This window comes from Myiozetetes cayanensis, unplaced genomic scaffold (assembly GCF_022539395.1).
Source record: "Myiozetetes cayanensis isolate MyiCay16 unplaced genomic scaffold, myiCay2020 scf1, whole genome shotgun sequence".
NCBI classification, from domain to species: domain Eukaryota; kingdom Metazoa; phylum Chordata; class Aves; order Passeriformes; family Tyrannidae; genus Myiozetetes; species Myiozetetes cayanensis.
In genome coordinates this window covers 130,127,696-130,416,053 of record NW_026086604.1, presented here as the reverse complement: position 1 = coordinate 130,416,053, position 288,358 = coordinate 130,127,696, and the positions used below count along the sequence as shown (strand labels likewise).

At 38.3% G+C, this 288,358-nt stretch overlaps 2 protein-coding genes across 3 annotated transcripts; both read left to right on the top strand.

The window, feature by feature from the left end:
• Positions 1–73,049: 73,049 nt before the first annotated feature.
• MINDY3 (MINDY lysine 48 deubiquitinase 3) lies at positions 73,050–127,778 on the top strand. Of its 2 annotated transcripts, none has more exons than XM_050313177.1 (15): positions 73,050–73,208; positions 81,169–81,248; positions 83,163–83,220; positions 83,650–83,823; positions 87,416–87,467; positions 89,369–89,483; positions 89,897–89,970; positions 90,421–90,500; positions 95,825–95,895; positions 98,212–98,292; positions 116,582–116,654; positions 117,463–117,535; positions 122,548–122,635; positions 125,776–125,847; positions 126,724–127,778. In XM_050313177.1, exons 1-15 carry the CDS (start codon positions 73,112–73,114, stop codon positions 126,871–126,873), a joined length of 1,338 nt encoding a protein of 445 aa, XP_050169134.1. In that variant the 5' UTR covers positions 73,050–73,111; the 3' UTR covers positions 126,874–127,778. The 2 variants fall into 2 exon arrangements, with proteins under 2 accessions (XP_050169134.1, XP_050169142.1); XM_050313185.1 differs by lacking the exon at positions 73,050–73,208 and adding an exon at positions 79,499–79,529.
• Positions 127,779–132,580: 4,802 nt separating this feature from the next.
• Positions 132,581–235,213, top strand: ITGA8 (integrin subunit alpha 8). Its single transcript, XM_050321176.1, has 30 exons — positions 132,581–132,772; positions 132,990–133,114; positions 144,226–144,326; positions 147,178–147,301; positions 149,540–149,601; positions 150,610–150,655; positions 151,610–151,735; positions 152,826–152,870; positions 154,796–154,839; positions 155,819–155,875; positions 156,062–156,114; positions 161,456–161,661; positions 163,794–163,985; positions 176,770–176,815; positions 178,479–178,586; positions 182,655–182,710; positions 183,246–183,400; positions 184,539–184,676; positions 185,129–185,196; positions 186,164–186,311; positions 191,061–191,153; positions 197,927–198,006; positions 201,038–201,118; positions 205,530–205,635; positions 207,441–207,599; positions 211,684–211,809; positions 215,064–215,177; positions 226,130–226,231; positions 232,746–232,868; positions 234,112–235,213. Exons 1-30 carry the CDS (start codon positions 132,588–132,590, stop codon positions 234,196–234,198), a joined length of 3,156 nt encoding a protein of 1,051 aa, XP_050177133.1. The 5' UTR covers positions 132,581–132,587; the 3' UTR covers positions 234,199–235,213.
• Positions 235,214–288,358: the final 53,145 nt, after the last annotated feature.

Genomic DNA, 288,358 nt, shown 5'->3' with positions numbered 1-288,358 from the left:
AAAAAAAGAGGTTGGAAGTGGATGATTCCACCCACAGACCTTTTCTGGTAACATCATGTCTCCTAGAGACCAGAGTACATAACAAAACCCAGGGCAGAGTTGTAAACTGGTTGCTTCTTTTCTCTTCATCAGCACTTGCCAGGTTCTTCAGTTCCATTTCCTCAGGTTCAAAAATAAAGTATTGTCTTCAAAGATAGAAATTTAATTTCACCTATGGACGAGAAGAATCCTTCGTCAGAGGTCACTGATGAAGCTGTCACTGATGTCTCTTGAACAGTAAGAAAATATATGCAAAACTTCAGGTCCTTGTCTTCAGTTTTGTTCTGCTGTCCACTTGCACATATGCTCTCTTGAAATCTGCTTTTCTCTTCCATATAGTGCATGCCCCTGCTATATCCTTGAACACTTTCTCCATTGGAATAAAATATCTGGGTTTTCATTCTGCTGCATTCATTATTTAGACATTGCAATTGTAGTATATTCATTAACAAAGCAAGAAATTCCTGGAACAATGTACTTAAACACAAATTAAAGCACTAAAACCATTTTTGGACATCTAAATGAGATACTTAATTTCCAGGAATTCAGAGGTAAAATGAAGTGGGTTTGAGTCTTCCTGGGTTTCAGGTCAATACTTTTATTTAGATATCTGAAAACTTTAAAAGGATCCTAACTTTGGATGAATCCAGTTGGTAGTGCTGTTCCCAAATCTTTCTCCTGAAGTTGGAGAGATGTGGAAGATGAAATGGGGATATTCAGAGGATGGGAGGGAGAAATGCAACATCTTTCTGGTAATGTTTCCATTGCCTTTCCCTACCCATTGATGTAATGACTATATCACAAATATACTTTGTTGTCTGTTCCCCAGGAAAAGAAACCCTAACATCAGCAGGGTGCCCTGGTGCCACGAGGCCCTGCTACTCAGCTGGCCTCTGGCCCATGTGGGAGGGGAACAAGAAGCCCAAGGAAAAATACAACCATTTTGCACAAGTCAGCAGATCAACAGTTGCAAACCTAAAGAGCACTTTGTTACCCTCCTAAACCAAAGAGTATTTAGAAATATTAAACCTGAACTTACTGATGCAAACAGTCATTTGGGAAAGGAAACAGATGATTGTGTGGTAAATGTCACAAAAATCCCAAAGCTGTTCTCTGATGAAGTTTAGTAATGTAAGCTTCCCCTACATGCAGACTGCTGTTTAACGGGGCCAGTGCTGAGCTCTTGCTGATCAGGATGAAACTATCACAGCATTCCAGTACCTGCAGCAGTGCCTGGCAGGAGACCAGGGGCCAACTGGACCGTTCCAGGGTGATGCAGCCCATGCTGGTACAAGGATGAAGGGACCACTGGGATGAAGCAGCCTTCAACAGATGTGGATCCATGACAGTGACACCTCTTTGGGACCCACTAACCCATCTGGGGCAGAGCCACATAGACACTTTGAACCTGATTCGAGTCTGCAATGGGAACTCTGCAAATATATTCCTCTGATTAGTACTGCTGGACCCATTCTGTGCCAGAGGTGAAAGGTGGAAAACCAGGTACTGGGGCTGAACGTGGTGACAGTGGGAGAGCAGCTGCAGACCCAAGGTGCCTGGTGCCCCAAGGGGCTTGGCAGGGGCTGCTACAGCCCTCCCAGACGTGCCCTGGCTTTTTGACGGGGCTTACAGGATTGGGAAGTGAAAATCTGAGGAGTGGTTGGAGGAAGAGAGGGGAGAAGTGAGAGGTGGAGAGAAAGCAATGATGTAAGGTGATGGGGAACATCAATGGGAGCAGAAATCAGAGCAAAGCCTGTGCAGAGGTGGAGTTGGAGGGGATGAAGCATTACAACTGGAGAGAGGGAGGAGAAAAGGAAAGGAGTGGTCTGAGTGCCTGCGTGTCTCTCGTGGTGAACAACAGTGAATCTTAACAAGGCATTTTAGTTATTACAGGAACATGAGTTTAAGGATCAAGAGTGAGAAACTGCTATTTTACACAGGTAATAAGTTAACCTGGGCAGCTGACACTTCTGTACAGTCTTCAGGGGTGGTGTGGTCAGGAAAATACCAGAGGTGTCAGTGCCAGAGGTCCTCAGGGAACGCTGGAACTACTCAGTTGTGCGTGCACTCTCAGCATCTTACTCACTTGGAAAGTGGTAATGAGAAGACATTTACTTAAAGGCTGATATTTAAAATAACAACCACCAGTTTTACAAGCACTGACTTGTACCAGTTAATAACTGTGCCAGAAAAATGGAAAGTATTTTTAACAGCCAGCTCCTCAATCTGAAAGCCCTGACATGTGAACAAGCTACTCCTAGAATAACAAGTTACCAGAAGGTGATGGCTAAATTCAAAATTGCTCCACTGTGGCTTTAGATCAGCTTAAAATAAATTTAATTAAATCAAATAAAATCTCTATTTCTTCCAGTTTATTCAAAGGTCCTATAGACTTAATCTGAACTGTTTTAAAACCATATGAACCTTCTTTAAATGCAGTCAAGAAATGCCTGTGGGTCAGCTGGGTCTTGTGTCTGCCAGTGGTAGAAGCACACAAATGAACCTATGAGGTGCTCAGGACCAGAGTTAAGCTGGGTAAAAGGGAATGTTTTTCCTTGTTAACTGAGGTGCCTGTCTGTGTGCTTACTTGGGCTGGGAAGATGGCCCTCAGGACCCTGAAGATGAGGTGGTATGGTAGTGGTGCAGAGATTTGCACATGTCTGATCCCTCTTTAAGTATACTGACAGCTTTTTAGTGGCAGCCATATTAAAAATAGAGAGATCTTTTACACTGTAAAAAGCAGTAACAGAGAGCTGGAGAAATTTTTTTTTTTCATTTTGTTGTCTTTTTCACACATAGCATTTTCTGTGACTGTTTAAGTCTGTCAGCAAAACCAAACTCTTCTTATTAAAAATATGTGTGTTTCTGAAGGGAAACACGTATCCAATATAACCTTCATTACGACGGTTCTAATTAACCAATCTGCTTCACAATAAAGTATCTAGCTGTCATCAAAATCAACACTTTTCAGTTATTAATAGATTAAAGAAAGAATGTTAATTCTTCTATCTCCATTTCATTTGGTCTCATTACTTCACAAGCCAGATGGTTTCAGGGCCAGACCTGTCAGCAGGCACCGGGAGGAAGAACACACTTGCCGAGTGGCAAGCTGCAACACACACAGCATCTGAAAACCTGCACTCTGGGGCAGCTGTTTATAGTTCCTGGGAATTATTCTGCAGAGAGAAAAAGAAGTCATGAATTGATGTAATTTGGTATTATTTTTCTCACCTTTCCCTCTACGGTACCGAACATCATCTCCAAAATAGCAGTGTAGTGAGTATCCAGCTGTGAAGGAGGTAGCTCTCTGTTCATTTTAGGTAGCCAACTAATTGCCTTTTTCCTTATGGTAATGGGCTTTTTGGTCTCTTCTGAATTGGCTAAGGTGATGCCAAGTTGGAAGAAATGTTACCATCTACATCCAATTTGCTTGAGTCTTTCTTCCTGCAGTATAACTCTCAGGACTAAGAGAAAAGCACTTTGTCTTGCTGATCAATCAAAATTTGTGGTGCATTCCCAGGCTCACATGGCAGTCAAACCCAGAAAGAGAAGTTCATCTCCATTTACAGCACAGGTAAAATGGCTTTCATGTTGAAATTTTAAGAGAGTTTTTTTTCTTCTCTTTTAAACAAATTAAAGAATTCAAGGTTTTGAAAGATAATCACCACTAAAACTTCAGGAAAATAAATCCCATCTGTGTTTTCATAAAATCTTCCCAAGATTCTTATTTTTAATCAGAAAAACAAGAAAAATTTCAATTTGACCTGAAACTAAAATTTGAAAAAGACTTTTTCAGGTTCCGTTTTATCTCCTTGAAACAATACAGGGAAGGTAGCTCAAGACAATACAAGGCTGGGTCAGATTATCTTCCCATAATGAGGCAGAACCAGACATACCAAGGCCGTTCTGGAAATAAGTTCTTGAAACATTCCAATGGGAATTCTGCCATTTCTCTGAGTAGCCTGTAACAGCACTTTTCTATTGTTAGAATTAACAAGGTTTTCCTAAAGTCAAACCTAAACCTTCTTTGCTGCAAATTAAGCCAAAGTCATTTTATCCTTCCCCATGCTGAATGATGGATTATTTACTCCTTTAGCATCCATTTTGTGTAAGACTGTTAATGTTTCCCTACCTTGAATGTAATTTTCTGTGTATTAAAAGGATGTTTTACTTACAACAAGTTCAAATTTTCTAAGTTTATTTCCATTCTTGGTCCTCTGTCTGTCCTCAATGATGTTTTCTGCTCTTCCCAGCTTACCAGTGTATCCATGACTGATTTTTTCATCTTGTTCCCAGCTGAAAAGCAAAACTAATTTAAAGTAAGCTGGAATGTTTGTCTTAAAAAAAAAAAAAAAAAAGGAAAATTATGAGCATTTTCCACAAAAAGTAATCTTCCACTTTTCAATAGAAAATAGCCTTAGATTAAAACATTTTACTACCCCAAAACCACTATCTCATGAACTCCCAAAGTGTAAATGCAGAAATCGTAATTTTTGTAAAACATTACAGTGAAAAGGCTCTGAATGGAAGCAGGGCACGGCATGGGGAGACCTGTTCTGGTCCACCTTTTGTTGCCTCTTGTTTTGCAGTGGGCAGGCCATTTTAGATGGGATGAGCAGGATGATGCAGAAAGGCTGCTCCCAGCCCCACCCCACCATAGCCCACAGCCCAGAGAGGGAGCAGCCACAGCAGCTGCTGCAAGTTGGTGAACTGATGATGGTAATGGTAAAACTAATGGCAGACAGATTAAAAATGAACTGCTGGCTCTAATTATGGAGTCAGATTATAGAGTTTAAATATAAAAGGCTTTTGCACAAACTCATGCTTTGATAGCCATATGTAATTAGACATTGTAGAAGACCTAGATTAATAGTAATGGAGACCATTTCAGAAAGGCCAGCTAAAACTAGCCAGAAAATTAATTGTGAGAGGAAGAATAGGGGCTTTGATGGGGAATTTATCAGAAAAAAATGTCTTGCCCTTCATCTGAATAATACTGAGGAAGGCGAAGCAAGTAGCAATATCAAAATGGTAATCTGGCAAGACAAAGATAATAAATCCCATAGTTTTTAGGAATCAAAATGATCTTCAACTGGTACCACAAAAAGAACTATTTTTGCCATTATGCACAAAAAGGCATTGCTTCTGCAACTTTGTTTTGGCCTTCACCAAACTGTTTTCTCATCAGAGCAGAAAATAAAAGCTTAAGAACTCAACTGTTACATTTGTTAAAGTTGAATTTATTTCACTCATATACTTTCTTGGTGAAGAGTCTGTATATAGAGAGAGGATAGATGAGCAAATGCAAGGACGGTCAGACATTCTCTAGACGTCCCAGTCTTTGTCACAGGGTCATAGGCCTGAAACGTTCTGTGGGGCTCTTTTAGTCTGCTCATCATCCTCAAGGCAAAATCAGTGATAGACAGGACTCTTCTGAGAAGAGCTATTTTAATCTGTTTAATCTGTTCTTAGAGAACTCGAATAATGGAGGTGTTGCAGATTTCCTTGCCAATCAATTCTTGTCCATTTTTTAGTACACACATATGGGATATAAATTTTAACATGTTATAAAACTTTCTTGCAGCAATCCAAGTCCATTATTTCTTTTTCTATTTACTCCTGCATAGATTCCTCCCATCCTCACAGCAGTTGTGCTGAGGATTGTTATCATTAATTCTCCCATTGTCTTGTTTAGACAGTTCTTGTTCATTTGTTCTTGCCTCATACATCACTTTTTCTAGAGGTTGATCATCCTTGACACTCAGCTTGTGATCCATGTCTCACATTAGGTTGAACTTGTTCTTCTCAGGGATGCATTTATCTGAAGTGCAAGGCATGGTGGTGAGGCTAGTTCATTCAGGGCTTTTGTCTCCAAAGGTCTGAGACACGTCTAACATCAGGATAAACCAAATTCCTCCCCTGAAGCAAGTTGCTTGTCCACTAAATGCCTCATTTCCTTAAAATTTCATAACGTTACTTGCCTTTGCTCCTACATGATAAGTTAAGAAGAAAACCATTAACAAATACAGAATATCTGTTGCTCTCCCACTTTGCTGCCTCTTGTGTGAGGGGGATGAGGAATTCACGGGTGGACAGAGACAGATGTGGGTTGGGGTGCTGAATTAGCTTACTTTTTCTCTCTTCCATGGAGTTTGTAGCCAATTAGTATTACCTTCCAAATGAATATCATTTAGTGGGACAACTCAAGTCCAGCACCCTAATTTAGAAGTAACAATAATGAAAAGGTCTGCATTTAAGATTCTCGGTTTTTAAAGGGATTATTTTAACTGAGGGAACTAGTTAAATACATCAGAATAACTGGAAGCATCAGAAGGGGCACGTAAGATGGGGTTCAGATTTCCCTGCATCTTAGAGGTAGAAATGTTCAAAACATGTATACTACTCTAGAGGTAAAAAGCTTGGAAAGAACAACTGCAGATCTGAAGGGAAATACTAGGGCTAAGAAATAAGACTGTAAACAAAGGAAGAAAGCAGTGATCAATACAGAAAACTAAGATGTTGGAAAGTATTGAAATAGAACAAAACTCTCCAAAAAATGAAGATGAGTTTTGCATTAAAGGTATAGAAATTCTGTAGAAAATAAATCACCCTGCATTGCAGATGGTCCTCAGGGATCAGAGGGGCTGGGTGTGATTGGGCCTAATTTCTGATTGTAGCTAATTAAGTACAGTAAGTCTGGTCAAGTTCAGTAAGATGAACTTTCATAAGCACAGATTCACAAATAATGCAATTTACCAATTCAGTGCTGTAGTTCAACCTTGTGTTCAACAAGGACTTGAACTATCTGGGTTCACAAATAATATAGTTTATTGAAGCAGCAGGAAAGAAGGTTCAGGAGTGCTGATAGTAAATGCAGTGGTTACAGAGTGTTAATATGTGTCATGACAGAAAGTATAGAGACAGACATCTATTAGTACTACAAGTGTATATATATAAAAAGCATATTCCCAGATCTGCTCCAAAAGAGTTAGAGGTGCAAAGCTCACATAAAGATGTCCTTTCAGCAGAGGAGGAGAGACACAGTCCACCAACTGATCCTGAGCAGCCAAAGGTGTTTTCCCCCTCTGATTCCTTCTGCCCTGAAGCTCCCCTTTTATACTATACATTTTTGTGCCTTTCCAGACAAAAGATCTTAATCAGAAATATTTACTATACAACAATATAAATGCTAAAACTACTAGAAATATAGTATAAGATAGGTTAGGATAGTGCACTATACTAAAGCAATTGTTGAACCAATTATATTGAAGCCAGCAAAAAGAAACAATTATTAAGTAGAGATATGATGCAACTCACCCATACCAACGCTCATGGGGAGATTTCTTTCTCTCAGCCTCAAGGAGTGTCCTTGGTGGGTATCACCAGCCAGGGGAGGAATCTCCACACAAACACCCCAAGGAAGGTTATGTTAGAAGAACCTGACTCTGTGAGAGGGGACTGGACTTTTATAGTGACTGCTACTCACAGATCTACAATCCAGCTGAGTAGCTTATCTGTCAAATCCTCTTTTAATAGCAGGATGTTTATTCAAAGTCTGGTGAACCAGGATGGTCTTAGCATAGTTTAACACCAAGACAGCACCCTGGCTCAGCAGCTGATAACTTGCATTCATTGGATTTTAGGTCTTATCAGGGGTAGGCTCTCCTGCTACAGTTAGATCTCCCAAAGAAAATGGGGGGGAAAAAAAAGTAAAGGATTCATATAATTAAAAATAAAAGGAGTTAGCTGCTATGCATTAAGAGTAGGATTGAGTGATTAAAGATAAACTGGATATGGTGTAAAGACTGATGAATATGAGTCCTTAATTTTCAATAATGATATACTAAAAGTCTTTCCAACATTAAAAAAAAATAATTGTAGAAAAAATATTTTTGAGACACTCATAAAAACAAGAATTATATCAGAGGACTGGAGACTAGCAAATATGGTAACTATTTTTAGGAAAAGGAGGACAGAAGAAATGTAATCCCAGCAACTACACTATAGTTCATGGTCATCCCAGAACACTGGGTGTCTGGAGGTTTTGAGAACCAAGTATGAGAATGCTGCTATGAAACACTCAGAGGTAAACAGATGAGGGCCAGGAGAGAGAAATTAAGGGGCTCTGTGTCCTCCATCCCAGTAGCACTGGTTGCTGTTACACAGGTGGTGCAGTCACTGGAAGGGTGGCAGGCAGTGGTGGACGAGCTCTCACGTGACTGTGCAAAGGCACCATTCAGAGCACTGCTGTTTCCAGTCCTGTAGGAAGAAGACAGGATAAAATTCAGGATAATATTCCCAAATTTTTTCCGATATCCTGAAGGTATCTACTGTCAGAGTAACCCATTATCTTCCCTTAACAACTTGTTTTTCTGTGGCAGGCGGCAGCGATTTCTGTGCAGGAGCAATGACCAAACAAACAGCAGATATAGAGAAAGGCTGCTGGGGTGACAGCTGGGGAGTAGAAACCTGAGACCTGAACCATTGGATTTGCAAAGTCTCTCAACATGCAGGCTGGCATGATCACTCTATGGATGCAACAAGGAAGGACAGAAGGAAGGATGGACAGAAAGAAGGAAAAGAGCTGTTCAAGTTAACAGACTTATATTAATCTATGGAGAATATTGAGCTGAGGACAGAATTGGGCTGGACACTAGTGGGGTCTCCTGCCATAAGGAAAATCATGTTCTTGAATTGCCTTCTTGAAGAAAAACAGGGAACAGAAAAATTACCTGAATTATTCTAAGATGAAACAAGATAATTTTATGAAAAGAATTACATGATATGACTGACTGAGACAGCAGCAAGGAAGACTTTATAATTAAGGAGGACACTTCCAACCCTTCTCTCCTGTTTCTATGTTGATCAACATTCACTTTGTGTATTAATCAAACATTTTAATTTCTAATAGCAAACAGGATGAGAACAATAAAATGTCTGAAATAATTCTGAGGGTTCTCATAAACAGCCCAAGGCTTTTCCACAGAAAACTGTGAAGAAAAATCAATCTGGTCACCCCCTTCCTTTAGGCTACTGGATAGTCATGGAATTTGCACCTTTGATACTTAATATACTTATTTCAAATGCAGCCCATATGTGACTTGCAAATTAGTAATTAACAGTAACAGCCTGACAACTCTAAAATGCAGTGCTAAGTCTCCACAGCTGTGCAAGTGTGCTCCAGCTTGTGGCCTGCAGATCCAACCCTCTGGAATTTAGAGTGGAGAGGCTTCTGGAGCCCAGTGTAATTCCCTCCTTTTCTGTTCATATGAGTTTCCTGTTAAGTGACTGCCTTGCTATGGTTAGAGGGGGCATGTGACTACAGAGGTTAGGGAGCACCTGTATGTCCCAGTTAAAATTTATATGATAATAGAAAGGCAGGATGATCCAGCAATAACCTGGCTCTGGAGGAATTTTATGGATCTCCTGCATTGCATACCTTCTCTTTGACCAAGTTTCCTGAGGTGACTCTGTAAAATGAGAGTGGAAATCATCATCCTAGCTTACAGGCTTGAGAAGGTGCAGACCTGTGATCATAGGAAGGGGACTTTTTAATTCAAGAGGGTAAATATGACATGTACTCGAGTTTCATGCACACAAGTGTCTCAGTAGTAAGCAGAAATGTTTGCTTTTTCAATAAATGCCCATTATTTAATTCTGTATTGAAATATAAGGAGAATAAAATGACATATAAAATGTTAGTTCCAGAAAAGGTAGCAGGAGATTGGATATTTACAGGAAAACATTAAATAATTAAAACCTAAATTTCTAAATTTCCCTTGAAGTGAACTTTTTACAAAACCCAGACTGTCATGCAGTCTAGATTACCTATGCAAGCTCACTAAAGTTTAAACTATGACTTTTCCCAGGGTGATTACAACTCTCTGTTGCCCTTCAGTTCTGCCAGGAGCATTTGACCAAAATGTTCTTAAAAAAGGGATCTCTCCAACTTTTCCAGGGGAAAATCAAAGCAGGATGGAAACCTTTAGAAATTCAGTGCTAAGTCCTTGGAAGTTACTTGTCCTTTCCTGTTGTTTTCACATGATTATGAGCAGCTGCTGCAGTCTGAGCCCTGGTGGACTGGGACCATTGGTAAGCTGCGGGGCATCTCTGAAAATAGGTTTAGGCAGCTCTGTAGACAACCCTGGAGCTGGAGAGTGAGGGCTGATTGCTTTACTCTGGCATAGCCTCCTTAAATAAACAGATCTTTTCTTTCCATCTCCTGGTCCTCAATTTGCTACCCGGGAGTCCCTCAGGATGCTCACTGGTGACAGACAAGCGCATCCACCCTGAAAGTGCTGCCCTCAGGGCACTGGCACTGACCAGAGTCCTTTGGCAAACTCAGCTCTGCTGTTCACAATTGTTTTACTTTCCTACAAAGGTTGACTGGTAATCTTAACTTTCCTGAGACAGAGGAAGATTCCCAGTCTTTCTTCCCCAAGTTAATGCCAGAGTGCATCATAATATGGGATAAACTCAACTGATCAGGTGTTTTTCCAAGCTAAAGCAAAACAAAAGATTTCAAAGACATTGCATGTAGGTTTATAGGAGAAAAATCCTTTCTGCATTTGCCTCTCAGCTTTTAAATCATCCATTCCCTAACCTATTTTCTTATTTTGTGATCTGAGAGAATCAAAAGGGACTAGAGCAGTTCTTTCCTTATATCTACCTCAGTTTCCTTTTCTTCTATCCACAGAAAACAACAAGAAGGATAGCACAAGAAGTCTTTCTCTTTCATTTTGTAAATTTGCTTCAAATAGGTGATGCACTTTGCTGACAGCACAGGACATTGTCTCTGACATGAGTGGGTTAAGATGAGGGCAAGAAAGAAATAAAATACTGTATTCAAATGAGGGAAAGACATAAAATGTAACTGAAAGGAATTAGCTGACAAGAGCATGTGACTCGGTAACTACCAAGTTTGGTAAAGATTTGTCTTTTTGGTAGTTGTAAAATTCAGGTTAAGTTCTGTGATCTCTAATCTGCCACAGCAACTCAGTCACCACCAGCTCCATACGATACTGCTGGGATCCTTATCAAACTATGCTAACTTATTCTGAGGTGTTAAGTTTTCTTGTGCTGTTTCAGCAGGCAGGTATTTCAGATGGGCCCACAGAGAAAAAAAGGCAGGAAAAATCAAAAATGTTCATTTTTAAAAGGTTGAAACAGCACTCTAGTAGTAGAGCACATTTTAAATAGTTTTAAGGATTGATCTAAAATGCTTGGGCGTGGGTTATTAGCAGGGCTAACTGGGTTGTGTTTCTACAAGAACTTCCTCACAGATCATTGCTTACTTAATGTTTTCATCCATGATTGCACACAAAAGCATTGCTAAAAACACTGGCATTGACACCAATGCCAGCAGAATGGTAAGGAGCAATGAGACAGAACAGACAGGTATTTTAATTAATGACAGAATACACAGAGCCCTGTGTGTGAAACAAAGCGAGATGATGAAGGAGAGATGGGAATGTAAGACTTCCTGATAAGGCTGTAACATTACATGGTGATCCAGGCTGTCTTGTCTAAGTGCTCTTCTGTAACTTCCAGTCTCTGGTTTTTGCAGTGTAGGGGCACAGCTTCAGAGGAACACCATTTCATATTAGACAAATTGGTCAGAAAAAAAAAAAATTGGATTTGAACCTACCACAATGGCTAGAGGTTAATCATTTGCTACCCATGAAAGTGTCTGAGCACCAGTCTGTTCTGGAAGAGACAGATACCTTCTCCAGATTTAACTTGTCAGCCTTTATTTTGGGTCCCGAGTCAGAAAGATGCTGAGTCAGAAAGGGCAAATATCTCCTCTTAAAGAGGTGACAGTTACTGAAAGGAGAGTGCTGATTTTGCTTTTGAGCCTAATATCAGTAAGGATAACCACTAAAGTCTGCATTTAGTTCTGATATCCACATACTTACAGGCTAGTTTGAAGAACACAGAGGAATGATACAGCAAATTGAAAGCAAGAGAAAACACACCCAGCTACCAGCCAGGAAGTTACACTGACTATAACGTGTATTTTTGCAAACAGAGGATGCCACGTATCAAAAGATTGCTTAAAACCTAGAAGCTCCTTTTATGCTCTGTCAGTTTAAAAAGTAAATGTAATGTTCTAAACTACAAGTCAATGTGATGTTCTAATGTAATTTTTTCAGGACACTAGCACTAGTATTGCTGCGAAATTTTCATCCCTGTTCTGGCTCTACAACCCTTTTCTAACCAATACTATTAATTTCTTGTTGGCCGTTTGGGTGGGTTTGAAGTTGGTAATTAAGTCTTTACATTCCTACATGTTTCAGGAAGGACTTTTACTCACTTGAAGTGGCTAATGGTGCCCCATAACTTACTTTCAAGGATATTTAATAGTAGTATGAGCTGATATATATATGTAATACTTTCAGAGGTTTCATTGTTATGTACTACAGAAACACAGACGACATTTTTATGGCAAAGTGTGGCCACTTTGCCTTAGACCAGCACCCTGCTAGCCCTAAATAACTGTCATGACTTTTATCTTTTCTTCTGACATCAGCATGCTCTTGTTTTTATCCACATTTTCTGCCAAAATGCTTTCAGGAAATATGAGTGTCTGTATCTTGTGACCCCCTCTAGTTTCACACAAACTGGATCATGCTGTACAGTTCAGCTGAGTAATAAAATATAATCTGATTGGCAGGAGGTATTAAAGCAGGCCACATCATTATAGGTCCTCTTTTAACCCAGTTTAACAAGTTGCTCCTGAGAAGTTATTTATTCTAGCTGTCAACATCTTGTTGTTGAGATGACAGCGATCAAATCTCTGTTAGATCCTAATCTTATTCTTCTTACTCCACCTTCAAGTATCTGAGAGCCTCATATAAGCAATATCACCTTTTGTCAGCAAAATGATTTGTTTGACACTGATAGTTTGCTGAAAGCTACAACAAAGTATTTTTTTAATATCTACAACAATTATTAGCGTGAGATAGGGATGGAATAAATAGCAGGCAATAGTGAATCATGGACCACTGAAAACCCGAATTGTTGCTATGCTGAGCACGCTGATCCATATACAAAACAAGAATGTATTTCACAATTATGGAAACTTACAATGCGTTCCCAGGTGCATAGATGTCACAGCAGCAAATTATTAGTCAGAGACTGATGTTCTTCTAGTGTCCTGGGGACATCTCACTAGCTAGCAGAGTGCCAGACCCATCTCTATTATGAAGTTATAAGAGTTCTTTTATTATGACTCTTGATGCTAGGAACTGTTGGGGAGGGGGGAACTGTATATTATTTGTCAGGCACACTCCAACTCAACTTGAACAGTCTTAGGAAACTCTAGTACCTAAATGATGTGTTCTATTCTGATTTTATATTCTCCAGTCCCCCAGTTCTACGAACTCCTGCAACTCTATCATGCCATGCATTGTACTGAACAGTGAAATTCCCTGGAAATTCCTTGAATATATTTGCAGACTATTTTACAAGAAGGTTTTAGAACATAATTAAAGCTTGAAAAATATCTGGAGTTTTCCTGAAAGTAAAATTTAGTATGTTGTTTGGAATTTGTGAATATTTTTTTAATTCTTGGAAGCTTAATATTTTAGGCTTAAAACACATTTGAAATAAAACATACCACCTACTGAGCTCAATAGTATTCATTTAATATGTTACCTGTCTCTTGGGCCATTTGTGAATGCTAGCAGAACTCATTCCTTCAAAGGAGTCTGAAAGCACATTCACTTTCAAATGTGGGTACTTCAAGGTAATAAGTCTCATCTGACTCATCTGAGATCACCAAGGCATGTTCTTCCAGTGAAAAAATTTTAAATTCAGTGCACAGTATATTTGTGTCAGAATGGACCCAACTGGTGTTTTTGAAGGTATCCACTAAAGTCTGAAAGTATTGCTCTAGATGGAAAGAGAGCCAACCTAATCATCCCCACATCTAATTGACTGGGCAGGAGGGTTGTTCTGCTGGAGGCTAGGAAAGCTGTGTAGAGGGATCTGGACAGGCTGGATCACTGGGCTGAGGCCAACAGTAATAAGGTGAAGTGCTGGGTCCTGCCCTCGTATCACAACAACCGCATTCAGCACTATGGGCTGGGGCAAGAGTGGCTGGAAAGCTTCCCAGTGGAAAAGAACCTCTGCATGCTGGTCAACAGCAGCTGAACGTGAGCCAGCAGTGTGCCCAGGTGGCCAAGAAGGCCAATGGCATCCTGACTTGTATCAGGAATAGTGTGGCCAGCAGGACCAGGGTAGTGATTGTCCCCTTGTACTCAGCACTGATGAGGCCACATCCTGAATCCTGTGTCCAGTTTTGGGCACCTGGCTATAAGAATGTGCTGAAACATGTCCAAAGTTGGTGAAGGGTGTGGAGCACAAGTCTGATGAAGAGCGGCTGAGGGACATGGGGATGTTTAGTTTGGGCAAAATGAGCGTCAGGGGGAGCTTGTTGCTCTCTATGCATACCTGAAGGAGGTTGTAGCGAGGTGGGGATCAGACCCTTCTCCCAGGTGACAGGACAAGAGGAAACAGCCTCAAGTTGCACCAGAGGAAGTTCCAATTGGATATGATGAAAAATGTTTTCACAGAAAAGGTTGTCAAGCATTGGAAGAGGCTGCCCAGGGAAACATTTGATTCACCATCTCTAGAGGCATTTAAAAGATGTGTGGATGGGGCACTGAGGGAATCATTTACTGGTGGACTTGCCAGTGCTGGGTTAACAAGTGGACTCAATGATCTTAAACGTCTTTTCCAACCTAAATGATTCTGTGATTCTATTTTTATTACGCTGAATCATTGTTTATATCTTGGAATCTTATATTTTGGAGACGAGCATTTTTGTGCATAAAAGGAAGATATGCTACTTTCTGACTCCCTTTGCATAGGTTGGCTGTCTGCAGTGATTTAATGAAGTATGTATTTCATACATATAAGAAAAAATTTGTATCACACCTCATCATCCCTCTTATCTCCTCCTCATTACAGTAGAGATTCTTATGTTTTTTACATTATTTTTCTCTCTCATCGATGAATCAATTTGGCTTCATATTTTGATATGGTTATTTATGAAAGTGAAAAGCCTTGAAATTCGTACTAAAACATTGATTTCTACATTTTTTGGCTGGCTTTCTTTGCAATTTCATTGCAGCTTTTACATAATTAAAAAAATAGTACTTCTACATTGGTTTGTACACAAAACAAGAAGAAAGCCTGCTTTTTTTCCCCACAGGAATATTTTTGAGAAATATATTGATTTCTCTCTTTGTTGGAACTACAGATGTAAGCTATGTGGAGCTTTTCATGGTGTGTATCTATTTCTGGTATTCCTGCAGAAATTTCTGCATTTCAGAGCAACACATTTTTTTTTCTGTCCAAATGGGTGAAGGAGACATTAAGATAGGAAGCTGCTTATGAAATGCTGTAGAATAAGAAAATTCTCTTAAAGCAAAATGACTAACAAAGGTTATTTCCCATGGCTTTTTCTTACATTTGAATTCTGTGGTGTCCAGTAATGCTCAAACCTAGATATACTACTTTGTAGAAGACTTACCTGAAAAGCTGTGAAGCAGGTACAATAGGAACTGCCCTGTTGCTGCTGCTGGAGTGAGCCACTGTGCTCCAGAAATGCCTGCCCCAGGCAGGAAACTGGAATGCCACACTCTTGGGAAAAGAAATTCTGGACCCATTCAGTGAGGGGTTTGACCCATCCGGTGAGGGCTGGTTTGAGCCAGTGGATGGGTTTGAAATAGGTGATCAATATCACTCCTTCACAGCAAAGTGTTTGACTGTGACAGGATGTGATTCTGTGACAGGAATTCTCCAGATGGGAATTTCTTGCAGTACTGGAGATTCTCCCCAGGCAACAACTCCTATACTCAAATGTGTTGATTAGTATCCTGACTGGAATGTCCTACAGATGCCCAGGCTGTTTCTGCTGTAGAACTGATACGTGTGCATAGATAAGACACTTGAAAATAGTAGAAATTGTTCCTGCAGTTACAGAAATGGTCAAATAACCCATTTTTTAATATGTAGTTAAGATATTTAAGAGTTGTTTTGTACGTAGTTAAGATAATTAGTGCTGGAGGTAGTCACATAGGACAATGAGCCAACCAGGCTAGAACTGAGCAAAGCAGCAGCTCTGGGAATGAGGAAGACTGAGCCACAGTCCTCCCGGTGACACTCAGTGACAGGACAAGGGGCAATAGGCACAAACAGAAATGTGAGAAATTATGCTTAAACATAAATAAAAATGGGTTTTTATTCTGCAGGTGGTCAAACACTGGCATAGGCTTCTCAGAGAGGTGTACCATCTTCATCCTTGGAGATATTAAAAATCTGACTGGACATGGCCCCGAGCAACCTGCTGTAATTAACCCTGCTCTGAGCAGGAGGTTGGACTACACTGTCTCCAGAAGTGCCTTCCCATAATTCTATGATTCTGTGGAAATTGTTCCAATTTATAGTATCTATGCTAAGTCTAGTAAATTTTTTTATATCTTATATTGTTTCCTTTTATAGTTTCTCCTTAATCATAAGGAATGTGCCATATCTGTAGTATAACATTTCAAGAAGTTTTTCTAATTTCAAAAATTTTATGATTATCTTAAACTGACCTTCCCATGAAAATTTTCATAAATAATGAACCTGAGAAAGTTGTCTAATATTTAAGAAATTGGCTTCATGTCACCAAAAAAAAAAAAAAAAAAAAAAAAAAAAAAAAAAAAAAAAAAAAAGTATGTAACAGGAGTTTGATCTTTTGTTTGAGAATCTGAATGTATCTAAACATGAGAGTCTCATATCTGAAATACTACACTATACAAGTTAATCTTATATAATCTTTGTACAGGGCTTTATCTTGAAACCCTTGCTCAGGTAATAGAAATTTTCTCTAACTAAAGATCAAGAGGAAAGTACTTTGAAGATATATTGCTACATTATGTAAATTTGAAAAATTTACTGTGCATTTGGAGCATGAATTTCATATCCTGACCTAATTCTTGCCTACAAGTACGCCATGAACATACTGAAAAAATGGAAAGTTTATCTTTTGATCTCCAACTCTGCCTAATTAGGACAAAAGACTTGTTTTCAGTAATAAAAACAAAATATTCCATGAGAGAAAATTGGGGTTTGTTTTATTTTCACGTGTGAAGTTAAACCTGTAGAATACCACTGCAAGAAGGTTAAAATCATAGAATCATGGTTTGGGTCAGGAGGGACCATCTATTTCCAAAATCTACTGCCATGGAGAAGGACATCTGTCACTAGACCACATTGCTTAAATCCCCATCCAACCTGCCCTGAAACACTTCCAAGGATGGGGAAGCCAAAAACTTCTCTGGACAACCTGTTCCAGTGTCTTGCTACCCTCATAGTAAAGAATTTCTTCCAACATTAAGCTAACCTTCTTGCACTTTAAAGCCATTCCTCTCTTGTCCTGTCACTACAAACCCTTGTAAATAGTCCCTCTCTAACTCTCTTGTAGACTCACTTCAGATACTGGGAGGTGCTCTAAGCTGTCCCTGGAGCCTTCTCTTCTCCATACTAAACAACCCAAACTATCTCACTAGGGCTCATGAATGCAAGGCTGCTCCAATCTGTTTATAGAGTGCCTTATCCACTGAGTCTTTCTGGTCAGGCATCCTCTGGCATGATCCAGATGAGGCCAACTTAGTGGTTGGAGTGGTAGGAATGCCTTTGTGATGCTTTTCAGGTGCTCTCCTGCTGATGTGTGATTGCTCTCCAGGCTCTGGGCATCACAGTGTAAGAATGGGATGGACTGAGGTTCCCCTCCCCTGGCAACTTTAGTTTAATGCCTTCCTCACCAGGCTATGACCAAAGATGCTCTTGCCCTTCTCTGACAGGTGGACCCCACCAGCCCCCAGGAGATGGCGTTTCTCAATGTGAGACCCATGGTCTGAAGTAGCTGAACCCCTGGGCTGGGCTGTGGCTGTTGATTTTTCACATTTAACTGGCCCTTTTAAACTCCTTCCCTTTGACCAGGAGGATTGATGAAAAAAGCTATCTGCACTTCAGAGTCCCTTACCACTCCTCCCACTGCTCTGTAATCCTTGATACTCCTTAGGCTACTCCTGGCTCTGTCACTGGTGCCCACATGAAACAACAGCAGCACATAACAGCCAGTGGACTGTAAAAGGCCTGGAAATCTCTTGGTGGCATCCCTGATAAAAACACCTGGTAAGCAGCACACCTCTCTAGAGTGTGCATCAGGTCGACAAATGGGTGTCTCCATACCTCTCGGAAGAGAGTTGCCTCCTATCATCACCCTTCACCTTTTCTTAGTTGCTCTGGTTGTTCTATGAGGAGCAGATTGGGCTGCCTTACTCAGCTCCATCATGTCTCCTGATGTGTGTTAAATTAAAATTATGGTTTTTTATGACAAAAGACTCTCAGATCTTTGTGATATTGTAATGAATGGAAGAAGAAAATGCAATATTCCTAATATTAGAAAAATAGGGCTTAGAGTTTCTGTCTTTGAACCACAGCAAAGTATTTGACTAAAATGCCAGTGGAGCAAATAATGCATCAATAATGTTTGCGTTGCTTCCTTAGGTTACTTACGCAAAACAAACAGAGGGTTTACTTAACGTTTGCTCAACTATTCCCCCTATTAGTTTTGATCAATTGCTTTGTGGTCATGTTCATTAGACAGCCTAATCTGAACTGCAATTAGATTTTATCCTTTTAAAAGACAAAGCAGAATCCCAAGTCATTAATTAAAGGGTCTGACTACAGTTGGTTACAAGATGGATGTTGCATACCCTTTAGTGATGACTCAACTCAGCAAAACAGAGCACTTTAGTTTTAAGTGGCAAATACTCTAGCACTAATTGAATGCAAACTTTTGCTCTAGTATAGCTGGAGAAAAGGCTGTGTAGATTCTTGAAGACGTGAAATGCTAATGAGAACTGTGTGAATAAACCAGATCTGCATAGGGCAAACTGCAAGTATGAGGAAAATGTTTGAAATAGAGGAGAGTGATTAATATACATTCCTGTACCATCTATCTGTTGTATTATTTCTCTCAGACACTGAAAAACATTAAATATTTAGTTTTCAAACCCTCTGCTTTTAATGCTGCAGTATCCCAATGGCAAAAAACCAATTTATGATACCTGAGAAATAATAAAGCTCATTACTTTCTTACTGATATTACTGCATGGGTGTTCCCCACTCCTTGCTTTGTAGTTAGGTTGCTCCCTCATGCTGTCTAAAGTGTAGGATATTCCCCTTTCAGATATGAATAAGTCCATATTCTTCATCCCTCTCCTAAACCCACAAAAAGTCGTTAAAGAGTTGCTGATTTTTAAGATCTGATGTCATCTGGCCAGACAGCGAGTTGCACTCAACCATGTTACTCCAAATGCTCCAGGTTTATGTTTCTGCTTCTCCAAAGATTTCTTGTACAACCATGGATAATATCAGAGGCATTTTAGCCAGTTTTGAAGACTGGTAAAACACGGTACCTTTAATGCATGAGACTCAGGTTTTGCGGATAAAATGGCAGTATTTCTCAAACTCCCAGGTGTCCTGCAAGGCTCTCAGCACCTGTGGTAACTGGGGAGAAGCACAAAATTTGAGGTTGAAGGGTAAAGGTGAAATTTGGCTTCAGTAACTAAAGTTTTAAAGGAATTTTTAAGGGATTTTTTTTTTAATTGAAAAGAAAAAATGTCAGAATTTTTTTAAATACAGGACTCAGTGAGGCTATCATCTGTTGTCTGTTTGGATGCCTTTCCCTTTCCATGAGTTTGGAATCACAAGATTTTTACCAAGAAGCTTTAAAAGGAGAAGGAAAAGCTCCTTGTTGCTCATGAGGGAAAAATATAATGCAGACCTTGGCAATAAGGGCCTGCAGCTCTACCAGTCATCTCAGCATGTAGCCAGAGTTGCTAACTCAGCTATAAGAGAGCCAAAGCACACAGAGAAGCTTTTTTTTTTTTTTAATTATCTTATTTTCCATTATTAATAGGAGACCCACAGAAAATAGAAATACAAATTGTAGATGAACACAAAAGCCTATTTTTAGTCTGTGAGATACACGAGAAGGTGTATTGCAGCCACAGGAGGTTATCTTCCATTTCTCTGAAGTTTTCATCATAAGTTTATCTACACAGCTGTCTGCTGCATATTAACTGCCAGGAATGCTCTCTGGCACTACTAAGTGCACTTGCACTGGGCTGAGGGGATGGCAAAGAAGAGCCTTGCAGATAGCTTGAGGAAGGGTGTAAAAGCTGGGTTCTCCCATGATAGCCAAACAGACAAAAAAAAAAATCATGAAAATATGGGACCACCATCAAGAAAAGCAACAGAACTAAATAAAAAAAAAAGAAAGATAATAGCAAGACCAGGCTTTACTTCAGAGCAGCAAGAAGAGGCTTTACTTCAGCATTACTAGCACAGGGAGTCAGAATTTAGTAAATAATATTTCTCTTCTGCTTGTAATAATTTTCATGTAGATATTCATAGGCCTTGGAAGAAACCCTAGATATCAAACCTCTGTTTCATCTCTTTCTGATAGTGACCAAAACACTGAGCTGAAAGCACTGAGGTAAATCATCATCTTTATCAGGTTGTTTTCAGCAGACAACTGGTAGCAAAAATCATGCCCAGATTTGTACGTGACACATCATTCAAGATTAGAGACACTTGAAGGAAATTCATTCATGAATAGGAGGAAAAAAGGGAAAATGTTCCTGGTTTTCCTGGTTGTGAGGAATCTGCAGAATTGTTAATTGAATAAGTAGGTAATTTATTGATAAAGAGTTTTCTTGTTGGCAATTATTTAAACGAAAATATGGGAAAAGGTCTATACTTAAAGTTAAAAGAAAAGAGTGTTTACATAAATAACACAAAACTTTCAATGTTACTATTTTAAGAAAAGAACATGCTGGATTTTCAGTTCAAAATTTCTTCTGTACTGACATTTAAGTTACTTAAAACATAGAAGTTGGAAGCAAAATGAAATATTTGAAGTCACAGAAATGACAATTTCATCCATGTTGTTGCTTCATGAAAATTCTCATTATTTTCATTTCTGATATTTGTATGGTTTAACTTTTCAACATTTATGAATCTTTTTATGACAAAAAAATTAGTTTCTCCTCTGTATTAATCAAGTCTTTTTGAATGGGATAATGAAGACATTTAAGGGGATGCTTTGATTGTGATTAAATATATTCCTTAGAGGAACTATATCCAACCTTAAAAGTAAGAAAATTAAGCATTTGATTGAATATTCATGGAATTAAATGAGCATTTCCTCATTGATTTCAGTGGACTACTTTTCTAGTACAACATGAAGGGCTTCACTTTCAGAAATGCAGATGTATTGTTACATGTTTAAACACTCATGGGCAAGTAATTACAAACTCTTCCACTGACCATGTGTAGAGATTGTCCTTCTAGTCTTGCAGACTTTTACATATATCGGAAGATGACATGCATATTTGTGTGCCTATCATGCATCTGTATGGAAAATAACATAAAATATTTATATATTTGGGCTTGCAGCTTCAGATTGAGTATACTTTTCTCTCCTAAAAGTAACACCGAAAACACCCCAGAGATTGGTAGAAGGCTAGATTTGTTTGGGGGTTTTTGATATATTGCTGCTTACTTGCTCATTAGACAACCTCCCTCTTGCTAATTTATCACTTTAAAATCAGATTCAGTACAAAGAACCAGACTGCAAAAGGTAAAAAAAAATATATATATATATATATATAAATTATACTGACCAGTTCACATTAGTGTGAGTGTTAGCAACACCAAGGTGTTTCTATTTATCACCATTTGCTGTGATGGGGCCCCATTCATTTCATTTATCATTTGATTCCTTTCAATTATTTCTTCTTGGGAAGAAGTAGAATCAGCATTATTTAGGTAGGATTGTGTTTGCCAGACAGGTTTTGTAAAGTTCACTACAAGAAAACAGTTGCTAGATAGTTGTACATTGAGTCTAGAGTTTTCCTCCGATATCTGCCTACTTGGTGATTTTAAAATCTATTTTTTTTTTTTTTTAGTATTACAGGAAGCCAACATAGATTTAGGCATTTAAGCTCAAAAGAGTGTAGCAAAATGATATGACTATTTTTTTTTTACAATTTCAGGGTAACACACTTCTGTAGGGAATAACAGCCAATTTGAAAATCTACCAAGGAATATTGCTGTGTACCTTATTGTTTGGGTTGGGGTTTTGGGGGGTTAGGGATTGTGTTGTCTGGGGTTTTTTTCCTCAATTTTGGAAGCATTGGCAATACTCAGTTGGATTGGATATGGAACACATGATTCTAAACATAAAATAAAAATGCCAAAATTAGCTCTAGTTTTGCACAGCCTGCTCTGGTGCACTAAACCATTACGAGTAATAAGTCTGCCACCTCTCACACCTCTCCTTCCCCTACCATCATCTTTCTCAAGCAAAGACTGAAATAGCTGCATATATCCAAGGGACAACTTAGTTGTGTGTACCCAAGTTCAAGGGGATTCCTGCACGTTAAATCCCAAAGCAGTTCTCTCAGCATTTCTGCATTACTCCCTACCAACCAGCTGGATATGCTGGGCATCATGAATTTAATCCTAGAGAGTTGGGTGCAGTGAATTTAATCTTAACCTCCAGTTTGCTCTGGGAATCGCATTTCTAGACCCTGATATCTTATGCAATAGCAACTGTCTCTTGTACAGGTGCCTGTCCCTCAGCCCCATTGTGAATTTGAGCCTTACTCTTTCAAGTATCAGAGGATGCAATACGGTGAATAAATACAAAAATGGTGCCCAGGAGGATGAGGTGACAGTCAAATGTCAGATGTAAATTTACAAGTGTGAGTTGATACATCACTAATGAGCTGCTTTTACTTTCAGTGACAAATTTCTCTCCTATTTCTGGCTTTTTATGTGACTCTGGGCTTCTCTTGCCCCACTCCTGGACACCTGGATGTTAAAGAACACTGAAAAGGAGGAGATCTTCCCCTGAGAGTTGGTGTTGACACAAGGAAACAGTATGTTTGAGGGTTCAAGACAAATTCCAGTAAAGCAAGAGGGACAGTACTCCTCTCTCAGTATTTGAATCATTACGCTTGGATGAAGAAGACTCTGACTTCTATGAAACATTAACCCTTCTTCTTTCAAATTTTTCATTTGTCCCACTTTTACAGGAGATGGCCAAGATCTTTCTGGGTGCCATTTTCAGACTGACAGTTAATCACTAGGCTGTCCCTGCAATTAAATACTTCTCTGTGCGTCACTTAGCCACAGCTGGAAATGAAGAGAAGAACACTGATGGGTTTAGCCTGGGGTTTTGAGAACTGTGGAAGAGGAGCACTGTATTTAACATTACCTTGTGAGACACATGCCACCCCTTGAGCTTCACAAACCTCTGTCTTTCTCTGAGTAGTAAAGAGATATAGGGGAAAAAAATTAATATTTAATTGTGGGAAATAAAAGCAATTTTCAATAGCTTTTTAAAGAAAAATTGCAAAAGATGTCCCCAAAGTAAGAAGTCCATAAATATTCCTGCACCACCACAACAGTAACACAGTGCCAACAATTTCTGTGCCAGAAAACCTCTTGAAGCTAAAGCTGGTCCTATTTGTCTCTGAGACTCCTGTCTGTGACAAAACACCAACCAAACTCATGGCAAATAGTATAACCAGCATCCTCTTAACCTCTCTTAATAGTAGGAAAGTGTTGTGATTAGAGGTCAGGAATATATCTGCCTATGTGTTCTGTTTGTCTGCAAAACAGGGACTCCTGGGGGCACAGCAGGGCAACTGGGCCTCCATCTGTTGTGCAGAGCTACATTTTTTTTCTGCAAGGTATACAGGAAATAACCAACACTTCATTAGGAAAGAATAATTTGACCTTCACTTCAAAATATGCCTTAGTTTGCCTAAGAAGCTATAGCTTGATGGTCCCAACCTCACCAACAAGTAGTACTGAGAAGACAAAATAGTTATGAAAAAAATAGTTTATGCACCATCACAAATATCTTGAAGGATCGTGTGGAAGCTACAGGCTCTGAGTTTTATTCCTATCTCTTACATGGTGCTTCCCGAAACTACAGGAATGACGTGAGAGCCAAGGCCACTGACATATTCTGTGCCTTGCAATGTGTGGAGAACAGGGATGTTTTATACAAAAAAAAAGGATACAGATACAAATTTCCCTTTGAATATTGGCTTGAAGGCTTGGAAAGGCAGATTCAAGTGCTTTAAGTGGTACATAGATGTTTGATGATTTTTACAAAATTCTCTTATTATTTCATTATCAAACTTAGGTGTCCCCACCTTGTATGCTGCCCAGTCCTTTACCTGCAAAATCCTATAAGGATTTGCAGATGTTTGGGATAAACAGCTTCCTTCCCAGGGAGATACCAGCTTTTCCCCAGTCCCACCTTTACACTACCCCAGGACAGCCTCCAGGACACCACTTGGCTCATCACCAGGTCCCCCTGTCAGCCTCAAACTTTTGATGTGGTGTTTCCAACACAAAACAATATTACCCAGTCAATACTCCTACACTCTTGGAAGTGGGGAAGGAAATTAAGGAAGGCAGGAAGAGGCAGATGGATATGGAGAACAGATATAGGGATTTTTGTTGATTATACCTGTTAGACTTTCTGAGGTGCCTGGCTAGAGTGGTTGTACAAGCCATTATTAAGTTAGACAAACAGAATCTATATGTTGAGGTTTGGGAAAGGGCACAATCTGCCAGACATTCCCCATCACTAGAAGTGAACATGCTTCTGACTAAAGTTTTCTTCGTAAATACTTTCCTTCTCCAAAGGGCAGCATCTGGACTTTAGAGTGCTATCATAAAGACTCTCTTTTGGGGTACAAGATGTACAGCTTAGGAATAGACAGTAAACCTGGAAGGCTATTAGACATCAGGAAAAATACCAAAGGAAAGAACAAGTGCAATTAATAAAACATAAAACATTTGCTCCATAAAAATCTATAATATCATCATTACTGCTTCAAATTAGTTGAAGAGTAATTATCCCCAAGATGTTCTGTTACCTTCTACATCTTGCTTGCAAAAGTTTGACAAAACAAGAAAGACCTGGTAAAGATAAGGATATAAAACTCTGTTGGATTAATAAGGGGGAAAGAATTAAAATAAATTAAGTGGGATGACAGTACAAACAAAATTGAACAGTACTAGTTATCTGTGCAGGGAATGTGCACATGCGAGTATCTGAACTGCAGTGAAGGTGACCTTGCAAAGTCTCCTCTGATAGAAAAGCAGATTAAAATTCCTATCTATCTCAACTATTGTCATTACCACTTTCAATAAACAATACAAACCTAGTGGACGAATCCAGCTGATTGTTTACGTGAGTAAGTGCTTGATTTGCTGAAATTTTGCTGCCTTTTGTGCTGAGGTGATTTAGACAAAGATTTTATTAACCACTTCTAGGGGTATAGGAATGCTCTGTGAACAGGGTGGAAAAGTCCTCCTTTACTTTAAAGAAGGTCTTCACATGAGATTTGTAACATGGGATTCAATATCATAAATATTTCCAGCAATTACTTGTGAGAAGGAAAAAAGAACACCTCTAAATCCCAGTGTTGTAAAGGCAGCAGAAAATTCAAGGTTAAGATTGTCTTTGAGGCCTATTCCTCCTCTGTCCTTTGAGGCATATCTCACCCTCCTTCCTAGACCAGGTGAGATTTACAGGAGACAGCAAGTGTGTGCTCCAGAAAGGGGCGAAGGTGGTGAACTCTACAACCCTTTGGTGCCCTGAGTGAGTGTCAGGTACAGCACAGGAACAGGCATCTCTTCCTTGTGCAAGAAAAAAAGGAGTGGGGGAGAAGGATGTGCTGAGAACGTACGGAGAAACTGAAAGGAAAGAAAGATGGGCTGCTGGATGCCCTTCCCTCCCACCAGCTCCTGAGAAGAACAATACTGTGCTCTATACTGTGCTAAAACATGACATTTAGACTTAAGCACTTTAAACAGTCCCCCGAGCTATGTTGAGGGTGCAGAACAGCTGTATGTATAATTAAGTAAAGCTAATTACAATAAATTAAGTTAACTAGAAAATCAGTCATAGCTTTTATTCCTAAAAGTTCTGTTGTTGTTGCCAGAGTTGAAACTGCTGCAGGGCAAGATGCTGGGCCACCGCAGATTGTCAGAGATCTAGTCACTTAGTTTCATTTTTAAAACAAAATTGGTAACTGGAAAATGTTGGAGTAATGGGAAGGTTGTTCTTGTGTTCCAAATTTAGCAGCTAGACAAGGCTGCTGATCTCTCTGGGAAAATTGTAGAGCTGAAGTACATGCCTTCTCTTTCTCTTGGCTACAGAAGACTTCTGAATGCTCAAGTTGGCACTGAAATATGCTGTGAATGTTTCCTTTGCCCATCAACCCAGTCATGCCTGCACAGCTCTACTCTAAAACTATAACAGGTGCAAACACTTTTGTTCTAGCTCGGCTTTTAAAAGTAACAGAGAATCCTGTAAAAACGTAGTCCAGCTCCACCGAAGTCAGGAAAGCTGTATAAATTTGCTGCTAGTGAGCCCTGTCAGAGAGCAGTGTTTGCCTACCCATTTATTGAGATTCCTGTTTCAAGTTGTGCCAGTGAAAAAGAGGCAATCTGCCAGGAGCAAGCTTTATTCTGTTGCAACTGGTGAAGGATGTAATGCAACCGGATGAACGGTAGATACTTTGGATATACGGTGGCACCACTGCCTTGAGGATCAACTTCAGGGAGAACAACAATTCAGTATCGGTTGCAAAAGTTTTCTGAAGAAAATGTTGAGCAGAATTTGGCTCTAGCTGAGGAAATGGGTGAAGCACAAACCCCTGGAATCCAGGCAAAGACACCAAGGAAGTGTCTTTGTTGCCTTTTTCTTGCTTTTCCCCAGAACATCTGCTGCTGTCCACTCTCAGAAACAGGATAGGGGGCTGGAAGAATCTTTGATCTCACCTTATATGAGTATGATGATTGCACAGTCTGCTTCTTCAGCTTCTGCTCCTTCAGTTAAAGGATGTATTCAGGAAGGAACAAACTGTGGTTCAGCTGGCACACAGCAAAGAGAAGCCAAAGGCTGTGAAAATTCCTCCTGTGCCTCAGAGCTGGATGCTGGATTTAAAGACCAGATTGTGAGAGGGAGAGCGATCTTTCTTTGCAGAGTAATGACTTTACTTTGTGCAAGGAGAAAGGAATTATATTGGCAGCAGCTTTGATTCTGCCTTCTCCCCAAAACAAGGCAGTTCCCTGTGCTAGCAAATATAGACTGCTCCATGTATCACTGCCTCAAAGTGCTTGCTTTTCTCCAAGCCTCTCCTGGAACAGTGCAAAAAATGCCCCTCCATTGCCCTAAACTGGAGTAAAATCAGGAGTCAGCCTTCTAGCAGCAAAAACACCATTGAAAATTACATTTAATTCATCTGCATTTACCTTATTGGATAAGAAGGGATGTCACCACAGTAAAGATTTTTAGAATAAAAATGAGTCAGTAACTATCTTTAAAGGACTCAGTTTAAGGGTAGGTGTAATGCAATCCACACAGACTGTGAAATTATTCTCATCAGGAGGCTTAGAGGTATGTTTCTGGGAACCAAGGTGAATTAAAGTTTGACCTTCTTTTTAATATTGCCTTTCTTGCCACTTTTCCTTAAATATATATGCACTTGTTCTCAGGTTTCAGGAATGAGCTTCATTGATCCTGGTTTTGGAGATCAGTCATAGTGGTAAACAGCAAGTCTCTGTGATTTATGACCAGGCTTTCTGATAGTACCTTAGAGATGCCTGAGCACCTGCAGCTGAAGATCCAGCTTTAGGAACCAGGTATTTAAGCCTTCCAGGTATAGCTTACCCAGCTGTGGTCATTTGTGAGATGAAAACAAATCAGATGAGACAGCAGTGATTATTGCCAGTGATACTGATCACTGTTCAGCAAATGAAAAAAAGCTTGTTCTGGTTTTATAATATTCTTCAACATCCCCTTCCCTCAAGCCATCTTTTATCAGCCCTTTAATAAAAGCTAAACATGCAAAATTTCTAATAACACCACTAATAATGAAGATAGAGTGTCAGTAACTATTAAGCATGTCATAAATTTGACAAGATTAGTGGAAAGTTTTTTTTGTTGGTAAAGTTTTCAGACCAGTCAAAAGTGTTTTTTGTTGTTGTATTGACTCACAATGTGATTTCACACCAGCTACTCTAAGAACAGAGCTACTGTGTGCAAGTCCTGGTTAGTCATCCTAAATGGCAGTAATACAAAATAAAACTGTATTTGTGAACACTAAGATTAATTAATGTGTTTGCTTGCCATTATACTTGGTGAAAACAGGAGCAGTACAGAACACACTCATGCCATAGCCATGCTCACACCATTATCTTTTCTTTCGGTCTGACAAGGATGGATATAAAGGCATCCTATATCACAGATAAACCTGTCAGTGGCAGGAAAGACTGAGCAGGGAAAGACCCTCCTTAAACTCCTAGCTTTAAATTCAGCAATTTTCACTGCAGACTAAGTGATACACGAATAAACTTGGCTCCACAGGGCTGGAGGTTGCCATGATATTGATAGAAAGGCTGTTGTCCGCTGCAGCTTCACTTCTGGTGCACAGCATGGAGCAGAGCACTTGAGGGGAAGTCTACCACCCTCTGAGCCACTGCTAAATCTACCCTTTGGTACTGATGGGGAAGTGTCAGAATGCCTGAGATCCACAAGCTGGTTTGCAACATTACATCCTTTGACACGAACACAGCAGCAGCAGCTAACAATCGTGGGGAAAACCCTGCAGGTAAATGGCACATCTGTATTGATCAAGAGCCACTTAGAAAGGCATTGAAAACATGCCACTCTTTATTAGCAGTGATTGAAGGCACAGAGTTTTAAGACTGGGAGGAATCATTATGATTTGATAGCCTGGTCTCCTGTACAACATGGGTCAGAGGAATCCTCTGGCCCCAGGCCAACTGCCATGTTTCCAGAGCATATTTTCTAGGAAATAAAGTGTAACCTTATTTTTTTAAAGAAGTCTTTGAAAGAAGAGCCATCTCAGTTCTTCATAATGTGTTCCAATTGCTAATTACAATGAGCAGTACTGTACTCTACTACTCTTTCTAATCTCTACTAATCCTTTTATAGATATTAAGAGTAAAACTTAACCATCTTTGGGCAACTTCAGTTGTGGTCTGCAACTGTGACAGTCATACTAGGTGCCTTTCACAGACCACAGAGCAAACAGAAAATTTAAGGGAGTGATTCATCTAACCTGTTTTAGACATCTACCTCAGACTGAGATGAATTGTGCTTTACAATCCACCGAGAGTATTGCTTAGATCTGTATTGACACAGAGAGCTTCTAGATGGACCAGCTCAAGTACAGACATCTATATTTAGCCAGATGTATCCTACCATCATGCATGACTTCTTTCTGCTGAAGAGTTTGGCCTTTCTCAGTTAGGTACTTTGAGATTATAAGAAAACTATCCCTTAGCCCTGCCCTTGTTAAGAGAAATACAACAAGGTCCCTTAGTATTTGACTTGTTTCCTAATACTGAAAAATATTCTTGCAGTCTTCAAATTTTCAGTTTCCTTCTTGGACTGTGAATATCAGAACTAGAGAACTGATCATATATCAGGACTGTAAATATATCAGTAGCAGGAACAACAACATATGACTAGCTGTACCAGCTTAGACCCAAGGTCCATTTAGATAAATGTCTTGTATCTGACAGAGATGTGTAGTGTATGATTCAGGAGAAGTTTAAAAAAGAAAAGAAATTAGTGATATTTTCTGGACTCCTTTACCAGCCTTGACTTTATGACAAATACAGACACCTCTGTGCTCAAGAGGCTCCACGGAAGAAATAATTTGTCTCATTAGCATAAGCTTTTGGTCTCCATAATTATAGAGTCATAAAAAAAGTTTGGGTTGGAAGGGACCTTAAAGATCATCTAGTTCCAATTCCCCTGCTGTAGGCAGGAACACCTTCCTCTAGACCAGGCTGCTCAAAGCCCCATCCAGCCTGGCCTTGAACACTTGTAGGGATAGGGCATCCAAAACTTCTCTGGGCAACCTTTTCCAGTGTCACACCACCCTCACAGTAAAGAATTTCTTCCTAATATCTCACACAAATCTACCCTCTTTCAGTTTAAAGTCATTACCCCTTGTCCTATCTCTACATGCCCTTGTAAAAAGTAATATTGTATGCCAATTAGTTTAGGAGTTTACTTTTGGAGCCTTTCTAAAAACAGGGTGGTTTTTTTGCTTTGAATCTGCCACTCCTTACTCAAGATCATCCTATTTATCTACATTAGCAGTTTCTTGCCACAACACTGAGCCGCAGATCATCTGCTCCAAGATATTTTCCAGAATTTCTCTTTCTAGAGGTGTATTCTTTAATGTAGCAGTCTTTGTCCCCGACATTTGGGCCCGTACTAAATTGTTTAGCATTATCCACCAAGCCTGCAGTCTCAAGATGAAGCACCAAGAGACAAGAGCTGTTCTCTTCACATTCCCCTTGGTGGAGGAGAGAAACTCCTGAGTGCTGTTTACAGTTTTGTAAACAGAAGTATAGTGAAGTGCTCTGTTGAAAATTGTTATGAATGAGTAAAAGCTTTCTAAGATATTCTTGCCCATTATATTCTGTCATATTCTTATTTCTCAAGTATGACCCTGGGAGCAGAGGAAGCAATTCAGAGGCTATAATTAGACTACAAATTAAGCACAGTCTGCAGTTTAGATCAGGCTCAAACAAATCTGTTCTTTACTGGTTTGTGTGCCTAGTTTTTCTATCAGGAACACAGTAGGTGTCATGGTACAAGCCCAGACATCAGTGCAGAATTTCTACCTAGCAGCCTAGACTTAACCGGCCAGAACACACAGGAGCAACTGGAGTCTGTGAGTGAGGAGCTTCCTTTGCAACCTGAGTTACCAGCCAGCAGATATTGCACTTACTTTAAAGAAAACCCAAACAAACAATGAAGTATCCAGAACTGAGAGTGTGTAAAGACAAGAACCATGAATACCCATGGCCGAAAATTCTTTGGCTGAGAAGAACTTGGGACCAGCAGTAGAGCCCGTCCACAACCCATCAGTGCCTTTTCAGAGACACACCAGGTTGCAGGAGACTGTATGTAATCAGATAGCTATCTTTCCCCAGCACATTTGTCCACAGAGCAGAACCAAAATATTTCTCTTTTAAGTCAGGTAAGAAGTGGCCCTGCCCCCCTGCTCAGAGCTCAGCTGTCACAGCTCAGTTTAACACAGTGCTGTGTTGGTGCAGGGGTGGTGTTCGTGCCGTGGGACACATCCAAGCTGCAGCACGATGTTACAGAAGCAGCAGCACACATGGCAGCCTTGCCACCATGACTGTGGAAGTCACTCTGCCCTTTCTGATTTCCCATTTTTCACTATATTTAAATCTCACTTGTGCTGCTGATCACCGGTCTGTGGCACTTGTACTTGTAGAAATATCTTCTGTGTTCTTTCCCTGACTTGCCTCAGTCAGATCACACAAAACAAATTTCTGAAGGAGAAAATAGGACTTTCAGCCGATGCAGCACAGCCAAATATAGTTAACTCTTAAATGTTATTTACAATTTTATCTTCTTCCTCCTGGAGGTAGAAATGCTCCTGGCATCCTCTGTAGGAAACATGCTTGCCAGAGGGTGGAATATATGAAAAAGGATAATTTCCTGAATCATCCTACGAAGGCGGCCACGCTATGGAGGAGGAAAGGAGCGACCTCTTTGCTTCTTCCCTGTTTTACTCCATCTGGATATGGATGTTGAACACAGGGAGTAGGAGGTAGAGGGGAGGCACATGGGGAGTTTTGTGCCTCCCACTCGTCACATTTGAAGCCACCATCCCACTCGCACAGGCTTGCCCTCTCTGCTTTAGGCTGTTCTTTCATATATTAAAGAGGACCAGGGAGCTATACCAAAGCAAACATTCTACATTCAAGTTAAAACAGTTATTTTATAGTTTGATATTTTCAAACACACTGTGGCTTGCTCTGCATGCAAAACTTAAGCACAAACCCTGGATCCTGCTCAAAGCCTCAGACGTGAGGGGTCAGTCTTTATACAGATCTGTCATAAAAGGCAATTTTTGTTGCCTGTGGAGATGAAAAGAAGGAAAGGTAAAGGTTTCAGAATATTTGAGGTAGAAAGGGACATATCTAGCTCTGTGGAAGCAGTACCTGTGAAAAAGACATATCAGTCTTGCTACAACTATTAAAAAAAAAAATTAATTGTCCTTTAAAAAATTCCATGCAAAAAGATATTTGACTCACCAATGCTCAGGTAGCAACTAATATCTCTTATGCTACCAGAAATATGAAGGGTTTATAGTGATGAAGATGTCAGTACACAGTCAAAGAACAGACTCTTCCACCACCTGGCTTTCATTTTTACACTATCAACAAAAGGATTTTCTTGGGGTAATCAGACAACCATAAATCCTTACTGTAATATGTGCTTTTGTCCACTAAAAGGTGGCATTAGTGTCCTCTGATTAGATAATATTTCAATTGACTGAAGAGTACCTGTGCTTGTATATATGTATAGGAATGAAAAGAAGGCAAAGATAGAACTAATAAAAAGGTTTATCATCAAAAAAAAGGTTTAGGTAGTCATCAGAACAGATAAATATAATTAAATATGAGCTATGTCATTTCAGGTTTAGTAAGGATTTTGCAATCTATCTGTCAGTGATCTAAAAGACCAGTTTCTACTGACACCACTGTCCCCTGAAGACTCTATGAGTGTGGCCCAGGGTGATATTTTCCCTGGCTCTATAGCTGCTCCCCAGCACAAATACAACTTAATCCACTGTATTTCAATTGCCACAGATATGTGGAACTGTGGGATCTGAAGGATCTATATTTTTCTCAAATTTAGTAGCTCTGTGTCTGAGGAAAATTTGGTATTGGAACTGCAGCATCAAAAACCAAGGAAAAAAGTCCCGTGAAGCTGTAGGTCCGTGGTGTAATCATGGACCCAAATTGGCCAGCTCCAGAGCAGTACAGAGTGAAATGCCTCGTGGCAAAGAGCACCTGAGCTGACCAGTAACTTAACATCCACTTTGCTCGATCTTTGTATCCCCGCCAAGAAAGGATAAAGCTTTGTGTCTGCCTGTGCAGGGTGAATATAAATTATCATCATATTTGCTATCAATACAGTAGCACAAACGTCAAGACAAAGCTGAGCAGATCTGCATCTCTATGGAATATGAGGTCATACAGATGACCGACACAACTGCTTCTGCAGGATTTGCAGCAGTATAAATATGAAAACTGACTCTGAATCAAAACGATCTTGTTAAATAAGCGTTCATGTCAATGGCATGGACAACACGTTTATTTTATCAGACATATCCACTCACTCCACTAGTTCAACAAAACATTGTGTATCGATTTGACAAAGATACTGTCAAATCATGTTGAGTGACTGCTGTTGGTACCAGTGAAAATCTTAATCTATATTCTGGAACTGTGCCCTCTCTGCCATCTTGGATCTTCTTATAAAATCTTATAAGATGCATGAAAAAAATCTATTCCACATTTTTCAGATTTATGACTCTCAAATGAAAGAAGGAACAGAAATAATCTTTCCATTTGTCAGCCTGTCACCTACATAGAACAGACACAGCTACTGCTGATGCAAGAAAATTCTATTACAGGTGCAAAATGGACATTTTCTTCACAATTTTTTTTATTAATTTAGCATAAAAATCTATGAAATCTTAGGGCAGGAGAACACTCATTTCATCTTCTGAACAAAAAGACAAATTCACTCTAGGTTTTGACTTTGTTATTTTGTGCAGCTGAAAAGGCAGCAAATTCTGTGTAGTGCTCAGACGTGCACACGTGCCTGGTTTTGAGAGAGGTAAAATGCAAAGCTGCTCTTTCACTTGTCTTCCACTAAGGAAACAATGATGGGAATCCCCAAAATCTCCATTGAAAGTATAAGGGAATGAAGGTCACTCACTCCAGGAACCTTGCTCGCTTGTCTCAGTCAGTTATGGCTGAGCACTGTCTCCAGACTAGGGATAACTAAGAATGAGTTAATTTTTTACAGAAGAACATGTTGCTTAGGAAATACATGCAGGTGTGACCTTTCATCAGTATGCATTACTTCGATGCTAACATGAAAATACATCTGAAATATGAAATAAGGAACAAAATTTAAATAAGAATAAAAATCAATACAAACTAAAAACCTTAGAAGAAAGAAGAGTAGAAGTCCTTACCTGACCCACCACAGTGGCATGTGATATCCCTGTGCTCTGTCCCAAACACTTTCGTAGGAGACAGGTAGGAATCTGGAGCGTGAAATTTGACTGGGAATGTGCAAGGTGCAAAGAGTTCTCTGCTATGTGCTTCCCTTTCAGACGTTCACTCCCTGGGAGGAAGCAGCCATCTCATCCTTACACAGTAGTTCATTCAGAACCTCATTTAAGAAAAGACTTGACCATTGCTTCCTGCCTTGACCTAGTCGTAGTCAGACCTTACCCTACTGTCTTCTGTTCTCCTGGGTCACTTAAAACTATTTATTTTCCTCAAATTTGCGTGGGTTCTTTTCTCCCCCTCCTTTTGCTCTTCCCCCTCATGTCCCACATCTAACCTGAAGACCCTTGAGACAAGGGGTTTGCTGGCACCTTGCAAAGGGATGCCTTGCTGTCCTCCACCTTTCTGCCTTCTCCCTTTCTTCTTCCTCTCCAAAGTGTAGAACTAGTCTCTCTGAATGGCAGTACAGAATTTAGCATGACACCACCCCAACAATATTTCTGTGTCATGTAAAAAAAAGTTCTGAGAGATGATCTCCAGAAAAATGAAGTTTCCCTTTTGCAGAATGTATTTCAAAAAGAGAGATCCTATAATGTAAATAGATTCCAGCATGGAAACTTGCTGGATTTTTTCCTTATTTTGAAAAGTTTTAGACTTCATACAATTATTTTCAATTAAGAGGTACTTAACACTGCTAGGATAATATAAAAATCTGCTGCATTCAGAATTTAGGCATGTTTTGCAGCTCCTGTATTTAATATATATTATAGACTGGAAGGAAATTTTTTTCATATTCTAATTCCTTACAAATAGAATATATCTAATACAAATAACAGAAAAAAGGAAAAAATAATTAGAACCCGCACTCTTTTTCTTTTGCCATGATGACATGAGTAAAGCTCTGATTTTCTGAGAAAAGTTATTTTAAAGTTTTGAGACCAGAGCACTAGATAACTCACCATTTTTATTCTGAGACTACTATGTTTATCCTTTGGCTTTAGTGGAGTTGGCATGCTCATAAATCCCACCTTCCTCTGGCTGTTATTTCTGTCTGGTAAATTATTTTTTTATTCACAAGGCAATAAAAGGTCACTGGAAAGAGGAATATAATATTCACTCTCATAAAATAAAGTTAAAGAGTATTTAGCATTTATATCTTTCCAGGGTGGTAAACAAAATATGGTTTATTTGACTCAATGAAGACCTATGATACTGAAAGAAATAAATCTAATGACTTGTTTTAACAGAATAAGATAAATCTTTCTAGACAAATCTTCAATAAGGCTGTGTTGTTCCTGTGGAAGTCCACTACACAATTATACATAGGTGCACACAGAAAGAGCAGCACTTTGGCTCTTACCTGCCAGAATTATTTATGAGATGCACAAGTAGATTTCTTAACCACTTCTGGAAGTACAACACACTTCCAAAGTGTTACTCTATTAAATTATAAAAGCAAAACATTTCTTAATAAAGTTTAGTACTAAATTTGATCATAAAATTACAGGACTAACAGAGACTTTCCATTTTTCATCAAGATCTGTTTTGACCAAGGGCTGGTTCATGGTATGTATTTTTGAGAAGCAAATTAATTCCTTTTGAAAGGAAAATTTAATTCTACTTAGTAGGAAAATTTAATTCTCTAGCTTGGTTTAAAAAAAGATACAGCAGTTAACCAGAGAATGTACCTAAGTGTATACCACAGACAGCATAAGCCAGAATGTTTTAGAACAAAATTGTATGCAAAAACACAGTGACAGAATGCATAATAAAAATATGCTTTGTATTTTTCCACACCAGTATTCACTTTAATTTTCTCTTTTTCTGTGATTTCTTCATATGAACATTTTTAAATACAGACTGGAAGAATGGGAGTTCTGACAGAGAATCGTTCTGGCCCCAAATAGTTCCTTCACAAGGAGGAGAATTTTATATTCTCAGCCCAGATTTTTCCTCGTTGAACACATCTATTAACTGTGTCTCTTATGTGGACATCTAACAGATTTAAAAAAAAAAATTATTCTGCCAATGGAGAGTTGAAACAAGTCTTCCCCCTAAATGTGGACTCTGTTTCAGAATTTAGAAAGGAAAGTCTAATAATACATCCTCATCTGCCCTATGGCTTCTGATCATTCTCAGCCTGTTCAGCTCTTTGCAAACCACCGCTCACTTCATTAATCTACATTTTGCACAAGTAACAGCAGTGGAAGCACTGGTTTCTCAAGAACTATTTATTCTTACACTTGCTGGCAAGCTGGTGCCCCACCATGGGAGGGGACTACTGTAGGGCAAGTTCTTCTAAGTGACAACAGCACCAGACAGTGCAAGGCCAGTCATCCAGCTGGGAGGAGGGAGGGTGGTGTGGGTGTGTTTGCCCAGCACACAGTTGTGCACCCACTCAGCATATTCCAGTAAGATGGAATTTTCATAGAAAGTGCTGTTGGAGGACTAAAAAAATTACCATGCAAAGATAATGTTTCTGTTCTCTGGGAACCCTAGACCAAAATAACTGGCCCATGTTGGCATATGGTAGACCTTTAGATTTCAAGTTTTTAATGAAGGATTACTGTAAAAAAGCCCCATAAACAGCTTCTTTAATTTTGGGCAACAATCTGAAGAAGGGGAGGGGAGGGGAGGGGAGGGGAGGGGAGGGGAGGGGAGGGGAGGGAGGAAGGGAAGGGAAGGGAAGGAAGGGAAGGGAAGGGAAGGGAAGGGAAGGGAAGGGAAGGGAAGGGAAGGAAGGGAAGGAAGGGAAGGGAAGGAAGGGAAGGGAAGGAAGGAAGGGAAGGGAAGGGAAGGAAGGGAAGGGAAGGGAAGGAAGGAAGGGAAGGGAAGGGAAGGGAAGGGAAGGGAAGGGAAGGGAAGGGAAGGGAAAAGGTGAGGGAAATTAGGGCATCTGCAATTTATGTCTGACAAAGATGAAGAACTGGAGTTTTGCAGAAATTGAAACCCTCAGTTGACACTGATGAGAAAGAACCTGAAGTAGAGGTAATATCAATAGCTTTGTATAAATGATTCATATTTTCAATCAAAAGCTCTTAAACTATTTCAGTTCTGGGAGGTGGGAAAATGAACAAGAAAAAAAAAAAATCTTGTTACCCAAAGCTAGGAATCTAAACAGAACTGATTGTGTTTTCCCTTATTGTTTATTTCCAGCATTCCCACAGGAGCTATGGAAAGTTTCAAGCACTTAGCATCTCCTACAACCCAACTTTTTTGTTTAGGTGACTAAATTTAAGCAGACTACGATGTTGTTTCTTTCTGGTAAATCAGCTTTAATCCTACATAGTTTTTCTCCCAATTACTGATACACCAGGCATGTCTGCCTTGAAAAAAGACTGATCTACTTGCTACTTCGTGGTAATGGTGTCATAAAGAAAGTGTCACAATGGTGTCATAAAGAAATAGTCACAAAAAACGGAACAGGAAATAAGAAAAGTGCTCACTTTTTTGCACAGTCATTTTGATAATCAAGTTACTTGCATTGACAACCATTTCCAAATTACTCCATTAATTAGATACTAAAACTATTTTCAAGAGGAATACAACCAAGGATTTGGCCAAATCTGAAATAGTCCTTTATCAATCACAGTTATCCACATTCAAAATCTAAAAACTAATTCTTCCCTTGTTCAACTGCCTAGCTGTGGGTTCAGAGAGCTCTCCTCCACTTCCATGATCTAAGCAGTCTAATCTTGTAGAAGAAAAAGCTGCCCCTAATTTGCCTGCTTGAAAATCGACATCTCCACTAAGGATTTGTTTTTCGGTTATTTTTTTTTTCTGTGAAGGACCCATCCTGATGGGGTGCTAGAAGCTTCCCTAATGCCATTGTATCTGGTAGAAAGATGTTTCCAGAACAGGATCTCAAAGAGTGATTGAGGCTTGATGGAACTTTTTCTTCCTTTCTATCTTAGTATTGAAAATCAAATATAATCACTATTTATCCTCCCACCTGAACAGCTCCCTGCCTTGGGCTTCTCAAGTGGCACCATGTAACTTCATAACTCCCATAAATCAGGTAATCCTGTGTATTCAGTCCTACAGGTGCCAGGAAGTCATTTTTTAACCCAACAAGATTTATCGGATGGTGATTTTTCATGCCTTCTGGCACCTCAAGACAGTGGATATTTATATTTTTCCTCCCAACTTATTCTCTAACATTTCAAAGCAATGACTGTATATCACAGTTTGTGTTCTAAAAGTATCACCTCATGACGAACTCCCTACGCATTGATACGCACAGGATCTAAGAGTTTTGCCATTTTTTCCCCATGGCTGACTGTGCTGCAGGTTTTTGTAACAAGAGAACGGATGTGTCTGGTACAGAGTGCTTTGCACTGCTGTTTTGAAAGACCTGGTGATGTACCAGCATAATGGATCTTCCCATTTTGGTGTTTGTAGAAACGGGCAAGCTACAGACGGTACATTATGCCCCGAATGACAATCTATTACCAAATCTTGTCAGCAATTTTTCAAGAGATTATTAAGAAGATAAATTACTTGTAAACAGGCTACTGCAGGAGGTTTCTGTCCTAATACTAAAGTGTCCTGATACCCCAATGACTGAAGATGGAATGATTGTCATCTTTGTCAGGAAAACTAAATCTATGGTAGGACTCGGTGATGCTGCAGTTTTACAGACATCATACTGTCCTATGAACTTTCCTATTCTCATACTGAAATAGTGAGAATTGAAGGTTCCTGAAAAGAAACAGTAGGAAAACTACATGTTTGAGTCAGGCTGAAACTGCTTACCCTGGATCAAAGCCTGTGCTGCAAAGCCTGGCAGGGAAATCAAATACATTGAAGCACTGAAGCACAAAATGGTCCGGTCCAAATTCTTCTGTATTACCATCAGTAATTGATTTTCTTTTATTAGCATATCTAACAAATGATTGCTTATTCTGGTTTCTGCTCTATCTGGTGTCCTGCTCTCTGTGCCTTTTTGGTTAGACCACTAAGGAGCCGGTGAGTGCAGAGCTGACTGGAGCCATGCCCATCCCACTGCAGTTGCATATCCATTAATTGTTTTCTTTCTAGGAGTTTCTAACTGTGAGGCATTTTGCAGTTCAAACATTCCATGATTACATTTATCTGTAATCCTACTGTTGTCTCTAGGAAAGCTGCTGCACTATTATACGTACCATCACCTGCCATCATCTGCGTATGCATTTTATAATGTGAAGCAATGAATAAAACACAGAAAAAAAACCCTGTATTTTAAACTCACTGTGAGTAAAGCATGACAGTTAGTGCCTGAGATTTTATTAAAGTTACAGAGACTGCTTTGATCTGCATTGGACTTTAATAGTAAAGGTGGAATTGCTACAATTAATCTTGGGATTGGGGGTGCAATTATAAAAGAAAGTACTCCTTCAAGACCCATAGAACCAAACAGTTTATATGGGAGGTGTCCCAGACTGTTTTTAAGTTCAGGGTTAGGACTGAGTTGAGGTCAGCATCACAGAAACATGCTAATTTATACAGCTTGATGTTCAAATCAATTGCAGTTTGGGAACAATTTCTGTTCCCATTAACTGTGTCTGGATAATGGTTAGCATTAGGAAGGGCTCTGATTAGATTTACAAAATGTAGATGATAAATTATTACTTTTGCTACATGATCTTAGAAGAACAAGGACACAGGAAAGGGACTTGGGCCAAAGCAAGGAGTACTTTTTTTATCCTTTGTTGCTAATAGCTCTAAAGGTGGAGTTTGATTAGTGCCATAGACACCAGGAACTGACTTTTTTCTTATTACTTTTGTATGAAACTTAACACCTGAAGAAACAGAATGGCAATGGATGCCAAACGGAAAACCAGTTATGCTTGATTTTGGCCAGGGGAGAGGTGTCTAAACTGCTGTTAAGGATTATTGTTAACATTAGGACACAGGCTGGCAAAAAGTATTAGAGAGAACAGTGCCTGAGGAGCTCAGTTTATTTCTCTACCTTGCCAAATCCACAGGTTAGCCAGTGAAGCTGTCCCAGTTTACATTTTTACAACAGTCATTTTCATAGTTGGAAAAGAGTGTTTATGACAGACTGTGAGGACCTCCAGCAACCGTGCAATAAAATCAACATGTGCTGGACCTCTGCCTGCCTGTGATCTAAATCTACTTGACCTCTGTTAGGTATCTCAGAATAGAGTGAAATAGAAGCCACCATTTTCTCATCAGTCCTCAACTAAATCAATCAATATCAATAACAAAATCAAGCCACTTATCTAACAGTTCACACAAAGTCCAATTCCTCTTTTTGTAGAGATAAAATCCACACCCTGCCTCAATCAGATTTGGCTTCATGTGGCCCAACATGGCCATGAGCCATCCACTGCCTTTACAGCATTGTGCCTAACTATAAACTTGAGAAGGGATTCATGCCTAAAGCTCCTCTGCAGATCTGCTGAAGGGCCCCTTCAAAGCCACTGGTGGCACATGGTTTCCAAGTTGGCCTGAAGTGCAACCTGCTGAACCTTGGTACAGAGTAAATGCATGACAAATTTTGAAAACATCTGCAAGAATGAGGATTTACATGGGCAGATAGAGATAGGGCAAAGGGGAACAGTCTTAAACTAGGTTTAGATTAATAATAGGACAAAATTCTTTCCTCAGAGTGTGGTGAGGTACTGAATAAATTGACTAGAGAAGCTGTGACATCCCATCCCTGGAAGTGTTCAAGGCCAGGTTGGTGGGAGCCCTGGGCAACAGTGAGTGCTATCCTGCCCATGGCAGGAGGTTAGAAATAGATAGTCTTTAAGGTCCCTTCCAACCATTCTGTGGTTCTATAACACTATGAGTCCCTGACTCGCATACTCCACATGCCCGAATTAACTAAGCTCCAACTACTTTCCATTACTAATCTACATCCAAACATATCTTTAACATTGCTACAAAAACCCACACTCAACAAGCACATCCAGTGTAGGACCCTGTGGGTCTCAGCACTCATTCCCACTGTAGGAGATAAGCAGAATTCAAACATGAAGCAGATCTAACAAATTTATAACACTATCCACAACCCTACAGATACTCCTATACCAGCAGCACTCACAAAGCTCCCAATCCAACAGAGAAGGTCTCAGAGGATTGAGGAGTAAAACAAACATCTCAAGCCTCAGTCCCAGCCTCTACCCTAATTCAAACTGTAACTTTGAGTTTAGTCCTTCTTGCCCCTTGCTCATTCCAATTTTGTCCTATAGAACAGTCTTGTATAACAGAAATTTGAACAGTAAGTCTATCACTTCAGGGTTTCCCATATACAAAAATAGATCAAGAAGAAATTATACAATAATCTTTTGTCATAAACCAATTTCAATTGTCACAGAAAGCCCCAATATCTGGCTTGGTTAAACTAATATCAATAAATCAATGTATTTCATATGCTGAATTTTGAAGACTAAAACTAAAAGCAAACTTTTATCCCCTGGGACTTTAATGAAGTGTAAACTAAGTCACTAACATACATAAAAATAATCTGTTTCAAAAGTTTAAGATATCCTACAAACAACATTTATTCTTCTGAATGCTCAGTTGTTTTGGAACTATCTGGAAGGAATTCTTTTGAGAAACACCAGATAAAAATACCTAGATAAAAAAGGCTACTATATTGGCTCTCAGAAACATGAACAGACTAAAGTTAGGACCCTGAAAGCAACAAAACTGAAGCATGCTGTAAACTGGAAAGATATTGGAGAGAAGATGTGGAACATTCAGCAGGATTGCCTGAATCAGAGGACTGCAGAGAGAATTTATGATTTAAAAATTTACAGTAGTTCTGTTCGGAAAATTTTAACCATTTAGAGTGCTCCTTCTTGAAGCCACAGCAACTGTCAACATCTCTCAAGAGAGGGACAGCACATTTTATGCCTATAAGTCCAAAATTTCCTTCCCAAAGTTTTTCAAGTATACATATATGAATTGTGAAGAAAGATTTTTGGGAAATATCTTAAAAAAAAAAAAATCACTTATGATTTCTGTGATGCATACTAATTTTATGTGTCCTATGGATGTATAATTTAATAGATGATACTGGAGAATTTAATATAGATTATGCTAATAGGTTATGGATTATGCTAACAGAGTGAGTGCTTGAGGACCCTATATAATAGGATAGAAAATTCCTTCTTTTTTAAAAACTTTTCTGTCTACAGCAAACACAGAAGTGTTTACTCAATTAGAGAATTAAAAATAATTTAAAAGATTTTGCCCTATGTTTTCCAGTATGAATAAAAATGACAAAACCTCAAAAGGTGACAAAGCACATTTAGGCTCAGCCCTGCCACCTGTCTGGATGAACTGTGTGATAGCACCTTATCACCCTCGACACCAAAGGAGCAGGTGACATGTCAGCAGCGGTGACACTCCGGCTCAGGAGGCAGCTCTTTGCAGGGCTCGGGGAAAGGACTCGATTTGCTCAGCCAGAGGTGCTGCAGCTGTAGCCCACTCTGCCAGCGGGGTTTCCAGGGTTACCACAGCCATCCCAACTGCGGAGATTCAAGACTGTAATGGAGAAGCTTTGCTTCACTAAACAAAAAAATAACAGAAGAGAGAGAGAAAATTAAATACTAGAGGATTGCTGCAGAAAAAAATAAAACTGAATAAAATCATTAACAACTACATACAGACAAAATGCCAGAGACAGCAAAATTATTGTTAAATCCTGAACTATATGTTGATTTTTAGAAGTATTTTATCAACCCAGGGGGAACTTTTTGCACAATTATGTTGACATTCCTGTCTCTGTTGTACCCTTTACCACTCTCACAGTATGCTCACATTTATCCCAGCTATATCATGGGGAGAGAGATGTGTCTTGTTCTTCGTGCAGGACAAGATGAAGCCTCAGCTTCAGCCACCTATGTTGGTTCAGCACAGCTCCTTTGGCATTTGGACATAAAAAGTCTCATCCAGGAATTTTTTACCTGAGCTACAGGTTAATTCAATGTTCAAGTATAAAACACTGTTTGAATCAGGACAGCTGCTGTGCATTGTCCCTTTTTGGCAGAGGAGATTTGTGTCTCAGGGTACCCAAAGCCAAACAGCAGACCACAGGCATGAATTCGTGCTGCTGAGTGTGCCAGGGGCACACCAGTAGCTCTGTATAATCACAGCAAGAGTGTGGCTAATTTTATTACAAAAACCCTAATTATTACAAAATTACTCAGCTTGTATCTGAGTACAGAATTAAGCTCCTGTTATAAACATATCTTTCAAATATCAGTTCAGAAACTACCATTAGATGTTGTGAACTGCACTAACACTTCAAAAGCCTCCTAAAATGTTGAGAAAATTCTATCAGTCAAAACTGCTTATGCTTTTCATAATTTTCTTTTGTGATTTTTTTTCCATATTTTTCTGCTTCTATTTTATAGTTTGTCATTGAAGAAATTGCCTTGCTCTTGCCTTATTTCATTTATTTCTTAAATGGAAGCACATACATTTTCATGATACCCATGCAAAATCTTACGTGATCAGTATAAAGTTAGGAAGACGTGACTTATGTAATAGAAGAGTTTGAGAGAAAACTTAAAAGACCATCGTCCTCTCACTTATATAATTATTTGCAATACAATATCACACTGAGAAATTACGTTGAACAACATTTACACTTTTTTCTTTTTTTTTTTTTTTGACGAATTGTATTTTATATCTGAAGTCCAAACATCTCAGGCCTAATAATTCCTTCAAAGTATTGTTCCTTACCAGAGGCTGTTTCTTTGGCTGTGAAACTTAGGTTGGACACTTATGCATTAGTATTGTAAAGCATTGCAGTTAGACAGGATATCTGTTTCTATTATAAACAATTTCTTTTTCAAGTTACTAGTTTTAAAGACAGTGTAAGTGCTGAACAGTGAATGGGTGTCTGGATGTATTTACTCTATAAGTACCTAGAAAAAAATAAAATTAAGAAGGCAAATATAAGAATGAAAAAGAATAATTAGCAAATTTAGAAGGGAAGTTTACCTAGTGAAAAATAATTTTCTGAGCTTAGCTATTTAAGTTTGCATCTTTATTTATCGTGCAGGTTGTCAAGCAGTACAATCTAACTAGACAACATTGATTCATTATCTTCAGGTTAAGCCCACATTGTGAAGAATTCCACAGGGAAGCAAGAATGTTTATTGTAACTATTTCTACTTTTACCTGTTTATATTGGTGAATCTCCAATGATATCAGGAGATGAGGGAAAGTGACACAGGCAAGAGGCCCAGGATACTTCTATCTGCAGGACTCAAATCAGTGCAAATGAATAATTTGTCTGTTATCCTTCATAGTGATTGGTTTGAACACAAGAATCCTTTCATCTGGAGTGATGAGTCTGTTTTCCCCTGGACATTTATAGAGAGTTTGGCCTTTAAGGTTATTTAGGCACCTAAGTATCCATTTCTGTATTTCTGAATGCTTGGCTTTCTCATAGGAGGAACCAGGAAAGTCTTGGGCTTCTGGACATTGTACTCCTATCAGCAAACCTTGTATTTCTCTCTCTCTCTTCCTCTGGACACGCTTTTCAAACCACTGTGTGCAATGGGGATTACAGGACCTGACTCCACTTTCATCCTATGGAATTTGTGATGCCTCCACGGCCTCTGCTTAGCACACTGCAAGAGTACCTTCTTCTGCTGCTCTTTTCAGGAGATTTTAAGCCTCTTTTCTTTATGCTCTTTCCATGTCGCCAACTGGAAGAGACTCAGACTGCAAGAGAATGTAGGCAAAATACTGCATATGCTTCATCAAAATCCCTTGGCAGTAGACTTTTTATGTCACAGACAGGTTTGGGATTTCATTGAGATATAAAACTGAAGAAAAAGATGACAAAGTTGAGAAAAAATCTCCCAGAAAATGGAGAAAATGTAGGAAAAAAAGAGAATGTAGCCAGATAAATTGTTGTTCATACAAATGGTGTGAAAATCTATCTTCAAAATATTCAACATATACGTGGCTTTATTCAGATTTTTTCTGTCTTTCTATCCATCACCAGATTTCTGCAACTTTGAATTGCTGGACCAGATAACTGAATTTTTAAAAATTATGCTTAAGTGTTTAGCAGTAAAAAATGGATATAATATAATTTCAGTAATACAATTATCACATGATTATGGGAGTTTCACAAAAAAATGGATATAATATAATTTCAGTAATACAATTATCACATGATTCTTGGGATTTCACAAAATTAAAGGGATTAAATGTCTCTCTAAAGGTTTATAGTTTGATGCGAATCTATAACTCAAAAAGCCTGCCTGCAATTCAGCCACCTCAGAAATATATATTTAAAATGCACACAGAGCTTTGGATCTAAATGAGAAACATGAAGAAAAAAGTTGTCATCTTAAAAATCTGAGGGTACATTGAGGTTGACTTTTTGGATTTTGTATTTTTAAGATAAGTTTAGAGGTAACTAAAAGTATTTTTCCACCTTATCTAAACTAAATGTGAGGACAAAGGGAGGACTGTCCAGAGTACAAACGATGACCTATGAGATTAAAAAGAAGTCTCTTTGTTGCAATTTTATCATCACTTGTAAGTGACAAAGTGCCAAAAGACAGGTTTCTGGCAGCAGCAATATATTTTCTTCGGGGCAGGAAAATCATCAACAAGGTGTCTGTATATGTGTAGCACTGCTTGAATATGAAAGCAATTTTCTGAAGCCCTGTGGCTTAATTCTATTGTTTTCATCAGGAACGAGTATTCTGGATCACAATCTTCAGCAACTGATAATAATGGACACACTGTGAAAAATGGATGAGCAAGTTCCTCAGATGACTGCTGGACAAGGCTCCAGTACCATAGACAGCAGTATTTGCATTTATCTAAAAAGAGATTAAATGCTAACAAGGTTTCAGTACATTTATCTGTCTGGCTTCTGTGTACGGTTTCCATTATATTAAAGGGGCAAAGAAAATATGTACAGGAATAAAATGTAGATTAAAAAAAAAAAGGCATGCTGCATGTAGAGCGTTACTGTAATCTTCCGTTTTCTAAAATACAAATATCAACTAGAGATGCAGAAATACAAGCAGAGATACAACTGCTCAATCAAAGTATAGGTAATGTGGGATAATAGAAATTTTTGCATGATCTACCTCTAATGTACTAATACACCTTCAAGAAAGCCTAATTATGCATCCAATATTCATACTTAATATCTTCTGAAAAATGCCTCAGACATATGAGAACCAGTTCTTTTGCAGCAGGACCATATCCTCCAGCATTTGATGGCAATATAATTTATAAGTTTCTTTAATTATTCATTCCCATCCAGCCTAGCCGGCACCTTCATTATCTGCCCATGCAGAGCATCCTCCAACTTGGAGCAAAGACTGTGTATGGAAGGGGGTTCTGCAGACAAGCTCAAGGGATTCTCTTTATATTGGAAAGTAGAGATAGTTGTTGCCTTCTCCATCCACTCAAAATTTTCCCGAAAAACACACTGGGTTTGTCCCAGTTATGGAGTTGAATTAATGTTTTTTGTAAAAAAAAAAAAAAAAAAGTTCTACGTTTTCATTTTTACATGGTCTTGAAAATTATTTTAAAATACATTTGTATTTAATTCTACTCCTTCTGTAAATAAAGGGAAAAAGCTTATCTTAGGTAGGAACAAGATGAGAGTCCAAAAGCATTTGACTTCATGTAAAAATTCTAGATTCTGATCCTGATCAGGCAAGAATATAATCTAGGTACAGGCTTTACTTTGTGCATGTAAGTAGCTTCATTTCAGACACGGCAAGATTAAAGCAGGTGGAGGTAAACATGGGCAAAATTGTCTGTTCAGTTATTTGCACATTTAAACTAAGGCATATATTCCCAAAATTTCAAAGTTGTTTGGATACCTTAACTACTCTGAGAAACTAAGCATTACTCAGGAACTTTTGAGCCATGTTTCTCCACTAAACAAAGCTGTAAGAAAATGCTATTTTAATGAATTTATGTGATTAATCTTTTTAGAAAAATATTATGATTCTGTATTCAAATGTTCTGAGTTTGATTTTGACTTTTTGTACCTTTTTCATTAAAAAAACTTTTATATGAATTTTAAACCAGGCTGTCTAGTTAGTGCAAAAAATAAGCCATTAAAATAACATGGGGAAAATAGGTTTTGGAAGTACTAATTATTTATTTACAAAAGAAGGTTTCCAACTCCAATCACACAGAAAGGTTCACTGGCTCTCCACTACAGGAGTAGCACAGTTCTGCTAAAGACACATGTTAATTATTTGTTATAAAGTTCATAAAGGTGCTTGTTACCTAAGGTCAAAGCACTGCCCATCCACAAAATTCAATGGAAGCTATCAGTGCTTAGTTAAGAACAGCCTTTGTCTATTGCTTTATCTATTTCTGCTTTTCTGGGGCAACAGAATTTTATAGCCACCACAGAAGATGATATCTAAAACGATAAGACATATGCTGTTACCTCTTCAGCTGACACAGAATTTCCCAGGCTGCAGCGAAGCAACAGGGGCTGTCTGGTTACAGGGCCCACAGTTTACAAGGTGATGACATCTCCCACAGTGGAACTCTGTGCTGGTTATGCTAAGAAATATTTTTGCCCAACCTCCAGGAAAAATGTAAAACTACAGCAATCTGTCTTTAACTCCCACTCTGATAAACTGTGAATAATAAATGGCTGAATACAACCATCACAAGTCAGGCTGCTATTTTGGATAAATATAATAGCAGGCACTGACTACGTGAAGGGCTGTAAGGACAAACGGGAACTATTGGTGTTGTTAAACACTGACTGCCTAACTAGTGAAAAGAATGTTCTTTATACCTCAGATGTAAAAAAAGGGAATTGTGGATACATTTCTATCTAATTCCTTTCAATGGCAGCAATTTTTGACACGTTTTGCTATAACAATGAATTTTACAACACATTTAATACACATTTTGCACATCTATTATTCCTGTACATATAAAACTGATATGAAACCAGTATTGTGAATGTCTGTGGTGTCTGCTATTGTCTATTTGAAGACTGAATTGAATTCACTATTGAATGAGTTTATCTCACAACTGTAAAGATAACTCTTGGTTTTTAAAGGAAAATCATAAAAGAATATACTAAAAGATAACTCTTATTTTTTAAAGGAAAATTGTAAAATTATATACTATTACAGTATAAGAAAATGTATAAAGTGTTTTGCAGTGAATTCAATCCAATATAACCAGCCTCAGATCCTGTGCTTTAATTTCTTAAATTCCTTCAAAACTGACTCTCTCCATGAAAAAAATAAAGCTAGTAAAAAGGCAAGCCCATTACTGAATTGTGGAGGCCAGTTCTATTAGTGTCTGGGACTCTGGGAGGGAGCTCCAGAAAGATCAGACTATCAGCAAGAAAAATAAGTCCATTATTTACCAAGGTATTGGCGTTCTGTCTCTTCATTCAACTACTTCTAACACTGCACATGAGAACTACAGTAGTGAAAATGTACTGTATCAGGAATGGCACACAAGATCTATGAACAATTTGTCCCTCCTGTCATTGCCAGCACAAGCCTCACCACAGATCAGAAATGAAGCAAAACAAAAGAATAACCTTAAAAAACTCCAGGTAGCAGGTACTCTATTCAAACAACCAACATATCAAGGGCTAAATTTTCAAAATTTGCAAACTTCAAATTGTGTGACATAATATTCATATGAAAATGCACAAAGCATACATACATCAGTAAGGCATTTCTGAGTGTACACATCCAATTTCTCAGTTAAGGTACAGGTATCTGTATTTTATCCTGTACTTGATACAGCTAGACCTCGAAATCACATAATTTGTTCAATGTAAACATCACAAAAAATTTCAAGAATGAAAATTATTTAACTCCTTACAGGTTAAAAGAACAACTAAGAAACTGTAACACTGGAATGGAATGCTTTTTGTGAACAATATTTCTACAGTATTTGGGATAGATGAAATAGATAGTCATGCAATGATCTCTGGACCATCAATCATTTCCTACATTCCTCAAGATCCACCTGAGAAACTAGGTGTCTTGTCTCCACAGCCAACTATGCTGGTTTTGGCTGGGTTGGAATTAATTTTCTTCACAGTGGCTAGTATGGGGTTATGTTTTGGATTTGTGCCTGAACACAGGGTTGATAATGTTTCTGTCATTGCTGAGCAGGGCTTACACACAGTCAAGGCCCTTTCTGTTTTTTGTGCTGCCATGCTGACAAGGGAATTGGGAGTGCATGGGAGATTGGGAGGAGACACAGCTGGGACAAGTGACCCAAAATGACCAAAGGGATATTCCATACCCTATGACATCATGCTCAGTGTACAATGTGGGGGGAAAGATGAAAAAGGGGGGACATTTGAAGTAGAAACATTTGTCTTCCCAAGTAACTGCGACGTGTGAAAGGGCCCTGTTCTCCCGGCGATGCCTGAACATCTGCCTGTCCATGGGAACCTGTGAATTAATTACTTGTTTTGTTTTGCTTGCATGCACGGCTTTCTGTTTCCCTACTAAAGCCTTTATCTCAACCCACAAGTTTTCTTGCTTTTACCCTTCCAATTCTTTCCCTGACCCTACTGGTGGGGGAGTGAGCGAGCGGCTGTGTGGGGCTTGGCTGCTGGCTGGGGTTAAACCACAACACATACACACAAGATTTTCACAAACTCTCTCTCTTAATGGTTGAAATATTTCTTTATATTTTAGCCTAAATTTATTTATTCATGTTTACTCATCTATAATCATTTGAGCCCACACTGCCCTTGAGTTTAAGCAATTCTCAATTCCTCGTGTCCGCTTTCTGATGTAATTAAAGCAACCACATCCTCTTCCAGCTTACTTTTTGCAAGACTAATAAAACCCAGTCGTGATCTCCAGCTCCTTGATTATCCAGGAAACCTTTCTTTGCAATTGTTTCAACTTGATCTCAGCTTTATTGCATATAAGTGAGCAGAATTGATCAGGACTCCAGATGAGATCTAATTTAAGGCCTTAGAAAATGCATTCACATTTCTTCTGTCTTGGAAACATTTCACCTGATATATCCTAAGACTCTTTACTTCTCACAGTCCTGCATCCAACCCGGTCACAGTGACATATGATGCCGAATCACTTGTGCCCACACTGCTTGCAGTCCTTTACTAGTGAGCACCAGCCATGTCTAAATTGCACAGCACTTGATCTGGATCCACTGTGGAAAATATTACAATCACCTCTTTGATTATTTTCTGTAGCCATTTCACCCTTAAAATCTCCACTGTTCCTCTACATTGAATATAAACCATCAACTGGTATTGATTCAATGATTGTTTATTGAAGAAATCAGTCTGATCCCTACAGACACATCATTAAACAAAATATCAGCAATGAAAGTCCTCCATCATGCAATTATTAGAAAAGTCTACGGTATAATTTTTTGCTGTGCCAACTAGCTGTCTCAGCTGACTCCGAAGCACAATTTACAAAAGCTGGCGAAGAGCTTTTGTAAGACTAAAAGTATTTAATAATATGGGCACGGGTTATGTCATTCTGTTGGATTCTTCATCAGAAAATAGCCCCAGGCCCTCTGAATTTTCTGGTGTAGATTTGGCTCACATGATTATTAGCCTTTCCTAGACATATTCATCTGGTATTATTGCAACCTCTTAAATACATTTAAATCGGAATTCATATGCATTTTTTCAATGTGTGCAATGGTTTGCCATTTTGTCAAATATTTAGGAGGAGAGATATTCAATTAGAGTCTTCCAACCTTGTTTGAATATACTGAAATCTAATTGTGAACATCCCACAGAGGCAGTGACTGCATTCAAACACCTCTAAACTTTGGGCTGTGATGAACAGAACCAGTCTCTGCATTTGAAAATGCCCCTAAACTTTGGGCATTTTGCCCAGTTTTGCTACTGACATGGAAAAACGGATATTTTAGTATTACAGGGCTTTTTACTATAACAGTAAACCCATCAAATTCCAAAAAGATATTTTTTGTGCATAGAAAAGTGAGACTATAAAAAGAATATAAACCTGCAAAGGTGGTCAGAGATTGTGATCATACAGAGCTCATGCAGATAATACAGAGTTTCAGAGGAAAAACCTTATCAATAAAGACACAGCAGCTCCAGCTATTATCCTGCAGTGACACACACATCTGTACTGCTCCCTTGCACACATCAGTGACTCCAGAAGAACTGCACGCACATGCAGAGCTCAGCAGGATCAGGGACTGCCTGTTTCAGACTCTTCCATGACCCTGACTGGCTCCTCTGGGTTTTCAGCAGTTAATAAGTGATTGCCATAACGCATTATGCATTCAAAAATCTTTTATTAAATGGATATTCCTTCATTCTCCCAATAACATATATGTTGAATTCTTACTAAATGCATTGCTCTAGGTGACTTTGTGCCTTTGCTTTCTCAGCTGCTCTCACCAACGCTCAGGAAATGCCCGGGTTGATTTTGTTAGCATTTTTATAGTACTGGGAGCAAAGAGGGAGGGGATAATGAAAAGGAAAAGGATCATTTATCAAGACAGAATTAAAAACAAGACTTTAACAAAAATATATTTGGGTTAAGATTTTAAATGGCATTCGCCTGAATTGTCTGGGAACCAATTTCCATCTGCTCTATCCTCCTGTGGCCAGAAGGCTTATACAATGCATTTTACACTGTGGTTTTCCCCATATTATGAGGGGGGAGTCATTTCAGATTCTACTGTGTTTCCAGAGTTTCAAAGCTGAGTCTTAACCTTTCAATCTGCTTATTAATACTCATGTCATGGCTCCTATTGAGAAAGAGGTTTAGTGTCACCGTCCTCAATCAGTGTCCTTTCACTCACTTTCATTAAAGAACCATGTTTTCCTGACAAAGGATAACAAATGGACCCTGTGGGTCCCTAATGTGCTTTTTGACTACAGAGCCTGTACCATTTCTCTGAAGCAATGGCAATTATTTGTCATTTTAATATGACTTGGCAAGGAGATCCAAAAACATATGACCATTATTCATCAATATGTATATCTTGTGCTTGCATTAATATTAGAATATCATTATTATTACTCTGACATTGTATGAGCTAGACAAAATTACTTCATGTAAAAAATGTATTAAACTATGTTCAGCTATATCCATGCAGCAAGGCAAAAGCAATTTAAAGACCTGTAGCAGCTCTGTGTTGAATGCAGCTATTCATTCTGATTAACAGTAAAGTCCTTTTACCTGTGTGTTAATGAAATATATTTCAGTATTGCTCCACTGTTAATTGAAAACAGCATAGTTCTGTGTTACTGTTGTTATCACACACACAAAATGATCACATCAATTTTCTTTGTTCCTAAAATCCCTTGATATTTAATACTCCTGTCATTCCTGGTAGATGGTAAAAAAAAAAAAAGTCAATTTCTATTAATTTTGGGGAACGGCATAGCCATGTTTTCCCCATTTCTTCTAGGTGTTTTTTGTTCAAGCTATTGCATATTTTAATAAACTGAGCTTGTATATGGTATTTGAGTCTAGTGTTACGTTCATTGCAGTTTTCTACAGAGGAAAACAAGAGTTGTGCTTATGTCAATGTCTGTTGTTTTTAGATCCAAAATCACTGGTTAAAACCAGAGAGATACTCCTACTGTTTCTTGGGTTTGTGGAACATGGACTTAAAAGCGGATGAAGAAAACATCCTAATAACATTTAACATTTTTCATCTCATTACACTCTACCTGATAAATAACACTGCTCTGTGAAAAAAAAAAAAAAAAAAAAAGAAAAAGTGAAGTAGAAAAGTCTCAAAAAAAAAGCTCAGCAATAAAATGCAAGAACTGTTCTATCCAATCAGGCTATTCTGGTTATTGCTCTCAAGATAATATGACTTGAGGGAGAAAAACCCCACTGTGAAATAATTCTTGAGTAGCTATGTTTTCCCAGGTGATATACTTATTTTTTGCGTGACACTAACAAAGCTTAAAAGGACACATTGCACTTAGCAATGCAACAAGTTCAGGTATTTAAGGACGCTTTCCTGGTGAATTGTTGGAAAATACAATTAATAATTAAACAGCAATGGCAAAAATTATGAGAGGTGATGGCAAAGACAAGTGGCTTCAAAATGCTCAGAATTTAAAAAAACTTAATTTGTGTTACAAAGCCAGGAACTAGCATGATGTAGCTCTTAGTTTAATAGCTGACAAATTTTATAAACTTGATTTTTCACCTATTCCCCTCTCTGTTGGAAAAAGTTACAATGAGCATGATAGTTTACTTAAAAACTTACATGTGTGAGACTTTTTCAGGTCACTTAACCCCAAGTGTCTTTGTCCTTTCATTCAGTAGGCCTGGACTAATATCTGCTAGGATCTCCAAAGGGCACGTGACTCTTCTCTTTGTTTTTTCTCCTTACCCTCCACTTAAAAATGAAAGTTACATTAATTTACATATTTTACATAGTTTTTCCATTATTTTCTATTTTCTCTGATCATAGCACTCAGTAGTAGTATCATAGCAGTATCAGACATTTCTGTTAAAATTAGGTTACTCTAAAATGTTTAAACACATCACACAAACCATGCACCTTACTGTGCACGATGTACTTAGATTAATACCCATTCTAGGAAGGGCTGCACTTCGGTCACTTGAGTACTTTCTAAGTAGGCAGAAAATGTGAGTCGTAAGATGCCATTGAACTCCTTCATAGAACAACATAATGAGAAGCAACAGTTACATCAACCTAGGAGCAAGCATGTATGACAGCCAAACAAAGGCACGTCAATTATGCAGCTGGAGGGATTTTTGCAAAATACCGTTTTGCACAATTCAAAGACATGAAGAAGAATCAATAAATCAACAATATGCACCAAACAGCACTGGGATTATAGCCCTAAAAAAAGCCCAGCAAGAGTTATGCTGAGTGATATCTGAAAGAGGCTTATAATTCCTGTCATTTTGAGCACTCTTTGCTACAAAAAAAGGATGATACCAAGACACCTGACTCCTTCAACAACTTCTCCTAGAAGAAATATCTCATTGACCAATTTCTCAAGCCAACAAAAAAGATATGGGAGTATTCTTTCCAGTACTGTCCATACGTCTTCTTCACTTAAGTGCCAAATAGGCAGTCTGGTCAGAGCAAAAGCAGGATGGGGAACAGAAGGAGGAGTGAAGATGTCAGCATCATAACAATCACACAGTGTAGTGAAGAACATGCAAAGAGACATCTGGACTGCTTTTAAATACGTATTTTTGTAAAGATTTTTTATGAAGGGATTCCATAAGCATGTGAAATTTGATGGTCATTTTCCATTCTTCATTAAGTATAGGAATGTTTTAGATATCTCAGGTTGGAAGTATATTTCTTCAGAAGTCAAATCCCCAAAGATACTCAGCTGCTCTAAAACTGCTAGGGATTTGCCAAATATTGAAAAAGAGTGGAAAAAGGAAAACGGTTGTGAGCTACCTTGTTTCCATCTCAGAACTCATTCCTGCTCTGTAAAACATGAGAATCAAGTGTAAAACATGAGAATCAAGTGTTTAATACCTTTGTCAGGGATATAGACAGTGAGATGAAGTTCACCCTCAGCAAATTTGCAGGTGACACCAAGCTTTGTGGTGCAGTTGACACACCTGAAGGACAGGATCCCATCCAAAGGGACCTGAATAAGCTCAGGACGTGGGTCTGTGTGAACCTCACTTTGTTCACCATGAAAAAGTACAAGGTCCTACACCTGGGCTGAGACAACCTCCAGTATCAATATAGGCTGGGAGATGAAGGCACCAAGAGTAGCCCAGTTGAGAAAGATTTTAGGGTATTGGTGGATGAGAGGCTAGGCATGAGCCGGCAGTGTGTGCTTGCAGCCTATCGTACCCCGGGCTGCATCACCAGAAGTGTGTTCAGCAGGTCGAGGGAGGTGATTCCGTCCCTCTGCTCTGACGAGACCCCACCTGGAGCGCTGCATCCAGCTCTGGGATCCTCAGCATAGGAAAGACATGGACCTATTGAAGTGGGTCCAGAGGAGGGGCCAGTAAGACAATCAAAAGGCTGGAGCAGCTCTGCTGCGAAGGTAGACTAAGGGAGTAGGGGTTGTTCAGCCTGGAGAAAAGAAGACTCTGGGGAGACCCTATAGCAGCCTTCCAGCACCTAAAGGGGGCCTATAAGAAAGATGAGGACAAGCTTTTTAAAAAGGCCTTTGCAATAGTACATGGGCTACTGGTTTTAAGCTAAAAGAGGGTCATGCAAACTAGACATAAGGAATAAACTTTGCACAATGAAAGTGGCGAAGCAGGACCAGAGCAGTAGTAGATGCCTCATCCCTGGAAACATTCAAGGTCAGGTTAGAGAGATCTCTGAGCAACATGATCTTGAAGATGTCCCTGCACATTGAAGGGGAGGTAGACTGGATACCTTTTAACCATCAATTCCTACCCAAACCATTCTATGATTTTATGTACAACAAAATAATGAAGTGGTTGGTGAGCATGATCAAAGAGGAAGGATCCAAAGCTTAGCTACACAGAGTGGCTCTGAGCAACAAGAAGATCTGGAGAGAGTGAGCAATGGTCAGGTATTTAATACTCATTTAATACTCATCACTAGGATGAGTCTTTTAATATCACTTTGGAACTGACTTTCCGTTTCCTAGCTTTTGATGCAAAATATGGGATGGCCAAAGTAGTTGCATCAATGTTCAGATTTTGCCTGGAGTACCCTCCAAACATGTTTTTTTGGATTTTCTCAAGTGCATAGGTTATGGTAAGAGCACCAATATTTCTTCAGTCTTCTCAAAGCAAAATAGAAAACACAGCACAGTTAAGATCATCATCCTTCAGTAAGAACAGCTACACTGCAAAACACAGAAGAAAAGCACACCGATTAAATATTTTTAATATGCATATGTATTTGGCACTTTAGTTGTGAATCTTTGAGATTTGGGCTGTTTATCTTTCCAGTTTTTAGGGAACAAAATACAGCTGGAATAAGCTGCAAAGAAATCACTTTGTGCAAAATGGTTTGTGGAAGATTAGAATAGTATCTGAAATAGCAAATCACCTGCTGGTGCTGTAGAGACAGATGATACTCTAAAAATAACCTAAAAAAAAATTCAAACTGCAGCCTTTATTAGTCTCCTGACCAGGCTTACCAGTGGGAACCCCACTACTGGGCCCACTGGCACAGCAGTGGGGGAGGCACACAACAGGCCAAATGGCTTGAAGTGAACAGTGGTGACAGAGAATCCAAGAGTGCTGCTGAAAAAAATGTACATTAAACATGGCACAGTAAAACAAATCTCGGGTAAGTTTTATGTCTTTTTAGGACTACACATTTGTGTAACTGCTTAGAACACAGCAACATTTTTTCCTCGTGTTTCACTGGGGAGGACCCCCAGGAATACACTGTACATGTGCTTGGTGGCCACTAGTAGTGGTATGAGAAATGAAACCTTGCATGAAGTTATGAAGAATGGCCACAGATATTTGAAGGTTTTAAAGAACAGTTTCCCCAGATAATCTAGAACAAAGATATTGGAAGTCTGGAAAAATATGGAACCAGTAGTAGAAATCTGTTAATTATCTTAGGGATTTGGAATAGACACAGGAAGGCAGTAATGGCTTTGATGTCATGGAGTTCCTTTACAATGAGACCAGAGCACTGGAGAATAACAATGAAACAAGACCCTTAATTTCTATGATTTGGGCATTCTCTTTCATCACTTGATCAATTTCTACATTGTCTATAGAAAAAACAGAGATATGAAAAGAAAAAATACAAAAGGCGCCACAGATTACACTAAAATACAGACAGAATTTAATAAATCTAAAAGACGTCTATCTTCCTGCAAAAAATTTCTCACTTTACTGTTTCTTGGATCTATCACATTTGCTGTCTTTTGATGCATTTCAAATGATGTAGCAATTTTCTAGCAAAGTCTCTGGGACAAGGCTTGTCTCCTATATTTATTAATACAGTGCACAGAATACTGAAACTTTTGTCCCTTTTTAGGTCCCCTTGCAGTGGCACTGAAACAAAAAGAGAAAAATTTTAAAAAGGGTATTATCTTGCACATTTTAAAGCTGCAGATGGTATGTATTATATTTTTGTTACAGCTCTTCCTGTGAAGGCAAATATTTATCTTGAAAGATCAATAATGCATAATGGCAGCAAGGTATCCCATACAGTACAGTGCTACACCAAGAACTTCTTCAAAATCCTCTCTTAAAGGTTATTTACTGTCCTTGACCTTGACTGTCCTTTGGGAAGGAGAGAAAAATTGGTCTTAGCTTTGCAAAGCAGTAGCAAAAGCTAATCAAACTCACTTTCACTTCCATTTCCAGCATGTGTGTTGCCTTCTGATGAAGAGTGCTGCACACTGAGAGCTTAACCCAAATCAAAGACATTTCCCACAGGACCTCTGGGTGTACTGACATAGTAAATAACTCCACGTCAACTTCAACAAGTTCTTAGCTAATCTGGAGTCCTCCAGAATTTACCTTCAGCATCCCAGTTATATTTCGAACTGGTTAGCCTGGCATTTTATGATAAACTTTTGACAGTAAAACCAATCAAATTCCTTTAGCCTAAGGGGAAATTTTCCAATAGAAAAGAGGGGTTTTATCCCATTTGAGCTTCTTCTTAAAGAGAAAAACCGTATATTGTGCTGCTTGTAGCTCCACAGTGACACACTTATGAAAAGTGTAATTTCCTCCTATTAGATATGATTTCCTCCTATTAGATATGATTTTTTAAAGTGAATCTCTTCTATAAAGGTAGAACAACAACAGCAACAACACAGGCTGAGCTCTATCATTGGCATGTGTGATATAAGAATAAGTGGGTTGAACTCATTTCAAATCTATAAGATCAAGTTATTTAATGTATAAAAATCAAGATAGTGCTCTTAAAAATGAAACATTACAATTGCATGATGTTTCCAAGAAAAAAGCTTGCAATAAAACATATTTACATCTAGCTGACCCATACCCAAAGGTATCCTCATAAACATTTCGCAGTCAAGCAAGCTACAGCTACTTTAAAAAGAAACTGTCAATAATTTCTAAAACAGAGCATAAAAATAGCTAAGGTGTCATTTTGATCCTTGTGAGTATACTTTATTTGTCCTTGAAAAAAATATATCCAATGTACCTTTCAAAATGATTTATTATGTGTTATTGTTACAGTGTTCAATATTGTTCAATACTGAACTACTGTACTGATTACCACTCTCCCAGTCTGCTTTAGTTCTATCATGTGCTTTTATTTACCACCTGAGGCAAAAACATTTTAATTGGTTTAGGGAAGCTTGAACTCTCTTTTATCAATGACACATTTCATCAAAATAGAACAAAGCCAGGAGCTGTACATACTCTCCCAGTGTTGCAAAAGAATGGGTTTGTTTGAGGGCTTAAGTTTGGAAATGGATCTCTGCAGTGTAAATTACTTAATCACTTGAATAGAAATAGCAGAACATCTTGATTTTGTTCTTCTTTTTTTTTTTAATAGTCAGAAAATTTATAAACAGATTGCACTAAATTTCCATATCTTAACTTTATTCTAGACAAATACATTCTGCAAATTGACACAAAATCTACCAAAGATCTGGAGTATAACATTACATGGTTTATAGTACTGCAAGTGAGTGACAGAGCTAAATTAGATGCTAATGCCTGATTTAAGAAGTTTCTGTTAAAATAATCTTTGAGCAAAACAGAGAACTGTAGTCATGTTTGAAGTAAGTTTCATTGTTTGCAGTGATTTGAAAAAAAAAAAAGATGTCATTTTTCCAGATCAAAAATGCACCTTTAAGAAAGTATATGAGTTTCTTAAGGAAGATATTATATGTCTTGTGAACAAGTAAAAGAAGCTGTCTTTCTGGGTTTTTTTAAAGTGCTTACTTTAAAGTGGTGGCCATGACCCCACTGGAAGCCTTATATTTTTAAAATTTATTGAAAACAAAAATACATGCATAACTGCAATATACTATTACAAATTAATTACAAAACAAAAAATAAATCTATTAGTCTGTTTCTATCAATATTTTCAACTAAGATAATAAACATTTTACCTTGAAATTTAATAAGAATTATACAACTTTTTTTTTTCATGAACCACAGAGTTAACCAGCCCTTTTCTCCTAACATGTTGCATACTACATCCCTCACAGAACTTGCTGCCACAGCTCCTGCTTTTGTCCCAGCAATCTATCTGGGCAAAAGGTGCAATTGCTGCCTGTTGTCATACACACAATGACTGACCAGCCAGTTTCTGTTTCAGCACGTTACCAGTTCCACGCGTACTTGTGCATATAAGTTTTTTTGTCTTTTCTTTAATGACATAGATATTAGCTATCCAAATACCAATTGTCACAAAACATCTCAAAATTCATTACCTTTAAGATCTGAGATCCACCCTGCCCATATTGTTTGAAATTAGTTTTAGGATTCAAAAGTTCTTAGGGATAGCTGGAAGGAAAGATGCACAGATGGGCCAAAAGAATAATTATATATGCTTTGTTTGCTTTGGAAATTAAAGCGAATTAAGACATACTGATGCTTATATTTACCTTTTCACTTGCACAGTAGTACTTTATTGCAAGTCAGAGACCCATCAGTGTCACTGCAAAGGACTTCTGCTTCCCCCAACATCTGTGGTGCTTGCTTTCTGCCTCTTTGCTGTAGAGGGAACAAAGGGAACAAGTCTGCAAACTTCAGGCACTGTGGAGGATGTGCTGGGCATCCAGGGCACTTGTTTAGATGTCCAATGGCCCTGCTTCACAGATTCTTTACAGGATGGGGTGAGGAATGCCTTTTTAACCCTAAATCACAATTAAGACTTGTTGAGAAAAAAAAAATGAAAAAGAACACACGACCTCCCGAACAAATAATACATTTAAAAACATTTACAGAATACATTGACCTAACTCTTTGTATTGGGTTTGTGTGACAAGGTTTTGGTAGTGGGGGGGCTACAGGAATGGCTTCTGTGAGAATCCACCAGAAGCTTTCCCCATGTCTGACAAATCCAATGACAGAAAGATGTCCAGGGCCGAGCCCATCAGTGCTGCTGGGATAACAGATTTAAGGAGGGAAAAAAAGTGCTGCAAAACAACAGTTGCCAGAAAAGATGAGGGAGAATATGTGAGAAAAACAACTCTGCAGACACCAAGGTCAGTGAGTGGCAGGAAGAGGTGCCCCAGGTGCTGGAGCAGAGATCCACCTGCAGCCTACCCCATGTCAGAGCAGGTGGATGACTGAAGGAGTTCGTGACCCCATGAGAAGAACACGCTGGAGCTGGCAGGACTTGCAGCCCAGTGCAGGCAGGAGCTCATGCTAGAGCAGGTTTGCTGGCAGGACCTCTGACCCCATGTGGGCCCCACACTAGTGCAGCCTGTTCCTGAAAGACTGCACCTCATGGAAGGGACCCAAGCTGGAGTTGTTCCCATGGGAAGAACTCACACTTTAATAAAGTTTTTTCCCTCTCACAGTTTCATAACAGTTCCTCGCACAGCTAGTAAGGAACTTCAAAGAATGAAGTGTTACGAGGATTGTATTTTTCAGTGGAGTCCTATATTCTTAGGAGCCCCTGGTGGTCTAGTGGTAAGGGCGCGGTGCCGTCACCGCCAAGGCCCGGGTTTGATTCCCGGTCAGGGACACTCCCGGGCAGGTGGGGCTCATTAACCCTGTAAAGGCAATCCATCTACGTCCTAAGGACCTCGCTGCCACCGTCCAAGCTCGCTTGGCCCTGGCAGATGAACCTTAGGATTAAAGGGTGGGCTCAGTTCCGCGCACACTGTGTCTCACCTAAAATATCCAATGCGCAGACTGGAAGGTGTAAATTCCTTCCCCGGATTACTTACTTACTTACTTACTATACTCTTAATCCATTTCTGCATTAGAAATATACATGAATCGATATCTAAGGAAGTTAGCTTATGAAGATACAAATATTTAAGAAAACTAGTACTTGTAGCTTATTGCTTTCTTCATCTTGAAACCTGATATTGGCAGGGTCTTGGGTGACCGATCTTCAAGTTTTTCCTTTTAGGCCTACCATAATAATATGGCTTAGAGAAGTTTTTAACTATTTATTCAGCTATAGTTGGAGCTGAATGGGGGGGATTATTTTGGTGAAGCTTTTCGGTTAGCTTTAGATGCAAAGTAAAACTGATCTCTCCCATTTTTTCAGCTGTTCATGATTCTGAAGAAGCATTTTTCTCCAAAACCTCCACAGATGAAGACAACATTCAATAATGGGAATCCACAGACACGGGGAACAGGATTTATATTTCAGAAGACCAAGCAGACTTTCTATTGCCTTCAGTGTTCCAGGTGAGCAGCTGGAAGACCATCTGGCAAAACTCTGCCAGACTCTTAAGCTGACACAAGGTCAAAGGTCTGGCACCAGCCTTTGTGCTAAGTTTCATGCTAACAGAAATTTGGACAGGTATTGAACATGACTTTTATGATGTACTTGGCATCCAACATCAAAATATCTCACACACCATCCTAAACAAGATTTTAATATAATTTATATATAAATTATAATATATAATATATAATATGTATTATAATTTATATATAATTTATATATATTATATTTATATAATTTATTCAGAAAAAGGAAAGAGAAAATCTTCTGTCTAGGGAACTAATACTGGTATTTGTGTGATTATTAAAAAAGGTGAACATATCATTTTAAATAACTTCCCCTGTGAAAGCTGTTTTGCTTTGGTTCTTGAATTATACTCTATAACACAGTTTTATTGACAAGTCATAGATAAGTACAGAAAAATAATAGCTCTTAAAAACCATTTGTTGAAAATCCATCCAAATTTGGGCCTTTTTGGCCTTAACATTCTGATCAAATAATTGACATAGATATATTTTTTTACAGTTATATATAAGAGGATAATATATTTTCATGATTATTAAAACCTTACTCGGCAAAAATGTTAGTAAGATGTTTATTGAAAATACTTGCAAAATGTATTTTCAATTTTACTTTAAAAATACTCCAAAACCATACTGCAGGAGACAATGCTTACAGACCTCACCTAATTTCCAACAAGTCAATACCAAATTTTTCCACTGAATCCTAATTCTGTTCAGTAATCTAAAATATTAATTTTGACATATCAAAACATAGAGTCAAGAAGGGTAATCAAATACTGCAGACCATGACTACTAAGAAGCTCAAGGACAACAAAAGACTCAGTTACAGTAGAATCTATATGCAAACAGCAAGGTTGCTATAACATTTGGTTACATGGGAAACATTTGACACATTATTATTTCGGTCTTTACTTACACAAACCCAGTTCAAAAGTGTGCACTGCAAAATTACGTTCTGTGGTTTCCTATAAGGCCTGGTTGATCTTACATAAAACAACAATATGTGGAAACTAAACTAGGTCTTATGATTTACAATATTCTTTCCATATTATTTATTACACTGAATTACTCTAGATATATACTGTATATATTTAATATTAATCTCTGGATTGTTTAGCACATTATTTCTTAAATCCTATTCCCATTCTTTTCTTTTGTTTATGGGATGCAATAAATTCTTATTGTTTCCCTTTCTTCATTTTACAAGGTAAAAACTGTTCTTAATGCCTCATCTTATGGATATAAAAATGGAAGTTGATGGAGTACACGGTTATAACTTCACCCAGAACTGTCTGTGCATTTAACCCCATAGTGAGACTATAATGTCTCTATAACTACCATTTACCATTTTTTTCTGAATAAAATTATTGGGTACTATAAACAAATACATAACTTTGGCAAGGGAGATACCATTACAAAAGAGAAAACAAGGGCCTTGGGTCCTTTCCTACAAAGCTGCTTCCTAGCCAGCCAGTGCTGCCCTGTCCTGTTGCATGGGTATATTCCATCCCAGATGTAGAACTTTGTATTTGCCTCTGGCGATTTTCCTGCGGTTCCTGACAGACCATTTCTGGAGCCTAAGTTCCTCAAACAGGAACCCTGCACTTCAGTGTACTGAATACCCTTCCCAATACATATATCTCCAAACTGGTAAGGGATGCACTTCATCCGGTCATCCAAGTTGTTACTGAGAACAAGCATGGTTGGCATAAATTTCTGTGTCAAGGCACTCATAACCAGCTTTGTACCAGTGATCACTACCCTTAGAGATCAATGGTTGAGATAATTTTCCACCCATCTTACTGTCTATTTATCCAGTCCATGGTTCACCAGTTTGGTTGTAAAACCACTGGGTACACTGCTAAAGGCCTTGCTAAATTCAAGGTGTTCAACATCCACTGCTCTACTCTTATGGGCTTAGCCAGTCATCTCATCCCAGAACAGAAGGCAGATGACTCTCCCAGAGCACATGGCATAGAGGATATGTAGGTGACCTAAAGAAAGTTATCGCAGATGAGAAGCAGCCAGAGTACACAGGAAGGAGTTGCTCAGCAACTGTTTCCAACTGGTGCAAATTAGAAAATAAAAATCCAGAAATCTGGGAAGCCATAACCGGTTCCTTGCTGGCCTTGCATTTTCTTCTGAAATTTTGTTGGGAAACTTCTCTGTTCCCAAGGGTTCTCCTCATTGCAAACATGATGCCTCCTGAAACTCAAAAAAAGGGGTTGGGATTTTAATTTGCTCTGACAGAGTGGCAACTTCTCATGCAAATGCAACAGCAATGGAAGCTCAGAAGTGCAAGATTCCTAGGGTATACATCCTCATCTCTTATTGCCTGAAATGAATGTATTTCTTCACTAAAATACACAAAGCTTGTTGAAAATTTTGCCATGCTAAGCCACACTTCTTTTCAATGTCATATGAAAAAAGTTCCAGAGTAAAAATGTTTCTCTGTTGTCACGCAATACATCGTAGCACTAACTTACATTCACATCTCCTGATGAGCTCCTGAGTTTTGTTTTCAGTTGCACTGGTCCAGAAAGAAGTTATCATAGAAAGAGGAGAGGAAAGCTGCACTAGACTTCTCTGTACATATGTGATATTCCTGAAAGTATATTCATGCTAACTGCTTATGAAGATTTTTAAAACAAAAAAATTAGTGAAGTATTAGGAGAGACAAATGGATTTTGAAACTTATCCATACACACTGCAAGCAATGCTAAGTTTCGTATAACACTGTGCAAGGATGTACCATATGTCAAATTGCAGAACAGGCTCTGACACTACCAGTTTCATACAATTTAATAACAAGCATTTAAACTTCAAACGTTTCTAGTGACTCAAGTAACAAGATGTTTGAATATCAGACTGCCTCCTCTGTTTTCTACAGCCAGCCATCTTAAGATGAAAATTGCCATAATACTTTAGATTTATCTGCTGATTATTTTTTGGACCAGCAGTGTTAGCAGCAGTCCCACTGTTGTGCTGAATGGGTTTTCTTTTTAGCCTTGATTCTCAGGAGTTCATATATTTTTTCTAAGCACATGTAACACCTGAAGTTACTTAGTAGATTTCAAAGAAGCAGGAGGGAAGCAAGAAGAGAAAAACCCCGACTCTTAAAAGGCTCAGGCTGTTCTGGAATGGAGAGTTTCACAAAACCCAAAGAAAACTGCATTTGTACAAAACAGGGAAACTTGTTTATTTCCATCTCATGGCAAAATTTTAGAAAAAAACCCTTTCTAATACTTGCAGTTATGGCCCATAAGGACCATAAATCATTCCAAGTATTTTATTTCAGGAAGAGATGGTTTTAACTAACAAAGAAATGTAGTGTTGATGAAATGCTGCTATTCCTCTACACAGTTTTTAACTGAGAGAGGAATGTGGTATTGAGGATATATTCCTAATTTATCTAAACAGTTCTACATCACAATTATCTCTTGAAGCTTTGATGTCTATCAGTTGCTACTTAGAATGACAGGAGAGAGGTCACTAGATTTTACTAGTCTTTATTCTTCTGTTTAAAAAAAAATAAGAGAATGGGAAGAAAACAAAAATATCAGCATAATTTTCTTGGGGGAGAAATTAAAAAGGAAAAAAAAATCTTAAACCAAACTCTGAAACAGTTTATATGTTCAAGAATAAAAGTTGTCAGAAAAAATGCCAACAGTTTGTAAAACACAGACAAGTCATGGTTGTTGTGGGAAACTGTAAATTTGAATCCTTTCATTTGTGTGTTCCAAAGCAGATGTTCAGCTGCTATAAATCACCAAAACTCCCTGACCCTTAATTTCTTAACCACAGGAATGTGCCAAGGATTTTTTTCCCCACTGAATTTAGTTAGACTAAGTAGCAGTATTGTAGCTATTCTAAGAACTACAGCGCCCTCTATTGGGCAGAGAATTTTCATTCAAATACGGTAAACCAGTTAATTTCATGATCCGAAGCAACCACTGGTTGCACTCTTCCAAAGGCTGAGCTTGAGTGCATGATGCACTCATTTACAGCCCATACAAATGAGCTATGTATAACTCCAGTGAAGTATAAAATCCTATTATTTATTTTGGTGTGATGATAACATTCTATAAAGAGGAAGCAGGAATTCAACTTCTGATGAAAGAAAAGACTCATCTCAACTTAATTCTGAGGTTACTCATGACGTCCTTTTCCTTGAGGTTTCTCATCTGATGGCTGCTTTCCTCAGTACTGCCCAGCATCTCCTCTGAACAAGTAATTGTTCCCAACATGATTTCTCCCTTTGAATTTGATCCTTGCATTCTTACTGACATATTGTTAAAATGTCACAAGCATGTGATACTTTTGCAGATTGCATTGCAGACACAAAAGTGTCACAGGCCCAAGGAACTCACAGGTTCTTGCAGAAAAGGTATCACTATGCAAGTAGATAGGATTTTCAGCTATGTCTGTGAAAAGAGATGAAATAATGAATTTTCATCACATATCTGAGGGATAAAATGTCATATGGGAAGAAATAGAGTGTTCCAAGAATAATAAAAAAAAAAGCAGTAACATTTAGATTAATGCTTAGGGGACAAAAAATTGGTTAAAGATGGAAAATTAAAAAAAGGCAAGTATCATTAAACATCAGTATTGTAGATGAAAAGGAGATGAGAACCAATGTGTCAGGCTTTTAGAAAAGAGGAGTTTGAAACAGAAAACCTGTAAGAGTAAGAAAAAGAATTTAGAGAGTAAGACACTTAAATGGTTTTGAATCTTCCTGCCCCTCTAGTACAGACCACTTTCTTTGTTTTCTCCTATCAGCAATCTGAGCCACCTCTTCATTCCAACACAACATTTTCCAACACATCACCTGCTTGGAAACAAAACTTCCCCAGTAAACCAACTTTTTTTCAATCACTCCAAGATAATAAGAAAAGCTAGTCTAAATGGCACTTTCTGCAGGAAACCAGTCCTTTTAGAAGACTGGAACTTTCCTGTTCAATTTTGACTAAATTATGCACATTTAATTCTTTTAACATTTCAATGCAATTAACATATTTCAATTCAGCTTTATTGAAATCAAGCAATTCAGTCTTTTGCATCAAATAACTTTTTAGTTTGAAATGTAGCTCATATAACTAAAATTGATGACTCTACATGCCTCTTATCTTTCCTTCTGTGCATTGTCGTTGGTAGGTAAACTCTGCAATTAACCAGACAGTATTGACTGCACAGTAAGTTATTAGCCCATTCTTGTTGTACTGAACTTGTCTGAAACACTTTTTACTAATAATGCCAGAGATATAGTATTAGCATCACTGTGCTAGAACTTGACAGTCTTAATTTAATTATACTCCTAATAGTCTTAATAATTACAGGCTTTTTCTTGCTAATTACAATGCCATTTTTTTTCAGTTTTCTTCAAAAAATTTGCAGTTCATAATCCAAAGATGTTTTCTGTGAGCCACACACTGACTGACCACATAAAAATAATAGATGTTTCAATTTACCTCTCACTGTAAGATAATTTTATTTGAAAATAATAGAAAACCTCAGTACACTTTGGAAGACAGAAGACAGCTCCTGTCATTAAACAATGTGAAAATGCCATGGTAACTTGCAAAAAGTGAATAAGTGACTGTTTCTAAAATAGACCATTTTCTGTCATACTTTTTTTACCACACATTTATGAATCTTAAATGAAATGCAACAGTGAGTAGAATTGTTATTTTCTGATGTATCTTATAATACGAATACAGGGGTATTTGCTCATTGGTGTTACTGCAAATGATGGAGTTTAAGCTCCAGCAGTTTTAAACAGCTTATCTGAAACAAATCTATTGTCTGTAGTATTAAGGCACTGTATATAAGTTATATACACAAGAAATAACTCCTTTTCACCTTGCTATATGGGCTATCACAGAAAGCTCTGATTCTCCAGAAATTTCTCCCCATTCCACACAGATGTCAATCTCAAACATCCACATACACAGGACAATCACTAGCTTGTTTAATCTCATCAACAGATTCTGAGGGCAAATATCTACCAAGAAATTTCCCATTTTCTCTTTTCTATAATTACTGTAGGAGTCAGTCACCTAAGAACTTTTTCAAATTCAGCACTAATTCATCATTTCAAAAGAGAAAATGAGACACATGAGAGCTTTCTGTTTCTTAGACTTGGACTCTAACTTCTCAGAGAATCTGGTGCTGATACACAGGTCAAAATATAATTTTCACCCTCTTCTTAAATAAGGAGGTCTAAGGAGAGACAAAAGGGACCATGCAAGTGTCAGGGCCATAGTATGTCCCTTGGCAGCAGAAGAATTTAATTTTTGTGCCCCAGTTTCCCTCCCCATCTTCCTGATGGCAGAAGGAAACTTACTCTGTCCATTCCTTGGATTGTAGAGTTTTTTCTTTTGCCAGACAAAAAACCCTGTGGAGCTATCCCAGTTGAGGATGGGGACACTGGGCAGATGAGCATGACACCATGTTCTTGTCTCTTCCATATATGTCCTCCAATCCAGGCAAAAACCAGGGATCAGCGACTCACTTTGCCATCACTGCTAGTACAATTATCTTTACCTCTTAACCAAGAACTAGTAGGAAGAATCAATGTCAGCCACAGCCCAGAAGTTACCTCTGCTGCAAGGGACGGAGTAATCAGCATTTTGTAAGCTGGTGACATTTTTTATTCTCCAGATACAATTGTGCACACAATAGAATTTTGAGTACGACTTTTAATATTAAAATTTCTTCTCAGAGATCATCCTGAGAGCAAATCGGATATAACACTTCATGTTGCACTATAAACAAAATCCAGATAAATTCACATCAGTAGGAAATAGACATCCAACAACAGGTAGACAACTAAACACTTTCATGATTTGGTTCAACAATCTTTTCTTGTCCACCACAACATTTCAGATTCTTAATAAAATTTTTTCTCTATAGACTTGATAGTTTGATTTTTGCTTTGTTGGGGTAAGGGGACAGAGGGAAAGTGTGATGTAATTAAAAGATGGGAGCAAACAGAAAAGGGAAACTGGAGAAAATTTTAAGAATCACTTCTACCTTCTCAGAACAATTTAGTAACACACCACCACTGCGATTCCCTTTGGAGCTGTAGGGACTAAGTAGCCTTGCATCTATTAATGTTTGTCCTACCACACAGGCCAGTATATTTAAAGACAAGTAAGGCAAACCTATTTCAGTGTAGATGAACTTTACTGGGATTTGTCTGGCAAACATGTACAACATCGGTAACTTGTACTGTTGTCTATCAACAGTCCATAGCAGAAAACCCATAACTCTCAATTAAGCCAAAAACTTTTCTCATGAAGAGACTTAACACTTAAAATACAAATTAAGTAAACCTAAAGGGATTGCACACATACAGAGTATATGCTTATGTTCTTTACCTTCTCCTTTTGTCTAGTGGAGAAGTGTTCTAAGATCTTACATACTGCAACCAACAGAATCAAGCCTGAGTGAGATTGAATTTGAGATTAGAAGGGAGACAACAGCAGCTTCTGTGTTTTCCTAAAAACCCAGAAACCCCAGCCCCACCACACCAGCCTGCAGAGGGAATGAACAGCATTTCACACACACAAAGCGAATAGTGCATAATGTTTAAAACAACAAACACCTTGCATGTATTTTTAAAAGTGCACGTTAAGTCACCGAACCAACCACATGATGGCAGTCCAACACTTAAAAAAAAAAAAAATGCATGTAATAGAAACAATTTGAACAAATAGTTACAAATCTATGCATACTACTCAGAATATAACCAAACAATGCTGTAGAGCAGTAATTTTGAATCTTTCTTGATTTGCCTACCTCTAAATATTTTAAGGAGTTAAAGACCCAATATGCAAAAAGTCTCCTGTTTACCTTCCATGAATGCCTGACTTTATAGTACAGTTTGTACATCCCAGAGTCCACAGACACAAGATTTAAAGACCAGATTTATCATCCTAGAAAATACTATTTTCATGTATTTGTATGCAGATTTGCACTCTCTTTGTTCAGAGTTCTGACTCCAATCCACTTACATTTATTTCTCAAATACAGCTTAGATGTCAACCTGGTATTAGACACAAGTGAAGTTGTAGTTTCTCCTAATCCTCCTTTTTAGTTTCCTCCTCACTAACTGCAACTCAACTGCCTACATAAATTCACACACAAATCTTCCTGTCCAAATCTGTGGTATGCATATGCAACGTATCAATAGCTGATGAATGCCCAACACTTAAAACATGGACAGTGAGAGATCAAAAAGCATAACTGATGTTATCCACAGCCTTATTTGCTCTGATTCTTGCTACAGCTGACTATACAGCTTGCCTTTTCCCATTTGTATTAGTGAGACTAATGATTCCAGTACTATTTTGTGGTATTTCCAAAATAATTCCTTATGCTTTTTCTAACCAGTACATGGCAGATTGTTCCAGTTGGCACACATCCCCAAAATTGCTCCCTTGTTCCTAGATTCATTAATTTTTATTTTTCTACATTGAACTCCATGTGCTGTATGCCAGCCAAATCAAGATGGGTCAAATCACTTTACATCTTATGTCTCTCATTACTGTCTTTGCTTCTGTCAGTATTGTGACTAAGTCTGAAAAGTGTTTTCTCATTTCAAGTTATATGGAGCAAATTAGCAAAATCAGAGTTATCCATCAGTTGCCTGTGAAAGCATTTTTACACAACACAAGGCAGTAGCTTCAAGCCTGCCACTGCTACACAAGAATACTGCTGCTGCACCAAAATGTGGCTCTTTGTCATTCTAATTCAGGTTAGAAATATAGATCTAATTTTATATTGTGACTTTACAGGAGTCATTAGCTGCTAGCTCACCTGCAGGTCTGTATTCACAGATCTGCAGCTGATAAGCATTCTTCCACTCTACGATGAGAAATTAAAACTGCTGCACTCTAATTTAGAGTGCATTAAACTGCAGGATCTCTTCTGGCTCACAGCTCTCCATGTTGTAACTGAGCTTTTACTTACATCTGTTTCACTGTGGATACCTGTTTGCACCCATGAAATCAAAGGCTACTCTCATTCTAATTAACTTGCTTTCCACAATAATCATAGAGTCACAGAATAATTTAGATTGGAAAAGATTTCCAAGACCATCAAGTCCAAACTTGGACTGATCATCACCTTGTCAACTAGACTGTAGCACTAAGTGCCACGTTCAGTCATTTCTTGAACATCTCAAGGGATGGTGACTTCACCACCTCCCTAGGCAGTCCATTCAAATGCTTGACAACCCTTTCTGTAAAGAAATTCTTCTTGATGTCCAACCTGAACCTCCCCTGGTGCAGCTTTAGAGTATGTCCTCTCCTTCTGTCACTAGTTGCCTGGGAGAAGAGGGCAATCCCCACCTGGTTATAACCTCCTTTCAGGTCATTGTAGAGAGTGATAAGATCCCCCCTCAGCCTCCTTTTCTCCAGGCTATACATCCCCAGCTCCCCTGGCTGCTCTTCACATGACTTATTCTCTAAACCCTTCACCAGCTTTGTTGCCATTCTCTGGAAACACACACAATGTTTTTCTGGAAGTGATGATTCAATGCATCAGAGATGGAAGTGGAGGACGAGCTTTTCCAGGCTTTGGTACCTCTGGGTGGTGCCACACAACTCCTCTGCCATACAGCAGTGGGTGTCACCCAATTGTACGTTCAGCATCCTTGTTTTACAGTACCTTCTCCTCTCCATTCTCCACTTGTTTACTGAATTGTTTTTCAGATTGCACCCTCAGTATACATGACAATGTAACTTTAATACCTTAGAACAAGCCCAGGAACTTGAAGATGGCCTAAAACTTGCACTTCTTTCCTCCACCTAATAAAGCCTTTCTGTCAATGGATAGTCTGAACTTTGTTGAGCTAGCTGACTAGACTTGCACCATCAAACCATTTTGATACGTTCTTCTCTGAAATATTTCAAATGTCTATACAACACCACACTTTAAAATAAATGTACTTTGTTGTTTTCCTCTTGCTCATGGGACGTTTACAATTTCAAGTCTGGTATACCCAGTATTAAACTCAAAGTACTATAAGAAATTTGCATTTTACTGCACTATCAAATTAAGAATGCACAAAAAACTAGCAACACAATGGCCTTTATTACAGTATGTAAAGAACATGATTTTGCTGTTATGATGCCTTTAATTCTAAATAAATTCCTTCCTGTTGTTTTGGAGTTCTTTCTTTATGCTAAAAATCAAAAAGTGACTTTATAATTGCATTAGTTATGCAAGTCCAGATTCATTCTGCTAATCGATACTGAAGGAAATTGATGACTTGTCGGTAATTATTGAATAAAATGCTTAATTGTACACATACGTGAAAACATTTAAAAATCAGAAGTACAACCACCCCACCTTCTGATGAATTTGTGGTATGACACGTCAGAAAGCTTATAAACACCCTTGATATTGGCTGTTCTCATACTTAATTCAGAATTATTGCCTCAATATGTGCTCAATCTCCATAAAAGCACTAATTGCTTGATGAAAGACAAGGAACTACTGGAGAGGGTCCAGAGGAGAGCCACAGAAATGATAAAGGGCTTGGAGCACCTCTTATGAGGCAAGACTAAGGCAGCTGGACCTGTTCAGTCTAGAGGAGAAAAAACTGAGAGGGGATCTCATTAACACATATAAATATCTCAAAAGCATGTGGGAAGAGGACGGTGACATACTGCTGGTGGTGTCCAGCAGTACGACGAGGAGCAGTGGCCATAAACTGAACCACAAGAGGTTCTACTTCAACACGAGGAACAACTTCTGTACTTTGAGGGTGGCAGAGCACTGGAACGGCTGCCCGGGGAGCTCGCGGAGCCTCCCCCTCTGGAGACACTCAAACCCCACCTGGACACGGTCCTGTCACCTGCACTGGAGCAGATGACATGAAGATCATCACAGGGCAGATTCAGATTAGGTATTAGAAAAAAAATTTCACTGTTAGGGTCGTCAGGCACTGGAATATGTTGCCCACGCAAATGTTGGAGTCACCATCCCTGGGAGCGTTTAAGAGGGGTCTGGATGTGGCGCTGAGTGATGTGGTTTAGTGGTTTAAGGGTTACAGTGGTAGCGCTGGGTTTATAGTTGGGCTTGATGATAATAAAGGTCTCTTCCAACACTGATGACTCCAGGATTCCACGTCCAGAAGTCCCTTCCAACCCTAACGATTCCGCGATTCTGTTAAGTGTGTGGGCACAACACCGCAGCTCGATCTCGGCTGCACGCCGCACGAAGAACTCCAAGTGCGGACACACAGTCGTTTCCCCCGGGACACCTTCCGCTCGAAAGGCTCTTTCCTAAGGGCAAACCTTCGCCCCGGTTCCGTCAGGGGCGACGATCGCTCCCAAACTCCCCGCGACGCCGCCGGGCCCGCGGAAGGGGCGGTGCCTGCTGGGGAAGCGGAAGGGCCGCCCCGCCCCTCGCTGCCCTGCGCAGGGGCCGCCGGAGCCGCCGCGCCCGCCCGGCCCCGCGGCCGCCGCCCCGCCATGTCCGAGCCGGGCCAGGAGCTCCTCCACCTCGTGTGGGGCAAGAAGGCCGGGCCCCGCGGGCTGGCCGACACCATCTTCTGCCGCTGGGCGCAAGGTACCTGCGAGCGCCGTGCCCCGCCCGGCCCTTCCCGCCGCCCCGGCCCGCCCGCCGGGACACACCGCGGCTCCCCCGCCCGCGGGTCCGTGTGCTGAGGGGCCCCGGGCACCGCTCCTGTCCCTGGGACACCGCGCCGTGTGGCCCGCGCCAAGAAGAAAAAAAAAAAAAAAATGCGGCGGCTCCACTTGCGAAATAATTATTTTTTTTCGGAGCTCGCTCGCTTTTAGCCACAGATCTCCAAGGGAACTTATAATTGAGTAAAAAAGGGAAATGCATTTCTTGAGTATTTCGTCTCGTGCCGTGATTTTACGTAGCTTGTGGAAACACGAGCATGAGTTCTGCTTTGGTTTTCGTTGGGTTTTGTTTGTTTGTTTTGCTGAGAATATGTGAGTCACAAATAGCAAAAGTGAGGTCAGGCTTGGGACAGAGACCCACAGATTTTTGTTTGTTTGTTTGTTTGCTGGTTCTTTGGCCAAGGAAGCAGGTGCATGCCTTCTTTAGGATGTGGCAGGCAATAAAGCAGCAATAACGATGGAACCTGGGGTATTTGTAAAGTGCTTTCTTCTATATTGAAATTATGCAACCTATGCATAGTTTCTTCTCAGTGGAGACTTACTGTTATTCTTCTAAAGCTACAATTGTAAGGTGTAATATGGGGACTTGCCTGTAAATGATATGCAAGAAATCAGTCTGTGAAACTGTCCTGGCTGAAGGAAGGGGAAAATCGCCTTCTTTATAACTGACTGTGGGCTTTGAAGAGTTCTAGTAATGGTTATGATGTTCATTAAAAATCATTAATTCCTGAAAAGATTCACAAGTGACAGTGCAATTTACAGATTTTAAAAAAATATTGCCTTCAGGTCTCAGGGTAAAGTTGGTTGAAACAGAAGTTTCTTAGTCTTTTCTGTTCCATGCTCTTTTTTTTTTGGTAACAAGAATGTTGTCATCTGCTTAGTTTCAGCTACTCCTCGTTATAGCACACAGTATATTACCAGACTCATATATCTTTTTCCCTGGGTTTATCTGTGTTCAGATAATTCAGTGATAATATCTGGGGGGAAAATGCCAAATTTCTTCTTAGATCTAGAATTTAAGCAGGCACAGTAAAACCATTACTTTTCCTGATGAAGTGATTATTGAAATATAATTACTTTCTGAAATCTCTCTTTTAAAGTTTTGGTAACATTGCTGTTTCGGTACAAGGTTTGTGCAAAGTCACTAAAGAAGAATTGGTATTAAAAAGCTTAATTATTTATTTAACTGGTAATGTTGGATTGCCACAATTGACACTTTGAGGATATTTTGTGTGAAAAGTTTTAGCAGTTTAAAAATCTATTGAAAGCTGTGTTATAATGCCCCGCACTTATGATCCAATGAAGAATTAATGGAAATGGCCTCTGGTGTTCTTCGTGGCTTCTGCAAAGGAGCCTTCTGTCTTCAGGGAAAGTCCTGTGACTAGACTGTGTAGTGTATCTGTTGCCTTCTCTATATCCTCCTTAGTATAATCAATTTTGTGTAGCAAAGCCTGATAAGTGAGTGTGCTGTTTGGAGGTCTTGTGCTGGGAATCAGTCTGTTTGAGTCAGTTGTGTAGCAGAATAATACTTTTACCCAACTTTCTGTTTCTGTGTGGTTGAAGAAGTTCTGCAGCATTTACTTACTGCAAAGCAGTTGTGTCAACACTGACTCATCAAGATTTAACAGAAGAAAACCACAAATAAAAATATCAAGCGGTATTATTTACCAAGACTTCAAAGTTTAGAAGGTAGACCCTCATTTCACATAATATGTGCAGAAAACATCAAACAACTAGTTTGGTGTTGGGGTTTTTTGTGTCTGTTTTTGTTGGGTTTTTTTTCAAGTGTAGTGCAAACACTGGCATTTATTTCAGATGTTTGGTAGATGTCGTCTTGTCCTTTCTCAAACCCTTTGGAAATTGGGAACTGTGATTTTCATTTACAAAGAAAAGCAGAGAGTAGGGAGGGTGTTGAGGATGTAAGACTCAAACCAGTCAGTTTCTCAGTGAAGACAGCAGTTTTCCAGAAATCCCCCTCATGCACCAAATTCCATGATCTCATTTGATCAGGACTGAAGATGGGCTGATCTTCAGGGAGTTAAACAGAACTAACCCAGCTCATATGGATGTGCTGTTGGAAGTGAGCAACAGTAATTCCCTCAGTTTGCTGCATTGGCAACTTTAAATATATTGTTTTTATTCCCGAGTTAACAAAGGCACCGCTGCAAATTTGCTGTTGCAGTTATTGTGAGGTTTTTAGTGTGGGATTTCTTTGTAGAATTTTTTTTCTTTATGATTGCAGCAGAATTTGCAGTTTGAACTTTGGAGAATCTGTTTACCCGAATCCTCAAAGCAGACACAGGAATGTAGTGCAAAGCTTCAGTCTGCGCTTGGGTGTTTCCTGGCATAGATACGATGACTTGGGAAGGAGTTAGTAGGAACACTGAACCCTAAAGACACATACCCATGTTAGGAGTAATTTTCTTCATTGATCCAAGAGACAAATTCCATTCATAAAGCTGCTCTTCAGATCAGCCCCAAGGCATAACGACTCTATAATGTGAATGTCTGGCGGGTTTGAGCACAGTATCCTTTCAGAATTGCGTAAGCTGTGTCTCACTGGTCTTTGGAAAGAAAAGTATGGGACTTTAAGAGTATGGGACTTTTAAAAGTCTTTTTAAAACAACCATTTAACTGCAAAAGCATAGTGTGAAGGTATTAATAGTAGTTTGTGTATATATGGGTAATATACAATGTAAAAATGTCCGTTTTGTCTGGATCCTCTTCCAGTTTCCAGGTTGAGAGCTGGGTGAGTGGGCTGAAACTTCCCTTTTCTTTCTCTGGTCTTCTTTCCAGGCTTCATTCTTTCTCTCCTATTCCTTCCAGATTTCCTTTTTTTACATACCTGGAATTCTTCTTTCTGACCAAATATCACCAGATGGGCTTGTAGTACATGGTTAGTTGAGAAGCTGCATCCTGTAATGTTTTTAAGTTATTTGACTTCTAGTATTGTTATTCTGTGATCACGGCAGTGCTGTTAGGAAATAATATTTTTACCAGACAAGCAGATGCGTTTTGAGAAAAAGCATATACTTGCTGTTCTTCAAAGTCTTAAGCAGAAGTAACAATTTGAAAGTGCTCCTCTGAGTTTAATTTAGTAATGTTTAATTCATTTGGTTGTTGGGAGAGAAATAGTCACTGATATCTATGTACTTAATGTTTTGATGACTGTCACTTGTAGTCTTTGTATTTGCGTGCTTTCCATCTCAAGTTCCATATTACTCAGTGTAATCAGTCAATCACAAAGAGAAGAAAAGTATTTTTCATTTATTCACAACTAGAGTATCGACAAGTGTGGATTGTGCAAACAGCTGGAGGAAGTGATTACACCTGTTGGCCCAGCTTTGCCTACTTGCTGCTGCTAGTTTGCCATAAGTATTTCCTCTTCAGATCTTTTGGTGGAACTGCTTTTGAAACCTGTGCTTTACTGATGCTGGTCACACTTAAAGATCACTCACAAAGGCTTTCTTTTCTAAGTCATGGTCTGTGAACAGTTTTTAAGGCATCTGTTGAAATTAGGTAAGAAGTTAGAAGCCAAACCTGCTTCCAGGAATTTGCACATCATGGGAAAAAAATACTGAGGTCTTCAAGCACAGAAGTACTGATGATTACTGACTCTGAGCTTTTCTTTAACTAGAAGTAGGCAGTACTTGACAGGAGGAGATGGACTGTCCTGCTAATACAAGCTGTACTGTTAGTAAATGTGAGACAATAGTAGTTTTTGGAAAAACAGCAGGGACAAGCTACCTAACAGCCTTCTCCAGGGAAGTTTTTGTTCTCAGTTTTATACTTGTAGGCTTTTTTCTTCTTTCCTCCCTTGGAATGAGGTATTGGTTTGGGGATAGTGATACTGTCTTTACAGAAAAAATAACCACATCTTGCTGGTTTAGACAGGTTGTCCAATCCCTTTCTGTTATATGTGACATTTAAATATTTATTTTATACTTCTGTAATGCAGAGTTGTCTTAATAAGCTTTTGCATTCTTCAGAATGAATTTGTGTGAAGCTTGCTGAACGAAAAACTAGGCTTTAGGGCAGAAATGTGGGTTTTTTTGGAGGGATTGTGTCCTGTGTAACAACCCTTTCAGCACTGTTAAACTGGAAAGAGAATAGGAGACAGCATTCACTGTGAAAAAATGAGGTGTGAACATGTACGTTAAGTTGCTAAGAAGGTTGTATTTTCTGGCTAGTGGGCATGGTGGCCAATGTAGTTGGAATATGCGTAGAGCAGTAAGAATTTGAAATGCCTTGTAACAGAATTATCTGAATAATTAGTGAACCTGAAACTCTTTTCTGCCCCCTGGGCCCACAAAGGAATAGCTGGAAGATACTCATCCTTACTTTAAGAAATGATATGGTGCTGGTGAGTCCGTTCCTTACTCTGGATAAGGCTGACAGGCTTAAAGAAAATGTAAGAGCTAGAGGAGTGCTCACATAGAAGGCTCTTACCAGTGTACAGATTCAGAAGTATCTGAATTCTGTATTATTAGTATTCTGTAGCTGTTTTGTTTTGTAGGTTTTTTTTTCAAAGGTGTTAAAAAAGGAAGACATATTGAAATCTTAGCTTGTTTTCTGGCACCTTGTTACCCAGTTTAGTAGTAGCCTACTAGGTAGTTTGGATACTTTCCTCAAACCCTTCCAGGACTTCCTGGCTCTTTATCCGTAACTAATTAAGTTAAGTTTTGTTGTAGTATTGCTCTAGTATAATGGGTTATTCTAGTGTTTCTGTTAGGCAGTTCTTGTATCCCAAAAGAGAGAAAAAATTAGAGTTCCACAGTGAGAGGCCAGGTCAGCAGAGAAAAGGACAAAAAATTAATAGCACAGCATCTTTCTAGCTAGAATGGATCAGAGAGAGAGCGAGGGTTTTTCTAATGTGGTTGGTGTTGCATGCTCTTTGCTATTCCCTTGTCTCTTTTATTCAGTTAGAGTGGTTCTTGCAGAGAGTGAAAATACTGAAAATACACAGCATCCTCTGTGAAATTACAGTGTTATTAATGTCTAAGGTGTCTTGGGCAGAAAAAAAAAATTTAGAAATTGGCTAAAAATAAAAAGATGCAGGAAAGTGGTGGAGTAGTCATAATAGAAGAATGAATGGGTTTTGTAGTGCTTTGGACCGTGATGTGGCATAGTAGATGAAGGACAAGAGTAAGTAATGCAGTCATAGGTTAATTTTGGCAAAATGTACGTAGGAGAGCTGAGAATTAGGTGTGAGAAAGAAACATGGGCCTTGGTAAATGCTGTATTTGGGGGAAATGAGAATAAATGTGTGATACAAAGATATAAAGACAGGTTTTGGAGTGTCATAGCTCAAAATATTGGGCAATACACTGATTACTAACTTGAATCTAGTTCTACTCCCTCCCCCTTCTGTCCCACATGCAGGAGAGCAGTAGTGATGTTGAAAAAATTTGGTCAGTGGAGTATTTAATAGTGTTATAAATGACACCGAAGATGAATGGTAATGGTACTGTTTTATGTTTCTTACAGATAAATGATGATAATTGCACTTATGGATAAAAGGCAGACAATTAAAGAATATTATTTTGCTGCATTATTACATCTCTTTTCTTCATGAAATTTTGAGTGAAAAGAGTTGTATGATAGATATGACTGGTTAAGAGTGAGAGTAAGTAGAAATTAGTCTGAATCAGAGATGTTCATCACAGTTGGTAGTTTAAAGAGTGGCTAGGCTATTCTTAAGAATCCTAAGGAAGAGCGTGGAGTTGATGAATATTTATAGAGATTGTCCAAGACCTGACTGTTGTGGAGGGTTAAAAAGGTAAGTAGGTGTGATTGCAGGCTGGAGTAGACCTGAATCCAGCTGGACCTCAGACTGCTGGTTTCTAAAATTTTATCTGAGCTGACTTCAGATTTTATAGAATTTTTAAAAAGAGAGCATAACCATACTGTCTGAAGCCTGTTTTTGCCCTTAGAGCATCTAGAACCTTTATGTTTATTAACCATTAAACAGCATTTAAGTAAATAGAAATAAAGTGTTTCTTCGAGTATTATTTTTTTCTGTGGTTGTATTCTGTCAAGTTCTGTGTAGCATGAACTTTGCCTTGTCTGTCTCAAATTTGTATTTGTTCTGGTGGATCACGCTCAATGTTCTTTATTTTTAGGAAGCAGTTTTGAGAAAGAGGGCAGGGTTAAACTGAGACAGTTCATGATTTGTAAAAGAAGCCTGAAGAATGTGAAGCAAATTCAAGATTTCTAAAGTGTGGTTTAATGGTACCACATCCAAGTATGTTATTTTTCTGCAGTGACCAAATCATTAAAAAAACTAAAAAAGTCTTATTGTTGCAGTGTGCTTAGATGGCATGCAGTAACGCTTCAAAGTAGAGGAGGACTTACCTTTTTGTATTCTAAGCCTGCACAAACTAATTCAGAAAGTTTAAAGAACTGGTGATATTTCTTATTAGGGCATGTTAACAGAGGAGTGAAATGACACTACTGCAAACCTTTCTTGAAGTAGGAATTAGTGAAGCTTTGTTGCTACATTAGGTGAAGCTGGATCTGTGTATGTAGGCTTGACATGCATCTGGGTTTTGGATATAAAATATATCTTTGTAATGCACATTTGCATATATGGTTAAAAATAGATCTGGAGCCTTTGGTCAGATACAGGGGAAACCCCATGGCTGCAGTGATCCTTTTTAGAATAAGAAAATTACCTTGTTTTGGAACAACTACCATTTCTGTGATGAAATGTGGCCTACAAAACGGGCAGTAGTTCTCCCTCTTGCCACGTTGGTGATGTAGCTGTCATGCTGTAGTGGGGGGGAAGATGCATTTCCCCAGCTCAAATTCATATCCAAGGATTAGAGATGCTTTTGATATGGCTGCATGTAATGATACAGAATTGAGAAAAGGAGAAACTGGGGGAAACAGGCATTGAATATTCTTTCTGCTGTGACTGACACTGTGAAAAGATGCATGTGTATCCCCTTTTTGCCTGCCCCCGCTTGCTCGTTGGTTGCTGACCACAGTTGCATGGTTTCTAGATTGCATTGAACTAGAGTCACTTTGGCACAATCTTATCAGCACTTACAAGAATAATGCAAAATATCATGCACTATAAGTTGCCACGTATCAGCTTCATCAAGTTAATTGTCCATGTATGTGCATTTATCCATGAGAAATGAAAGCTATGAATCACCATATCTTAAAGGCAGGTTTAAGGACGAGATGGTAACAGAACAATTTTGCTATAATTTCTGTGGCATGTGTTTTATTATTTGACTGTAAGATAATTCTGAAATACAAATACATTAAAGATGGAGAGGGAAAATAGGTGATGTTGCATCTCAATAAACCTAGTGTATCTTCTGTGAAAGAATACCATTAAGAGGCTTGATTCCATGGTTCCAAGAAAATGTATAAATTACTTAGCATATTTCAGTTTTAATAGGACACACTGATAGGCCAAAAATGAGATCAGTGGGAGGCATACTGTGCCCTTCATAGGGAAGAGAAATGTATTATGCATGTTCAGTAAAGGTTCAAAGATGTTTGATTTTTAACATATGTGAAACAAAATATTATCACAAACAGATTTTAATGTATCCATAAAAAATAAACTATCCAAAAATAAAATGGTTTAAACAGAAATTCTTTTGTTTAAAACCCCAGCTGTTGACACTTTGTGGTTATGATGTAATGGCTGAGATAAATAATTAATTTCTGTCCTTTTCACCTGACTCATGCACTTTTTTTTTACTTCAGATAGTTTAACCATATTTTGTTGCATTGTCAGGGAAACAAAAACTTACCTCATCTTTAAAGGTGAATAAATCAGGTGTCATTTCTGTTAGGGAAGGAATGTACATAAACATGTTCTTAATTACATGTTTCACTAAATATAATATTTTTTCATTTGGCAGGATTTGTCTTTAGTGACTCTGAATCAACTGCATTAGAACAATTTGAAGGTGGCCCTTGTGCAGTGATAGCACCTGTACAGGTAAGATACCTTTATTATAGGAACGGTTTAAAATTAGACCAAAATTTATTCTTTATATGTTTGACATTAAAATAAATATGAAAAAAGGAAGGTTAACTGTATTTTGATTTCATAACTGAAGTGTGGAGGAAACAAGTCTATAAAAAGGCAGAGATGACCATGGGCTGATTTTGAAGTATAATTTTGCAGAAAGACATTTATTTGAGGAAGTGCAGCAGGTTGATCCAAGCAAAAGTAACTTCAAAGTGGGAAATGCAGAATAAAGGGGAGAAGGAAAAGATCAGATATAAATGTAATTCTCATCCCTTCTCATCTCTTGAATTCCCTACCTTAAAGGGTAGTATCAGTGTCACAATGACTGCTTTAGCAAAGTGTATTAGAAATACTTGAAGTAGTTGATTTTCAAACCTAACGGGGTTTGCTGTGTAATAAAAGGGGAAATGTTATACTTTCAAAGCCCTAGCAGAATAAATGACCTGTGGAGCAGTTTGTCTAACGGTGACTGCTCTTCATTCTCTTAGGAGCACCCTGCAGAGACAGGCAGGTACTGAGTCATGGGCCAGATTACTTTCTCTGGTAACTTACTCTTGAATTCTCTTAAAGGCAATCCAAACTCTGCAGGTATGTCTCAGTCTGATGGGAGGCCTTGTCTGCTGATAGGGGCATGTTGAAGTCATGTAGCAGAGTGAATCTGACCATGCACTGGAAGTAGCTGGGTCAGACCACTGGTCCTGTGGACTTGTTTGCACCTCTGGTGTGTATAATGCAATTGTCATATAACCTCTTTTATGGCTACCTGAAGACACTCTAAACACTGGTCCCACCAAAAAACTTGTATTACAGGAGGGAGCACCACTTAAGTGGCAAACAATCAATTAAAAAAAAATTTTATGGATTACACTCCATAGTATGGTTCTGTCTAGTACTGTGGTCTTAAAACCAGATGCAGTGTCTGGTCTCTGATGTTAGACTTGAAAGTCTTTTATTTGGGGGGGATTGGAGAGAGTAAAGAATAGGACCAGTCAGCTCCTTGAAGGCAGTGCCAAGTCTTTACCATATCAAATGCTCTTATAGATAGACAGTGTTTTTTTCAGATTTATATATAGTTCAACTTCCTAGAAATCGAGTGATTAAAGCATGATTAAAAGTGAACTGAGTTCCAGCTAGGGAAGGAGGAAAGGATCAAACAAATCTTGCAGTGCCTGCTACTACTGTGAATTACTAAAAAGGTGTGCAAAAGATCAGTGATGGGAAAACAGGGTGAGTGTGTCAGGAAAGTGAGTGTTGAACCAGCTGTTTCTGAGGTACTGTTGAGACCTGAAATAGCATCTAATAGAGTAATTAGAAAGACCAAGACTCTGCTTTCCATAGTTCATTCGTTTATTATTCCTTCTCTGTAACTTAGAGCATGTATCTTTTTTTTTAACTGCAGCATTAGTGTTGATGGAAAAACAAACCAGGGATATGGAGATGCATAGGTTTTCTTTAACCTGATCAGCAAATTGTGACTTACAGTGGTTTAAAAGATGGTTTAAAATGGTTTAAAGCTTGTTAAGTACTAAAAGCTTTTGTCTGAGTGACTAGGGATGTCTTGTACTACTGGCCAGTTATACTGAAATATATTTGTGTCTCCATTACTGCAGTCCTGCGAGTGTGGAGATGTTTATGTCAGTATGCACTCTGTGCACTGGAGGTTCAAACTCAGTAGTGTTGAATGTTATGAGGCCACTTTTGTAACTGGTTTGATTGGGAAAAGTCAGTCAACAGTGCAGCCTCATGGTCTCTTACTGAATGGTGAGCAGCTTGAAACTCTTCTTATAACATGCAAAAATGCTTTTGTATAGAGTTTGTGACATAATGTAAAAGTTGGTGTTGGCTTGTATTTTAATATTATTTTATTTTTTGATAACAAAGGCATTCCTTTTGAAGAGGCTTTTTACCAGTGAAAAGTCTGCTTGGAGAAACTGTTCAGGTATTGAGACCTCTTCCCCCCCACCCTTTATTTTTCCATATTATTTATTTGTAAAGCATGTCTTAGTACAAAGAATTTAAAATATTCCACACTTTCTTTTTGTTTAAGTGTGCTCCCCTGTCATGTATAGTAAAAGCTTCTAAATTCCCATTTGTGAGGCCTGTGCTTGTTCATAATACTTCTGCATTATATAAATATTTAATTGAAATCTATTATTAAAAATGAGAATGGATTAGAAATCATATAAACCCATATTTTTCTAAAGACAACTTTAAAATTCTATGGTCAAGGAGCAGTTAACATTATTGCTTTTATCTCATTATTAAACTTCATTATTTAGGTGGCATTAATGTATAAAAAAGATACTAGCAGCTTATATACAACACTGGTTATCAGCAATTGAACTCAAGTAGATTTCTGATCTTTCAGAAGAGGAGCAGAAGAACCTTCTCTGTCATACATTATGTGATATTTTGGAGATGGCTTGCTCTGATAATTCTGAGTCATACTGTCTGGCAACATGGATAAGAGGAAAAACAACTGAAGAAACTGCTAGTATTTCTGAAAGTCCTGCAGAATCTAGTCGTCAAGAGGAACAACCTTGTAAGATGTATTTCTATACTCAATTACCCATCACTTAGTGAATTATTACATAGTTTTTGAGGGACCTCTGCTTTTTATTAATGCTCAGATGGGGTTTTTGCCATTGTAATTCCATTAGCAACAGATTTTTTTTCTCTTGTAATTGGAGACATTGATCCTTTTTTTATTGAGAGGATTGTGCTGTCTATCACTGGAGTTCTAACGTACATGTTTCTTTCTAATTTCATCAATTTCCATAACCTTTTCATTTTTATTTTGTAATTTATTGGGACCTGATGTATCTTTCATTTTGAAACATCTGCGTGCTTCCTAGCACAGCAATAGCACTTTAACTTGTCACTTGTTGCTTTATTTCAGAGGAGCTTTTGTAGGAAATCCTACAGTGCTTTGTCTGTTCTAAAATATTCTGGATCCCCTGTTATGCAGAAGTGACCTTTTTCCATTTGTTTGGTCCTGTGCAGTACCAAACAGCTTAAATCACCTTCTAGAAGATTATCAGAATTTTTCTGTAGGTTAGAATTTTTCAGTTGCCTGCTTTTTGCAAATGTCTTAATTCCTTCATTAGTTACTGGCATCAAGGATTCAGGGAACATCATCTGTTGCACTAAGATACAGCATCCAGTCATATCTAACTGCTGCAGAGCCAGTGACATGGAAAGTTTATCTGTGCACGTATGATCAGAGAGACCTGTATTTATTAATCTTTTAATGGGAGAGATCTAATGTTTTAAAAGATAAGCTGCTTTTTCTTTTAGTTTTTGTCCCCAATATGTCCCTTAAGAAGTATGAAAAACTCTTCACGTGAGAACGTGCCTGTAAAGGTGCCATCTTTTGATGGAAGGAATATGTTATTCAGCAGTTTGTGGCATAACTACAAAGTAAGAATTGTACAAACAGATTTATACGTGTGCAGCTAGCTATAGCAATTAGTAGTGCTGGAGCTCTTTATCTTACAAGTCATGTTCATCTGCTTCTAGCAAGTGCTCCGTGTGCTTTAGAAGGCTCAAACAATAAGAATAAAAATCTTAACCTAATTGAAAAAAACCCAGAAGATCAGCACTTAAGTGTTCCAAACTGAGCATTTTTTTTAAGTCATATAAAGTATTATACAAAAATTTGCATCTGCAACTTCTCTGTAAAAAAGAAGAATCTTCCTTATTAAGGCAGTTAATTGTAACTCTTAAATTCCTAATTTCTGTGGATTTTCCAATTGTCTCTGAAACTCTTGCTGATACTATGAAATTTCATTTGAAGAGAAAGTGAAGCAGAGCCTAGTTGTCTATAGGTTCTTACTGTCGTGCTTTTTGATACATTGCCTGATTCGTAAAGATGTTTAACTGTAGAAATGTTCAACAGGAAGTCTTTTTAAATACACACTCAGTTAGTTAGAACTCTCAACACTGATGTGAACTAATCCATTCTATTACATAACTGTTTTATTCATGCTTCTGTACAAGTCTTCAAGTTCTACCTGACTTGTCTTTAGTATCGTGGAATGTGCGTAGGAAGAGCAGGATGCATTTACCACTGACAGTGTGCTTGTGTCATGGACAACGTTAATCTCTTTCATTGTTCCTATTCTACATTCTCTGCTAGACACTGAATGTACCTCTTGTATGTACTCTACAGTTCAAACAGTATTTTGTCTATTACGTATAATGCAATTCACTTACAGATTTAAGATATATTTGTTAGGTTTGGGGTTTTTTTCCCTCTTCTGTCCTGCTATTTAAATGTAAACCAGCTTCTTAACCTGGTTAGGCGTGGGACGAAGATGTGGAGGAGTGTGCATTATTGTTACTAATGCAGAGTTGTGTAACTACTAGTGCAAAAGAATAAATTTATTTCTTACTTGGCCACTGTTCTCAATAAAAATAGAAACTGGTATTGTCATAGTTGGTAGGACTTAAGTGATGAGTTGAGAGGTAGGGAGTATTACAGATACAGTTCCATATGGCAGGCTACTGCTATTTGGGAATTAATTATGGGGATATATTTATAATAAACCCATGAAATATGGTTAGACACAGCATGATAGAGTATCATTTTAAAGAGTTTCTATACAAATGAATTTCTCATACATCTCATGTTCTCTTGCTGTTAGTTCTTTTTCTTTCTACTAAGTATTGTCTTTATTTAGCATTGTTTGGGTTATGTATAGCTACACTTCTCTTTAGAATTTCTACTTCTTTCCCTTTATTTCAAATAGTAATTCTCTTACCATTTCACTCTGTTCTTTAGTAACAGAATGAAACTGCCTGTCATCCTGCTGTGTGAACAAAAGGCGGATTCGAGCACACTTACTGAATGCAATAGCACTTTTCATCTGCTTTTGTGGTGTATAGCAGTGACTTGTTGGCCATGTGTTGGCTTTAGTAGTGCAAGTTCCCAGGTTCAAAATTGCTTTATATGATTTAGTCCCTCTAACTTTCTGCTTACAAAAACGTGGGTTCTTGAAGCAGGTTTAGTTTCTGCAGCATTTTCTGCAATTCAGATTCATTGTTTCATATTTTTAAAAAAATGTCTTAAAAATACGGTTTTTTAAGTTCAGTTTTGCTCTTGGTAACCAAATTTTGTCAATTTCTTCCAGTTTTACAACATATAAAAAATAACACTCTTAAGACTGCTGCTACCCTATTTCTGAAGTAGAAAATTAATGCATTCTGTTGCTGGAGAATCAGTTTTATTTGCACATAGGCAAATCAAGTACATCTTTCAAAATACAATTGGAATGGGCATAAAAAGCCCTTTCTGGAATCTTGTGGTAAGATTTGATCGGTAGTATTAGCCCTAATGGCTTCAGGTCTTAACTGTCTTAACTACAGTTAAATTCAGTAGCCAGATGATCAGACATTGTTTAAATATTCAGCATAAAGTGGCCTCCATCAGAAAGCAGATCTGTTTTGTGTATTATTCTACTAGCAGAAAGGTAAAGAAAAGGTAAAAGAAAGGTATAAAGCCTGTGTTGAACTTGGGAAGACACTAATGCTGTATTTTTTTGTTTCTTGGGCACAACACTTATTTGAAAGGCTGTTTATTATTAGAAGAAAACAGAATTTATTTTAAAACAAAATGTGTAACACTGTATAGAATAATTCTACTCATCTGTAATAATGAACACTAAAGGGAAAGGGGCAACTAAATTTTAGTAACAGAAATGTATATTTGAAGAAAAAATACAGCTTACCTACATCAATAAAATTATCCAAATAATTATGCTTGCTTTTTTAGGAAGAAATACTTCTTGTTGACCTGCAAAATTATATCTTAGTATGCATATGCTTGGTGACTTGGTAACAGCCACGTTTTGTACAAAATCAACAGCTTAATATTTGACAAGTATTTCCAAGGCTATTCACTCCAGTGGCTTTGTGCTTTTAATAAGTTGATTAGTCCAAATAGAAATGTTCTCACTAATTTGTATGCTGGAATCTTAATGTTGCAGTAAATTAGTTTATACTAATCAGTTAAATTTAAATGTCAAGGGAGGATTAAAAATATAATTAGAGCTTGAAAATATACTAGCTTGCTGTGTGTATCTTGTGTCATTTTTTTGCCATGTGTAGTGCTGAAAAGTGTCTCTTGTGTATAGCTGCCTTGGCTGTCGAAGAGCTTGGCTTTGAGCGGTTTCATGCATTAATTCAGTAAGTAATATGTTGGAACATTTAAAATACAATATTTTGAAGTTACACTTGATATTCACAGGCCTGAAAGGGGTATGTTGAGGAACTTTGTGTGTTAAACATCAGGTTAACTTGGATTTCAAGTTTTGATTTGGGGATTTTGGTGATTTTTCTTTGCATTTTGCCATTTGAAATGGAATGTTATTTTTAGTGTAAGTATTGGGCTTTAAAATAAAACTGGAGCAATATAATGTGCAATGTTGGCCAGATAGCTTGTGCATTTCAAGTATATGAACACAGCCAATCAAGATTCACATTTAAGTTAAAGATGTTAATCCTCTGTATTTATGCACCATGTTCTCAGGTGTTTCTGTCTCAAATATTTGTGATATGTGTACTAAAAAAAAGTCATCCTGTATTTTTCTTGCTTTGAGATACCATTAGAAACTTTAATAAAAATATTTCATATACAAGACTCATACTTTTGAAAACTAATTTCTTTTTGGGGTGTAAATAGAGAGCTTACAGTTCTAGTGAGTTTATCTTTAAAGATAACAGCCTTTTATTTTCACAGTGGACAACTAAATTCCCACAGAGGAAATAAAGAGCAATAGAATTCCAAAAAATACCTGAGATGGAAAATGTTGCTAACTAGAACTGAAATTACCATTGCTTATCATATCATTAGTAATTATAATTTATTTTTAAACCCATGGCCATATAAGGAAAGGAGAAAGAGGAGAATATAAAATTTTTGTAACCTTATCAAAACACTAATTTCCTGCCCTCCTTATCCCTCCTACTCACTCTCTCAATCTTTGGACTTGTGATACTCACTTCATTTTTCTCTATTTATGACTGGAAATGAATGCTCTGGCATTTGCTTTTAGAGCACCCTGAGCAATGGATTTCAGAACTGGCTTTGCCTTGTGTACCTTGTATGCCATGTATACTCCACTGATGCAGAAAGGTAGTTTAAAAATCTCAAGTATTAGCCAGAGTAAACCTGTCTGTGGATATATTTTTGCAGACGTTTGTTTCTTTTGTAAACAAAACTTACTAAAATTGTGCAAGAAATCAAAAAGAAAACAATATATCTAAGTTTCTGTAAGATAAGCAGAGAGTATGATCTAGTTCAAATCAATAAAAACTAATGTCTGTGTTCTGAAAAGCAGTATTTAGCTCTAAATATCCCAAGAAGTAGACAGTGTATTACTTCACTGGAATCTTGATGGATATATTTTTTTCCTCTTGTTTTTATTTTATTCTTTTCAGACATTTGATCACATGGTGTTACCTTGTCATCCAGGCAGCCACCATATTTTTCAACCAGATAGTGTCCCAAGTGTTCATGTACCACTTGTGGTTGAGAACATTTTGCTTTTTCCAAAGCTAGAGTCTAACAAAGTCAAATTCTGATGGGAAATGTAATAATTTCTTCAAAAGCCTGGAAGATAGTTTAACCTGGTTAAGTAGGAGAGGTTTTTCTCTCTACTGTTTATGGACTGAATGTCTTTCAGAACACTTAATGCAAATGTTATTTTGGTGACATACAGTCTATTTGCAATTTCAGTTACAGTGGGTTGTAGAATTACTGGTTCAAACCACTCAGCGCTTTCACAAGTGAATGTATCTTTATGGTTAGTGTTTGCATAAAAACCCACATTCATTTTTGCATATTGCTCCAGAATTATTTATCATCTTCTGATGGGTAAATACGAATGACTCTATGGCTGTTATAGTAACTTCAGAACAGCTGCTCTGTCATTCTGTATATAACAGCAGATCTACTCTGACTTGGATATGTTTGTGTTAGCCATTAGTAGTTCTTGTTTGTGCTTTGTGACACTGTTCTAATGCTTCATCTAAATACATTCTGCTTTTCTGCTCTTTGTTTGTTTGTTGGATTTTTTTGTCTTCAGCAAACGAGCATTCAAAAGTTTTCCTGAACTGAAGGATGCTGTTTGGGATCAATATTCAGCATGGACAAACAGATTTGGAGTATTGCTCTTTCTGTATTCTGTAATACTGACAAAGGTTTGTGGATTGTTTGGTATTTTTTGTGTGAGTTTTTTTATTTCTTTAAGAGGAAATTTGATTGTAACTTTTTCTGTAAAAGGTGAACAATACACTGATAAACTAAGTCAAATTTAGATAAATGTATGGAATGATATCTTCACCCATATTGCTGTACATTTCCAGCCTAAAAACTTGAAAAGCTCAGTCCTTTGCTTTTTGGGTTTTAGTTTGGTTTTTTCCTTTTCTGATCTGAGAGAATTACATGTTTTGGAAATCTCCTTCCTTATATATATCAAGAGAAAGCCGCCCATTTAGTTAGCAATTCATATAAGAACATCAGCCTCCTAATGTTTTACTGTTGAATTCTTTTGTTGTGTAAATATATTAATTTGTTTCTTCACATTGGAAAAATATTTGTAATTTTTCTGCAGGGTATTGAAAACATAAAAAATGAAATTGAAGATGCAACTGAGCCATTGATAGATCCTGTTTATGGTCATGGAAGGTAAGCTGCAAAATACGGTTGCTACCACTTAAAATAGCTTTGTGGGCTAATTTTTTATGTTTTTCTAACTGATCATTCTTTTAGAAAATCACTGACATGACACAGATTCAATTATAAGTAACTAAAACCCACACTGAAAATTTTGTGCCTTTTTCACTGCTGACTCCATTTAGTGCATCAGTTCTGAGGAAATGCTTCTGTTATTGCCGACTTCTCAGAGGAATAATTCTCAAATTCAGGGCCACATTTTTATATGAAGTTTTTACTTAAAAAATGGAGATGATAATTAGTGTTGCTGAATTACAAATACATGCTAAATAATGGAAAATAGTTCTAAAATGCTTAGCTGGGTAATGCAATAATTTTTTCATTTGTTAGACATAAACACATTTTCAGAAATAAATTATACATCTCTTCTAATTTGTTATATAATGTCCTTCTGTTACATAGCCAAAGTTTGATTAACCTGCTGTTGACGGGACACGCTGTTTCTAATGTGTGGGATGGAGACAGAGAATGTTCAGGAATGAGTAAGTTGATTCTAGTTTATGCTTGGTTGTAATTTATACATGCTACGAGATGCTGACCTACTATTTTGGAATATGCTCCGTTTCTGTTTTGATAGTCTCTTTGCTTACTGCCTTTGATTTAAGCAGACCTCAAATGGAAATAAAATATCCTTGCATGAAATTTCTCATGTTAGGATCAGGGAATACAGGATTGTCAGCTACAAGTTGAAATTATAAGGTGCCTGATGACCTGGATCATGGGAGTGCAGTCTCGGCAAGTTGGGAAGGTTGGCTGGAATACAGGGGACAGGGCTGCTATTCAGAGCAACCACATCAGGCTAGAGAAGTGGACTAATGGGAACATCATGAAATTCAGCCCAAGTCCTGTGTCTGGGATGGACTATGCCCATGTCACAGGACAGGGTGGCACTGGCTGGCTAGGAAGCAGCTTTGTGGGAAAGGACTCCAGGTCCTTTGTGGGCAGTGAGTTGCACAATCCCCAGTGTGCCCTTCTGGCAAAGAGGGCCGGCTGCATCATGGGCTGCACTGGGAAGAGGGTAGGCAGAAGGGAAGTGGTGGTTCTTTGGTACTTGTGGGACAACCTCTGGAGTGGTGGCCTCTCTGGGCTCTCCAGTACAGGAAGGACGTGGACATCAAGGAGTGAGTTCTTTGGGGGCTCACCAAGATGATTAGGGGGCTTTTGGTTTTTCACATTTCATCTTACAAAGAGGTCATTTGAAAGCAGTAACAGTTCAAATTGTGTAAGTGTTCATATCTTCTCTCCCACTGCTTTAAAGTGCACCTCAGCATGTTTTTACAGTGATTTTCCATCATCTGAGTCATCACTGAAAATACTGACTTGAACTGAGGTTCAAAACAAATCTTTGAAAGACTTGAAGTCAAAAGCTCTGGTTTGATAATGAATGAGTAGTATAATCTCCTTTGAGATGTTTTAGACTTGCACTTGATTATGATTCCCCACAGCCTGTATTTTCAGAGCTATAGAATGTCATTTGGATATTGTATCTAACATTTTTTCTATTTGGTGGATTTCTTACCAGGGCATTCAAAGTGGATTATTGCAGTGTATTACTGATGAGCCAATAGTGGCTGCTTTTTTTTGGTTGGTTGGTTTTGGTTTTTTGGGGCTTTTTCTTGTTCTTCCTACTAATGCAAATTGATTACTAGCCCTTTGGAGCTTAAAATTATCCTTTCTCGTGAGTTTTTGCTCTAGCTTTTTATGATGCTTTTGCTAGGGTAAGGACCCAATTTTCCATTTTCCAGTTTTCTCACAACTCCTATACCTTTAATATGTAAGGTAATCATTAGTGCTTCAGAGCACTAGCTACTTGAGTATTATATAATGAATTTCATTAAGATCTGCAAGCTTGAACAGGCCTGTCTTATTTGCAGTTTTTTAGCCAATTTTATTCCCTTTTTTTATGGCTGACAGCATTATCTCATCATTACTTGTATACTTTTTTGTTAATTAAAGCAGAGATTGCTTTCAGTACTTGTATTTTCTTTGTCTCATTTAATTTTGTATTTTGTCACTCAATTCCTACCTTGATTCCTGCTGCATATTTAAAATATTGTTGTCACTTTCCCCCCCTATTTCTAACTGAAATTTGTTGTCATTAGTCTTCTGGGGTTTATCTGTGTGTTCCTTTAAGTATTTTTAATTTCCCCTCTTTAATAGTTAGATTATTTTTTATCATTCTGAATTTTTAGATTATGATCAATAAATCGGAATTGTTCTTGCAGCTTTCCTTTGCATTGGGCTGATTTGCTCTTCTGCAGTTCAACAAATTGTTTATGAAATCTCTGAGTTCATTCCCTTGTTTGTCTTTCAGATTATCCTTCTGGTAGGCCTTATTCCTTAGTTCTCCAAGTTGGAATTTTTTCCTTTTCTGAGAATGCTGAACTCATTTTGGACACAGTCACATTCCACATTTAGGTTCTCAGTTAATTCTACCCTAAAAATCCAGAAGCAGAATTGCCATAGAAACATCTGTCTCTTTTGGGGGGGAGCAGAAAATGATCTTTAGTACTTCTTGAGGATCTGGTGTTATGTGTCCCATTAGTTTTTGACCAGTCAAGTAATTGGACTTTACTATTGGCAGCTCTCCATTTTCTTCAAGCCTTGGGATAATTATAATCAAAACCAACTGATTCACTGTCTTAAGTCTAATCATATCTGTTAACAAGTTTTCAAGAGATCTATCAAGTCTATCAAAAAGGAGGAACAGCCAGTACTGTTCACAACTTCTTAGGCAAGACTAAATTTTGGATGCATCTAACAGTCCTTTTTGTCATCTTTTTTTCTTCCATCCTTTCTTTTGTATTTTGTATCACTTTGTCTGTAGCCTTCAGCTTTTTTGAGCCAATGCTGTGAGTTCTCATCTGGAAGAGTTGCAGGTGTCAAAATAACAAGGACTGAATATGTTTGGTGACTGTTTTATTCACAAGTTGTTTATAGTCACTTGACCTCTTGTTCAGCTGTTTAGATAAGCAGTTTTTAATTAATAGTAAATCATTAAAATAGTTCATAAACCACTTTAAAGGTAATGCCAGTAATTTTAGCAGTAACAAAGAACATACTGAATTGCAGACTTGAGGAATTACCAGGTAGTTTGCAGATTGTCCTTAGGGCTCTGACTCTTACACTATTGCGTATTTTCCACATGCCATAGGAATTATTAGCTGGAATTGTTCTTGGCCACAAGTGGAAAAATTGCTCTTCTTTGACTATCTACATATACTCCTTTAAACCTTTCTTCTTATTCTAGTTGCTTCTCCTGCCACAATTACCCACAGTGGGAAGATGTGGGCAGATAGATTTTTTTTTTCTGCTTTTTTCAGGGCTGTCATTCTTATGTGCAGTGTATGAATTTCCTGTGAGTTCAGATGAGGCTGTAACTGCTTTTCCCGAGCAGTGCCGGGAATGTGTGGTGTTTGGTGTCGCCAGCTGGGTGGCGGTGTGCCGGTGCGGTTGGTACCAGGATCCTCACGGCCTTACTTTGGCTGATAAACCATCCTTAGTTTGGGCCTGACTCTTTTTTAAAGGCTCTGGTTTTCTATCTGTTTGAAAATTTGAGTGGTTTGTAAAATGCTTTTCCAAAAAAGAGAAACTGACTATGCAAGAGGCATACTTATTAATTTTCCGACATGATCTGTGGTGTTATCAGATCTCTTCCAGGGATCTTTTCTGTTTGTGGGGTGAGGCTGTTCACAAGATGAACTTTGATTTTGGGCAGCTGGTCTCCTTTTTTTTTTTGCTCATAAGTCATCCAGAAGTGATTTTTGCTTTTCTGTCTGTCTTCTCTGTGTACTAATTCTGAAGGAGGTATGAGTAGACACCAATGACTACAAGATGAAGTTAACCTAGTAGCTTCCAGACACACTGTCAACTGAACTACTAAATATTCAGGATATTCACACTCTGTGGCTACTGTTGTAGCCAAAATCCCAGCTCTTTCCTTATCAGTCAGAGTTCTCATGTAGTTATCTGTCGAGGAACAAAGTACTTGATAATAGAATCCTAGGATTTTTTTTAGTAATTTTCTGAATATTAAACACTATTTATATATGGCTTTGCTGTTCTGTTCCAAGTGTTGGTTCCTAAATCTGAAACCTTTGTTTAGCAGAGTGAACCTTACACTGATTTTTGTTTTAGAGAAATACATGTGATATTTTTAAGAAACATATGTGATGTGTAAAATTATTTCTTAAAAGTGCTATTGCTTACTTTTGCCACTTGTTTCTTGTCACTGCACGTATAAATGTACTATTTCTGTACGATAGCTGTTCCCTAGTTTGGAGGATCCTTCACTAGTTTTTTTCAGTTGGGCTATAGCTCTCTTGCCCTCTGCTCAAAGGAAGGTTTAATTTCCTCAGTGTATGACAATTTATAGCAACACACCTATAAGTCAGTGAGATAATGGTCAGTGTTCTGCAAAGTGTTTTTATGAACCCCTGAATGTTTTAATTCCAAGCAAATCTGAAGATAATCCATGAAAGCAGTTTCAGATCAAAGAATTCTGCACTGCAAGAGCATTTTAATATGTATAGCTGACACTCTAAGGAAGGAGTTGTACTTCCAGGCCACAAAGGTAGTGAACAAGACTGTGTTTGTAAGTTTTTTGGGTTTTGATTTTCAGAGTTGGATGAATTTTTTTTCACTTAACAGTAGCGGAAAAAGTTAAACCACTACTGTAATAACTGTTCTGCACTGTTGCAAAATTCAGTAGGCTTGGAGTTGGTGAAGGGAGCATGGTATACCGTGCCTAGTGCTGTGAGTTACAATGAAATGCAGAGTTGATTTCTTACAGTCCAGAATTTTTTTTGAATTTAGAATGGTTTCTTACCTTTGCTATTGTCCTGAGGCTTTAGCTCATGGATAAAGACTTCATAGTTTTATGCTGTTCTACATGAATGATCAGTGTTAAAAAATAAAGTTGCAACTTAGTGTTTTAGAGGGAAGTTTCAAATGCAAAAGTCAGTGTTCACTGGAAAAAAAGGAAATCCAGATCTTGTTAAATTGATGATGATATGTGTTTCCAGGTATGTGTTGCTCTTGTTTAGGCAATGTTTGGGGACGTAGCAAAGCTGTTCCAAGCAGACAGTACTTGGAACTGTTGAGATGATATATATGTAAGCCCAGAGCTTCTTCCAAATCCTTATAATTAGTTTCAAAGCTTGAATTTTTAAGTACTTTCTCCTTCTTTATTAGAGAGCCTCAAATAAGGCTCTGTAAGTGCTCTTTCAATCAGTAATACATAAATATTTGAGCTATTCCTGACAGCTGTGTGTGTGTTTGAGAGCTCTATGATACATTAAGTGGAAGTCAGTACAGAAAATCAAATTAGTTTTCCTACTAACAAAATTATTTTTTGCAAAATTATGTTTTATTACTCAGAATGTGAAATGTTTAGATAAATATGGCCAAGGAACTCTTAAGGAAAAAAAAAAGGAGGGAGGAAGAAAAATATATATGTGCATATATATGGGATTTTTTTTCCTCTTCAAGATAGCTGTTTTACTTAGGTTTTTCTGAGAATAATTGTGGTGTAACTTGAAAGTACTTCATTTCCTACTAATTCCAAAAATTTTGAAAAGTGGCTGTCAACAGTAAGCTTTTAAAACCATGAGTTTGGCTCATACTTTATAGAGAGGGAAATTAGTAAACCTTTATAATTTTGGTTATACCTTAATGATTTGCCATTGTTATTAAAACTGCATGCTTTAAAGTTATTACTTGACTAATTTTAAAAGTAAGAAAAAAATGGGTTAAAATAAGATTTGCAGATTTTTCTTGAATAAATATTGTGGTTTGTTTTGAACAGAACTTCTTGGCATACACAAACAGGCAACAGTAGGCTTTTTGACGTTGATGGAATCTCTGAGATATTGTAAGGTAAGCTGTTTCTACATAATTTGAAAATTTTCTTTCATTAAGGTGTTGTGGGCTTTTTTTTAACAGTATTACTGAAAGCTGTACAGTTTGAGATCTTTCAAATTATGTTCAAATTAAAACTGAGACTAATATATTAAAATAGTAGATATATAATAAAATTGTCAAATGCATCTTATTGAGTAAATGTGGTTTGATGCTACTTAAATTAGAACTTTATTGTAGCTAGTTAGAAGCTTATATTTTTAGTAAAATAACTCATAATGCATGTTATGTAGATGGTTATAAAACTGTGAGGTCCCAAAGTGGCTTGCTGTTGTAAATGTGTTTATCTCTGAACATCTGAAAGTAAGTGATATGGACACCGTAGTCCATATTGTTTCTTCCTGTTGTGACACAGAATCTCTTGATTCCAGGTTCTTATTTGAGAAATTTTGTGCCTTACTGTTGTGGTTTAACCCCAGCCAGTAGCCAAGCACCACTCACACACTCCCCCACCAGTGGGATTAGGGGCAGAATCAGAAGGGTAAAATGTAGAAAACTCAAGCGTTGAGAAAAAGACAGTTTAATAGGGAAAGCAAAGGCTGCACACAAGCAAAGCAAAACAAGGAATAAATTTACTGCTTCCCATGGGCAGGCAGCCATTCCCAGGAGAAGAGAGTTCTGTCTCACATAATGGTTTCTCAGGAAGACAAACAGCCTCATTCCAAACGTCCCCACTTCCTCCTCCTTCCCTCCCACTCTATATACTGAGCATGATGTCATATAGTGTGGAATATCCCTTTAGTTGGTTTGGGTCACCTGTCCCAGCTGGGTCTCCTCTCAGCTTCACGTGTAGCCCCAACTTCCTTGCCAGTGTGGCAGTACAGAGAGCAGAAAAGGCCTTGGCTCTGTGTAATCCCTGCTCAGCAATAACTAAACAACCCTGTGTTCAGCACAAATCCAAAACATAGCCCCATACTAACCACTGTGAAGAAAATTAACTCTATTCCGTTCCAAACCAGCACATTCCACCCCTTATTCCATACCATTTACATCATGGCCAGGTCCCACACTATTCAATACCACCTCATTAACCAGCATGCCCCTTCCCATCCTTTGATATAATTCACAGTTGTCATTCCCTTAGTCTGTGGATCACCCCTGCTAAATGTCCACAGAATGTCCTTTGAGTTCTTTTAGTCCATAACATTGGGTTCCATCTGTTGTGGTGTTCACACTGGACAGGAGAGGTGGTGTCCTGCATGGAATTGATGGGCACCAAAGCCAGCTCAGGTCAGGTCACTGCTGGACTCCAGCTGCTTCTTGTAAGGGTTCTCCTCCATTGGTTCAGGTGGTTCCTGTTATAGTAATCCCTGTAGCATACAACTCAAATAATGGCTTACAACAATTGAGAGGTTTGAATCTCCACCCCTGGTCCCTTGGGCCAGGTTATAGGGTTTGATACTGCAGTGAATTCTGCCCTTTGTTCCCAGAATGGCTGCAACAGGGGTCTCCTCCTGTAGTCCACCATTAGTAAAGCCCACACTGTAGTGCTCCATGGGCTGCAGGGGACAGCTGTTTCACCGTGATCTGCAGGGGAATCTCTGCTTCTCCTGCTCCAGCGTGGGGTCCCACCCATGGGAGACAGTTCTCCTTGAACTTCTACAATGTGCATCCTTCCCACTGGCTGCAGTTCTTCACAAACTGCTCCAACATGGGTCCCTTGTGCAGTCACAGGTCCTGGTTGTTTTACAGTAACTGCTTATGAAACAGTATGAGTACACTTTTTTTCAAAAGACTTTTTGGTTATTCTTTGCTTCCTTTCCAATCTCTATTGAATTCCTTTAGCTTAGCTCAGGGTTAAAGAGGTTAATGTAGTTGGCAGAATGTTGGTGTATTGACTGTAACTAGCTGTCCCTTCATTTATTAAGTAAATGTCAATTCAGAATTGACTCATCCAAAACCAGCTAATAAGTCAAGTGGATTTCTACCTCATTTAGCATCTGATTATAGTACTGCTAAGCACAGGAGTAGTGTGCAGTGTTTGGAGCATGTCTCCAAGGTAGAAGTAAAGGATATCATTATTGCCACAGTCTCGCTGATGTCTTATATATGTCACTGTTAATTATCCTAAGCTTGTTTTCCAAGTCAAACAGCAATCAGTGATCAACATTAGAACATAAATATTTTACACAGTTACGCCGTTTTATTGAACATATTATATTAGTTGCTAGAGCAGTTGTGATTCCACTAACTGAATTTTCATTAACTTGGTCACTAACATTGGTGACTTTTCTCGGTTTGCGTTGTGTTTCTGATTTTGTTGTACCTTTTTAGGTTGGCTCCTATTTGAAGTCTCCAAAATTTCCTATTTGGATACTTGGCAGTGAAACGCACCTCACAGTCTTCTTTGCCAAGGTATGTTAGATGTGGTTTTTGGTAACCTCAGGCAGATAAACACCACATAAATTCAAAGTACGGATCTTACTACCACGGGAGTTTCATGTGGCTTTAATGTAAAAATATAGTCACCAAACCTTTCAATTAAGCCTTCCCTTGAAGGTAAAGTTGTTCACATAATTTACCAATACCTCATAAATTTAAGTGAAGTCTTTTGGTTTTAGCTTAATTTATTGGGCTGGGGTGAGGGTATGCTTTAGAACACCATGCTTGGGATAAGTACTATCTTAAATTTCTACAGTGCAAGAGAGATATAAAAAGAAGGTAGATAGTGTAGGTGACTTCAGTAGTTTAATCTTCCTGACACAATTTGTAATCTATAATGGTAGTTGGTTGTACTAGATTAAAAATAGATATTAGGACTGTTATGATAATTACTTATATTTACTCTGTCAGGTATGTACTCTAATCTGTGAGACATCTTTTTGAGAGGACCTCTCAGTTTAAAATCTTAGAGCAGATTTTCTGAGGAGACAAATTCTGTTTCTTTATTGGACAACTGCAAGTTGTTTTCCCTACATTTTATTTTTATAGAACAGTTGTTTCTGATTAAATTTTATTGAAACTTCGAATGATACTTACTAGTGTATTTATTAGCACTTATTAGGAATTAACTTTCCTGTACTTAATATCTTAAAAATTAATTAATATTTTAGGTATAAATCTTAAAAATAGGTACTAGAACATATGTCAAAGATGAAGCTATAAATTCTTGAGCTGTTGAATTTCCTTAAGTAAAACATTTGCCCAATCTTTAAAAAGACAACAAAAATGCTAAGATTTTTCTTACTAAAAAACAAACCCTCACAATACATTGGAAGCTTCTGTGTAGTACTATTTATTTACCTTAAATTAAAACTTAAATTTAAACTTAAATTAAAAAAAAAATCCTTAAAATTAATTAGCCAGTGTTGCACACTGACTGTGTTTTGCAAATTCTGTGTCTGATAAATACTGTTTCCCACTCCACGGAAACAGAAAAATCATTATTTTGCTTTGAATGCCTGTTTTCTGCTTTGCTCTCTCCCCAAACAGTCTTTCCCAGGAAAGCTTTTTTATTTCAATTTTGAAATTTTATCCGTAGTTTTTCTGAATTACACCATCGAAGTCAGTACCCTGTCATATAGACAGCAGCCTGATGCAAATAGGTATAATTACTCTGTTATACCAGTCTAATGTACCTGTCACAAATGTTATTACACCTAATGTTTAGTGTATACAGCAGCCATTTCCAGGTAGAAATCCATTTCTAATGCTTCCTTTTAGGATGTTGAGAGCTGTTTGCTGGGCTTAAAGTAACTGGATATCAATATCTGGTGTCTCTAATTGGTTTTCCTTTGTTCACTGAACTCCACTTAGGCTGTGGAAAACTTCAGCCTGTGGTTAGTATCTTAGGAACTAAAAAGCAGAATAAGGAATTGACATGGTCTTGGCAAAGAATTCCCTAGGGTTTTTTTTTTTTGTTATTATTAAACAAAGCAGGAGCTGAAGATGTGTAAAAGCTCTTGAGTCCTTGAGTTTGTGTGTCTGACTCACCCTTTCTAAAGGAGTGGTTGTTGAGCATTTCAGGTGGAGCAGAAATGTTGGCTACAGTGGATATGTGAGTCACGTTGACAATCCATTATTGTATCAATTGAAACTATGTGCCAAAAATGACAGGAAGAAACTTGAATTCATTGCCAATGGCTAGTCAGCAAGTTATTAAAATAGCGTGTGTAGTTGTGTAGATGGTGTTTGATACTGAGGATGTAGATTCTAGTTTGATGGTGAGTTTGATTGCATGAGAAAGAAATTTTCAGAATGGAAAGAGAAAAATGAACTGTGGAGCCAAAACCAGTGCTGATTAAGCTTAAAAAAAAAAGCACATAAGCTTTAATTCTTTCAAACTGCATATGTTTTACAGGAGCCTAAACCTTTATGCTTAAGTAGAAGAATGTTAGGCAATTATTAAGCATAATAGTAGTTACTTTTGTCATTGGCTGAGTAATTGGGTCTAGAAATCTAGAAATAGCAATCTTCCTAGGCTGCTGTCACTATGGACAAGTAGCATGGGAAAAGTAGGGAACAGGACAATCTTCACTGCTATCCCAGGGACTTTTCATGAGCATGGAGGTTTAATAAGCAAAAGGTTTTTCTCAGATTCTGCATAGTACCCTACTTAAAAAAGCTGGCTGCTGTTCTTTAATACTCAGATGTTTCACTCAGATTTTTTACATTTGATGAATGATGAACATTGTTCTCCTACCAGTGGAATGAATGATAAACCACCTTTTCTATCTATTTTGATTTAAGTGCTGTAGACATCTATTGCTGACTGCCAGAATATATTTGTACTACTTCAGACATGGACCATTCCTCTGTAACTGACTGTGAGAAATGTTTTTCAGTCATACTTTCTAAAAAAATTAAATCTGTTCATAACTGTCATTCTAAAACTTTCTATATTTTCAATGGATTGTAATAAGTGAGCAAAATGAAGCACAGTATCTTTGGGCTGAAGGTCACACTTACAGCTTAAAGTGAAAAAAAATTAACTGAAGTATGTTATTTGGCTTAAGTTCTCTTGTAACTGCTGCTGCATGAAATAGCCTTAAATGGAGACAGTTGAGTCATGTCCTAGTTTTAACAGAAGTCTGCAGTGGGTCAGCAGTTTCTCCTGTTACTAAGAGAATAAATTTTATTCTATCTGCATGGTCTTCATCTCCATATCTTGATTGTTGTAGCATTTCTGTACATACCAGAGTTATGAACCTCATTTTACTGCAAAGAATTGGATGTAGAGAGAAATAACAAGAAATAATTTCTTCCTTAAAAGTGCAATTTTGATTGAAGCACATTTTATTGAAGAGAATATCAACAGTTTTGCTACCTGGCACTTAGTTGACCTGTCATCAGCCAAATGATTTTTTGTAGTTAGATCTTGTGGAAAGAAAATAGAATCTGGAAACGTTTCTAAGGCTGACTGTCTTGGGCAAAAGTACTACAGCTTGTTCTGTTGATGAGTATGTTATTAAGTCAGAAAGGCCATGTGAACATCTGTATTACCTAAGTAGTTCTTCAGAACTCTGGTACTTATATGTGTCATAATAGAGCAGGGAAAACTTATGTCAATAATTGGGAGGGCAGACAAATCCTAGCAATTAGTAATTAATTATTAAGTAACTAGTACAATCATATTTTCTTTCAATTACAACTGTGTGTATATAAGGTCAGAAAGTTGCTTAATGCTCAGCAGTCCAATTTAACATTTTCTGAAAAATTAAGCATGGCTATTAGTCTTAGTGGTCATGGACTCTGCGTTTTGCAACAAGGTAGAGTTTCCCTGTAAGGACGAGTATGCAGGTTCTTCATAGGCAACTAAATCAAAACAGCCATCACTTCTGTCTCTCTCGCCCTCCCTTCCTTTCAGAGAATAGGGAAGCTTTCAAATGGCCTCAGTGCAACAAAAGCAGACAAGGAACCTTTCAATCTGACATGCTGAGGCAGACGGTATGAAGGTAGATACATGGTATTGTAAATGTCCTCTAAAAATCAGCTTTAAGGTTACAGGTGTTTATTTTTTGTCTTTACTGTAGGGAAGAGGAGAGAGAAGTGCGGTAGCTCTACTTAGAGCTGTGATGTTCTGGATGAAATGCTGTATGGGCAGTTCTTAATTTTTATGATATTCATAACATAGGAAGTTATGACAAGCTGAGACTATTCAGAACTTTGAGGAGTGTCCAAGTGTGGTCAGACTCTGTATAAAAGAATACCAACAGGTTGAAATGTTACGCAGAGTATAATATGAAAATGTTCCAGTGCAAACAATAGGAAGAACAGCACCAAGGTAACAGCTGCTTTCTAAATGCTGTCTGCTGACATGCAAATCCACATGGTCTGGAAGTTTGAATTCAAACTCTTTGAAAGTGAAAAGAGAGCAATGGAATGAATGTCTGGTGATTGAAACTGTCTGTGGGGACATGTGAGCTGTGTAAGTTTTAAAAAAATTCCCTTAGCTCGTGTCTAGGTTTTGGAGCACACAGGCCACAACAGAACTGGCTATCCATTTTCAGTTATGGCACTGTTGCATTTCTAGACTTGAAAAATCAGATGTGAGGAAACTCCTGGCTGAGATATCTGAAAAGTTACAAATTACTACTTTAGAAGGAAAATGTCCCTGCTCTGGTCTATTGGAACTGTACTGGTTTCGGATTACATTTTTAAATTTTTCTAACTTTGATCACTGTTCTACATATTCTCAGGGCCTTTCTTCTGCATCCTTGATAGTATTGTCTCTCAGAAGAAAGAGCACTCACTTTTCCTCCTGAACACTTTTTTCAATCAGAGCTCAGCTGAGGAGCACCTCAGCAAATGCTGACACTGCTATAGGAGAGCCAAAATTTGGGTCAGCGGTGTTTACCAGAACTGGACTAAAGGGGAGTGTTATTTGGTACAACATTTAAGTCAGAACACCAACAGAGGTGATCAATGGCTGGGAAAGAAAACAAGGTGTATGTGTAAAAATTCAAGCATTACTAGTATGTGTTAACAACTCTGGTCTGTACAAAAGTAACTTACATGTACCCTTTAATTTAGGAACTCTTCTGCTTTGCAAGGTAGTGAAAAATACCTATGCATTTCCTATTGTTTTTTACTCCCATGACCAGTAAATGCAGGTAATCAAATTTTGAAAAGTATGTCTTCATCAGAGAAGAAATTAAAATCACAGCTTGAAGACCCCTCTTCAGGAAATAGTTAGAGAGCATGTTCATGCAGAGTCTTTAGTTTTGAGAAGTAAGAGGAATTGGTTCTGATTGGAACAGTCTGGACATTTAAGGGAAAGGATATAGATGAGGCAACTGCAGAAATAATTTCTAGGCTAAAGTAGTGGTTTATATTTTCTGTGTGCTGATTAAGAGCAGGGAGACAAATGCTGCTCTGTTCTTGACAATAGCTCTCACCTGACTAAATCAGCAGTGACTCTTCAAATATTTCTGTTGACTGTTAATTTAAAAGCTTTACTCAGGAAGAGACCCCTATTTAAAATGAGTGTTGAAGGAGGGTGGTTCCCATGAGAACTGTGGGCTCCCAAAGGGAACTGAAGTTACTCTACTGGTTGGTTTACGCTTCATAGTGTAAATGCTATTGCTAAATTAATTTAAGTTGTTCTGAATAACGCAGTCATTCATAAGGGTTTCTTTGTCCAAATGAGTTTCGTAGCAGAAAGGCCAACTCTGAGGTCTCACAGTTGGCAAGGGGCACCTCAAAATAAAATACTTCTGAAAGGTGTCTACCCTATTCTAGCTTTGTGAGATCACAGAGCTTAACTTTTTCTGCTCTTGTGAGTCTACTCCAGTTTTACTTGTGATGAATTTGTCCTGCTACAGACATGTGGTCCTTTTTATGAACATGCACTTCTGGACAGTTTATTAATTGATTAGGAGGTTTTCTGTGGGAGAATTTTTGCTTTTTTCATTCATGTCAGTGGTTTTCACACCAGCATTATCAAGCATTATTCTAGATGTTGTCTAGATTTTTCATTGTATTAAAAGAGACTACATATGATGCATCAGTGTGTGGTGGCATATTTGTTTCTAATGAAACCAGTTCATTATATCAATTTATCCAAAGTCATTGTGGTTTTATCTTCTCTGAAGGTAACAAATCTGGAGTATTGTAATTTCTTATGAAGTCTCTGTATATTTTTTTTTTTTGTTTAAATTTTTAATTAGAAATGTACTTTTGGTTCTAAGTGGAGGTGGCTTTCATGAGAAACTCTTGCCATCATATGATTTTTGGCTTTGCTCAGAAGAAATATTTGTTTCCTTTTATTTTCCCATTTGTCATGTTGTTTGAATGAGTAGCCAACTTTGATAGCTGCTTGGAAATGTCAAATCTCCGTGTATGCTCATAGTTTTTGATGGTCTGTACTTCAGCTTTACTAAAAGAATTTTTAAATAGTGGAGAAAGCAAAGCTCCTCTGAGCGGCTATACCAGCTTTGTACAGAACATAATCATTTTCACGTCTTGCACAAAGTTAGGGAAAGAGGAAAAAAGGTTGTGAAGACCCAGGTACGCCATCTCCAGTCCAAGAGATAAAGAACTAATTCTGGGTTTGCTGCCTCTCTGACATCCACTCAGACCTACAAAGTGTCTTTGAGAACTCTGGACTTCCAAGAAGAGCAGAGATAATCAGAGGATAACAGAAGGATGGAGTGGGAAGATTGAGGTGTATGCCCCTGGTAGGCAGGTGGGGCTGTTCTGCAGAGCTAAGGGTAGGGCTCACAGATCACTGTCCATAAGAAATTCTGTAATGCAGATTTACAGAGGCCAAGTAATGTTCTAATGCTATGATTACTACACTGTGATTATGACATACATTATTACATCTTAAATCAGAGAGTCACGAGACCATACTAAAGTTTCCAGCATTTATAGTGGACCTGACTTAGATTTTCATGGTTTTAGGGGTGATGATCACTCTTTCTTCCAGAGTCAAGCAGAACTCTAGTTGCTCAGGATTTTTGGATATTTCAGGTATTATTAGAAGGATGAGTGGGATATGAGTTCCTTTCGCATTGTTACAAAGAGACCTTGAACTGGAGATACAGATGTACAGATTTTATTTAAGTTTTAGCCTAGTATAATTGCTAAAAATATTGAGCTAGGAAGAGAAAGCCATAACCATGGAATCTAATATCACGTGACTGACTTTTATCAAGACACGAGTGCAATCGTATACCTGTAGATGTTGAGGAAGTTGCATGTGAAAAGTATTAAAGAGCACTTTGGTGGTCTTCCAATTCCTGAGGTTAGGTAAAGAACTTGATGTCTTTGAATACTAGAGAAATGAATCTTTGGGCACTGGTGGGTGTTTTGACAATTTGTGGCAAAACTCTGAAGCGAGAACATCTAGGAATTAGGCCCAGGTTGTATTGCTCTTGTCAGAAGTTCTGTGCATCCCATAATAATGAGTAACAATTATGAGAACTTGCTGTTCAGATCATAAAGAGGTAACTCAAACATGAGGTTTTGCATTGTTTGTTTTTAGACACAGAAATTTTAGTGTAGAGATCATTAAACTGAGAGACACAAGACTCTGCATGTTAATCTAACCAATTATTTGGGGTTCACCATCTTAAAAGAATTTTATTTGCTGTGTTTACCCCCATTGTCTGACTAATTTCAGCTATTTAGTCATATCTATATGTTCTCAACAGTTTTAGAAAATTTTTAACTTTCATCCCATTATATACGGGTTTCACAGTGATCATTTAAGGGCATTTTTCATGGTTGGGTGATACAGACCATGAAATGTAATTGTATGTGCCCCTAAGCAAATAAGCAGATTACTTCCTTTTGGGAAAAAACTTCTCATCCATCTGTTTTCTTTCAGAGATGGAGGTTCATTTTTTATATATGAAGTAGCGGAGAGTAGGTCTGTTTGGACACCACTTGTCATGTGTTTGTTTGAGTTGTTCCAATTTTTGTGTCACTGGAAAGAATTCACCCTGAAATGTTACACATTTTGATACTGTTCTGTGCCCAGGTAGATGAGAACATCTTTGTACTGATTCGGGATGTGCAGTTTCAAAGCCTGGATGAAAACTTGTAGAATGGGTTGTGGGGAATAGTTCTAGCAGTTCCAAACAATCCACTGTTTTTAGGTTATAAAAATTCAAAATAAAACACTACCACTTGTTGAATGAAATACCCTTTGAAATGAAGGAAGGAAGGAGGCCTGAAAGAAGGAAGGATAGAAAGCCAGGGTAATGCAAGAACCTTTTCTAGATCCACAAATGAAAAATTAAGGAATTATCCACAAATAAGCTAAGCTCTCAGTTTAGTATCTTGTAGGAGCACTTCTGAATTAGAAAACTTAGAAAGAAAATATGCCTAAGTAATGACCATGAATATCACATTAAACATTTTTAGGAGAATGTCTCCTTCATCATTTTAAGCCTGTTCTAAATACAGTTAGAATGAAAAGTCATTCTAGAGGTCATCTATCAATTCACATTTCCAACTTCCTAATTCCCTTCCAAGTGTGTGCTCTGTTGACCTTCCCTTTGCTGAATATGCAGTTCAGTTAGTTAAAAACCACATTTTTGTCTGATTTTTAAAGATTGTGTGTGAACATACTTGAGATTAATGTACAGTCATCTCCATGAGACAGTATTTAGACAATAAACAGCCCAAGTTGTGGAAAAGGCACCAGAGCCATATAGAAATGGTGGATCACTTACTCCCCGTTCATAGGCAGCACTGTCCTGAGGAATACTTTTTCTTTTTCCTCATATTAGAATGTATGATTTTCATATGTAAACTGAAATTGGGGATTGGAAGGTAACAGATTGGGTCCTACCCCATAGGAGTACTTATTAGCATCGAGAAGGAATTGCAGCCTCCTATTTCTGAAAGGATGAGGGTATGAACAATATGTTTGCATGTATGGTAGCCTATCAAGTGAAAGACTGATTTTTAAAGAAATACATTTTAGTTGTTTCATTCTTTTTCATAGAATATGCAGAGTGGCTTGCAAATAGTAAATATATCAAAGAAATTGCTAAATGCAATAATTTATAAGTCACTGTATCAAGTAAACTCTGAAAGTAAAAGTATTGCATAGAAACAAAGGCTGAGAACTTGTATCATTCTGTATCCCTTTTAGGTGTGAAACCAATGTTGGTTCCAGCTATATTTGATACAATAGCGAAGACATTGGGCCTGAGTCATCACATGACGGGTAGATATTCTGTTTTTGAAATTTGGAGGAAGGACGTACTGGCTCATTGTTAAAATACAATTAAAAATTGGTAGAGTTTTTAATAGTATTGTAGTATTTAAATATCAATCAAATTGATATTTAAAGAAATGTTGTATAAAAAAAGTATTTGTAATTCGAAATCAAGTGAAAAACAGAATACTTATGGCTTTTTCCTCCATCATTTCGTTCTTCCATTAGTCAGGTGCTCTGACCTTTCCAGGTGCAAGTCCCACTTAATTCTGACACAATTATTTTATTTTCAGCTACATAAAATAGCAAAGTATTGTTTATGGTGTTGCTGGGGTAGCAAGGCAGTAGGATACAGCCATCCACAGAGAACTCGCCTGAAGTTTCCTCAAAGCACCTTTTGTAATACGATGTCCTCTTGTATGTTGTGTTACTTTTTTTTCCTGCTGGGACACCAAGCATATCCACCTCACTTAATGCATTAACATCTACCACTCGATTCTGCATTTGGCACGTGTTATGTTTGCAGTCTGCTGGCAATGTTCTGAAATTAGGTATTGTTTATAGATGTGTCTTTGAATAATTGTTTTACAGTGACCTTCCTCTGGTGGGTCACTGTTACGGAATATTACATGGCACAACTTGGAATCCTTCCAGTGTCTGATAGTGAACGGGTTAGTGGTTAGTTCACAGTAGATCTTGTCCTGAAAAATAAAGCTCTTCTTCGTAAGCCCTTTTCTCATTTGGATGTTTATGTCTTGGCTTTTTAGTGTTCAGAATTATTTTACACTACGCTTTAGCTTTCTGCCTGTATTTGGATACATCTCAAATTTCCCCAAAATAATAATACTCTCCCTTTTTATTTGAGCCCTCTGGATAGTGGAGGAGGTATTATTACATCCTAACCAATTTGTAGTTTGTCCAGTATTCATGAGTAGGTGGAGGGGAGAGGCATGAACTTCTCGTTGATTCCCTCGAAGGCCTTCTAAAGTCTTAGACCAAAAGCTTTGACTTCGATAAATTTAATGCATTTTCATTTCCTGCTGGTTTACAAGTCATTGAATGGTACACAAACAGTTAGGAAGAGAAAGACATTAGCTTAATAGTTAATCTTGCAACAAGTGAAAAATGGAAAGAGGAGTGTTAGTTTTATGCCGTAGAACACTCCTTTCCAGAAATTCTGTAAATGCAATGGTATGCTCCAGTGTTCATATCAGGCTTTGGTGTGATGATGTATTTATGAAGGAGATAAGGCAGAGGTCAAAGATGCTGTTCTAGTCATAAGATGCAATCTCAGCAAATTGAGAGGGAAAAAAGCTGAGTTTTGTTTCTCTTTTTTTTTTTTTTGTCTCCCAACAAGTGTTTGTACGCATGGATGTCAGTCAAAGTTTCTAAACCAATCCAGGTCAGAATAAACCAATTTAGGACAGAAAATAGTGCATTTGTAGTCAGGATTATCTTCATGGAATCATTCCAGAAATGGAATTTTAAAAGAGAAATGTTATTGAGTCATTTCCACAAAAATTTTTTATAAGATCCCTAAAATCTAAACCAGTCTTCCAAATTACAGAATTTAGTATGCTTATATATAAGTATCACAATGAAGAGACTTTATAGGCAAGTAGAATGAATATTCCATGTATCTTAACTGAGATAGTACGTAGAAATCATAAACCTTGAGAGTGCCAGGCTCACACCAGTCATTCTTTGCTCTACAAGTCACCTTCCTTTTTATTTTATCTTACATTTTGATTGCAGCCTACTAACTGCAGATTATTATTACCAGATAATGATACTGGGAATACTATTTTTCCCATTTTTATTAAGACTTAGAACTGGGACTCTAGTATTCACTGTGTTACCAAACAGCAGTTCCAGTGTGTGAACTGATTACCTGCCTGTCATGTCTTCTGTTTGAAAAAATTAATCTCCGTGAGTGGCTGTGCACACATTATAAATACGTGTTCTAGATTGATTCCTCAGATTCTTTCTTCCCCTTACAGTTTTTCTTCTTGGAAAAAAAAGAAAAATTTTCTGAAGGCATTAATGTATTGCAGAACTTTGGAAATAGAGTTTTAAATATAGTTATTGAATGCCTATTAAAGATATTTTTAAGTGAAGTGTTCTTGGGATAAACAACAGGGAAATTATTTTGTGGCCATTTTCTGTCTCTCTGCATAGTTTCTATCCAAAATGTCTGAAGACCAGATGTTCTTTCTGAGCAGGGCACCATGTATCCTTGAAAGTGAAGGCTGACATTTTTTTATTCTCTGTTCAGCCTGCTTTATTCCCATGTTCCCAAACCCTACTGGGATAGATGCAGGGAACTAGAAACAGTAAATGAGACTGCCAACATAGCATGTGCTTCAATAATAAAAATATACTTTAAAATAGTAACTCTTGTGGTCCTGAAACCTTATGCCAAGTTCTGCTTTTTGCAAAACTCACAAACTGCCTGAGAAATGCGTGACATGACAGACTGAACTTGTATAGAGAATCAGTGTCAGGATACTTAAGATAATTTTATGAACAGCAGGAACCTAAATCAGTTTGGTTTGTAGCTGATGTTTGAACCACACAACCTTAATGCATATGAGAGCTGGTGAATCCCTGGGAACGTTAGGGTGAATCCATATACAACATCTGATTTAATCCTTTACAAGTACAAACACAAAGACTTTTAGTAATCAGTTTCTAACCACTTTTTAAGAAGTATTGAAAAATAAGTTTTTCATCCCTATATTGACTCTTTTCATACCAGTAGCAACATTTTTTGTGTACAGAATAACATCTTTTGACCTCTTTTGATAAGGCAGCTCTACTTTCAGGTTAGGATATGTGAATGAAGGAATTGAAAATCTAAACGTGGAATGAGGAAAAATATACAAAAAAAAAAAAAAGAGGGGTTACAAGGGTTGTCTATGGGGGTAGGAAGTTTTGAACTCTTCCTAGCAAAGGTGAAGCATATTTAGTGATATTTAAGACTTTGTCTTAATTTTCTATCTTTACTTCTCCTGTTACATACCATTAGAAGTCACATCTGAATAGTGTATTTGTTTGTGTCTAAAACTGTAGTAACCTCATTTCAATATTTAAGTGCATTTTTTTCCAGTATTGCTTTGTTTTATATAAGAGTATGAAATCTGTTTTCTCTTTGTAATCTGTGTTATGGGGAGTCCAATGCCATTTTCATTTACCAGTGGATTTCTTACACTATCCTTATATGCTTATACATTTATATGTGTACTTTAAAAATAACTGCTTCGTGTTACAGAGTGGTGCCAAAGTTTTCAGTCAAAGACATAGATAAGTTAAAAACACCTTAGTTATGGAAATACTGAAACAGTGCAGATGTACTTAGAAAAAAAGTTCAGTCACTGCCTATGTGTAGTTAAGAAAGCTCGTAATTGGTGTGAAGTGAGATGGGCTTTATTGTATAATACAGCTTTAATGAGAAAAATATCACCATTTTTATATTAATTGAAACAATGATACTGTTTTTCATAGAAGATAATTGCTCTATTCCGCTACTACTGGAATTAGCTACCTGAAATACCACAGTCAAATATGAAACTCAAAGGCAACACTGTTTTAATAATAATAAAAACTGTTTGTGAATGTTTAGTATTTTCTCCATACATGTATCAACACACGTACATATAAAAAATTCCTAAATCACTGCTTACCAGTACTAAATTACACTGGATTATGAATGTTTTGCTTCATAGAGCTCATACATTTCACATGTAAAGACATAAACTATTACTGTTAGAATAATTAACCAGACTAATAATTGTCCTTTAGAAACACTTTAGTTTTATTTAAGTTATAAAATAATCTGGTCTGTTTTCAAAAACATTTCATCATTCCTGGATTAAAGCAAACCAGAGGGTTTTTGTCATGCCAAGAGAGAATTATGTGGTTTAAGTGGGAAACTGAACACTGTAAGCTGGTTTCCAACATTAAATGCAGCTTTTAGTACTGTGAGAACTGTATTTTTGAATTTCTTCAGTATATCTTCACTGGCTTTAAACTTTGCTATCAAATGTTCCTGACATATTTGTTCATTTCCCACATCCTGATTTGAATTGCCAAATAGTATGTTAATACCACGGGTTGTATAGCAATCAGCTCGTGTCTATAGGCTGAAATGATATTAGATATGGAAATAGTATAAAATACAGATATTAACTTTTTTACATAGAAAAAAAGTAACATGATAATAGAGGCTAAAGTTAATCTTGAGTGAATAATATTGTGAAGGTTTTGGAAGTTGTAAAACATGGAATTTTCCCATTTCCAGCTTGATTCCTCTTAGGCAACAGATAATTTGAAAAGCTTCTTTCAGAATAATCTTGTGACTGGAGGGTAGTATGTAATTTAGTAATTAGATAAGAATTCCAGTAGACTTAAATTTGCTGACTCCTGGTCTGTAATTCCAGTAATGTATTTTTGCTTTCAAAACAAAGACCCTGTACTGTATTGCTGAGCAGAACAAGCTAGTAACTAAGAAAAAGGCTATATACCTAATCTTTATTGATTTACAATAATGTCTTATAATATGTCTGTCAAAGCAAGGAACATGTTGAAGAAGCTCTTATTTTTTTAATGGGTTGCCTCCTTGTAATGTTTTAAACTAAACCACCACCATCTGTGGCAATATAACTGTTAAACATGTATCACTGTACTTGGAGTTTCTCTTATTTTTTAAAAACTGCACTGCTGTGGCATTTTAAGTTGGCTGTCTCATTAAACCGTCCTCTCCCACAGGAATGGAGGATCTATTGTGGTTTCTATAACTTGAGTGTATGTTAAAAGCCCAGATTTCCAGATGGGTAGGCTGACAGGGTCTTCAGATTCCTGTTATTAATTCTTGCTCTTTGGCTTCTGTTTGCTTTTCCTCCTCAGCCTCACCTCACCTTTGGATCAAGTAGGCTCTCTTTTCTGTCAGGGTAGTATGGATGAAGGTGAAAAAGGATTTGAAAAAGTAGTCCACATGTAGCTTTTCATTCTTCCCTATTGAGAACTCTCTTCTGGTCTCAGCAAGGTACTGCAGGTCTTGTCGAGTAAATGCAGTCCTTTCGCTCTTACAAGACAGCGTGCAGCTGGTGCCAGTTTGCTTCCTTTTAACCACCTTGCTGCAAGAAACTGCTTACCATGAATGTTTCTCCTCCCACCACATCTATCCCTTGATGAACACTTGGAGATAAACTGTGTCATCTTTTCCTGGTCTGAATTACAAGGCCTGTATTTTATTTTCTGACCCCTGATAAAAACTCAGCTACTTTCGGGGTGGCATAATTCCTTTTGTGCCTCTTTCCTCTCATGTTCAAGGAAAGGATTTTCTTTGGGCATTTTCTGAATCCCAAATAGACTCATAGCCCTTCTTCAAGGCTGAGGAGGATACAGTATATGACATTTGACACGTGCCATTCTGAAGTGGCTGCAGAGTTCTTGTTCAGTGACAAATAAGTCAAGCACCTTTCCTTCAGTTCCTCTATATACAACTCTCAAAGGGGGAAAGATCTTATACTCCTTTAAGTAGTCTTTGGCTGTGTTCCAGTTGTTCAGCTTTTTTTTAATGCCTTCTCTCATAGAAGATAATATGCGGCAGAGTAATCTCATAGTCCACTGGCCAGCACAAGAAAATAATTGTTAGCAATCTATACAGGATACTCTCATCACTGCTACAACCACGGGCCAATGACTGTCCAAACTATTGGTGCAGATGATCTCCCTGAAAACAAATGGTAGTCTTGAACTAGTCTTCATTGGCAATCTGCCTGTTCAGAGCCAGACTTGTACTCCTTCAAACTGCCTTTATGTCAAATAACATGAAATGCCTTAGGACAGACTCTGCAGTTTAGGGCTCTAGGATTTGGCTTGCTTTGTTGCCATGACATAATTCTCCAACTCTGTCCCTTTGCGGACAGACCCTTTACAATAGTCTACCAAAATTGACAGTAGAATGTTGGTATTTTTAGAACAAGATACCTCAGCAATCTCAATACCTATTCAGTGGTGCCTTTCCATACCTGTTTGGTTATTTCTATGATGGTAATAATGGCCTCCCATTTCAGGTCTTAAAGACTCTCCTTTCCTTGATTTGGTAATTATCTCCTAGGAAGATCTACAATAAAGCTGTTATTTAATTTCAGGCAATGTCCAAGTTCTGTTTAAGCTTCTCCATCTTAATGAGAATCAACAACTAGATTTTATATCACTGCAAGACTTTGAACCTCTTTTTACTTCTGTAGTGATGATAGCTCTCCCACTTGTGAACTAATCCCAGCCTATGTTAAATTTTACTCTTTGGTTTACTTCTTAACCAGTCTCTACAAGTAAAACAGTATCTGACACCTTTAGGACACATAAACTCATTTGTATGTGTGGTGAGACGTATGACGCTTCTGCTCCCTGCCTCCATGTAAAGCTGCATTCAAGTCTATTCTTTCTCAGTTAAGTGGGTTATTCTATCTCAGCCTGTAAAGAGCATTTCCTGTCTTCTGGTTTGGGAGCAGGATTCCCTCACCTTTAAAAAGAAGAAACCTTGTCTGTGTCCTCTGGGATACTGGCACTGGATGTGGAGATTAATCATTGCATTTGCAATCACAGCCACAGGAGGAACTGAAACTTCACATTCTTATCTCAGAGCATTATCTAGTTTGAGATGCATTCTCATCATGTGTGAAAGACTGTGCGTCCAAAATATAATGATACAGTTACATGGTACATCTGTAGGATTGTGTTGTATCTTTTCTCTTTCGAAAGACAATCTCCAAAGGAATCTTACTGACATATAAAAATCAAATATCTTTTTGAACCAACTCCACAATGAGATGCCCTGCCTGGCATTCAGTTTCAACAGCCAGTTGTGAGACTCCATTTCCTCTGTAAAACTGAATTGGCAATGGATTCAAAAGTCAGCTGGAGAGATGGGAATCGGTTTCAGAGATTCCCATCAACCTTGTTTTCTTAGGAAACCATTTTGGAAAAGTTGATGCTTTGAAAGCCACTGATTATAGCATTGAAAAATACACACTTTTCTCTGTAATACAAGACTGGATTAAATAAACTTCAGTCCTCCAGATCTGATTAAATTGTAGCAAGTTAAAAAGTTGATAAATAATAATGTTTCTGTATTGTCTCTAGGCAAATTTTTGAGAAGAAAGTACTGCAATATGTAATTCTTCCATGTATCACTCAACAGTGGTAGTGTAGAATGTAAAGCACTGAGTATGAGTGTAGATTGCATTGTCCAGGGCTACAGGTCTTTTAGGGTACAATCTTTGTAAAAATTGCAGCCAGGATTTCCATGTGGCTTAGCCATTATGTTCTGCTTTTGATTTGTAGAATGAAAACTTCTGGTGTGTTTTCATTAAAACTTATGAAGAGTATTTTTTGCCTCTGAGGGTAAACATGGGATCTTAAAATAACTGGTACTACTGAGGAGAATAACTTTTCAAAGTAACATAAAATGACTTGTTTGTTTATCACAAAAGCCAGTGAGTGAAGCATGATTTTTGGGACATGTTGTACTTAGTATTGGAAATAATTATTGTAATTAACTGTTCATGGGATACCCTTATATGGAACTTTCAATGCATGGGTTACATCAAAATACAATTCGTAAGGCTGGGATGGGGAATACATTTTGGCACATATGGTGAAATATCAGCTTGGGCAGCTGAACTATGTTTTTGTTAGATGTTTGTCACGTTTTCAGCTTTACTACATGAAGGAGCTATGGTATTTTTTCCCCCTCGATACAAATATATGGACTAATTGAATTTTCAAAGGTTTCTGGATAATGGGAATGAATAATATACTAAGTTAGAGGTTGTATGGGATTTGTATATAAAAAATTGAAATCTTGGATTTTTAACTTTTTATAAGACTACAGTCTCAGTGAAAAGTCAGAATTATTTTGCAGATAGGAGGGGTGGGCTTTTTTGTCATCTCTCCCAAGCAAGTAACTTTTCCAAGTTTTCTTCTGAAACTACTTGCTTATAACGTCAGTAAATCACATTTAATAAACAAAAAGTGGTAATATGTAATAATTTGGATGCTTTACCATATTTAAAAATTCAATTGAAAGACAGATTTTTCAGTATTGAGAAATGCATTCAGTGACTTCATCTAGTAAGTTCTTCCTGTGTACACATATGTGAACTGAAATAACTAAGGACCTGGAGGACCTGGAAAATTAAAATGCCAATGGAAATATACACTATTTGCAATTGGACTATAAAAAAAAAATGTTGGTAGTTGCAGAAAACTTACTTTAAAAAATCCATTTTGCATTGCATGAAACTGTGGAAAGTACTACATTAACAAGATAATTTGCAGGGAGAGGAGACAACCCAAAGTCTTTATTCTTGTGTCACATTAAGATTGTATGGAAAGAACTGCATACTCGTAAAGCAAAATAGAAATATGTAGTTTACATTTCAAATTGTATGTGCAGTTGGAAGTTACTTTGGGCTGTATCCTTCCATGCTATTGGAAATTTTAAGAGTTCTCTCGTTACATTATCTCCCTGAGCTGCTAATTCATTAATAAGAACCTACCATTAAAATATCCCGTCTTTAGAGTTAAATCCTGAATATTAAAATCGCTGATCATTTTGCTGTTAATAAACTCTATATGCTATGGCATCGATTTTAAATTGAGAACTATTTGCATTACTTTACTTTAATACACTGTGATAGTGGAATCTACTCCTGCTTAGTGTGTTTTGTATTCCAAATTATTTACGAGTTGTTCATAGATTATGAAATTTTACAGTCTATGTGTGTAGCTTATATAATCACGTAAGTGTTACCCGTTATGACAGGGTGTGTGCTCAACAACTGCACAACTTCATGCATCATCTGGCATTATAAAACTAATTGAGTTGAGCTGTTATGATCTTTTTATCTGAAAGTACTTTAAAGAAGTTTAGAACATACATAAATCTGAAGATACACTGTATTGGATACAAGTATTGGTTTTCTGTAGATGTTCTAGTTATTAATTTGTAAAATCACTGGAAAACTTTTCATTAAATAGTGGCTTTGTTCCAAGTAACTAATATTTATTTAAATCTAAATTAATTTAAAATTTCATTATTATGATACTGAATTAATATAAAAATCTAGTGTTTCTATTTTCAGTATACAAAGCAAGGAGAGATTTGCAGGATGAAGGGACTCCTCCCAAATTAGTTTCTCTCATATGCTTTTTCACTTGGGGCTTTCGAATACTGGGTGATTGGAATTGTAGTTTCCAATTACCTTTTGTGCTACAACATCTGTATGAAAAGACTTGCATAAAATTTGTCTAGAAGTTTGTGGCATAATCTTTAGCATATTTCTTGATAATTTGATATCACTATCAGCAAAATTGCCAAATTACCTTAATTTTTTTTCCTGTTGTATTTAAATTTTCATTAATTTAGGTTCCAACCACATGTAGTATGGCTAAAAGTCTTTTTAGTAATCTGTGTCTGAAGTAAGAATATTCTGAAAGTTTTCTTTTTTTCCTCCTCTGTAGGATATGGCCCTTGTTGCTCCCGAAGCGCCTTCAGAACAAGCTAGAAGGGTTTTCCAGACGTATGACCCTGAGGGTAAGGGCTGTACTTCTTACTGAAATAAGATTTTTAGTAGAAATGTACTCATTAAGAGAGGAATTTAATGCCTAGTACTTTAGAAATGTCCAATACAGTAGTCAATCTATAAGTGACACTGAGCACCCTGTTCTAGTGGGAGGTGCCCTTGGAACTAAATGATCTTTAAGGTCCCTTCCAGCCCAAACCATTCCATGATACTATGAAGAAATTCTCTGAGACTTGTAAAGTAAGGGAAGTTGTGCAATAGGAATTAGAGTTCTTAAACATACATTTTTTAAGCTTGTAGTGCTTTTTGTAATTAGCATAAAGTTATATATAATTTGATTTCTCCTTTATTACACTTTCATAAAACAACTGATCTGATATGATTCATTTTTCATGAGATTTTGTTCTTGAATGAGTATGACATACACTGAGAATTTTCTTATGATTTGGAAAACAGAGGATATCTGACATTCAGGTACTATTTTACCTAATCAAAAGGGGAAAAAATGTTCAGTTATTTATCCCTAGGTACCTGGTGGAGGTGGAGATTACTATACAGAGGTTGAATTCTTAGCAGGTATTAAGCTTCTAATTGTATTAGTGATAAACTCAGTTTCTGTATTGCACTCTGTTGGGTCAAATAAGGTGGGAGAGAAGTGTTTAAAAACTGTGTTCCCTCTAGAACCCCACAATTTGCTTGCAAATTTTACAGGTGTAAATGTAAATATGTAATATGTAGTATTTTTATTTTTGAGTGAAATTTTTACTCCTGGAAAGCGTTTTGCTTCTTTCCTCACAAGAAGCTTTGCTGTTTCTTCAGATAATGGTTTTATACCAGACACTCTGCTAGAAGATGTAATGAAGGCTCTGGACCTTGTTTCAGATCCTGAATAGTAAGTATAATAAAATTTAAATATACAGAAGTATCAGTTAACCACATTAATTATAATTTAGGACTTTTTTTTCTGGATTCAGTTAACCATATTTTTATTATAATTTCAGGTTGGGGTTTTTTCCCTAACTTGCATTTTTTCTTCCTATCTTGCATTCTGAGCACAGAATGTTATTTTGAAGTGTCTAAGTCAGCTTTAAATTAAATGGGAGGAATGAAAATTAAGATCTCTCTAACTTTGTTAGTGTTAACTAGAAGCCAAAAAAAAAATCTCAGACCTATTGCATTACTATACATTTAGGAGATAGTCATGAATATATTTCTGTATGTTAATAGGATTGAAACAGAATGTAAGGAGAGCCAATCAAGGTATTCAGAGGCAGATTTGCATTAAATTACCACTGGATTTGTCTACAGAGTTTGTAACTGAAACTGCTTCAGTTACACTTCTGTTTCCACCAGCATTCAGGACCTTGTGGTGTTAATAGTTGTCATTTGTTTCCAGAAATGACACACTGATTCCTAGGATTAGAGTTAAAACTCTTAAATGAAAAAGGTAACTTATTTTGGATCTAATGTGGACAAACACGACTAATATTAAGAGACTACAGCTATCTTTCAGTATCAAAACTTAACATGTTTTGCCAAAAACTAAATGCTTAACCCAGAAAGATGAATTACGTACTTGAACTTTTTAACCGCTGCAAAAGATGCTTCTGCCCTTTTGGAAACAGGTGGTCTAGTTTAGTTGAGACTACACTGTTGATCTGCAGAATGGCTGTGGAGAGTGCAAGTTTACTTAAGATAGCCATCTGAAATGAGATTGATGCCATTTTCTCTCCTTTCAAATGTTAAAGTATAATAAAGTTTACTGAGCTGTTCTCTGGAGGATAGAAGTGAAAATTGAAATAAAGAGATACTATGAAACTAAACCAAAAGAAAGTACAAGACAAAAGGTTGGCATTCATATCATGACAATAAGTAGTGCAGTCTACAGATTTTTTTTTTTAAAGGAGAGAAGGAAAAAAACCATAATTTAATAGGTCTGAAGAGGTTTCCTTTGGCCTTTTTGTTCATCTGTCTCAAAAAAATGTCCTCATTTAGCATTGTTTCCATTTGGCTGTTTGGCTTTTAAGGCATTTGTGGCATAGAGCTGTCCTATTTTGTTGTTCATAGTACATCAAATATAAATTGACATAGGAAGACCCAGTCAGAATATTGATACTTGATATGAATATAGCTATATTGAAGAGCCATGATCAAACTATGAAATATGCAGCCTTGAATCATCTCCTCTCAAATAAGTACATTGCCTAATATTACTGTCTTGAGGACCTGCTCTGTTCTGGTCCTCGATGTCCTGTCTATTATATGTGGAACACAAGTGTAAATCACACATTTCAAATTTCATATAGGTTTTTCTGCTTGGTTTTGGGTGTTTTTTTCTTGTTTCAAAGGAAAACTAAAGGCCTTGCCTCTAAGTATCAGAAATTTACATTTTTGATAGTCTAATTCAAGGCATTAAGCTTCTCAGAATCTCAGGGTGTATATGGTCAGACCTGCTTAGAGTTACAGAACTATTGAGGGGAAAACTCTGTAGAGCAGATGTGAATTAGCAGGGTGGATTATTCAATACTGAATGCCATTGCATGGGATTTTAGTAAAAATTTCTAGTCTTTTAGTAGATAACCTGAGAATCCAGCTGTCTCATTTTGCCTTTTTGTTTCTAAAAATCATTTGATGCTCTTCAGGGCACTGATTTCAGTCCATCTGTCCATCTAGGTTTAGCTTGTTTAAAACATTTCACCCTACCTCTCTATTTGACAAGTAGTGGAGGCTTTTGTCCCCACACACTTCCCAGCCAGAAGAGTACAAAGACCATCAAGTATCATCACCCCAGCATTCGTAACCTCCTCAGTTCAGGTGCCAGGTTTTGAACTGAGGAGACTGAGGCACAAACACACGTGTTTGTAGCTCTGCTGTAATACCAGTGACACTGAAGAGCATCAGCGACTTGCTGAAAGAAAAAGCCTCAGCTGAAACATGTCACAATCAAAGTTTATTCAATCTTCCCTCCTGTCTAATTGATTGAATTTTTTCCGTTGACTACACTTAAAAACATAGAATGGCTCTGTATTTTTAAACAGTTCTTGTATTTCATCAGTGAGTATATAGCTTGCTTTAATTTTATTACATAATTTTAAGTGCATTTTCCAAATGATCTACCATGGTTCTGTTTACAAACACAGATGTTTTTACAACTGTTACAGCATTTCAAGAATTTGAGCAGGTTTCAGACAGCCACCGACACATCTAAAATTTTGTACTTTGAGAGCAGTGAGAATGAGGAATAGAAGGATTATAGTCCAGTATCTTGTAAATCCTCAGCTGCAATTTCACTTGAGTAGTGAATTTTTTTAAGATATTAAATGAATGGTTTCTAGGATATCACATTCAGTGTTATGGATTTTAAAATTCCTCTTCCAAGGACCTTAACAGAGCCACTCTCTTAAGATTTTCATAATGTGTTCTGTGTGTATTGAGGGAGAAACAAAAAGAAGCCAAATCATTTACTACTAGTGCTATGGTAGGACCAAGAAAATTAAGACACGTAAGTGGTAGTCTAAAGGATAAAATGCTTCCGCACAACAATCCAAAAGACTTCAGAAATTATACCTTCTGCATGCAGCTCCCAGCAAAAGACACCTTTGGGTGGTTAGAGACCTAGATGGTAAACGAGGGATCTATGATAAGCTAAGAGTGTGTCTTCTGAAAGGAAAATGCAGTGCCTATATGAAAAAAATAGGGAAGAATCTGCATTTATGAAATGTTAAATGTAAATGCAAAGTAATCAGAGTTTAAAATCTTCTGAAGAGTAATTTGCAAAGTTATAAAATAATAAAGTTATAAAAACTAAGAATATTCAAATGAGCCCATCAGAACCAGGAGACTTGCCAGAAGTCTGTAGTTCAGAGAGATGATCCCCAGTGTGTAAAAGTATTCAAAGTTAGTTAGGCAAGTGTAGTGAGTTCTTCATATTCACCAGGGAAGATGCTAGGGAACCGTTCTCATCCTCACTGGGGTAGAGAGGTTTCCACACTTCAGCCTTTTTATGGATAATCACAGTAATTAAGATTCTAAAGTGACAAGACACTAAAAAAACAAAATCCTGAAGAAACATTAGAATGAAATTGCTGAACTGTTTTAGGTTACATACCACTGTGAACTCTGCTGGTACCAAACAGTATCAGAATGAGAAGTGACAAATGGAGAATAGCACTTACAGAAAGATTAGAAGGCCAGTCTGGGGAAAATTCACATGTAAATATTTCAGTGTGTGAACACAGAATGGGAAGGAAGGTTTTTTTGTAGATAAAGAATTAATCAAAGAAAAAAAGTACCAATTTTTCATAGTGGAGGGAGATCATTAGAGGAATTTTACAGGAATTCGTGTTAGGTCTGTGAAGTTTATTATGGCACCAGTGAGGATATGACAGTAGGGATTTGTATGATAGTTTGCTGCTGATACAAAAGTGTTCAAGATGTTAAAAAAATTATGTGTGAGAGCAGTAGAAGTTACTAGAAGATACAGTAACAGAAAAGTCTCAGTGCAGTAAATGTAAATTGTTTTATCCCCTGAGCAACAATCTTGATTTTTGCATACACATTGTTGGTCTGTGAACTAGATATTACTGGTCAGGAAACAGATCTTAAACTGATAGTGATAGACAGACATATGGAGTGGGATTTCTAGGAATTATACCATTGTATAAATGCCTGATGTTTCATTCCATCTTAAAAAAAGAATATTGTAGATGAGTATCAGGAAGGCAGCAAGGCTAATTGAAGGTACAGAGTGCCATTAGTACAAGAAAAAACTAAGTTAGGACCGTTTGACCTGGAAAAGATAGACAACCATTGGCACAATAAATAGGGAACGATTGTTACTTGCTTCACACAGTGTGAAAATGAGATGTCAAACTGAATTATCAGGTGACAGGTTCAAAACAGAGAAGATACTTATTTCCCTAATCTACAACTCAATTTGAATTTTTTGAGTGGAGTTTAATAAGTACCAGGAGTATATATGGGTTCATAGCCAATTAGGCACGTGCATGGAAAGAAAAATATATATCTTTGTGTTTTAGATACTGCCTGTCACTGAAGATGTCTTTGAGCAGCAGACTGCTGGAAAAGGGGAGGGTAAACTAAGGATGTGTGTTTGCCCTGTTGTACTCTGTCGTAAGCACCCACTACTGACCAGTGTCAGGAGCAGGATACTGGGCAACGCGCTCTGTCGGTTTGACCCAGTGAGGACGTTCTTGTGTACGGTACAAACTGTAACTTAGGCAAAAGGCCAGGTAGATGCAAATAGATGTGATCTCATGCCTGTAGAAATATATTGCTTAAATAGAAATATAGAGTTATAATTGACATTCACTTGTAGGGACCTGGAATTGCGCCGCAGTTGTGCAGTAAGGCTTTCAGATTAATATTGTTAGTATCTGCATTGTTTGTTGGTTCTGGCTTCCTTGATATCAAGTAGGCGATGTAAATATGAAATGTATCTGTTAAATTTGAATTTATTTCAGTGTTCTTAGAAAATCCTGAAAGTTTTTCAAATCTCTGTTTAAAAACAGGTTGTTTGGCAGTTTCAGAGCTGTTTTTGAAAGACGTCTGCTTTTTGTATCTTTCAAGAATGCTTACAAGACAGCAAAATGCCTTTTGGGCTGTAAACCTGGTTTTAGATTATACGGGTTTCAAATTATTTTACCAAATATGGTGGTCCTTCAGAATTATCACTTATTTAATTTAAAATAACAGATTACTTTATTTAAAAATAACCATGTTTTGGCAACTTGCATGCCATTCTGGTGCAGTTGTCCCTTATGATTAAAAATAGAATATTATTGCTATACTTGGCAGTAAGTACTGTGGTAGCACAGCATAACTTAGTCATGCAAGAATAAAAGTGTCTTACTCATACTTTTATATTCAATGTTTTTGTCTTAGTGTAAACCTCATGAAGACCAAATTAGACCCAGAAGGACTGGGCATCATATTGCTGGGTCCCTTTCTGCAAGAATTTTTCCCTGAGCAGGTAATCAGTATAGTTTTATTGCTGAAGAGCATTGTCTATTCTGTTTGTCTTTGAGATTCATTAAACACTTTCATCAATATCACAAATGTTATTTTTAATAAGTATTCCATTCATTTAACACAGCTGACCAGCAAATAACTTCTGTATTACACAACAAATGGTAGACTTCTATTTTGCATAACATGGCCATGATTTTGTCAGCTTTATGCTGGAAGGAAACTCGGTTATAGTGACAAGTTCTAAATTTATCTTCAGGAAATACATAATCATTTTGCATATGGAATTGAACAGGTTTCCTACTCAGAAAGTTCATCTGAGTTTGTTTTTTCTGAGAATAAATTACCTCAATATTTGCAAAAATCAATATTACAAATGTTGCTGGCAAATGGAAAATGTTTACAAACATATTTATAACTATTTTTATGTATGTCTGTAATAATGTGAAGATGGTGACAGAATAACAAAAAGTAATTATAGACTCATGTTTAGCATATGTGGAAGTTAGTGTCTGCTACGGTAATCGAAAATTATTTTCAAACTGTCTGTTCCACGTATTCATTAAGACAGCACCACCACTGAGACACGTGTTAACCTAGCACTGCTGTCCCAGAGGGTGGATGAGCAGTGGAACAGGCCACTGGGGAAGTGGTTACAGCACCAAGCCTGGCAGTTCAAGAAGGACAATGTTCTCAGGCACATGATGTGATTCTTGGGGTGTCCTGCACAGTGCCAGGAGTTGGACTCGATGATCCCGATGAGCCACTTCCAACTCAGCATATTTTGTCATTCTGTTATTCCACTTCTCCCTTTGCCCTGGATCACATTTTCCTGCCCTTACACTGCCTCTGTCCTGCCACAAGGAGCCTCTTTGTACAGATATGTGGTAAACCAGAACAGGGAGCTGGCTGGGATAAGAGCTCTCTTTGAAGGTTCATGGAGGCTTATTCCGTGGCCATGCAAATGCTCCTGAGAGGAGTACTGCTTTGGAGGTTTTGTAGCCTAACATGTCATTGAAGCTATGTGACCTAATTCTTACAACCCAGGAAATGTGAAACTAATATTTTTTAAATTCCTGCAGCAAGACTCTTTTTGTTGAGGGTTGTACAGCGTTGTTTGGGTGTAGCATTCTGTATTATGAAACAGTCTGGTCATTTAGAAGACACTAGAACTGCACTGCCAAAGATGGTAGGGACTGAGTATATCATTAAGAGGTTATTCATCACCCAGAGGAAAGAGAAGGAGTTCATGTTCTCTGGACTTTTTACAATTATATCTGCATTGTATATTTGCCAGCTGTTTCTTGTTCCTTTCATTTGTTTATTCAGAAGTGGAAATATATGTACAATTAAATATGATTTAGTTCTAAAAATTATATTACACTTGCAAATCTGGAAGACTCCACAGTTTAATTTTAGGCCCCAGATGCTTAGAATGAAGTTCAGAAAGCCAAAGACTTTCTCTATAATTGTGCCTAAACTGTCCATTATCTAGAGAGTTGGTGGGTCACTGCTGTGTAGTTGGAGTCCCCAAGTCAATGGATGTCTGTCAAGTGCTAATTCCCTACTTTTTGTGATTTCCCACCAGTTTTGCCTGTGCTGTTAAACCTTTGCTGGTGCCAGCACAAAACATGGAAAGTGTTACTGCCTTAATGGTGCAGTTTGAACCATCAGTGTGTTCCCGACTGGAACCTGCCAGTTCCTGTTACCAAATCGTGAGGGCACAGAGACATTGTCCAGTCTGTCCGTGCTCTGTGGATCAGGTAGCAGTAGCCCTTACCCATATTGACACCTTATTCAGAATTCTTTCTGAAAGTGAATTCTGCAGAAATGAAGATTAATATCTTTCTTTGAGATGGTATGATTAAATAGCAGATACCAGTGATGATTGGATTTGTTATGTTTCCCTTTATACAATATCTGACCATGTAGCTAGTTCTTGGGAGATCCAGATTCAATTCCTTCTTTGAGAATATTCAAACCCTATTCTTACTCTCCTATAAAGTATTAAACTCCACCTCAAAAGCAGGAAGGTATCTTAGCTTTCCTTCTCAAAACTGCTGGCTTAGAAGAAATTTATTCAAAGCTCCTCAGCCTGAGAGAGCAAGCCTGACTCTTTACTGTTTGGGCAGTCACCTGGAAAGGGGGATTCCTGGATTCCCCAGTAGCCTTTTTTTTGGTGGAACAATAACTGCACAAAATTCTTAATATCCATGGGACAGGAACTGGAAAACAGTTCTTTTCCTTCAGGGTGAGCATAACTTCCTTGGGGAAAAGAAAAAGTATCCTCTTTCCCTCCCAGCAAAGCTTAATTTTACTTACCTCTGTGAAGCAGCTTCTGTAAGCAGAGTTACTGCTTAACCTTCCTTTTACCACCCTCCCACCATTGAATAACATGAGTTGCTTTGAGAGACCCATACACAGATACTTTGTGAATCATTCAAGAGCAGAAAAATGAACGAGGGCTTTTTGTAATCTGATGGATGTACTGTAACCTGAGCAGATTTATTCTCATTCCAGACTTTACCTCCATCTGCTTAAAAAAGGTATAAGCTTTTGTTTGGAACCTGGTCCAGTAGGCATAAAAGAGATGATACTACACCTGGGTTGTGTTTCCTGATTCATTAAGTCCAAAGCTTTTCAGTCCTTTAGGACTAAAGCATTTGGTCAACAATTGGCAGTACATTTGCTGTTAGACCTCAGCTGAATGAGTGTCTACAAAATTAGTTTACTTAAGCAGGCATGGGTCTAAATTACTTTTTAGCTCTCAAATGGAGGGCCAGAGATTGGATTTGGTCCTTAGTAAAAAACTTCATCGAAACAGTCATAAATACACATGAATGTGATTACTGCATGAGGTATCTGACGTCAAAAATCAGGACAGCTTCTACATGGTCAGTACTGAAGTTGTAGTTCAAAGTTGCTCTTGGGGACATTACCCTTTGGTTTACTGACATCTGTTTTTTTATTTCTGATGAGAAAGGTGAAATTAACAACATTTTCAACATTGTCACCTAAAAGAAACTGTACTGTTTTACAGTTTCCTTGAGTCTTCCTGCTTGAATGCATCTGTCTAGTTGTAAAGAGAGGAAACTCAAGGTACAGTGTATATGTACATGAAATTAACTGTTTTCTTTCTACTAGGACTCCAGGGTTTCAGAGTCATTCACTGTTTACCACTACAATGGACTGAAGCAATCTAACTACAACGAAAAGGTAAGATTTACAGTTAAACCCTAATAACAGTTGCTGTGCAAAACTAAATATAGTTACAGGCAAAATACTCTAACTTAAAACAGACTTTTTAGAGAGCTGTTGTTTTTCTACTTTTCTTCCAAAATGATGTATTTGGAATTGGGAACTGCTTTGTACCCTTGATGATGTTTGAGCTTGTATCCTTGAGCTAGTATATCACTTGGCCAGACCACATCTCTTAAGCTCTGTATTTTGAAAAGAGCACTTATCTTTCAGAAGGGGATCTGAACTGTAAAGGACAATGGAGATGTAATATACACAAAGTGCAACTTATAGAAGTAACCCTGTGTCTAAATTAAGATGTTTGGAATTTTTTGTAAAATATTTTAGTAGTTCAGACTTGCATCAAAAATAATATCTTTTGGAGCCACTTAGTGGAAGGACAAAAATTACCTATTTAATTTTCAGCTTTCTTGAAAGGAGGGGTATATGTGACACGCTAGGACTGCTTCTAAGTTGGTTCCTGAAGTAGAATTGAGGGTAAAAGATTGTGAGGCATTAGTAGACATAAGAAAAAAAATTACTTCAAGTAAAAAGAGTCTTTGGGAAAATGTATATACTCAGTCTTTGGAATAGCTTTAGTTAAGTCCTTCAAATTACCCCTGTGACTTCTCTAGCAGTTTCATACCCCAAAATGTTGGCAGAAGCATTCGAAGATTAGGGTTTTTCAATTTCAAACTTCCATTTCATTAAAAAAAGTATGTAAAACTTAAAAGATTTGATTTTTGTAGTAAGAAAAAATACGTATTGTAACAACTGTCCTTCTGACGTGGTGAAAAGAATCACCTTATCTTAGAGTTTTTAACCAGGCTGACATAACTGGGTTTATTTTGACAGGTCATGTATGTAGAAGGCACAGCAGTTGTTATGGGCTTTGAAGAACCAATGCTGCAGACCGACGACACTCCTGTGAAACGCTGCTTGCAAACCAAATGGCCATACATAGAACTGCTCTGGACCACAGATCGATCTCCTTCTCTAAACTGATGTGCTGCCCATAAAGAACACACTGCTATTGGATCCTCAAGGGGGGATGCAGGAGTTGGTATTTGCTTGGAAGTGGTATACTTTGACTGTGTGGAGTTATACACTGGTATCATTGATGAGTTGTAAATAATGATTACAAACACTTTTTCAGTGTTAATTGGAATATTTAATTTTTTAATCAGATTTATTTCTATTATAATAGTTTGTCTTTTTTGGCCACTGTAGTACTGTTAATGTGAGTTACCCTAAAAAATAAAAGCCTTCTTATAAAGTCTTACCATTTACCATCTCATGAAGATTTGAAAAATTCTGATATTGCAGAATCTGCATATTAGATGTCAGATCTTCGAAACATAAACATATTCAGCTTTCTCAGAATCATATAGGCATGTTTTATTATTTAATTTATATTAGCTTACATTACAGTACCATAATATGTGGACTAGACTGGCCTTTGCACTGGATATGTTTTAATGAGTTTAAAATTTCTGCAGTTTTTCCTAAAATCTAATTTTACCTAAAGAGCTTGCACAATGTGACATAAATATGATACATTTTTAGGAATAAGTATAATTCTAAATACTCTTTCTTGGCAGTTGTATATTACTGTGGCTTAGTTATTGGGCATGTTAAAAGTGAAGAGAAATTCTGAGAAAAAATAGATGTATTAATATTTATTTGAATTTGTATAAAAGAAATGTAAAAACAGCAGAAAGAATTTCTTGTTCTATAAACTATTCAAACTTATAATATTGCCAAATACCTCTTAATTTGTCCAGACAACAGTGTAAGCCAGCGTTACTGTATGTGTTAAGTGCATGAGAACATCTGGTATTACATTATTATATTCCTTTATTTATTATCAACTTCTTAGTCCTAAAATAAAATCTTTTCCTTGAATCATATATTATTTAAAGTTTGGTTTAATTGGACTTGTTTGCTGCATCTCTGAGATTATGAAAAGGGACCACAGGTTTAGAAATGTCAGCTTTCAAGGTGAACACATCGGGGGCGGTGGGGTGGGAGGAACCCATCCCAAAAGGTAATTTCCTAACTTCAGAAATTACCATGACCATTACTTATTGTAAACTGACAGCAGAGAATCTTACCTTTTTTTCAGATTTCTTTTTCTGAAAAAAATAATTCCTTTGCAGATAACAATAATTTGAAAAGATTCCTTAATTCATCTTAGGACCTACTTTGAACACAAGTTTCCTGTCTTGTGGCGTGGGCCTGACTTGTCCAACAGTGATAGTACTACTCAAAAGTATGGATAATAAATGAAGATAATCTGCTTGGCAGGTGTGAAACTTTGCTTTTCAAAAAATACTCAACTTGATAGGTATTTGCTTTAAGTGGTTTTGCACATTTAAGATAAATGTCTTTAGGCAGACTTCCACTAATGCCTTGGAAGGTGAAAATTCACTTTTCTTGCTCTTTTCCTGAATTTTGGTGTCTGTCTTAGCTTGTGCATGAGTATCTCACACTGGAGTTTGCACTTAATCATAGCTTGATTGTTAGAATAAACATCCTTTTTTCTAGTCCACTGTCAGATAAAATTTATGTTCTGTCTCACAGGAAAAAAAAAATTAGAAGCCCAGGTAATGTGAGATCTGTGTATAAGCATTACTCTGGATTAAAACTTCTGCTGTACTCCAGAGAAATTTAGCTGATGATGATGTGGTATAAGACCCCTTCTTCCTGTATCCCCTTTCCTTCATACTGCCTAGTTGTTAGAGGCCTGGCTTCTTATTTTTGGACTACAGTGGCTAACCAGCTGATCTGAGAGCCTCAGCCAAGTGAAGCTTTCTGTCATTTCTTCCCTGATAAGCAAGGTGGGAGAGCTTCTGCCTTTATGAAAATTCACCTTTTGGCCCCCAAGAGTGTGATTATTTAAATGGCAGACTTATATAATATGTGGGATAATAATTTCTGGTACTTTGGATTTGTTTTCATAGAAAAATGACCAGAAACCTATATAATTTTCAGAGGTTGATGTGGTCCAGGTGCTACATATGTGTATTTGTATATACTGCAGTTTGCGACTGAGGCCTAGTTGATAAATAAAACCAGAGCATTCTGTGGGATTAAATACATGCTTTGACTAACCAGAGCAAATTGATTGTGCTAAATGTAAGAAAGCACATGAACTAAATATGCAGTTAAATTACATTTTGATTAATACTCTAGGTGAATGATTTTTTTTCATATTGCACACTGATTCAATTTTAGAGGAAAGATCAGTATCTTCTGGGAGGCAACTGGTGTCCTAGCTGGCAACATGGTACAGTTAGAAGGATGTTGGACAGGTGGTCTGGAAAACTGGATTCTTCCTCCTGTGTCTCAAAGCCTTTAGGGACATAAAATTGTTCAGATAGATGTTGGTGGCTCTTCACTTAAAATTCACTTCCATAAAAAAAGATGAGGGGGGTAAAAAAGAGTCCTGGGGTCAACAGCTGGCTAAATGGTAAAAGAAATTATTCCCACTTCAATGTATACTGAGCTTCGCAGTCAAGATGCTCTAAATAAATTACCTAAATAAATAATGGAAAGATAACTTCCAGTGCCTCATATTAGCCCAAGTGAGTTATGTTTGAAGGCTGAAGGCTAAAAACTACATATTTGCTTTGTTAAAGTCTGAACTGTTCAAGGTAAGCAGCCAAATCCACATATCCTTGTTATAATCCACACAACCCTTTAAAGCAGTGAGTCACTTCAATACCATCATCCTGAATTCTGATCCCACAAACTCATTCTGTTTGTAGAGCATGGTCACATCCTTGTTTTATTTTCAGATTACTTTAAGACAGGATAATAAGTACCAAAAAAGTACAAAATACTGTCTTCTTATATGGAACCGACCTACAGAAATAAAACTAGGAAACAACTGAAAGAAAAAGTAAGTTTTTGTATGGAATTTGGACACTTCTGCTTCTCTATTGCCATGTTTTGAAAAGGTTTAACAAGAAAATCATCATTAATTGTGATAAGATATATCTTAAAAGCCCATATGATTCTTTGAATACTTGCTCTTCCTCTGCTAGCAGGTACATTCCTAAACAATGGCATAAAAAACATTAAAGCTCTGATAATAGAGTCTTCTAAGAAATATTAATGTTTCACTTTTGCTTGAGCAAAAATTTTCATAGAAGATTTGACTGATCTATTTTTAAGATTGGAAAGATCATAATGACATATTCACCAACTGCATATAATGTAAGCTGTAGAAATTCACACAATTAATCTCATATTTCTCTGCATAAATTATTTGGTCCCACATCTGACTTTCCAGTTATTCTGTAAGGTAGATAATGACTTCTGGACTCTTAGCTAAATGTTCATAAAAAAGCTTTTTGTCCTGGCTTCAGGTCTGGTTCTAGAGCCTATTAAGACTTTTTAGTTTGATATTCAAAGCAATTAATGTATCCATCAGGCCACAGGTATGCTGAAGTCCAAACTTCAGTCTACCAATAACTGGGGCCATTGCTTACCCCTTAAGCAGTGCAGATCAGTGTCCAGTCCAAACATTCTGAAGCCTGAGGAAAACCAAGTTGTGGAATAAGGTTCTAGTGATCAGAACTGGTCCAGGTTATTTAGGGAAGCGCTGCAAATCCTTAAAAAGCAAAAAATACTGTTCTTTTTATTTCTCTTCTTGATTTAGAATATCCTATACTCGTATGGCTCTTCTTTATATGAAGGAAGGGGAGGAGAGGTAAGGAGAGGGAGACTGCTGTGTTTTAACGCTTTGGAGGTAACAGGGTCTTGAAAGAGATTTTCTTCTTTTCATTCTGCCCTGCCCTCCACAGAGGTTTTAGTACTTTTTGACACTTGAAGCCTTTTTTTCCTCTTTTAAATTTAGCTCAAACCAACCAGGTTAGATGGCGTGTTTCCAACTATGCCCCTTTGGCTTTTCACCTGTGGGAATATTCACCTATTTCCAGTTGTGCTCATTACTGAATTTTAACTCTGTTTTGGATATATCTGTACAAGATGGCTACAGTACCAGAATGTGCTGCCTGCTTACTCCTGAGTGCCACAGGTCTGGTGTGCAATCTGAGCAGTGCTCCAAGCCCCAGAGACTTCCTTAGTGACACTCAGCCCTGTAACTGACTATCATTGTGCTGAAAAATAACAAGGCATTATTATTAGCATAAGGCAACACCACTTTTAAATTTCTTTAATTGCCTTAAAGTTGCATGATTTTTAAGAGTAGGTTTTAGTCCTACAAGTCATTAAGGTCCTTCTGAATTTGTTACTGGTGCTTAGATCTCCAAGAATTACTTGTTCAATGTAAAAGAGTGAAATAGTGTCAATGGTGATGTTTCACTCCAATGGAAAAAGTAAATTTGGTATAAATATAAGGCAAGTAGAATTAAGGAATATTACGAGCCTGTGGGGACAGCTAAGGGTCACACAGTTAATGCTGGAAATAAACACACAGTTCTATTTTTGTGAAAAGGAATGTTAGTCTTATCTGAACAATCTTGCCATAAAGCACTTAAAATAAAACAAACACAGAAGAAACCAGAACCTCACAACAAAACTACTCTCAGCTGCTTTCATAGGTATGCTCTACTGTAACATGTTTATAAATGGGTTCTCTGTCTTTCTGATCTTTCTCCGATAGTGTTTTGGACTCAGCTGTGTTTTAAATGCTGAAAAACAATTCCTTTTTCCTTGTAACAGTTGATTACATGGAAAATAAAATGTTTCTGCTTTTCTTCCTAGCTTTGAGTTGGCCAGAAAAAATACAAACGATGCTGTCCCCCCAAGATGTGGATGTGACACCCCGTTTAGCTTTGTAGGGGAAGGGAGCATTTCAGGCACTCAGCGGTTTTTTATGTATTCTTAACAAAACCAGTTAAAACTCTATTGTGGAGCTTGCAGGGGCAGAACAATTCAGGGCGGGAGTTATGCAGCCTCATCGGTTTTAACTAGTTTTGTGAAGAACTCACAAGAGGAGCTCTCTGAAGGTGCCATTATATGCCAGGTGCGGGGTAGGAGTGTTGATCATTTCTGTGGGAAGGCAGGCACGACACCTGCTCCTGCAGGGAGCTGCGCTCAGGGCTCGCAGCGCCGCAAGCCTTCCCTGCGCTGGGAGGTGCCCCCTTCAGCTTCTCAAAGCTCTGCGTAGCCGGGCGGGCACCCACGGAGAAACCTGAGGGGGAATGCGTTTTCTAATGCTTTCACAACTGTGTTACCGGGTTGACACCTTTCCTGTGGTTAGAAGGGTTTTTTTCGTTGCAGTGGTGGTTTGGTTTTTATTTCATAACAGCCATGCCGGGCATAACAATCTGGTGAAAGTCTACTGATTTTTATAACGCACTCCAGTTTCCCAAAGGGGATTTTCAAGTATCAGGCTCTGATACTTGTTTAAACTCAAGAGTTTAAGCTCTTGAAAACGCTGGAAGCCGAGAGAAACCAGCAGCCCTCGCTCCGGCGCCTGAGGGCGAAGCCGCTGCCCCGGGGCTGCCGGGCGGGCGCCTGGCGCGGGCCGCCAGGGGGCGCCTGAGGGCGCGTCCCCCGCGGAGGGTGAGCGGGGCCGAGCGGGGCCGAGCCTGCCGCGCCGCCCCCGCCCGCACACGGCGGCAGCCGGACCGCGCCGAGCCGCTCCGATCCGCTCCGCACCGCATTGCCCAGCTCCGCTCCGCATTGCCCGGCTCCGCTCCGCACCGCCCGGCTCCGCTCCGCTCTGCCAGCGGCAGCCGGCGGGGATGCTGCGCCTCAGCCGCGGGCGGCCCCGCCGCCGGCAGCGCCCGCTGCTCGTCCTGTCAGCGCTGCTGTGGGCGCCGGCGCTGGTGGCCTTCAACCTGGACGAGGAGAAGCGGACGGTGTACAGCGGACCGCCGGGCAGCTACTTCGGGTACTCGGTGGACTTCTACATCCCCGACCCCAGCACGTGAGTGCCGCCGCCGGGGGTGGCGGGGTCCGGGCCGCCCGCCCTGCCCGGCCGGGGCCGGGGGGCTCTCGGGCTCGGGGGGCGCTTTGGGAAGGAGCCTGTGGGAAGGAGCCTTTGGGAAGGCGGTGGGCGAACGGCCGCGTCCCGGCCACGGGGAGACAGCGCCCACCGCCCGCCGGTCCTCATCGCCCCGGTGACCTGCCGGTGTGCTTGGCAGGGTCAGTGTCCTGGTGGGAGCCCCCAAAGCCAACACCACGCAGCCCGACATCGTGGAAGGAGGAGCGGTGTACTACTGCGCCTGGCCCGCCGCCCGCTGCCGGCAGATCCCCTTCGACAACACCAGTAAGTGACCGGCTGGTCCCAGCGCAGCGCTCGCTGTGCCCGGGTCCCCCCTGGGCTCCGCCGCGATCCCTTCACTTGGGTCACTTTGATCCGAGGTTCTGCACTTGGCCGGAGAAATCGCGCTCCTGAAGGTCCGAATGCATGTGCGCTTGCAGGGAAGGGCTTAATGGTCCCCAGGGAAATAACAGGAGTATGACCTCCGGGATCGGCACATAGTTCATCTTAATAACTGCCCTTTCTTTTTCTTTTTTTCTTTTTCTTTAATGAAAGGTATTGGTGGCAGATTCCTCCTTTTAAAAATAGTTTTGAGTGTTCAGAAGGCAAAGCCCCAAAAGCCATGTCTCACACTTCTCTGAGTCTTGGAAATAACAGTATTTCTAGTCTTTGCTGTTATTTTCAGCAAGGGGCTTTCCAGCTCTTCAGATCAGATGAAGGACCTCATGTGGCATGCTTATTTAATTCTTTTCAGAAAGCAGGAATTTTATTTCAGAACATTGGAAGCTAGATGCAAACCGATTTAGGCACAATGTGGATAGATGATATCCACTTCCAAAATCCCAAGACAGATGTTTCTTATTTAATTGGAAGGAACACACGTTTTAAACAATTCAGGCTGTTTATGTTTTCTGTTGTCTCTTTATAGGTCTTGAAAATAATTTAAACCTAGTGTTTGCAGAGACTTTAAAACTGATTCCTTTATTTAGGCAGACTTTGACAGTTTGACCATTAAGCGAAAGTTAGTATTCTTTAGCCTATATTTAGTCGTAATATTTGTGGTTTATTGAAATAGAAACACAATACAATTCTGGTTTTTTTCTGAGAGCACAAGTTAAATAAGAAGAGCTTACTTAAATGTAGCACGTAAGCAGTGCAGTTCTTTACCCCTCCTAGCTCCAGCCACCCACATCCCATTACTATGTTAGTGTCTAGGAACTCTGATCAGGATGACTGTCCAATCACACTGGGAATTCTTCAAAACAGAGTAAGTGGTAGTTCCTGTATGTGTATATGGTTACTTGGGCACATGAAACTACATCCAGCTTATGGAAATGTGCACAGACAGCATGCATGCATTATTTTTATTGTAATATGCCCTGAGTGTACATATTTTAAATAAAACCAGGAAAAATATTCATATATTTCCATCTCTGATTAGATAGTTCATGTAACAAAAGTGGAATGTTTTATCTATAAAATGAATTTCAGGTTTGAATAGAAGACTCAAAGACCAAATGAAAACTATGTCACGTTTTCAAAGGGGTGTTTTGAAAAATGAATGAAAACCTAGTGATGAAACATACGAGGACATCAAATTTTCCTGTGGGAAACTCAGGACAGCTCTATACTCTTGACAGAGATGTCCTTCTGCAGATACTATGCTTTGAATGAAGGTACAAACAGACTGATGAGGAAGTACATAGTAAGGCTTTGGACTGTATCACACAACTATTCAGCTTGGAGTCTCCAAAGTGTGGTTCATTCAGTCTTCTGGAGATGGCTGTTTGTGTCCTTTAGATAGAATCCTGATTTGTAGGCAGCTGAAGTTAGGCCAGAAGGAGCCCACTGCACATTTAGAGGAGGGACAAGCAGTACAGGCAGGTTTGTCACTGGCGTACAGTGCCAATGCATAGCAGTGTTGTCATTGGCTGTCTAATTCCGGTTCTAAGGACAGTCCCACAATTCAGCAATGTCCAGCTGCCTTTATAGACAGGGACCCCAGGAAGGTTTGAATAGCTTGTACCAGCCCCTATTCTTCATTGCCAGCAACAGAAAGGCCATCTCCAGTTGGCCTTAGATGACTGGCTTTGCTGATGTATGGATGTGTTTTCACATCATTTTTTTTCTCTCCAAAATCCACTGTTTACAGGAACAAGTTTTCCTTCTTTCCCACTTTTCCCCCAAGCTGATATACAGTCCACATGAGCTCTATCCTAGATGAAACTGTCTCAGATAGTCTGTGACACACAGTTCTTTTTGAAGCCTTTAACCATTGCATGCCTAGTGGGACTTAGTCCTTAGTAAACGTGGGGAGTGTTTTCAGTTCACGGCTCTTTCTTGTACAGGCATCTTCTACTCACTACCCTTTTGCCTTTTCCCTACAACATCATTCATAAATGTTGCTATTCCCAGTTGATATTTATATTCCATTTTGATATTTATTCTAATAAACAGAAAAGAGTCAGTCTGGGTTGTCAAAGATCAAACAGGAAGTTGGTGATGATAACTGACTTGAGATTTTTTTCTTCTTCCTCCTGTTCCTGAACCACAAGATAATTCTTTCTTCCAAAACAGAAACACCCAGAAGTTGTTAAAAGCCTGGAAATTCAGCTGTAGCAGCTTTAATTTTAAAGATTAATGCTTCATGCCTCGTAGGAGATCTTTAAAAGTCTTGTAAAGCTTTGGAAATGTTTTCTGAAACAAAACAGAAAAACGACAGAGGCTGATTCAAGGCTGGAAGACTTCACTTTGATGCATTTTTATACAAAACTTCCATTTTTAAGTACTTTTTTCTTGACTCTAAATAATATCAGCTCTTTCAGTTAGATTCACTAAGCACAATACACGAAACAAAACTGCTGAATAATTGGAAGCATTCTAAATTAAGTTCAATCATAAAAACTGAGTGGAACCAGAAAGAAAGGGAGAGTATAATGTAACACTTAAAAGGCAGTGTGAACCAACACTGAGATAAAGAATTTAACTCAGTATTTTTCAGCCAAGAGTTCAATGGAGGAATTCTAAAGAATTTGTAAAAGTAAAGCAGATATATACCATATCCAATGTTAGAAGTGTGACATTACTTCAGGTCACAGGAACTGTGAAATTTCCACTATAAAATAAAAATTCAAGAGATTCAGTCCAAGAGATTGACAACCACTGGCTTAAATTACATATGAGCATGAGGGCTCATGACTTCCATTTCTGCAGACTGGATGCACAAATGAAGCTCAATATGTTACATTCAATGCAAGTTGTGTTCGTACTTTTACTGCCACAAATAAGTGTGCAAGCGGGCATCTAATTGGTATGACTCCTGTGTAGCTGTACAGATTATTTCACTATTTCCACAAGATCAGTAGACCTAATTTCAAGAAAGGTTCGTTTTTTGGCAAATGCTTTGATGTTATTCATATTAACACAGTATCTCTGTCCTACTAAATGAAAATAGTGAGGACACTGACTAGTAACATCTGATGGTTTATGTCAAGATTCTGGACATTTTCAAATATCATGGTGTTAGAGATGTTGAATTACTTTGTACTAATTTATAGTTATCCTGTATTTTACAAATATTGAGGTGTTTATATAATAAAAGGGTAGATGTGCCTTCTTATGGAGCTGTAAAGCATAACAAACTAAGAAGGAGCAAAATCTCTCTTCACCAACATTTAAGACTTGTTAAGAGGTAACAATGAACAAGAACAAACTCATGAGTGGGGAGGAGAAAGAAGAAAAAATAGTGTGTTGGGTTTCTAAAGTATATGTTGCCTTAGACAGAGGGGGCAATTTTTCAAGAAGTGATATCAGGGAACCAAGTAAGCAACAGACACCTTAGTGAAAAATTTATTTGTACTTAGGTTAATTTTATGATGTTAAGCACTAAGATAGGATGGTCTTTGGTCCTGTAAAGGCTGTTTTGTTGAAGAGTTTTATTTCTGTTGTTATTGTTGCTATTATTATTATTAAAATAACTGAAGTGTTAGTTTTAAGAATGTTATTCTATATCCTATATGCCATGGAGTCCTGAAGGGAGAACACGAGTGCTAAGCCTAACTGAACCTGAATCCTGACATTGATGTGAGACAAATGCCATGTCCCAGTGTCAATCAGGGATATGACACTGCAAGGGTTGCACCCAGAGTCATTGGCAAGGTACTGCTAACCTCCCTGTCACCACAAAGGCTGTGGCACTTAGTCCTAAACTTTTTTATTTTGGCTCATATAAGTTTTAAATTACAAAGGAAAATCCTTATGGTTTGTGAAGCCCTCTTGCTCTTTCTTTTCTCCTCAGAAACTAAGATCACCTGAGGAAGTAGACGTTGCATTAAATAACGTATACCCAGCAGGAGCACTCAGTGTTCACCCAATTCCCAATGAAAGATAAGAAAAAAACTTAAAAAAATTTGTCATTACTTCTGAGTGCAATGTTCTACCTGTCAAACATAGACTGGGCTTCTTAGTAATAGCAATGATATTCAAAACCAAGAGTACTCCTGAAATCATCTCTGTGGCCCTGTGGATATGTCAGGATGCCGTGATGAGTGCTGTGGGCAGCTGCACAACTTGTCTTCATATGGAAATCAGTGTGGGTCAAACTACTCTGCTGAGAAGATGGTTTAATTGATGTTAACAGAGGTGCAGGAGTATCTGCAGCCATTCCAAAAAATCATACCACCTAACTGAAATTGTTCTACAGGTAGTTGTCCCAGATTGTCACTAATTTCTCAGTGACAATGAACATATCTCTGTTCTTCATAGTAGCTAATCCAGAAATTTCCAAGGCAATGAGATAATTTAATTGCATAAATAATTAGTCCTATTGCTGAAGTATAGTTCCTGAAATGCAACAGAGGGGCAGAGGAGGGAAGGAGGATGAAATTTTGACATGCTGTAGGATTTGAGCCGACCCATCCACAAGCAAGTCATGTAACCAGACATTCCCATATGGGTTGGCCAGTGATATGGCCTCCAGCCAAGAAGGGGCTTTAGCAGGAACTCTGTGTTTCCTGCTGTTGATACAGCCCTAACTCTGCAGTCCCATGTTTGCAGTTCTTTAAAGCTCCTAAGTCTGTTCACCGGGGTCAAGACTCTGGGAAGAAGCTGCCCCTGAGAGCAAACGGGTGCTTTAACCTGCTCCATTGCAGCAGGGAGCTGAGGTAAAGTATAATGGAAGGGCTTTTAGTATCCACTTACTTCAGGAGATATGGATTGAAGGGCAGAGACTCTTCTCCCTTGTTTTCCTGTTTTGTAAAGCTGTCTGGTTGTATTGCAGTGTACAGCTGCGATACTCTTTGAAACTCAATGAGAGGACAGGGAAACAAGCATTGGCATCATATTAAAGACTTGTGGTCTGTCTTTTCTCTCTTACCTACACAAAGCTAACTTCTTTTCAGTTTCACCTGTGTGAAGTGAGGTTTACAATGACTTTTTCTGCTTTAGCATTGAGGTAGAATTACCAAGACACTGTTTGAGCTGTGTGCTCTTCCAGTCAGCCACCAGGAGAGGTAGCAGGAGAGCAATATGAAGGAAACTTTCTCCCCACTTGATTAACTGGGGAACTTCTAAGCCATTCAAAACGTCTTGCAGCCAGAAGCAAACTTAAATACCCCCCAAAATGCACTATTGCATTTGAAATCTGGTAAAAGGCTACTAGTTCAGATTTCAGAAACTCATTATAATGGTCACTTTTAGTTATAATATGTAACAGAGTGCATCAAGTTCTTATGTTTTAAACTAGCTCCTGAAGGCAGAATTTTAGATCCTACTTCCTCTGAGTTTCCAGAACTCACTGGGGTGTTATCTTTGCTAACTTTACCAGTTTTAGTAAAATAGGTTGTATTTTACTAAACTGACTGGAGAAAAATCTGAACAGCCTCTGAAGAGGAGCAGGGGAGGGGGATGTAAATCAGTTCTGCCCAAGGGTGCAGTTGATAAAAAACATGAGCTAATCTGGCCAGCAGTTGAGCTGATTGTAACAGAACCCAGGTACTGTATAAGGAAAAGATGTATTGTGGGACTCAAGAGGTTTAGTTACATGAAAAAATCATTAGCTGAGGAGATGGTAAGATTCTGGGGAAAACTTAGAATCCCGTTATAAAAAAAGAATTTGCATCTCAAGAGAAATTGCTGAGGGAGAACTTTGTTGTGCTTTTAAACGTTGACACTTCTCAGTCCACTATGCCAGTAAGACCTTATCTGTAGCCTCATGGTTCACTTGTAGCGTTCTGATTTATAATAGACTCTCATGAGTTTCTTTTTTAAGTCTCAGTCTTATCTAAAGAAGGGGGAAAAATACTCTTAGCTATGTTAGTTCAAGCCCTGAGGTCTTAATTTGGTTTTGATCAGATTTTACTTAGGGGAAAAAAAATCTTTTTGGGTTTGATGATTCTTTCTTTTATTCATGGAATGCAAGTCCAAATAAAGCTCTCTAGATATGATCTATCAAATTAAAATTGCTCATATGAATAGCAGCTAAGTCACAGTAAAAACCAGGCATTAAATAGATGTTTGTAGAACCAAATAAATCTAAAAATAGAAGCAACTCTTGTCATCATTCAAGCATTTTACATACCCTTACTGTCTCTAAACACTATGGAGTCCTTTTTTCCCCTCAGCTTTAATTAAAAACAATTGCTTGGCTTGGTTCCCTAGACCATACATAGTGTTGAGCTTTGCATTTGAATTCTGTCCCTCTGGTGAGGGTCTAATATCAATGCCCCTGCAAAAGTTACTGAGTTACCTTTGCTTTGTAATGGGTGGTGTCATTGGACTCTTTTATTGTAATTATATGAAAATGATATCAGTGGTGATAGGGTTGACATGATTCCCTCTTTTCCCTCACTTCTAGAAGATGGGAGCATGTATGCCAGATCAAACCCTTCCCTCTCCCTCTTCCTTTCTATAAACCAGAACCCTTATGATGCTGCAGGTCTGATTTTGAAGTTAAATGGGGTTATTCAGAGTCTTGTGTAGTCGACGTTTGAAACCACCCAAGGGTGGAGATGCCACAGCCTCCAAGCCAAGTCTTGTACTGGTGTCTCAAAACTGCACATAGCATTCCAGAAGTTGGCTCCATTTCAGAGGGATATTCCTTTTCCTTTACCTGTATAAATTTATATAAATATTTGTTGGGTTTATTTGTTTGTATTAACATTTTATATAAATTTGGATAGATTGAGGTGATTATTTACCTCTACTCTGTATATATATAATTATGTAGAAATATATGAAATATATATAATATATTTTAAGGTATCTATATTTTTATATGTATGAATGTGCATAGGTATGAATACATATATCATACATACATATATCAAAATAGGTATTTGGAACAGATTTGCCATCCTGGATGTAGGTACAGATTTGAGGGAAGAGTGTAACTGAACCTGCTTCAGCTGCCTGATTAATGACCATTTGTGTATGACCCAGTACACACAGGGAAATACACATAGAGCAAGTAAAGAAAATACTTTTCAAAGTTCCTGAATGGTGAGAACTTGAAAGAGTTGCAGGTTTATTGTATAGACAGATTTGTTGCTTTGATTAGAAACATTGTTTTCCTGTGTTAAGTTTGATTAAAATATTTTCACAGAATCATTTAGGTTGGAAAAGACCTCTGAAATCCTCAAGTTCAATCTTTGACCCATCACCATCTTGATTTGCTTTTGTTCATTTGAATATTTTCAAATTATAAAAGATTATGCATTTTTTACTTATTGTATTCAAGATCTGGATGAATCACAATAAGCTACTACCAGTGTTCGCAAATTCTTCTGTTTCTTATGCAGATCTTGATTAGTACAAAAAAGAAATACTTGTAAGAGTAATGTTTGATTCATGCTTATTAAACTGTTTATAATGTGCTGACTCAGTGACTGAGAGGAGACCAATCCCCAGAGAAAGCACCAAATTCAGTCTAATGTGTGCAAATGATGGATTTGCATTAACACTTGCTCCAGGTTCAGGATTTAATTCCTGCAAATGAATCTCTCTAGAAGTAAAAAGCAAACTCATGTTTGCTTTAGTAACAGTAAAGTCAAAATTTTCTACTTTTCCAGCTACTGCTTTGGCAATGTAAAGGGCCTCTTCTCCCTTTGGTAGCCTCTAGATACCTCAAGACTAAAAGACTGGGTGAAGGAACATTGGTTTTAAGAATCATGTTTCACTATCTCCAGAGATGCTTCTGAAGCTGGACTGTGGGGAAGTACCATGTACAGGAGTCATGGCTCCTGCAGTAGAAAATAAGGTCCTTTGGGTTGCTGAAATGCAGTTTTAGGATGTTCTTGCACCTAAATTTCTATTTATAAGTCTCTCTGCTCTTTGCGTACTCCTGCTTGTCTGGGCCTTAGTCTGCAATACAGTCTTAGGCAGTACAATTGTGAGTGACTCCAGAGCTGCCTTTCAAGCCAAATTTGCGAATCATCCAGACTGTTGACCATCTGGAACAGATCCTGGGCTGGCTCTGAAGCAGTCCAGCTGGTACTCAGGCACTGGACCGCTTTGTGGACAGGCTCAGGCGTTGTGTGCCCAGCCCAGCTGCTGCCTTGTATTCCAGCTATCCTTGCATTAGTGTCACGTATCATGATACAAGATAGCCTGGACTCCTTCCTAAATGGGGCCAGGCATTCTCTTCCAGAAGAGAAGACAACATTGGAACACAACCTGAATTCAAGCCAAGTTTTTGCTGTTCACAGAGTTATAGCTTAGCCTGTGGGTAAGGTGCAGTATAGACATAGCCTGTGGGCCTCAGATCCCCATAAATAGCACAAGGAGAGATATTTGTCTGTCACATAAAGGTGTTGTCAGGATACAGACATACTACTTTTTTAAATGCCTAGGTAACGCTGTTTTGAGGAATGTACCAAAGACAGATTTTTTTATTTTTGTAGTTGGAGTGGGATTTATATGAGTAAATGGATGGTTTTTATCTGAGTCTAGTCTAAGCTGGTCATCCACAATTATCTACAGCTGGTTTAAAAAAAAAATAGTTACTTTTAGGCCATGATTCTTCTGACCTTCTCAGGTATTTGCTTTAAGAGAAGAACTAACCTACATCATGTCCTGAGATGTAAGTGGATGGCTAGCTTTGAAGTGGATAATGATAGTATGACACAGTAATGACAGCCCATGTGTATTCAGACAAGTTAGTTGTGTATGTGGCTTCATCTTGACAAAATTATAGGGAAAGCAGTAAATGTTTTACAGAAACCTGAAATACGGACTGATTTTTACATACGAAAGACTGAATTGTATTTTAAAGCACAACCATAGAAACTGGGAATGTGAATCCATAGCTCCAGCAAGGATGCCGAACAAAGGTGATTGGAAAACTTCTATTAGAAGATATTATCTAGGGAAAAAAATATTTATTAATTTATTTGTCTATGATATTTTGCTAATAATTTTATAATGAAAATCCCATGCCACATGACAAAAAAATCCTACTATACCATATGTCACTAAAAGTGTGAGTGTATGTGTGTGTGTGCGTGTGTGTGTTTAGTTCTTGCAGATTTATTGGTAAATTCAGCTGTGGTTTTATAAGTCCTGCCAACGGTTGTCCTAGTTTTAAAATTTAACTCCTTTTCAAATGTTGGTATACTTTGCCAGTAGACAAGTATGTTGTTTTGATTAAAAATGTAAGATCCTTTTAAATTAAAGTACTGGTTATGAGTATCCTCAGAGCCAGGGGAGCATTGGCTGCCATAAGCTGGCCATGGCTGATTTTCAAGCTTCAAAACCTTTGTTTCTATCAAGACCTCATCTGTGGACATTGATCATGTTCAGATCTGCTGGAGCGTTAAAAAAAGAAAAGATAAAACCTTTTTTAATTTGAAAGGGTCTAACTTCACAGGAAAAAATAATCAAAAGAAGTATTGCCAACAACTAGGTAGAAGTTGGCAGCTTGTACAATGCAATGTGTCAGATACACTGTCTCTCCACACAAGTTTTAGGCCTAACCTAAATAAAATGTGTTTTTAAAATTAATATTTTTAGAGTAATTTTAAATTCTGCTTCCTGAATTTTTAAGATCTAAGTATTCCTGAAATTTATCTCTCTTTTCTCTCTAAGCTTGGACTTCCATGGTAGCTCCTGTAATTGGCACAGCACAGAAACAAATACTTGTATGAAGGAAGATGTTTCCTCAGAGACTTTCAAACTTTCAAAGATTCATTCTTGCTCAACTTTCCTTCATGTTTATTAGGAAAAAATACATAGATAGAGTATCCTTTTTCTCCAAATATGATGCATTTTTCTTCCTAATTCAATTTATTTACATTTATGAGGTTACCATGAACTGAAGTCACTGGAAATCTAACTTCCTAGAAAAGCATTCAGGTATATTCTGTATTCCTGTTGGGGAAATCCCAAGGAGTGTTGGCTTTTAAAAGTGTTGGCTACATTTTTTCTGTTATTTAAAATATGTGTAAATCCACAAAATATAATATGACGCTACTTTTTTTTTTTTTTTTAACATTCCAAGGTAGACAGTATATGGTTTTATTTTTACTTAGAGTGAATAAAAAGGATTGATTCTTCTGAAATCCCTCCTGATAAGAACCAGAAACAAACATAAGGGAATGCAGATACAAGGGGAAAGGAGTGATGCCCTGCTTATGTATAAAGTTCATTAGGAATGACTGGTAAGGGAAGAGCATAGCTCATGAACATATGGGAAATCAGTTTACTTCAGAGAACTGAGGGTGAAAGGAAGGGATGTCTGCTTTTTATTAAAACCTGAAATGCATTATAATTGTCCTGAATCTTTGCCCAGATGGCTTCTCTTATGCTGACATCTGCAAGAGTGTATATAAAGCAACATTAAGAAGCTGTCTCTTGTGACAGTGTGTACACATGTAATTCTGTTAAAAACTAAGTCCTTTGCTATCTATAGTGTTGGACTTTGAATAAGCATGCTGAGAAATGTAATTTGTTTGACAAAAAATAATTATGGAACATGATTTTTACATGGAAAGTTTCTACTACATCTGAGAAAACTTTTTAGGGCTTTTCACCTATTTTTGTAGATTCTTTTTCATTCTTCATCATAAATTCCAGGTAAAGTGGGGTGTTTTTGCTTTTTGGTTTGTTTTGGGTTTTTTTTATTTTTGTCGGGGAGAACACAGCGTTTCTTGTTGCAGTCCTGTGTATTTTTTTCTAAAATTTAATTGTAATTATTTTGAATGTTCACGTGTGAATTTAAGCTGTTTTCCACTGACCAGTGAAAAGCTTAAAGGATACTAGGATGCATTTCCTATTAAACAGGTTGGATGATGACAGTGGATGCAATGTAATATATCCATTAGTCCATTCACTTGTGCCTGTAACTCATAGGGTAATACTTTTTTAAAAATAAGCTGTGAACATACTGCTTCTTCCTTTGTCAGACAACAGGAAAATTAAAGTCAATGGCACCAGGGAACCTATAGAGTTTAAGACAAATCAGTGGTTTGGAGCAACAGTCAAAGCTCATAAAGAAAAAGTGGTGGTAAGTCTCATGCATTTGGTATTCATTTAGAGACAACATTTATTTTCCTCAAATGTTTATCTTTAATAGCTCTCTATGTGTATATTGTGGAAATAACTTTGATTATGCATGAATTATAAAACAGATTATGTATATAATCAGAAAATTAAAGCAACTTATAGAATCAGGTTGAACTGATCAAGTGAAGATTATTCTACTGCCATATGAAAATAGCAGAATGCCGTATTGTTATGGAAGTGAATGATGATATTTTTTAAATAGATAGTGGACATACTTTAGAGAAACAAAGTAGCTGATAACTCTATGCTATAAAATGTTTTGTATTACAAAGGTATATTTGGAATGTTAAGTACAGAATGTAATGAAATTATATGTATTGGAATGTAATGAAATGTAATGAAAGCCAAGTACCTCTGTTGAAGTTCAGTTAGTAAGAGAAAGCACTGACCTCTTTTGTCACATTTACATTGTTTTCAGCAGCTATGTCATAGTCATGGTAAAACAGCTGCAAAAAAAGTCATTATAAAAAAGCTCCAAATCAAGATGGCTGTCAAAATGTAATGTTTGTTTTCCAGTTTCACTGAACATTTTGCCTGTATTGACAGAGGCCTTTAGCAGTGAGCATTTTTATTGCTTAGCAAAGTGGTGGTGATGCTTCTTATACACAGAGATTTTATATTTCCAATTTATCCACTCACTGAAAATGGCAATGAAGTAATTGTGATAAGAATAGTTGGTTTGTTCATTAGGTTTTATTAGCTTTTACAATTACAAAATAACAATTTGGGTTTGGATTTCCTTAAAACTTCCAATTATTACTTAAAATAATAGTCATAAGGGAGGAAGTATCAATTGGAAATGCTTTGCCTTATATCATATGCCTTGTGGTTAACCTATGGAAGGATTTTGACATGAAACAGGTAATGAATAAAACATCACCCTATTCTTAGGATTACAGAGCTAAGTAAATATAAAAATTCTAAAAATATTCTGAAAATAGCTGAAGATATTTCAGTTTAGGTACCTTATTAAACAACAATTCATAAATCAAAATAAAGTACTTCTTTACCACCATTTGCTAAGTCTCAATCAAGTGAGCAGAAAACCTCATCACCACCTGCTGTTCTGTGCCTGTACTGACAAAACTTTGTTTCACTTCTGATACCTCTCGTCAGACTGAAAGGGAGATATAGTCAACACTTTTCAGGCAAAAATTTGGACAGCAAAACTGGAAAACTTTGTCTGTTAATCTTGTAGGCTGAAAGGAGAGAAAAACAAAATTACATCAAACTGTCAGGAACTTTTTTAGGCTACAAATATCAGAGTAAACTGCATTAGGTAAACATTTATGGTTATATTGAGGGGGCTTTTTCAATCCATTTTGCTTGGTATCAAATGTACCTAAAATTACCCACACTTACTCCTCTTTGCTGCACTCCAGTTTTGCTTTCTGTTTTAATATGCAAGGTTTTCTAGGCAGGGGCATGTTAAGAGTACCTGTTCCTTAAGTGATTGCTCCAGAAGCTCTGACTTTTATGGCAAGCTCTGAGTAGCACAGTGACTCATCCAGCTGGAACTGATTGCAGATCGAAGGCTTATACAGTAATGTGAATATTAGCAATACTTTGCCAGAGGCAGACAGGTTTCTCATTGGAAAAGTAGGACAAGGCAGGACATGAATGAAGAATTTATTTTTATCTTGCAGAGGCAAGGTTGTAGGGAGAGGTAGTGTTTTCACCCTCCCAGGAAGTGAAAAGTTTTAGGGCATGGGACCCCCTGAAGCATGACTTGCAGACTTGACAGTTTATTGTTTTCATTTTTCTAATTATCTGGATTACCTCCAAAAAAGATGCCTCTCTCTACACAACTTGTATATCATTTATCCTTACACTGTCATGTTTGTAACACCAGTACTGTAACACAGAAGATTAAATGCTAGTTCTCTAGCCAAAACTTACATTGCAAAAAACTGTTCACTCAGGCTTTTGGATGCATTATAGCTATATCGTATCTACAAAGATTTGAAGCAGGGATTTATAAGAAGGAAGACAATCTGATGATTGTGATAGATAATACAACACAACACCCCAACAAATTTCCTTCTGTTAAGTAGAGTGGAGTAATTCTGCTGCAGTAATTTCTATCTTAAGACATACCAGGACAGAACTGGGATTGCCTTAAGCCACATATATGTGATTTGCATCTTAAGCTACGGGATCAAGTCCTGTGCAATGAGCAGTAATAGAGGAAAGATATTACTTGTCAAGGAGCCCCTGGTGGTCTAGTGGTAAGGGCGCGGCGCTATCACCGCGAGACCCGGGTTCGATTCCCGGTCAGGGCCACTCCCGGGCAGGTGGGGCTCGTTAACCCTTAAAGGCAACCCATCTACGTCCTAAGGACCTCGCTGCCACCGTCCAAGCTCGCTTGGCCCCGGCAGATGAACCTTAGGATTAAAGGGTGGGCTCAGTTCCGCGCACACTGTGTCTCACCTAAAAAATCCAATGCGCAGGCTGGAAGGTGTAGAGACCTTCCCCGGATCTTCGCTCGCGAAGACTGGGCACTATATTACTTGTCAAGCAGGCTTAGAGGATATTTGTAACATGCACTTAAATGTGACTCGTAGTCCCTAACAGATTTTACCTGCCAAAGTCTATAAGTAAAAGATCAGTGTACTTTTCAGTTAATAATGAAATCATATGAAGCAGTGGTCCTGCATTTTCTTCTGTCAGTATCTTGCTGTATGAATGACTCAGTACCAGATAGAATCTTTGTACACAGTTTATTAAAAACTACATTTCCCAGATGCCTGTGTGTGTGAAAGGTATGTGTGACATCTTTTCTATTTTGATAGGCTTGTGCTCCTTTGTATCATTGGAGAACCCTTAAAGATAGCCCTGAGAAGGACCCTGTTGGCACCTGCTATGTAGCAATTCAGAACTTCAGTGCTTATGCAGAATATTCACCTTGTCGTAACAGTAAGTATTAATATGAACAATGCTTTGTTGAAGGAATTGATATTGCACTCAATGTGTTCATCCTTTCAGTCTTCACACAGTTTTAGTTGAATGAAGGTTGCTGTACGATGTTATTGCATTGAATGAGAGTGTAAATAAAAATCAACATTAAACTGTATTCCTGTAATTGAATGCTTTATTGTATAATTAATTGAAAGAGGAGATCTCAAGTAAATTGTGTGCAGTTATAGTGATGAGCTATAATTGGTTCAATTTGAATGGCTTTAAAATGTAGCTAGATAAGACAGATCTAGATAAGAACCAGACGGCATTTTAAACCAGTTATTTATACTTATACTGAGTATAAATCTCTCGTCACAAGATCATCATTTGAAGACCAGACCCTGCATAGAAACACACAAGCCTGTATCACCATTCATGCCAATACCATCCACATTACCTCATTTGTGAAGAACTTTCAGCATGGAAGAAAGACATGCACATTAGCACTACTGCTACACACTCTTCTCTGAGCTCTTCTGAGGTTGCAGTAGCCATCTCTGGGCCTTGCTTCCTGGGGAGTGGGGAAAAACTGCATGTATGTTTAGAACAACATTCAGTTACCTAGAAATCTGGAGAAAATACCACACATTAGATAGATCGTATCAGTCATTCATCTCATTCAGCATCCTATGTCTGAGTGTTTATGATGACTATTAATACCCTCATTACCTCAGTGCTCCATATTATTAAAAGCAATATGAAGGATCCAGTGACTTTGGATTGAGCTGAATCTATGACAATTTCTACAGTACAAATCAGAGAATTTTCTTTCAGTTACTTTTCTAAGGGTAGCGTGTGCAAGATACCAAACATGATGGGCTTACCTATCCCTTCAGAACAAAGCTATGGTGGTGTTCAGTCTCACTGATGAGTAGTTGCTTCAAGTTGAGTGCACCAGCTGATAACCAAGGAGTCTGAATATAGTTCCTTGTCATGATACCCCTTGTAAGAGACCCTGATATTGCAGATAACATTCTTGCTGTGTGCATATGGGCTAATTTCAGATCACACCTTTTAACTGTTCCTCTGCATCAAACTGTGCTCCTGCCTTAAACTTTCTCATGGATTATTTTGCCAAGAATGTAAAAGGCATTTTACAGAAAAAGTAGGCATCATTAAAAAGTCTCTTTCCTGTGGAGGTCTAAAGATAGCATCAGATCTTGTAACTGGATTTTGTGACATCTGACAGATGTGTGATCATGTGGCCCAATAATGCTTTCTGTGGTCTATCAGAAATCTGCACACCAATAGCAACATGAGATATCACGTTATTCTCTGGTTTTCCTCTTCCCACACTGAGGTATAGGACTAAACAGAGTTGTGCTATGTCTTCCTTTAAAGTCTAATCCTTGTCCCTGGGTGGACAGGTGGAGAAGAAAGCTGAATCTATAAGAAATAGTAATCATAAGATCTGCATCATATACTTCTAATGTCTCACTGGGGCTTTGATGAAGGCTTATGTCATTTGAAGACAGAGTTCAAGTGACCAATCCTGCTCTCAGCTTCCCAATCCTGCAGTCTTTCAGCACTCTGGTACAGACAGAATTACCCTAAAATGCTTACCATTGTACAATAACAGAAGGATTTGGAGACTAGAAATAAGAGTAGAAACAAATAGGAAGATTCACTTAGCCTGTAAAAATGTGCATCCAAAATTATATTATTTACAGTTAATTCCTCATTGAGGAAATGTGTATCAGTTAAAAGACTGACCCTGGCAAGGGACATGTGTCCCTTTCCCTTGCCATAGTACAGATAAGCTGGATGTTGTCTGTACATTGACCCATCCTGACCTGTCCACTATGTCAACATGTTCTGAGAATGCCTTAGTAAATACTTTTGTATTTATAGCAGATCAGACTGTGATGAACATTCTACAATTTCTTGGGTTTTTACTTTTTTTATCTCCAGCCAAATTCAAACTTATTCCCTGATAGTTGTTGCAAGGGTCCTTCCTTGGCAGTGAGAGGAGAAAGTCCCAAGTAGCAGGTCCTATTTTTCAAAATCTTCACAAGGGGCTGCATGTTCAGGGTACTGTAGAAGGTCTTGATTTGCTCTGCCTCTTCTCAAAAAGAATACATCTTTTCCCATACTTCGGCAGATTTGCATTTACAGCCTTATAGCTCCAGAGGTATGTATGCTATCTTCAACATGCACTGGGAAAAGAATAAAATGCTTCTACCTTCATAATTGCAGGCAATGCAGATCCTGAAGGACAAGGCTTTTGTCAAGCAGGTTTCAGCTTAGATTTTTACAAGGTGAGATTCTGCTTTTGAAGTATTTTGACCAAATGTAATTGTGATATATCCCCAGTGTTCAAGTGCTGTCTCAGTGATTGTGAGTTTATCCCTAAGCTGTTGCATATGGAAAGTTTCTTGAAGTTGTTGCAAGGTCTTTCCTCCTTTTCAAGCTCCAAACTTTCTGGTGTCATCAATAAAAGAAATACTCAATCAGCACCTGTTTATCTCTTTGCAGCAATCCAATCTAACTCTTCTCAGTCTATCTTAATAGATAATTAGGCAAACAATTGTATGTGCTTCCATCTCAGTCTGTCCCACTTACAATACTTTACAGGGACTTGACTTTCAAAAAGTAATGGGCAGGCACCAGTAGTTTTAAAAAGTTTAAATAGCTTGTATAATTATGCTTTTGGAGGCAGAGTAGTCATTGAGTAAGACCATTCATGTGTGGGCTGAAAATGTTTAAGGGAAAGAACTAGTTTTTCTTAATGATGAGAGGGTCCAGAAACAATATTGTGGGACAAAGGATAAACTTTGAAGCTGTGGTTATTATCTGTGCCATTTTTACAGCACCAGTGCCTCACATAACTTTGACCATTGCCATTATTTTCAGAGTTCTGCAGCTGCATTGTTATTTACATTATTAATAGCTATGGGGTTAAGACCTCCTTGTAGGATAGACAAAAGTATACTTCTCTATAAAACATTACTGTTACTTCATTGAATGTGAAGACCCTCTTTTATGATAACTTTGTTTTGTTATAAATAAGCAGCAATTTTTGGAATGCTATGTTAGCAGCAAAAAATTTACGACTTCCATTCAAGTGAACATGCACAGGGTGATCTTAACTTTTTTTAACTCTGTTATCCACGTGCATCCATGTACATCCTTTCCTTAAGCATGGCTATTCTCCTTTATAGTGATTCTGATATTATTTTGGTCATTTAAATAGTTTTTTTTCCATGCATGCCTACTTTTGTAATATTCTTTTGTTTTGTAATTTTATTCAATTCTGATTTTTGTAGAATGGAGACCTGATAGTAGGCGGGCCTGGTAGTTTTTATTGGCAAGGTATGTTCATCTGGCTGGGTAACTTGATCTAAGAAGTGAAGCAGAAAGTATTGTTGTTGTAGATTTCCATTGTTTTGTCAGTTTAAGATAAGTGGTCCCTAATCTTATTTCCAACAAATGTAAATCAGAAGAACTGCTTTACAAGCAACTGAGCATAAGTCAGGGAAAATTCAGGATGTGGGTTATATAGCAAGTGAAACAAATACAAATAACTATTTTTATGTTGACATTTAAGCATACTTGTCATTTAATTAATAAGTTGGATTTTTCCCTAGAAATACTGCAGATTTTAAAACAGCTAGTATTTATACAACAAATGTACTTTTTTTAAAGCTTTTGTTACTATTTGTTTCTAAGCACAACCCTTTATAGTTATCTGCATACATTTGAAGTTCACTTGTGGCATCACTGTAGTTTTCAAGATGTAGTTTCTCATGTAGATAAAACCTGAAGTTGTTTTGGTAAAGGGTTAAAAGGTTATTTTTGTTTTAACCTGTTTTGACATGTATGATATAGCTGATTCCCAGCCTCTACCTCCCAACTTGCCCATTTTCAGCCTCTTTGATGTGCATTTTTGCATTGTCTTTAAAGAAGGAAGACCTAGTTGATTGTTATGGTAGGGAATTCATAGCTCTGAATTCTCCATTGAGAAACTGCTTCCATTGGTCTACTATATTTGTAAGTGCAGTGACTTTAGTTTGAATCAGCACACTGAAATGGGTCTGGAGATGTTTTTGTGATGGTTCAATAGAAATTCAGTGCCTTGCTGTATGGATTTATGTGTACTCTTGAGACTTCCAGGATAGTAATGGAGAAAGATTGAGAGAAGGTATCTACTCTTTGCATCCATGTTTTATTATCCCTTCAACTCTGTTCTAATCTTCTGAAAGTGCTGTTTTGTAGCATTTGGCTCTCTTTTATGTTCCTTGTATTTATGAAGCTGTTTGAATCCAGGTCAGGTAATCACTGCGAGTATTGCAGACATCATTGCAAATTATTCCTTCAAGGATATTCTGAGGAAACTGGCACGAGAGAAACAAACAGGAGTGGCACCAGCCTCGTATGATGACAATTACATGGGTAAGCTAAGCTAAGATAGCAATATGTTCTAAAAGCATGAGTCATATAAATACGAAAACAAGCCCTAAATTACTACTGTCACAATTGTGAGAGGGTTTGAAAATGTTTTGCCTTAAGTGCAATAGCAAACCAGAAGTTTGCTGGTTACTTCAGGAAGATTATTAACATTCTTAAAATTATGCACAGCAACAGGGTTTGAGGGTTGAGATCTTAAATGACTCGTTAGGGTTCTTATATTTGATCTTAAATAATTAAACAAAAATACAAATTTTTTTCATTCCAAGATGGTGGATTGAACTTCAACTAATTAAAGACTATTTTAATTTTTAATAGATAAATGAAAATACAGTACTGCACAAATATCCAATTTATTCTTAGTGGTATTTAAAAGATACAATTCAAGTAAGCAATAATAAAAGTGAGTTTGAAGATACTATGTAATAAATAGGAAAAAGGCTCTTTATCTACCTTATATTAGTACTGATCTCTAAGAATTTTCGTGATATTCACATCTTTTCATGTAAGGCAGGTTTTTCTTCACATAGTTATAGACAAGGGTCAGTGGAATTGGAAGGCAAAGATACATCCTTTCTCCCCTGCCCATGGATTTGAAATTACACTCCCTGACACAGTCCAAAAGTCTTTACTCTGACAATAACAACTACCTCACAGATTTACTAAAGCTCCAAGAGATGCTTAACTGCATCTTTGGAAATCTGTCTTCCTTATAGAGCTCAATCAGGGCACTCACACATTATAGTAGAGTAATGAAGACCTACATTGTGTAAACAGGTGGTAAGATAAAACACCATAGTACCTGCTGGTTTTTTCAGATAAATTATTAATGATTTAGAAGCTCATTTTTGGAGAAGAGGGATCAATTTATTATACATTCAGACCTACCATTAATTTAGTCATAATTATGCAATAAAAAAGTTTCGTTTTTTCCACACAGTTTTAGTATACTAATGATAGAAAATTTGCATTCAGATGATCAGTTGAACATGCAAATCTGATTGGTCTTGCGCTTTTTTGAAAGAAATTGTATATCAAGTTTTTGTGGGGTTTTTTGTAATTTATCTTTAAACAGGATACTCAGTGGCTGCTGGGGAATTTACTGGTGATTCTGAACAAGGTAAGAAGCTATGTAGTTGAATGAAAACCATATGGCCATGGACCTGTTAAATTCCTGGGTTTGGGTCCCTGTGCAGGAACACACCTATTGTACATTTGAAATACTGGTGAGACTTATGCTATCTGTAAGGCAAATATTTCCTTAAACAGTATAGCAAAACAAAATAGAATGTAAGTAACACAAAAATCTGAATCTGTTTTTATAGTATCCTGCATAAGCAGGATACCATAAAAACAGAAGGTCTGAAGTTAGTGCTTTGACAACTTTGTAGAGGGAACCATTCAGTCTCACTTAATCTAGGCAGTTTGATGTGCTGAACTCATAGCATGAAGCGTTGTGGCAGGATAACTAAAACCAAGCTGAACATGGTCTAGTTTTTAGGTTGCAAAGTAAGTTTTGCTTGTGTTTTAGAAATTGAACAGTATTTTCCTGTGTCTCTGCAAGTTGGATCCAGTTTAGAAGAAAAGCTCCTGTCACAGCTGTCTGTTTAGTAAAGTGCGTTAAAAACAATCATCTCTAAATAGAAATTTGCTCATGATTTAGCTATTTTCAGATGTTCTGATATTGTAAAGGATTTAAGAACATGTAGTCAGCTGAAAATACCTGTGATCCCCGGTGTTTTGTACCTGAAGAGCTGTGTTTCTTGTGTAAGGCTTTCTTGAGCAGGTGAGCAGCTATGCGGTCCAGACTCACAAAGCCAATAGAGACATAGTACGTTTCCACAAAATGAACCCAGCTCTCCAGAACTGCTGCTTCTTAATCCCTCTGAAGTTAGAGTTGCATATCCTGCATTAAAAAGGGTTTAAAAAATAAGTAAAAAAACCCACAGTATTAAGCCAAACACTGTGATATCCGAAAAGATATATCATTGGTAATGGAAGGCTGCCTCTTTTTTTTCTTGTTTTTTAATGCATACTCAAAGTTTTATGATGGATGATTCTTGAATCAGTAAGTCATGTAAATGACTGGCACAAAAAATTGCATAGTTGGCTGTGAACAGGACACTGAGCCAGTGTCCTGTTCAGTCCTTCCTTATTACTTCCATTTCCCCTTGACCAAGCACATTAGTCACAGAGAAATACATAAACTCAGAGAGGAACAGAGGAGTGGTAGGTCAGTACAGGCAGATGGCTAAGGTGCTCTGATGTCTGAAGTTCCTGCAGCTGTCTTCTGACATGGATATGAAAGTTTAGACAATAAGACTGCAGATTGTGACTTCACTTTTTCCTTCTGTTTTTTTTTTACCCATTTTTTCTACTAGTTGTTTAAAATTTCACCATTGAGCAGACTTACTCCTAGAAGGCAGCTAAATACAGTGTTTCATGTTCTTGTTCAATGGATGTCTCCAATACTCCTCAAAAAACTTCCTCAGAATGCTTTTAGATAGCCTGTGCAGAACTTGTCAGACACTTCCGTGGAGTCAAGCAAAATAGTGGATGAGACAGATTGTTGTGTAGCCAAAAAGAAAAGAAGTATTTGTAAAGACAGCTGCATTTAGCTTCTGTACTCTAGTATGGGATGCTAGGACTAATTCTGGTTCCAGCAATGCACAGCTGTCAGGTAGCAAGCTGAATTGTACCAGAAGTTTTATTATGCTGTGCTATGCTAAATAATGCTAGGCAGACAGAGACCTATGGATGAGTGTGTTCAAAAGTCAAGATGAAACTGTTTATGCAAGTAGATGCACTGAATAAATGTTAAAGTCTTATGAATTAATGTCTTGAAGTGATTTACAGATCTGATACAGATCACAAATCAGAATCTTTAGGGGTTTTAGATAGATAGATAGATAGATAGATAGATAGATAGATAGATAGATAGATAGATAGATAGATAGAAAGGAAGGTTTAAGTGGCATGGGATGCATGTGGCATGCACCACTCAGATAGCATAACCAGTTCACTGTTGATCATTTATCCTTTCAGAGCTGGTTGCTGGAGTCCCGAGGGGAGCACAGAACTTTGGCTATGTATGTACTGGACCCTCATTTTATCCTTTTTATAGTGAGAAGGCAATTAGACTATTTGAAAGGTTGAAAGCTACATTATATTTCCTGTCTCTTTAATAAAACACTTTTAAATCAGAGAAAACTGTCACTGACTTTCACCCTCAGTCTTACCTGGCTGGGTTGAAATGCCTTACTGGTTTAGGCTTTGAATGGTAAGCACTTAGTACCTTCCTAAGTCTGTTTTTAGTAGGCAATTACAAGAATGCTTGGAGTGTGACTAGTATCTCTATACTCACCATGTTATCAGACCTAAGCTTACCCTTAGGATTAGCACATTTCACATGCAAGGCTGTGTCTGCAGTGGAAAGGAGTCCAAGTTCAGATTATTCATACCCAGTGTTTACTTTCAGTGCTGTAAGTATATACACTGAGTACCAGATGCAAAGAATCATGATAGGAAGTTAGAAGTGAAGGGGGAAAACAATATACATTTGTAGATACAGCTTTTACCTCACAGGAAAAAAAGTTTCACAACTAACCTGATAGGGAAAAGTGATCCCAGCCACAGACATATTTTCTAGTTTTATGGACCCAAAATTCCTTGTATCTCTGGAACGTGTTCTTAAAATTTTTCAGAAGAAAGATGTATGTGTATATATGTATATATGTATTTATGTATGTATGTATATATTTCTTTATGTTTTAAGTTCATGTTTTCATGCCTAGGTACTGATTAGCTGATAGTCTATGATTTGCTGCTGTTAAGTGTCTAGCAAGGAAGGAAAGTAGTCTTTTTCTTATTTTATTCGTGGGGAACCTGAGCCATAAAATCTCAGTAATTTGTTCAAGATCATACAGGAAAACTGTAGTGAGACAGAAAATATTTGTTTCTTCTTGGCCACTTGGACCATCCTGCAGTGTGTCAAATTGGTTTGCATTGACATCATGCCGTAGCATCTCGCATGTATGCTTGAAACTTTCCTTATTTTTCTGTTACCAGGTCTCAATTATTAATTCTTCAGACTTGACCTTTATCCAGAACTTCACTGGTGAACAGGTAATGTCAAGCAACTATGTGATGAAATATTTTATCTCTAGAGGATATAGCTTCATTAACATAGTTTCAAAAATATATAAAATAATTTTTGGTATTAATTACCATAAAAACAAAGAGGATTATCAGTAAAAACATTTTAAAATTGATATCTGATATGAAAGCCTATCTGTTGTTTTTTATTTCCAGATGGCGTCTTATTTTGGGTACACAGTTGCAGTATCTGATGTTAACAATGATGGGTAGGTTACCAAATATATTCAGCTCCACTGAACACTCATAGAAGCAATGCCTGATATTTATTAATAAATGCAGGGTTTCAGGTGCTTCATTCATCAAAATGCTTTTCTTGGCTTCTCTGCTTTTCTAATTTTAGTTGTTCACATAGGCTTATCTTTGTGTAATCACAGGGACATGAGTACTTGGAAGCCTAGTTCGGGTGAGTTTGTCTTTTGGAATATTTATTCATAGTAGTGTGTCAGAGTGGGAATGTCCAAAGTCTTAGGAAACAGATCCAGATAGGAAAACAGTGGATAAACAGCACTAGCTACCATTGGGAAGAGATAGGTGAAAGTGAAAATTTCATTCTTCCATTCTCAAAAGCAGATGAGTCTTCTCACATGTGCACTATCCATAGCTTCATTTCTCAATTTTAAAAGCTTTCCAGTATCATCAGCTCCTCTTTCCTCATTCCAGCACCTGTTGGTTGGCCATCCATTTTTATCATCCCGAGGACCAACAAGTGTCTATGTCCCATAGTTGTTATGGCAGGCATTCTGAGTGTCTGAGGGAGAACACTGCTCAGCTCCCAGGGTCATGCCTCAGACACTTGGGGATTTCAGGCCCTGTTGAACAAAACACTTGTTAACTTTCAGCTCATGTAAAGTTGGATTAAATATTTTAGAAGAATAGGACTTTAGTGAGGTAATATTGATAGTAGCTTTTTAGCAAGGAGATAAAGATCCCTGAAGCTCAGAGCCTTGGAAGTCTGCACTAAGGTGAGCCAGGACTGTAATTTAGAGACATGGCATACTCTTGTCTTTTGCGAAGGGTCTCAGATGTGTCTACCTCATTTTTTTTTCTTGTGATCATTTCTTAATAGGTGCTTAAACATAGAGCATTAAATAATTTTTCTGGGCTAAATCATTGCTTCCCATCATTGACTAGTGACCCTTTAAAGAGTGAGGGATATAAGAAAAGAGAAAAAGTAAAAAGGTGGTAAAATTGTTATTGCAGTTACAAAACAAAACAACAAAAAACAGAAGTTTCAGCAGTTTCAGTGTTGGCTTCATTGTACTTAAATCTTTCCAACTTTCTGAGATCAAATATTCATAGTACCATGGCTTTTGAAAATTCATATTTTTATAATTGTATAGAGAGTCAGGATTAATTTTGTCCTGCTAATGTATTACGAATGTGAATGAGTGGAGAAACATTAATCTAAGTTCCAGTAGATACTCATTAGACTTTCAGGGAGCTTGCTATTTAACTTCTCACTGAACCAACTTATTTCCTTGGCAGGTTATTTCCTGTTAACCATAGGGTTACTTGGCAGATCTCATATTTTCTGTGTACCTCTAAAACCACAGTTTATGTCAATAATATAATCAAACTGTTGTTGAGGCCTGTGTGGTCTCCCAGTCTATATCTTAAAAGAAATCTAATGACTCTTCCTGAGATCCAAACATCCCACAGAAAACAAAACACAAAAAGCTCTACTTGATAAACATGTCTGATTAGATATGTAGTCTGCCTTTGCTGGTCTGCACATATAGTCAATTGAAATATTTATCTGAAAAGTAAAAGAGAGGGAAAAAAAAGGCAAAAGGGAAATTAACGCTTCAAATTCACTTAGGCTTTTTGCAGCTAAATATAAGAAAGTAGTGATAGCCTTACCAGTAGAAGAAACCTAATTAATTTATTTGCTGAAAAGATTAATAAAAGATTAATAGGAATGGTGCTTTGCTGTAGACTGAACATGCGGCTCAAAGATTTGGCTCATCCTGGGAAAAAAAGTTCTGTATACCTTCTGCTCCAGCAGTTCTGCAGGTATTCCAGGGTGACTCTTGAAGTTTTATCTGTACCACATCAGGATTGCAGGCAGGACAGGGACATGGAGGATACTGTTTGAGCTACTGTTCAGTTGCCTCCTGCTAATAATGAGAAATCCACAATGAAACTTAACAAATCAAGCTTTGCCATTAACTCACATGCTACATTCTTAGTAAAGAGGGAAAAAGAGAACACTTTCATTTAGCCTGAAACAGTCCAATAAAAATAGTGAAATAAACTGTTTACTGAGGTTTTTTATTTGGCCTATATCAAAGCTTTCCAGAGTTATACTTTGACCTCTTGACATTTCCCATACTGGTTTTTATTACTCGGCAGGATACAAAGGAATGGCACACAGTCTCAGCAGGTGGTCAGCTTTGTGCTTTTTAAAGATTTTTTTTTTTTTAATCAGAAAGGAAGTTGTACTGGCAGGTTAGCTTTCTGTGTTGGAACAAAAATGAATATATAATTTATGTTAACTGTAACATCTTAATGCAGTAATGAAATAAATCCAACTAACTAGTTCAAAATACCACTGCAAACTGAACTGCACTTCATGATTTAATATTAATGTCCAAGGGCATTTGAGAATTTGGCTCAAAACTCTCAATTTTGGAAACATAAACTCCTTAGTTTAAAAGACCAATTGAAATACCCTCTATCCAACAAAAATGCATAATACTAATCACATAGGTATTTAGAACACAAGTACACAGCCCCACACACACCTCCTTGGCTGCTTGTTATCGAAATAATTAAACTGTAGAAGCTAGGAGGCAAAACTGACAGTATGGTAAGAAGCAGTTGCTTGCTCATTTTGTCCACTTGAAGAGGGAGGAGAAATAAGTAAATAAGGATTAGGGAGATTTGGGTAGCTGAGGAATCCTTTCATTTTAGCTATCGCACAGTCCTGTGACAGCTCAAAGACCCCCCAAACTCTAAACACAAACCCCTAGAATTGCCTGAGGGAGAATTCCTTATTGCAGAGGATTTACTGAAGCAGCTGGCCTTGACCTACAGAGTATGGCACTGGCAGAGAATGGAAAAATCAAGAGAGTAAGCAAAGGAAGGCTTTGGTGGGGGTGGTACGTGTGAAGACCTGGAGGGAAGGCAAACCAAGTGCTGGGGGTGTTCCAGATGATGACTGGTCTTCCTTCCATCTTTCCCTCAGTGCATCAGATGATGAGCCATCTTAGCTACTTGGTTCTGGTCCCTGCTCCCTGGACTATTCATGCATTTTTTAAAGTCATTGTCATTTATTTTAGCAAAGTACAAATTTTCCTAGAAAAATAATCCAGCACTGTGCCCTTCTAGCTGAGATGCTGTGCTCTCTGCACAACAAGTTCCAGCTCCTGTCTGCTTGCTTTCTGTCTCAGCTGGTGAATTTTGTGTTCTGGGTTAGGCTTCTGCTTAGAGAATTTTAGGCCGCGATAGATAGTCTGCCTCTCTTTTCACCATTTTAGGGGCTCTGGATATTGCTCTATGAACTATAAAGTTATCTGGGTATCTGTATATTTTGCATCAATGTACTAGGAGCTTCCTGATTTAATGGTTTAGTTCCTTACCACCTCTAAAAGAAAATCTTCCCTTAGTCTTACAGTTGTTTATTTGTAGAATATTCATGTGAGCCAAGCTCATCTTTTACTTTATGGTTTACAGAGCACATACCTCCATGAGGTCCCAATTTACTGGGAATATCTAGTAATTGCTGATAGTGCTACTGTGTAATGCTTTTAGTTCATGGCATACATAAAATAAGTTATTTTTAAAATAACATTTGTGATTGGGTTTTGTTATTGCTATTGTTTCATGGCAACCATTTCAGCTGATATTCTGTCCCAAGCACAAACATCTTCCATTAGTAGAGGATGTTCGGTGTGAAAGGAAAATCCCCACCACAGATGTCAAGTCAGCATCTACTTCCTTCCTTTTAGTTATTCTTGCCATAGGGTAAAAATCTAACATAAAAAAGAACAGCTGTACCAAAGTGACATGACATTTTGAAATACGGTTTCCTTTATGGAAACATACTATAAAACTTAATAAAAAAATAACATTTCTAGAAGTACTTTGTCACAACTTATAAAATATGTATGTTCTACAATGTGATTAAAAGGCTTCTAGATGAGATATTCTGTGCTAAGTTCTGTGGTATGTATCTTAGAATCATAATATATACTTCTGGTAAAGCAGTAGCTGATCTAAATCATACAGATTTTTTTTTTTTACCAGGATTGGGAAAAACAATGTAGTGCAATTTTACTAAATTGGTTTACTAATAGATAAAGCCTTTGGGAAAATGTTGGTATTGGGAATATGATGAATTGGGAGTAATAGATTTTCTATGAGTTTTACAAAGTTTGAACAAAGTTTCATTTTAGGGCAAGAGAATATGCTTTTCCAAATTAAAAATTCTGGAATCAAATTATGCTAGTTGATATGAATGATCAGTGTCCACTGAATGTAATAGGAATTATTTTATTAGTTTGCATGGGCTTGAGCAACCTTCAGCAGTTTTGTACTCTCATTTCATATGTCAGAATAATCCATTAAAAATACTTCTGCTTGTTATGTTTCTATCAGTCTCACTGATTTTATTCTTCAGTTTATTAAGGTCTTGTTTTCCCACTAAATAAATATCAGTAACATGTTTTGAAATATGCCTATTGAGAACAACAACATGCAAAATATCCTTTGATTAGTCTGTATTCTTTGACTGATTCTTCTTGGAGTAGCAAAATGGACAGAAATTTTCTGTTATTTCCCCTCTAAGTATCTTATTTTTGTGATTTGATGATGTCCTTTCTCTTTAAAACTCCATACAGCAAATTATGTGAGCACTGCAGCTATTCATGTGCCTAATATTGAACAGAAGTGTTTTCAGAAATAAAGCTGTGGCTTTATCTCCCAGCTTCTATTTGAATTAGTGATGAGACATTCTCTGTTAATTGATGGTCTCCTTGTATTTCATGTATATTACTCAAAAATAGGCTGTAAAGTGGCAGTGATTTTTTTCTGTTGTTCACTTGCTGATGTATAAGTTGCAGGAACTAGATTTTATATTAAGATTTTTTCTTTCACTAGCACTGTTACCAGAACAGATCTACAGAATTTGTTCTGGTAACACAGATTCCCTATTAGTTAAATTGCTGACTTTGGGATTGTTAAATGCAAAGTATAAGTTTTCAGTGTCTATTGTGAGCATAAGTTGAAGTGCAAGAAAATCTGTTTAAACCTAAAAATAATTGGTTTTGCTGTGATGGTGATCAAACACTGGAAGCAGTTGCCCAGAGAGTTTGTGGAGTCTCCACCTATGCAGATATTCAGAACTGGACTGGGCATAGCTATGGGCAACCTTCCCTAATTGACCATGCTTTTAATAAGTGTTTGGACTAGAAATCTAGAATTGCCTTCTTACCTCAGTTAGAATATGACTCTGTCATAATTATCAGCTTCCTCTTTAGCAAATCCTAAACTGTGTTGTTTGCACTCAATCTCTTAGTGACACTGTTTTTTGTTTGACTGTTCCAGTTTAGATGATATCTTAGTTGGTGCCCCTCTCTTTATGGAACGAGAATTTGAGAGCAAGCCTAAAGAAGTTGGGCAAGTTTATCTGTACCTGCAAGAAAATGCATTCCTCTTCCGAGATCCACAAATTCTGACAGGCACGGAAGTGTTTGGTAGATTTGGCAGTGCAATCACACACCTTGGAGATCTCAATCAAGATGGATATAATGGTAATTTGTATGTAATGTAGTATATCTCTGTCTAACATGGAAATTAAAAATGGCTAAGCAGTGAATATGAAGTGTCTGTGCAGTGGCTGAAAAAGGCCTTTTTGCTTGTAACAGCCTTTGAAGGTCATGAGAATTTACACTAATGTTAATGAAATTGATATGGAGAGCCAAATCATGAAAAGCTTCCCAATAAGAGGGCAGTCATATTGACTACGGTGCTATTTTTACTAAATATTAGTATGCTCATTTGAATAAAAAATGTTGGTTTTTGGTTTATGACTATAATTACATTTATTTACTTAGTTAAGCTGTTTGCGCTTGTTTAAAAGCAAATGCTGGGAAGAGTTTGAGAATTGAATGAGGCTCCGTATATGAAGCATTTTGTCAACAATGAAAGAATTTGACAAGTACAGAAGTACTGATATGGAATCAGCCTTCCATTGGTACTTAGGCACCAAAAGAAACTTGCATAATGGGTCTTTTTTCAAATGCTTATAGCACATGCACACAACAAAAAGTTCGTGCAAGTTAACTGGCAGCTTACATTCAAGAAAACAGTACAAGTAAAGTAACTGCTTAATCACCTGAGATGGCTGGGATACCTTGAGCACCTAGAGTTAGCCTCCTAGATGTGGTCAGTAGCACCTTGGTTTTCCCCTAAGCATTTCCTTACTTCTTGTTTTCATGATGTTAGGGATCTTCAAAGCAGGCATCTCCACATCTAAAACAGCAAGAAGTTTTGCCTAGAGGAGCTATTTTGCACAGTAGCCTTTGAGATCGTTGGCCCACAAAGTTAAAATTAATGGACTTTGGTCCTCCATAACTTGAGGACTGTTTTTCACAGTGCTCTAGCCACTAGATTCTAGGGCAAGGTCCTCACTGTGTGGCTGCTGAGCAAGGAAAAAGTCATGTTGGGAGTCATAGGATTGCATTGGGGTTCAGACTGCACAAAATATGAATACCATCCTGTGGGTAGAAGCCATTGGACTGTGACTGCTGAGAATACCCACACTGGCTTGTCCTGGAATCCCACCATGGAGTTCAGACAGCTGAACCCCACGGTGGAAACTTCCTGTTTTCTACCTGTGAGCAATAGCAGATGCCCTCAGCTACTCTGGGGAGGGAATGGTGGTCTGCTCTCCAGAATTCAGATAAGGCAGGCAGGAGACATTGCTGGTTTTCTCTGTCACTGTGTAAAGACTAAGAAGAATCTAGAGCCAAAGTCTTCTGCTTCATAACTGAAGATGCCAGCCATAGAGCATTGGTGCATTTCTACCTTTAGAGTGAAGCTACAGTTTAATAAAGAAGTCCAGCATCAGCTTCTAGATCAGAACCTAAAAGTAAGAGTTGTAGATATTTATCCTCTAGTGTCTTCTATTGGCTAGCTCAGATAGTGTGGCTGTTGAATCTCAGTGTAGACATCTGACTGTCTCCACATCCCATGCGTGGGAAGTAAGAAGAGCACTGGGAGTTCTGCTTCTTGGATATGGCACCTCATTTTTGAGGACTGAAGTGTTTAATTGTGTGGTGCCCAAGGCCTCCTGTTAAAATCCTGAATCAGTAATATTCTTATTTCTCAGTAAAATGATATCTTGGTATAAATGGAAACATGATATTCCATTGTTCTCTTTTGTATACTAAAGCAATAGATATTTAAGGGATGGATTTTTTTGTCTATGTATAATATTTTATCTGGAAAAAGAAAATTAGTTTTATCTAACAGCTGTTCCTTTTTAATTAGGTGATAGAGGAAATCGAGGAAAATTTGTACCTGTTTTAAAAATACTAAAGTAGAAGCAGGCATTCATTAGGTCTTGGTTTATTAAAGCTAGTTAACTGCCCTGGAAATATGTAGAGGAATCCAGTGTGGACTGGCTATTTAGTATAATTCAATAACATCTTCAAAGGATTATTTTATTATTTTATAAGCTTTTATCATGAAACTTTGACACAGAAAAGACACTGCAAACATTTTTGTATATTTGCCTTAAAAGTAGAATGCATACAGACGTACAGAATGTTGAAGATCTTGCATGTTTGTAGTAGAAGCCGTTTGTATCTGTTTTCCTGCAGGGAGTTAATTTTTAATTGTGCCCATTCTTTCTTTCTTTTTTTTTTTTTTTGCACTGCAGACATTGCTATTGGTGCACCATTTGCAGGAGAAGACAGAAGAGGGAAAGTTCTCATTTACAATGGATACAGTAATGGGTTAAAAACTAACCCTTCCCAGGTTCTCAATGGAGCCTGGGCCTCACAGTCCATGCCTTCAGGATTTGGCTTCACTCTGAGGGGAGACTCAGATGTAGACAAGAATGATTATCCAGGTAAGATTTTTCCATTAGAAATGGAATTTTATACTTTCATTCTCTGGAAAATACATCATGCCTAAACTGCTCCGTTTGGAAGGCAGAGGTCAGAATAAAGAACAGACATTTTTGGACAGTTCTAGTTTGCTTTCCTGAGAGTTAAAATCAGACAAAAACAAATACTCCCTTTCCTGTCAAAAGACATGATCAGAAAGTCAAGAAAGGGCTTAAATAGTTGTATTAACATAAAACATGTGAAGTTTACAATAAAAAGCTTAACCCTTTCCCCCCACTTCCAGAAACTGAAAGCTCTCAGCTTATTGAACTTGTAAGGTCTCCTTCATCCTGGCATTCTTTCTTAATTAGAAACATGTTGTATTGTAAAATAAGGGATTGACTTGGTTGTGTTGCTAAGTTATTTTTTGCTGTCAGAGGAGACACTGAACCATATATAGTTAATGGCTTTGATTGCATTCCAAAAAAGCAGAGAGAATACAAATTGCTTAAAGGTAAATACTGTATTTGGACCTTTCCATCTCTGTTTTCATTTTGCTATATGGACTCCTCCTTTTTAGGTTGGCTTTGATTCTTCCTTATTAGCCTACCTAATAAATCAGGTATTTACATTTATCAAGTTTGTAACACTAGTTAAGTTTTGCAGGGAAGGATTTATTTTTTAAAGAAAATTTTTTCTAGCACCTGAGTAATCTGAGTGTGAGTGTGCTTGTGTTTACTCTCTCTCCTCTGGAAGCAAATATGTTCTGTTTCTTTTCATCACAATTCAGAAGCCTTAGCAAGGGTGTGCAATAAAACATCATATTTTGGTATTGTGAAAGGTTCATCCACAGTAAAATACTATTAGTCTGCACTTCCCTGACTTACTATAAGATCACTTTTGTTAGGCTAGAGTTCTTAAAAGTTGTATTATTTCAAGAGTAAAAATTTTTCAAAAGGACAAAAATGGGATCTCTTTTACCTTTTTGTGATGGATTGTAAAAACCTTGAAAAGGGTGCCTTTCCAAAAGCAGAAGGTAATTTCTGGGAAGGGGTGTTTACAATAGAAATCACAGTTTTACAAACAGAAAAGCTGACCACAGAGTAATAAAGTGAGGCTATCACAAGACTGCAGTAAGAGGATCTTTCACATTTGAGAGAAGAAAGGGCTTTTAAACACTGTTTTGATTTTCTGTATGCATATTGTTGATGTTACTATTAATAGTCTTTCATTGTCCATGACTAATGAGGTTCTTTTGGACAACAGAGCTCTTTATTAAAGTTTCAGCATTTAAACATCTCTTCAAGTACACACAAGGCCCCCCAGCAAAACCAAAGAAAACAGGATATTGCATTCCTGACATTTCTAAGATTGAAAAGATAGAGAGAAGGCAGAGATTCTTTGACTCACATAGGGAAGAAAGAGGAGTAGAAATCTCACTGCTCTACTAGCATACTTTATATGGAGCATCTTTTCAGCTAACTTGTGGAAAGTTTGGGTAATGGGTCTTGATCTTTCTAAATATGTACTGAGGAACTACTTTAGTTGTGACATTTCTTGGAATTACTCTACTTGTCAATGTTGGCTCCACCATGCATCCTACTTCCAGAATTTGACATTGTGGTATTAGCTCACTGTGTGTTAGATGGTTTGGTTTTATTACATGAATTACTCATTTTCAAAAAAAAAAAAACAACCAACCAACCAAACAAAAAACCACAAACCAAAAAAAAAAAAAAAAAAAACACCACAAAAAAACCAAACCAGGCAAAAAACCACCACTCTGCATTTACTGTAACCAGCTCTTCCCTCCATCCCTCAGCTGAATATCTGTGTGAGCAGTGCAGAGTACTGGGGAGGATCTCTCAGAGAATGAGAAGAAAAAGATCTTACTATCAGTTAAACCCCCCCTTCCTTAATTTGCAAAGTCTTGAAGCACCAAAACAGAACTGCAAAAATAGCACAAACATGGTACAGTACTAGCACAAAAATAGCCTTCCTATGGGAAAAAGGGGAAAAAACAAAGGAAATAATATGGGGAAATGGGAGCACAGAGCAAACATGCTAGGCAATGAAATAAGTAATCCTTCTTGTGTCAAAGAGCTTTTCTTCTTTACCTCCTGACGGAAATGCTGAAGGGCAACCCTTGTACAAGGAGGAAGCGAGGTACTGAAGTTGGAAGCAATAAGAAGTAAGTTTTGTTTTAGAGAAACTGAATCTTGCTGACTACAGAAGGTCTAGAAAACTAACCTTTGATTCCATGCTTCCCAAACTACTGTTTGCATCTGTAATTCAAAGAGGATTGTGAAAGATTAGGGAAAAAAATATAATAAAATTTTAATTAAAGCTTTTTAATATGTGTATTTTATGAGAAGAAAAATGTAATAAAACCAAATTATGCTGACACATCACTCTTAGAAGTTCTGTTCCTGTGGACTGAGAAATGAGAGCCAGCTGTAATGTCTGGCTGCAGGCATAAACATGTATTGCCACTGTCTAAGGTGAGATTCTCCAAGCAATGAGCTCTTCCATGGCTAGACTTCAAGTGTTCAGGACTGACTTGTATAACTATAACTGTTCTTGTATAATTCACTGTAGCTCTTGTGCTTAACATTGTTCATGAGTCAGGCATATGCCTGCTTGGATGTGAGAGGCTGAGAGATGGGAGTTACTCTTTCATTTCATTTTTAATGCACTGTGTAGCATTTTCAGAGCTTTTAGAGGTTCAGACCTTCTTTAGTTCAGACCTTCTTTAGTTCTTTAGTTTATGGTTTTGGACCAGGTCACTGACCTGGAGGCCAGAAGATACCACGTGTTTATATTATGGCTTCTTGTCACAAACCACTGAGATTCATCCTGGGATCACTCCGTTGAGCCCATGAACCAGTGCTCTTAGATTCCAAGGTGAGGAATAAATACAGTTCCTAAAAAGTGAGGGTGGATCACAGTCGAATTTTTCTCCCATTGGACAAAGGTTAAAGCCTGTCTTGGCTTGGAGTTCAATTCAGTCTGAACTGAACCTGCTGGCCCTCTGGAGAAGAGCAGGCATTTGGTACAGGAAGTGGTATCTTTCTCTCTTCACCCAAATGTCGATATAAGCTCAGGGACAGAGAAGAAAAGAGGGAATAGATGAAGGCTCTGTAGTACACAGTACTGTTCAAATCCTCCAGCTTTCCTGTGGATGGAGTGGTTTCTTTTTCCCTCTCTTCCTGCAACTCCTGGCCAGTTGAGGAAGAGAGTCCCCCTCCTACTTCTTGCTCTTATTTAGGAAAAGAAGGGGAAAAGTCTCTTTTCCCCCGTGAGCCCAGTTCTATAATAAATATGGGAGAAAACAGACCACGAACAGGTTTAATGGTGGAGTAGCAGAGCAGGCAGGGAAGAACATAATACAGCCATACTGATGCAGGTGAAAGATCTGTCCAGCACTGCAGCATGTTTCCAGAAGTGGCCAACAGCAGATATCCAGAGAAACATACAGTTATTGTGATATTTTCCAGAATATTGCATCCAGCATCAATCAACTGGAGGAGCAAGGTGGCCCCGAGTCCAGAGGTGGTTTCTCCAAATTTAGGAGCCCTTGACAGGCTTTTCTTCCATTAATTTGACCAATCTGTTCTAGAACTCATGTGAACTTCTGACACATGCGACATGTGTCAAGGGACCCCACACCTTGTTGAATGTTTTGTGAAGAAATAATTCTTTTCACTGTGTCCCATTCAAGTCTTGAACATTCCACTGGACAGTTTCTGTGGATGTTCCCTAGTTCTTATAGTGAAGAGACAGTAAGCAATTCTCTAGTTCACTGTTATTTTACGTATTTCTGCCATATTCCCTCCCTCAGCCATGTGTTTTACCAATCCTGTGAAAGGAACCCTAATTTATTTAATTGTTCCCTGTGCAATGGAAAATGGCACACCAGTCCTGCTGTACCAGATGATGGTTCAGTCTTGCCACCACTGCTGCCTCTTCTTCGTATGTAAAGAGCGGTTAGTAATATGTGACTTATATCTGGGTAAAATATTGCTTCTAATAAGGATTTTACCATTGACCTGTGTTTCAGACTTAACCAACATAAAGAAAGAGCTGTATCTTCCCTACTGAGAAGAAAATCAGATTTAGTACTTGACAAAACAGTAGTCCCAAATATTTTTCCTTGATACCAGTAGTTATGTTTGTGCAAGAAAATTAAGTGAGACAGGAACTGTGGTCTGGCCTTGAGGTTATAGGGCACAGCACAGCTAACTATTCAGATGAAGTCCTCCTGCCCACTGGAACAGGATGACCATACCCAAACTGCCTTTTGGGAAAGGTCTTTGGCCCAGGCTATTCCTCAGACCTTTCCTGGCTACTATCTGGAAGAGTACTAGTTTGCACTTGCTAAAATCACAGCTGAATCTGTACTAACAATATAAAAATATGGACAGTACCAACACAGTGCTCAAGTTCATGCCCTGACTTTATTTTAATTTCACTTGTGTAGCCACTCACTGCACAAAGCACAGGATACAGACAGCTGAATGACTACCTGTTCAACATCGTACCTAAAAATGGAACTTGCTCTGGTAGGGTCAGCATGCAGACAGGGCTGCTTTTCCCTCTCAGTAGAAGTCCTGTCAGTGTAATGACCATCTTTCTTCAGTTGTCCTGGCACAGATGTTATCACTGTAACAGTAACAGACCTCTACTCTCAGCATTGTGAAAATACAGAGATTTTTCTAGCCTTTCAACAGGGAAGACTGAGTTTTTGTTACTAAGCACAAGCTTTGGTTTACGTTTCCACAGCTTTCCAGGGAAGGAGTTCTGTAAATTGTGCCATACTTACAGACACTCCAGATGTTATGTGCCCAGAACTGTTCCTTTATCAACACAGACAGGGTTGATAACGTGGTAGTTGCTGCTTTGCAGGGTTGGAGGTAGTGGGAAACTTTCAACCCTGGGAAGCAGCAGAGGCAGAAAGCTGTGCTGATCATCCTAACAGTTCTAATGACATACAGCTGCTCTCTCTCTGTGTTGATGTTCATCACCTTCAGCCCCAAATAGAGTGATCTTCCTTGCCTAGCAGGATTGCAGTGCCAAATAGTGGTGATGGTGGCAATGAATGGATGGATGCTCCCATCTTTGCAGTCATGTAAGAGTTAGAAGGTAAAGACCAATTAATCCTCTTAAGTTACATCTACACTAGTAAATGAAATATGCTGTCTTTGGTTCTGAACTGTCACTGAACACTCCTTGTCCATACTATCAAACTCACTTTTTTGCCAAAACAGGGTTACTGCGTGCTCCCTTTTGGAGACTAATAATTGGCATAGGCCAACTGCTTTAAGGCCATTCTAATGATACCACTGCTGGCAGTAGAGGTACAGCACACAGGCATGTTCTCTGCCACTAATTTACTAACACTGGCATAATTGTAACATCCTTCAACAGACAGTCCATTTTACTGTTTTCTGACAGCTCATGTTTTAAGGTCATATTCAAAGAAGGGGATCTGATCTCACTTCTGCTTCCACAGTAAATATTAACACCATTATTTTGGATTGACAGTCATGTAAAAAGAATATACGGGATTAAAGAAATAAAGGAGGTGAATGGAGTGAAAAGTGCAAAAGATGGGCTTTTACCATCAGTTAAGTGCAAATACAGTGGTAGCTGGAATTCTGTTTGAGATTCTGTGCTGCCGTTTTCAGTGCTGAGGTTAGGACATGGCAAAGCATCGCTGTGCTGTGTCTGAGGTCGTACTGGTGAGGCCCGTAACATACTTCATATAACCATGGGATTCCCTGTGACAGAGCTCTTCAAGGTTTGCTTAAAGATATTCTGAAATCCCTGCCTCAGCACAGTCTTCCTGGCTCTCTTTTCCTCTGTGACATCTGAACCCCATAATGGTAATTTTTCAAGACAGCTTCCACTCTCCTGTAATTCTGGGACTTTCAGGGCCCCTTTGCTTGATCCTGAGCTTTACATGTGTCATCAAGGTCTAGAGCAGGGAATAAAGCGAAGGCATGCATTTTGCATTATAGTTTATTTTATTTATAATTTTATTTGTCTTTTTCTATTAGCACAGTTCAATTTTCATAGGAACCAAAGAAATCCATAAATCTCTTTAATGGGAAAGAAATTTGTTTCTTTTGGCTTCTGGGCATCCGTTCAAAGCTGGTCCCCACTGAGTGCTTGGAGCCTGTGATTATCTAGGTGATGGTGCCGCACTTCCAGCTGGTTCATCTATCTGTGCACGGCTCAGGCATTTGGAGGCTGTAAGGTTTCCACCCTCACATTTCAGCATATGTTCAGTCACTTGATGGCTGATTATAGCTGAGCAAATAGTTTATAATGAGAAACTTACTCATTAAACTTACTTTCTCCCGCAGACTGTGGTTTCTTCAAATGTGTTTGTGAACCAGGATGATTTATCCAGTTTCTTTTAACCATGTGGGTGGATTCAGAACAGTACTCTGGATGAAATCATTGTTCAAAGACTGTTGATTAGTTAGTTAATTGCTCAAATAAATTATGCACTATTGTTTCTGCTCCCTAGCTGTTTAGATGCTTGTGTAACTCTCATTTAATAATTTAGAGAGTCATTCTGGAGTCAGTGCCACTGAAGCTTCATCTTCAAGGTGTCCTGCTTTAGTTCAGACACAGTTGTTGGCCTGTTCTTTTGGTTGTTCTTTTTAGTCAAGCCTTTGTCAGCATAGGGAAATGTGTAAGGCATCTTCATGCCTTGTTATTTTGGACTGAGTTATTAGCTTAAGGAAATCATGTAGTTAATATAAACAGATTACTCTAGAAACGTTTTAAGAAGTAGAGAAGTGTGATAATTAGACAGAATTTCCTCAGAACTTCAGTAATCCAGTCTAATCTTATTAAAACAGGAGTATTTAACAGCTCCATCTGCTGAGTACATTAACTCAAACAGCAGGAAGAAAATCCTCAAGTTTCTTTCTTAGAGGCAAGTGTTCTTCATAAATTCATAAATTTTTTTGTGAATAGGCATTGTGCCAACAATATCACAAATCGGAATCTAGTCATGATTAAATTATGAAGTTGGTCCAGGAGCTTTGTGGAAGACAAACAAATTAAATCAATGAGAAGCTGCATCTGCTCTGCCAAGAGCGGACTGCTGTGTGTGGGAGCCAGAACAACGGCTTGGGTTTTGCCAGCAAACGCAGAAAAACTGAACTGCTTCTACCAGCTAATTATGTTTTCACATGTATAATCAATCAAAAATGTAGGGGTAACCCAAGATTTGCCAACAGATTTGTTCATTTTATGGCAAATTAGTATCCGTGTAATTTGTAAATGTGCTTTTCTAAAATTCTTTGAGATAGTCAACGAAATTACGGTATTGGGCACAATACAGTATAGGAGTAAAGCCAGTACTGATCCCAGTAAGCAGTGTTTTACTGAAGTGATAATACATTAACTGTCCTCTTTGGGATTTATCTGTAATATAATAAATAATATAGTTGTATTATGAAAGGGACTCATTCAGACAAAAGAGAGAAGCGCTGATATGAATTAGCCTTAGGTGGTATCCTTAACAGACCTGCTACCAGAATGGTTGAAAAACAGAAAAGGATCAAGACAGTTGAGAATGGTAGGATGGGAAGAAAGTGACTCTGTTTTGTGTGGTGGCTGCTTGTAGTATTTAAATAAAATTCTTGAGTAAAGCTGGCTAAACTGGACAGCCCTGTGTCTTTTACTGTGGTCAAGCCTGAAGTGATGGCCATTTAAGGGAAATTGTATTCTGGACCTTTCCTACTAAGATCTGGGGTCATAATGCATGCTGAAATCCTAGAAAACAAAAACAAATAGAAATATGATCATGGGCCTTTTTGGCACCTATCTGCTGAGGAAAATAAATAGCAAAAAGGCTCACAAAGATTTTTTTTTTTTAACAGGGTTTGCAGCTAGGCAGTTTTCTCACTCACTTTTATGAAATTTCAATTAGCACCTGTGCTCAGATAGAGTCCTAATTGTTTTCCTGTCCCTTTTTATACTCTGCAATTAAACTGACAGACTACGCAAAGTTATGTCTAAAGCTGTCAGTAAATCATTCTGATTCCCCAAAGTTAACGTTTTCCTGCCTGTCCTGATGGAGTTGCACTGGGGAGGTGACCCAGCTGTCGTTTCATTTTTGTGTTTCTCATCAGTGAGGTGCGTGCCAGTTGTGTAGTTGTTCGTGGCTGTTTTCCTTAGTCACTGTCCCCCATAAAGCAAGATGAGATGCCGTGCCTTGGCAATTTCTCTTAGGATTGCTGGACAAACTCAAGCCAAATCTGGGGTGCTGAGGACAATGCATGTTCCTCCCTGCTCAGACTCCCTGAGGCTGCATTTCTCACAGGGAATGGAGATGTCCTTTCAAAATACCAGGGGTTCAAAGAATTTTGTCAAGTTAATAAATGAATGAATATATTAGTTAAACCTGGAAATAGGACCTTGTTGATCTTCCTGATTCATTTGGTTGAAGATCTGGTGAGCATCACGGCAAGTTTCTGCCCTTTATTACATGGTGTTTTAGGTCTGGAAAAGTCACATGGCAGAAGGTGCAGGTAAACAGACCAGCTTACAAACTCCAGTGTGCCTTTCAGTTCCATCTCCTTAACTTTTTATGATAATTTGCCAGAGGGCATCTTGGAACTCTTCTCTTCAGAGCAAAGTAAAATTTGAAATAAGCATTAGGATTGCTTAGCTTTGTGCCCCTTGACATCAGTTAGGTACATGCCAAAGACACTTGTTTCAGGATTAAGCTCTGTGAACTCTACCAGTTGGGACTTTAATGCACGCAGCCCGTAAGCTGTGTTGAAATGGAAGATAAAAATTCCCGTGGAGTCACTCCACGCTTGTTTTCTTAGTTTTTGCAGTGTGGCTGTGACCCCACAGCTCATTTATCCCACAACAGCAATGAGGCAGAAGCGCATGGCTGCTGCCACCAGCTCCTCCTTTCAGATCTCGGCTTCTCTGAAGGGAAGCAACTGATAAAGAATCTTCTGAGAGAGACAACACAGGCAAAGTGGTCATTTACCTAAACTGATGAGGTCCCTCATTATCCTGAAAACATGAAATATGAGAAAAGAAGAAGGGAAGGAAAGTTTGTGATTCTAATATTTCTCCTTCTTTGTTTCTCTCTTTATTTATACACATTTTAACCTGAGATTGAAAAAAAACCCTTCTCTAATGCAATGGAGTAAAGGTTTTCATATGCTTTTCTTCAGGCTCTGTTTTGGAAGGGTTATAAGGAGTTAAGCTGCTTTTTTAAAACTGGCTTGTTTTACTGTATAATTGGTTGTTAAACCCTTATTTTTGAGCTAGTGACCTTTGCAACAGTGACGTTGCATGTGTAGCATTAACAAGTATTAATAAAGACAACTTATCTCTATTTTTAGGAGGGGAAAGTTGCCAAACTTCAGATAATTTAGACATCTCATGCATTTTTTTTGTAAAAATGATTAGTAACATTTCTTCTGCAGAACACACAACAGATTCAAAACTTTTGCTTATACAAGTGCTCTCTCTGATTGGATGTGTGTTCAAATCTCATGCATTTGTATCAACATCAAAAATGTTTTTTTCCAGTGATGGATATTTTCCAATGTGGAGTTGACCCCACAAAGCAATGAAAGAAAAAAGAATAAAACTGCTGCTCTGTAACAGAACAAGTAAAAGCAAAGAAAACTCCATAATGAATCTCCAGCAAATACTCTGCTATATATAATCACTTTGTCCTTGCATTAGATCGTAGATGTCACTACTGGGTATAAATATGTTTTATTGTTTGCATATTCGTTTTTAATTCCACTTTCTCTACTGAGTGGTTTCACTCATTCAAGCTCTTTGGGTTAAGAATAAGCGTGGTTTAGGACAGAGAATAAAGGACACATCAGGGTAAAAGTAAAAGCTTCCAAACAAGCAAGATAAGCACACTCCTGGCTGCCCTTAGAGTGTGCTCAAATAGGACCTTTGTGGTGGTGCCATGATTGAAGGTCCTCATCTTTTTTGCTGTGTCACCAAGCCTGGGTGGAGTGGCAGTGCAGAAAGACATGGAAAACCAGAAAGAAGTCTGCCAATTAACTAAACTGGGAGGAGCTACTGACTCCCTCAAAGGCAGGGAGGCCCTGCAGAGAGACCTTGATAAATCAGAAAGACAATCACCAACTGTATGAAGTTTGACAAGGGCAAGTACTGGATTCTGCACCTGGGACAGGGCAATCGTGATTCTTTGTATACACTGGGGAACAAGCGGCTGGAGAGCAGTGCTGTGGAAAGGGACTTGGGGGTCCTGGTCACTGGCAAGTTGAATAGGAGTCAGCAGTGCCCTGTCAGACAGGAGGGCCAACTGTGTCCGGGAGGGCATCAGGCAAAGCATCTCCAGCAGGTCGAGGGAGGAGATTGTGCCGCTCTGCTCTGCACTGGGGCTGCCTCACCTTGAATATTGTGTGCAGTTTTGGGCACTGCAGTATAAGAAAGGTATTAAGCTGTCCAAGGGAGGGCAACAAAGATGGTGAAAGACCTTGAGGGGAAGCTGTATGAGCAGTGGCTGAGGTCACTTGGTCTGTTCAGCCTGGAGAAAAGGAGACAGGGGAAACCTTATTGCAGTTACAACTTCCTTGTGAGGGGAAGAGGAGGGGCAGGCACTGATCTCTTCTCTGTGGTGACCGGTGACAAGACTTGAAGAAACATCATAAAGCTGAGTTGGAAGAGGCTTAGGTTAGATATCAGGAAAAGTTTTTTCATCCAGAGGGTGGTTGGGTGCTGGAACAGGCTCCCCAGGGAAGTGGTCACAGCACCAAGGCTTTCTGACTTCAAGAAGCATTCGGACAGTGCTCTCAGGCACATGGTGTGATTCTTGGGGTGTCCTGTGCAGGGCCAGGAGTTGGACTCCAATGATCCTGGTGGGTCCCTTCCAAACTTATTGAAAGATCAGATTATGAAATCACCCCAAAGTCAGAGTCTAGATAAGTCTTGCATGTCTACCTGTTTTGTCTCTGCCATAACATAGCCCTGAAACCTTTTGAGTTATCAAGTCTAGTATGAAACAGTACACACTGTATGTCAAGTCTGTTGCAGAATTCATAAAGAGTATCCCCTGGGAACAACAGAACATAAACCCCTTCCTTCTTGTCTTTCACTTTCTGTTAATAACATAATGTTTCTTTTTTCTTAAAAAAGACCCCAACAAATGAAGGGAAAAAACTAATACAAAATCCACAGAAAACCTCAAACACACCAAAAAATCAATAAAATATTAAATCTCGTTTGGAGGGTTACTGTGGGTGCTGCTATCAGCGAACTTCCAGGAAAAGTTCTGCCTCATGTGTGGTGTAGCCTTTATGATGATGGCTTTGTCTCAATTAGTTGTTTATTTAAACATCTTTAGATTTTGGTACAGTGTGCAAGTTGTCTAAAAAAGCTACTCATGAAAAAGACGCATAAATGTCCCAAAAAGGAGTTAAAACCAACACTCATTTTCTTCTGCTATTTAAAGTGTTCCTGACCCAGAAGCATATTTCTCTAAGGCCAATGAAACTAGAAAAATGTAAATGTTGCACAAAAAGAGGATCAGACCCATAAACTGTCCGTGCCTTCTCCTATTAGTACATTATTCAGTGGAATTCAGTGTAGGACTGGCTGTTGCCCATGTGAAGTACTTGTTTAAACTTGTGAAATCCTGGCCATCTGAAAGACAAAGGAGCTAGAAAACATACTGACAGCCCTTCATCAAACCCATCCAGCTAATTAACATCAAGCTTTGTATTTGCATCATGCTCGATTACTTCTGGGCTTCTTAAGCAAACCAGTGCTAAAACTATAAAAGCAGCAAGTAAGGGTTTGTTTACAATCCCAAGTACTGGTTTAATTAACTTATTTAAATCCATTTAGGTTTCCAGTCTGTACCACTGCAGGGTCTGTTGTAAGGCTCAGTCTGCTGAATTGGACGCGTGTCAGTCAAATCTTACAGTAACAATAGTGGAGTGAAAGGAGTGACCAGATGGACATTTGGGGTCTTTGAAAATGAAACAAAGCTCTTTCCAAAGTCAGAGGCAGCTGGAAAGTTGACCTTTTTTCATCACTGCTTGGCTCCAGTTTTTCTCCATCAGCCTTGAATGCATCCAGCAAACCAGTCTGTGTCTTTTTGGGGAGCCCTGTGGGGGAGCTCGAGCCAAAAGAGGAAATATTTGGTAGATGCCCAAACCCAAGCCAGTGACCACTAACAAAGAAGTGTCCAAGTCCCAGTTTAGCATTTGTGTTGTTGACCCCAACTCTCTGGAATGGTGGCTGTTGGGGATAAAGACGGCTTTAGATGGATAACTGTTGTAAGCCTTGGTACACGGGGCTGCGATACTGGAAACGTTAGAAGCTCTGATAACAGCCATCCTCTGACCTTGTATTGTCTTTATGTGCAGAGATGTAATGCTTAAATTAATGAACAAGTTACTTAAAACACGAAGCAGGATGAGAAAGATTGTCAGGATGGAACACCATACATTTTCAACATGACTTGTTTGAAAGTGACAAGAGATTGGCTTGCATCTCTTTGAGATACAAGTTGGAGAGAAGTGAGACTGTGGAGTGGGTGACCTTATGTTAAATAGATTGGCACTTACTGGATACAACCAAGACATTTCTGAGGCAATCTCTGATAATGTGAAATGTTTTCTTTCAGGTACACTTTTGAAAAAAATTGCCTAGAAAGGAATATCGTACTTGTTTTATGTTACTGCATTTTTAATGTAAATAATCTAATTTAGGCGGGAAAAACGTGTGAGATTTCTGTATGTCTCTTCTGAAGCCATTGTTTTTTTCCAGATCTAATTGTGGGTGCATTTGGAGCTGGGAAGGCCGTTGTTTACAGGTATGTGGTAAATACAATGGATTTCATATTTTACAGCATTGGTGAGAGATTTTCAAATAAACAAACTTCACATTTCTGTGTTTCCCTGTTGCAAGGCATAAAAGCAGATCATTAGAGATGATGAATTAAACATCTTGTGAGAAACAAATGCTTTTTTCCCATGCTCAAAACTTGTAGTTTTCAGTGAAAATTTCCATGCTAAGTCGTAGCTTAAGAAGCTTCTGGAATGTTTGACTCCTCAGTTAATTTTAAATAAAAAAACTAAAAGGCATAGAATCAAAAATTAATTTCTTTTCTGAGGGGCTGGTACTAGTAAGAAATTTTAAAGTGACTGATTCTTTATAGGTCGTTTATGTTAAGATGAACTATTTATTGAAAATAAAGACTGCTACTTTTAGCCTCAGTTTAAAAAAAATTCACATGATCCCATTGTACAAAACCAAAAGGTCTTCCTGACTATGAAATTCCACTAAATGCACTTTTTAATTAGAGGTGTAATTTAAAACTAAACCAAGTACATAAGCAAAAATCTATTACTGCTCTCTTAGTCCAGCGAGGCTGACAGTTCTTCACATTTAAATATTCACCATCCATTGCTACAACCAAGTATTCACGTTTCTTGATTCCTGTCTGTCTTAGATCCACTGTGCATTTTCAGTAACAATAAAAAGAAAGTGATTAGCAGGTGGCCATTTCCTGGCCAGAGTGTATCAAATATGCAATCTGTCATTTTGGTGAAATAGAATATTGTTAACTGAAATTTGCTAGAAAAAAAGGTTTTCCGTGTTGCACAAAAACGAAGAGAATAATTTTATTTTTTAAGGTCTTACTGAAATAATATAGAGAAGTAATCATAAAAGCTCGAATGTGTATTAAAATATGAGGAAAGTAATTTTGCAATAAGCTGAGTTAGGCAGAATTATGTAAGTTACTGTAAAACACTACTTCTGTCTTAAAAAAACAGAATCTGGGCCCTTACTTGTTTTCTTTTGTCTTCTAAATTACTTGCAGTTATAGATTATCTCATTACTTAATAACAGCTTCAGAGAGATGGTTCCCATTACCTCAACTGTATATCCATGTACTCAGCAGAATTTACTGATGATTATTTCTAATTTACAAAGTCCATTTTCTCAAGAAATATCAGACAGAATTTACCTCATTTTTACCAGGATACTCTACATCAATTTCTACTTTAACCAAATTATGTTTGGGTTTTTTTAAGAATCTTAGAGCTAGCAAGTCTGAATATGTCACTGTTAATGGAGACAGTACAAAACAAATGTCCAAAGGACTGCTGCAAATCCCAAAGAGGCAGGCCCTTTCCCTGTGTGAAAACCCAGTGTGAGGAAATGCATCTGATGTGCTTTAGTCCTGGGACGCATCTGTTGGTTAACTACAGGATACTGTTTCAGTGATGTGTTAACCTGTGATGTTTTTTCATGAAGAACTGTCAAAATCTCAGTAGGACATATCACAGCTTCTGAGCCAAAAAATAAAAAAATTCTTTTGGGTAGGAGCAGCATTATAACAGTGTGTTCTCCCAAGTAACCCTGCATCTCTGGCTTTCTTTGTGGCCATCTCAGTTAAGTGTTTTCTCTGGTTCAACTTAGGTACTCATGTGCTCTTTCTGTGTGCAGTGAACCTTATTTTTGTCCCCCAGAGCCAGACCTGTTGTTACAGTGAATGCTCATCTTATTCTGAACCCCATGATTGTGAATCCAGACAACAAAACTTGCCAGCTCCCTGACTCTGAGCTATTAGTGGCCTGGTAAGTTCATGATTACTCAAAACCCATCCTTATCCTCTTTCTCAACTTCTTATTCCTAACTTTTATTGCAGGTTTTTCTGAACATGTTCAAAGTTCAAAATGTTCAAACATGCTCTGAGCACAACAAAAAACCTCCTATGTAGTGTTCTTTTTTATATCTTCCAATACTTCACAGATGATTGTCAAACTATGTCGTAACTAAAAGTTGAGTTCTCTGATATACTGAGTCTCCTTCTGCTTAGAAGGATGCTCAGTGTCTCCTACAGTCAAGCTGCAAAATTGTATGCAGTGTTCGGATGAATGAAAGATAAAACAGTTAAAACAGATGAAACACATAAAACACGTAAACATGGATCTGTCAAACATACCTTTGTTGAGAAAATGTAACAATGAAAATGATACAGACCTTGTGGGCCCACCATTCTCTGTTGGAGAAAGACAGGTCTGGGTCCTTTGTGGAAGAGGGAATACATCTGGCTGACCATCCTGAGACAAGTTCACAGGATGTTGTTTCTGGTTGTCTGTGGTCAGAGGAAAGCTTCTTTTTAGTGCACCACACAGGACAATGTTTCATCTATCTTTAAAAGAGAAACCCTTCACCACAGTAGCGTTTAACTTTGAAAAGAAAAAGAACATTAAGAAACTTGAAGCTAATTAAAACAATTTAAGATCAGTTACAAATATAAAATGCTTGCAGGACAGTTGGAGGCTATCTAATAGCACATAATACCACATAAAGGCACATTTACTGCACTAGAAAAAGGTCGCTTAGAAAGGACCTCAGAACAGTTGATAAAAGAGGCTATTACAAATACAAATACAAAAAAAGATACTGTTTAAAAGTGGAAATCATAACAAATGAGGAAACTGAAATCAAAACAGAGCATAAACATGTGCACATCGAATACAAAATAGTAGTAGGTCTTGCCAAAGAGGCTGTGAGGAACAGATGTCTCAGACATAGAAACATTAGAAACAGAAAGTCTGCCAGGATGTGGGCTGGATGAAAACAATATTAAGGTGTAAAGGAGGACTCCAGAAGATCCATGACTGCAAAAATTTTTCACTGCTTTTAAACCAGAAATGGTCAGAGGGATTCCTCACACTGGAGATGTTCTTTATAGGAGATGAGTTCTGAAAATCATCTCAAATGTAAAAGTCAGCAAGAGCCTTTAGAATACGTTGATAAATATGAACCGTAAAAAATAATCATGACCAGAAGCAGTTCATTTAAAAGCCATAAAGGAACTAAACTCTGGTACACTTAAACCATAAATATGTGGGCTTTCAGTGCATCTGGGATGGGGCTGTCGAGAGATTTTCACTCCTACCCTTTTCTTTTACACTTCATGGGACTTCTTGTATTTGTCATAATGTTCTTCATTTCTACACCCAGTGTAGAAAATTGCCCATTTACAAAGCAATGTAGAAGGCACTCGGTAGAACTACACAGTCCCAGAATTTTACAAAGCTTTGGCCTTTTTGGAATAGGATCAAGATCAAGGACAAGATATGGAATAGGAGAGATCAAGATCAACCCTGACTTTTTAAGTACTTTTGTTTTAATAGTTAATGTAATAAAGAATTTAAAATATCAACACTTGGCTGAAGCACGTTCATTGATCGAAATTAGGTTTTTCTCACAATTTCAGGTTTTAAGACTTTTAAAAAATGCTTAATGTCATAATGAAAAAGATTTTGGAACCGTAATATTGAAAGAAAAAAGGTGGTTTTTTGCACAAGAGAAATAAATAAAACCATCTCTGTTAAATAAAAATACTCCTACTGTGAGGTATTGTTTTAAAAAGGGAGTAAAAAACGAATACTCCTTTAGCATATTTTTTTCATTACTTTTCATTTCTACTCTACAGTAAGTCAGAAGATGTTTGGTTCATATCTACAAGAGCTTTAATAGGAGCATAATTTAATTTCTGTCTGCTTTATTCTGAAATACTGTTCCCTAAAGATTTAGTTTGTATTACAAAATGACTGAAGAGCAGCTGCTATTTCCCACACTGTAATTTTTCTTCTTAGTTGATATAAGCTTGTATTGTACATATTAAAACAATTAGTAGGGAAACTCCAACAAGCAAAGAATTCCTCAGTCCCATGGGATGAATTTGTGTATCTCTTAGTCAGCTGTGCAACTTGTATAAAAAGTCTACTGACTGACACTGCAAAATTAGAATGAAAGGAAACCTCCTACCAGGAAAGTTTCAGGAAGTGTGTGTGTGTGTGTGTGTGTGAATAATGTGGATTACTGTGTGTTTCCAAGTAATAGGAAAATATTATTTTTGCCATGATTGGGAAGGTGAAGCACAGAGGAAACATGCACAAAAAGTCATTTTTATACACAGCCTTAAGGGAATTTACTGAACTTGTACAAGCATATAATTCATTCTCTGCTTTGTGTAAAATGTGGTGATTTCTGAGTTCCCAAAACTAGCAAATCTGGAACAAATTCTGCAACTTTGAAGCTATTAAAGAATGTGGGAAAAGGACTTTTTTTTTTTTCCTAAGTGTGAGAGGTGGAAGTTATATCTGTAAAAAGGTATAAATAAATCAAACATTTTAGTTTTTCAAAAGCTGTTTCCACATCATGTGATTTGTTAAGTCCAAGACTGGATTGTAGCTATTGAGATGTCTAGTTTACCCATGGATTGGTATTTTTATTACTATTTGGGGTCTGATTATCCCCTGGCTACCTTACTGCTGCTTGTGCTTAGCCATGGGATGCCTTCAGCATTAAAGCTCCATGTTGGTCACTGCCTTAGACTTTGGCATAGCAAAATCTAAAAGCAGGGCAAGTATTAGAGCATCATAATAGAATTATATTGACTTGCTTTTACATATTATACCTCAATGAGGAAACAGTTTGTTTAAAGGTTGTATATCAGTAGACAATAACAGTCTCTGCTCTTGTTCTGTAGTGGTTTCTGTAGAGGTGTGACCTTGCAGGACGGATATCAGCCTCAAACAGAATGGAAGTCCATAGCATTAAAGCTTAAATGGCCTCTCTGCTAAAGCATTATCCATTCTTTCTCTCCATCTGCAAACCTGTGTGCTAAAGAAATTTTCAACAATGACAAATGATTTGGTAATTCCTTGCTTTTGTAACTACAGTCAAATACTATTCAAACCAGGAGCTTATAGTGATGACAGACACAGCAGAGAATAAATGTGATGTAGGGATCTGTTTGGAGAGACAAGACTGATAGCACATAAAAAACTCACATGCCTTAGGATGATGGACTATTTCCCAGCTGTTTCTTATCTGCTGAAATTTTCTTCCTTTGATTGTTAATTGTGTTGTTTGGTTGATTGTTCCTATGAGCAAGCGCAAAAGCTCAGCTATTTTATTTCTTACTGTGTCTAGGACTCAGATCTTGAATGTTCATAAATCCTTTAGACTTCTGTCCTCTTTTGTGGTCTTTCCCTCTGCTTTTCTTTTTCTTGAAGCTGAAGCATCCTTCAGCCTCTCCACAGCATCTTCCTGTCGAAGTGATGAGCATATCTAAATTCATCTGGGTTTGTGATTGATGTCTTTTGAACTATTTCTGAACTAAATAATAAAATCAAGAATGTGTGGCAGAATTCTGCTAAAGCCATAGCCTTGCCTCTTGTGTGGCCAGAATCTGGAAGATTATTCACTTCACATTTTTGTTCTTTTGCACATTCTCTTTTTTACATTCTCTGCCTGGAGTGGAAGGAATAAATCTTGACTCTTAAAATTATATTTAAGAACATGACTTCAGTTATCAAGTATGTATGATGAACCATTCTGTTCATTGTAATAAATAAAATGTACACTGTAGGATGTCTCAAGAAATACTGGTAACAGAGGCTCTTCTCCATACCTTTACCAGGAAGATATTCAGAGACTCTTCTGTGATTACTGAAGCCTAGGAGACTTGTTAACTTAATTAATATAATAGGAAGCTAAATACAAATCTCAATTACATCTTTTTAAGAAAATTAAAATAAAACTTAAAGATACAACTTGGGAACTGCTGATTCCCAGCTGAGTTCTCTTTCTGCTAATAATTACTTCTACTCTTTTATATGTAGCTTTACTGTAAGAGTCTGCGCAGACTTTGAAGGTCAAAGTATTTCAGATGAGATAGGTAAGAAATGTTTTCTATTCTTATAATTTACTGTGTCTTGCTCCATTTCAGATGGTTTTTTTTCTTGCACTTTGAAAGATTATAGGAGTGAGATCCTCCCAAGGCAAGAAAATGCAGCTAAAAAAAATGTATATGTGTATATATGACCCAAAGCATCTATTACTGAGTTAAAGGATTTTTGATTCAGATGAAGCCATTTTCCAAATAAAAACAAGAATGTACCTTGTTGGAGAACATTCTGTTTTGAAAAAAAAAAAAAATTAAAGCTACAGAAGTCCTGTACACATATCATCTGTCAGTGAAATCAGAAAGCTCAAATTACACATCTTCCATACTTTGCATCAAAAACTAGTGGGCTGCTAAACAGATAGGCACTTAAAGCATGGATTAGTTTTCCTTGGAAGACTTTGTTAGATTAATCAATTATAGTACTATCTTATAATACTATAATATTATAATACAATAATAATTAATTGATTAGTATCTTTCTTTCTATATTAAATCAATATATATTTGATTTATTTGTATCCTTTAGTGCTGAAAGGCGAATTGCAATTGGATTCATTGAAACAGAAAGGAGCTGTTAAGAGGACCCTTTTCTTTGACTACCATCAGTCACATCATTACTTCTCCATTGTGATAGAAAGACAGAAACAGCTCCACTGCCAGGACTTCCTTGTTTATCTCAGAGTAAGTTGTTTAAAATATTTTGGACTGTCATCATCATTTGAGTAATATGAGGGATTTAAAGATAGTAGAAAAAAAGTAGCCACTAGAAAAGGAAGAACAATTTCCAAAATTACAGAAATATGAGATAAGATAGGCCTTATCTCTATGTCCAGAATGTCCAGAATATGCTGCTGCCTTGAAAAAAATTCCCTCTATAAATCTTTGGCTCATCTTTTGTCAATATAAGTATAAAATAAAGACTTCTTTTGAAGATTGTACAGTTTTTCTGTGTAAAAATACATTAATTTCATGCTCTTCTGAAAATTTTGATCAAATACTGCATCTCCTGATACAAAAATGCAAGTTTGCTTTCCATTTTTACTATCCCTTTATTTTTTAGTATTCACAGTGGATTAATCAACTAGTCATGTTAGATGTCATGCCAATTCAGTTGCAACAGATATTTTAAAGGAGCCTCACTAGAAATATTGGCCTAAAATTCATATATTTAAAAAATATTTTAAAGGTATTTAAAAATATTTTTAGAAAAAATAAATCTGTGGATCTGAAGTTGTAAAGAAGAAAGGGTCAATAGTTACTCAGTTGCAGCTGGAATTACCTCATGCAATTAAAGTAGATTCCAAGTCTGGTCCACGAAATGTGGTGGGAGTTGAAATGAAGGAGTTTCAAGCACTGTGTAAGGAAGTACCTAGACTTGTTGGTGAGTTTTACCATTGCTAATTCACATAAATTCTTGGTTATGGTACAAACCACCAGTATTACGTCCACAGATCCACACGTGTCCTACTTCCATGTCAAAAGGAAGGTGGGCAGCAGCTAATGGGTTTTAGTTCTGTGTGTCTCTTTTAATTAGCCTCATTTTAGGCTAATGGGTTTGAAAAATTTCTGAGTCCAATAAGCTAAGCCAGCTTCTTCCAGAAGGGGCTGTGAAGACAATGTATTCTGGGCATTCCAGTCACTGCTGAGTCACTTTGCTTTCCTAATAACACTACATGCAGCAAGAATTTGGCCAGCAGCTGTCAAAGAACCATGTCTTTACATTCGATAAAGACTGAAGTCTGAAACTGTTGACATACCATACTAATCTGAAATAATTGTATTAAACCATTGTTTTTTATTATGTGATTGTCACTCACAGGATGAAACAGAATTTAGAGATAAATTATCTCCCATTAATATAAACTTCAATTATAGTTTGGATGAATCCAGTTTTGAAGATAGTTTGACTGTGAAGCCAATACTGAACTATTACCAGAAAAGCTCATTAACAGAGCAGGTACGAATTTTGCATGCCACATTTTCTGTATGTAAATGTGAAAGCATTTACACATTCTATGTGTCATTTTCATTAAAACAGAGTATCATGGCCAGAAATGACAAAAAAAGGATTTAAATAATTCAAAAAGTAAATTGAATATAAATATAGAATCAACAGGCCCTTTCCAAAACTTGGTTGTGCTCCTAGTTTTGATTTCATTCTGGAATATGTAAGCCAAGTTAGTGTGGGAAAGGGCCTGAAAGATGATACTGTACTGCTAAGATGTAGTTACAGTCTAGTCTCCAACTACCATGTGGAAAGGAACTTACAGAAAGGAGACAGAGAATTAACTCACTAAGTCGTTGCTAGTGATATTTAAGACACTTAGGTTAGTGATTTTTAAGGAAGTGATTTGGACTTTGAGGCATGTACTAACTGAATTACCTTTTTTTTACTTTACAATAACACAGGCTTACATTCTCGTCGACTGTGGAGAGGACAACTTGTGCATTCCTGACTTGCATCTTTCTGCTATGCCGTAAGTTAAATAAAATGCATGATACTGTGTTTAAGGAAGTCCAAACACTGCTAACTGCTGTAACAGAATGAAGTATGTAGAACACAGTTCTGTTGTTTACTAGAGCTAATCACTTTCCAGATTTTAATTTGTGCATCCATTTCACCTAGAAAACCAAGAAACGGAGAAATATACACTCACAAATCACATTCATGATGTTTAGTGGTTGTCACAGAAAACAGACTTTGCAGATGTTCATTAGAGGTGGTTCTAGTTCTCTGAATGTCAAGAGATAATGCAAATTGTTGTTCACAAAAGGTTTCAAATGTTTTTATTTCAGTGTGCCAGTGACTTTGAACTTGGAGCACAACCTTCCTGAACTCAGTATACAGTGAGAGTATAAAGTGAAGTAAATGAATTTCAGAATAAAAAAGTTTCAAAACTTGGCAAGTTTCTCCTATGGGAGGAGAAGTAGGCTAAGCAGAAAAAGTGGGAACCTCTGACAGTCATCTGACTGTGTGCCATCAAAATCAGTCCATTGTTCCTGTGAAAGGAAAGGGCACAGCACTGTTGTAGGTCTCAGGAGAATTTTTGTCATTGTTCATTTTACAGTGGACATGAGGGAAAAACTACCACCTTTGTGCCCCCCCAAAACAGTGCTGCTGGCACCCCTTTGGCAAGTAATTCCTCCACTAAATACTTCTTACTGGTTAGAAAGTAGTTGGACTCTGAAATTTTATACCAGTAACTAAGAAGTTCTGTGGTAGTCCGCTTTGATTGTCCATGGTGGTTTCTCTTTACCTCTTTTCTACACATGTGCTTGGTATACTTTTCCATGGGGTCATTTCTTATGGAAAACGTTTTATTATGTTTCATAGAATATTTTCCAGGACAGATGTTAAGAGAGCAAAATGTCCTTCTGCTTTATTCATATGTAAATAAAAATTGTGCATGTTCTAACTCCTGACAAGTAGTATTTTCTATACAGAGATACAGATCAGCTAATAATTGGAGAAGAAAACTTTGTCATGCTCATAATAAATCCAAGGAACGATGGGGAAGGAGCCTATGAAGCTGAGTTACACATAAAGATTCCACCTGAAGCAGATTACACTGGGGTTGAACGCAACAACAAGGTAAATGAAAATCAAACTTTTAGCAATAATAAAGCAGAAACTTGGACACTGCTGTCTTGTGCTCCCAGCACAGCAGTGTTTTACCATCATTAAGGGTGTCCCAGTCTGATATCCTCAATAGTTGAACATTAATTGCAGTATAAACTTGACAAAGTTGTTTTCCTTTGTCGTCAATTATTTTATGTTATGAATGGGCCAAAAATGCAGTCATAATGCAAAATGTGCCAGTGTTCACAGAAGGACTAATGTTGACTGAAGTCCTACTGAGCTGTACTGAACATGCAGTGTTTCCTTTTGGAGTCTGTTTGTTTTTTAAGAGCAAAGATGAAACACTATCCTGCAAACAAGCAGAGTGTTCATGTATTCTCTGTTGGACAGCAAGTCTGAATCACCTCATCTGCACATAAATCTCCCAAGCTGTTGCAACATGAGCCTGCTTTTTTCTGTTAGTGCCTGGAATGTTCAGAAGGGCCTCAAGGGTGAGAGTGGGAGAAAGCAAGTTAATTTCCTTTCTGAAGGCAAATGTTTTTAAGGAAGTTGAAAGTAACTTACAAGGTATTTCCTTATTCTCCTTCTGTCAGTGACTTTATTAATGGGCTTTTAACCTAGTTTGAAAAAAAATTACAGAAGGTAATGATGTCATCGAAGATGACATTGTGGAAATTCTCTGCAACTTCACATCTCAGAAGCATATCTTAAAGACATCAGCCTTTTTTTATTGCCTATTCTTTTGTTCTCTTAGCAAAGCCTCTGGTTCTTTTGACTGTGATTTACAAAACAAAAGTTCACTTTGATATACTACACATGGTTACATTTTTCATTTGCTGCTCTTCAGAAATATTTAGCTGCTCTTTTGGACATTACAAAGGATGTCAGGGGAGGCACTTAATCCAAAACCCACAGCACATACTGCCACATGTCTATCATTTGAGGGACTTGGGGGTGGTGGTGGATGAGAGGCTGGACATGAGCCGGCAACACGCACTTGCAACCAGAGCCAACTGTGTCCTGGGCTTTATATTATTTTAGGAAAATTTGAATTTTATAGTGTCAGCAGGATAGACTTATGGAGAAAGGAAGGAAAAAAGACATGAAAAAAGACATGAAATATTCTGGTGCTTTGGAAGACTAAAGAGAAGCTAGAATGGGTTAGAAAAGAGTGTTAACTTTCCTTTTCTTTTGAATACAAAATTATAAAAGCCCAGGCATCAGGCAAAGCATCACCAGCCAGTGAGGGAGGTGATTGTTCCTCTCTGCTCTGCACTTAATTTAATACAGAGTAATTTCAGCAGACAGGTGAATTTGTGGTAGAGCCTGTTGCAATCATGCTGTTAAAGCTCTGCCTTTGACATTTCACTGACTCTTGGTTCTACTGTGTTTACAGTCCTCTGTGTAGCTGTGTTTCTCCAAACTGCAGATTCCTGGTGTTAAGGCAGAGATAATATTCAGCTCAGCCAGCAAAACAGATAGACTGAGACCAGAACATATGCAATGTAATCAGCTGAATAAATCACTTGATAAATTTCTGATGGAACTGAAAAATCAAATAATTTCAAAGTAACAATGCTCATAGAGGATATTTGTCTACTTTATTGTGGGGCTACTCTGGATTTAGTCTACCTAATAGAGAAACACATTTAACCCTTAAATGTTTCCTGTCCAACCTGCTTTTATTTTATATTTCAACAACTTATTGGATTATTCTATACCATTTGAATTACATTTAGAAGCTGTTGAAGTCAACAGCTTAACTGAAAATTCACTTGCCTTCTACCTTCTGCCTTCAGCTTTATGCAATACAGTGTTTGGCCTGCCTCAGTTGTCATTATCTTGTTATCTCAGGGCTGATTCTGTAGAATATTGTACACAGACTGTGCAACTGTACCAAAATGAGTAACAATCTGCAGGGATATATGTGATCATATGAAAGTGGAGTGGCAAGTGAATGTATGTAATCCTAAAGTTTGAGGTAAAGGATGTGATTTTGGAGCTTCATTGTTTCCTGAAGATGCTGATACTTCCTTTAGGAAGAAGTTGATAATTTAAGTAGAATGACTTACAATGAAATCAAATGTGTTGTTTGTTAGTTGTATTGTGGAAACACTTGAAAAGTCCAGAGACCAGGTAAATGAACAAATTACCACAGCTTTAGTAGTTACTGGAAAACAATAGGCTTGTAATAACTGTTCAAATGGATAAGGTGTGGAGTTGCTAGAATTAGCTGCAATGAAAAAAGTATAACTACATTATATTACCTCATATTTCTGTGGCCAGCAGCAGATCCAGAGCCAGTATATACTTGCTGTATGGTACATTAAATAATATTCTATTATTAAATAATAACTAGAAGTAAATTAGGCAAATGCAAAGCCCTCATAGGTATTTGTTCCACACCAAAAAACAGTACATATTTTGGCAGAACTGTCTCTGCTCAGGCTGGAAACTGCAGAATGGTGGTAGTTCACACTCAGATATATATTGCAGTGGACAAGCTCTGAGACACTCTTTCTAAACTAAAGCATGACATTCTTAAAATAAATAAAAGAAAAAGACCTGAAACCTTCTTGTATTACCTGAAAATTCTTAGAATAAGTACATAATGGCTGGCTAGATAAAATGTGATTTGAGCCTTATGAGGACAAACACTACTTCTTTATACTTCAACCAGATAAGAAGCTAAATTCTGGCACCTGGTACCTAATCTATCCACTTCTCCTCAGAAAATAACATTGGAATGTGATCAACAAGGAAAGAGAGGAAGTGTTTTACTCTTCAGCATGCTGTGCTTAACTATTCTGGCATCAATTAGTAACTCATCACTATGACCACCAAAAGGTTTCAAGTTTGTAGACTGCCTGGATTACTTAAAGCATCCAATAATTTTCTAGTTAAAATGCACCCTGGGAGCACACGTGTTAATTGTTGGGGTTTTACTTTGCTCAAGACTGCCAAAAAGACCATGTGTTGCTATAAAAATAAAAATTGCTACCAGTGGCAGGTAGCAATTGCTTTTGTGGCAAACACTTCCATCTGGCTGAGTTACATATGAACCCACTGATACTGACAATAGTAGATGTACAAGTCTCTGCGCTTGCTTGCTTCCTGCCTGGTTTTAATTTCCCTGTTTTGTGCTTAGCTACCTCAAAAAGGTGATCAGTGCAAAAATGAAGGCAGTAAATCTCATTATTGAAATAATTCTACCAGAATTTGCCCTTTGTCACATCTTTATGCTGCACAAATTTGCTTTTGTGATGCTGGTCATATAAATTCTGTACCATTAATAATTTTCTGTCTTAAGAGCATGCCCTCCAAACTGCAGAAAACTACTCACAAAACTCCTATTTTTCCTCAGCCTCAGAGGGACAAAAAAATGTGTGATAAGGGCTAATTTACTCTGTGCAGGTCTATGATACAACATTTTTAAAGAAACTGCCAGATGTCTGATATCCATGAATATTTATTTTATAACATTTAGACCTCAATTTCAACCCTTCTCACCCAACAAAAGCAAAAGTATAAACCCACCCATCAAGCTAAAATGAACAGTTCTCCAGACAAGTTTGATTTCAACTATATTAACACCCTCTGTTCTCCCATGTGTTGCTTCCCACCTCTAATTAACCAGCTGTAAAGAGTGTAAAAATCCTTCCCTCTGAACCCTAGAGAGGCTTGGGAAGGCTGTTAGTGCACTGGACATGCTGTGTAACCAACTTTGTTTCCTCCTAACGAACTGTAAAAGTGTCAGTGTGCAATGAGGTGTGTGCTGAGGGCATGCTTCATATGGGCTCTGTTTAGGGCATGCCCTGTCTTTTCTTTTAAATTCAGGAAATGATGAGATCAGTGTGTCCATGCTGGCTTTTACAGATAAGACGAATTGGTAGTCAGTAGTCTGGAGTTTTCCCAGGTCTCTTTATATAACTTACACATACTGCTTCATCCGTGAAAATCACAGATGAGACGAAAGGTAGTGTAACTTGCTGCATCCTGCTTTGACAAAGCTTGTTTACTTCTGCACATATATAGAAATATCTTCTTTTATTGAATATGTCAGAGAGGAAAACAGAAAAAAAACCAACAGATTTTGTTGGTTTGTCTTATTCTGTAATTTGCACTATTCTATAGCTGTTCCTCCCTTTATACAGTCTGTTTTGTTACCAATGACACTACTAGTGATAAAGATTGCTGTAAACAGCAAAACCCTCAATTTGATAGTGTGAAAACCTATCTCCTTTGTTGCCAGTTTATAAACACAGATAACAGTTTATGTTTTTACAGCAGTATTTAATGTTCTAAATGTTTTAACAGAGATTCGAAAATAAGGGTTTAGACTTGATCCATTATAAAGTTCTGCCAATGCCAGAAATTCACTATAGAGACTTCTGGTGATGGATAACACAACCATTGCAATTAGCATGAGACCTTTTGTCCTCACCCAGGTTTGCCTGCTCATTTTTCTCTGTTGAGTCATTATGGCTATAGGAATGATTCACAAAACCAGAGCAGTATGTTAAAACTAGACATACAGTGATCTCATCGTGATTCTTAAGGTTCTGGGAAACTATCCTGTTCGGTTTTCCCTGGCATCAGTTTTCCCCTGTTTTCTGACAATAAGCAAGTAAATGTTTTGATAGTGCACTGAGCAGGTGTCCAAAATCAAAAGAAATGTCACAGTCAAAAAGGCATCACTTTCCCAACTGGATACATTTCACTGTGATCTCTGACCTCCATATTGGTGTCCTTTTGTTGCAGGCACTGCGTGTATTGAGCTGTGATTACAAGATGGAAAATGAAACTAGAATGGTGGTTTGTGATCTTGGGAACCCCATGGTGGCTGGCGCAAATGTAAGGGAAAACCAGATGCATTTACTGATTTTTATCTCATTGAATTTTAAAGGGGAACAAATGGAAATCTATTCAATTAGCAGAAGGAGTCCCAATAAGCAGCACATAAACCAAATTATTTAGTTGGACAGGAAATCGTTGGTGTGATAAGAGGCATAACTGTGCTTCTGAAAAAATAACAATTTGTTTTTCTAAAAGATTAATTATGCTGGAACCCATGTTTTATTTCGTTTACTGCAAAAAAAAAAGGGGAGTGACTCAGTTTAAGTCACAGAAGTTACATTAGTAGAATGAGAAGAGAATCCCAATATGTAATGTGCTCTGTTTATTTTTCTCTTGTAGTATTCCCTTTACTTAAGGGGTATAGTAAGTAACAACTTCTTTAGCCTAATTCTCATCTTCAGTGCATAAGGATTGTCTTATCCATTTATATCACAATTTATATCCAGGAAAATGGGGTTGGAATAAAGTTTTGCTTCAAGTTATTATTGTAAATCTGAAGATTTTCCTAAGACAGCCTCTCATTAATAAGACTACACATTAGCTGAAACGTTGGTAGCCTTGTTTTTTAGGGAAAAGTGGAACTGAATAATGGCTGATGATGGACAGTAGGTAAGGATTAAAAATAGGTTTGGAGAGAAAAAAGAGCTACCCATTCCATAATTGTCATCCTTTGTCCCTATTTCATGGCAAAACAGTCTGGGAAATCCCAGAAGTGTTAAGCTCCAGAATGTTCAGCCATGGATGCCCTTGTAGAGGAATTTAGTGTTTCTTACAAATTTGTAAATGTGACAAGTATTTAACTAAAAGCAAATAATCCAAACATTTATACCTAGATAAAAAACTGTCCTAATAAAAATGAAGCAGTCAGCAGCATGAACATATATCAGGAATAAACAACAGCTTTTAATTGAAAACTGCCACTGTTTTAATTTCATATTGGGCTTGTGGCTTTGCAAAGAAACCAGAGCAAATTTCCTACGTATTTTAAAAATCCCTACAAAGTTAAGGTTTGTCCTGAGGAAGATCAGTATTTCACTCTTCAGACTGTCTACAGAGGCGATCTTTCCTGGCCTCTTATGATCTTGAAGCAGTTCATGTCTAACCCTCGATAAAAGAACTGAATGAGTCATACTCCCCGTGGGAGACTGGGACTAGAATAAGTTTGTTTGGATCCTAGGGATAGTCTCAGATCAGACACAGAACTGAAAGTGAATGTGAACAGATGTTTCATACAGTCATCTGCTTGCACGGTCACAAACAGTCCCAGGGACTTGGGATTATAAGGAGCTGGAAACAACTGAAAATTGTACTCTAGGTAATGGACCTCTTGGGAGGAGGAACCTTGCTGGTGAGCATCTTTCTCCATAGAACTACTGTGAACTAAAAGTCTGAAGAGAATACTACAAACATTTTTCTGGGAAGGACATCGACAAGAGGGATAAAAGGTTTTGAAGGTTTTGTTTTATTCTACTAAATGAAACTCCTAAAAGCTAAAAATAATTGAAAACATTTCTGAGGAATGGAATTTTCATAGTGGGATGATTGAAGGCAGTGGTGGGCCAATGCACTAGATAAATTCCAGGTCAAGTCAAATAAAAATGGGGATTCATCCAAGAATCCTCAAAGAGCTGCTGATGTCATCGCAAACCTCTCTCAAGGATTTTTGAGCAGTCTTGGGAAGCTGGGGAGGTCCCAGCTGACTGGAAAGTGGAGTATGTTGTCTTGATTTGCAATAAGGGGAAGAAGGAAGACCCCAGTAACTACAGTCCTGTCAGTCTCCTTCAGCACCCAGTAAAGCTATGGAGAAGATTATTTGGGGAAATATGAAAGACAACACAGTCACTGGTCACAGCCAGCACGGCTTCATGAGAGGAAAGTCCTGCTAGTCGAACTTCATATACTTCTACAACAAGGTAACCCACCTAGTTGACCAGGGAAGACAGCTGATGTAACCTTTTTGGAATTCAGCAAAGCTTTCGACACCGTCTCTCACAGAATCCTTCTGGACAAAATGTCCAACACACAGCAGGATAAATACATTTGTACATTGTGTGATGGATGAGCAGTTGGCTCACAGGTTGAGCACAGAGGGTAATAGTGAATGGGGGAACATCGTGACTGGTGACCTGTCACAAGCGGGGTTCTGCAGGGCTCCATCTTGGGTGCTGTGCTCTTCAACATCTTCATAAATGACTTGCATGCAGGACTGGAAGGGATACTAAGCAAGTTTGTAGATGACACAAAACTGGGAGGAACAGTCAGCTCCCTTGAAGGTAGGGAGGCCCTGCAGAGAGACCTCGACAAATTAGAGGACTGGGCAAACACCAACCATAGGAAGTTCAACAAGGGAAGGTGCCGTATTCTGCACCTAGGATGGGGCAACCTTGGATGTGTGTACAAACTGGGGAATAAGATGCTGGAAAGCACTGCCACGGAAAGGAACCTGGGGGTCCTGGTCAATGGCAAGTTGAATATGAATCAGCAGTGCCCTGGCAGCCAGGAGAGTCAACCCTGTCTTGGGGGGCATCAGGTGAAGCATCACCAGCTGGTCAAGGGAAGGGATTGTCCTGCTCTGCTCTGCACTGGTGCAGCCTCACCTCAAATACTGTGTGCAGTTTTGGTCTCTGCAAAATAAAAAAGACATTAAGTTGTCAGAGAGTGTCCAAAGGAGGGCAACGAAGATGGTGAAGGACCTTGAGGAGAATCCATGTGCGGAGCGGCTGAGGGCACTTGGTCCGTTCAGCCTGGAGGAAACTGAGGGGAGACCTCACTGCAGTTACAACTTCCTTGTGAGGGGAAGAGGAGGGGCAGACACTGATCTTTTCTCTGTGGTGACCAGTGACAGGACCTGAGGGAATGGCCTGAAGTTGTGTCAGGGAGGTTTAGGTTGGATCTTAGAAAGAGGTTTTTCACCCAGGGGTGGTTGGGTGCTGGAACAGGCTCCCCAGGGCAGTGGTCACAGCACCAAGCCTGACAGAGTTCTAGAAGTGTTTGGATGATGCTCACAAGCACATGGTGTGACTTTCGGGTGTGACTCCTGTGCAGGACCAGGAGTTGGACTTCAGTGATCCTTGTGGGTCCCTTCCAGCTCAGCATATTCTGTAATTCTGATTCTGTAATCTCTTGTATCGAGAAACCAGCAATTTTAGTTACCTGCTTAGTGCTTTCCCAGTTAGTCTCAAAGCAGAAGCAAATTCTCAAGATACAGACAAAAGTAGACAAGAATCTTATGGATGATCAGGATGCAGTAAAGGAGGGCAGGAGAGCATAAAACCCCTTGGGTTTGGAAGAGAAAAGGAAGAGTAAACATAAGAGACACTCACATGTTAGACTACAGACCCTCAGACTCCTCTCTGGGCTTGTTTCCGCATCATCCTTGACTCAAAATGCTAGCAGTGTGAAGACTTCAGGAATGCCCTTTGGTGTCTACTAAAGCACTACTACTCTCACCTGTGTCCTTATGAATTTTCACAGTATAACTGATCCTTCTTTTCTTCAGAATCAATTCTAGGGCTGCCATTTTAGTTTGCCCTTACCAAATATTCGTAAGCAAAATGCAGTGTGAAGAGTGACTTAGAAGTAGCAGAATAAAACAACAGGGTTTATAACGTATTTAAGGATGTTCTGGTTTATAACAAAGTAATTCAACCCTTTAAAATTGAGGCATGCAAAGATAGAGCATTACAAAGCCAGATGGCTAAATTGTTTGATTATAGTGAGTGAAATCTTAAATCCAAACTCTGTCTTTGAAACCAGCTCTCCTGGATGCTCAGGAAAGGTGAAAGAACTTATGCTTTTTCAGTACAAACATATTTATGATGGCAAATGTACTTTCAAAAGCAAAATACCAGCCCTTTGTACAAATTGCATAAATCACAAAAGGTTGCTCTGATCCATTTCCAATTCTGCAAAACAATTCTCCTCTGGCAGGAGATCAGTTATTCTCAAAATACTCAGTCAGAAAGGGACTCTGTGGAAGTTGTGAGTGGAAAGGAAGGGTTAGGTCAAAATTGAACATTCCTGAAGATCTTAACTATTGAATCACTGTCATGGCTTTTTGGCACCCTGAAATCCTGGAATTCTTGAGATTTTTTAGAGAATTCTTTAACTTCTGAGTGTGAGGGTTATGTTGGGATTTTGTGATATAGCCCATGGGATATTACTGCAGTGGACTACAGGGTTGGCTGACATTTTGCATCTTCAAAATGCATTATTGTCATCTGTGTCCTTAAAATTGTTTACTGACCACAAAAAAGTACCTAATTTTTTCAGTAATATCTTTGAGGTTAAAAAAAAAGATGAAAAAGTAAAAAAAAAAAGGTAAAAAGAAAGGGTAAAGGAAAATCAGAATACCACATGACCCAGAATGCAAACTAAATGACTGATACCATCTCACTGGCAAAGTGTGCTCATTGTACTTATTAATGGTTCTGAAATGGATCTGACTGACAAGCTTCCTTATGCCTGTTCAGTGGTGTTAGCAAGTGAAATATAGGTTTTATTAAAAATTCTGGTAGAAAAATTTCGAAGTTAATAGAAATCAATAGTAATAGGGTTAGAAGACTGGAGGCTTGGAAGATCTTTCCTATTTGTTGGTATGAACCAAACTAATTCTTCAAGAGGACAGAGGTTTTATCTTCCTTATGCCCTGTAAGACACTTTAAAAAAAGCTTTCCTTCTGTCTGCCAGCATACTCCTAAATCCTGTCAAGCATAGTAACAGATTAAAGCTTATCAGTAATAGCAGAAATGTCATGTATTTCAAAGATACATGATGTTACAAACATGGAAAAATTTTAATGAAACTAACTTCACTTGGAAAATTTTAAATAAAATCAAACTACTCCGATAAAATTTATGTCCTAGTAAAATAAGGAGGTTGAGTGATTGCTAATCTACAAGTTCAATCAAATTAAACTTCTTTGGCCTTAGTGGGCTTTCAGCAAGGGCAAGTGAACGTCTTTGCCCCATTATTAGTAGCAGTGTCAGGGGTTACTTGACATTAACAATGTCATACGACTATACAAAGACAACACCTGCAGCTTATTAGAGTTGTACAGTAGGAGTGTTTTTCACCATTAAATAGGGGATTGAGCCTCAGGGGTGTAATACATTGTCAAAACTACATATCTGCTCTGTCTGATGAAAATTTTATCTTTGGTTCATCAAATCTTTTTTCTGCTGTAAGTGGAAACAAATTTATTTAGACTGGTTACTAAAAACAGTAAGAGAAATGGCGAACTGAATATTAGGAAATTTTTGTCTTAAAGACTAAAGAAAGTCATTACATTTTTAAAGGTGAATGGAATTTCAATACAGTTGTTAACATCATCTCCAAAAAGTGGCCTTATAAAGAGCTTACATCTCTATTCCAAGTCAGCTATTCAACTTCTGAGTAATTTAACGAGCACTGTCTTTTCATCTGAAAGATTCTGGTTCCAAAGAGAGAGATCAACTATAACTTTGACATTAAAATAATCAGAATTCAAAGATTTGAACTCGCAGTTTCTTTATGATGACAATATTGCTTTCAGCATAGGCCAACTGAAAGAAGTAGTTGAAACATGTTAGGTAAATTTTGTTCTGGAGATGGATTAAAATTCAGTGTTGCACCCCTGCAAATGAAGAAAGAAGGAGAATTGAGTGAAAAAAAAAACAGTTGGGGAAAAGGAATTGCTTAAACATATGAAACAACATCCACAGAGGAGAATTCCTCCTTTTCAGTGATGCTGAGTGTTAAGTCCCAAACAGAAAACCCTGAACTGTTGTGTCCTGTCCTGTTACCGACAAGGTTCCCTCAAGTATTTTAAGAAAATTATGCCAAGAAGACAACTTTCTTTTTCCTTTTCTTCCCCCCTCCCCCCTGTAATCTAGTCAGATATTGGCAGAAATGAGGAATGATGTCCTCATTTCCTAATGCCTTTTGATGAATTTCTCAGGGAGATTGTTTCTCCACATGGAGGATATGTCTATATGTAGACCATCTTTTCTTAAAAAATTAAAGCCCAATATGCATGTTATCTGATGGGAAATTCTACCATCAGGCCACAGGAGAGGTAGACAGGGAGGGAGAAGCCAATGGAAATTGTCAAAGGGTGTAAGCCACATCTGCAGAAACACAAGGGAGCACCAGTGGAAGCACTTATCTCCCTCAGTTTTGGGAGCTGTGTGTTTCACCCTCTATCTCCTCTGCTCACACACTGCAAGTTGTGGCAAACTAAACTGCAAATGTAACTTTGAATCTGTATTCCTCTTAACAGAACTTCCATAAAAACAAATCAAACTAAAATTAAACTAAAACTGCCACTAATTTAGCCTCAGGTGATCAGTTAGCCCCACAACACCTAAAGCATCTCATAGGTCACAGTTGCAGAGACAGTGTGGGAAGCAGGAAGCCCTGGAGACCTGGACAAAGGCATGCAGGGATGGAGGCAGAGATGAGAGGTGCCAGACAGTTATTATTTATTTTCTTTTGGCTCAGCAAAGTAAAGCAAAGACTGTCTGGATGAAGAAGGACCCACTGCTGTTTTCTTGGGAGTATCCATCTCTATTCCTCTGATCTTTCCTCTCTCCAGCCAAGTTTTCCATCTGGTGACTTACACAGGCAGGATGGTATTCTTTCTTAAGAACAACTAGATGATGTTGTTTCATACTAATTTTAAAAAGCAACAATATCCAGTAAGTCTGTGAAATGCAATGTTAAACGGTACTGCTTTATTGATCTGGGAGATCAATCAGTTTTAATAACCTGCTGTTTTGTTTCTTTCTCAGTTCTCCACAGGCATTCGATTTTCTGTTCAGCATTTTGAAAATGCTGAGTCCAGCATCAATTTTGAGCTGCAAATAAAAAGGTTAGATATTTTATCAAGAACATGGTTATTTGTATTATGAATTTCTATTGATACATAAACTTTAATATATAAGAAAGTCACTCTAACTCTTGATTGTCGGTAATAATTTCATGGCCTTTCCTATGGTAGCTTACTTCAGGAGGATTTGTGAAGTTGTAACCTTGCTAGCTTTTAGCAAAATCATTTCTTTAAAATTCAGATTAACTGATTTTGGTCTGTAATCCAAGGATCTTCTACAGTCTTGCCGAATTTTTACCTTGTTTTCCACTTCCAAATCAATGAACAGTGATAACTTTGTAACACAGTTGCATATGTACAAACACATCATGCTATGAAATTAAAAAAAAAGACATGCCTCTTCTTCACAGCAATTTAGAAAATAAAAGGAGAGCAGTTAAAATCTGCTCACTGGATTTGCAGGCATGAAGAGAGAGAACTGCTTCAGTTTGGTGCAGGTGAACCTCTGTCATTCTTCCATTATTTTCCTTCTCATTTGTGGGCCTCACATATTACTGCTGGAGAATCTTCTGTTTTATGCTGAGCAGTTCTTCTTCCACAGGGACAAAAAAACACAGGGCAGGCTGGGTTAGGATAAAAGCAAGAACAAACCTGGGACTTTTTCTATATGTGGCAGGGCTTCTGCTTCATCTGTCTTCATCAAATACACACTGGAGTTCCTGCCCTCTCTGCCCCACACACAAAGACTTAATTGCTAATGTCTGGTCTTTAATGAGGGCCTTGATCATGTTCATTATGGTAAATAACTGAGACATTTAAAATATTTAAGTCATGTTTCCATAATGTAACCCATGAAGGAAAGGGCATGCAGAAACTTGGGAAGGGCACAGCAATGCCACAGAAGTCAGTGAGGTGTTTGGTCAGGCCTCAGGCCTCTCCCAGAGATCTGGCTGGTGAGCTGGAGACCATGCAAACCTGGGCATGGGCTCCTCCAGACAGAGGCAGAACAATTAACTTGTAGGTCTCCTGTCCATGCCACTGTTCTCTTAATGCAAGCCATACAATTTTAGATGGGTTATGTTTAGAGGCATATGCCTCTAAACCTTTTTCATGGTATGAAACTGGGGAGTCTCAGAGCTTTTTGGATAGCTGAATCTGTCTAGGTGGTAAAAGTTGAGGGTAAGTCACTGTTCTAAAAAAAGTAACATGAATTCACTGAGGAATAATCTGAACTTCAGGAGAAAACAGCATCTCATGCTTCCTCCATGAGCATGACTCACTAAAATGAAAAGGGAGGAAACATGTTGGGCTACCAAAACCAACAATTTCCAGAAACTGGTATGATAGTGCTGAAGAGCACCCCGCTACTTTAAAACCAATAAAAAGAGTAAAAGTTCTTGCATGGGAATGTACCCTACAGTTCAAACTCACTGCTTTGTACATTCATTCTCAAGCAGCACTACAGTTTGAGCATTTCTGTGTCCTTAGTGAACAGGTAAAACAATTCTGAGAGGAGAACAGAAATCCATGAGGCAGAAAGAGGAAATTACCTAAAGGGAAGGAAAAGGAAGAACACACCTGAATTTGTGTCCTAATCTGATTTATTCAAAAGAGAGACCTTTCACTTACTTCAAACATCAAGTGGAAAATAAATATTTTGATTTGCAAGACTGAAGTTCATTACTTACAGCAAACAAGCAAGAGTCTGAGTAGTGTCTTAAAATCTGATTCCTTTTCTGACATGGACTTTGTTAGGCAATTATATATCCCTTAGAAAGAGAGATGTCCTGGCACTCTTATTTAAACTATTTTCTTCCCTAAAAAATACCATAAAGCATGAATAAGACTTGAATACCATAGATAAATATATCTATATATGCTCAAAATCTGTATTTTAGCTCCATGGAAAGTGAGACCATTATACAAATCTAAGAGCAGCTTATTCTAACAAAGTAGTGATTTAGTAATTTTTATACTTTAAGCAATTTCTTTACTTTTGTACCCAAAACAATGGCTATAGAGGATCACATTAAAAGTTCAAATAATGTTTGAGGGGAATCTGCATTAGTTTACAAACAAATTAGAGCTGCTCCTAATTTTAAAAATCTGTAAGCAGAAAGCCTGGATCAAAGCAGTATTGCGCTTTAATTCTCAGGAGTCAGTCACTGGGAATGCTGGCCTCCTCTCAGTGTTTCCATTTGACTGATGCTACCCAGATGTGATAACAGCAAACTGTGACAGCAGTAGAAACTTAGTCTTCGTGAAGCAAGGAAGTACACACTTGCTTGAAAAAAACATCCAAATTTAGTATTGTTAATCCTATGATTAAATAAATTCTAAATCTGTAGTTACTTGTTTTCTCTGTTTAAATGAATGTGAATCTGAAAACCTTTCTTTGCATAAATGGGCTGTAGTCATAGGAATGGTCTTTTGGAGTAAGAGTAACTACCTTTTTACTAAGGATTTTCAAAAAGGAAAGACAATAAAGTGAGTGATAGCACTGGACTCTAAACATAGGGATCTGTTTTCACTGATAAGTGGGATTAAGAGTGTAAACACTCTCTGGATAGGGAAGGGGAGGGAAGAAAATAAGAAAAATAAAGAAACAATTGATTTTGGTTCTTTTTCCTCAAAGACACTGTCATGCAGAAGTCACAAGTTTGGAGAGCCATAAAAACAATTTTTTATAAAAAGCTTGTCTTCTTCGTTAACATTGCCTTTCTCCAATGCATGAAACAAACTTGGGTTTTAATAAGATACTTCTATCCAGACAGATAGCCAAGTTGAACAAGGGAATTTACATGATATTCTGAGCCACAGAAATTTGTATCATCATATTCATCACAGGATTCTCTAAAGGCAGCTTGAGTTGAGTATATTATTAAGCATGTGATGAGCTCAAATAATACCAATGTCCTGCAAGACTAAAGGGTGGCATTGGGAAGCCCATGCTGGAATATAATCCAGTGGCATTGCATCCTAACTGGGGCCTTGTGGTATTCAGTGCTATATCTATAACAATCTAGAGTTCTGATAAATAACCTTTGTTAACACTTGTACATATCTTTTCCAGCTCTAACAAGATAAATCCCACCAGCAACTTAGTTAACCTCCATATCAATGTCAGTGCTGTGGCTCAAGTACAGATCAGAGGGTAAGTATTCAACTATTTCAACTCATTAAGATAATGACTTTCTTATTGAATCGTTCTGCATAATCCTGTGTAGTGAATCTTTTGCCATATTATAATTTCAAATGCCTTGTCCACCTAGAACACCTGGGTCTCACCCCTGCAAGCCTTGCAGGATGGAGCTACTAAGGACGTCCTGAGTTTCTGAGCAAATACAGCAGCCTGGAGAATCTCACATTTTAGTAACACTACTCAGAGCCGACATTTTAACTGGGCATTCAAATCGTGCACGGGTGTTACTAGCACAAAATGCATCTTCATATGTTTAGGTCTGCTTGTGCAACCACTGGGACACTTCATGCTGAATACTAAAGCAGAATCTGCTGCTTTTGTTACTGGAAATGTGAAACACATTGTGGCAAGGCATATACTAATAGGGAGCAGAGTGAGGCCTTTGGAGAAAGGATGAGGAAGGAATGAGTTATTACAACAAGTCAACCAGTTACTACTGTAGGATTCTTACATTTCTGCCTGAAGCAAGTGCCTATCCACTGACACAAAGGATACTAAAACTAAACAGGCACAGGATATGAAAAAGATGATTATTTCTATCTCTATTTTCAGATACAGCTTGGTTTTGGAAGCTATGAAATGCAATTAGTTGATAATTGCCAGTTGAACTATTAGCCAACACTGTGCCCAGGTGACCAAGAAGTCCAATGGCTGCCCTGGCCCGTATCAGACATAGCATGGCCAGCAGGCCCAGGGCATTAATTATCCTCCTGTACTTGGTCAGGCCACACCTCAAATACTGGGGTCATTTTTGGGCCCCTCACTACAAGAAGGACATTGAGGTACAGGGGCATGTCCAGAGAAGGGCAACAAAGCATGTGAAGGGTCTGGAGCACAAGGCTTGTGGATGAGGGAGCTGAAGTTGTTTAGTCTTGAGAAAAGGAGGCTCAGGGAGACAACTACCTGAAAGGAGGTTGTGGCCAGGTCAGTCTCCTCTCCCAAGTAACAGGTGATCAGATGAGATGAAACAGCCTCAAGTTGCACCAGGGGACGTTTAGGTTGGATATTAAGAACATTTTCTTCACAGAAAGGGTTGTTGAGCATTGGAGGAGGTTGCCAAGGGAAGTGATGCAATCACCATCCCTAGAGGTATTGAAAAGCTGTGCAGATGTTGCACTGAGGGACATGATTTAGTGGTAGACATGATAGTACTAATTTTATGGTTGGACCTGATGATCTTAAATTTTTTTCCAACCTAAGTTGTATAATTCTATAAGAATATCAGACTGCCCTGTAAAATCTTGGAACTAGACTTCTATCCTGGCATCCTGGAGGAATTTGGCAGGATACTCTTTTAAAGCACACAATTGCCCCCAGTGCTCTTTGTCTGAGATGTTAGATCTCCTACATCTCCTCTTCTCAAAGTACAGCTCAAGACCTTAACCATTATCAGCTCTGCAAGAGGAAAACAGGAACTACATGGCCCAGCTTCAATTCCGTAGTCAGGCCATGAGGCTTGGCTGATGTAAGAGGGTAGATGTCTCTTATACAATGCACCTCAAGGGGCTACCTTAGGTGCAAACAAATAAAAATGTATGTATTTATGGTGGGGTTTATTTTTAAAAATTACTTATTGTTATCTCTTTAAAGACAATATAAGTACATAGTGCCAGCAATAAGTCAGATAATTATGCAGATCACAGAAACCATGTTTTCTGCTCTAATATTCAGGCTAAATCAGTGAGATTTTAAAAGTATTTCCATCATGTTTTGTAAGTGTATTCCAGGTAAAGAAGACTAACCCTAAAACTAGAGTCAGGGTGAAAAAAGAAGGACTGGCACTCAAAGACTGTGTAGATAAATGTTAATGATTGTATTTCTGAAAAGGAGCAGTTGAAATACAGCATGTTTAATTAAAGAACAGAAGTGAGAATATCATTTCATTTTCTGTATTTAGTGGTGATCTAGGGAAATGAGCTGGATAGGAAGAGAGGTGAAAAATACAAAATGAGGGTAACACAGAAAGAGAAGCAGAGGCTGGGGAAATAAGAATCAGAGGTGTTATTTAATGGGCTACAGATGTGTGAGAAAATGTTGGGAGCCAGCAGCTGTCAGATGTTGCCATGGGTGAACACCCAGGTTACAGGCTGGCTGGAGCCTCAGAGTATCAACAGAACAGTTGTGGTTACATACACAGGACTTCTAGGTAAGGGCTGCTTCCAGTGCTGTGGATTCTGGTTTTTTAGTGAGGTTTCTTGTCGCTTTCATAGAAAGATTTTGCAAACCGTTTTTTCTTTGCAAACTTTTTTCCTCCAACATGTTCTTTCTGTACCATAGCATGTTCTTTTTAATGTAACAGGTAAATGGATAGACCAAAAATGACCAAAACATCCTCGGTTTTTAAGAGCTTGGCAACAAGTGGAAAAAGTGTCTTGAAGTGCTGCCTACAATGCTAAGAAACAGGTCATTAAATACAGAGGAATTACTCAATTGAATGACTTCTAGTTTCTTTCCTCTTAATTCTCGTAGTTTTCTTAGCTATAGCATGCATGTATAAAGAGCTTTGTTCACAGATTTTGCTGATTACTCAGAGAAGCTAAAACATGCAGTTCCAAGGGAATTGCTCACTATTTCCTAGATAAAAATAAAACAGACTATGTCCACATTTGGACAGGAAAATATCTTGCATTGGTTTCTCTGCTCTGCACAAAGTTGCACGAAGTAGGACTTACTGAGGAAAAGTAAGTAGTTATGAGATTTTGAATAAGCATACAGGCATGTATACTTGTACAGTGGAACCATGCAAATTCTTCCTCTCTGAAAAAGGAAGAAATCTTCTCCAATATCCTCTTCTAAAGAAAATTAAGAGAACTCCTAAGATACTTCAATGAGCAGTTGCTTTGATAACTGAGGTTTGATTATTTTGCTTATCTTTTTTCTCTACAAAAATGTAAGAGTTTTAGTATTGTAATTGTTATCTCCCACTGCTGAAAAAGCACCAGAGGAATGAGGAATTCAGGAAGGAAGTCATTTGGATTAGGAGGATTTGCAGCTGGCAGAATTCTTTTTGTATATCCCACATAGGCCTTTTCTGTAGACCATACTTTGTTTATCTTATTTTTCAGTGCTCTTGTTTGACTGATAATTGTCACATAAAAGTCTAGGAAAAATCCTTGCCTAATAAATCATTCAAGTGTTAAAAATATTCTCATTTAAATGCAAAATAAAATAGTCAAAAGAAATTTGTTTGACCTGTATTTGCTACTTTCATGTCAATAGCAGAAGTCCTCAAAATAACTCTGAAATCTGTTAAAATAAATGTCCCTTTATACTTTAGAATCATTTTAATTGAATGTCTACACCCTACATTTTATAATTCTAAGGATAAGGAAAACACTTCCCAGGGAGAGCAATAGAAACTACTAGTTTTTGAAACCATGCCTGGTTCTTTTTGTCTCTGTACACTTTCTGATTTGCAAATTTTTGCAGTAGGTTGGGGATCTATGTGTCTTGGCTGTTGTATCAACGCAGGAAAGTTCCTACTCTCCAACAACGATCAATAATTAAAATGCATATTGGAAACAAGATAATTTGTGAAAAAAAGCAAGTTACGCTAAGTACCTAATCTGAAATGTCTTTTTTAATAAATATGTTTAATTTTCTTTCTTATTTTGTTTAGCTTCTGAATTTGTCCTCTGGCAGACTTGTTAGTACAAACTGCTGGCCTTTTGAAGTCTGAGGAAGTCATTAGGATGCCCTAAATTTCACAGAGTTATACTTTAGCTGGATGATATTAAATTGTTCTCTGGGATTCCTTACTGCTTTGAGAAACTGTATGCTGTAGGAAACTTTCTTTCAGACGTAAGAGCTGTAAGCAAGAACAGTTTGTTTCCTCCTAAAGTATTTTGTCAGCATTTGCAACAGAACCATCCAATATTCTCTTCTTCAAGGGGCAATCTGCAGCAGTGCAAAGTGATTAACATCAGTGCCTAGAAGTCCATCATTTAATTCAAATGTTATAGTCTAAAAAACAGTCCTTAGTGATTGTTTTTTAACAGTTTTCTGTCAGCAAATTTCCTGCTTTGGCAGAACAAGCATTGAAATTGTATGGCTTTTAAGCTGAAGGCTCTGTAAACCAGCAAAACTGAGTGAGACTTCACCCTTGCAAAGAAAGGCTAATACCATTTTAGCACCAAGATCTATTTGCAGTAGCAGATGACAGATGTCTGTTCCAGAACTCGACATCTGTAAGGACTGGGTAGTACTTTATAGAAGCAATGAAATGTTCACCTTGCCTAATTCTAATTAATGTGCCTAAATAACAAGCCCTTGAGAGCTCAGTTTTGGTCTTAGTTTTTCTACAAAAGTGATGCAGTTAGTCACTGGTAACAATTACTCTTTTAACCTGTTTTGTATATTACAGAGTGTCTCACCCCCCAACAATTATTTTGCCACTTCACAACTGGGAACCCAAAGATGAACCTACAAAAGAAGAAGAAGTTGGTCCTTTAGTAGAACACATCTATGAGGTAAAAATTATATATTTTGCCACAGGACCTTACACTGCCCCCATTGAAATCATGATGAATTTGGTATCATTTCTTTATCTGCAGCGAGATAAAGCCACAAATGTAAATATTCTGACTTTTGCACATGACCTAAATTTAATCTGGGAATTCACAACTGCATTATCTGTTCATGTGAGTGGAGGAGATATTAGTTTATGTTAGGAGTCTGTCTTTGATATTTAAGGGATTTATAAACATTTTGGGTGTTTGACAAGAATTAAAAACAGTGCTTAAAAGTTCATTATAATTATTGTCAAATACTTTCTCATTAGAAGCTGTGAGTGTTGTGCACAGGAAAAAATTTTTTGACATTTAGCTAACTGAGAAAAAATTGTAGACATACATGTAACTTGCTACCTCACTGCTCAGAAAATGGTCTGTTGAAAATAACCCTTAATATTTGAAGAACTCATGTTTCTACCTTTTATTGTTGTTGGTCTTTTCCTCTGGATGATTTGTCAATTAAAAGAGAAGAGTTCAGCATAGAAAAAGGGCATTGAGTAAACTATGTGGAATACAGGCCATCCTTAGAATCTGATAGATGACCTTTATTCTAGAGGGTAAAACTGAGTGCTTCACATATGGTTATAATTCACAAACTAGCCCTCAAGAAAATATAAACAACTGAGCTTAATGAGCAACGTAAGATTACAATTTGCATGACATACTAAACTGTAATGATTAAGACTGTAAAATTAAAGTTATCATTTGTGAATGCCTCATCTTAACACATTTCTCTAAAGTGAAAAATCCCTAACAAATCTTCTTGTCTCGAGCATTCGGATTGTTTGTGAAACTATATATGTGACTTCAGATGTATTAAAATAGTTATGGTGATTAGTTACACTTATTAAGGAAACCACTTCCATGATTTATATCAGCAAAGCATAATAAAAGCCAAACACCCTTCCAGAAGATTTAAGATTGAAAATGGATTTTATGTAGTTCTAAATAAAGTTCATCAGACACAAAAATTCTACACATTTAAAAAAGGAGATTATCACATCTATAGAAATGTTGCATAAATCTCCATGGTGTTCAACTTCTTTAGCTTTTCGTGCCCAGTGATAACACATATCCAGACTTCCTGTGTTCATCAGATATTTTCAAATTGTAAACTGATATAAGGAAACTGTTTTAATAACCCAGATTTTTAGAATTCTATTATTTCTATCTTTCCTCTTTTTCCAAGAAAAAAATGATGTCCTGGGATGTTACCTTAGGGAAACTGGTTCCTTTTCTTTTTTTGAGGAAATTTGAATTGGCAAGTATTGAAAATAGAATTCTTAACCAGAGAAGCTAAAGTTCTGCTATACCTTCTATTCCTGTGCCCTGAAACATGGTTCATTTGTATTCTGAAGTTTTGGCTACTATTTGCAAGTATGATCCATTAAGGTTCATTGTTCATAGTTCTTCAGTGGTTTTTTGCTAGTGTGTTTTGTGTTGGGGTTTTTTTTTACTTTTTTAGGTAATCTCAACTCTTCATATGTAGGAAAAAATGAGAAAGCGGTTGGATTTCTTGAATACAGACTGACAGAAAACTCTGTTCTCCCAGATTTGCCACTTTATGACTAATGTGCAGATCCTCCTCTTCCACCTGCCAGAGATTCCCCATCAATAAAGTGATGTTAATAATCTGTACATTCTTTCCAAAATACTCCAAGGCTGTGGACACTAAGAATTTGAAAATATCTAAGTGGTTGTTGCTGTGGGGTTTTTTTTGTTATTTACTGCCTTGGAAAGTACTGATGATATTTCTTTGACAGCTGCACAATATAGGACCAAGTGCCATCAACAGTACAGTTCTGCATGTCGGTTGGCCTGTGTCCAGTCGAGACGAATTTCTTCTTTATATTCTTCACATTCAGACACATGGACCATTGCACTGTCAAACAAGTTCTCCTATTAATACAATGCAAATAAAGGTAAGTATTTTATTTCTATCCCTGTCTGTAATATGCCTGATTTTTTTTTTTCTTTTTTTTTTTTGCATACACTTCACAGTGGGATGGAGCTTTGGGGGAATTTTTAACAGTGACCCCAAGATCATTTTCCTGGGTAAGAAGCAAGATATAGATGAGTCTATAATGTTTCTACTGTGACAGTTGTGTTGCATAGTACATGTTTGGTTTCCTTTTTTTCCTTTTTATAAAAGAGATTATGTTTCCCCTTTTCTGTCAGTGAAAACTTCACCAGACTGCCACAACTTCTTAAATATGGATAATGGCTTAGCTAATGAATCTGCCAGTTCCCTCGGGATCTGTGGATGTATCTCGTTAGGTCTCATGGACTTCTACACTTTCAAGCTTCTTAGATGTTTTCTAAGCTGATCTTCTCCTACAACTGGCAGTTCTTCATTCTCCCTGTCCCTACCTTTCCCTTCTGTGACTTGGGCAGTGTGGCTGGAGCACTTGTCAGTGAAAATTGAGACTGAAAGGCATTGATTTCCTGTGCCTCCTCCCCATCCTGGGTAACCAGGCCTCACATTTCTTTCTGAAGAGGGTTTAAATTTTTCCCTATCTTCCTTTGCTCACCGATGTACATGTAGAAGGTTTTCTTATTGCCCTTGGTGTCCCTGGCCAGATTTAATTCTGTCAGGGCTTTAGCTTTTCTAACCTGATCCCTGGCTGCTTGGATAATTTCCTGTTTTATGATCTATGTTTGTGATGGCAGATCCCCCCAAAAGAGCTTGGTTTGGCTCAAAGTCAGAAGATTAAGCAAAACACAGTTCTACATATTATCCCATCAAAAACAAGGTATCCAATTTATTAGGGATAGCTGATGCCAGACATTTCTGGAGTAAATAACACTTTTCAAGTTTAACCAGTAGCTTGTTAAACATCTTGCAGGGAGAGCTGCATTCCAAGTGCTAAAAGTGCTTTACGTCTTCTGCATAGCAGGAGGGGTTTGAGTTTGGTATACTGGATGAAAGTGTAGACATCTTTCTTGTGATGGAGATGGCTCATAACCACAGCAGCTACAAGTCAAATCTTTTGCTTAAGGATAGAGAACAACAGTACATACTCAAAATAATTAAGACAAATTTATGTATACCAGATACCTTACGGCTAACTTTTTGTGTTTCACCCAGGAAGCCAGAGAGGGATTGTGATTCCACCATTTTATTTAGCTTCTCTAGAGGTAGAAAAAGGATACGAGTGATAGGAAACAGAGGATAGGAAATGTTTGCATTTTTTACCAAAAGCACAGCAAGTTTGGGAACAGAATCTTTATTTATCTTTTCCACCTTATTTTTACATGTTTTTCAAAAGTGGTGAGGAGGAAGAAGCAGAGGTTCTGCATTTGTATTTGCCAGCGTAGCATCTCAATCTCACTGCTCAGATCAGATACAAAAGCAAGTACAAGAAAAGGAGTGGAGAAGTTCAGCATCCTCCCTTCCTAGCCACTGTGTTCTGTTTTAGTTTTGCATTAAGAAACTGGGTAGAATACTGCCACAGCTCTTAAGGACATTTTCAGGCAATGTTTTTTGGGAGGCAGTTTTTGGTGGGTTTTTTTGTTTGTTTGTTTTTGGATTTGTGTTGGTTTTTTTTTAATTTATTCTTCCTTCTTCTACTTGAAAATGATTGCATATGTTACATAAACAAGACCACATTCTTGTGAAGCTTGTGAGAAATTTTCCTGTAATAATGGTCCATCTATTTTATCAGAATATGGCTTTAGATGCACAATCATGATTTCAAGAATTTAAATATCCTTTCATTACTTCAGTTTTTCAAAGCACTGAACAGCATGAAATCACCAGTCAGGTTTTAAATATGTAATGCTTATCTATTACTTCAGATGGGAGGAGGATTCAGAGATAGCTTCCTTCAGGTTTTGTATAAACAACAAGATGCTTGGCTCAGATTTCCAAATAAGGCTGATGTTGTGTGCCTGGTTTCTCTTGGATTTCTGAGCCTAGCTCTCTTAGGGCACTCAGGCATTTCCCCTTTTAAATTACTTAGATTGTTCAGTTTCAGTCAAAGAAGTATATTCCTTCCCATTGTTGAATTTCTAGTCTTGCAAAAAGGTTTCCTTTGTGCTTTGTTGTTTTGTCCACAAAAATGAACCAAACCTGTGAATACGTGGGAAGACTCTTGTCTAGGGACTTTTCCCTTTCTGTAGCTTATCTTTCTTTGAAGGCAGTGAGGGATGTGGAAGGATAAATAAAATTATGAATCTTGAAAAAGGTGTAAAGAGGAGCAAAAGTACTTATCAAAGATAGGGAATGAATTCCATTGCAGAAGAACTCAGTACAGCAGGAGGCATCAAGCTGGAAAGGAGGTGATTATGCAGAAATATGATCCACAAATTGAATAGTGGTGGGAAGAAAGTGGTGGGAAGAAAGTGGTGGATTTACTGTCCTCTGCCTATTCCTGCACAGGAACTGGAGTACTTAATGAAGCCTGGAGAGCCAGATTCAAAACAAGCAAAAGGAAGTGGTGGGTCATGGTGACAGGTCTTAAGTGTCTGGAACTTGTGGACAAAGGAAAGTAGTCATGGTTAAAAGTTTACATGATTTAAGAGGAAAATGAACAAATTCACAAAAGAGAAGTCCAGTGAAGATTAGTATATGAACAAAACCTTCATACTGATAAGTCCCCAAGCAGAAAACATTTGGGAGCTGAAAGTTATTAGGAGAGTACTGTGTATGAATGTCCATTCTTGCTCTTCCTAAAGGCAGCTGTGGTGAGAAGAGGGCTCAGCTAGATGGCCTGAGCCACTATTCCTGATGCATTAGTTTTTTAGTCCCAGACTGATGGCAAAAAGCAATGTTATGAAACCTATACCTATTAATACCACAAGTATAGGCTTCCAGCTTCCATGAGTTTCCAGCTATGGTAGACTATACGAGGTGACACACGTGGCACATTCTCAGTAGCTGAGCACTGAAGTGCCATGAGTGAGGAACCTGTCAGGGAAGCAGTGAAATAGCAGCTAAAATCCACCACATGGGCAAGGTAAATCCACCAGCACAACTGGCAGGAGCTAACCTCTTCCAGAGGCACTGTATCCTCATGCTGCAAAACTGTTATTACAGTGTGTAAGTCCTGGTCTTGGAACAGAATAATACCATCCAATGCATTGCTCTTCAATGGCCACTGACACCTCTTGTACAGTAGCTCTTACTTAAAGTCCTCTTCCAGAACGTTTCTGATGGAGTTACACATTGCAGCAGAGGGTACAGCCTGGTGAGAAAAAGAGAAAAACAAAACAGGGTTTTGAAATGAAAAGTGAAAAACTGGGGAGGTGTGTAAACCTGCTCAAAGTCATAAGGCTCAGGAGAAGAAAGCAGCACAGTTTTCCATGGTGGGGAAACTGAGGCAGTCTGTTGTAGTTAAAGGGAAGGATGATAGTCCATTTAAGATATAGTGTGCTAAGTATATGGCATGTAAAATAGCTACTGAGTTGTACAGTTCCATGCTATTGGCTCAAGAAGGATAAAATAAGGCCACTGTAGAAATTCTGATTTTAAATCGTTGCAGGTAGACATGAGTGTTTTCTCTTAACCAAAGCGAACTTTGGTTTTCAAACCTATGCTGTAATAACTCACTACTGAAGATGATAACACTCTAGGATCTATGGAAAAAAAAAAGTAAATATGAAGATCATCTTGTATTCAAATGGATCTACATAGACATCAGTTGTGATCATATACTGAGGGCTTCTATGTGGGCATATCATTATATTATGTATTTTCAATTTTTCATCATTAAAGAAGCCTATATATGCTGGTGAAAGAATCCTGGAAGAATTCTCAACAGTAAATGAAATTGACACCAGTAAAAAGTGGAAGAAATGTTATCTACTGTAATTCCTATAACTGGGCAATATCTTGCTGTGCTATTACTCATCGTGCTCCTAGCCGAAGACAGTATATTCTCATGGTTGTGCTGTTAAATTGAAAAAACTGTGTTAATCCAAAATTCGAGACCTCTGAGAGGGAACAAATCTGTTAGAATCGTTCTGTGAGCATGTCATTATTATTCACATTTTTTCTCTTTGCAGTTTACTATTCCACAAGACACTCCTGAACTTGCTGCTTTTTTGTATAATTCCACAATTTCTCATTACGTCAGGAGAAGAGATGTTGCAGTGGCAGAACCTCACAGGAAAAACTCTGCAAAAATATTGGTGAGCTTTCTAAAAGCTGTAAACTGAGACTGTGTGTGCAGTATATCAGAGTGGCTGTTGATTTGACTGCAATTTATTTACAAACTTTAAAATATTTTTCTAAGCAATTTTAACCCCTCCATTTAAAATGCTGTTTATTACATATCACCATTCCACAGGTTAGAGAATTTGTTTGACAGATTTTTTACGTTAGAGATCATGCTTGCCAAATTCCTGGCTGTCCTACTCCAGGCTGTTTGCAGACAAACCTCTGTGGTCATGTACACTTATCACAGGGAGTTTAATCACTGATTTGGAGAATGAAGCCCTCATCCACAAAATAGATTTCAGATTCTGACTTCGGAAAAGTAGGTCTCGTCTTAACTTGACTCCTAGCATTCTGGCTCTTTCTTAAGGAGTAGCTCACACTTTAACATTTCCACGTAAAATAACAGTTCTGACAGATAAATAGTTTGCAGTATATTTGTTCCCCCAAGTAAATACATACATACACATGGGAAGGTGGGACTCTCTCACTTTACATTACCACAAACAAGGCAAACGGGACAGGTCACTGCATTTTTAACAATCCAGACAATGCTGGAGCAAGAGGAACAATCTCTCTCCCAGTAAATAGTTTTAATTAGTCAGTCTGATACCTGAGTATTTAGACTTGGCTGTATTTTGACAAGTTTTTTTTCCCATTCCTTTATTCAAAGTCCCCATCCTTAGCATATTTCAGCATTGTAGGTATCAGCTCCCCCTGCCTAGAGGCAGCGTTCAAACTTGGTGACCTTGAGGTCAGTGGAAGGACTCAAGCAGTCAGTGCTTTCCATCTATTTTTACGAACCTCAGGCAGGGTTTCTTTCCTGTTTTCCAGTCTCTTATTAAGCTGTTTACTGCAAGCTCATGTTTGAATTCCTTGACATGACTAGAATTTGGTAGGAAGAAAAGAACCTCACAGACCTAAATCTTCTCGAGTAATAGGATAATTAGAGTGCTTCTGAAAGTTAATTTGGCAATTTTTGTAACAGGAAGAAGATAGAATCTGAAAGTAATGAATACCATAATATTGTTAAGAACAAAATCACAGACGAACTCATTTTAAACAATAATCACTGTTGATTCCTATGTCATTCTTTCATCAACCCAATACCCTGGAAAGAATCTGATTCCACTGGGACTGAAGGAAAAATGCCTGGGCGTTCAAAGACTTGCCAGTCAATATCACAGAACACATAATCCATTCTTCAGTAATACCTTAATTATCAGTTATCTTTCTTAGTGATTAGGCTCATAGGCTGCCAACATAAAAATTACGGAAGCAACTGGAAGTGGTTAAGGAAGTTCTGAAGTATGCAGTGTGTCTCCAACTTAAAATATGAAGCAGAGAATTTTCAGCTGCTTGATGTAGACAGATCAAATCTATTTAGCTGAATACTTAATAATATGAAATTGGCAGTTTGATGAGCAGTCTTCTACTACAATATGCTTTTGATCAGCACAAACTAGGATAGGATTGGGTGTAGTGCTTACCACTGGATATATTACAGGACTTTTTTCAAGATGAGCATAGAAAAGCAATGTCATTAGTTCTGTTAGAAGGTGTCCGAATTCTGTGTGCCTTCAGCATTACATACTACTGATGAATAAAAATTATTTTTTTATTTGACACCTTAGAAGTATACATGAAAAATGAATGCTGCTCTTGGAAAAGGCTGACTGGCCAATGATAATTATTTGTTAAAATTTGTATTTTTCTTTAGAAATCCTAAGTTGTTTTCTTCAAAGCATTTTCACAGAGAGACAAAATGTTCTGAGAACCTCTTATTCTATTCATACTGTTTATTAAACATTTAGTTTCTCTTTCATTAGTTCTAATGTTACATTGTTCTGAAAATCACTACAAGCTAAATGCATTACTTGAAAAACCAGAAATATGTGTTCAGGTCCTAAAATGTCAGCCAAAAGTAGACTTTTTGCATAGTAATGATTTATTTTGTTAGTATGTGTTTTTGGCCACTGTGATTAATGAAAACAGCTCTTCTTCTTCCTGCAACATAAATAAATCTGGTTGGAGGATGTTTAAGGCCAAATAAACAGACACTTTAAATTTTCATTTAAAAAACAAAGATTATAGCTGCAAGTTCCAGGGTTTACAGTTTCATTTTCAGGCAGATACAAAAAACCGCAATTAAGCATACAGCTTTTGCTTATCCTGCAATAAGACAGAGATTTGTGGGAAAGCTGTCTATAAAGATAGAGGATTCCTTAAGGGTGTTTTCAGATCTGTTCCATACATCATCATCTCATTTCCTGAAGTATGGACATTGGTAGTGCATTCTCACTCTCACTGGGGAATATACTTACTTATGAAAACTTAGCTTTGAATTTGAGGTCACAAGGCCTTCTGTCATGGGAGGGATTGTCTGCTTTGTTATAAAAATAGGAATCAATTAAAACCTCAGCCTTCCTCCTGAATTAAACAAAAACTTTTCATATAAAACCCATTTGTATATATAAAACTTTTTTATTTTTTTGTATGCACATTTAATCATTTTTCTGTGAGATCTTTCTCCCTTTCTGTGCCCTGAACAACCACATAATTTCTGTGGTTACTCCACGAGACTCTGCTCATTCCCTTCAGTGGCTTCTAGTCAGCTTTTAACCTTTTTTGTAACATTTTTCTGGCAGACTTTAAGAGTATATAGTTTTGAGTTGCATTGCTTGGCTTTTGTTTTCCACCTTGTATATGAGCCAGAATCACTGCTCATCAGGAATGTTTCATGGACAATAAGTTTCAAGTAAAGCAACTAATGAATCTCAGCAAATGTTCTGGCTGCTATAATGTAAATATCAGTGGGAAAACCAGGAGAGTTAGAAGAGAGAAAAGATTTAGAAATATAAATAAACACTTTTTCATGCATAAGAGCAGAAAAAAAGTGTTGAAATCATAAAATGACTGATAGGTGAAGACAAAGCATGTGACTCAAAGGATTGGTAAATACCTGGACATCCATCTTAAGAGTTCTTCAGAGCAGATATTACTGAAAATTTTTACTTCTATTTTCATTGTACTCATTGGTGACACAAAAAGAATCTCCCCTTTGGTTTATAGTTCTCACGATGACTCATGAGGTATCTCATGTTTATTACATGAAATTAATGATTTCAGACTACTTAGCTCTTTAAAGGAAAGTTGATTTGGTGTTGCTTATTTATGATTTTATACATTTTCAAAGCATAAGTATGACTTCCCTTTATTTTGTGCACAGAACTGTACAAATGTGAAGTGTGTCCTGATTTCATGCACTGTGGGACAGCTGGAAAGAGGAAAGAGTGCTGCGCTAAAAATCAGGTCCCGGCTCTGGGCACAAACATTCCTGGAGGTAAGACACACAAAACTCTCCTTCTATACACAAAGACCCCTGTATATTTTATTTGATCAGATATTTAAAAATATAAGTTATTAAATTAAATGGGTCAAATGCAAATGCTTTTTGCTACCAGTTTATTTGAAGGTAAGATCTCACCGGTTCCTGTCCAGGTTGTATGCATGCTGCTTACTTTTCTTGTTTTTCCCTAGCACTCCCTCTCAAATTTATGTCCTGAATCCTACCTGGAAATTCCGAGATGATTTTTAAACACCTTTCCTGGACTGGCCCAAATCAATAATCTCTTAGGTCTCCATGACATGCTCTGAATTTGTAACGTCTTTCCCAATGGAAGCTTTTTCTTGGAGTCAAACAGCACACACCACGTCCAGTATGCTGTGTCCAGTTTAAAAATTCATTGTTATTCATTCTCTGTTAATCTAGGGAAGAGTAGTATGTATCAAACTCATATGATATACAACACTTACACAGTGACAATCTGTGTCTTGCTACTAAAGAGAAGGGACAGTGCAGACCATGGAAGAAGTGTGGAAAAAGGGCATGCTCTGGTTCAAATGCAAAAGCATGACAGCTTCAATGTCTCTCTGTCCTTCCAAATCTGAGAACTGGGATGGACATCTTCTGGTGCAGGCTTTTGCAAAGGTCTCACAAAATTTTGCACGAAAAATGCCAGTATGCAAGCATCTCTGCAGTCATAGGAAAAATGTATCTGTTGGAAAATAGGATGGGAATTTTATTCCAGTTTTTTCTAATTCCCCCGAGAGACTGACAGTCGCACACTGGCTAGTCTGTTAAATTCAGGTAAGAACTTAACTGTTAAGTTCAGGTAAGAACTTAACTACACCAGTTCACTGTTCCTAACACACAGAGACAAGCAGAGATGCAGAGATATTATCTTTGACTGGAACAACAACGTGTGTCAATTTTGAGCACTGCAGCATGCAAGCAATAACATGGTGAGCCTTTGTAATTTTTTATAGCAAGCAAAAGATAAAGCTTAGCTCCTTTAGCTAGCAACCTTATTGGGAACTGAACCTGACATATTCCCACTCCAGTCAAGTCTTTCTCTTCATCATTCTGCTAGTGAAATCTAATTAACTCCATAAGGGGCAAAAAACAAGGTCTTGTGAAAAAACAAACTCATAAATGAGACCTTGTGCACAGATCCTCAAATGCCAATTTTCTAGGCTATTTACAGCTATTTCAGTGGGAATAAGCCTCATAAAGATTTTTCTAAGTCCAGTTTAGTGTATAACAAGAAATAACTTTAAGAGATTAAAGCTAAACAATTGTAATGAGAAACAGAGAGTTTTCTCTGAGTTTTTGGCTGTGACGGAAGATGTGTAACAGTTGGATCAAACTAGCTACAGAAGACATGAAATCTCCTTTTCGTAATGATTCCTACGGAAAACAGAATCTTTTTCTTGGATGTAATCTTTTTTAGCTTGACTTAGGTTCAGTACAAGGATAACTGCATGAAGTTCAGTGGCATGTTTAAAGCAGGAGCAGTGGGACTCCACTTAATTTTAGTAATCTGAAAGTTAGATGCCAAAGCTGGTTGCCTGATGGTAGACAGTGACAAGACAGAAAGGTATCTTCAGAAGGTGCATTATCCAGCTGATTTGAAACATTTTTTCTGCTCTCTTTCTGATCTGTATAGGGGAGAATAGGGTCAAAGTTGGGCCTTGGGACATGGGGTGTGTGCAAACACAGCAGGCAATGCCAGTGCTGCAGTCCCTTTAGCTTCTTCTTGCTCCTTAATAAATCCTGCTTGCTATGCCTGCACCTCCCTTCACTCAGTGAACTCCAGGCAGAGATGGAACCTTACACCAGCCTGTGGGCAGGGGCAGGGATGAGCCATCCTGTGCACTCCGTGCGTGCAGAGCCTTCATGGGAAGCACTCCTGCAAGAACATCTTCTGCTTACTCCACTGGCCTTGAGTACCCTTGGAATCTAACAAGGCTTTTTATGGGTCGTGATTTTACCTTTTCTCTGTAAACATTTCTGTTTCCTTTGAATAGTAACTTGCAAGTCTTGTAAAGACTCAGAAAACTCCATTTAAAGCAACAGGATTTTTTCCCAAATAGGAAAAGGTAGACCCCAGGGAACTGTTGTATCCTCCCATTTATGTCTAAATAGCTGCTGGAATAACATGATCCCTGCTTCACATGCAAGCTCAGAAAGAGGCAGTAAATAGTGTCCTAGGGTCTGATTGCCTTCCTCCTGCTTGCCTCAAAACAGTTCTCATTTTCACAGCTCCTTTTAAAATTAACAGTTATACAGCCATCACCATAAAAGACTGTAGAGCACAATTAGTTTCCTAAAAAGGACACAGTCTGCTCCTAGTAAGTCTGCAAACTTGTAGTTCCTGAAGTTATTCCAGAAGTAAACTAAAGTATATTTAAAAAACAACTGTTGTTACCTGGGCTGAAATCTGCAGATTCAAACTGAGGATTAAAATCCGCAGAATAATCAGGATGAGGTGATTGTGAACCAGGAAGGATTGTTCAAGGGCCACACTGAACCTCACAGTCATGGTTTTGTAAAGAAGCTTAGAGGAAAAGTCTTTACAGCAACATCCCAACCTCTTTTGCACATGCAATTAATGTACAAAATTTTCATATGCCAAAGAAAGCAGGATAATGGTGACATACAACATTCCTCAACTGTGTTATAATCTAAATGAAGACATGATGATCTGCAGAAGAAATTGTTTGTGCTCATTAAAGCCAAGAACACACTGCCATGATGTATTTTCTTCTTATAGATATGTTAATGCAAACCTGAGAAGGATTTTATTGAAAGTGATTGATTTATGCTAGGATGAAATAATTCATGTTTTTCATCAAAGTTATATGGATCAGCTTGTATATTTTGTTGCCACAAAATATCTGTCATGTATTGAGTGACTCCTTCCTCTTCCACTTAGTTTAACTGACAACAGCTGACCCCTTGTCTCTTGACAGTTGTAATCTGTCACCCTAAAACCCAAACTCCCATAACAAATAACAGTTAAATGACATGCAATGGTTAGACATGTTTGAGTAAATAAAGCAGCCCAAATTTCCCAACCAGCCAGCAAATAGAGACAGACATTGTGCAAAGGCCAAGAAGAATCACAGACTTTTTTGGATTAACTTCAAAGCCTGGCTGTAAATATGAACCCTCTAGTAAAGCTGACTTTTGGATTCAGACTTGCTGATCGAGCAAATAATAGCCTGATTTGTGCAAAAGAGAAACAACCTTACATGGTTATGTTATGTTGTGTTCTGATGGGGCTCCGTTATGTCCCCATTTGTCTAATCATGATATTTCTGAGTCATCAGAGGGAGACCTGAGGGTATCTGGCCCAGCGTTCTTTGAACTCTGGTGGGTACTTTTTAATGTAAGACTTGGGAGTTGTCTAGTAAAACATCTGTTTTGAAAATGAATTTCTAAGTGATGAATCCGTACCATCTGTCTGATTTTTGACATCCTTCAGGCTCCAAGCTCTTTGGAACTTATAAGACTGTGGGATGTGGAACTCAGCTCATTTTTAGCTATTATTTCAACCTGTGCTGAAAATTCCTCACAATGATACAAATCTCTTTCTGGGAGAGCTTGGGGAGGCAGTTATGGAAAAAAACCACAGAGGGTGTGTGAAGTTCCCAAGAGGTTTGAAGTTTATTTTATTTTCTTTTAATGTTATTGAATATAATTGTATTGTTTCTCTCTTGGCTTTTAGACAGTTTGAGGTGTGTGAATTTGGCCCTCCTAATTGCATGAACTTTAATAGCTAGAAGGGAGTAAAATCTAGTTTTAATCAGAAAAAGTTGAAAAGCAAGAGAAGCACAGCAGCCACACTACAATAGGGTGCTCTTAATACCCAAAGTCATGTTTTGGCATATCTTTTAAATATTCATTATTTCAGTGTTTCTGAACATGCACTGATCCTGTTTGGTTTAGGTGCCTGAAAAGGGAAATAGATGCTTGACATAATAAAGGTGTTGTGTGCTGCAACAGCTGTATCTTAAGTGCCTGGCCTCAGACTGGTATCCAAAACTTCAGACTAACTACACCTAGGCTCCCTGTGCAGCACGTGGAGACAATGAGCTGCCTCAGACAAATTGTCTCGCTTTAACCATCAGGGTGGTGCATGAGGGCTACCCCTTATCTGGAGGATAGACACCCAAATCAGGATTAAGTGGGAATATGCCCACCCTCTCAGAATGCAGAATCCAAAAATTACTTAGGAGGTACCTGTGGAATTAGTTGAAAGACTTAAAGAGGACTTCTTTTTATTCAATGTTCAGTGCCAGAAGCTAGAGCTGACAGTCTAGGGATTAGAGAATTCATGACTAGAAGACACAAATTCAATTCCTCCTCAGCTGGAGAGGCCTGCTTTATAAAATGATGGTTTTCCCTTCTGCTGAAGCTGCACTTCTGCAGGAACATAAAAAGAAATTGAGAAGTCTGGAAAGGTATAGAAAATGAGGAAAAGCCTGATATAATAGGTCGTTATTTTGGACCATCAGCTACAAGTCCTTCCAGTCCTCTCATCTGCCTTTGCCTTCATTGCCTGGGACCTGGAGCTGTCATCACTGTTAGAGTGAATGCTCTAATCATATTTCCATGGTGAGAAATCTTGTTGAGAATCTCCATGTTTTATTACTGGTGAACTCAGAGATTCTTTAGGGTGATGGAAGTTCTTTAGGCCAGGCAATGTTTGTGGGACAAGGATTCAGTTTAGCTGCACAAAGGCAGAATGCACACAGCCCATGCAGTGCTGCCACACAGACTGTGGAGCACGTGTGTGTTGGCAGGGACTTGGAACTCAGAACAGAAGTGAACTGGTGGAGGTGGTCTGAGAGATCTAGCTCTTGTATGAGATCCTTTATTCAATCACTTATCTTCTGCTCATCTTTACTATGGGAGCAATTATTCCATCTGTAAGTGGAATATGACCCCAAGGAACAATAATTCTATCCTCAGCATACCCCAGCACAGAACCTATTTCTGTGCCCAGTGGAAAACATCTCAGTCTAAGGAAGATTGCTTAGTGTTTTCAAAGAATAATTGTGCAGCCAATCTAAATTCCCTGTCCATGGATGGAAGTGGGGAAGCAGAAAAATTAGTGAGAAAGACATCTTGTTCCCTCATTCATTGCCTTTTATAAGCCATATATGGGAGTTCAAGTAGATTGTTTTAATTCAGACTGAGAATTAAAAGCCAAAAATTTGATGCACTGCCCTTCAAGCCATTTAAAAACAAAAGGAGGAAGTTGTCAACAGAATTTGCCATTACGTCAAACAACTGTTGTTGTTTGAAGAAACAAAATAACTAAAAAGCAAAACTGTGTGTGGCCAAAAATACGATGTTATACTGGATTTGATTGTTTATGTGGAATGAAGGCTAGAAAGAAAGAGACATTTGCATGGGGCTGAACTAACTGGTGATTTTTGCATGTGGGCTAGTTTTGTTTTCATTCATTGTTATTTAAAATACTTTAATTGTTAATGAGAGCAGAACATGTGACTTCTGCTAGATGTGCTAAAGTATATATCATGTTAGGTTTATGAAGAAATAAGCATCTTAATAACCATTGTAATATGTATACTGAAGTCTTTTGGAATCACAAGAAAATATCTGTCTCTATTATAATTTAAAATAATCTGTTTAAATGAATATAAAAGATATGTGAAGTGTACAAAGGTAATGATAGAGAGGAAGATGTGTTGATTTTCGAAATGTTGTCTTTGGTCAGAGATACATTTGTGTGGGCATACTCTTGCTACAAATAGCAGGAATAGTTTTTGACCATGTGCAGGGTCATGCACACACTTTTAAATGGATTAATACAAGAACAAGTAGTTATATGACCTCTACTCACAGCATTTATGTAAGCTGCTCTATTGGCAGTAGTTCAGGTTTTCGGAGGTATCGGTCAAAGAAAGCAAGCTAATGAATTCCCAAAGCATATATTTAAAAGGTATTGCTTACACCTTTGTCTTTAAAGTGTGCCAGACTCCAGCAGACACGAAGGGAAACAAGTTTTAATCAAGCAGGGTCGATGTTTTAACAGTACTGAACTCAAGATGCAATAGACATAAGATCTTGGGGGGAAATTTCCACCACAGCATGCAGCTTGCCATAGAGAAAGTACATACCCTTAAGTTAGGAAGACTTCACTGGACTACATCTAACCAGAAAAAAATTTCTGAGGTTGAACAATTCTCCACAGAGGCAATGGAACAGAATCATTCTGAGGAGTCTCTCCAGTAGTTGGACTCTTCAAATCTGCAGAACAGTAATGATCTGTCAGACTTAAAGCTGCTAAAGCTTTTGTTCCTTCTACTCTCAGTCCAGCTCCCTGTGAGCCAGATTTGTCCCTGCATTTCAGTCTGCTCTCTGACCAGGATGACCACATGCCTTAAAGATACTTTGGAGGGACTTCAGGTCTGTACTTGAGCTTCTTGCAGAAAGCACCAGCATTCCAGTGGAACCTGAAAAACTGTCCTTCAATTTGCTGAAGATTTTCAAGTGCTTCTCATGTAATTTCTGTCTCGATTGTACTTAGGGAAACACTGAACTGAATATTTATTGGGAACACTTTCCATCATTTCTGGCTGCTTTTTTGTCTCAAAACTTTTAAGAAAACAAAGGCTTCAGTTCAAAAATCTATTTGTAAAACAAAAGCATGTAGGGAGAGAGAAGCCTTAATAAATACACCAGCAGGATCTACCACCCAGCCAACACAGGGGATGGCCGTGCTTTGCCTGCTTCCAAGAATATATCAAACTACTGTCTCAGCAACGTGTACAAGAGCAGGCACTGCTTGTTCTTACACAAGGGGAACCTCAGAAGGTCAATGTAGCTAGGGCTGGGCTCCCTACTGTTGGTCATTAGGCACAGACAAAAATACCAGATTCTTTATTCCCTTTCCTCTGAGCCATAACTAAGTCCTCAGCTTGAATTTCAAACCACAGGTCCTGCTGCTTCCAGTAAACACTGAATATTTAAACATATGCTATTTAAAAAATGATACAGTAAAGAAATGCTGTTTCTTACAATTGGCTTAAGAATTATAAACAAGGCTGTAGGAGAGACAGCTGCCTGTATCTCCAAGGTATTGGTATAAATAAGAATCCTGTTTGCAATTGATGTCGACCACAGTCATTGTTTTGAAGCCCTTTGCACAAATGCATAAGTCTTTAAATGCAGGAAAATACTCTCTAGGTTTTTTTATATTCTCCTTTCCTGTATTCCAGCATTTCCAGGAGCCTAATAAACAGTTGAGGCGAGTTAATAGCTGTGGTCCCAATCCAAGCTTATTAACCCCAGCCAAGCATTAATCCACAGGAAGTACCCTCCTCTGATGTTCTTAGTGCTGATATAAGCTGAAAATTAAATAAGCCATGCATAGTAGGTGAAAGGATTTATTTTTCCATGAATGCTGTGTTTCCTTTATATGAAGTTTCAAGAGAGTTAATGCCTTTACTGTACCTTAGCCAATCAGGCTGAATATCTAATGCCTACTTCTTCAATAATATAACATATCCTGCTCTCCCCATTACAATTACATTTATAAATCATAGAAATTATTTTCAGAATCCTGCTTAATATCAGTTGCTTAGAATTGAAAACATAAGACTTTTTTCAGACTTTTTTTCTGAATGCAAGTTGTTACACAACAGAAACATGCTGGGACTTTGTGTGAGAAGTCTAGTGCTGAAGAATAAAGGATGAAGAATGACCTTAGTCTGAAAATGGGAAATAATTAATGCAATAAGGAAAAATTATTTTTCTGAATATCATCTCATAAATGTTCAGCACCATGGAAGTATATAAAAGTATTAATTTACAAAGTCTAATTTTTATTTCAGACACTGCTGATAAAAAAGGTAGTTCCCTTTCATTAGATGCTATTTGTCTTAAAGAGCTGATTTGACTATCCCTATGTAGTCATTTGAGACAGTTTTTTTCATATTGCTCTTTCCTAGTATAAGCCCCGAGGAGAGGTTGAATATTCTGATAATAACCATTTGGCTGCTCTCAATATTTTAAAAGAACAAAATTATGGCATAGCCAGATGAGTTCCAGAAGGCAATAAATGTGCTGGCTTTATATCACCAGTAAACACTCACATAGTTGCAGAGAAAAGTAGTTTTTAAAAAGAAGGCAGAATGGACAAGGCAAATACCAGACCCTGGACCTCAGGAGACCATCCTGCAGCCTTTTCAGGGATCTCTTTGGAAGAACTCCATGGACATGATCCTGGAAAAAAAGAGGAGTCCAGAAGAACTAGTGGTGTTCTAGAGGATCACCATCATCTCCTTTAATTCATGAACTGTCCAGCCTGTCATGGTAAAACTGAAAAGTAAAAAGGTGGTGATTGGCTAAAGGTTTGACTCAGTCTTGGAGGTCTTTTCTACTCTTTATGATTCTGTGAAACGTAAAAGAGCTGTAAGCAGAGTCAGTTGACCCAGTGCAGGGACTGGATAAGGAATATAGATAAGTGTCTGAGCATGAGGGGACAGAGTTAGGAAGGTAAAAGCCCACCAGGAGCTGAGCCTAGCAAGGGGCTTAAATAGGATGTTAAGGAGGCTTTTATATTAGCAGCCAAAAGAAGGTAAGGGAAAATATGGGTCTTCTGCTGAATGGGACATGGAAACGGCTGAGTTACTTATTGCTTCCATTGCTTTGGTCTTTACTGGGTAAAATCTGCATACAATACTTGAAGGCCTCTGCAACCAGAGAGGAAACCTCTAGCCATCAACATTTATCTTTAATGGAGGAATATCAGATCAGGGGGACATTTAAACTAACTGGATATACGAAAGTCCAAGGAACCTGATGGAATACACCTACAAGTGCTGAAGGAGGGATAATGGCAATTTGAGACCTCTCTCATTATCTTTGAAAAATCATAGTGATTGGGGGAAGTGTTCAGTCTGGAGAAAAGGCTCAGGTGGGATCTCATCAGTGTGTATAAACATCTGATAGGAAGGAACAAAGAAGACAGAGTAGGCTTTTCCCAATGATACCCAGGAAAGAAGCACAAACTGAAATACAAGAAATTCCATTTAAACATAAGAAAAAACACTTTTTACTGCAAGGGTAGTCAAACACTGGAAAAGGTTGCTTCTTGAGTTTGTGGAGTCTCCATTTGTGGAGATATTCAGAACCCAACTGGATGCGGTTCTGAGTATACTGCTCTAGTTGACTCTGCTCTGAGCTTGTACTTGGAATAGATAATCTCCAGATGTGCTCTCAAACCACAGGACTTCTGTGAAAACTTTGAGTTGGGCCACGGTCATCCAGCTCCATCCAAGTTGGTTCCCAGGTTTAGGTTATGCTTCTTTCAGGTCATTTTCACAAACAAACCTTTCTCCATCGATGAAGGAAAGAAATAGTAGCCCAGATTATGACGGGGTCTTTTTTCCTTAGTCTTTGTTCAACAAGACAGCTGAAAGGGAAAAAGCAGTTCTTAGAGAGGATTTATGCCTTTGATGCAAGAGGGAGTGCCAACTTTATGTGGGAAGGGATATCAAGATAAGTTGCACACAGTGTCACCCAAAAAATCAGTTGCAGAGATGGAATTAGAAACAGGTTTGTTGACTACCAGAAGAGAATGGTTAACCGTTCAGTCATCCTTCCTTGGGATAAAAACAAAATAAAAAGAGGATGTTCTAAGTGCAAGATCTTCTGTCTGAAAGATTTACCTGATACCTGATGGACTTAACCTTCAAAACTAGCTCCAGTTAGATATTGATGATGCCAAGAGCTCAACAGGATTCAAAATATGGGTGTGGAAAATATTTGTATCCATTGTAGTAAATGTTGTAAACATTCCTTTGAGGGATATGCGCTTTCCACATGTCAGAGCTTAAGTCGGTTCATAACAAATACAGGCACATATTTTTCCAGCAGCCATACCAGCACTTAACTATCATTTAAGGCAGTTTTCACAGAGTGGGATGTTATTGTCAAGGTCAGAACAGCACAGTGAGACTCACATTTGATCAGGTGTAATGTGTCACTGCCTACCTGGCACCAAATGATGTGAAAGCACTGATTAAAAGTCACTTCAGGAGATATGTGATGTAACAATTTTTAGTCATTCCAAACTAGGTAAAGTAATGCCTAATCTAATGTCTTATAAATATAAGCAAGCATGAATGAAACAGAGAACTGACAGAGAAATGCAATTTGTTTTGTCTTTGCATCTTTGTGTTTGTTGAAGTGCTTAATGACAGCTATGCAGTCCTTAAACAGTTAAACAATGGCTGCTCTACGTTCCTCTCACAGTGGTACAATTTAGTAATCAGGCAAGGTGAGTGGGGTTTTTTGAGCTCTACTGCAATAGGAAATGAGTCACATTCTAAGAGTAACCTGCTCTAAGTGACCCTGCTTCGGCAGGGAAGTTGGACTAGATGATCTCCAGAGGCCCCTTCCAACCCGAACTATTCTGTGATCCTGTGTAAATGAAGTGCAAAGATGCTTGTTCCTATTGTTGTTCTTTGATGGGGTGGCACAGCCATTCCTGATGCTATCAGGAAGCTCCACCAACCTGGTCTCAACGTAAGCCAGGAAATTTTGTCAGGATACCCATGATGGTGGTTGGGCTTGGTAAGCAGAGCCAAGGTTTTAAAACATGGACACCCCATAAACTGGGCTCATGCTTCTAACTCACCTATTTCAGAGAGAAATAAGAGAAACAACTGTATGTGTCTTCCTGCATATCTAACCCTTCTTCCCCATTTGAACACATGGCCTCTGTATTGCAGGTTTATGCTGTATTTATCCCATGGACACGTACAGTTCCCAGTATTCCTACATTCCTTACCAAAAGAAACCATCTTTGCCTTAGGAAATCAGTGCTCTGTATTTTTTCTCTGCTTCTTTTTTAATAATGCTTTTAAATATAACCATGGTTTTTAATAGTTTCTTTTGTTCTGTAATTCCAGAGAAAGAATGATCTCTATAGTCTTTCTTCCAATGTTTCCTTCGAAGTTAAGAGCATGCCATATAAAGTACAGCCAGCAAAGCTCCCCACGGGAAGCATAGCAGTAAGTAACTGAAAATTGTATCTTTGTGTGAAGTACATGTATTTGGTCATTCTGATCACAGCTGTGAAAGTTTTTGTAGATGAAAATATTGAGATTGGTCTTTCTTGTAGATGAAAATATTGAGATTGGTCTTTCCTGTGTTTCTAGTGTAAATTCCTGAAATAATACCTAAAGGAAATACCTTTATTGCTTCCTGTGGAAAGTGGTGATATATGATACTGATTACACTTTTAAATAATTTCTTGCTGCACTGTTGTGCAGACTGCTTTATTGCTTTCAGGATGGATTTTTCACCCAGAAGAAAACAACAGAACTGTGAAAGCAAGTGTCTAGTTACTTTGTTTGGGGTGAAATAAGTCTGGAGGAAATTTTTGTGCAAAATCCAAAATCAAGTTTCTGTCAGAGATCTCACTCTTCACCCAGTCAGCAGTTCTCTCACACAAGCATATGGATTATCTACAGCAGCTTCTCTCTTATCTGTATTAAGCTTCTTTGATACCTTGATTTTCGGAAAGGTTTGCATCCCTCTCTAGGGTTTCCACCTCACAGCACATCAAGTGCACGATATGAATTTACCTGGTCATCCCAACTGATGGGATAGATAGATGCTAAGTACTTGCCTTATTTGCAGACCAAGATTTGTATGGTCCTCGATTACCATATGAAAAAGTAATGTTGGAGGCATAAGTTTGATTTAATTGTTTCCTTGTGACAAAACATTGACTTTTGGGAGCATTTTAAAGGAATTTGCTTCTTATGGTATCTAATACCATGGTTAAAATTCACTCTATTTTGTCATTACTGATAGAAATAAGTAAAATATGAGTGCAAAAATTGTGTCTAGTATGAGTAATCTGAAATTTTAAGGCTCATTGTTCTTATATTTTTGAAGATTTATCAGTTACAGTCCTTTTTTGAAGCTCCTTTCAAACTTTTCCAAGGTAATTCATGGTGAAAATGCATCATACTGGTCTCATGAGAAGTAGTAGTAGGGTCAAAATATTTTCTTATATGGAAAACCAACAGAATAAAACACTTTATAGCTTACTTTAAGACTATTTTAGAGGATACAAGGTATAAAGCTGTGTTTTAAATATGCACAGATTACAGGGTTGACACATGCTCTGGGAAGACCCAAGGTAAAATCTTGGTCCTGTGTGCACAGTGACTCCAACCTGCATCATCAGGAGAACCATGATTTCACCACAGAGATTTGGTGCTTAATGAAGTATTCATCCAGAAAGGTTCAAAGGCTCCAAGCTGACAGATGTACTCAGGCTCTTTTTGTTTTCTTGCAGCATGTGTTCCATACCAGAAACACATGTTGTGCAGAATTCTGTTGGTAGTGGTGCCTTCATCTGGACTGAAGTGCTTTATCCCAGGTGATAGCCTGCTGTTCTCAACAAGTGTCAGATGATCTACCAAATGATCAGATAAGCATTTTATTCTCTTACTCCAGCCAGTATAATGCTTGTTATTTGCTGCAGATGATTTACAGCAAAATGCCTGTAAAGGCAACTGTAAAATGTTGAAAAATGATAGTGCTTTTATGTCTCATATCTGGACATGGCAGTGGATACTTGCCAGCTCTACAGCTTGATGTGTTATATGCACCAGTTCTTTGATGTTCCACTTGCAAGAAGAAATATTTGCTTGAAGTTGGGCAAAGCTTAATATTTTTGCTCCTTCTGAAAAAGAACACTAGTTGTGTTTTAAAAGTTTCCAAAGTTTTATTTGGAAATTTATGGTTTTCTTTTAGACAGTGAAAGGATGGAAGAGAAATAAAGATTTAATATTTTAAAATTAATTGTCAGAAGTATGTATCTAATAATCAGCTAACACTTTAAGGTTTATATAGAGAAGATATAGTTAAAAGAACAGAGCATATGTCCTTCAACTTATACAGTGCTGTGTTCCAATTATGCAAGTTGATATTTATGTTTAGTTTTAATGGCATGAATAATCCCATACACAGTAATCTACAGTCATGTAGCCATATTTGCAGCACTGAGGTCTTTATTTCCATCATCATGGAATGTAGGTCTTTATCTTGAACTGAGAGAGGGCCATGACACAAAGGTGTGTGAAAGCTTATGTCAATGTAACAAAATCTTAATCTTTTATAGTAAAACATCAGAGTGAAAATGCATAAAATTGAAAATTAGCATGAAATTTAGTGGAGCTTAAACCAGAAACCACAGCCATCAATAATAGTATTTCTATTAATTTTTGTATGCTGGGAATTGCAGCTATATATTATACAACTGAATGGATTTGCTTGCTAACAGCTGGATCATTCAAGAGAAAATTGTCAATTTTTCTTAGAACTATTAATATGGTAAATGATACTATCTTACTTGATGAATTTCATGTGAAACTTGAAAGTAGTTTTTATTACAAGAAGTACAGAGTTACAATAAGCACAATTTGTTCTATTTTATTTTATGATTCTTGAGCCAGTTTGGGAGTTTAATAAAATATAATTGCTTTTCTTAAATGTTTGATAGGATCTTCAGGGGGATGCTTTTAATGTAAACTGTTTGACCAGTGTCCTACAGTGAGTAAAACTGGTTTCAGACTAAGCCTTATACCTCTTTTTTTTTTAGTATTACATGGTGATAGTACTTTCATTTTAGATGTGCTTCTATTCCTTATGAAATATATTTGCATAAACATTTGTAAAGTTTAAACATAAATGTCAATATTAATTGTGACTCCAAGCTCAAGGGAGCTTTTTCCTTCTATTTTGATAATTTTTCAGAGCATATAAGAACATCATGCTGCAAAGGCTGGATTGGGTCATGTAGGAGTACAAAGGAATTCCTGTTTCTCAGCCTCTGTAAACAAAATTGCTGAAGACTAGAGGAAGGTCATCATGTGCAGTAAAAGTAGTAGCAATAGAATAATAATCAATTTAGCTACTGTTTCTTAAAGTAGCAGAATAAAATATGGAGAAGTTATTTTTATATTTTAACATGTGTCTTTTAAAGGACCAGAGAAAGACAAATAGCTTGGTGAGAATCCCACTAGCTTGCACTGAATTCTGACTATGGATACTGGAGATTTGCACCAGTGAAACCTAATTCCCATCTTTCCACAAGGGACTACCAGTGAACCAGCAGCTTACCACGTATGTTCTTCTCTGCCTTGTGCAGCCTTCCAAAGGAACCAAAGACAATTTTGAGGACACGTTTGACCAAAATCAGGAGCAGAATTCAAAATGTGCAAAAACCAGTGGCAAAAATCTTAATAGTTCTTTTATCTACTTACAGTGTGCTTAAATGTGGCATATTTAAAAAAGGAAAACAAAAGCCCCTATAGAAACACGATCAGCAAGTGACTTTCCTGGAACCACAACAGGGATTCTGAAGTTAAGACTATCAGAGAGCATCTGTGTGTGGATTTTATTTCCAATTGCAAACAAAGGCTCTGTCCATAACTCTTGGATTGGCTTCACCCTCATCTCACTGCCAGATGGCATTCTTTGGCACCCTTTGCATACAAAAAGGTGTGAGACGTTCAGCAGCAGGGAAGGCCAAAAGTCAGATGGCCCCTCTGAAGTCTGTGAGCTGTGCTTTTCATCCTCCTGACAGAGAAGCAAGCACTGTTTTCAGTGTTCAGCATAAGAAGGTCTTGTCCTGAACAGAGAGCAAAGCCAACATGCATCTGAAGTATGGTGCCAATATGCAACACTTGTGTAAAAATTCCACTTCTTCACATTGGCCACCTTAGATGAAAACAGATAAATCTCCCCCAAAAAAATCTCTGGCTCTGATCCTGCAGTACTAAACCTACCACATGGAGAAGAACTTCAGAAATCCAAGCTGAATAATGCAGACTTGTCTTTAATCAAAATCATGTGTAATACTGTTGTGGACAGCACGGGGGGGAGGAGGGACAGTCTTCTGTGGACATGGTGAAACGCGGCAGGCAAAACTGAAGGGTTGCTTTGTTTTTTTCTTCCCCTCCAGCTTCTGCCTCAGCTCTGTGGGTGTTCAGGACTTGTCCTGTCAAACTGTTCACCAGCAATTGCATTAGTAGCCTTGCAAGTCTTTGTGTAGAGTATAAAGGGGGCAGCCCAGGGGCTGCATATTCTACTGGTATATAGGCAGGAGTGAGACTGATGTCTACAAATAATCCCCTGCTCAGGAAATAAATCTCGAGCACTTAGCACAACCCTTCCTTGCTTTCAAAACCTAAGACAAAGAAGGATTCATGGAAAAAGGGTATGGGTGCAATAGGATGGTTTCAAGATTTTAGCAGGCGAATATTTCATTAGCATTGGCCCCACGTGGGCTAAAAGAGGAGAGAGATGTAGCAGCTTTGCAGCAGCATTCTGCTTGATACAAGATAGACCTAATTTCTGCTGTCTGTTTGGCTCATTGCTGATCATCTAAGGATTATAAACATGATGCCCTGCACTTCTATAAGATTACAGTTTCTCGTTTATGTTTCAACATTCGTCAGGCTCCAGCTGAGCTACTGAAGTTACACTGCAAAGTTCAGTCGACTGTCTGCAAAGGCAGAGAAACAGAAGGGAGAAGGGAGGAAGGATTCAGAACCCAGGCAGTACAAGCAAGGCTGAGTGTTGCTGCAGCACTCATAATTGGTTAGCAGCCTCAGGAAGATCCACACGTTCTTATCTGGATCCATGCTGATGGGTGCTCTGTAGGCATCACAAGAAGAGCTAACTTGCCTTATTGTTTTCATAGCCTAAGAGGAAAGAGAACAACACACAAATACAGTACACATCTAGGATGTGGCACATAAAACAAGACATGGAATGGCAGCAGATACTTGTAGCTGCATACACTGCTATCAGCTTTATCCAAACCCTGATGAAATCCACTGACCCTGATGAAATAAATGGTTTCCATTGATTTCAGCAGGATCTCAATCAGGCTTTGAGGTCTGAATTGACTCTACCTAATTTTGAACAGTGAACTGGTGCACATGAGTCTAGTTTCTGTGCTATTAGTAAGTAGTCCTGTGAAATATTCAAACACCAGGCAGCAGTTTGCTTCACTCCTGTCTGAGAGCACCTGTGGTGCTAAAGTTGTTGCCCTAGACTGAATGAAAGTAGACTTTGTGCCCAAGGAGACAGATGTGATTCAAATACTATCTGAAGAAATCTGTAAACAAAAACCCCTTCCATGAAGTACTTGCCCATTCTGATAATTTCTACATTCAGTCTTCAAACTTAGGCTGCTGTTCCATGAATAAAGAAATTAGAAAACAGTGTTGTTAGAAAGAGAATTTGCAACAAGTGCAGCTCAGGGACTGGGCAATAGCCAAGAAATTTGTTAAGAAGAGTAGATTTCCTAGCTGTACCTAGAGCACTGAAGAGGAAGATCATTTGAGAGTTTGTGCAGTCAGTTGCTTTGCAAACTGATTTCATCATGTCATAAAGAAAATAACTTCCATCTGTCACTTACTTACCCTGTTTAAGGGAGACTAGGAGTAGATGAAAGAAGTCCAACAGAAAGCCTGAGAGAGAAATAACTTCCTAGGCTAACAACAAAGAGGAAAATTTGAGGAAATAAACTAAGATTGAAGGGACAGATTTGTGACCAAAGAACTAATGAAAGCTCGAACTCATTCCTTCCCACTTGGGAGAAGTAAGACAGAGCAAACATTCAATGAGATTGACAAGGAGCCTTCCAAGCACAGTCTGAGAGCATAAAATAAATTTGGTAAAAGGTATGGAAGGGAGAGTGAGGAGGAAAGCATGGATGACCCCAGAAGAGAAAAACAGGAGGGCTATTATTACTCTTTGTCCACATGAAGGTCTAAAGAGAGAATTTTGCCACATTAGTAAAAACCTTTGGTAACTCATGTTAACACCTTCTGCTTTCTAGAGCCTCCTACAAGGAGAGAGTGCATTTCATGCTTATTTCCACTTAGGGAAATAATAGTCTGTATGCTTAGCTTCTTTTAAGGAACACCATATCATACTGTGCATTAGACTTTATCACAAGGACAATAAACTGCTGCTTGAGTTTTGTTTTTGGACGGCTTAGCTGAAATGCAAACCATCAGAAAAAATGTATACTTGTATGTCAGCAGAAATTAAAATAAGAAAAATGTAACTGGTATCTACTGTGGTTTGAATTAAGAGTTTGGGCCGAAGTCAACCATTGTTTCAGAGTAGTTCAGTGTAATTCAGTTATACTGGCCTAGGCTGTGCCAGCATGGATGTGAGTAGAACTTTGCTCCTTGAATACTCTTGAAGCATCTGCTTAGAAGGGGTTTATTTGCTACTCTGTATTAAGAGAAAATGGTTTGTTTGTCTCATATGACATGAATTTTGTGTACGTGTGAATTCCATTTCTAAAAGTGACCAAGTGGAAAGGGACTTACAGTAAATGAAGCCAATATGGGAGAATTTCAGGGAATATGTACTTCTAATCTGCAAAATGCTGTTGAAGTGAATGCTTCTGACCTCTGTATTCTACTGTCAGATTTGCTTTTCTTGTTTCACTTTTATTCATTTAATGTCTTATTTTCATTTCAGATCAGAACATCTGTAATTTGGTCCACCCCAAATGTCTCCTTTGAAATCCCTTTATGGGTTATAATACTAGCCATACTTCTTGGACTACTAGTACTAGCTCTGCTGACCCTAGCTTTATGGAAGGTATGTTGTATTAGTACTGTTACTGTTGCCTAAAAAAAAACCCTGAAAGATACTGCAAGATACTAGAAGAGAAGAAAAAGAAAGGCTGGAATTTTGTGTTCTTTAGCAGTTTGGAGCAAAAGCAAAAAAACATGTATTTTTTTTATTTTGGCATTTCTGACATGAAAGTGTCACTGACCTTTTTGCAGGGAACTTGTTTTCAAAGTCCTCCTTTGTTATTAAAGTATGGTTATAAATGGGCATACAGAGTTTGGCTCTGTTTCCCAAGACCTATGATCCTCTTTTTCAGGATGTTTAGGTTCAAAAAGAAGTTACTCTAAGTTTTGTTTTCTCTGAATAATTCAGGAATTTCCAGTTTTTGTCAGCATGGAATAACATTCCCAGGTCTGAGAACTAATTTTTAGAAGATTTCCTTTTATATTAGTATATCATGTCTTCTATTTCCAAAGTTTTCTATTTCTGTGTTAGTTGTTACACTCCCTTCACAAATTTTAAGACAAGTTGCTGGAAACTGGTATGTTACAGGGAGCCAGTGTATATTTTGGCCATCTTCTCAGTTCACACTAAAAATAAGTTTGAGATAATTCTTTAAGTTAGAATATGTCTTTAGCAGCCTAAAGGTTGTGGTTAGGTGTGCAGTCTATGCTAACTTTCCAAATTCACCCAGTCAGGTAACAACAGCAGCAAAAAGCCATGTCTAAAAAATGCAAGGATGAGAGCAATTTTGGTGGTACCTTCCTTTGACCTCATGTGAACGTTCAACCTGGTGACTAAAAGGGTAACTTTTTGGCAGTTAAAGTTAGGTGAGAGGATCTCATCTTCAGTGATCTTTAGTCTAGCTTACAACACTGTCCTGTGCACATTTCCCAACACACAGTCCTGCTCTGTTATTGTTACTGCTAAATACCTTTTCTGAATGAGCATTTTGCTGAACTGAAATCTGCAGTTTTCTCATTAGCATCAGTCCGTATCAGCATTCAGACCAACTTTACACCTCCTGCAAAGACATGTTTCATATAATTTGAATTGTAAAGCTATACTTTGGAAGTCAGTGCCTTGTACATAGAACTAATTTTTCATAGGGAATGATTTGAATAGAAATGTGGTATCTTCGCAATCTGTCTGCCTGCCATAGGTTGTGTCTGACCTTTCAGGTTGACTGAGTGAGGAATCAAACTGCAGCTGAGTCTTCCTGTGGTTGTCTTACCATGACACTTTTGTTTCTGTTGATTGTTTTCTGCAGTGTGGCTTCTTTGACAGAGCTAGACCTCCTCAAGATGACATGGCTGACAGGCAACAGCTGACAAATAACAAGACTACTGATGCATAAAGGAAGAGAGTGACAGTTCAAGTCAGAATCCTGCCTGAGACTAGAAACACAGTGAGGATTAAATGAAGGATTCCTTCCACCAGCCTTCCTTTGTGCCTTCAAGTGACACGGTGTCACAGTCTGATCTATGCAATGTTCTGATAACATGCCACATGACGGCCATCCTTGCCAAAGAAAGCAGCTTTATCACTGCCTTACAAAGATATTCACCACTGAACAGAATGTTTATCCCATATTTCCAGCCAGATGCCTTTGAACACGTGTGGTATACTGAGATGGTTCCAGAACAAGCCCAGATCTCTCAAGAGAGAGAATTCCTTCATTGCTGTTTTGTCTAGAAGATGGACCAGGACAAACCTTCTAAATGCTACTGTATCATACAGAATACCTTTGAAACCTCCCTAAGAATAAGAACTTTTATGAAATTATTGCTCAGGGAGACACGCAGTGTATCAGTACTGTGACAGTACTTCTGAAAAACAAAGGTAGTCTATAAAGAACTTTATAGATGGGGCACAATTATTTATTTTTCCACCTTTTTAGAATAAGTATCTGTTATAATAATCAACATAGATTTTGAGAGAAGAAAGTAAAAGAAAATAGAAATCATGTCCTTACTTTGCATGTAAATAGAAAGTAAACCCATTGTACACACAGAACACAACTTTCTTGGCTACAAGGTGTTTTGCAAAGCAGATGATTTATGCAACACTTTATGAGATGAGACATATGACAAACAAGTACATGTTGTATCTCTTTCAGCCCAGAGCTGGCAGTATCCCACCCAGATAACTAAATCCATGCACAGCATAGAGCAGGGAATGAGTTACCCTGTTCTTGTCTTGCTGTACAGCCGACACAGGATACAGTCATTTCTGAAACACTGTTTTAAGTTATCACAGCCACACTGGTGATATTGCAAAATCTTAAGGGGTTGGGGCTGGGGTAAATTTTCTTTTCCATTGCTCTGTTACTTTGTTGAAATTGCCTCTTAAAATGGCTACTCGCAATTGTATCTTGAAATCTTTGCCTTTTTTTTATTTTACAGTCTGCAAGCTGACAGCATCTCTAAAGTGTTGACTTCAGCAAAGTTTAGGGCTGATTACAATTATTTCTTAAGCAAAGTCTTGCAGGTAAGGTGGGCAGAATTTGTATTTATGCAGAAAAATAGGATGCCAGCCAACCAAGCATGAACATAAAGAAGGAAAGATATTTTGAGGTAAAGAGTTAAAAAAATACACTTAGGATTGATTATTTTTTTCCAGGTTAAGAGTTCTGAAGAAGAGATGTTTCATTATTTCTGTTCTATCAGCAAATGGTGATTATCTCAATAGGAGCTTTAAGCTCTGATCTGTGCAAATTTGTACATGAAAGCTTGAGTCTTCCAGTGCTGCCTGTGAGTGTGAAATTAGCTACCTTGTGTAAACTTTAGGAGGAATTGTTCATTTTCTGAAATCTACACCCACACTTGCTTTCTCCTGAGCTCCTCTTCTTTCCAGCCCATCTCAGCTTCTCAATTGGCAAATGGCCTCATCCATTCTGTCACTTTTAGAAAACTGCCTTTCTGCTTCCTAGTACTTCAGGACAGGAGTAGCCATGAGACATTGTCACTTCTGTCAGTCTGACACAGGATTTTACAGTTTTACCATTTCTTGCATGCACACTGACCTCTGCAATCCAAGCAGGAGCTGTGTTATGTCTTCATATCTCCGGCAAATTTGCAAGAAGACCTTTATGGAGTCTTTAGCTTCTCAGATGCAGTGTACCCAGGAGATTAAATGAGAGGAGGAGACATATGCATCTGAAAATGGAGGTGAGGCATCTGTGTGCTTCACACAAGCAAGAACCTCCATTTTCTAAGGATGGGGAGGCCTGACCACTTCCCAATCCTCCAGAAAACCATTAACAGACTCCTCCCCCCAAATGGGTTTGAGCTGACCCCTTGTAGGTTAGAGAGATCAGCTGACAAACATCACCACAAAGCAAGCCTATCCCACATTTGCACACCTCTGTATCCCATACATTCCAGGCAAAATCGTCCTGCCATGAAAGACAGTGAGCTTCTAGCTTTTGTAAATATTTAATTGTTGTGTGTAGCAGCTTCTGAAATAAGATTAGCTGGCTCATTACAGTCACATCATCTGCACAACTCTTACTCTGATGAGATAGCACCATAAGGACATACCAAACATAGGACTTTTGTATGTGCAATACTTTATATTACTTATATACCTGAAGCATGTTTACACTGGCATTTGTGTTTGTTTTTTAAACTTTTGTATATAGTGATAATGATGACAATAAAGAAAAAAAAAAGGAATAGGAACAAAAATTTAAACAAACACAGCTTTGTTCAGTATTTGTTGCAATGTGTTTTCAATCCTACATTGCTCTGAGGATGGGACTAGGTGACCTAATAAGTTCTTTGCAGTTGTAACATCTATAGTTCACTTTTGAGCAATTACTCTCCATTTTAATGATGGGCAAAACATGTTCAGATACTAAATTTAAACAATAAAGAACCTCAGTGACTGTTGAGCCTGGCTGGAATCCATTGGCTGCAGCTGTGTAATGTCACTGGAAACCAAATTAGAGGCACATGATCTGACAAACAGTTACTTTGAGCAATACTTTGTTTTATATTTCTACATCCTTGTAGATTAAACTTCCCCCATGGAAATGTCTGGAGCTGTGTGCTGTCAAGGACTGTAGTCTTTATTCCCTGCATTTGTGGATAGCTTTGGCTGCAAATTGCAAACAGCTTTGTGAAGATTTCTGGGTTTCAGTGCTTGCCAAGAGTGTTTATTCCCTGGGGAGATTGCATCCTGGATGTGGACACTAGCAAGCAGTTGACATAATCTTTCTCCCCAGTATATTAGTAATGTGCTGCATGATAACCTCTGCCACATCCCTACATGACTGAACTTTTGTTTCAGTGACGTCAGCCTTGTAATGAGTTACTAAATGCAGCTTTCTGTACTAGTAATTCAGCCTTATGCTTCCCAGTGTATGTGGTGAGCTCCTGATGGTTGGGAACACAGCAGTAGTCCAGAGAGCAGGAAAAGCAGAAGGTTACTTTAAAGATTAAAGTCTTTTAAAACTCCTCATTGCTATGACCACCACAGCAGTCTAGTAAACAGAAAGACATTCGTCTTTTATTTCACATGCTTCTTGCTGAGTTTGAGAAAGGCTATCCAGTTATTTTATCCATGCAACAGACTGTATCTAGTGTCAAGTGACATTTTCTGTTTCATGAAAACTTCAGAATTTACATAACAGGGATCAGTGCATTTGAGTATGTTTTCACTTACATATTTAACCTTTAAAGGTATTTAGCAAATATAGTTTTCATTTTACCACAGGTTAATTTTTTGTTGTCACCATTCTGTAACTCCTTTACAGTTTTTTCTGTCTTCTGCTGACAGCTTTTACAGGTTTCCCACATTAGACATCTCTTGAAAATGGCACTGATTCTCTCTGCCTTTTAGCTGTGAATTTCTCATTCATTAGCATGAAGGATCTTCTGGTAGGCATGGCATACATTAACTAAAAAGCCTTTTGGAACCAACAAAACACCTAGGCATACACAGGGGAAAGAAAGCCCCAGCCAGCCTTGGCCTATAGTATTCCACTACATTGCAGCAAGGTTGGTTTTTTTTAATGAAATACCATCTGACACACTGCCTTTAGGAATTGTTTATGAGTGCGTGTTTTATTTATGATTGTTGGCAAAGATCCATATTAAAATGTAGTGTAATGGTAGTGCCTCTTGACAATAAAAAGTCTTGAATTCAGCTCGTGCAGGCACCATGATGTGACACAGCAGGAATGCTTTTAATATTGAAGGACTGTTCTTGTTTTGCCTGTGTGTTGTATTTGAGGAGCATTTAACTATTCAAGATGCTACCCTACTGTACACAGTGATTTTTAGAAAAGAATGGAAATAATTGTCCAACTCACTTTTCAGATGGTTTCATTTGTTTTCAACATGTTTCTCTGCTGAACCAATGCACCCCATTTCATTTGGTTGTGTATTGTTCTGTGTTTCAGTAAGGATTTGTAAAGTGGACTTCAGTAAAGTCTCACAGGAGACACGGGCTTAGATCTGGATTAATCTTTTTCCATTTTAGGCACAGAAGAGGCATCAGGAGATATCTCAGATGTCTGCTGAGACTTCTAAGAATGTTATTGCTTTGTTGTAACAGCTACTCCTATGCCAACTACAAGAAAACCAGATTTGATTTTTAAGGATCCAACAGTCGTCCCCTCCTATGTGCCCTGTATGAGAGAACAGGCAGAGCATGAGTAAATGGCACAGTTAAACCAGGGGCAGGATGAAACATTCACAGTTTGACTTGGTGCACCAGGAAGAAACTTTCCTGTGGAGAAGGACAAAGACTAAATTTTTTCAGTGCCTAAAATTAGGAAATATTTGTTTTTTCTTGAGGAGAACATGACACCAGAGAAGTTCTGCCCCTCAAGCACCATGGGTACATAATACATTGCATAAACACAAGGTGTCTGGGCACAAGGGACTTGATATCAAGCAGTTAAGGAGGCTGCAGGATACCACATTAACTATAAATGACTTAGAGAGAAGGAGTAGGAGGATCTAGAGGAGAAATCAGACCTTTAAACACATAGATGTTATCACAGAGTAGATCAAGAGCAACAAGAAGGTTGATTACTAAGAGGGATGGCTTGGAAATAAGGCTCAGCTACAGGAGATGAGAAGTTTTGACCCCAGAAAATAATGAGAGTAATGATCTACTGCAATGACTTTTTTTTTCCACAGTGGCCAAATGATTCATTGCTCATGCAAAGTTTGAGGAAGACCATTTCCCTAGTAATTAGATAATGAAAAGAAAAAGTATCTGCAGCTGTGACAGGACTATTGAGTTAACTGTGAATCTCTCTCATTCTTAAATGAAGGGCCATATTCATTGACTTGGAGAGAGGGAAGGAGGTGGTAAAGATGTGACACTTGAATTTCTTCCAGCTTTTGGCTTTACTGCCGTTTCAGAATGACTTCAGTATTTGCTGAGGCTGTGTGGCATCTTTCACTGCAGTAGTACAGACTCTGCTATCCAAAGGTAATAGAAAGACATTTCTTTCAAACCAGTAAAAACTAAATCTTTTGTGGAAACTTTCTGTCTATGCCTGGCTTACCTAGCAGACTGAGGAGTAAAGTGTTGTTACATACACTAAGAAGCTACTCTATGCATGTAGAACCTTCAGTCCTTATATACAGTTTTAAGTAGCTGAACTGAAGTAACAGATGAAGGAGGCACAATTAAGTCATCAGTGGAATTTAAAAGTTAATTGATGTAGTGAAGATGACAGTCCTATTTAATTTTGGCTGTAATGAGTGTTTTGCTTGATATTTTTGAAGTTTACTGTTTCTTTAATTCTACATTTAATATATTATGGTACTAAGGAACACTTAGACATTATAAACAGGGATATTTGTGTTTAATGTAACAAGATACTCGCTAACAGATCAGACAGGGCAGTTACTCCCACGAGAAGGGAAAATGCTGACACCGTAACAGTTTTCAGTCCTTTGGACATATTCCTTTTGCGTCAAAGGTTTCTGGAGCATCTTGATCGGCTCTGTTGGGTGCAGCTTGTTTAATACTATTTGATCCATTGGCTCCTCTGCTATCAACGGGTTTGGATCACAGATAATCAATGCCATCTCTTCTGCATCTGCTTCTTGTTTAAAATGCTGAGGGTATCTCCCATCTCGTGAACATGTCTGCAGCTTTTCAGTAATTCCCATGTGATTGGTGAGAATCTGTTCTACTGGATTTTGAGGGTAAGGCGTGTTTAGTCTCCCCACTTTTCTAATGCCCATATATACACAAAAAATCAGTCCTATGGTATCTATTACAGATTATTTCACTAAGCAACCAACCAAGTCTTTGTTCGGTAATTTAGTAGAACAAAGTAAGCCTGAACTTGACCCTCCAGCCATTTTAAGCAAACAACATCTGTCTGAAGCCATTAGGTTTCCACTACATTGACTCACTGCAATGTCTTTAAGAGAAAATCCTCCGCATAACGTGTTGTGGACTTCTCAGTGTCATCACTACAGTTGGCATGTTGTGTCAAGCATATACTGATTTTGGGTAGATCACGTTGAGCTGATTTTTTAGTCGCAAAAATGCTTTATCTGGAAAGTGGGAATGAATGCAGGAAAAAAATGTGAGCTGGCTTTTGGAAGGATGCAGAGCCTCACCTTTGCTCTACTGCACTGCCTTTTTTGTTTCTGTAACTGAAGGTATGCACAGCACAGAATGGGAAGACAGAAACACGAGCAACCATGAATCAGATCATGGAGGCTTTGGAGGAATGAAAGTGTGTGTCCCTGAGCAACAGCCAAGCTGGTGTGTTGACTCAAATAAGGAGTGGCTAAAGAGGCACTGAGTCCCCAGGTGCCCTCCAAAAGATCAGACCTGCCTGAAGCTGAGCAGTCAGAAACTATTAACACTTGAAAATCTTGGCCTAAGCATAGCCTTTTGTTAAACCCACAAGGATCACTTTATATTGGCATCCAAAGCTGCCATGAAACCACCATGAGTAGAAGAGGGTGGCAGTGGAGCCTGTGTGTTAACAATGCAGTTCCTTGTTTTGCCTAACTTGTGTCACAGATGTAAAGATGACATGTACAGCTTTCTTGAAAACTGTCTTTTCTTTTCCACATACTCCAGTGATGTCTACAGCTTAAAAAACTGGTCAAAGAATCAATCTCTTAATTTACCCTCCAAGTCCTGAATTTTTGCTACACTAAATAAGAAGAACCAGCAGACAAACACCTCAAATGGTGGCACTCTAAGGAGTAATGAAACATTTTTCCATACAATCTACTGTCTTAACTGCTTCGTTCAACTGTTAAGGGCTTCCACCAGGACTAGTGGGGGAAGTGCGGGATTGGGGTGTTGGCATGGTTGTACTATTTGCTAAGCATGGAGCAAATTTGTGGCACAGAAAGCCTGCACTTCAAATATAAAATATGGAGCAGCAGATGGATGTAATAAAACAGAACCATACGGAAACAATGACACAATTATGAACAGCATAATAAGCAATGGTCATAGCATGCCAGGGCCATAAGCAGACTTCCTATTCTGGATTCCTAAATTGGGCATCGTAATACCTAAATAGAAGCCATCTGGCCCATCAAGGCAATCCAGGGCATCTCTCCTAGTTACTCCAATATCTTATACAGCCAGTAGAAGTGACAGCTGTGGGTTTACTCTTCAGCAACTCCCTTGAGCCCATCCAGCAACATTTGAGTCTGGTGCCAAGGAGGAAACAGCACGCACCAACTTGGGCTATTTTTCCTGCCATGCTGAGGGCTGAGGCACTGGCTGCTGTCTCAAAGCCACTTTTCAGAAGAGCACTGGTATGCAAGGTAGGATTGGCAAGCAACCAGAGGCTGTGCCCACCTCATCTCATCCCTGTGTTGCCTGCTCTGCTCTCAGCTCTGCTGCTGTTCACAGCAGCCCACGGTGCAGTGGGACTACAGAGCTACAGATAGAAGGAGTGGGGGTCTCTGGCTGCAGTCACCCAAATGGGGTGATACTCTGGGACTGGGAAGTGATCTGTGCCCATAGTAGTGAACAGTTTGCATCTTCTGTATTACAAAATGCACAGGCAGGCCCAAAGCACAGACTTTTGTGCACCCTAGGATGGTCCCCTCTCCCTAAGTGCCAGAAGGACACTTACTGTCCTTTGGTTCCTGGGTGTCCAGCATCCTTTTCTGCACCAAAGGCACTAATAAGAGGGATGAAGCACATGTCTCTTTCCAGACATGTCCATCACACAGTTATGCTCTTCAAATGGTTGTTCAGATCCTGACAGGTCGAATAACTTCTAGCATTCGCTTGCGCTGCTTTGTGGTTGAGCAGAGTAGCCAAGAGGATGTTATGTGTCGAGTGTCCCTTCCTCCTTTGGTCCTTTCTTGAGCCTGCCCGTGTGTGGCATCATCTAAACAGGCTCAGGGGCTTTGGGCCTCCCACAGACTTTTAAGTTATTCTGCACCGGTTGCAAAAGCTCTGGCAATGAAGTGCTCATGCTGAGACACCCCTGAGTATGTGCAGTAAAGCGTGAGCATCTACAGACAGCAGCAGTAGAAGCAGCACTGCTGGATACCTCCACAGGCTGCTGCCCCAACGGGTATGTGGTCCAAATTACTTTGTTGAATAAGGCTCCTAAATTCCTCTTAAATCAGCCTTAGGTTTGCTAACAATTAGTCTAAATGTGGTCCCTTGTCAATAAATGAACTTAAAGAAGTCTGGAATTCCAACTATGTTGTCTGAGATCCCCAGTGAATGTCTTGGAAAGTTTACAGCCTTGCCATGTTCTGTGGATCATTTAAGCATTTAATTTGTCAGATGCTCAGAGGTTCACCATTTGCATGTTTAATTTCCTGAATATACCAGGCAAAATTTTTCAAACTTGATCACTTCAAACAAGCACCTGTATTTGTATATCAATGCCTTGCTCTGCCATGCTCTGAACCCTCATGTCTGAAAAATGAGGCACTCTAGATACCTACATATGGCTTTAGGAACCTAAGTTTTGGCAGCCAAATTCATGTTTGTGATACTTTCACATGTTTTTAATAACAATCTAAACATAAACCAGACCAAAAAACAGAGAAGTGAGGGGAAGGAAAAAAAAACAATGCTCTGTAGGATATCTATGTGTTGACATAAAATATGGAATAATCATTGCCTTCTGCATCTGTGTGTGCAGAGTTTTCTTTCAAATGTGAATTATTGAATCAGTAATTCAGAGTGTCCTTGGAAGAGAACTACTGTATCTCACACATACCAAAACAGCAGGCTCCACACTGAGCTGCTTTGCAGTGGAATTCAGGTGCCCACCATGCTTCAACAGAAGGTCTTCACTTGCTCCCATGTCCTTACTTTATTTTCCTGGCACTTCCCAAAGATGAACTCTGGTGTCACTGACAAGTGAAGGTTTTCATGTTTTCTGTTCTTATGTTGTTGTCTTAGCGGGCTGCAGTTCTGGGCATCAGGCCCACTCTGCAAACTGACAGCCTCGGGATGGTTTCTGGGTGAAGAAGAAGTTTAGTGGTATGTTGCCCCATTTGGCAGCACAGAGGAGATGCCCAGGGTTGCTGGCACCAGAAATCACTTAGTTTGGTTTTAAATTTGCAATTTGCCAGTGGGATTTGGTTTTAAACTTACAAATATGATAGGCTCATCAGCTTACCTGCAACATCAGAAAAAAAGCTGTCTGAAGGTCCCTTGACAACAAGCTGTGCTTTAAGCTTGTTCAGAAAAATAAACCCACATTTTTTGTTTCATTAATAGGGGCAGATGGCACAACACCACATCAGCAGAGTCAATAGAATTGGGTGGTGGAACACTATCTGTACAACTTGAGACTGCTGCTGTGATTTCTCCATCTAGTAGACTAAAGTCAAAAAAACCCCAAAGTTCTTTTGGGGACTGCACTTCCTTCCTGCAACTCCTCTCGCTGCGCACTTGGTTCTCTGGTGAACAGCACAACTGTGAGCAAGTTTGGGCAGGCACAGGCTGGGGATTTCAGTTAAAAGACAGAGCACCTTGGTCAGCACTTCAGCTTTTACCACGATGCTGTTACTCACCAAAAAGGCCAAAATAGCACCCAATTGTGGTCCCCTCGCTCCTGCCCTTAGTCATAGTGTCAGACAGGGCTCCCAGGCTGGGGAACTCTTTCGTCATGCCTAGGAAGAGGTTTGGCTGCAGTGACCCTCCAGACATAAAAAACAAGAAGTGTTCTTCACACAAAGACTGGGAGGGAACGGCATATGCCTATGCCCAAAACTTAAACTGAAATCCAGAATTATCACCATACTCTCACCAGAAGAACATTTAAGAAACATGAAAATAGAGTGTACCTTCTTCCTGCTCCAGAGAGAAGCTACAGAGAAGCATGAGAGTTGTGGAGCTGCCATAGCCTTCTACATACATGTTTGCTATGATAAAATCCTCCTAGGCAGGATGTGTCTAGAACCTCCAGATTTCAGGCTGGCCCAGAGTTTGCAGCAGGAGCTACAGAGGCCACAAAGTTCCTTGCTCGAGCTGTAAATTTAAGCAAAGATTTCCCTTCCTGTGTTTGCACCAGCCCATGCATGCTCCTCTCCCATACTATGTCAGGGAAGAAGATGAATTTCACCTAGACAGGAGCATCTGGATGGGGTTTAGCACTTCCATGGCTTTGTGTTTGTGACTCAGCTCACTGGCTGTTGTCAGACATTCTATAAAGCCTTCTTCATTCTTTACATTCAGTACTTCTCAGTTTGGTTTTCACCAACCGAAAGTCTTTTCCATGTTTTTCTTCCTTACAAGGAAAATAAACTTGTAAAGAGGGAGAAGTGAAGGGTTACATCTGGAGAGAGTTATGGCTGCGGCTCAAAGGAACAATTGGAATGTCTGTAATGCGGAAGTTTTTTCCACAAAGCCATTTCTTTCCTCATCTTGGGAAGTACAGATACAGGCTGCTGCTGTTCACAGAGCATAGCCCCAGTACAAATTCCAGTGAGGGATGCCAACAGCATCCCTGCTCAGAGCATGGGTGGTGATTTACATCAGTGCTGCCCACTCAGCCTCATGGACACCGTCAGGAGCATCTCAGTATCAGAAACTCTGCCTGTCTTGAAACTAATTGCAAGAAGCCACTGCCATAATAGTAGCAGCAAATTTTATAATTGGTTAATTCTGACACTTTTTCATATATATTTCTGACATGCTGAGTGCCTGCAGACCCCACTGAAGTCAGCTGGCATGGGGAGTGTTTGGCAGAGGCAAAGACCCTTTGCATAGATGTTGACTCTGAGATCAGTGGCACTGAGTCCACCACAGCCTCACAGCTTCATTCATCTGTTACAGGCATTATGTTGGAGCCTGACATCTTCCACCTTCAAGCTCAACTCCAAATTTTGAGGAGCATGTGGAATGAAGAAAGGAAAATGATTTTATTTGGTGTAAATTAGTGACAGGGAAGTACATACATATACAGAGGATCCAGCCCACATCTCTTGCTTGTCTAGGGTTTCCCTCTGACTTCAGTTCTCAAGAGTTGGGGTTGTCCTTTTTTCTTTCACACAGGTGAATGGTATGCAGTTCAAAACCACTCCTTTCCCAAGCTGATGGAGTTTGTCATTAAATTGTTTTTAAACAAAATCTTGATTTCTGATTCTGAAATTCAAGTTTTATCTGCATCTGCTTTTATTTTTGAAATAAGTTTTTAAAAGAAGAAACTCACCCAGATACTTAAGAAGGGTCAGTTTTTGAAACCATTAGTGTTTATTTAGGCAAAATTTACAAAGCTATTTTAAATTCATGTGGTATCTGTAAAACTATTGCCTCTTATTTTTTTACACAGAGTTTGCAAGTTAGTTCATATGCAAACTAGTTTTGGAATAATGAAAATCAGAGAAGATAATAACAAACTATGAGGCAGTGGCATCTACAGTGATGGATTTATTTTTATCCATTTGTAAGGCATAGAGTGTTTGCAATATACAATATCCTGCACATTGTTCTTGTTTTGCTTTTCCCCAGCATGCCAGAGTCAGGACAAGGTTCTGTGAGAAATATTGAACTCTACTTGTTTTTAAAAATATAATTCAGTGGAGAATAAAAACTACCATTCCACATTGTGGATCTTCCCTTTTTTTCCTGAGATATTCTAACTTCTCTTTGAAGTCACTTTTTCTTTCCTTTCTGAAGGGTCTAATACAGAACAAAACTACACCAAAGCGAAAGCATTGATTAAAAAAAGAATTTGCTATTCACAATGATGTTTAGTGTATTTTTGGGAAGAACTGTGAGTAGAACAGCTACCAGTGTTCCAAACAAGCAACATCTGTAGTGCATCTAGCAACTGACTTTTCAAACATTTCCATGTGTGCTTGACTTGCATCTCCAGCAACTATTCCTGGTAGTTATATGTGTCACCAGGAAGAATGTAGAGCAGAAATTATGTTGGAAAACAGTGAAAATCACTGTGGAAAAGCTTGCACAGAGACATGGAGATCTCCTTGCTCACTCTTGGAACAAATCCAGTGGTCCCCATTGAAAGCACGGGGCTGGTAGTCCATCATGATGAATCTGAGACTATGCAGTGCCTCAGACTTTGCCATTCTTTGTGCTTGAGTGTTTATTTGCATCTCCTGAGCATCCAGTTATGCAGGAATTAATTACACACTCTATTAAATTCATCTGAGAGATATTCTGATTTGCCAGCTATTTAGCTGTCCTCACGATTGAAAATTCATGCCTCAGTTGCAGTCCAAATTTATTTTACCTCAGGACACAGCAGTTGCTTCCTCTTCTTACACTTTATTTTTGAACAGGGAGTTTGCCATCAGTGTTATATCAATATCAATATTTTATATAAATATTATAGTAATGCTTGTGTTTCCTATGGAACTATTGATAAAAAACTTTAAATAACACAGGAGCAGAACTGGATACATCTAGAAATACACGCACTCATTGACGACACCTCAGTGCCAATGTTGTCCTGCTTCCAAATTATAATTTGTCATGTATTGTCTATTTAGTTGGTAATCCACTCAGCCTATAGATAAAGACAACCTTGTTTCCTTGTCTAGCAGGAGATTGGTTCTCCTGCCCTGAGTTTGCAGGTGTCTCTTCCCCTTTAAAGAAATGCATTTAGATGGGAAGTGCATTGTTTTGAAAACAATGCTGAGAGTGTTCTGAGGAAAATAATTCAGGGAGGTGGTGTGGTGTGCAGAGAGAACAGGTAAAGCATGTGAGTGTCTGCACCACAAAAAGTTAATTTTGGACTTGTTAGTCAATTGTAAAAGAGAATTCCTGTTTGGAGGCACGGATTTTAATGGTAATACTCACCTGTAAAAGACTCAGGAGCACTGAAAAACAAATTGCATCCCTCTGCCATCAGAGGGATGCTCTGAGTCAGAGTAAAGTCACAGCTGCTACCAAAACCTCCCTTCTTCTCTCCAGATGTGGTGGGGGTTGGAAGAAAGAGGTTGATTGTGTCCTTGTGGATATCTTGATTGGTGTGGGAGAGCAGCAGTTCTTCTCAAAGCCTTCCACAGCTTTCTTAATGAACAAGGAAAGGGAAATTGAAAACTGGATGTTGATGAGCATTCTAGCTTACCCCATTTCTGGCTTCCTCATTTTAGAAACACACAAAATGTAGTGGGAGATAGGATGCTTCTGTGTGACACTTCTGTTTTAAACGTGTTAAGTGTTATAACTGTGTGTACAGATATACTGACACAAAATTGGTACAATCATACTTAAAGTTTGGCCTTTACTCCTAAAATGGAAAGCAGCCATGGAAATATTTATCGTGACAAGAATAAAATAAACCTTACATGCAGCATAGGTTTAAGGGAAAAAGGAGAAGGATTTTATATATAACCATGCACTAAGGATCCTGATTTGGCAGGGTTTCCATTGGTTTTTCTTTGGGAAATGTTTCTTATCAAGGTGGTTTTTGGAATCTTTCTCCTCTTTTCTGTTCCTTGGAGTTTTTTCTTAAAGGAAATGTTTTAAAACTCTAGGTATAATCATAATTTTTTATTCTTTACCTTTGCAAACTCAGAGGTGCCCTAGCTTCTACACTACTCAACATAGACTGCCAGGCAGCTGGGGGAAAAATGCTTCTTTATAAATTGAAGCTCTTGTTTCTTCCTTCCTTTGCTCCCTTGTCCAGTCACCCAGATTAATTCTGGATTGAGAACATAATTTAGAGCCTTTATTGCTTTCCCTGAGGCCAGAGGACACCTTTTTTTTTAAAGGAAAATCTTCATAAATAATACTTTGCTTAAATAAATGTGCTGCAGAAACTGAATTGTTCTGAGCCTCTTCCACCTAGGCAGCCCATGAATGAACAGCTTCATGGAAAGGGCTGGGACAAGAAGCCAGGACAGCAGTTGAGATGTTTTACTAACTGAGGTGGGATGGTTTTCTCAGGTGTGACACATAAACACAGCCCCTTGCCTGCGTATCCACAGCAGTCTTATTAATCCTTGCTATCGTCCTGGCCCACACTACGCTGTGTGCTGATGTGCCACGGCCAGGCACGGCGCAGGACACCCCACATGGGCTGCATTCACAGCTGCCACAGCTGCTCCTGCCCCTCCACTCCCACCAGCAAACATCACACCGATATAAATGACAAATGTGTTGAGGGGAATGAGATTAGATAAGGAATAAGAAAGAGGGAGGAGGCAAAAGAGAAACACACTCCTTCTGCTGACATGTCATCACTGGAACATCTGCCTTATGTCTGGGTGTGCTAATGATCTCCTCTCTGAAACCCCACTGCAAGACAATTAGGGCTGATAAATCACAAGGGGGGTTGGGGGTTTTTTGGGGTTTTTTTTGGTTTTAAGATCCCAGATGCTATAGTAAAAAAAAAAAAAAGCAGGCAAAAAGAAAAGAATGGGCAGTTTATCTCACCTAAAATCTGCTGAGTGCTGACACAAAAACATAACTTTAAAAAGATAACAGACTGCCATAAAACACAAAAAGAGCAGGTTTTTTCCACTTTTGTCTGGATTCCAACTCATACACAAGACATTCTTCATGACTCTCTGCTTTTTTTGTGGGCAAAATAATATAAAAAAAAAAGGAGCCTGGTTTTCCTAGTGTTTAAGAGTTATGTGTGTATATATATGTGTATATGTATATATATACGTTCTTGACTGATGAACTTTTATGCACACATGAGTTTGTTCATCCAATAAAAAGTAATTTAAAAAATCAAGCCATAAATTATAGGATGATTTCATTGCAAAGGTTAGGAGAAAGTCAGAATTGTTTGCTAATGTTTATTCTTTCCCTCTCTAGGACGTACTCAGTTACAAGACAGTATATATCAGGGGCTTTTCCAGTTCTGTTTGTACACACTGTCTCCCACACCCTCACGCAGTGGTAGGAAGCAGAGTACATGGTGTTTACAAAGCTAAAGCTGGACAAACTATCTGCAACAGATTGATTAGCCTGTGCCTCCACCTTGCTCACAAATTCTCTGCTAGTTGATCCTGGTGTTTCAAATTAGTTTGCTACTGAGATTTGTCCAAGCAAGGGACAGACTGGAGGAGCTGGGTGTCAACTGTACCACTGGGGGGGCTGTAGCAGCTTTTCAGAGACCCAAGAGGAACTGAATGAAGTTTACAAACACTGACCAGCAAGTCACAGGCACCACAGGACTAGTAAACATTGCCTGGAGTCGTTGTCTGGAGTTTGTTGGTACAGAACCTCTCTCTCCAAAGGGTTCTGGAAAAACAACTTCCAGATCATCAGGGTCTGTTGTTTAAACCAAAACAGGGACAGGCTTCTGCAGGAAGCTGACACTACAGTCCTGTTGTCCTTCAGTGGTCAACCACTTCCTCTATTTCCTTTGTTAAAAGACATGGCTGGTACTCAGTTCTTTGATGATGATGATAATAGAACGAGAGAAAATTGCAGAGGATGGTGTCAGTAACCACAGGTGGCATTATCATTAATAACACACAGCAGTGCCCATGTCAAGTGACGTCCTACATATATTTTCACTGTGCAAGACATGTTGGTGCTGGCATTGACCTCACACCACTGAGAGCATGGCTGTCAGAGTATATGGTCTTAGAAGTGCATGGTTTGCTTTGCATCCTTCTGCACCTCAGTGAACTTCAGCCTGGGAGCTGCACCTTCTGATGGGCCACGGGGGATATTGAAAACCTTTGAACCAGTCTGTCTATTTGTAACAGTTGATCTTCCCTCTACATGGAGGGAGACCATGTGCCATGACATGGAATCACCCTTTGCTTTGACTGATGCTAATGCAGGTGAGAAAGACCAAGCATTTGCTTTACTATTGATTAGTCCACACATGTGCAGAGCCAGACGTGAATTGTAGTTGGACTATTTGCCACTGTACTGAAACACTTTGGCCTTTGCATGAAAAATAAAAGACAGAAATAGTCGGCTAAGGGTCCTCCTGGCCACATACCCTCCCTGAAGGGGGATTCTAAAATTCTTCTTGTGAAGGTTCTGGGGTTTGAGTTGCCCAACAGAGAAGGAAATTAGGGTGAAGTGCAGCAGTTTTTTCACTGGTTTCCAGCAGTAATGCCTGTTATGCCAAAAGTATATGAAGCAGCTGGAAAAACATCAAGATTATTCACAACTCAGATACCATCACACTTAGACAGTAAGAAGAGAAAAGCTGCACCTCTACTCACTGCCAGTATTCTAAAGAGATGATTTGATGAAACTCAGAGCTGCATTTTAGTAAGTTCATTATTCTAAAACTACAAAGAGGTTGCATAAAAGCAGATTCTTTGTAGCTGGACAAGTCTGCTGAAGTTGGCTACTAATTATGATATCTTAAATATCTGCTACTGAGACCCTGCTCTCTTCAGAAGGAGTCCAAGAAGCATGAGATTGAGAAGACCTGCAAGGTCATCCAGTCCATTTCCTTGGCAGTGTTTGTTGTTTTGTCCCTCCCTGGTTTCCTATGTCTTAATTTAAACTTGTCCTTATTTCCTTCCTCCCTATCAACCATATGAATCTCCTTTAAAATAACTGCCCTCCTCTCGGTATCAGATCAGATAATAGAGTACATATTTCATGTCTTTCCCTTGTAGAACATGAAATTAATCTCTTTCCATTAAGAGCTCAATTGCAGTTACTCACTGTTGTCCTCAATCTTCTTTTTTGCTTGTTCTGTGCACTTTGGTTTTATCAGCTGTGGCCAATAGTCCCTCTCGCCCTTACCCACTCACCTGTGAAATTTCACTTGCACTTAGTCACACAACCTTTTTTTAATCACCTCTTTAATAATTAGTGAATATTTGGATCTGCATTTTCATGAAAGTTAGCAGTGATGAACTTCTTGGGCTAAGATAATGGGCTTTCAATTGTTCTTAACCAGAATCCTTCTCTTCCTTACTTGCAGGTTCCTTAGCTTGCCGTCTTTATAATTCCCTTGAGGCCTCTTTCTCACCTTGTTCCCACTGATGAACATTTAATCTACTTGTAATACTTTCATCTTTATTTCTTGTAACACTTTTCATTCCACAGCCCTGGCTGTTGGCTGCTTGGCAAGGCTATCCTGGTGTTTTCTAAAGGAGTTGACCTCAGGATAACAACTGCTAGTTACAAGTTAAAACAAGCAACTAGTCACAGTTAACTGCCCAGGTACTAGCTTTCTTTGACCTTGTCTGCTTAATTATGCTTATTTAAAATGTTCCTGAAAAATATATCAGTTTTTCAAGAGATTTCATGATACTGTAGCAGAAAAAAAAGATATAGAGACATATATAGCTATATAGGCATATGTACATTTATATATAAAATCCCTTTACTGATTTTCTTGCCAGCACTAAGGATTTTCAAGCAGCTGCCACTCTTAATACTGCTCTTTACTAGAATGCTTTAGTGACTTTTGGATTACTATGAAGCTGGCCATCATTGCAGAGATAGATTCCAATTAACTTCTTCTGCCCCAGCTTGCTTGAAAAAACAATTCATGGGATTTTTCAGGGAGCAACACATCCTCCAAAGAACAAGCTTCCAGCATTCTCTGTGTCAAAAAACTTTCAGATCAAAAGCTGAAACGAAGTCTGTTGACTTTATCAAAATAAAATGCTGTGACTTCACTCAAATGAAATGTTCTGATAAGGCCACTTTGGTATTCCCAGAACTCAACTTTGGGGAATACTTGGTATATGGGGGAGTATGGATTCTAACTTTTCATTCCAACTGAGATGGAAGCAAATTCAGATGGCTAGTATTTTTTCTCCCCCAGAACAGAACTTCAGCATTTCAGCCAGTTTACAGCAGATTCCCATTTACAGTGAGCATTTCCTGTCTGCTCTACAACCTTCTCTAGGAGTTTGAGGCTAAAACTTTCTGCTCTCCTACTCAGTAGATCAAATGACTAAAACAGCATCTGATTCATAGTAGCCAAGGGCTATAGTTTTAAAAAAACATCATTTCCCTCTGCCCTTTGTTTTTGTTTGCCCAAGGAAGTGTAGAAAAAGCAAATATTATCTACAGACATTTTTTTGGTTTTCAGGGGCCACATGCACAAAGTTACCCCCTCCTTGGAGCTGCAACCATTTTCCCTGTAGCTCTCTGTGCTAACTCATGTATCCTTCCTCTTGTTATTTGTTGTGTATCTTCCAAAACAAACACAACTGCAGAACCACAGGATAGCTTCAGATTGCAAGGCTTAGGATCAAAAACTACATTGGCTTTAGGCTGGAGGCAACACTGCTGCACTTGGGGATTTGAGTTAAACCTCTCTAAAAGGCTGCAATTTTTTTCTTCCCCCTGTAAATACTAGAGCAATGTTCACAACAATGCCTTCATGTTTCTCAAGAAGCAGGAGCCACTTGATTTCTTGTTTTGATGAATAAGAATGTTCCTGCGGCAATTTTTAGTGGGAAAACTTTATCCTATAAATGCACTCTGAAAGAACATTCTAGAGGATGTGGGATGGTTATTGGTATAGTCAGGAGGGCAAAATCATGTTCTGTTTGGCTTCATTTGTGTTTCTCAGATGGGAGTGTGAGGAACTGGAATTCCAGGTCAGATTGTTTCTGTGTATATTAATATGCTGTTGTGCATTGCACCAGGCGGCATAACCCATGTGCTGCATTGCACCCAGCATGAAGGACAAAAATGCCTTCATATCATCTTAGCATTGTCATTCAGTTCCTAAACAGCCTCTTCAAACAAGTGAAGTACCAGTTCCCCAGACTCTACAGGAGAAGGAAAATGCACATGAACTCCAGCAAATCAGCTGCAAGACAGTTTATTTTAGAAGCTGAGCTTCAGCTAGTAAATTCTGAAGATTTGTTGTTTTAAAGATGAACCAGGAATATATGGAAATCTGTACCTTTTGCACAAATGGGAACCAGAATGCCTAGGGCAATCCGTATGTACTGCGTGATAATGCATTTGCTTACCTTCAGGGAAATTGGAGAGACTTGGGGCAGAGGAGTGCAGGCAGACAACCCCATGCTGCGCTACAGGCTGGGCACAGAGTGGCTGGAGAGCAGCCAGGCGGAAAGGGATCTGAGGGTGCTGAGTGAAGGGAGGCTGAACATGAGCCAGCTGTGTGCCCAGGTGGCCAAGAAGGCCAACGGCATCCTGGCCTGGATCAGGAACAATGTGGCCAGCAGGAGCAGGGAAGTGATCCTGCCCCTGCACTCAGTGCTGGTGAGGCCACACCTTGAGTGCTGTGTCCAGTTCTGGGCCCCTCAGTTCAGGAAGGATATTGAGGTGCTGGAGCAGGTCCAGAGAAGAGCAACCAGGCTGGTGAAGGGACTTGAGCACAAGTCCTGTGAGGAGAGGCTGAGGGAGCTGGGGTTGTTTAGTCTGGAGAAGAGGAGGCTCAGGGGTGACCTCATCACTCTCTACAACTACCTGAGAAGAGGTTGTAGCCAGGTAGGGGTCGGTCTCTTCTCCCAGGCAATCAGCAGTAGGACAAGAGGGCACAGTCTCAAGCTCTGCCAGGGGAGATTTAGGCTGGATGTTAGAAAGAAGTTCTTTACAAAGAGAGTGAGCAGGCATTGGAATGGCCTGCCCAGAGAGGTGGTGGATTCACCGTCCCTGGAGGTTTTTAAGATGAGACTGGATGTGGCACTGAGTGCATGATCTAGTAATCACAGTGGGGTTGGATCAAGGGTTGGGCTTGATGATCACAGAGGTCTCTTCCAACCCAGTTAATTCTATGATTCTATGATTCTATGATTCTATGACAAGTGTTTGTTCTGCCTGCACTCTGAGCTGGCAGGAGAGGAGCCAGCTCCTGTCTGGAAGTTGTACCATCACAGTAGTGTGGCACTGTGACACATCTAATGCACACACCCACCTCCCAGCACTCGGTCTGTGTTACAGTCCCATATTGTTCACTATAAGGCCCCATGACTCCAGTCAAACATAGGAAATGGATTCAACTTCTTTGCAAGGTCATCAAATACATGAGTGTCACACATTGCTGAGTTAATCACATGCGAGTATCAAGTTGGAAAAAGAAGAAAAGGTCTTAATATTTTTAATAGAAGTTTGATCTCTTCAAGGCTATTCTTTTGACTCACCTACTCTCAGCTTGCTTCTCAAGGTTTCGTCCTACTCGCTCTCCAGTCACCTGTACAGTGGCCACATAAAAAGAGAGCAAATATAACATGGTGTTCCAATGTAAAACGTAAGTAGAAAACTTTTCCTGACTGTAGGAAATTTCATATTTATTTTAAGGGACAGCTCTCATGATTCTCTAATACTATGATTGTTGTGAAAGAGAGAATTGAAACACACCAGAATTTGATATTTCTGAATGTTTTCTCTGATTTAGTAGCTCTTCCCTTAACCAAGTAATTCATGGCAGGTAGGCAATATGAATAAAAATATTTTATTTCACACAAAAGGTAATCTCAGCTACAGAAAGTTTGCAGCTCTTCCCTTTAGGTGACACTGTCTTCCACGAAGGTTGGCATAGCCTTAGGCACAACATGCCAGTCAGCACTTCCTTGGCACAGCTTAAAGTAAAGGCTCAGCAGAACTTCCTAAAGATTAGAAATAGCAAGCAACACATGATCTCATTTCTACCTGTTTATGATATTTCGGGGGCAAAAAAATTTATTAAATGTTTATGTGTAATATTTAAATGTTACATGTAAAATAAAAAGATACACAACAGCTCTGGCCACAAACCAAGCTGACAGCTGTAGCCAGCTGCCCAGGACTGATGGGTCTCTCAACTCACTCTCAGAGGTGAATATAATATCCAGAAAGTCAGAATTCTCTAACTCTGGACCACATATAGTTTGACCAGGATGGTAGCAAGCACAAACGACCCCAACCTCTATTTCATACTGTGGTTGCTTTAATCAGCTGTGGAAACAGTGCTGTAAGAGGAACAGGGCCTCTGTCGGGGCTGTAAACAGCACTTCTGAGCCACTTCACTGTCTCAAGGACGTTTTGGATAGTGCTGTGTAATCACAGTCAAGCAACAGAGTTGAGAGGAACTGACATAATATTCAAGTATTTGTTTTCACTCTGAATGAGAAACAGATGAAATATGCAGAATTAAAAAAAAAAAAAGTAAATAAAAATACTTGGAACGATATCTAGAGAGTGCACACAAAACAGAAGAAAGCACTTTCTCTGTTTGCTTCGAGAATAGAAATAAAAAATGCAAGAAAGTTGGAGTGAGATATAAAAATGTAGAGGGGGGGGGAACCCACGACAATGTGTCCCTAACATAAGAAGGGTATGGAACTGTTGGAGCAAATCCAGAGGAGAGCCATGATGTTGATAAGAGGACTAGAGCACCTCCCCTGTAGTGACATGATGGGGAGTAATGGGTACAAAACAAAAGAGGGGAAATTTAGGCTAGATTTTAGGAAGAAATTTTTACTGTGAGGGTGACGAGACATTGCAACAGGTTGCCCAGAGAAGCTGTGGATGCCCCGAACCCTGGCAGTGCTCAAAAGCCAGGAGGGATGGGGCTGTGACCAATGTGGTCTAGTGGGAGCTGTCCCTTCCCATTGGCAAGGGTAGTTGAAACTAGATGATCTTCAGGGTCCATTCTCACCCCTTAACCCCTCTGTTTAGGGAGGTAGAAGTGTTCAAGGGGCACCTGGATCTGGTGCTGGGTGGTCTGGTTTAGTGGCTTAGGGGTTACAGTGGTGGTGCTGGCTGGACTCGATGATCTTAAAGGTCCCCTTCAGCCTTGACGATTCCACGAACATCCCACGATAAGTTAAAAAAAAAATAATAATAATTTTTAAATGGATGCGTGCGAGACCAAAGGATTTGCTTTCATCTTTTAACACCAGCGCTGGCCTTGGTGCCCTCCCGGGCCCCGCCTCACTCTGCCCGCATTTTGCCGCCGGGCTCGGGCTGCGCCCATCCCCGGGCAGGGGGACCCGAACCGCCCCCGGGGGGAGCTCCGCGGGCACACGGCTGTATCCGCCCAGTGTCAGGCGATAGAAAGCCGCTTCGCTGCCCTCAGGCTCCAACCCCAGCCCAAAACCCAGCCCCACACACACCAGCCCGCCCTCAGCGCCGGCCGGGGCGGCCGCGCCATGGCCGGTGTGGCGGCGCCCTCCGGAGGCCGCGCCGCCCTCGGTGCCCGGCGCGGCGGGTCCCTCCTCAGCCCCCGGCCGTGAGGGGACGAGCGGGGCCGATCCCCGCCGCTGTGGTGTCCGCCCTGCCCTCTCCCTGGAAAGGAGGTAAAGACGTCGGTCATTTTAAATAGCGACAATAACAGCGGGCGGGCCCCGCAGTGCAACCGGCGGGAGCCGGTTGCACTGCGAGGCCCGCCCGCTGTTATTGTCCGCGCTCTTAAGTATTGCCTGCCAAATTTATATCCTACATAGATATAAAATTCGATGAACTGCAAAAAAAAAAAAATCGTGTAATAGGACTGCAGGGCAGCTCCTTTTAAAATCTTTTGGCTTTACTGCGCTTTAATCGCTATAAAATGAACTTCCCCTGACCTGTAAATCAGGTCGCCTATCAGACGGCGACACATCTGTAATTATTATCCAAAGCCAGCGTATAGCGACTCGAAGGAGAGCCATGCAGAAGGAAATTGGGAAAATGAAAGGATGTGATGACATCCCGCTGTACACCCACCGAGCATTTAAAGGCTTAATTCTTGTAGATGTCAGTCCCTTCAGAGAGTCATCTTACCCTTGGGATTTACTTCGTGTCTGCTGTGTAGCTACACACAAGCTACATCAATTGGTCCATTTCATACCGGCAATCACTACTTTGTGATATGTAAATAAATACACATTCATTACATTTATTTAAACAAAATGAGTTGGCTTTTGGTGCTTATGCCTACTTGAAAACAATGAACTGTAGTTCTACTACGGGGATGTTTTTGGACCGACAACTACAAAGAAGGATGTCACAATTAATAGAAATTATTTCACTTGTCAATCATGATTTTCAAATTAGTTCCTATATTGTATACTAAATACATCTACTATATTTTAAGATACCTTTTAAAAAACAGACAAAATTTTAGGCTTACTAATCACTTTTTGCGTTCTCCCTCCTCGTTGTACATTACAGGTTGTTATAGTTATGGAATAGACAAAATGTTGAGAAGAAATGAGAAAAGATGCTAGTAAATACAAAATACACTACATTTTGTGTAGAAACCCAGGCTGTAGAATTCCAGGGAACTGTTGAGGAAGCTAAAATATATCAAGTCTTTCCAAAAGCAAACTAAAAATAACCCACTGCCACTGACATCATTAGAGTCCTTTATTGAGCAATTAGGGCACTGTCAGCTCTTCCAACATGCTCCAGAAATCACGTGGAGAACCCCAATGGGAAGTGACAGAGTCATCATCAATGGAAGCATCTCAAACCCACCACGACTATACTTCTGAGTATAGTCATCCAAGCACAAGCATCAGTTCATTTGTTTTTCCGAAAGGAATTGAAAATTAGTGTTCCTATTTATATCATCAAAAGATTCTTTTGCCCACTTTGCATAATTTGATTATCATACGACTTGGCAGCTGAGGCTGAGGCTGACTCTAACACTGCAAACAGTGGTCCCTCTCCAGCAGGAGGGAAAGGCTCTTGGTCACAGTAACCATTCCTCCCACTGCACTCGGAGGCAGCTCTGAGATCACATCTGCAAATCATTCAGATAAGTGACTTTGGTTCCAAATAAAATAATGTCTTACAACTGTCCAGTTCTGGAATTTATATGTGGTTAGTGTGATAAATGTTAAATGATCTTATATGTATATATACACACCAGACAAAGTATAATCATGGGGTCAATGAAAAATTATAGTGAGGAATAGATATTGGGTGATAGCAAACAGAACATTTGTTGAGCAGCTCATTTGTAGCTGTCTGCAGAAAGGAAAGGGACGGTGAGAGTCTGCCCAGTGTTAGAGATAACAGCAATATCAGCTAAAAAACTCTAGGTGTACTAAAGGCAAACAGAGCCTGAAGTCCAGATAATGTATATCTGTAAGTTTTTAGGAGAGGCACATCTGCAGTCCTTTCACTGACATTTTCTAGAAGTTCACAAGGGTCAGGAAGAGATTCCTGAAGATTAAGAAGAAGCAGATTTGAATCTCAGATTTTCAAGAGGAGGAAGGACAGGAAACTATAAACTAGCAAATGGAACATTGTTTGTAGATAAATCTGGACACTGCTTAAGTGATCTGGCTAAAGAACACCTGGAAAGGTTCACTGTGATTAAGGAAAGCTAGAATGGTTTATAATTCATTTTATTGTTTGAGGTCTTTAGAGATATTACTGCCAATGGTGTTCTTTATAGGTATGATGACTGCTGTGAAAGATACATTCATTTGTATCATAATAATGTGAGTGTGGTTACCGTGAAGCAATAGCACATGCTAAGGGTTTTCAGTGCTCCAGCTGAAGTTTCTGTGGAGCTGCAAGGTTAAATGCGAGACAGAAGCCACTGTTTTCATTGGTAAGAAAGAGGTTAAAAAACAAAGACTATTAGAATACCTTTTTTCTATGGATAGAAATTCTTCTTTCTTTGGGGTTTTTTTTTGTGTTTTTTTTTTTTTTTTAAATTCTATTTTCATGAACATTTGGGAACATTATATTAAATTGTTTTCAAAATAAGTATTTTTTTCTTCTCTTGGTATATTGTACAGCAACGCAAAGAATCCTAGCATCTTGCAATCAGACCAAAATTGATTTCAGTGGCAAAGTCCACTGAGATGACAACACACCCCCTTCCAACCAGAACTGAGAACTTGGGGCAGGGAGATGAACACATCTGCACCCCACACAGACCTTCTGCAAAGCCAGTTGAGCATTTGGTGTTGCTCTCGAGAGTGCAAGGGTAAAACAGAGCTGTAGTGGGAACAGGTGTTTCTCCACCTATCCTGCTTGCTGAGGTGAGGTTTTCTTCCAGGCTTTACCACCTCAGGCAGAGACCATGTTTTGGTGGGACTCTCTTCTTACAGATTTTTTTCTCTTCTCTCCTGAGAGTTGTTTTCCAGCCATTATTTTTATTCAAATAATACTTACTGTGCTAGGGAGCCGTCCCTTCCCACCCTTCTGTCAGGACATCAGTTTTTCTCCACCAACTCCAGCCTTTTGAAAACAGTCAGATTTTCTAGCCCTAAAAGATACTGTGTTTGAGGAGCAAAGAGCAGCTATGATTTCTGGACGCTTCCCACCTTCTATCAACGTGATTTAACAGGGCTGGATGCCAACAAAGAAGGAAAACAATTTACTACCACTGTGTATTGGAACATACTGGAAAATTGCTTACTGCTCAGCATTGTCATTAATTCAGCAATGTATTTTCATAAGGTTTCCATTTTCTCGGACTAAGGGCCAGATTCATCCCAGATGTAACTTCATTAGTGCCAATACTGCTACACTGAGAATAAATTTGGCCCCATGATTTTAGGATCAAGGTGTGTGGGGATTCTACTATAACTGATGTCTCTGTGCCAAACCATGTGAAGGCCAATCTCTTGGAATAACCTAACAGATCTTCCCTAACTGATCTTCAGCAGAAGTTATTTAAAATTTAACAACTCAAGATTGGGTACCTCTCCTGACCAGGAGCTTCACAACTGAGGGCACTTTTTCAGGTACAGTGTGAGCCAGGGACAGAAGGAGGCATGTAGGGCCCCATAGCTGTATCCCCCCATCCCTCCCTTGGGGTTAATTCGTGGATAAAGCCCAGGCAGATTGTGTGATAATTCACTTCAACCACCTCAGATGTGGTAAGCATAGTTGTTCTAGGGGTAGGGAGATCAAATAAGTGATCCTAAGAGAGGAAGATTGATTAAAATGTAGAAAGCAAAACTGTCATGAAGGCAGTGAAGAATACAGGGCACCAAATGTTTCCAGAATTCTCCTTATTGATAATTTACTATGTAAAATTCAAACAGAATATCTTTCAGGCATTGTATAAATGGGAGCAAATCTAATTTGTGTGCTCAGGCTATCAAGACTTTTTACGAGTACAGTGATGTCTCTGACACTGCACGTAGCCTGAGTATTCTCAAGCTACTCGAGGTTTCGTTCAGGTACTTGCTAATGAAAAGCACTGTTAACATTTTATGAACAGTTACATTTCTGAAGCCAGAAATTCTGTGCTCAGTCTAGGCCTCAGTACACTCGGTACCCAGCGTTCCTCCTGTGAAAGTTCCTCCCTATGAAAGTTTGAACGGCTTCTATAAAAATACCATTGATCAGGTTTTTCTATCCATAGCTCAGACGTGTCTTTCAAGACCCTATTATGCTTTGGTGCTACCAGTGATGAGGATAACTTTACACCTGTATTTAGTCAAACCCTACATTGCCAAGCAAAGCCAGAAGGTGTTTGCTCAATTTCTCTTCTGAGGCAATTAATTGATTTTCACAGTCTTTTAATTTCAGTGTTACACTCAGATTAATGACATTTATTCACTTCATTAGAGTTCTCTGTGTATATCAGAACACAGAATAAAGCTCAGATTTGGATCTAATTTAATTTTAAAATACTGGTTTTTCCTTTTAAAAACTTGTTCTTTATGAGAGTTTGTACCAAAACAGTACATTTGCTGCACAAAGGGTTATATTTCACTCTGCACACTCTTTTTTGTGTTACTGCTCTGGGCCCGGCCTGAGTTCAAATGCTTAAAGTTAAGCAAGTGCTTAAATATTTCATGAGGTGAGATCCTCAGGCCTCACAGAACTACTGAAGAGACAAATAAGGTTTGTTTCTCTTTTAAGGAAAGCTGATGCTCATGAGAGTTTTTAGTGTCATGGAATTACTTAGAGCTTAATCTTGGACAGGAACTTCCTGTGTTTAATTTTGAAAACAAAGTTATGGAGGAAAAAGCAAAGAATTATATAAGCAGAGAAAGTACATATTTGGTTTGGATTTTTTTTTTCCCCTGTTCTTAAGTCCAATGTCTGAAGCTGGAAGTTTCAAGCAGTTTCTGGAGTGTTCAGACGTTAGTCCTGTGCACTGGCACAGCTGGTGGCAGACCCACAATGCTGGGAGTTCCCTGTCAGAGGAGGTTTTCTGCAAGCTTTTTACAATGCTAAGCAGGTTGGTAGCTCACCCTTGTCTTAGGGACCTCAGCTTAGGAGCTGTGGAGATGGGCTATGTGCCAAGGGTACTATGATCTGTTGCTCCCAATCCCTTGTAGTCTTGAATTCTTAACAGACATTTTCTGGATCAGACTATCCCTCTTCCAGCTTTGCAGCAGGAGAGAGGCAGGGAGAGGAAGAGAGTAGAGTGGGGCTAAGGTACAGGAAAGTCCCCTCCAGGCAGTGACCCTTCTCAAGGTATCTCTTTCCTTTGGAGATAGGGTACAGTTCGTCCTGTGCAGATCCTGCCCTTCTCCACGTGCTGTGGCAGTGACACATTCCTGGAGAGCAGGATAGTGAGCTGGGGGCAGAGTGGATGCCAATGTTTACTTTGCAAGGGAGTAAATGCTCATCTTTTCTCATTTTCTTCTTTTTGCAGTGACAGAGGTCAAACCCAAGGAGTTGTTCAAGGTGTTTCTTTCTCATGAAGTTTAGCACTGGATGGCATCAGTAAGTGCTTTTACCCCTCTCCTATACATTGTCAAAAGACAACATATTAGTGGGCATTTCTGGCTGTCCTTGCATTCTGAACCAGAGATGGTTTAGCTATGTCACATTTGGTCCATAATTTATAGTTTTTGCTTCTATCCTCTCTTTTCCCTTTTTCTGATAGTTTATTTTATTTTTTTGGTTTTTTCTCAAATGTCCCTTTTATAAGTGTTAAGAGGCTGTTTTCCTATTTGTGTGTTTATATTTTCAACATCTGTTTATTTTACTGCAGAACCCTCCAAATGGCCTGGCAAAAGAAGTAGCAACTTTTATAAATATAGCCATTACTTTAATTATTCTGATTTTTAACTTACAATGTATTTTTATGTGACTCTAGAGATGCAAACAGAAAAAATTCCAGGCCACACTTAATCAAGTAAGTATTACTTTGTTTAACTGTATTATCAACAAGAAAGTCTGGTCTTGGCTTACTGCAAGCTGACTTTTATATTTATCACCAGAGGCTTTCAAAATTTCAGCCTACTTATTTTCAGGTAATGGCACTCCAATATCCTGGTTTTCACTAAGAATGCAGTAAGACATTCTTTTTTCTTTTGAACCTAGGGGATTTTAATTACAAGAGAATTTTACTAAGAAGATGATTACTTTATGATTTGGATCCAGATTGCCAATCATAACTTCCATGACTTCATTAAAATACTTCCCTCTCCCTCGATGCTTTACCTAGCGTGGCTCTGCCCCTCAGCTCAGGCTCTTCTGGTGCAGCAAACACTCTCTGAGATGATGTGTTGCCAATGCATTTCCCCCTCTGTCCAAAGCACACTGGATCCAGCCCTATTTTTGCAATGGAGTTCAATGAGTGAAGCATTAATTGAGGTTCTAAAGTTCATGAATTTATAATGGAACAAAATTCTTTTCAGACTCTTGTTCAAGTGTTCTCTCGTTAGTGCTGGGAAAATGTGCAGTGATACAGCAGGGGGTGTTATTCATGATGCAACTGATTTCAGCAATGCAGCTTCTCAGGGCAGCCAGACCCTTCGTTTCAATAGAGAAATAAAGAGAGACGCACAGCTAGGAAAGAGCATTCAAGTAAAAGCAGTTCATTCATAGGATGCAGATTTTGTAATGAGCATTGCATTGTCTTCATCAGATTTACGTTCATAACAGCCCAACATGATGTTGTATATGAGAACTACCTTTCAGCTGTGTCTTAGCATAAACCACTTACCACTCAAGTGTAGGAGTGCTTTCGGTTGACCTTTGCTCTCACATCCTTTGATGGATTTTGTGTCCATATGGGAACAAAATGTTTATGGCGATGATGGTGTCAAAAAAACAGCGGAGAAGAAATTCTTAGGCATATATATTTGATATACTCTGTGATTATCCTGCTGTGAATCACTGACTGCAACACCAGTATTGTTGTTCTGGGGTCCCAGTCTACCACCAGCACCTTCTTTCTGTATCACTTTTCTCCCTTTCATTCTTTGTCATAAACTTTTGCATGCGTAAAACAAGATAATAGACATTTCTTTGGCACCACATCTAGCTGTATTTTTTAGGGACTTAGTGTATGCACACTCACTCCTCTACCTATTGCCTGAGTTTTTCTTGTTTGGACTCAGAGCTGTTCCTCAGAAAAGGAAATTCTCTTTTTGCTCTTTCCGTTCAGGTTTTCTCTTACAAACTTGACTTTCTTAGGGACCTATTATTAGCATTCTTTAAAAAAACACTCCTGTGAATGGGAGAGCCATAGGAACATTAAAAAAATCTCATAAGGCAAGAAAAATGTGGGCCCCACTGAAAAGTGTAATATTACATACCACCTGTAGGAGAAAAGATGGAAAGTTTTGTAGTTTCACATATGACTTCACAAAATTATAGATTTAGAGGTAGAAGAGTATTGGGGTTTATGTTAAATGTTGTGCATAGCCTATTTCTCTTTGCTCTGTTTGGGCTTATTTGTGTAAAATGGATTTTTGTTCTGTAGTGATTTGTGAGAGACATTTCAAAAAGGAAAAAATGAGGTGGTGGCAGTTAGACTTTTTCTTTTGGGACTATTCTGTAAAAAGCCAGAATGCTTAAAGTGAGCTTAATGATGGCTGTTCTGATATACCTGAATACAATTTTCCATTCAGTGAGGGAGAGCTGATCACATCTGAGACTTTCTTAAGAGCAGGACCCAAATAAAGTACCTTATTGAACTGAAACTAGATCTGGGACTGTTCTGCAAACAGAGAAGGAAACTATAGGTGCTGGTAAGCCAGTTTGGAACAGTAAAAGGGGACAGTATGCCAGTCTAGCTCCAACCCCATAAATTATTTTACAATGGCAGGAGGTCTGTGGGAGTGTTTATATTTGCTCTCTGATGTCCCTTTATTTCATTTTTCATTTATTTCATTATGTGTGAAGATGTCATGTTTTTATTAAGCATTGTTTTGAGGACAGCTTCCCTCTAGATAAGGAATCAGTAAGCCAGAGAGCAGTGGCCATCCCTTGTGAGCTGCAGCAAGGAGGGCTTGGGGTGAAAGACTCTACCATGTATTTTCAAGGACTGATATTTGTTTATGCAAGGGAAAATGAGAAATTTGGAAGAAACAGCAGGGCTCTGTAGTCCTTAGGCAACAACTAAACAATCAGACTTGAAGCAAGTTCCTGAATCCAGACTGGTTAGTCTCTCACCAGTATGAGCTGTGGATGTACGTCTTACCAGTCCTCTTTTTCTTGCTACACACTGTGTTTTCTGCAAGACAGGAAACCAAAGCCCATGTTGGAGCATGTCAGCCAATTCCACAGTCAGGGATCAGTGACCACCACACATTCATCTCTCCTGACTGTCTTTGGATCATACTGTAGTTAACAAACCCAGGCTCTTCTTATGCTGCCCATGGGTTTCCTGTGACTAAGAGCCTTCCATAGCCTGTGCAGAGCCCTGGCCCAACTGGGAGCAAGGTCTGTCTGAGCAGACCTGTGGTCCCAACAGCCCATGGTCTTGTTTCCCAGCCTCCCACAGGGTGCCCAAAGCGTTATGCTGTCACAAAGGGCTACAGTTCTTTTTACAGACCCGTCTAAATCAGCTGTAAAGTTGTCTACAAAATATTAACATATTTTAAATGGTAAAAAGGATCAATGCTTTTTGAAGAAAAAGCTGAAATCTGCTAAAATATGAATATGTTCAATTAGCAATCTATGCAGTTTTACATTGTAGGGAAAAAATTAGAAAGTTCTGAATTGTTTTGCAAGAGAAATATCTAATAAAGAGCTCAGTTATTGAAACAACATATTCTCTTGGAAATGTAATCATTAGATTATGGAACTACAATAGATAAGTAATAAGTATTCAGGAAAAAATTTAACTACAGAGGAAATTACAGTTTCTCTTTTATGGTCATTATATATGCTGAGGATTCATTATTCTGCAAGACATGAATCAATAAACTAAAGGTTTTAAAATAGGGTTTTAATTAATGTTTTTTATTTAAAGACAAAATAACGTGAACATTGAAATTTTTTTAGGTTTGCAAGGATGTTATTATGACTGTCAGATGTGAAATTTAACACAGACAAACTACCTCCTGCAGAGATTGCATTTCATTTTATGGCATTCACCTGATAGCTTGCAATCCTCAGTTTGGAGTTCATTCAGCAGTATTAAAAAGCCAACTCCTGAACCTGAGTGCCCAAAAACCCCACACATGTAAAATCACACCTGTAATCTCTCAGAGCTCGTTTCCACTCCCTCACTGTAAACCCTTAGGGTTTGAAAATGAAACAACTTTCAAGCCTTAAAAGTGAAATTCCCTTCACCTGCATGAAATCATAGTAATCAAATTTTTTATGGGTGAATTATAGCAGGGGAAAGGGAGGAAAAAATTTACACTCCAGAAGTGTGGGGTCAAGTCAGGAGGTCCCACACAGTCTTTTTCCCTCCTTCCCTCTCTTGCAGCAGCTCCTTTTCCTGGCCTATTGACAGTATCAGCAGCTGCAATTCTTCAACACACATGAAAAGCTAGGACTGTGAGAGCTGCAGACTGCCTACAACCAGGAGCTCTTTCTCCAGACCACTGTCTTTCCTGTCCCCCGGGGCTCCCAGCTGTCCATGCTTACCTTGAGACTTGATTGGTGTTAGTTGCCTGATTAGTTGAGCCTTTAGGTCCTAATACAGAGCTCCTGAAGGCTGGAAGAGCTTTTCCAATGAATTAGAGATTTAAACTCAAGGTGGGTCCCTTTAAACAAGCAGGAGGATATGAAGTGGCAAAATGACTGTAACTGGAGAAAATCTGGGGCTGCTGCTGGACAAAATTAGTGGGATTCACCAGCAATGGTAAGGGCAAACCCAGATTGTCTAAAGTAGACTTCAATAAACTGCATTAGTACAGACCTTCTACAGCAGTAGGCTGAAAACTACACATTTACAGGACATGTGCCAAAGGGGCTATCAGAAGTGAACTCAAATAGAGGTTGGTCTGTGGATGTAAAAATTCAGTGTCTTAATGGGAAAGTATCATTAGATGGAACTGACTGTTGCCATTGCCACAATCAACATTGCAAATACTGTAATTAAAATGCAGAGATTCTTTTTATCCATCTGCAAATACATGACTTTCAAATAAGGTACAAACTCTGAGAGCTGTCAGAAGTACAAATGCTATCTTTGCTATAGGATAGAAATTTCAGCAAAGCCAAGGAAAAAATATCAATTACATGTGCATGAACCTGATTTTAGAACATTACAGAGATGCGACAGTGTTAGATAAGATTTGCAAAGGCTGCAACTGCTGGTGACATCCTGCAGAAATAAATTCAATTGGGAAGGGTTGTACTGGATTGTCATTCTGGTTTAGCAGGGTGGTAGTTCCTGAATTGTTGTAGGAAACTCTGCTATGAAGAATATAATAATGTAATTAGGGGAGGAAACAAGATAGAAGTGATGTTTTATAATAGTCTAAGATGAACAGTGACATTAGGAAAGCAGTGTTAGATGTATGCCAAAATTCAGGCCAAATTAAGCAACAATTTTCATGATGTGGTACAGGAAAATTGGCTCCTGGGAACAAAGTAACTGTAGATTTGTGCATGTTGGATGGAAAAAAGTCTCTTCAGCATTTCCTAGACTATTATTCTTGCTTCTCTGAGGTGGCCTTGCTTAAAGAAACTATGAGTGATTGTGTATACCCAGTTTGACTTTGCTACATATGTTTTGCTTGTCCTGGAAGTGTTTGAGTGCAGCTGTAGGGCACAGAACATGATTTAGAGTGCTTCATAAAAAACCAGGCTTTTAAATACCCCTTCTCATTTGCATGACCCCGTATGGCAGGTTCTTGAGGGAATGATATCTGACTTATAAAATGTCCAAGAAAACAATTGTTTAGTCAGACGTTGATCACTTTTTAACTCTTTGATGACAGAAAAACATGGAAGCGAGTTCTGTGAGTGCTACCATGGGACAGCTGTTTCCCTCTAATCACTAACATGAATTTTTCAGACCTTTTGATCTGGACAATGCACTTGCCAGGCCAGCAACTGGTATTGCTGGGGGTGCTTCTAGTTGTGCAAGAAGGTCATGGCTGAAAGATGAGCCACAACGATTTAGTATGCACACCCTGGCACTGCCTGGGGTAAAAGCTGAGACTCTGACACAGCAGCATTTCAAGATGTGTGCTTTGCTTGTGCACAGTTATGCTGACTTTTAACTGATATCCTGGGAAAACTACCAAATGAAACAATGGGTTTAAAGTCTCAGAGGACTAATACCAAGTGTTGGATTTAGATTTTAGTTTTCTGAATTTACATCTTTTTTAAACATGTCTTGCTTCCTTCTGTCATTTTTAACAAACACTTAGACTGTGTCACAAAATCCCTGGTGCCCAAGTTTCAGTTCCACACAGGGGTTAGCAGCTAACCTAGACACTTACATGACTTACAATAATTTGGAGAAATGTTGGTGTGTTTTGAATAAGTAATGATTACATTACAGAATTCTGCAACTGATGGTGCTTATCATCAATTTACATTACATATTTAAGTAAGAAAAAGTTTGTAGTATCAGAGAGGAGTTAAGTGAAACATTTTGCACCTAAATTATATACTTTCACAAGCAGAAGAGAAATACAGCTATCTGTGAAGGTAAAGAGATGTTCAAAATAATTTTTAAAAGTATCTTGCATGCTAAAGTGTTGATAAAGTTAATAGTTGCTTTTATTATATGTTATCATTAAGATTTAAACTAAAGTTTTCCCACCTGCATGCTGTGAAATAAGTGACTATACAAAAACAGGGTACTGGTGCTTGTTCCAGACATTGCCAGAATCCTCAGCACCAAATACTCAGTCTTGGATCAAAGGCTCAGCAGTTACACACTTCTCAGTTCTTCCCTGACAGTAGTGTTGCAGAGAGAGTGCAGGGGACCTTCCTCGTGGTTGTGCTGTTCTCTTCACCTGTACCTTATTAGAGGAAAAAGGTTCCAGCACTAGATGCCAATATTTTAAGGAATGTAACAGACCTTTTCATCTGGGGAAGTATTTCCTGCTCTACATTCTCTGATACAGCCTGTGGTTCAGAGACAGTCCTGGGTAAAGACTACATTTGCGATATTTTCTAGCTCTGTTCCTAGTGTAGAAACTTCAGTATTTACCCTCCAGCTTAGCTGGAGCAGCTGATGGTCAGTCCATAACTCAATTCTTAGATCTTTTCACAGATGAAATTTTGAATGGTTGGGTTTTTAGTTATGGTAGAGTGAGCTGGATTTTTGTTTTTTACACTTCCATCTCAAAGCCATTGCTGTTTTTCCAGTAAATTGTTTTCTGCTTAGTCCTGCTGCATAGTTGGGAAATAAGAGAAAGATGTTATAATGCTTTGGCCCCGAATATGGTAATCTCATTTTCAGGATACCCATTCTGGTGGCTGCTGTAATCTCCAGAGAATAGCAAATGCCAGTAATCCCATGCTGAACTTTACTGAAGATTTCAAACCCTGGGAGGGGTGCCTGTGTGGCCCTGCGACCTTCTCCTGAGTAAGCATTGCGCACTTCATACAGCAACGTGTCGTGTGAAATTGCCTTTTGTTGCAATTTACGTTTCTTAGACTATGGAAAAAAACCCTCCTGGTGGCATCCTTCACCCCAGACAGCCTTTTGTGTGCACCACAAGGGGGTCATGGTGCAGAGCACGGGCTGGCACAGCCTTACCTTGACACATATCCATAGAGGTGAGGAGAGTGTCTTGGAAGCGCTGCTGTGCATCTGAGGGCTCCATCCTGTCCCAGCAGATCTGCTAGGTTGGATCACAGGCTGTGCTGGCTGCTCAGGGCTCTCTTAAACACCAGCTCTGCATGGCAGTGTCTGGATGCTTTCGAATAGCTCATCTTCTTTTCAGGAACAACCTTTTTTCCCCCTAATAGTGCTTTTGAAGATTAAATAAGTGTGAAATAGCCATTTATATGATTCCTGTCTATAAAAGATGTTATCTGCCTGCTGAGCTTCCCTCCCCTGTTTGCTAATGGGAGTCAAGTCCTTCAATTCATGGTGCTAAATTTACTGTAATTAATTATATCTCTGTTCCAGTGGTGTCTTTGTAATGGGTAATAATTGCATGCTCTACACAGACAGATGTTCATTCATTACTGTCTCAGGCATGCCTGGGCTGGGATATGAATAAATTCACAGGGGTGATTGAATTCTGAAGATTCAGCTTTATTTTGCAGCAAGGAATTAGACCACTACTTTTTATTTATTTTTTTTAGGAACCTATTACTTTTTTTATATAATTCTTTTCATAGGCTAAGAAATACAAATTGCAACAAAAAATTATTTCACATATGACATGTTGCTGTATGAAGTGCACAATGCTTATACTCAGTAGATGTTGTACAAGAGAGCTTTACAGCTATTACTATTAGAGGTGTTCAGGGGAAGCACAACACTGGTTGATTTTGTTCCCTGCTTTTTTTTGCAGAGGGATGAGTGGGAACTGAATTTCTTTACCACTAAAAACTGTAGGTTTAATATCTAGATGTCTGGGTTTTAGGTCAATTGCAAAATTTCCATCTGAAACCTGTTTCTTAGAATACTTAAACAATATAATAATTATCTCCTGTTATTGTTAAAGAAAAGTACCAGCATGGCATGGTCCAAAGCTCATGGATGACAGACTCTCAGTGCATCTGACAGGCCGATGAAACCCTCCCTGGAGCCGTGTAGGGCTGTTGATCACTGCCAGAGCAAACAGTGGCTGTGCCCATGATTGGACCTGTTTAAGTGACCAGGCTGTGTTACAGACCTTTGTAATACACAGTTTGAGTGTGAAAAGAGTGCATTATGCTATTTACTGCACAAGTAACTTGCTTTTTAGTGAACAGGTCCAGTTAGGACTAAAGATCCCTCAGTGATTTTCCTACGTTTATATCCAGTCTCGTAGATCAGCTTACATGTCACTCAACTTGTTTCTTCATTTCTTTGGTTGTAGATCAGGGGACACAAACCTGACTTCTTGTCAACTGCTGGTAAAAAGTTCTAAACAGAACTAGGTGCTCCTCTCATTGACATGGAGTATGACATCTGACTTCATGAAACCTACTGCTGAAAAGTAGAATGCAAAACTGGGTCCTTATGTAATTAACATTGTTTATTCAGTTTGTACAAATAAAAATAACAATTTGCATTCTGTAGCTTACAATGGTTCTAAGTGGTAGAACTTTAGTGTTATAAAAAAACCCTCTGTAAATATATTTAAAGTTGGGGGGGTTGTCCCTTAACATGAACCATACCTGATGAAATGGAAGGATTTCTGGGCTGTGTCTTGTATACCAAAGAGAAATCTGGAAAACAGTTGTTAACATCTTAAAACAGAGTTATGAACTCTTGAAAACATGAGCTTTCCCTGAAGTTTGGCAGGAGAGCATACCCTTGTACTAATCTGGCTTGCAGGTGATTCTGGGTTTGTTAAGCTCAAACACTGTGTTTCTGAAATTTTTAAGTGGTGCAGTGCCTGTGTCTGTAGCCCTGTAGCTATACTTCTTGAGATTTATTTATTCACAGAGATTTCTCTTTCAGTTTTGAAAATGTAACTTATATTTTTTATACTTGCTAAAAGTAGAATTTCAACATGGTATTTAGGGGATAAAATACCTTCTTAAAGGAGCTGTAAGAGAATTACAAGTTTAAATTTGTTTAGCCTCTCAAGGGATGTTTCAGCAGGCTTGTATATTTGCCAAGTATTTTCTACATAAAAGACTCTACTGTTGTATCTCTTCTCTCCTGCTGTTGTGGGGAGACTGCTGCGTTACGGAAGCTGATCATTTTGGATATGGTATTTTCCAATATCTAATTTAATTTGCAACCTGTCCATGTGGATATCACCTAAGTTGTTTTTTCTTGCTGGCCAAGAGTCATTACTGAGAGCTAAATAACAAAACTCCTCCTTTGGGAAGCGTATAATCCATGGAGGGCTTCAGAGAGATCAAAAAATGGCATTTTTCCAAATCTCATACTACAGCATTTGGGAGATACTTGGATCAAAAATGTGCTTAGGTGGTGTAAGTACCACAGAACCAGGCCAGCATGAAGATGAATTCTCTAAGTCTCCAACAGTGATTAATTCAAGCTGTGATCATTCAAGCTGTATTTTGCAGCCTGAGGCCCCTCTAGCAGACTTGTGGGTGGGTAAAAGCTAGAGAACCTGGTGAAACACAGCAAAGAGACAGTACTGAAATGTAATATATTAATATAATTAATGAATTAATGTTATATATTTCTTTTTTAAGGAGTATGGAGGTTGGCTCCTTTTTCTTCTGTATTCACATGGCACTGATTAACAGGAATAATGTCTAAGAATACACTATGAAATTTCCATTTCTACCTACCCGGTCAGAACCTTTTATTTCATGCTACTGTTCTATATTGCTGCAGGGTTTTGGTTTTGTGGGTTTTTTTAGTTTTGTTTTGTTGGTTTTTTTTAATTTGGGAATTTTAGCTCATTTCAATAAATTGTTTAAGCTTTATGGCAACTGGGGAAGTACTGAGATGATGAATTCATAAGTAAATCAGGTAATCAAGAGGAAAGCCCAAATTTAAGTCAAACTGCTTCGCAATCTCTGCAGAACATGATTTAACCTTACTTAACATATAACAAGAGCTTCATTTACATAAAAAATTATGCAGTTAAGGTGCCAGAGCTCCTCATAAAAATCCCTGAGGCTTCCTGCAAGTCTTGCAGCAAAATCAAAGAATTAATTTCAAATTTCTTGATCTTTCTAAGGAAAACATTTTGGACTCTTTAGGAAAAACTGAAAACTGATTTAGAAGAGAATACCTCACTTGGTTGAAAAGTTTCTGTGAGCTTTTTATTTCCTTTGAAAATAAAAAAAGTTTCCATTGAAAATGTTTAAAGTAAAAGCACAATTTATACAGTTCCCTTCAGACCCATCTAGAAAAATAAAAAAGCTGACATATTCATTAAAACCACTGTATTTCTTTAATTGTTTCATAAATTGAGTTAAACATCAAAGATTAAACACACATACAGAGAAATCATGTGTGTTTATGTAGAGGCCCACAGAAGCAGGAGAGGGGAGAGGACACAAAGCACTCCACAGTGGAGGTGGTTCAAGAGCAAGGTGGGCTGGTCCTGTGAGGACCCCAATGCTCACACACACCTTGCACCAGGTGTGTTCAGCCTCCTGGTGGATGGTTAGCACTGCCAGTTCTACTCCTTCATGAGGACAGATTGTCACTGAGATGGGCCTGCAGACTCTGAGACAGACTTTGAGAGAGAAATGAAAAGACAAAACAGATTTTGGACAGTAGAATTTAAAGTAGAAAAGTTTAAAGTACATAGAGTGGCACAGATATTTTTTCTGCCTCAGACTGGAACAAGGCATACTAATGAACATTTACTTCTTTTACTTTTGATACAACCTTTCACAAGCTCCTTAGGGCACCAAACATTAATTTCCCATCACTGACAGTGTTAAATAGCAAATAACCTTAAGTAACTACACATGTATTGGCAGACAATTAAGTATTGATCTGCTTTTTTAAATAGTACACCATTTCTCTATGACCTGTTTGATTTTAGAAACCATTATGGGTAGGGCTATTTTTCTAACTATGAACTTACTGCAAGATACGATTATGCTAACAAAACATCCATGCCAAAAGTACATCTACAGATTACTTATGCTGTAAAAACAAAAAAGAAAGGCATCCTGATCATGTAGTTGTCAGTCTCAAAAAACATAATGCATGTAGTTTTTGAGCAGTATGGGGGGTTTCGTTATTTTTAAGCTGGATTACCATGTTTGCCAGTCTTTATGCAGCTTACTTTGTACTAAAAAATTAGTTGTGTGATCCCATTATGCAGATTCGTCACTATCACAGTGAAACATACTCCAAAACCAAAAGAAGTAGGAAAGGAAATTAGTTTGAAGTGACTTTCTGTGAAGAGCTAATGTACAACAAAAGAAGATGTTTTGCATTTTTTCCCAAACATCTCCAGCAAGACAATATTTCATAAGAAAGGAGCTGTTAATTTCAGGCAAATGTCAAAGTGTACCTAAGGACCAAAATAAATGTTCTCTGTTTTGGTAAGAAACAATTCTCTATAAAATCCCCCGAGGGCAGCTGACTCCCTTCTGTACAGCCGAGGCAGTGGTAGCTGTGGGCACAGACTCAAAAGCCATTGGATGCCTTGTCCTGCAATACAATTACAACGATTAAACTTTTTTTCCCTGTCAATGAGAGGCAGTGAAAAGGAGGCTCTTAGAGGCTGGAAATTTCCTTAATCCCATTAAGTGAAGCTCCCTCCTTTAGTCAAAAACAATCACATCCCAGCTGGGATTTTATGATGTAAAACATCTTAAAGCTTGTTTGTGGATATTTTTTTCCCCAGTTCCTTCCCACAAAATAAAGCTGAAGCAGAGAGGCAGGCAGGGCAGTGGCTGCCCAGCCAGCTGGACAGGAGGCATGGCAGGAAGTCCAGTAAATGCTTCTAAAGTGAGTTAAGGTTTGTTCCTGAAACACTGATCTCCCCCTTTCATTCAGAAATCCTCACAGGATCAGCTTTGCTGACTTGAGGGGAGAAAAAAGAAAACTTTCTTCCTGTAAATACTTAAGCAGAAAGGAAATTTCACAGGGGAAAATGATTGTCATAAAGGCCATAAATCTTTAAGGAGCTTAGTAATACAAAGTGTCTGGAGTTAAAGAATCTTCTAATATCACCTTAGGAAACTAGAGGTCCCAATCCTCAGCCTTCCTGCTCTTAAAGCTACCTTCCCTCTGACACCAAGAGAAAAATGTGGGAATTGTTACCTCCTTGCACCATTGCAAAGAAAAACTAGTCCATGACATTCACATATCTGGCCACACAGGCACAAAACAGTCCCGTAAGTGGCCCCTGAGTGCGTATAAATCCTGCAAGCCCATGTTCTATCAGCATAGACTATACATTTCATATCTTTGCAGCCACCTCAGTTCTCACAATTGGCTAGTGGATGATATAAACCACCATCTCCATTTTCAAAGGGAAAACAAGAATTTATTTTTTTTGCAATGGTCTGGAAAATAATGTGTTTGTAAAAATATGTAAAAATTGGTTTAAAAGGTTAAACCAACAATAAATATAATGTGGGAAATAACATAAGTGAATGAAATTAACTCTAAAACTTAGTTTGAGTTGCTTTTCTTCACTCCCTTTCACTCACTTTCGTTATCAGAAGCTTTGCACTGGGACTGAATTAATTAGAAGTATATTTCTGATCCTGACATCTAGACTGGATAAGGATGAACAGTATCTTTTTCAGCTTGTGGAATGACAGAATTTGACACTGCCTGTAAGTTCTCCTTGGTAGAAATAGAAAGGTCAACTGCAAAGCCGCCTTTTACACTGAAATCCGTCATCAGTCTGAGTGCTGGGGAAAAAATCTAATGAGTTTGGTTCAAGTATTTCCTAAAGGCTAAACCCCACTCCTCTGATAGGCCCCAGATTGGAAAGATTCATACATATTCATAGAAATTATTAAAATATTCCTCCAAAAAGCTTCACAAAGTGAGAAATCCCAGACACTTTGATGATACTGAAGTAAATACTTCTCATGCAATTGGGGTCTACTACAGTTTAAATTCCCAGAGGTGATAGACTGCTGCAGTTGAATGTCACAGGTCTTAGAGTCTGAAAAAGGCTGTAATTTCTCCCTTATATAATCAAGGTAGCTAGAGACCCCAAGAAAAATCATTCCTATTTATTATAGTAGATACTTTGCAGAGGACAGTCTTAGTGCTAGGTTATTCTCAGCTTTGAGAGGAGCTGGTTCTTTCTTTGGGTTGATCTGATCTTCTGCCCCAGCTATATGTGTTTATGAATCAGTGCTTCTCCTGCAGAGGACAGGGCTGAGCACACTCAGACTGCCTCTCCAGTCTTTCATTCCAGACACAAGAGTTGATACTGGCTTCTACAAGCAACACAGTGATTCCATACATCTGGAAGTGGAAGAAGCAAACTCATACCTCTGTGTCTCATCATATCCATGGAAATGGTGTCTGAGGAATAGAGTCTGTTCTGCTCCTGACTTGCTCCAAATAACAGAGCAGACAGTTCTCTGTTGAAATTAAAGATACATCAGATACAGTTCAAAGGTCTGTCCAAGGTCTGGTTCTAGTTTTAAGGGCTTTCTTTTAATATTTTTTATACTTGAAAGGAAGAGCAGGCATTAAATTCACAGGTGACCCCAGGCTGGAGAAACAAGAATAATGGAAAACAGGACAAAAAGTCGGAATTATCTAGGCATAGTGTTCTGATAAGATAAAGTGCAGTAAAGACAAGGTACTTAGGTAGTCAGGTATAAGCAACTGAACAAATGCAGGATGGAGCATGACTGGCTGGATAGCATTTTGCAGAGGAGAGAGCAGGGAGAATTCCAAGACAAACAGAAATCATGGACCTAAAATGTTATCTCATGAGCTGCATGAGCAAAAGCATTGTCCACAAAACACAGAAGTATTTCTTGTCTTATTGTGTTGATGAGTCCTTAGCAGGAGGATTATATCTGATGTGGGGCAGCATATCAGAGTTGGTGTGTTCTTGTTCTGAATTTTAAAACACTGATATGCCTTCCTAATGCTTCAGGGTGTGGATTGTTCTTCAGACATCCCCAGCTCCTTTAGGGGTGCTCAGGCTTTTACATCTGTCACAGCCACATCCTTGTCATGACTCTATGCTGCTAAAGGCAACCTCAAAACCCATGTCACCTATTAAAATGAAGAGGTAATACAAGAGCAGGTGATATTTCACATGGTTTTAATAAAGGCAAGAGAGATTTGAGCCTTAAACATGGGAAATCCCACATTATAAGGGATGTTTGGTGACTCCAGTTACTCTGAAAAAGATGTGGATGATCTGGAAGGGGTCCAAAGAGGACAGTAAGAATGATTAACTGTCTGGAAAGATTGACGACCAAAAGGAGGGAAGACTGAGGAAGCAGACAGCCTTAAGCTTCCAACATGTAAAACATTGCTTCTGCAAGAGGAAGGAAATAATTGGTTTGCCATGTTCATGTTGGATAGGACAAAAAAAGAAAGGTTTATATGTCACTTAGGGAGGTTTAGGTTAAATGTTAGAAAGTGTTTCTGAACAGACAGAGCAGTGAAGCACAGGAATCACGTTCCCTAGGGAGTGAATTGGGACGTACGGTCTGGATCACTGGGCTAGCTGAGAACGGGCTGCAGAGACTGAGCATAGCCCAAGGCAGAAAAATGGTAAGAGCAACCTTGCAGAGTCCTTGCAAGCACTGGAAGTCTTCCCAGTACTATTTGTAAGTCTATCAACAGCAGCAGAAAGAGGTAATCAGCTGAGTGGCAATTTTTTTTGAAGTATTGTCTTGAAAAATTCATTAGCTCTTCAGGCAACAGGAAAGCTCCCATAGCATGCTTTGGAAAGTACAAAATTCACCTTTAATACTCCATGCTTTCTTTGAAACATTCTGAGTTAAGAAATAGTCGACACAAAATAAATTATGAAATTCAAATCAAAATTAAGGATTCAATTTTGACTTTTATTGTCTGCCTTTCTTTACAGACAGGCATCCTCTACAGGATCAGGGAGTGCAGTACAGGAACAGAGGGAGTTGGGTATTTTTTATTGCAGTGTTGACAATGATATTTTTTTTTAGGTAGTGCCTTGTCCCTAAATCTTTTGTCATGCATTACACAAGAAAAGTAGATTTCACATTAAATGGATAGGTGTGATAACTAACATTAACACTACATCAAATATGTATATATTGATGTATATGTATATAAATATATATGAATATATATATACACATACAGTAAATATATACTTATTCTCCTACAATATTCATTACTTTCATATGCCTTAAAGGACTATTTGCTACATCTGGTTACTGGAGATACTTTAATTTAGACAGGTAAATTTTCTTCATTCTTTGCAGGGTTAAAAATGCCATTTGCATGTAAAATTTCATGACTCTATATGGAGGTTCTAGGCCCAATTTATGAAGAGTTCATGACTCTAAGATTGAAAACCACCAGACTATAAGAATAATATACTCTAATCAAGGCAGAACCATCATGACTATGGCTAACCTATCATTTTAATTATACTGAACAATTAAACAGCTATATTTAATAACTTCACTAATGACTAAGCCTTACAGTGCAAGACATGGCATGATTTTTCTTTAAGATATTAATTTTATCCTAACACTTGATTTTTTCTGACATCTGTATTGTTTCTGCATTGGCATCTTCATAGTACAAAATTAATTACACCTGAGCAATTAAAGTTTCTGAATTCCTTTGTATTTTATTGTATTCTGGTTTTAATATTTGAAGGTACCATGAAAACATACTTAAATTTCTCACTCTTTCATTACTCTGTTTCTTTTGAAGCAATACACATTTTTGCAGGACCTAATAAAGGAGAAACTGTTCATAAGAGATTATTTTTATGATCTTCCATTTTCTGTATTCAGTCACATAAATGTGATATCATTACCCTGTGGGGATTGTGTTTTTTGTTTGCAGTGGCACCCCAGAGACAGTATAAGTATGCATTTACATAACCATTGCCCTCAGAAATGTCATAGTATCAGGTTTAACTTACTGAGCAATAAATTCTTACCAGTTTTCAAATCCAAAAGCGGCAGCCTGGGAATGACTCTTTATATTATGTCTTTAAACATGCGTTTCTTATACTTTCTAGGTGATAGAAAAATTGCAGTGAAGTAGGGAGGGAGGAAAGGAGAAAGAAACAGTAATCCAACCCATGTTGGGGAAATCTGAAAAGGTAATTTCTTGTTTCTGGTCTGCTAGCACTGGGGCACACTTTTCTCTGTTTCTCTGCCCACCTTGTACTAATGCTTTTTAGATGAGGTAAAGTTCATCCCCCTTCATGATGCACTTCTGTTTCTGGGTGAATATAGGACCAAAACCAAAACTGAATAGGAACAAATTGTATTAGAAGACACTTTCAGCCAAGTCTTCTGGATTTCCCCTCAATTCTCTTTTCTGACACAAGATTCTTCTTCTGACACCAGATGCTTTAGGAAAAGGAACAGTTTGGATCAGCTTCCTCACCCTCTTCTCAACTACTAATTCAGCTTTGACTTAACATCTGGGTTTACCTCCGAAATAGGTTTTATGAACAGCCCAAATGACGTTGCTCTTTTAGCTCTGATTTTTCAGTTAGTCAGACTCTTTCTCTCTCCTTCATCCTAATCAGTATGACTTAGGAACTGAGAAAGCATTGATTCTGACGGCACGTGTGAGCCACAAACTAGAAGTGTTAGTATTGCCCCGCCATTGCCCAGTTCTGGGGTCAATACATTTAAAATTGTAAGCAGAAGCCTAGAAATATTCAAATGTACTCTGCTGCTAAACTAATCTTTCTACATCCTAATCATCCATCCTATGTATACTCTTATAACTACAGGCTGCTAATTCCCATTGCAGCAACAGGCAAATCTGCAGCCTGGCCAGTGGGTGGCAAACTGGAAATCTGATCTTTCACTGCTGTGTCGCCCCTAGTCAACAATATTTCATATACTGCTTTCAACTTATCACTCCCATCAGAGGTCCTGTATAAAGCTTCAGCACTTTACTGCTCTGAAAGGCAGCTCCAATTCACTCATTTGTGGTTCTGATCCAAGACTTCAATCCTTAGTCTCTCAGTACAGGTCCCAAGATAAATACAGTCCATCACCATGACAAGCACACTGGCTCCAGATGCATAATGCCATATACACCCCTAGGAGGAAGCTCTAAAGTACCTGCAAGCAGTAAAAACAGATCAAGTCTCAGAGATAAAGGCAGGCCAGAATCCAGTAGATGAATAGGCAGAGGATGTCCCCAGTGCTCCTCCTCTCCATCCCACCTGCCTGGAGGGAGGAGACAAAAAACAGCTCCTTCTTTCCCTTCTCCTCCAGGTAGATGCTGCTGTGACAAAGTCAGTGTGGGAGGCAAAGTGGCAAATAACTATGCTGGCAGGATTTCTGAAATTTGTCAATTGCATTGGATATCTTCCCACTCTTTATAATATTTCTCCTTGCTTCTATCATTTTGATTATTGTGTGAAAAACGGCAAAAGCTAAATGATGTGGGAAATGGAAGTTTAGAATTTTCCTGAAATTCTAGGGGGAAAAAAAGAAATAAAATACAAATTTTCCATCATTTATAAGAGGCAGATATTTATCATTTCTCGTTTCCTAGTGTTGTAATATTCTGATACAATAAAAACTCAGTCATCTCCAAAACTGTTACAGGACTGCTCTATAATAAAAATGGTTTAACAGCTGGGTACTATCCTTGGCCAAGTGCATCAGGTGACAGTGCACCACCACCATCTACTGATCAACTGGCTGTACTACCAACAAAGAGAGAACCCCAGTTGGACTGATTTGGATTTGCAGATTTTAATTCACACATTAAAATTCTTCTATGGAACCAGAGTTTATCACGTTGAATATGCCTGACAAGGAGAGCAAAGACAGCTAAATTTAGGAGTCTAGAAGAACCATAAAACTAAAAATTTTCAGGGAGAAACTACTTAGAGGTTTGGGGTAATACTGAGCAACTGCTGGAAAAAATAGATACAGATTATTCAAATAGCATTTTGATTTGACTTACAAAAAAACCCATGAAAAACTGGTGACTGTATGGTAGGCAACACTGATTAATGTTGCACTGAAAGGATTAAATGCTGCTTTCTTTTCCTGCACTTTTACTCATGCTAATAAAAATCATCAGCAATACTGTGTAAATGATCTCTGACAACTCTCCCAAGGTGTTTTGCTGCCTTTGTGCACTGAAAGGTGTCAGCAATGTAATACATTACACTGCATAGGGCACACACTTGGTTCTTCAACCTAAACTCAGAGCACATCTGTTCAGAGGAGCTAAGCTGTTGCTTCTCATATCTTCTTGAATTTGATTATATAAATTAATAATTATTTCATGGCAAGGCATTTTCATAATTATGAAAGTGCTAAATTGATGTAAAATTTCTTAGCTTAAAAGGGATTATTTTGGTTCATATTCTTTACAATACAAGTGGTCCTTTTTTAACCTTTTAATATCTCTATGTACTTAGAACAGCTATTCACTTTTCTAAGAGTCTTCATAGAATCTTTTTCTGCCTCTGTAGCAAAAGGATATTTTTTACTGGAAAAGTTATGGATGTTAAAATGTGATCTCTCAGCCTTTTTTATGTTATTGAATTCTTTTGTTCTGATACCCCTGTAAACCAAGTTGATGAGAATGAGGATTAGCCTGGCAGATCCAGTTTGTGCGTAGAAGTGAGAGACTAAACAAGAATCCTGCTTTGTAGCTTGTGCAGTATCTACACTCTGCAAAGGGATCTATCAAAAATACCCAGTCAGAGCACAGAATTTCACATCTATTCTGTCTTGGTGTAAATGTCAGCGCATTGTGTATGAAGACACAGACTGGTGTTCAGAGGCATCCTTTCCACTTCAAGTCCGTCACCTTTTGTTAAAGTATTCCATGTGGCTTCTTCTTCAATCCACTTATCTTCTTTTGCCTATGCTGGTAAAGTTGTGCCAGTTTACAGCAATAGGTAATGTTTTATGTTCTGTGCTAGTGTTACCTCTGTGTTCAACTTCACCATGTCTGTGCACTAACTTAGATGATCAGTGCTTGAGGCCAGTCACCTTTGATTTATTGCTGAGGGCACCATGCACACCTCTACACAATGAATGGTGTGATAATAACAACTTACTCCCGTTGAATGAGAAATCAGACACTAGGTAATGACCCAGTGGGCTGTCTTGTCTTTGGCTGTGGTCAGGGGAATTTACAGGTGTTCAGCTGGCCACAGGAGGGCTCTCATATTGTTCCCTGGATTCACTAAGGAATACTATGTGAGCAAACACCACGTAATTCAGATCAGAAAAATTCTCCCTTCCCAGAATACACATATAGTTATGGAAAAGGAAGTTTTTTATAGTTCTTAAACAAAGCCTTTGCATCAGGGTTAGGGCCAGCTGGGACCATTAGATCCTGTTACAGAATATGAAACCGTTGTTCCCAATATTTTTGTAACTGGAACTCCCTGCAACCCGTTCTCCACTTTCCCAGTCCCTAGACTTCATCTTTGTCTGTCTGGTGCTTTCCACTTCTGTTTTCTTCCTCGTGCAGTCCCTCATTTTAATGTCTCTTAATGGCAATAGCAGGGAGGTCATGCTAGTTATCCCAGTAGGGTTTATTAGCCTGGACTCCAGTCACTGCCGTGCTTTGCCTCTGATGTCGTGACTCTGTTCTGAAGCACACTTGAGTGACTGGAAAGTAAGAACATGAGCTTTTTGCTATTTCTGCTGAATGTGTGATGTATGTGTGCCTTTACACAGTATAGTAATTTTTAAAGAATTATACTAACTCCATAGGCTTTAAAGTGAACAAAGAATGAAAGCCTTTTCCTCAGTTCCTTGTGTATATATATAAATATATATATATGCCTACCAGTGGTGTGCACAGATACAGTTGTATGCATACATATATGTATTTTTGTGTCTTGATATCCTATGTATCCTTTTAAAATATGTACATAAGGATTGAAAAAGGACAGCACTCTGCAGTGACATTGCAAACAATAAAGGAATGGTTTACATGGAGAGGAAATACAAGAAAAGCATGATGAATTGTAGAACTTCCATGTTGGCATTATTGGATTTCAATTTTCAATAGTTTGTGCATATCCACATGCGTGTGCGTGCATGGTTACATCATTACAACCATGGTTAAATGGTTAAGCCTAACATTCAAAGAGTTACAGTTTCCTACAGTGATCATTTCAGTAGTATTTATGTAGGCTATGACCGGCCTGAGTCCTTCATTTTAATGGGAATTGTGTGTCTAAACATTCCTGTGAACACTGTGCCTGACAGTTCAGAGGTACGGAAGTCCTTCAACCCAAAGCCAGCACATCTCAAAAGCAGGGTGGCATGCACTTAGCCAGTCTGAAACAGAGGCAGACAAACTCAGGGCACATTTCAACAGCTTAACTTTTAGGACTAGTCTGAGTCACTCACATGCTGGAATAACATTTCCGAACCAGAACAAATTCAGGGCTTCCTGGGATCCTCTCACTCTCTGTAAGTATGTGATCCATTTTTTTGTCTACTTTTCTTGAGTCAAACCCACTTATTTTTATCCTAATTTTCTCCAGTTAGATAAAATCACAATACTATAAAACATGAGTTGGGCTTCCCCAGGAAAGTTTCATTCATTGTGCTTTGGAGAATACATTGCAATTAATGTCTTTATTTGGCATAATGTTTTTAGTTGAAAGCAGAAACTGCCAGGATCTCAGTTTTTGTGGCACACTACTTCTGTTCTCTGTTTGATGGCTGTACCATCTTTGTCAATAAATGATCTCAATATATTTTCCCAGTTCCTGTCTCCCATGTGCTTTTGCAGTGTACAGGGGCTGTAAGACAGACAGAGTAGTCTTCGTGTCCTTGAGCCTTGCACTACAGGGATAGCCTGGCTTTTATCTATGGACGTTGTTCCACAATCCCACCCTCAGCAGACTCTTAAGTTTCTGCCCTCCTGGGGAAAAAACACACCAGATTTTTAGATTTCTTATTAGTCTCTACCTTGCCTTCCCAACATATGGCCACAAACTATCTTGCCTTAGGTTTTTTTTTGCGTTGGATGCAGGAGCTGATAATAACACTTCTTTTTTTTATTATTTTTTGACTTTACAGAAGGCATACGTTCAGTTGGAGGACTGTTCCTGGAGCAGCATGGGGTGTAGGAGTGCTCGGTAAGGGGCTGTGAATATCCCTTAGGAAATAGCACAGGGTTTGGTGTAATATTAAACTGGATGATCCATAACCAGAATAGGCATATTGTGTGTCAGCATGGTGGGAAACAACAACAGAACAGGCAGAATCAATCCTGTGAATCAAGCTAAATCAAAAGGGTAGGAAAAGCCAACATTTGCTGCCTTCGCTGCTTCGGTGAGCAGCAGAGGTTTATTGCTCGCAGGAGTCTGCTCCGATAGACAACTCTCCACTTCGCCTTTCTCAGAGTCAGTCCTGCCCACATGAATGTTCAAAGGATTCAGAATGCCAGACACAAAAGCAATTTCACAACGGCCCCCACTTCCTGAGGCTTGCCTCCTGAGGAAGCCTCAATTTTTTCCTAAGGAATCATGAGATGAGTCCCTTACAGCCAGTTCTATTTCTGATGAATTATGATGCCTGGTCTTATTCACTCATGAGACAAATAATACAGTCCTGCCCATCATTTCAGTATTTCACATTTCACTGTGTTTATCTTGCATGGTACTTAAGTTCTGTGTTTTCCAGATGATGAGTAATTCAGGCAAAACCACCTGCAGATGCTCCTTCTCTCATTCCTGCTCCCCTCCCTTGGAAATCTGTGGCAGCATTCAATTCAGACAGACCTGCAAAAAATTGAGAAGAGCAGATTCTTGGATAGCAAGTAAGACAATAACTGCTCTCCTATCTTTTTAATGTGATTTAATAAAATTTTCAGCAAATGTTTAATTCTGATACATTTGCAACCAACAGCACAGAGCTCCAGTTTAATTAGCAGTCAGGAATTTGGTTCTATGTTTGTGCTTCAGTCAGTATGATCTCCTGTATATCAAGGATAATGCAAACTTATCGTGAGAAGTATCACAGTTCAAAGGACTATTCAGCCATGTCATGTCATGTCACATCATGTCATGTCACAGAATACCCTGAGCTGGAAGAGACCCACAAGGACCATCAAGTTCAACTCCTGGCCCTACACAGGACCAAGAATCACACCATGTGCCTATACCATATCTACATGCTTTGGACAAACACAGGGATAAAACAAAGTGCAGAACAGAGTTCTGTGCATTTCTAGTAAGTATACAGGAAAATACAGGGGAAGATGTGTGAAACCCGAGCCTGAGAAGTCCTGGCACAAGTGTATAAATATTTGCTGGTATGTTAATTAACTTCTTGGCTGAATCTAGATTACATAAAATGTTAAGTCTCAGTTCACTCAGGAAAGAAAAGCAGTGGACCACAAAAAAAAAAAAAAAAAGGCATTTGAATATAATACTGAATTGCCTTTCAACTTTTTAGTCTGCAGGTGAACCCCCTTCATTTTTAAGTTTATCAATTGTATTTTAAATGCATAGAAAAAGAGCTGCTATCTCCTTTTCACTAGAGCAAGGAGTAATTTAATCTTCTCTTAAGCTCTGTCATAGAGAATATTGTCATCTCTTCTTCCCCTGCCTGACAAAAACTCTTTTATTGTTCATCAGTCCTTTGGTCACCTTCCTCCAACAGGTTTCTGATATTGCTTTCCTTCCTTCCCTGCCAGATACAGCTTTTGACACTTGGCTTTGTGCACAATCTCATTTCCATTGCTTCACCCTGCTGTGTTATGCACAGACAACAAGTGCACTCCGGGTTTTCAGGGGCAACCTGAAAACAGCAGGACTATGATTTATCTTTACTTCCAGGGAATGGCAAAATCTTAAGGATATTGGCTTTGGCTTTTGGTTATTTCCAAAATAATGGGAGAGAGCAGGAAAAGGAAAAGGCACAAGTACACCAAGATGCTTCCTGTGACAATGAGCTCTGGGAACCATAAGGCTTGGAATAATAGCAGGTAAACCATCAGAACCAATTATAAGCATAAATACATGTGAAAAAACTGAGCAGTTTCCACATGCTAATATTGTAGAATTTAATACTTATTTGTCACGTGAAACAACTTGGTAGCAAACTCTGTGAGCCTGACAACACTAGTAATGAGCTTGAGTTTAGTAACAGAAGGGAAAAAAATGATATTGCAATGTGCATCATGTTAATTGTTTTGGGAGGGACAGTGTTTAGCACAAGCTAATTCAAAGCCAGGCCCCTGGGAGCTAAGAAACTAGTTGCATTTGCTGGCACAGCTGTGGCTGTCTAAGAGATTACTAAGCCCTAATGGGATGTGTGTGGCACTTGGATTCAGCAGAACAGTCATTTGAGAAAATTTGTATCAATAATTGTCTCCGCGCTTTGGGTTTTCTTAACTAGGTAGTTAAAACTAAAATATTCCCCAAATTATTTCCAGTAAGAACTGGTGGTATAATATGATGGAATGAATACCTGAAATATTTTAAAAGTCAAGCTTAGATAGAGCCTTGAAAGTTCTACTTTACAGAGGTTCCAGGATTATAATACAATTCTCTGTATTTACAAATTACCAGTAACTGTGGGCTATTTTTAAGCTGCTGCATAATTGCATTTGGACAAAAACCTGAGCCTTACAAATTGCAAGTGTCCAGCTCTTATGAAGAAACAATGATTCAAACTGATGCAGCACTGTCTATGAGTCAGCAGGTGTATTGACACCAAACAATGATAAGGGGTGAATTCTGGTCAGTCAAAACATACCTCAATTTAGATTAAGGAAAGAAAGCGGTTGAAGTAGGAATGTGAGAGTGGATAGCAAAGGACCTGTAGTAATAAAGATTAGGTAAAAATGCTAATTGCAGCAGTAGGTATGTTTAGGATAAAACACAGTTTAGAAATATAAACCGGGATAAAGGTATTAGATAAAACAAGTTGGAAAAAAAGATAAAGAAAAAAACCAAGAAAGTGCTGTTCAGAAGTCTGGGTGAGAAGGAAAAGTAAACAGGTTTTAAATGGTAAAGAAAATGACAAGGTTTTTGAGTAGAATGTTATAATTTCCAGTTGTAAAACTGATGTGCTTGAAACCAAAATTTGAAGTAAATAAAAATTGGAGCAGAAAGATAGATGAGATTTTTGGTAAACTTAGGCAGTAGCTGAAACCATGAGAATAAATGAAGTGTCCTGGGTGACAGGAGATCTAAGAGCAGAGATAACAGGCACATGGGAGGAAGGGGAGCCACAGAAAGACACAATTGATTTGGGAACTTCAGGGAAATTGTGTTTCAAAATTCTTAGTAAAATTATGGCTTCTGAGAACAGTATTTGCCAGTTTTGTACTCATTTATAAAGTGATTTCATTTTTTTTCCCCCAAAGACTAAAATCTGTACAGAACTTGTAATGACAGCTCAAGGCCATTAAGCAGGACTTCCTTGCATTTTATTTTTGCTGACTCAAATGAACTGTGATCAGGAGGCACAAGAAGCACAGACACTCACAAGCTTCATGAACAGTGCCTGGATGGGTGTTTGTCTCACCATCAACTTCCAGAGCTCTCCTGCTGTGGTGGCACGTTGGGAGACAACTGAGAGCAGTGGTGGGACTGGTTGTGAGGAGCTCAGATTTAAACTGGTTTGAGTGTATTTCAAAGTAATTAAATAGAGAGGGGAGGCTCTTAAATGTAGTGATTCATAGCTTTGGGGAGGATAGTGGGGTTTGTAAGGTATTACACCAAAATGTACTTCAGAAAGCTGGGTGTTTTACTGGCATACTTTTGCCATTCTTTCCTGCAGCACAAAGATAGTTTGATTTGTTTAAATCTGACATAATTTTTGTTGTATCATAAGAGCTTTTTGACAGTTCAGAAAATCATGTAAGTAGTGTCCAGCAGAGTTTAAATCAAGGCTTCTCCTAACAAAATTTTAAGTTCCTTTAGCTCTTACCCAAATGACAGTCATCCTTTCAGCTAAATGGAGCCCTAAATAACAAAAAGGACAAAGAAGGATTTTAACACTGAATAACAACTTCCACTTAGTTATAAGTCTGTCTTAACCTTACAATAATCCTTAGTATGAATGTTATCACCTTTGTTTCTTTTATTCAGAATTTTTTTATGTTGGTGTTCTTACTTAATCCTTACCTCTCAGAGTCAGGGGTTCATCTGGAACTCTCTGATATTTTTATTTTAAACTCAGCTTTCAGAAATGCAGGAAAATCTGGAAAACATAACTACCTTAGAGATTAAAAAAACCAGCGCCAGTCACAAAATGTGCTGATGTCTCCCATAGCTCCCAAAAGCTCCATAGACCCCCACACACTGTTCCTTCATCCTTCTTTCTCCAGCCCAAAACCCACTAACTCCTCAGTCATCCTTTCATCCCTGCTTCAGAATGACGAGTCTCCCAGTCCCTTCTCCACTGCTGAACCCAGCCTCCTAAAACCCTCATTTTGACTTCAAGACTCCCTATTAACCTTCCTCTGTAACCTTTATGCAATGCTTACAGAGCTTTTTTTCAAATCTCAGCCTGGTCCCCTTCTGGCAGCTCCCACAAGATACATATAATTTTATTTAATATAGAAATAGGCCATTAAAAGCTACTTTTGGCTCTAATATTTATTGAAGCCTCGAGCTGGTCCACATCCAGTTGTCTGCCAAGGGATTTAATGTGCAGTCAGGTATGGGGATCTATTTCACACACAGCTGTTTCATGCTGACTTCCCTATGTAAACAAGTACTTAGGTCTTGCTTAGGCAAACATTTTTTTTACCTTATGAGCATGTATAGGCACTAGTTGACTCATATTAATAGCACAGCATGTGAGATCTTCAGGGTAAAAGCTATTTATGCAAAAGACAGCATTATGTTTTGCCATCCACATTCAGTATGTCTCCAACTAAAACAACAGTAGTACCCAAACACTGCTAGATTTCATGTAAGAATATGAAATAATTGTTGTCTTGGCCATAAAACTTTGCTTTTCTCTTTGAAATATTGAGGACTAAATAGCTTCTATAATTTTCATGTAAAATGTGTAATACTACATAATCTGTAGCTAGCTCAGTTTACCAGGAGTATTGCAAAATAATCTTCAGGGCTTTGTACTCTGATGTTCACTCTTTTCTTGGTTTAGATTTAGTTTTGTGTGATCTTCCATATGTAAAGTAACTTCTGCACTGTAAACAAGAACTCTTCTAAAAATGATAAAAGTACTTCAAAGCAATTCTCAGATGCACAGACTGCTGCTACCAACCAGAAAGGCTAGAGATATGCCTTTATTACGAACATTTGCACCTCCTGGTTCAATGAATTCACTTGCTATGTAGAAAATATTTAACTGTTAATCCATTATAGATTCGTCGTTGGCTGTCCAAGCACTGCTTTCATAACTTACATTTGTCTTTGTGGAAATAATACCAGAAGAAATACAGT

What these genes read in the sequence shown, in the direction of transcription:
- MINDY3 (XM_050313177.1), top strand. Translation starts at nt 73,112, where the DNA reads ATGTCCGAGCCGGGCCAGGAGCTCCTCCACCTCGTGTGGGGCAAGAAG. An exon ending in CTTCTGCCGCTGGGCGCAAG is followed by an intron (nt 73,209 to 81,168) that starts GTACCTGCGAGC and finishes TTCATTTGGCAG; the next exon opens with GATTTGTCTTTAGTGACTCT. An exon ending in AATCTCTGAGATATTGTAAG is followed by an intron (nt 95,896 to 98,211) that starts GTAAGCTGTTTC and finishes GTACCTTTTTAG; the next exon opens with GTTGGCTCCTATTTGAAGTC.
- ITGA8 (XM_050321176.1), top strand. Translation starts at nt 132,588, where the DNA reads ATGCTGCGCCTCAGCCGCGGGCGGCCCCGCCGCCGGCAGCGCCCGCTG. An exon ending in TTGCATCTTTCTGCTATGCC is followed by an intron (nt 185,197 to 186,163) that starts GTAAGTTAAATA and finishes TTTTCTATACAG; the next exon opens with AGATACAGATCAGCTAATAA. An exon ending in AAAACTCTGCAAAAATATTG is followed by an intron (nt 211,810 to 215,063) that starts GTGAGCTTTCTA and finishes TTTTGTGCACAG; the next exon opens with AACTGTACAAATGTGAAGTG.